This window comes from Vipera berus, assembly GCF_964194415.1.
Source record: "Vipera berus genome assembly, chromosome: 7".
Lineage (NCBI taxonomy): Eukaryota > Metazoa > Chordata > Lepidosauria > Squamata > Viperidae > Vipera > Vipera berus.
Window position 1 is genome coordinate 29,371,780 of NC_138209.1, and position 288,358 is coordinate 29,660,137.

The window sequence follows — 288,358 nt, forward strand, 5'->3', positions numbered from 1 at the left end:
GGAGCGATAGCGGTGTCTAAACTGGTAGCCGCTACTGAGGAAAGCTCTCAGGAGGGTTAGGCTGACGATAGGGAGAGCCGGTAAGGAAAGCTGTTACATGCACGCTTGAAAGGCAGCAGAGGATTTCCAAAGAAAACCTCCCCATGTGGCTTCCAAAATGGCTCCTGCAACGAGCCCACCGCAATAAGGGACGGAGGCTTGGGGCTTCGTGGAGACTACAAAGAAGGGCACCTTTACCCAGTACGACACTGCGTTGATCCCAGTGCAGTTAGAGAGATGAAGAAGGAATGTAGGCCGAGGCCTGTGGAGAGGGCTTTCTGCAGTGGCTGGGAAGCCAAATGCTTCCTGGAGTTTGAAGCTCCAAAGGGAGAGGAAAATCTGCCAAGCAGTTAGGAGCTGCGCTGATCCCAGCACAGAGAGGGAAATGGAGAATTCACGAATGGAAAGTAAAGAACCATACAATCTGCTCAATAAATTCAGTCTGCAAACTGGGAGCCATAATTATCACATCTATTCTGGGCACAGACTAAGTCGTGACTGGGAGGTATCCTGGCCTAGGAGAGGCGTGGCAAGTTTGACAGACTTAGTCTAATTGGGCAGGAAGACAGAGTTAACCCATTCATGGATTCTCCATCTATCATGCTGGAGAAGTGCCTATTATTGAGTGTATTTAGAGAAATCTGATATCTGAGAAAGTGTATTGCACTTCAAAATATCCATTGCATGGCTGGCCCATTCACATTTTTGTCATGAGGGACCCAACTAATTACAAAGTATTAATTTACCAGCTACTACACAATCCCTTTTCTTACCAGGAAATCCCCACTTCATGCTTCTCAGATGGGCACACTTTTAGATAAAGACCTGAAGTTTCCCAGCTGACCTACCATGTTTATTTCTTAGAAAGTGTCTATTTGGTAGCCAAAGTGATGCAAACGAAGTGAAGCTGGAAGCTAATATTTCATTTTGTGTCATACCAATTTCTACTCTTCATTCTTCTTGAATGTGTATGCATATGTAAGAAGTCACACAGGAGAGGGAGCAATGTCAGCAATTCAGTAAGATGTCTATGGGAACATTGGTGCCCCTGACTGTCGTGTTCACATCTTTTTGAGTCTTCAAGGTTTGTGTCCCATCTAAACTGACTTATATAAACAGGTTTTCATAATCTGGAGAACACAGAGCACTTGATTAACTTATTTATTGACCCAGGTTTGCTTAGTCGTCCTTCAGGGACATTTCTGATTTCTTATCATTAATATTTATAGAAGAGCTCATCAGCACAGTAATTGGGCAATTTTACTCAGCTACCAAAATGCTACTTCTTGATCGGAAAGCTTGCAAGATTTCTACTGAGCAGCAATTTATAGTTAGCTTAATTAGCTGCTGGCCTTCCATATAATCAACACCATCAATCCTACAAAGAAAAGATATACAATCGATTGCTCCTCTAGGTGTTTCTTTGCTCTTTTTTAAAAAACAAGTTTACTTTCTGGCACGGGAGCTTCCTTTCAAGAAAAGTAAGAATAAAGCCTGCCTGGATATATAAAAATGGTTTCACAATATTTAGATGAATAGTTAGAATATTATCTAGAATTTGAGGTATTAAGATGAGCCAATGGGTTCATCCTTTAAATCACTCCAAATTTTTCCACAAATGTCTTTGGAATAGATGAGGAAACATATTAAACATATAGGAATAATCTTTAATTGTACTTTATTGATACTTTATTTTAAACTTTAAAATTAATTTAAATTTTTTTTATTTAAAAAGTTTTACAATACATTTTGACTTTAATCCCCCCCTCCCCCACCCCCACCCAACCCTCCCTATCCCTTCCCCCCATTCCCTCCTCCCCCCCCCCCGACTTCCCAGAGCTAAATACAGGGTATAAAATCAAAAAACAAACATAAGCACCCCTATGTTATCAGCAATAAACTATTAATTCTATCTCCCTCTAGCTCATGTAAAATGAATACAAACAATATTAATATTACAAATAAAGTAAAAAAGAAAAAGAGAAAAACAGAAAAAGAGCTTTACTCAGAATAGATTTTCTTAATCCCAGTCCTTATTCATATTAATTTCAAAAAAAAAAGAAAAAAAAAGAGAAAGAAAAAAAAACTTTCACCTACTATTTACATTCTCCAACCTTTCTCTAATTTCTAAACAAATTCTCAGTTACGCGCCAAAAGCGCCTATCTATTAACCTTAATAATCTCCAACCAAACTAAACCATAATCAAAAATAATTCTTGCATGTATCACACCAAATGTCTCGCAGTTCCAAGTCATCCTTGAGTTCAAATAAAAAGAGTAAAAAAAAAAAGGTTTAAGCAGTCTGTAAGACAACTTGTTGTTAATTAGGAGCTTGCATACCCATTCTTAGTTCAACACATACTTTTAGTCCATAACCCTAATATACTTTTCTAACAAGCAAATAACATCCATCTTAAATTGTGTTAAATATTAAAAAAAACTTTCTTTCTCCTCTATGATAAATTTAATCCATTAAGATTCTAATTTAAAAATTTAATCCGCAATCTTAACGCCCCAAAACTTTTGGAGCACGTCTGTCATGACCCCCAAAACTTCTTTGGACCGCGCCCCTCCCACATCTTCACTGTAAGTACACTTTGGAGATTCCATAACTATCTGCTGGTCTTGCTGTTGCTCTCGTCTCGCTCTTCTTAGGGCGGCACGCGTCATCCTCTGGCCTCCTGCAACATCCAATGAAACTGTATCTTGATCCCCTCCAACACCATTGTCCTCTATCTGTCTGTCTGCAACATCTTGAAGCTTTCCCTCGCCGTATCCCTTTACAGCTTCCAAAAATGATAGGGGGGTTGCTTTTAACACATTGCTATAAAAATCACGTGCCTGGGCCACAGTAACCAGACGATGTCTTTTACCTTCATGCGTCACCACCAGTCCAACTGGAATCTCCCATCTAAACTTAATATCACATTTCTTAAGTTCCTGTACTAAAAATGCAAAATCTTTCCTTCTCCTTAAAATCTTCGGAGGAATCTCTTTTAAAACCAAGACTTCTTGCTCAGCCACTACCAGTTTAGTATCATAAGCAGCTTGAATGACTTCATCTCTAATTACTCTCTTTGTAAAATAGACCACCACATCTCTGGGTAACTTCCTTTGTCTTGCAATCCATGAATTTACACGAAAAATTTTGTCCATATTTCCCTCAATTTCAGATGCTGGCTGGCCCAATACCCCTTCCAGAGCCTCAGAAATCAGCTGCTTTAAATCTTCTTTACAGTTCTCCTTTAAACCCCTGATTCTAATAGCATACTGCATCTGGCGATACTGAGCAAGGCTCAATTCTCCGTCCATTTTATCCCTTATATTTTCATTTTCTAATACCTTTGCTTCTAATATAGAGTTCTTTTGACTGAAATCCTTCACTTTTACATCCAGCTGTTGCACACATTCAGCTACAGATTCAATCATAGACAACATGTCCACCCTCATTGCTCTAAACTTCTCTTCCATCTTCTTCTCCAATTTCTCCATTTTCTCCTCCATTTTCTCCTCCAACTTTTTCAGCTTTTCATCCATCATGTCAGACATCAATTGTGAATGCTTTCCAAGAGCATCTTGTAAATCCTTAAGCGTCAATGCCGGAGGAGGTGCAGGAGGAAGCAAAGCTTGCAATGAGGTCTGTTGCACCAGGGAAGACCCCGCACTCCGAAGAGCTTTAGAAGTTTTAGCCGCCATCTTCCCCCACTTTCACTTATTGCGCACTTTCACTTTAAAGCTATAAAATCCATTGAGCTAGAGAGTAAAGATAAGAGTCCACATCACCTTAACCTCCTGTACCGCTCTGCCTGCATCTTGATAATCAAAAATATTTCATTTTGGCAGGGGTGGTTGCTAACGCCTGGCTCTGCTCCATAAATCCCGGAGCAGGGGCGCTGCGCAGCTCGGAGCAACCCAGGCTTCGGGGGGGCTCAATCCTTCAGCCGCCCAAACTCTCAGCTCAGGTGGCCCCGGAGAGCTCAACCCCTACCTGGGGCCTCACCCCCTCCTCTTCTCCCAAGGAGGGGGCTTCAAATCCATCTAAACAGCTGATCGGCGCTGTTTACGATGGAAAAACACAGCTGCGGAGCGGGCAGCCCGAAAACGGCTGTCTTCGGCGTCGCGTCGCCACCGGAAGTCATTAATTTAATTTTTTTAATGAAGTTACCAGTTCTTCCAGAGCTGCCTTTATGAAAGCTGCACACTGCTAATCTACATCTTGGTCATGTTAATTGCTGCTTTGGTTCTTGACAATGGCTACATTTTCATGTTACTTTTCATTTCCCCCCTTGAAATCTATATCTTGGATCATTTCCATCAAGGTCTTCCTAATTCTATGCCAGGACACCTTAGCAACTTGTAAAAACATTTTTTTCCAGATAGACTTTTTTCACATTCATCTGTAAGAAACCAAATTAAAAAAAATGAGGACACTGCCATAAAAAGAATTGGAAATTCTAAGACCTTTCTCATTTATAAAAGGACCATGTTTATAAAAATGATATTTTATTGTAAACTATGAAGGTGGCACTTTTGAAATCTTATACTGTTTGCAAAAATATAGTAAAAATAACAAAATCCAGAGCCCTGCTTTTTCTAAAACTGAACATTTATTGCAGTAACAACTTAATACTGCCATCAGCACAATCAGTTAAATTAATCCCATGAAATAAAACTTGAAATAAAGATGATATCTGAAATCATTTTTATTCATGATTAGAGACTATGCAGATTCATCTGACAAGCCTTAAAAACCTTGTGGGTGATGTTGAAAACTTCAATGTACATGTGCTGATTCAATTTGAGGAGGGAAAATTGACTTGATAGAACAGCAAACCCCCAAGCAATACAAAGGCAACTAGAGTGTTCTCATTCCCTGAATTTTCAAATGCGTAACAACTAAGATTGATATGAATATGCAACACTTGCAGACTGTGAACTGATATAATTTTTTAAAGCCTCTTTCATACCTAGGCAAAGAAGTTACGGGGTCAGATCTAATCTTCTAATATTTACATGTGCCTCAGTCTACACTGGTGAAGTTGTGGATTAAGAACCCATCACTTCTTCAAGCTGCTACTAGGCACAACTGTTCCTTGTTTCCTTGTTCTTACATATTCAAATTTGTTCATTCTGTTCATTCAAGTATTGGGGGGAAAAATGTGTTCTGACTTCCCAGCTCAGAGTCAAAAATACACTTTCACCTATGCATACTTACCTACATTTAGCTACCTTTAAGCATGGTCTCATTGGCTGGCCTCTGACTTAATATTAAGCTTAAAAGCACACTGGCTTAGTGTCATGTAAATTCAGCCGGTGGCTACCTTATTGTTAATTGTCGTCAGGTGCTAATGTTCTTCTCTCTTAAAATTCCTATCACTTTTTCACTTTTTGTCACCAATGAGCAGACAAGCAACAGAATCTGCTGGTACTTCTTCCCATTGCTACTATTAGCTGAATCAGTGCAAGAGGTGTATTATCAGATTGCAGAACTGAAGAAAAAAAACAGGGAATGATTCCTGTTGGGCTTCCTGTAAGATATGTACCCTTAACAGATGCTCAACAGTGTTGACTATTGATGGTGGGCTTGATTTTCTACCAAGGCATCTTCATGTTCTCCTCAAGTATTTGCAGGTTCTGTGACTATTTATACCTGTGTCCCTAATCTAAACTTAAATTAAGATGTTCTTTGTGAGATATCACCTCATAGCATTTCAGCGTTTATTTCAGAAAATACTTATCTCTCCAGACAACTTTATATTTAATTTATTTATTTAGCAGATGAATACATCATATTTAGAGACCATTCATCTCCCTCATAGAATGACTCTATGAAAAATAGACAATCTGTGTCCCATTGAGTCATCATCTCAGAGATATTCATTACCTAAAAGAAGAAACAGAGTAACTACAGGTGGGTAAAAAAGCAGGAGGAGTGGAAGCAACTGCTGAGTTTCTGTCAGCTTCCCCACTGAGTTTCCTCAGAAACCTCGCTCCCTTCCTTTCCCCCTTCCCTTCCCCTCCCTCTTCATTCCTCCCTCTTTCCCTTTTCTCCCCTTCCATCCTTTCTCTTTTTTTCCCTTTTCAACAGGCAGATAAGTGGCTGCTGCTGGATGGAGAAGGCATTGCATGAGTGGCTGGGAAATTGTCATGGAATGTTGAAAATAAAGATCACGTGAAAGTAGAAGTAGCTCAGCAATGCTGAAAGAGCAACAACTTCCTCAAGTTTCATTCCCTTGGAAATAATGGTCTCACATTCTGCCCATTAGATGAATCTTTGTTAACAGGTTTTGCCCTATGGTGCACTGTTTCAACCAGTTAAAAGTTACAGACACAGGGATTTTAGTAGCATACAAATAACATATCAAGTCCATGACAGCACTTCTCCACAGCACATGGCACCTAACCAAATACACCAAGATTGAAACACCCAGAATCTTGGATTTTATTAACCTTTGCCTAATCACATGCTTTCAATTCAATGGTCAAAGATATTGACAAATCAAAGGATCACCTATTGCTTTCAGGATTGATTGTGGAGGCCATTATGCACCAATTGGAAATGATAGCACTTCCAAGCATACCCAAAGTATAAATCCAATATGTAGATGATACCTTTGTCATAATAAAGAAGGACCAACCTGAGAACACAAACAAAATCAACAACATATTCCAAGGAATTAGTTTCACAAGGAAAGAAGAAAAAAAAGCACAATCCTTCCTGGATAGCCTCATCAGTAGATGAGGCATGGCAAACTAGAAAAATAAGTCTATCATCAAACCACACACACCAACCAAGTGCTCCTCTACCAAAATAACAGCCCAATTTTCCACTAGAGAACCTATGTAAGAACACTATCAACACAAGCACAAACAAACTTCAGCAACCCTGAACATCAGAAAAAGAAAACAGATCAGCTATACAACATCTTCCAACAAAATCGATGGACAAGCTTCATCAAAAAGTGCCTGACCACTCAACCCAATATAACACTGCCAACATAAGCTATGAAAAAGATAACACTGCCATACATCTGAAACATCAAGCCCTCCAAAACAACCCAGGTAAATCAAAAGATCCAGCATCCCCAGAAGAAAAAACAGGAGTCATCTACAACATATAGTATAAGGACTGCAACCACTACGTATGGCAAATAGTCAGAAGACTAGCAGAGTGCATCCATGAACACCAACATGAAAAAAACTCCTTAATTTCACAACACATGGACAGGCTTAACCATACTTTCAGTTGGGAAACTGTGAGCATCCTAGATCAAGCCAAGCCAAGAACACTAGAGAATTCCCATTCAGATTTATCAGCCATCAACAGGCACAAAGACATAAACAACATCTACATAACATTGAAAAGAGACAATTGACTTCCAGTTTTGCATTGTAGTGACATGGCCGAGGGACTGCACAGCTCCACACCCCAAGGCTGGTGTCACCCTGCCTGGGGACTCTAAATGGGTCTAATGCCATCCTGGAGAGGCAGTGGAGGGGCACCCTGATGATTGCAGAACAATGGTGGTCAACCCATTTGATCCGGGGGAAGCTCTCCAACCTGACAGGAGAAAGGCTAGCTGCAGTCCAGTGACTAGCCCAAGCTACCGATATCCGAAATCCAAAAGCACCAACTAAGAACAACTGTGAACAGCATATTGGGGCTGGGTAATAATATTGCTCTTCTCAGTCCAGTTTTGTGCAGTAGTGCAGCAGCCAAGGGATCGCAGAGCTCCACACCCTATGGCTGATATTTTTCTGTTTGAGGACCCTAAATGGGCCTAAACTCACTCTGGAGAGGCAACAAAGAAGGAGGGGTGCCCTGCCAACCATGGAGAGACAGCGATCGATCAAGTTGCCTGGGGAAAGCTGTCCAGAAACCAGCAGAAGAAAGGCTAGCTTCACTCCAGAGTCTAGCCCAAGTTACAAGCAGCTGAAGCCAAAAAGCACTAATTTAAGCTTGATCGTAAACAATGTGTTTGGAACTAGGTAAGAATACCAATTCTCTCTCTTCTACTTGATGATTGATTTCCTGGAAAAAAAACCCAAGAAGCAAAAATCCTTCAAAAGTGAGGAGGAGGGGGACTTTTGCTCCACCCACCCAGAGATGGAAGTGGCAAATTAAACTTTTATGAGAGACAGAAATACATTGAAATGAAATGAATATAAGACTTAAATCTGGATAAGTTTGAAACTGGAATTATTTAAGATTTTCTTTTCAAAAGATTATTGATGAAAGCAGAAGAAAGTAATTGCTTGTTTTGAAAACTGAAAAATGAACTGGTGCTAACATCTAGTGGTGGATGAAAATATACAATTGTAGTTGCTCTGACACAGGAATTGGCAGAATGCCCAGAAAAGATAATCTGTTTTTGTGACCTTCAATGTTTTAACTAAACAGAGAAAGCTGCAACAAAGAAAACATTTTGAACTATCTACAAAGCGAGAACCTAAACATTAGGGGAAAAAACTGATTTTCCTGGATTATAAATACTTATTGAACTGTGACTCTAAAGCTGTTTGCAGAGAAAGGAAAACTTTGATTTTTCTCTATTGTGGAACATCAGAGATCTGCAGAAAGTACGTATTAAAAAACAACAACAAATACTTTCCAGGAGGAAATGTATGCTATACTGCAACTAATACAAATAACAATGACTTTAAACCACTATGAAAATATAAATGAACACATCTTCAATTTAACCTCACAAAAAAACCCTCTCAGAAAATAAAAAGAGAGAGCAATCAAATAAAGCAGACAGTTGATCATAACCAAGAGGAAAGAGATGGAACCCAACAATGGAAGGAATTATGAACTATTATCCCCAAGAAGCAAAAAAATCCTCCAAAAGTGAGAAGGGACTACAACCCCACCCTTCCATAGACAGAAGAGGTGATTTATTTTTTATGGGGGACAGAAATACATTAAAATGGACTAATATAAAGCTATAATTCAGATAAAACTGAAAATTATGGAAACTGTTAAGATTGTCTACTTAAAAGAATATTGATGGGATTACAAGAAAATAATTGTTTTGTTTTAAAAGCTGGAAAATAAACAGACACTGACATCTAGCGGTGGAACAGAGTATAGAATTATAGCCCTCTTGCCTAAGAAACTGGCAAGACGCCCAGAAACAGAGTACTTTTATCTCTTTAATCCTCAAGGAATCGTAGTCAAACAGAAAACAGCTGGGAATAAAAGAAAGAAAAAACACTGGGCTATCTATTGCAGAATGAGAAATACAATTGTTTATGAAAACTGTGACCTTCTTGGATTATAAATACTTACTGAGCTGTGTTATTTAAGAATAGTCTGCAGAGAAAGAAAAACTTTGACCTTTTGGCTATTCTCCTGGGGGAGGAATTACTGGATGGTTTTTAAATGACTGAACATTTTGGATTGTTTATAAAGATAAGAGATATATAAGACTATAGTGTTTGGAATTTGACTAGTTGGTTTGATGAAAATGGAGGTTGCATATACAACAAAAATTTGTAAGAAACCACACGCAATGTTCTTTTCTAAAATCCTGGAACATCAGAGATCTTCAGGAGAAATACTTCAAGATAAGAAAAATATTTTCCAAGAGCAAATGTATGCTATGTTGCAACTAATTCAAATGACAATCGATTCAAATCATAAAGAGATTAAAAATAACTTTGATGATATAAATGAACACATTTTTTATCTAAGCTCACAATTTAAAACATTCTCAGAAAATGGTGATAAAGAATGACAAACAAATCAGACAATAGAACAAAAACTAGGGAAAATGATTCAAAGATAGAGGCTACAAATGAAGAAAATCACAATTTAACACAGACAAAGAAAAATTTACAAGATTGTTATAATATTGGAAATGGAAAAGACATTTCATTTTTCACAACATCAAAACAAACCTGAAGACAAGAAAGAAGATTTGACAAAATGGACAATAGAGCTGTCAGGAGAACCACTAGAGTCTGGGAGACAAAAAATGGAAAGAGTAATTGAGGGAGAAGAAAAGTGGAAACATCTTAATGAGTATAAATGGGTAAAACAACACCTGTAAAAATATAGGAAGAATTATATGGCAAGCTGAACACACTGACTTGGAAAGCTCCTAGTAAAGAGAAGGGCGAGAGCCAGACTCAAAAGAGATGATTTGACTTATCAGATGGAGTATTGCACAACTAAACACTTGTTTAGAATAGTTAAATTTTGGATACGAATAGGTTCTATAGTAAGAGAGATGTGATTTATAAGTAGTATAGTATTGCTTTGTGATATGGGAAATGTAAAAATAATGAGATGATTTAAATGAATGAATTTTTTGGGATATTCAGTTGTAATCAACTTGGAGAAAATTATAACTGATAAGAAATGTTCTGAATACTTAAGGGAACCTAAGCTTAAATAAGAACAGGCAAGAACTAGATTTAAGAGAGATGACTTGACAAACCAGATGGAATATCATATGACCAAACATTTATTTAGATATGGTTAAAAAAATAGTTAAATTTTGGAAATGAAGGGGTTTTACAGTAAGAGAAATGTGATTTATAAGTAGTATAGTGTTTTTTTCTTTCTTTTTTATGATATGGGAAATATAAAAATATTGGGATGATTGAAATGTATGAAATATTTTGGATATTTAAATGTAATGAATTTTATGAAAACTATAACTGACAAGAAATGTTTTGACTATTGACGGGAAACTAACTTTAAATAAGAGTTCTGAAAACAAGACCTATAGTGATTCACATAAGATGATTTTTTTGCAAATGCAACTGTAAAATAAGCTGATTAGAAAAGACATTACATACTGATGTTATTGTTAAATATTAGAAAAATGTTTATATTTGAGTTTGTATGTATTGATAGTATTAAGAACTATATTTGCTTAATGTTAGTAAAAGGAGAACCTATTGGAAGAAGAGAGGGCCAAGGAAAAGTATTTCTAGTTAATATATTGATTATGAAAGTAAAGAAATTAACTACTATTCACTGTTATTAAATATATGAACCCAGACAACCATGTTGTTTATTAAGCACTAAAAAACCAATAAAATATACTAAAAACATTCAAAAGAGACAATCAACAAGCCAAAAAGGGAACAAAAAGACCAGAATGCCTCCTCACCAGCTGTAAGTGGTCAGATGAGCAGTTATTAACACTAAGATTGATATTGGACTAACATACAAGAGCCAAGCACAGGCTGCCAAACAGGCTATTAGCAGCCGGACCAGTTGACCACCAGGACAACTTCCACCAACAGTGATGGGGCAAGCCACTAGAACAGTGGTGGCGAACCTATGGCACGGGTGCCAGAGGCAGCACCCAGAGCCCTCTCTGTGGGCACCTGGGCCATGCCCCGGTGGCGGCAACTGTCCCTCTTCAACCAGCCGCCTGCTAATTCGCTGAGGTCCCACGTGGCTGAATGCATCCTGGCATGGCTGTTTTCCCTCCCCCCATCCTGTCCCTCCTGCCCTCGCATGCTCTCCTTTTCCCAGGCACGACCCACTGCATCACCTCCTCAGCTGTTGGCCTACCATCCATCTCGGAGGTGGCTTCTTTCAACTGCTGGTGACGGGCTGCCAAGCCCGTGTGCCGGTCAAGGGGCCAGCAGGCTGTGGCTACTGATGGACACCGTTGGCTCCCATGCGCTCACTGGCCTCTTGTGTGTGGGGGGCAATGGTGTCAGGCAACAGCTGCCCCAGCCCTTGCCTTGCCCCATGGCAATGGCACCCCCACCCTGCCTCGCCTCACCCCATAGGATGAGTCTCCTGCCTACTGCCCCACCTACCAGAGACCTCCTGAAGCTTCCCCAACCCTGCCCACCCCCCACAGGTGTCCCTCCCCATGAGCAACATTGAGGTGACCACACCCACCCAATCTTCCACGACCACCACAGCCACACCCACCCAGTGGGCCACACCCACCTGGCATCCAGCGATAAATAAGTGGGTTTTGGGTTGCAGTTTGGGCACTCGGTCTCTAAAAGGTTTGCCACCACTGCACTAGAATATAAAATGAGAACAAACCCCATTCCCTATTACCACTGATGATGCTACATAGTTTGGTAATGAAATGTCTGCAAGAAAACAACCAAGCCAGAGAGCATCAAGGAACCCTCATTACTTACTGTATAGATTTGAGTCAAAAATAAAAAATAATTAAGAAGTCAGACTGATCAATCCTGCTTTAAACTGAGCATGTGTCAGTCTCACAAATCATGACCAAAGGCCATAAATGCAATTAAGTGAGCTCCTTTCTTCAGAGTAGAAACTAAGCCTTCCTCAATGTGCTCTCTTTTAAATATAATGTAATTGTAACACCCAGGATTCCTAGTCATGATGCCTAAAGGCCATGCTGTTTATGAATTCTGGGATTTGGAAACCCAGGACAGCTTGAGGGCACCAGATAAGAAAGGCTAGTGCAGATTTTGTTAGTGTACATCCAAAAGGAATTAATGAGACTTAAATTATTACTGTTTCATGGATGTGGTCTGCGTTTCAACTAGTTCAACTTAGTAACCACCTGGATAACTTAGTTTTGACATGTTTAATATGAGATTCAAATTGCATTACAAAAGGTTCATGATTCAATTAAAAAAGAAAATGATTTTGTTTTATCTTTAATGGTTCGCAAACAAGAGAAAGTTTGTGAACATAAATAAAGCAGTGCTGTGCTCAAGGCGGTGCTATATGTAACTCACAGAAACACATACTACTTAAGAATTGCTAAATTGGTATTTTTTCATTTTTGCATAAAGTTATCTACATTCTTCTTCTTGAAGTATCTACTAGGAAATTAACAACACCGGCCAGTCTACAGGAAATTATTATTGTTTTAATAAAGGTTTGTTTATGCCTAGAGGTGCTGTTATATTACCAGCCAGACATTAATATAGAGTCCACATGGGATCCTATATATAAAATGTTATTATTTCTATATGATTAAGAAAGAATTGCAGAATGTTGGATATTTGCTGGACAGGTTATATAATGCAAATCTTTATTCAAATGTACTTTAATAGAAAATATATTATTTCATAATTCTAAAACTGGATCCAAATTTATTTAAGCCCCATCAAATGTATTTTACACACACACACAATCATTCTAAAAATATTATGTTTATATGAGACATACTGAAGCTTTAAAACACAGTAAGAGTTTCTTCATAGTATCAGAGAAGCAAAATCTCTTGAAATTCCACCAGGTATATTGGCCAATGTTCCAAAATTGGCAAGTTTTTTTCATGGTTGCAAGGATGAAAATTAGAAATACATTTTAAAAAATTCACAATAAAATCTGACTTGCATGATTAAGTTGTAGAAGACGAAACAGACTACAATCAAGAAAACACAAGTGTAAGACAGCAAGATTTCTCATGACTTTTAAAACATTTTCTTACTTTTCTTCCCCCCCCCTACAGTCTGTTCTTAATCAAAATGTTGATTGTTCTTCAAACTAACCTGTTCTATATTTCTGAACTAAGGATCTTCACTGTTCATTTTTAGTAGTTGTTGGTCAGTTTTATTAGAAGTATAGCTACAGATACAATAGGTAAAGGTTTTTTTTTTTCATATTGATAAAAGTGAAGCAAATCAGTTTCAGCCAGCAACCTTTTTGGAAACTGAATCTTCAGATCTCACAGAAGTTGATAATCTCGGATCCCAAATTTTATTAATTCTTATCTGAAATCTCGTAAGACTTTGTCTGAAATTGCAAAAGCCTCACAAGAAAATGCCAAAACCATATGAAAATTTGTATCTGTGGTCTTTTTTCCTTTTTAATTGTTTTTAAATATCTCATTTTGTAGCTCCATAGATGCTATATAAAAAGATTGTGAATGCTTTGGCATCAGAAAGCACCATTTTTCTGATAACTGGATTGGAAAAATTAAAATTGTTGTGATTTGGATGGAATTAGAAGGAAAGCAGACAGTTCCAATATTATCTTCAAAAACGCGTTCCTAGTTAAGTTTCCTTAATTAAAGATAAAATAAAAATGGAAAGGATAGGAATGAAGTATGCTGTATTGGGTCACATCTAAACAAGAAAAATACTATGAGCATCTGAAAGATAAATATGTTTATAATAGCATACAAATGCAAAAAGAGTCACTATATGATGAACAAAATTCTACTTAGCTAAATATAAGAATAAGCTGCCATACATTCCCTTGTTTCCAGTAAGGACTTCATTGTACATTTGTTGCGCTTTGGGGCAGATTAAAACTTCTTTCTGCAATTAAATGTAAGAATATTGATTACCAGTTCAGTTATTATTACTTCAGCCTGGACTTGGAAGCGGGAGATAAAAATGCACAGAAGAAAAGCTGAAGTTCTTACAATTTTCAGAGGTGGAGTGGTCAAGTGCCAAATCTATTTCTCTTCCTTTATCTCACCCACCCCTCACACACAAATAGCTCTTACGATTTGTGTGTGTCTAGCAAAGTAGCCGAAATAGATTTCTTCTTCCAGAACAACATGATGCCAAGTCATACTGAAAAAAGTGAAGAGGCAATTTTGGAAAAAAAAAGAGATCAACTCTCATCTATCAAACTGGGGGTGGGCGTCGACCATCAATCTCCTGAAGCCTGCACAAACATGGGACGCCGGGCACTTACAAGGATGGTGAAGTGAAAGGGGGTGGGGGGGGGGGAAAAACAACATATGATAATATGGAGGAAAGAGGAATAGTTGGCCCAATGTTAAGTTAGCAATAGTTTCTCTTCTGTTTAAGCTTGCTTTGAAGATTTGTCAGCTTAAATTTAAAGTCACAATGCTATTCTCCAAAGTCTTTGCCTCTAAAAGTTTTTCCTTTGCCTAGGGAGATATTGGTATTCTCATGTTACATTTGCATGTCATTTCAAATATGGTAGTGATGACTCCCGAGTGTCTGTATGTATCATTAAAATATAATGCAAGAAACAGCTCCCAGCTGGGATTTGCTTTTACATCTGATTTCTTTTGATGAAAAATCCCTCAGCTTTCTTAGAAGAAATATTCCCAGACAGGGAAAGCTTTCAAAATGGAGATTATTTACCGCTACCCATATGCGTAGATAACAGAGTAACAACAAAAAGAGTAGAGAACAACAAACAGCATTTAAGTGTGTATGGCATTAATACCATTAAATATCAGGGAGGTACGAGAATGCAAAGAATCTTGCTTTATTGCTCTTTACATAAAGCATATAACTTCTGTGTATGCACATCTGTGTGAGTAAAAGAAAAAATAAAATTTCAGCAAATGGGAGAAATGATGGTTATTTGGACTAAAAATGTTTATAAAAAACAGTGTTGCAACCTTCAGCTCCTGAAAAGGGTAGAAGAGAAAAACAATTGCAAGATTTTCTTTTATCCATTGACATTCTGCTTTAAGTTAGTTGAAACTACCATATGATTTCTTTTGCTCTTCTTTTTATTTATTCCAACATAGGTGTATGGGAGCAGAGATGGATTAGAATGTGCATTAAACTCTGATTAAAATGCAGTATCTTATTTTGATCTTTTTCAAAACATTAATTTATTTTTAACTTTGTATGCCATGTTTTAATTGCCCTGTACACCGCCCCAAGTCCTTTGGGAGAAGGGCGGTATATAAATCTAATAAAATAAATAAATAAATAAATCTGTTATCTTCAGCATTCTCCACTAAGGCAGGGCTTTTCAACCAGTGGTACGGGTACCACCTGTGGTACATTGGCACCTGGCAGGTGGTACGCGACCATCCTACAAAAGTGGTAGTGGGGGAGGGGAATGGCAGCACTGCACAAGCCTGAGCAGGAGATGGCTGGAGCTGCACGGCTGTCAGGGCTCAGAAGAAGCACCGATCAGCTGGAATTTTGCAGCATGTCCAGCTTGTGAGTTACATTCAGATGCTTGGCAACTGATTCATATTTATGACGGTCACAGTGTCCCAGGGTCATGTGAAGTGACCAAAACCTGCTGCAACCACCCAGCAGACGGGGGGGAATAAAAACCAAAAAAAACCCACCCCACCCCCGCTGCCAATCCTCAACAGAAATTCTCACAACAATAAAAACCTCAGACAGGAGGAAGAGCGCGCCAGGCAGGCAGGCAGGTGTCTTGCTCAGCTGTGGCTTGGGGGGCACTTTTTTCAGTGCCATTGTAACTTCGAACAGTCATTAAGCAAACTGTTGTAAGTCGAGGACTACCTGTACTTCATTTTTTTTCCTTTTTTTTTGGTCATCAAGTTTTTGACACCTTGCTAGGCGACTGGTGGTACTCGGATGTTGCCCTATCCTAAAAGTGGTACAATGGGTGAAAAGATTGAAAAGCCATGCACTAAGGTAGCCAAAGAGATTGACTTTTATTTCTGAAATGAGGGATCATGCTAAGCAAACCCTTTGCTTAGCCCAAGTTCATCAAATAACATATGGATAGATTCACATCAGTTTTCAATAAACCACATTTTCGAATAACAATATGTGTGTTGTCACAACACTGTAAGACAAAATAGGAAGCTGCATTTTGCTCAGCATGTTGTGTAAATCAAGTTTGTTCCTTTACATAGAGAGTAATTCTGCACATAATAGGACAACTCACTGCAGCCAACTTGCCACAGTCAACTTGCCATGGCCCATTTGCCATGGCCAAGTCACCACAGGACAACTTGTCGTGGGACAATTCAAGAATCCAATTTAATTATTTAAAAAAGTTTAAAAAAATATTTTAATTTTTGTCATTCACATTTCATTTCGTCTCTCCTTTGGCATCCTTTTTTAAATGATTTTATTCCACTATTTCTTTGACGTAACTCTTGTCCCATGGTGAGTTGTCCCTTGGCGAATTGGCCATGGCGAATTGTCCCATGGCAAGTTGGCCCCGGTGAGTTGACCATGGCCAATTGGCTTCCTTAGGCATAATTATATGGAATAGCATAATGGAATATCCATTACACCAATGCCTAGCTTTTTCATATTTTAAAAGTAAATCTGATGTAGAATTTAGTCTTATTTGGAAATCATTTCTGGATTATAGTTCTACATATGGAACTATGCAGCATGCTATGGGTTCTAGAGTTTATATTTTGAATAGACATTATATAAATTTTATTTTCAATATTTTAAAATTCATATTTATAGCTTTTCCTTTTTGTCTTATCGATTTTAATTTTGTTAACCAAACATTCTGACTGTTCAATAGAGACATGCATTGACTAGAAATTGGGTATATTAACAAATGTTAACTGTTCCCTTTACCTCCTCACCCAAGTCATTAAAGAAAACATTGAAGAGCAGAACAGTAATCATTGTGGTACTCCACTTGACAATGATTTGATGAACAACCATTTTAAAAAATGATTGAATTTCAAGCCAGCTATATAATTGTCAGGGTTATGTAGTAACTCTTTTCAGGTTGAAGATGGTAGTTACACAAACATATAATTGTTCTGTTTCAAGGCAACATCAAGAGTTTGATGATTTGTGTGTAAGAGAGAGAAAAAAGAAAGGGATCTCTCCTTACTGGTTGTGGGGAATCAACTATTTTGTGTCTTTTATTCTTATTGTCAATAACTTTTTTATATACGTCAAGCTAAATCTGTGAGATTTTTGCCAAATCTAACACAGGAACTTAGCCAAGCTGAGAAATATCAAGAGATTTGTGATTTATTTATTGCAGAGTTCTAGTTGGGAAGCTTGACAGTATCCTCTTAATTGTCATGCCATTCAGACCACACATAAGTAGCTTGTTTCTCAGTGTGCCATGGGATATTTTGTCAAATGTTTCACTGAAGTCAAATATAGTCAACATCTACAGTATTCCCACAATCTATTAAATAAGTTACTTAACAAAAAATAGGGTAAATCAGTTTTGACAAATCCATACGGACTTCTGGTAATTACTGTAATTTTTCAAGATGCATACATATCAATGTCTTTATGACTTATTCTAAAATGTTCCTAAATATCAGTATCAGGCTGATTTGCTGGATCTTCTTTTCCCCTATTTTGAAGTCAGGGACAACATGTGTTCCTTCTTTATCTGGCACTGCTCTAGTTCTCCAGGATTTGTGCACAACAGCATGAAAAACAACACATGAACAATATTACGATGTGCCCAACATCAATTTCATGCCATTGTGAAAGAGGATTCAACCAGACCATCAATTACTTTTTTCAGGACTCCCGAAGGCTGAAGACTTAAATTATTTCAAAGTAAAGTGCTATTCCCTAATGAAGTCTCTATCAATTGCCAACTTCAATTTTGTTCCTTCATCTTAATATTCAGGTTCTGGTGGAACACATTGTGGTGTTTTTTTGTTGTTTTTTTTGCAGAAGACTGAACTGAAATAGGAAGAGCTCTGCCTTTTCTTATACGTTTTTGCCTTGTTTCTTTTTTGCCTTCTTCCTTGAGCAGCTGATGCACTGAATCTTTTTCCATCCTTTTCTTTTGAATTCGTTTAAATAAATCCTTGTTTTTATTATTATCTTCCTTATAATATCACCTTAATCACTGGTGGGATTCAAATATGTGAACAAAAGATTCTCTGTGTGGATGCCGCTTTCGGAAGTCCATTCTGGGCCTGGGCAACAAAAAATTAGCTACCAGTTCTGCAGAAATGGTGCGAACTGGCTGAATCCCACCTCTGACCTTAATCTTAGCTTTTACTTTGCTGACACAAGTTCTCCACTTCCAGGCTATCATTTCCCTTGGGGCATGGCCCTGTTTATATCTTACTTATAAATCAAACAAAGCAAAATCTTTACATTGACTTGATTGTCCTCCATTTTTTTCTTCTCATCAAAATTGTTTGCAACTGTACACTTAATATTTCCTTCTTTAGGAATTTTCATTTATCTTGATTGCCTTTTCCCAAACACAGGGATTTTTATTAACACGTGTTAACATGCAGGATATTTGATGTCTCCTCTGAGTAACTATATGTATGACCAATGGAATGCTTCATATCCACTGACAATTTAATTCAATTTTCTCTATTTAGCAGCTTCTGGATTATGTATAACTACCATTGCTTTCAAACAGTGTGGTCATCAGCTATGTTGTTTGACATAATGGGAATTGTAGTCTTAGACATGTGGATAGTATCAGCTTAGGGAAGCAGTTTATATATGGGTCGCTGGATATGAAAACAGGTACTTCTTCAAATATGCCATATTCTGAGCAAATATTAGAACATCTTCTTCTCATTTAATGTAATTTTGACTAATTTCCTTGGGGAAAATAGTAAGACCAATTTCTCTTGGAGGCTGAGAAAACTGAAAATTATACCATTTAATACTTATGAGAAGTCAAAATGGGTTGTAACCTTTCTCTCTTATATTGCTATATTTCTTTTTCAATGTCTGCATTTATAATTTATACATGTCTTTATCTTGTTCCTTTTGACTCTCTTTGTTCTTGCTAATTTAAATTATTTACTCCCCTCTTTTTCTTCATTTGAGGTATCTTTATCTTGGGTGGGGGGGTGTCTTCCTTTTATTCTGAAATCTCTGCTGTCTCAGTGCATGATCAGATGATATTCACTACCATATAATGTAAAAATCCCACAGCATTTATAAAAATCCTTTACCTCAATATTTCTATGAGGATAAAGAATGTCATATGCATATGAAATTCAATTAAAGAGATATGAATTTAAAGGTCAGACCACTATCAAGACAGTTCTTTATACATCATTCCTAACAGAGTAGACTTTAACTAGGCCTGTCAGCATACAAACATTTAGTGAATTAACATTTTTAACCACATTAGCTAAGAAACAACATACCAAACAGCTCTAGATATCAGAGAAAGAAACATGTAAAAGATTAACAGGTACAAACAAGCTGAAATATAAATTGGGAGCACACATCATCTAACTTAAATGGCATTTGGATTGACTTCTATTAAAATGTTGAGATAAGCAACATGATGAAACAGAAGTTATTAGGAGACTTAAAGTATACTTTAATGCAGTTAGGGTATTGTAATAATCTCTTGAAAGCCTGTCAAATTCCCTCTCTACAGGTAGTTCTCAACATACAACACTTCGCTTAGTGACCTTTTTTAGTTTCAACAGTACTGAAAAAAGTGACTTATGACCATTTTTCATACTTAGAACTGTTGCAATATCCCCATGGTCACGTGATTTACATTCGGATGCTTGACAACTCACATTTATGATGGTTGCAGTGTCCCTGGGTCATGTGATTCCCTTTTGTAACCTTCTGACAAGCAAAGTCAATGGGGAAACCAGATTCACTGAACAACCATGTTACGAATTTAACAACTGCAGTGATTCACTTAACAAGTGTTGCAAAAACTGTTGTAAAATGGGGCAAAACTCACGTAGCCACATAAATTTTGGGCTCAGTTGTGGTCGTAAGTTAAAGAGTACCTGTACTTCAACTTATGCCTAACACAACTGAAGCAAAATTCTTTTGGTTTCTCACACTTTCTGTTTTCCCAGGATTCAGTTATTTTTTTCTATAACAGTTCAGCATTCTTTTCTTCTTGAGTCAAACTCACATTCTATCCCAGTAATGCCTCTGCATATTATGCAAGTTTAATGTAGTTTATTCAATACATCAGTTACACAAATCATGTGTTAATATGATGTATGACTCCAGCTAGCATATTTTTGAACATGCCGCCATAGATTATGGCCCATTAACCCAAGCACTGCTCCAAAGCCTTCTAGCTGACACCAAGCTATGTTTAGTGGCTTTCGGCAGCAACCAAAGAAAGTTCTTTAGCCAGTCTTCTGTTGGCATGTTTGGCTTGTGGGCCAGAAGGTTAAAAACTTGCCTTAGCTGATAAATGATGCGTTTGCCTTTGAGTTGTTTTGACTCTTGGAAACTGGACCTGGTCCCTGCAGTTTTCTTGGTAAGGTCTTTCAGAAGTGGTTTGCCATTCCATCTTTCCCAGGGCTGAGACAGAGTGACTGATCTAAGCTCACCCATCTGGCTTGCTTCATGCCTAGTGAGAATAGAAGTTGCAGCCTCCCAGTTTCTGGCCTCACGCCTTAACCACTTCTTCAAGCTGTCTCACCTTTTAGCTGATAAATAGGTAAAATAAAAATACCTTAGTTAGGGGTTTAATTGCAAGTGCCTATATGCTGCTTCAGTCATAGCCACCATTGTCCTATTTCCCCTCATCCCTTCTTTTTTCCCCCAGGGGCAGTTAAATCAGATAGCATGCAACTTCCACATTAGCAGTATACCTTTGTTCACAGACTGCTTCCCACTGGGAAATGATCTTGAGCGATCCACTGATTGGTACTGAGGAACCATAGAAAGGCGGCTACATAACAGAGCACCAGACAGTCCCTAAGGATGACAGGCAACCCATGGCATGGTCATTCCTGCTCCACAGCATCACCTCCAGTGATCTGTTACAGATTGTATGATGCTGAATGGCAGAAAAGCCATACATCATTTAAAATATGTTTGGGGTTTTTGCATTTTGTTTACATGTTATAATACATTAATAAAGATGAATCACCGCTGGCACCTCTAGACCCTAGAATGAATAAGCAATTTATTGAGGCTGCAAGAAGAGTAGGATTAAACTAAGGAATACACTTGGTTCTAGCCAAATATTATATTGTCTTTTCTCCCTCTCTGTAACCACTGTAAAGTAATTCTTCTTGTCATTCTCTTTCTGAGAAAGAGACAGGTGGCAGGAAAAGAGAACACTTTCTAGTGTTCTGACCTCATTCAGATGAGTTTTGACATTACTATACAGCCACATGCTCTTCTAGCATCATGAGTTGATTACCCCTGCCTTGCAGGGAAATGCAACCAAAAGTGCCTTCTACAGCATATTTATAACAAGTCAAATTAGTGGCAGAGTACTGTACATGCTGAATCACAGCTTATCTAACCAGGGTTTACCAATTATGTTCCAATTGGCTGGGTTGGTTGTACTAAGCCGTAATCAAGATGAAGCTTGCATGTGCGCACAGAAATACATATATGAAATGTGTCTAAGCAGTCCAAGGTGTAACTAAGTGCAATGGAAGAACACAAAGATCAAAATTATAATGTGTAAGAATACTTTAGTAACAGAATTCCATGTTATGGATATCTTTTAATCAAAAGGCCCAACTATATAGTGCCAAGATCACAATTATATTATTGTTTCATATATTGCTAACAGTGCATATTCTGTTTCATGGAGCTCCATAAATAGAGAGAAAATTTTCTTCTCCCAAGAAATTTACCATTTAAACCAGAGTGGGACTGTAAAACATCAGTGTAGGAAGGCTAAAAAGATAGGCATTGCCATACTGAATATGAGAAAATGCATACAATACTGATAAATTATGGTTGGAAATAGGAATGTTAAGCCACACAGAAAAGGTGGGTTTGAAGGAGAGAGCAATGGCATATATAGCCAAGGAGATGGCATTTTATGATTAGAGGAGATTTATTTAACATTGAAATAAGTCCACTGACTTCCAGGTGAAGTACAGAAGATCATATATATTTTCCTAAGACTAGGAGAAATCTCATTCAGCAGGAATTCATACATAATGAAATAGAATAAATCACAAGAGATTAAGTTGTCTTTATTTTATAATAGGTGTGCCCTTTCCCAAAGGAATGGCAGATGTTACAGAATCGGGGGGGGGGGGGGGCTCAGTTCTCTACAACAGCTTCTACTTGATAAAATGACTGAATTAGCCACTAATGCTAATGCTCTTTTCCAAACTGACTGTACAGAAATGTCATTATTATTAAAACAGTGTTGAAGAATAGCAAAAAGTACCAAGGGGCTTGCCAGTCATCCTTCCGTTTCTAAACAAGATGGATTAGTTTCTGTTTTGTCATATAAGGTTGGATATTCTTTGGCAGCCAAATGAACAATCCTGAACCAGCAACCCTTGCGATCCTGAACACGATCCTCAGGGCTCTCCTTATATCTGTGGACACTATTCTTGCAGTTGCAGGCTCCCTGCCTTAGTTTTTCACATCCATTTGTACACAAGTATTTATTCAAACATGTTTTTCTTAGGAAATAAATATGATGTGCCACTGCAACTCCGATCTTTCATTTCATTTCATTTTATTAAATTTATATGCCGCCCTTCTCCCTGAGCTGAGGACTCAGGGCGGCTCACAACAATAAAAATTAAAAAACATAGAGTAAAAAATTTAAAAGAGAATTAAACAATAAATACGAAATTACAAAACAATTTAACCCAGTAAAAGCCTAATCAAAAATCGTAGTCAGTCCAGGCCCGCTTGAAATTTAGAAGATTTAAACTTAAATTTCTTTGCTTGAAATTTAGAAGAAAAAGACAAATTTAGGAAGGGACAATACTAAACCTTTGAGTTTGTAGATACAAAAAGAGCAGCCTTCCAGTCAGCTTGTACTTTGCAACTTATATCCTTCACGGTTAGCTAGTTTGCAAAAGCCCCTAGCAGTTATCCCAAGGGACTGGCTTTCCAAATTCTAAATTGTTTTACTAACATGAAAAGGTTACAAGTATACAAGTTGTATACTGTCCAAGGTTGCTTTTTGTGAATGGCAGCCATATAAATGCAAGAGATAAAACAACCAAGCAAGCAAGCAGTCAAACAGGGCCCTGGAAATTACCCTGTAGCTGTAAAAGGTTAAGCTTTAAAGCTTAAGAGAGGGCGTCCTGTTTATACCTTCTCCATCCTATGAAAATGAGAGTGAAAACTTATTTATTCCCCCTCCCTTCTTTATTACTTCCTCATTTTTATACTTTGTTACCATGTACCACATAAACTGCTGAACATTTGAGTGGCTGGCTATAGTTGCAGACTTTGAAAGGTTTTGTGCAAAAGTTAATTCATGTATGGAGTCTAAAAGGGCAGAACAGCAGCTGAAGGAATTAACCTCTAAGTTGGGAGATGGAAGGGGGGCTATTGGGACCAATGAAAACAATACAAAGGGATGGAATAGATTTTCCTCACTGTCCAGTTACATAGTTTAATTTATTGGGGAGGAGTTAGTTAAGAGTGCAATGCTCAGAACTTCCAGCCAGCATCACCAACAGGTGATACCTGAGTCCTTACTGAGAATGTGTGGTCCGAACACATCAGCTGGGAAAGGCAAGAACAGACGCTAATGGTCATAACCATACAGGATGTCTCTACACAAGATGCTTTTCTGTGATTTAGTACAGTGATTCAGTTTCTTTGTCTGAATGAGACACAGAAACATAAAATAACTTCCATCTTAGACAGAAAAATGGCTGTTTAATTTGTGATTCAATGTTATATTTTGAAAGAATCAGTCATATGCTGAGTATAGATAGGGTCCTGGATGCCATTCAGGTAAATTAACAGGAAACATCCTGAATTTTAGAATTGAGACAGGAACAGATAAGCCAATGCTAAAATGTGTGACATCAGCAATAAGAATCAGATCCCTTTCCAAGTTAAACATAATAGAGTTACTGCTTAGTCTCTTTCAATAGTCCTGATAATTTCTCATTAATGCCGCCTTCAAACTACAGTCCTGTACACCACTTATTTTATGGTGGGATTCTATGGAACTCACTTCTGAACAGATGTGCAAAAATTGTATTTGATTTTTTAAATGCTGTTTTTGAATATGTTCTTTTAGCTATATTGTAATTGCAAAGTTACTTCGTGTTGGGGAAATACCCTTATTTTTATTGTGGACTTTTTTTCTAGGTATAAATATGAAGGAAAATTGCATACAAATAAACAGCTGCAGACCTTCCATTTACTTTAGAATATAGCTCCGAGTATTATTTCTGAGAAGATATGCAAGAAATTTGTAAATGAAAGTATCTCAAAGTAGCTCTTACCTGATGACAGCAATGCAATTGTGGCATTTCTTAAATAGAAACTTTTCTTAAGAAATTTCATTTCTATGGTAAGATAATAATGATAATAATGATAATGATAATGATAATGATAATAATAATAATAATAATAATAATAATAATAAATAAGTTGGAAGGGACCTTGGAGGTCATCTAGTCCAACCCCCTGCTCAGGCAGGAAACCCTATACCATTTCAGACAAGTGGCTGGCCAGTCTCTTCTTAAAAACTTCAAGTGTTGGAGCATTCACCACTTCTGGAGGCAGGTTGTTCCACTGGTTAATTGTTCTAACTGTCAGGAAGTTTCTCCTTAGTTCTAGGTTGCTTTTCTCCTTGACTAGTTTCCATCCGTTGTTTCTTGTCCTGTGTTCAGATGCTTTAAAGATTTAAAGAAGCATTTCTTAAATAGAAACAAGGTAGCATCTGCTATCTTACATAAACCTTGTCTGGCATCCACTAGGAAGCAGCCAGGCCAAGTGATAAGGATGTGGCTAGTTGCAATTAAACAGAACAGTATTTCAGCAACCTCTGGAGAACGATAACAATCTTTTCCTACAATACACTAGAACAGGGGTGTCAAACTGCTGGCCTGTGGGCCGATTTCATCATTCCAAAGTCACGAGGACCCCACTGCCGGCAATGCAAAAAGAGTCATGATACGTCGCAACACATCACATGACGTGGTGAGTTTGACACCCGTGCACTTGAATATACATATAAGTATCTTAATCTTTTAATAGGGAGTAGTTTTCCTTGAAGTCTGGTAATTCTATTTCTGTGAATGCATATTGGACTACACTGCTATTTAAATAGAAAGTATAATTAAATTAAAATGTATGAAATAGTGTTTCTTTTTTGTGGGTGTGTTGCTTTTATCAGATTATACAACTGTTGTAGAACAGACGAGTGATAAAAGTAAATCCTTGACAAAGGTGATCAGTAAATATGACACTCCCCAAACTGGTGTCCTTCAAAAGGTGAAACTAGAGCTTCCAGAATTGCAGCCCAGCCTTTCCCAGCAGCCTGATTAGGAATTGTGGCAGTTGTCATCCCTATATTGTAAACTGGGGGAGCAGGGAAAAGAGGAGCTAACGAGGCCAAGAAAATCCTAATGCGTATGAATGCATCACAGCCCTTGCAGATCAGACCAGAAGGTATCTTGCAGGAATTTCCAAAGCATGTGTGGCCTGTACTGAACACTTAGGAATTCTGACCACACGACGTTAAAACCCGTTATGGCCAATTTAATGGGTAACGACAGCGTAGGTTATTTGATATTGTAATATTTTTGTTCCTGTGGTGCTTTAAAATTTATTTTGTACTCTGTAAATTGCCACGAGGATTGAGACAGCAAATCAATTACATGCATGCAGGCGTAATAAACGATAAACTCTATTTCGAGATTTTGTTTTGGCTCGGAACCGCGTAGTCCACCCCCAGGGATCAAGACTAAAACTGCGGCTGCAGAAAAGAGGGAGTCAGAGGCAGGCGCCGAGTTCAAGAGGCACAACCAGGGACGGAGGTTTTCCCCAACCTGTTCCTGCAGCTCTATCTCTTTCTCCCGCCCTGCATAAAATACTTAGAAGGAAGCTCTAAATCTCGCTAGATGAACTCACACAAGTTCGCATCACCCAGGAAGGAAGGAAAGGAAAAAAAACAAACAAATATTCTTCACTATCGCAAAGAAAACAAAGTAATCTCTCAGTACTGGTTAATTTTGCGCGGCTAACTAATATTAAAACAAATCCAAACAAGTCGTGCCCTTGTGACTCTATACACCCACGATTCACAGTCCTATGCAGAAAAGTAATTCCGGCCGCTTTTTAATCATCAACCGCTTAGCTGCGCGCGTCCACACGACCGCCAGTTCCCTGCTCGCCCTCCCGAAGCGCGTGTCCCGCGACACGTGTCTCACGCCAGGAATTGAAAGCACAGTCCCGCCCTCCGGCCCGTTCTCACGCTAAACGCCGTGCGTCACAAGGCGAACGTAAAGCTTCGAAGAGCCGCGCAGCCCTTTCATCACCACCGGACGTTTCCAATTCCTTTTCTCCCGCCGCTGGCGAGTATGGCTTGCTGGCTCTTCCCCGACTGCCGGTCGCTGAGGAAGGGCTGCGGTGCAGGATTCCTGCACTCTCCGGCGTTTCCTTCCTACTTGGGGAAGTACACGAAGTGGGCTCATCCAGCCTTCACCCTGCTTCAGCGGCACTCTTCTTTAGGACCCAAGTTCTTGCGGTGCGCTCCTTCGGATAGCGTTTGGTCGCCGCTTGGGTCGTCTCGCCCCTCGGTGGGGATCTCCGATGGGTGCCGAAACTCCTAGTCGCGGCGGCCTCCCGGGGGCCCTGCCTGGCGGAGTTGCCGCTTTCGTGCCTCCTTCTTGCCCCCCTCCCGCTTCCCCCCCCCCCGCGAGGCTAAGTGCGTGCGAGTCTATTAGCAGTCGCGTGGTAGCGATGGCGGCTTTCAGAGAGCCCGTTCCTGTCACTGGATACTTCCCAGCGGCGGCGGGAGCGGCGTTTAACTGCTTTGGCTGCGGCCGGCGGCACGTTGCGGAGCCGCTTTGCGGGAGGGCCCGAGGGAAGTCCTGACCAACTCTCCTCCCGCCCTCCTTCCCCGCTGCTCGCAGCCGCCGAAGTCTCTCGGCTAGCCCCGCCGCCGCCGCTGCTGCTGCCATGGGCATTCTGGACAGGCTGAGGAAGGACTGGTTCATGCTGGGGATCCTCCTGGTCATCACCGTCGCCAAGCTGGAGCCGGCCTTTGGGGTGAAGGGGGGTAAGTCTGCCGGGGGAGCTCCTTGCCGGCCCTGGCTACCTCTTTCCCACTCGGGGCTCGCTTATTTGCAAGCAAAGAGAGAATTGGGCAGGGCTGCCCCGGGTCGAGCCGCAGCCTTTGTCGCTGTAGCCCCCCAAAATCGGGACTGAGTCGGGCGGGGGTGTCTCTGCCTGAGCAATGCAAGAGTTCGCCTTTCGTAACGGGGCAGCGCCATTGGTGTCCAGCTGCCAAAGCACCTTCCTCTCGCTTCAAATCGTTTCCAACCATTTCTTGCAAATAGTACCGGCTCTGCCCTCTTAGCGTTCCTTCAGGGGACGGTCGGAGTTTTTCCCGGACTCAAAACTCCCGAACAGAGTTGCAGTGACACGTTGCACGCCCAGCGAGCGAGCGCGGAGAGATGCCACTTCCGCGTGGAAGGATCCGGTTGCAAGTGGTAGCGAGAGACCACTCGTGTTGCGTTTTCAGCTGCTGTCAAAAGTAAGGATAAAGACGCTCACTCACCCACCCCTTTAGGGGAAGCAGTAGCGCCCCAGTTACAGGACTTAAGGATATGCAACAAGTGTAGAAACTTCAAAGTAGTTCAAGCAATAGAAAAATCTTATTTCTCCATAGACAATCTCAAACAGCAATCTCAAAATAATCCAAAAAAATAAAAATACAATAACCATAACAAGGGGCAAGGGTAACTTTATTAACTTTATTTTTTTTTAGTAAAATACCAGTTTAGTGTAGTGATTAAGGCATCAGCCTGGAAACTAGGAGACCATGAGTTCTAGTCCCTCCTTAGGCACTAAGCCAACTGGGTGACTTTGGGCCAGTCATTTTCTCCCAGCCCTAGGAGGGAGGCAATGGTAAACCACTTCTGGGGGGGAAAAAACTTGCCAAGAAAACTGCAGAGAGATGTTCAGGCAGTTTCCAAGAATTGGATACATTTGAATGGAAGAAAAAAATACTCCCCACTAGACTTCTACCTCATCAAAGGCCTTCTTCCAAAGGAAGATTTTTAGAGTTTTCTAAGATCATGATGGAAGGAATCAAACTATCTCCAAGGAAAGTTAACGCAACAACAGAAAAGTGTCAGGGACAAAGTGTTCCATAAGGCTACAGTTGATAAAGCTTGGCTTCCAGTCCATAACACCTCACTTCACATGCAGTGGAACCTTTCATCATCTAACAGGACAGGTAGCTTTATTTTAGGTAACACAGCTCTTAAGTTATATACAGTGTTGGTCACTATCTACTATGCTATGCAGTACTGAAAACAGATTGTGAGACATGTCTGTGCATGTGATCTGCACTTAATGCATTTCCTCTTTTGTGTCAGAAGGAGAAATGGTTCACTGAAGATACTGTAGTGTTTTCTATCTACAGTCTTTACAATTACTTGTAAACTTTTGATAGGTAGAGAGATCATTCTGATGGTGAGAAATAAATTGTCTTAAAGTGCTTGTTTGAGTATTTCCAAAACACTACCTTTACAATAATAAGATAAGTATTGCCATCTATCAGCTTCTTTTGCATGAGTTTCTGTATTGTATACCATTTTTCCTAAACCTCATCAGAAATTAATGCTTTTTCCTTAAGTGATTTTAATAATCACTTCTACATATATTGATATAGTTGAGGAACTTGAAATATTGCGCATAGAAGTTATATAGGCTCAAAGCAAATCTCCCAAGGTTGCTTTAAGTAATTATTTCTCATAGATTCTATGGATTCCATTGCATTTCTTGTGAGACAAAATATAGTGAATGAAGATTTTTTTATTTTCTAAATTCACTTTTTTAAATGTTCCTACAAGTGGGGATTTTGTGGGATTTTGATTTATTTTCGAAACCTGGTATTTTTAAATAAATAATTTTCAGAAAAGTTTATGCTGTCCTGTTTTATTTAGTTACAAACATCTTCAAATGCATCCTGCATCCTTGCTTTAGCAGGTGGCCTACCTTAATAATACCTCTTAAGCAGGCTTTTGATAACTCCCTTTCTTCCTTTCCAGAAATATCTTTCAAAATATGGCCCTCTGATTTCTTTGTAATTAAATATTCCTGATAGTGGGCGGTAGATGTTTGACTTTAGTAGTACAGTACTGACTTTTATGTGGTTATATAATTGCACTCTATTTTGCCTCTCTTAAAATACAAGCAGTGATCATATACAACAAACCTGAATCTAAGAAAAAAAAAGTTAAAGAGTATTCAGATTATTGTAGTATCAGGCTGCCAAAACGTACCCCTCATGTTTCACTTTAATAGTTTGTTGTCTGCTCTTGTACTTAGAACTGCCTGAGGGAATACTTCAGCCTGCATTACTTTTGGCTGCCAAGAAAACATTGGTGTTTTTCTCCCCCAATTATCAGAACTTAAAGTAGTGCCAATAATGTTGATATATAAGTGTTATGAGTACCTATTACCCTGTTTTTGTGTCATCAGAGATAATCAGTATTATATGACATTTTGCAGACTCCTATGTGAGGTGACCTCTTCATGGATTACTGCCTTGTCGTGGCAAAGGGGCTTGCATAATTCAATGAAGCTATGAGCTATGCCATGCAGGGCCACCCAAGACGGACAGGTCATAGCAGAGAGTTCTGACAAAACATGATCCACTGGAGAAGGAAATGGCAACCCACTCCAGTATCTTTGCCATGAAAACCCCAAGGACAGTACCAAAAGGAAAAAAGATATGACGCTGGAAGATGAGCCCCTCAGGTTGGAAGGCGTCCAGTATGCTACTAGGGAAGAGCAGAGAGCTAGTACTAGTAGCACCAGAAAGAATAAAGCGACTGGGCCAAAGCCGAAAGGACGCTCAGCTGTGGATGTGTCTGGTGGTGAAAGGAAAGTCCGATGCTGTAAAGATTTTTTGTCCATAGGAACCTGGAATGTAAGATCCATGAATCAAGGCAAGCTGGACGTGGTCAAATAAGAGATGACAAGACTGAACATCGACATCTTAGGAATCAGAGAACTAAAATGGACAGGAATGGGTGAATTTAATTCAGATGACCATCAGGTATATTACTGCGGGCAAGAATCCCTCAGAAGAAATGGAGTAGCCTTCATAGTCAATAAAAGAATAGGAAAAGCAATACTGGGATACAATCCCCAAAATGACAGAATGATCTCAGTTTCAATCCAAGGCAAACCATTCAGTATCACAGTAGTCCAAGTCTATGCCCCAACCACTAGTGCTGAAGAAGATGAAATTGACCGGTTCTATGAAGCCCTACAGCACCTTATAGAACTAACACCAAAAATGATATCCTTATCATCATGGGGGATTGGAATGCTAAAGTAGGAAGCCAAAAGATAACTGGAATAACCGGCAAGTTTGGCCTTGGAGTACAAAATGAAGCAGGGCACAGGCTGATAGAATTTTGTCAAGAGAATACGATGGTCATAGCAAACACTCTTTTCCAACAACCCAAGAGACGGCTCTACACATCGACATCACCAGATGGTCAACACAGAAATCAGATTGACTATGTGCTCTGCAGCCAAAGATGGAGAAGCTCTATACAGTCAGTAAAAACAAGACCAGGAGCTGACTGTGGCTCAGACCATGAGCTTCTCGTTGCAAAATTTAGGCTTAAACTGAAGAAAGTAGGGAAAAGCACTAGGCCACTCAGGTATGAACTAAATCATATCCCTGACAAATATACGGTAGAGGTGACAAATAGATTTAAGGAATTAGATCTGATAGAGTGCCTGAAGAACTATGGACGGAGGTTTGCAACATTGTACAAGAAGTAGCAACTAAAACCATCCCAAAGAAAAAGAAATGCAAGAAAGCAAAATGGTTGTCTGAGGAAGCTTTGCAAATAGCTGAGGACAGGAGGGAAGCGAAAGGCACGGGAGAAAAAGAAAGATACACCCAATTGAATGCAGAATTTCAGAAAATAGCTAGAAGAGATAAGAATACCTTCTTAAATGAACAGTGCAAAGAAATAGAAGAAAAGAATAGAATAGGGAGGACTAGAGATCTCTTCAAGAAAATTGGAGAGATGAAGGGAACGTTTCATGCAAAAATGGGCATGATAAAGGACCAAAATAGCAGGGACCTAACAGAGGCAGAAGAGATTAAGAAGAGGTGGCAAAATTACACAGAAGAACTATACAAGAACGAGCTTAACGTCCTGATAACCACAATAAGGTGATCACTGACTTCGAGCCAGACATCCTAGAATGTGAAGTGAAGTGGGCCCTAGGAAAGCTGAACAACAACAAAGCTAGTGGAGGTGACAGTATTCCAGCTGAGCTATTCAAAATCTTAAAAGACAATGCAGTAAAGGTGCTACACTCAATTTGCCAGCAAATTTGGAAAACTCAACAGTGGCCACAGGATTGGAAAAGATCAGTTTACATTCCAATTCCAAAGAAAGGCAGTGCCAAAGAATGTTCAATCTATCACACCATTGCACTCATTTCACATGCTAGTAAAGTTATGCTTAAAATCCTACAAGCTAGACTCCAGCAGTATGTGGATCAAGAACTACCAGAAGTACAGGCAGGATTTCAAAGAGGCAGAGGAACTAGAGATCAAATTGCCAACATACACTGGATCATGGAGAAAGCTAGGGAGTTCCAGAAAAACATCTACTTCTGCTTCATTGAGTATGCTAAAGCATTTGATTGTGTGGATCACAAGAAACTGTGGCAAGTTCTTAAAGAGATGGGAGTACCAGACCATCTTATTTGTCTCTTGAGAAACCTATATGCGGGTCTAGAAGCAACAGTGAGAACTGGACATGGAACCACTGATTGGTTCAAAATTGGGAAAGGAGTCTGGCAAGACTGTACACTGTCACCCTGCCTGTTTAACTTATATGCAGAGCACATCATGAGAAAGGTAGGGCTAGATGAATCCAAAGTTGGAATTAAGATTGCTGGGAGAAATATCAACAACCTAAGATATGCACATGATACCATTCTAATGGCAGAAAGTGAAGAGGAACTAAAGAGCCTCTTGTTGCGAGTGAAGAAGGAGAGTGCAAAAGTTGGGTTGAAACTTAACATTAAGAAAACCAAGATCATGGCATCCGGCCCTCTCAATTCCTGGCAAATAGATGGGGAAGAAATGGAGGTAGTGACAGATTTTATTTTCCTGGGCTCCAAAATCACCGCAGACGGGGACTGCAGCCAAGAAATTAAAAGACGCTTGCTCCTTGGGAGGAAAGCCATGGGAAATCTAGACAGCACACTAAAAAGCAGAGACATCACCCTGCCAACAAAAGTGCGTATAGTCAAGGCTATGGTCTTCCCAGTTGCAATGTATGGCTGTGAAAGTTGGACCATAAGAAAGGCTGAGCGCCAAAGAATTGAAGCCTTTGAACTATGGTGCTGGAGAAGACTCCTGCGAGTTCCTTGGACTGCAAGGCGATCAAACTGGTCAGTCCTAGAGGAGATCAACCCTGACTACTCTTTAGAAGGCCAGATCCTGAAGTTGAAACTCAAATACTTTGGCCACCTTATGAGAAGGAAGGACTCACTGGAGAAGAGCCCAATGCTGGGAAAGATTGAGGGCAATAGAAGAAGGGGACGACAGAGAATGAGGTGGCTGGCTGGAGTCACTGAAGCAGTAGGCGTGAGCCTAAATGGACTCCAGAAGATGGTAGAAGACAGGAAGGCCTGGAGGAACGTTGTCCATGGGGTCGCGATGGGTCGGACACGACTTCGCAACTAACAACAACAATGTGAGGTGAAATTTAAAAGCAACCAGAAAGTACTCACGTCTTTCCCCCACATCCTGTCCCTTTCTAAATATTGCCTCTAGTGAATAATGGTGTGACAATTACCTAACTTTTCTTCTTAAGCTGCACAATACAAAGGAACTTGGGTCTTTTACTACCATCTGCCAGTACCAGCTTTGTAGAAACATCATTCTCTTCATTATATGTAAACTGACATTGTTCACTCTAAATTTGGACTTTCAGGATTACCTGCAATGGTTAAAATTAGTAAAAACTTGCTTTAAAGTGTATGTCCAGATCTTGAATCTCTATTCTTCGTTCTGCACATGTAGTTTAAGATGGCATGAAATGCAAATTATGTAATTAACAAGAAACAATGTAGAGATCTAGACCTTATGGCTGGCTTTACTGACTTATAGGCATCTATTGCTCTTAATGATTTATTTATTTATTTATTTATTTTTATTTTAATCCCATTTATATCCCGCCCTTCTCCAAAGACTCAGGGCGGCTTACAAGCTTAGCAGTAGCCTTCATTCTATGTATATGCCTGCTTATTAGGGCTTTCACACACACCCCAAGCGGCATTATTACAAAGTCAGCTTAATTGCCCCCAACAATCTGGGTCCTCATTTTACCTACCTCGGAAGGACGGAAGGCTGAGTCAACCTTGAGCCTGGTGGGATGCGAACCTGCACTAATTGCAGGCAGCTGGTGTTACTTAAGGAGGCATTAGCCCACTGCTCCACCAACAATAACATGATAATGTTGTTAGTTATGACATATGTTTTTGTAACCTGTATATAGTGGTACCTTGCTATTCATTGTTTATTGGTTCTGAGATGTGCGATAAGTACTAAAAACGATAAGTACCAAACATTTTTTCCCCATAAGGAATAATGTAATGACTCACAAGGTAGCCAATTCTGACAAGTTGTACCTCGTGCGTTGAGTACCAAACAAACAATGAGTACCAGGACAAAATTTTCACATCAACATGCATTGAGTACCAAATTCAATGAGTTTCAAAGCAGTTGAGTGCCAAGGTACCACTGTACCACTTCGTGCTCTGCTTCTAATCTATTTAATAATCCTACTTTTTATTATTATTAAACTAATAAAAAAGAAAAGAAAAAAATAATCCTACAATTTTGACATAGCCTCTGTACTGATTAAACTGTACTATTTCTGTCATTGTCTTTTCTACTCTTTCTGCTGTTGGAGAGATAAAAGATTTCTCATCCAGTTTGGGTAATGCTTCCTGTCTGGGAATTCTTAAAATTGTGGTTTCAACTTCTCTATAGCAGGGCTTTTCAACCTTTTTGCCGATTGTATCACTTTTAGGATATGGTAATATTCGAGTACCACCTAGCAAAGTGTCAAAAACTTGATGACCAGAAAAAAAAACCCTGTTCAAAGTTGCAATTGCACTGAAATGACCTATGACCATTTTTCACACTTATGACCATTGAATCATGCCCAGGGTCATGTGATTCATATTTGGATGCTTGGCAACTAATTCATATTTATGATGGTCACAGTGTCCCAGGGTCATGTGATCCCCTTTTGCAACCTTTTGACAAGCAAAGTCAGTGGCAGGGCTGCTGGTGGCCAAGTGCTAAGGCGGGATTTCCTTCTCTCCCTCCCTCCTTTCCTGCCTCCCTCGTTCTCATTCCCATCTCCTTCTGAAGGAAGAATTTGGAAAAAAACCCTCCCCCCATATTTTCCCTCTTCCATATATTCAAACAAGGAAAAGCCTCCAGAGACAGAAAAGGCAAGTTGCTGAGGGAACTACGTAGCTTAAAAAGGCGCATTCTTCTTTAAGAATTAGCTACTGGCTAGAAAGGAAAGTTTAGGAGTCGGCAGCCGGCACTTAAGGAGGGGGGGGGGAAAGGAGGTTGAAAAGCTCTGCTCTATAGAATGCACAGTTGGAGAATATCTTAATAGCCATCTATAAATGTTAAAGGGAAGATTTACAGAAAATAGTTGCTTTTGTTTACTCTTGATTCAAATATGTTTTCTCTTCCAGGACCATTGAAACCAGAAATCACCATCACATATATAGCTGTCTCTGCTATATTCTTCAATAGTGGACTATCCCTGAAAACAGAGGTACTGCAAACTGAATATTCATCTTTTATTTATTCATTTGCTACTTAAATAGTAACAGAATTCTGGGTTATTTTAAAAGTCTGGTAGCAAGGCCACATTTTAAAATGATGATATTATCATTGAACACTGTTGGGGCGTGTGTCTCAGTCTTCCTCATTTTTAACTTCAACTTCAGAATTCCCCAACTGATATATCTTTTTTTTAACCCCATTTTAAAAATTTATATCAGCATAATCTGTGGCATAGATATGTCTTGAGATGGCCGTATTATGAAAGAGCACAGAAGTAGTTTATATGGGTTGTTTCTTGTTAACCCTCAAATTTCCGTGCATATATTAAAATTATTTGTGGTATGGATTTATTTTATGAGGATGGAGATCTGTTACCATATGAAAAAATACTATTTTAAAGGCTTTTTAGTACAGCCACTCACTCCAAATATATAGCCATGGTTTTTTTCCTTTTATATGTGTGTATGCTAAAATTGACTGAAATCATTTCAGTGAAATGTATGAATAAGTTAAAAAATGAAATAAAATATTCAATCTGTATTTAATTATTTTAGACAATGCCATGTTATATTTTTGTGTACTGAGTTTAGAAACAGATTTTTTGAAAGTGTGTGCACCTAATACATTTAACAATACTAACGTGAGTCTGACTTCAGCTATTAAAACTGCAACCTTTTTCTTTTTGTTTTGCAGGAGCTGACAAGTGCTTTGATGCATGTAAAATTGCATCTTTTTGTACAGATCTTCACACTTGTGTTCTTCCCAACAGTTATATGGCTGTTTCTTCAGCTCCTATCTATTACATCTATAAACGAATGGCTTTTAAAAGGGTATGTTTTATGGAATGAACTATTTATTGCTGCTCTTTCAGTAATGCACTTCCAGTAATGCTAGTATTTTTTAAAAAAATAGTGAACTTATTTTTTGTGCCAATTAATGGTTTGACACTTACTGTTAGATTACTCTTTCAGAATTTTTATACCACATATACTTAGGCTTGGCAACAAATTTTATATGTAGAGACTTACAAATCATGTCTCTTTTTAACATACCTGTGCTATATTTGCTGACCACTTACAAAGAGTAGTGGAGTAGGAATACAGTAAGACATAGTAGAATAGAAAGATAAATGTTGAGTGTTCATGAAATAGCATACTGAATTGCAAAACACAATTTTGTAGAGGTTTCTTTTTCATCATCTCGCATTATTTTTCATTATTTCAAATAGTGACTTCAGAAGTCCCTTATAGTCACTGTTTTTCAAAATTTTGAATTTTACTTAATATGCAAATGTGTTCACTGAGTAGTAGTCATAGAAAACTGAAAAGTAGGTGCATAGGTATCAACCTCAACAAAAATGTCAAGAACTGTCAAAGCAGATAGTATAATTGTTTAATGAAAATGGAAATAAGAAAGTCATATGTTTATCTAGGAATGTATTGTGATGACACAATGATGTCTACTACATTCCTTAATGTAGTAGATTTGCAGGCCATTGAGTAGTTGAGGACAATAAAATTTGAATGATGAAAGTTATCAACAAATTTTAGCTTGAGCCTCAGTAATACTCGAATCACTTTAATATAATTTGTCTGAAAATTAATTACATGAAAAGTAATACTTTGTAACAGGAAGGTTTTCTTCTCCTCTTAGTTTTTTTCAAATTTGAATGGTGTTGAAGTTAGGAAGAAACTTCAATTCTGGTACAGACCTGATTTCCTCATTCACTTTTACCAGGGAATTCTGTATATAAATGTTTTTGTGTGTACATATCCTTTTTTTCCTGTGCAGTGGGCATCTACAGAGTTGGTTAAAAACATCAAGGGCATCACTCCTCCTTGCGTTCATGAGACAATGCAGTGCACATTAAAAAGGGCTGGGGCTTTGATTGCATGGTTATACCTGCAGTGCTGACTTTTTGGAGCCTGTTATTTGGACACCTCTAGTGAAGACAGAAAGCCTTGGGTACCCTAGCAATGGAATATTTTCTGGATGATATCCAGTGTGTACAATTGCTAATAAATAATAAGAAAGTTATTCAGAGACATTTGATCAGCTAATTATTTGTAAGCAGAAGATTCAAAAGTCATTTACTTTACATTTTACATTTATTTTACTTAGTCATTTAGCAAGTAGTACACTGCTGTGCCCCTTCTCTTGTGTGGAACGTTTGGAGATTAATTAGAAAAAATGAAGTTTGTGTTCTTTTATCCTTATCTCCTCTAGTTTGCAGACAGTAGGATGCATGCCTCCTCCAGTATCATCAGCAATAATTTTAACTAAAGCTGTTGGGGGGAATGAGGTAAGATTTTTACATTTTGTTTTCTCACTACTTGTTCTTTTTTAAATGCTGTAGTTTTGTACAAAAATATTTTTTTACTAAGCACAATTGTTTGGCAGTACATGAAATAATGTTACCTAAGCTTGACAGTGTCGCTGCATTTTAAAAAACACATTCTTTTAAGTTTATTTACATGTAAAAACATTCACAATATACAGTGGTATTTTAGGGGGGAAAAGAAGGATTTTGCCACCAGATAAAACACTATATTTGCATTGTAGGGATTCAAACTACATCTCTTTTTAAAAAGAGCATATATTTCTCAAATTTTGAACAAAGGGCTCACTTTAACATATAAAAATAATTCTCATCAGAAATTAGCTAGCTAAAATTACATTTTAATTACATTTTAAATTAAATAAATTTGAATAGATCTTCAGCCTTTGTGGTCATTACCTATGCACATAGGTACAGAAACAATATGTTTTGAGGATATCTCACCTTTTAAAAATTAAAATGATTGAAACATGAATGAAGCACAGAATGAAACATATTCTGATGAGAGAGAAGTTTCCTGAGGATGGGCTGCAGGACGAGTCTGAAAGCTCAGAAGTCTAAATCTCTGGTCCTGGTGACCAACCCAGATTGGATACTGAATGAAACATTTTTTTGTAAAGAAAAGTATCAAAAGTAGCATTTGCTTATTTAACAATCATATTTCCAAGGCATTATGCAGGTACCTTAGTGTTGGACATATGTTGGCTGAAAGGAGGAGGAAGGATTCTCTTTTCTTATTTTGCAGTGAGATGGTGATTTTCCTAATTGCACAAGTTTCAATTGCTGAATCAGTTGTTGAGTAGTTACAGAAAGAAAACAATGACACCCTATCTGGAAACAATAATCTTATCATTATTTATAATTAGAAATATTGTTTGTTGAATGTTTTATCATTTCTCCTATAATGCACCTTGCTGCCATCTCCCTTTATTTATTTATTTTATTTAATTAGTTTTCTATACCACCCTATTCCCGAAGGACTCAGGGCGGTTTACAGGGCAATATTTAAAAGACAATATAAATTAAGATAAAAATAGAATTAAAAAGAATTAAATTAATAATAGCCCAACAATAAAACAATGTTAAAACTTAAAACTAAAAACCCCCTCAGTCCAGGCCAGATAGATCGAAAAGCCAGGTTTTCAGGTCCCGGCGAAACAAGCGCAGGTCGGGGGCAGTCCGGAGTTCCCCAGGTAAATCATTCCAAAGGGCAGGCGCGCCCACAGAGAATGCCCTCCCTCTGGGGATCACCTGCCGGCATTCCCTGACTGGCGGCACCCTAAGGAGGCCCTCCCTATGGGAGTGCACAGGACGGTGGGAAGTTGATGCCGGCAGCAGGTGTTCCCTTAGATAGTCCGGACCCAAGCCATTTAGGGCTTTATAGGTCATCACCTGGTATTTTAGTTCATGTATCAGATGAAGAGGCCTAAATCCACAAAAGCATCCATATTTACATTTCTTTAGAAGAATAAAAGAAAACTCTTTAATAAGATGACGTTTTTCATTAGGCCAACTAATGTTTTATAAAGTAATCTGGCAGCTTTACTTTTTCCAGAGCTGTTGTCAAGCTAGATGTTAACATTTGGAATTGGGTATGTCTAGTTTAATGAAGAGAAGGATGAGGGGGGACATGATAGCAGTGTTCCAATATCTCAGGGGCTGCCACAAAGAAGAGGGAGTCATGCTACTCTCCAGTGCATCTGAAGGCAGGACAAGAAGCAACAGATGGAAACTAGTCAAGGAGAGAAGCAACCCAGAACTAAGGAGAAACTTCCTGACAGTTAGAACGATTAACCAGTGGTGCCTCCAGAACTGGTGAATGCTCCAACACTGGAAGTTTTTAAAAAGAGACTGGACAGCCATTTGTCTGAAATGGTATAGGGTTTCCTGCTTGAGCAGGGGGTTGGGCTAGATGACCTCCAAGATCCCTTCCAACTTACTATTATTATTATTATTATTATTATTATTATTAGTAGTAGTAGTAGTAGTAGTAGTAGTAGTAGTAGTAGTAGTAGTAGTAAGGTGACTGTTTTGAAAAGGTCTGACTTGTTTGGCAGCCATTCTGATGATTTATAATATCCAGCAAAAACTCCACAATGTTTGAAATAATGTCTCTTAATTGAAATGAATTTAATGTATAACTGTCACACAAAAGCTTTCTGTAGTGAACGATGATGCTATCTTTGCCAACTTAGGTCCACTGTAACAGTAATATCAATATGGCTTTTGTGTTACAATGATCCTTTCATAATTTTAAAGAATAGTGCATATAGAAAATCCCAATTACAGTCCATTTCCAGCTACAGTTAGAAATATTCTTGGTCTAAAATTGTGGAAAACTCCAGGTATTAAGTGGGCTAAGGAACCAGTGATCTAACTTTGCAGCTAGCTAACTCCTATCTTCTTATGTGAGATAATTTGCTTTATAGACGAAGAATTATTGGGGAAGGATAAATACAGTAAATTTAAAATGGAAACAATGCTCAGGTTTAGGGATGAGCAAACTACCCCTTGGACAGAACAAGATGAGCATAGATGAGCAGTGCACAGATCAAAACCGTATACTCTGTATGTTTTGTTTTGTCCAGAATTGGGGATGGGGGATAGAATCTGAAAGTTCAGGTAGTCCTTGAGTTATGACCACAATTAAGCCCCAAATTTCTGTTGCTAAGCAGGACAGTTGTTAAGTGGGTTTTGCCCTATTTTATGACCTTTCTTGCCACAGTTGTTAAGTGAATCACTGCAGTTCTTAAGTTAGTAGCCTGATTGTTAAGTGCATCTAGCTTCTCTGTTGATTTTGCTTGTAAGAAGATTGCCAAAGATGGTTATGTGACCTTGAGAGACTGCAACCATCATAAATATGGGTCAGTTGCCAAGCATCTGAATCTTCATCATGTGACCATGGGGATGCTGCAAATGGTTGTAAGTGTGAAAAATGGTTATAAGTCACATTTTTTTCAGTGCAGTTGTAACTTCGAATAGTCACTAAATGAACTGTTGTAAATCAAGGACTACCTATATAAGGTTCCAGCTGGGAAAAATGAATCTGGATCTGCCATTCTGCTATTCTAGTTAAAATTTACATTTAAAATTGGTGACATCCAGGTAGGGAAGGGATTTAGGATTTCCATTCAGAAAGTGCAACTATAGTACATCTTTGCCATCATTAGATGTTAGTGAAAAGTCTTTTCTTCCCACTGTGTCTCTTTGTCATCCTGGATCTCTGCTTCAAAGTCCTGCCCAAAATTTACATATCTGCTCTGGTTTCTGGATTAACAGTAACTGCAGCAGATAGGCTATTATGAATCCCACAATTGAAAAAAAACACAGTTTGTCTAGAATAGAGCAATGAAACTTATGGAGAACAATATGTTTGCTTCGTACATCAAGCAGTGCAGAGTTTACATTCCTTGCTCAATTCTATCAGACATATATTCTATTTGGTTTTATGTTTTTCCTTCTCTTAATCTTAGATTTTTCCAAAATCTTAAATTCCAAAGGTGCTTTTCCAAAAGGCAACTAGACATGGGTTTTTTTCCCCTTGAAAACATTTCGCTTCTCATTCAAGAAGCTTCTTCAGTTCAGTCTTTCAGAACTGAAGAAGCTTCTTGGATGAGCAGCAAAACAGTTTCAAAGAAAACCCGCCAAGAAAGATCAGTTGGCTTTTGGAAAAGCATCTTCAGGACAACTGTGACGTGGATGATTGAGAAGCTCCATAGCCAAAATCTTAAGATTATTCTATCACAGGGCAGGCCTTGGCTTTTGAACTGTCAAAAATATACAAAGAAATCTCATGTAGAATGAACTCAAAAATGGAAGTGAGATGAGGAAAGTGTTCAGAATATTGTTTCTAGAGTTCTTTCTAGAAACTAGCACTGATGATGTTAGCTAGTTAGGACAATGAAACGTCTGCAAGAAAACAAGCTCAGAGAGCACCAAGGTCCCCTAGAGTTCTTTCTGTCCAGTAATAGCAGCTTTATTCTAGGTCATGTGCCTTTGAGAAAGCACTCTTAGGAACAAAATAGCAGCATTCCTAGTCACTCTCCAATTCCTAGATATGTTTGTGAATGACCCTGGGCAGTGATGCAACCATTCTGGCCTTCCTGTATCTCACAACTTTCAACAACATTGACTATGGTATCCTTCTGGACAAGCTGGACATTACCCTAGGGTTCTTTGAGAGTATCCAGAGTATTACATACCTTGCTCTTGGTGTGATCTTGGTAGCTTGACTCCTCCTAAGGAGAGTAACAGTGGAGTTGAATTGCCTTAATTTGTATGCCTTCTGTCTGATAATGGTAGAGTCCAAACTCTTTGGAAATAGCTGTGTAACACTCTTCCACACTTGTACTGTTTACCATCCTATTGATTAAAACAACTTTAATTTCATGTTCAAAGGAAATGATAATCCTAAGGGGTTCACATATTTTTGCCACACACAAATATGTAGCTTCGAATCATTTTCACCAATAAATAAATGAACAAATGTAATTTTTTTTTTACTCATTTGTTTAACGGGGTTCTCTCCTATGAGCCCACGAAAAGGCACAGCTTTTTAAAAGTAGAGCCAACTTGTGAAGGGGATAATTCCATACTCTTGCCAAAATTCCTTTTTTCATTTTGGATGTGAATAGCTTCACATATCTACAAAACAAGAATTGTGAAGCATATTAATATTTCTTGTTTCATGGGTTATGCCTGAGCTCGTTCTATGACTCTATAAATCTAATTGAAAATAGTTGCTCATGTTCTTGGGCTTTCAAGTCCTTCTTAACCAATGACAGGATCCTGGATGATGGTTACTGTCATCAATGGCAAGTTACCGCTACTTCCTTTCTAACTGACAGCATGATTTACTAATTACTTTCAAGTTTGACATGGCTTGACCACATTTGTTGAAAATATCCCTGTAGATATGGTGTTACACCTTTAAATTTATATTAAATTCATCTTATTTTTGTTATTCAGAGTTCAAATGATGTTACTTAGTATAAAGATATTAGGCTTTTACACAAAGCCATCAAATCTAAAAGCATTTTAGAAGAGAAATCTTGACAGGTCTCTTGGGATAAAATAAATTATTTCATGTGAACTTTTAAGTCATAGACCAAGGTCACAGCAGCTGGAGTATATTTGAAAAAGGTTTCATCTCTGCTTGGAAAACAAATGAAACCTCTCATCATTTAAATTTAAAATGATAGCTTTAACAGACTTATCACGACTGGCAAAATATCAAGTTCATAGGGGACATGGTGGACTCTGAAATTGTGTAAGAATAGATCAGGAGATTATGCTGATCTTTTTCCTCCTTTGCATTCTTTGCAAGTTCACAAAGATCAGAGTCTTTGTAATAGTGTGCTCTCGAATAAAATCAGAATTCATAAAGTAGAAAGGTTTTGTTTATATTTAGCCTGCTTTGATTTCTTTGTGATAATATTTTTTCTTTATTTTCTTAGACAAACAGTTTATTTTGAAACATCCGTTAAAATGTACTGAAAATATTTTTATTTATGTCTGATGCTTTTTCAGTTCATTTTCTGTATCACAACAGACCTGTGAGATGAAAGTGTGATTGGCTTGGGTGCGACCTATGTGCACAGAGCTGTAAAATTTTGGAACTCGGAACTGCAGTAATATTCAAATCCATCTAGAAACCTTCATCCCTTAATGTATTCAGAATCCTTTAGTCAGGAGGTTGTAGTAGAGCATCTTTCGTGATCAACAGGGAGATCACATGACATACACAGGGCAAGTTTCAGTTAAACCTAAATGGTTAAATCTGCACATATTTTTTTCTTGTAAGGCTATTTGCTGCCAAATACATAGTTCTTAAAGGTGGGATAATTCCATGGAGAATATAATGAGCAGTCTTGGCATAAAACAATACTGTCCTTTGCAGTGATAGAAAAGTGTTAATTCACTTGGGACAGGAGTCTCCCAGGGCATACCTGCAGAGAGGAGAAAAGAATGAAGCTCTTTCATTCTTGACTGTTTTTTCCCATTTTTTCCCATTTGTGTAGACAGACTAATGGTAAATGTTCAAGAACCATGCCAAGATGATTTTAGGTATTCTACCAACTAGGAACCTGCTGAAGAAACCTAAAAGAGAAAAGCAGAGATTGGAAGAATAATCTTCAGGTTCTTTGTGTCTTGCAAGACTGTTCCCTGATGGTTGAACAAATCCTCAAAAAACAATGTTTTTAATGTTGTTTATAAATTATTAGAGGGACGCGGTGGCTCAGTGGGTTAGGACGCTGAGCTTGTCGATCAGAAGGTCGGCAGTTTGGCGGGTCGAATCCCGAGTGCCGCGTAACAGAGTGAGCGCCTGTTACTCGTCCCAGCTTCTGCCAACCTAGCAGTTTGAAAGCACGTAAAAATGCAAGTAGAAAAATAGGGACCACTACGGTGGGAAGGTAACAGCGTTCCGTGCGCCTTTGGCATCTAGTCATGCCAGCCACATGACCACGGAGACGTCCTCGGACAAGCGCTGGCTCTTCGGCTTTGAAACGGGAGATGAGCACCGGCCCCTAGAGTTGGAAACGACTAGCACGCATGTGCGGAGGAACCTTTACCTTTTATAAATTATTAGGTTTTTTTTAGGAAAAATGGCATTATCTAGACTGTGGAAAGGAAGTAAGAAATAGAAATTAAAGGCATTAACTAAGAAAGAGAAGTAACATATAGCTAAAGCTAGTCAATATAAGACAGTTTATGCTGTAGCTTTCTATCCTTGTTATTTGTCTGGTTTCTACTTTGTGTGTGTACTGTTTCAGTGTTTTTTATGCTTTGAATATCTCATTCCTCTCCCCTTCCCTCTCCTCCTTTTCCCTTCCTCCTCTCCCTCCCCCTCTCCAGCATCAACTCCATCCAACATAATCTTACCGGTTTTTCCCATCCTCTCAACCCATTGAGCCTTCTTTTCTTTGTTTAGAGAGAAAAATAATATTTACCACATTCAAGTGAACATCTGAGTGTAGCTGCTGTTTTGTCCAGTAAGTGTATGGCTAGATTAATACATTATGCTAATCCACAATATAGTATGTTTGGTATTGGCTTAATATGTTATGTGAACCTGGCCATTTTGATAGGTAAAGCCATTATATGTGACTTTGCATAATATGTGAATCCAGCAAGTTGTGAATTATTAATGAACTGTGCTAAATAAATTCTTTAAATTGTATTAATTTTATTTTTGTATTAATTTTCTACTAATTTTACTTTAAAAGAAAGTAGATATCTACCATATATATTCTGAAATTAAGCTCCATGTATATTATTTCCTTATCATTTTTGAACCTCTTTTTTAAAAAAAATTCTTTAATATTTCTTATAACCTAATCATCTCACTATCTTGGAAATTCTGTTAATTGGGAAAGGAGAAAAAATGACGCAGTATGTCAAACAGTATTAACTGTAGGATGAACTTGCAGAGGAACTTGTTTAAATTTCTTCAAAAAAATGGAAAAATGTTACTTTGAGCTTTTAATTAGCAGATGCCAGCTGCTCCAAGTAGAGAACACCTGTGCTACCTGAGGTATTAGGGACTTCAGAGCCCAGTCTTTTTGCACACCAATGGAAATGAGAAATAACTGATTTCTGTGGAGATGCTAATGGCCCTGGCCGCATTAGCATTGTTCTCCTGATATATGGACAGTCTTGAAAACTGAGCATAGTAATGTAAAACTTCAGAATTCTTGAGGAAAGCATTGGCAAGGAATTTTAGTTGTGATGATCAGAATAATAGGTTCTTTCAACTCAGAGCAGATTTATCAGCATTTTGTTGGTAAATGTTAGCTGCACTGTTCAGTTTAGTAATCCATTGTCCATATTTTTACACAGCTGTGTCTTACAAGGCAAGGAAACCCTTTCGTTCCAGTAGAAGAGAATACCTGTAGTTTAGGATTGGTCTATGAGCTTTGTTGTTTACTTGCAATTGTTTCATTACCCAACTAGATAATATCTTCAGCGCACAAGATAACATTGTCAGAGCACTGATGTTACTTAATTGGGTAATGAAATGTCAACAAGGAAACAACCAAATTCAGAAAGCACCAAGGACTCCAAAGTCCTTTCCTCTTTTGATGACCAAACATGGAAGAAGGAATTATCTAATGTTGACTAGCCTCTGCTGAAAACTTTCAATGCCACTTTGAGTGTTTGCAGACTACAAGGCAGCTGTAATTCTACTTGCCATTGTCAACTATATTACCGTATTTTCCGGCGTATAAGACGACTTTTTAACCCATGAAAATCTTCTTAAAAGTCGGGGGTCGTCTTATACGCCGGGTCGTCTTATACGCCGGAAAATACGGTATCTTTAAATGTTTAAAAACAAAAACAAGCACTACATAGTATTAAACGGATTCCTGAGAGCAGAGAAACAATAAACTATTTCATATTTTTATTAGTACTAGCGTTTGTACCATTGAAGCATTTATTTTTTTCCTTATAGATATAAGTGCAATATCAAACAAAGAATGTTTATTGCTTGCATTTTTTGTTTAGATTACATATAATGGGATAAATCTGAGGATTTTTTCAGCTAGAAATTTTAATAAAAAATTAGATTGTAGGCATAACGATTATAATTGCTGCAGTTTTTTTAAATAGTTTACTATGTATATCATGCTTCTTAGAGCAAATAAAAATAATTCGTGAACTGCGTAGGTAGAAAAAAGGTGTCACTGATTAGTTTTAGGGTTTATACATTATCCAAACATCAGCAGTATTTTGTCTTTTTTAAGGATAAAAAACCTTCTTGTTAAGTTGTGCTTTTTCTGTATAGATATAGTGTGTGTAGTGTGTTGGGGTGAAACATTAAGTCCTAAATTAAACTATATCGGATATTTTCTCTATGTGGGAAAATATCTCTAAGCCTAGATAAGTATAATATATAAATACCTGAATATCTTTTCCAAGGCTTTTCATTGCTATGCTAAACTTCATATTTCTTGACTGCTGGTTTCTTTACTGTTGATAGCTGATCCTAAAAGTCAGAAGCTATATACTACTATAGTATCTATCAGTTCTAAGACTGATTGCTGAACCTCTTATTACTTTAGTCTCCTTTATATTTTTATCTTAGTGATATTTTTGTAGTGGTCCTTGCTTTCATTATTAGAGCTTACAAATCATTTGCATTTTCAGCGGTCAAGTAGTACAGCTTATTAATGCTTCTCTCTCCAATTTTGAAGTCACTTTCATTTTCTTCCAATTCAGCTTCCATCTGTATATATTCTGCATATAAGTTGAATACATACAGGGAGAGAATTTGCCAAATTGTCTATTTCACCAGGTTCTATACAAACTTCCTGACCTGTGTGGGTTTTACATAAGCACAAGGTGATATTCTGGAGTAGGCAAAAACTGCAATTAAAGAAATAGCTACCAGTTACTTAGAGTTTGATTTATATAGTGCCCTGCATATAAGAGGAAGTATATGGAGAGAGAGGTAACTTTGTCAAGCATGCAAATTGGCCTTCAGAAAAGCAGTGCACAGGACTTCATATATTTTCCCTAAATAGAAAATCTTTTAAAATTTTGCACATTATGGAACTGATGTTTGAAATGAAATTACATATCCAAGTGATTTCAATAAAAGTCTATTGAAAAAGGAGTTATTTAAATCCAGATTAAGGAAGTAATCAGGCATTCTAAGGCTACTTTTTTTTGGAAAGACTTCATTAAATATGGAGCCAAAACTTAAAAGGCCCTGCTTCTCATGCCAATTTTGATTATGATTGTGATGATGAGACTATTAACATTGTCTCTATGGCTTTGATGGATAAGGGTTGTTCTTTAGGCAGCAAGGTCCTAGATATTCTTTAATCAGTATAAAAACCATTACAAGGCCAATAATTGCAAGAAAAACAACTTCTTTTTCCTGTGTGAAAATTTTAATGACAAGTGAAGCAAAGTAGATCTGGAGTGAAATTATAGTACAGACATGTCAAACACAAGGCCCGGGGGCCGGATCCGGCCCGCGAAGTGGTTTCATGTGGCCCATGAAGCCATCCTGGAAACAGTGAGGGAACGGCCCCCACTGCCTTGGCCCTGGCCCAGAGACCCTCCTTTTGCCAGAGACCCTCAGATCTGTCCCACTCCTGACCAGGCCCCATAGGCACCCTTGATGCGAATGATGTAGAGCTGGCTACGCCCACCCAGTAGGCCATACGCACTCTAGCCACGCCCACCCAGTAGGCCACGCCCACCCTGGCCATACCCACCCGGCCCCCTAAGGGCAACCGCAATGCTGATGCGGCCCTCAATGAAATTGAGTTTGACACCCCTGTTATAGTAGCTATTCTGGTATCCCCCCCACTCAGCAAATTTGGAATTCTTTATTTGCAGCAGTAAGAAGAAAAAGACATATTAACCAAATAAAAATAAATCAATATGGTATCACAAAAGGAAAAATATTATATAAAATTTCATTTTTAAAAAAAGTGTTATTCTTTTCTTTCACAATTTTCTTTTATTCTACTGAGCATATTCTGTAATTTTTATAGGTACATTGTAGGAAGCTATTCCTTTCCCTTACATTGCTAAAGCAAAACTGCTGTAGAGCATAAGCAGACCATATGATTCCAGCCTATAAAAATGTGAAGTCAGTTGTGATAATGCCAACTCAGTTGCAGGGTCTGCTAATACCACACTGTTTTTTCCCTTGCCAGGAGCCTCCTTGCCTGGTGTCATTTCTTGTGCTCTTGTGGGATAAGATTAGTCTACAACAACAAAGTAGCCAGATGTCTGGTTCTAAGAGTGTCCCAGGGGTCAGGGTATGGTAGGCAACTGCAATCATTTGGGACTGAGATCAAAGGTACCTGAGAATTACTGATGGGCACATAGTGTGTGTCATGCCCATTATTGGCAGTCTGTGAAAAATTGGTATCCCTAATTAACCCTTGGTTAAAATTGAAAATCTAGTGTATTTGTAAATAAAACTAGGTTAATGATAGCAAGCAATCATCCTTTCTGCTGTGTATTACTCCATGATAGTCAAACTGCATAATGTCAGTTAGAATACTCTGTAATTTTATATTTTGTTAAAAATACACCGAATGAATTTAGTTGGAAAACCCCGCAAAGCTGTGACTGCTTGTATAGCTTATCTGCTGTTTCCTCCAAGCACTATTTCTGATAAAAATATTAAGTAGATAATCAGCCTTCTGGAGAGAGAAAAAAGTCTAAATCTGCTTATATTTTTTTTCTTAAAATAAGATGTAAATAACAGGGTGACGAACAAAACAAGTGCATTCACAGTATTTAAGTGAACATATGTATTGTCCAAGTCTGAAACCTCTCCTTTTGGCTCCGTTCTATTCAGTCTTTGTTATCAAGGATCTCATTAGTAGGCCAGTTGTTTGCCTTTTAACGACTGCAACTTCCCTTTCTTTTATATAAAGTAATGTTAATGTTCTTTGATCTGAATGTAAGTGCATGGGGGGTGGGCATGAGTGGTTGTGTTCATGATGAAATTGCATTTGCAATTTATTGCCTCTGATACATGTTGAGCAATTTTAAGGGACAATTTTGAGTAAGCAGACATTTTTAAACCCCAGGAGGACCGTCCTCTGGAGTAATTTAAAGGACATAATTGATTTATCTGTTTCCAACTTGACAGCCTTACCATTTCCTTTTTTGCTCTCTCACTCTCACTTAGCAGCACTAAGGGAAAAGAGAATGGACTGATCATTACTGAAAGCGTGCGTGATGTTAAACTTCTGTTTTTACAGTCAGTGTCTGAAACCTTTTCTTATAAACTGACGGTTGATAATTTTGAGATTTCATCGTTGCCTGGTTTTAGTTTTATATAATTAGCAATAGGAGAAGTTAAGATGATTTGTGATAATCTCACTCTCTGAGATAACCATAATACTTCTTTCAATTAATTTAATATTTGAGCCATTTTTCAAGGTTTACTTTGGCCTAAAGAAATATTATTCTTCTCTGAGGTCACAGTTGGTTTTTGTATCCTCTTCCTAGACTATTACTATAAGTATTTTTCTGCTGTTTAATTTCTCAGGTTTGTAGGAAGTAGTTCTTCCTTTCTTCTTCCTGGCATGCATCACTTAGCATATCCAGCTCTCTCTGGCTAAGTGTGGAACTAAGAAATAAATGTATATTTCATATCTACTGTATATACACTTCAGCAGGAACTTGTGAATAAGTGACTGTCACTTTCGTCATAATCAGTCTGAGAAGTTGATTTCAGTAGTATCTAGGGAACTACTTTTAATCAACATTTTCTATAGCAAAAGTTAGCTTTTGGATCCTTGGTTGTATAAACAGAGGCATAGAATCAAAATCATGTAAAGTATTAGTACCGCTTTATAAAGCCTTAGTAAGACCACACCTGAAATACTGTATCCCGTTTTGGTTACCACATTACAAAAAAGATGTTGAGATTTTGGAAGAAGTGCAGAGAAAAGCAATTAAGATGATTAAAGGCCTGGAGATTAAAACATATGAAGAACCGTTGCAGGATTTGGATTGGCTAGTCTAGAGAAAAGGACTAGGGGTAACATGATAGCGGAATTTCAGTATTTGAGAGGTTGCCACAAAGAGGGGGGTCAATTTATTTATCAAAGGACCTGTAGCCAGGACAAGAAACAATAGATGGAAACTAATCCAGGAGAGAAGCAACCTGGAACTTAGGAGAAACGTTTTAACGGTGAGAACAATTAACCAATGGAACAGCTTGCCTTCAGAACTTGTAGGTCCTTCATCACTGGAGGTTTTTAAGAAGAGCCTGGACAGTCACTTGTTTGAAATAATATAGGGTCTCCTGCTTGGGCAGGGGGTTGGACTAGAATACCTCCAAGGTTCCTTCCAGCTGTATTCTGATTGGATGGCACAATAAAACAAAGATGAGCCATTCATTTATTTGTTAAAGTTATAGTTCACTTGTCTTTCAGGAGCTCGGGGTCTATGTAAAGCTCTCCTTCCAATTTCCCCTACCGAAACAATCCATTAACATACTTGGCCTCAGAGAGAGCGATTGGCTAATTTTCAGTGAGCCTCTGTGGCTGAGGGTGGACTAGAATCTGGATTTTCCCAATGCCAGTCCAAAATATTTAGCTCTACATCACATTAGTAGCATTTGCTATTTGATAACAAAACAAAACTTAGGTATGAAAACAGTTTTATTTCTTTATCAAATATTCTATTCTAAATTTGTGTTCTACATAAAAATTACATTAAATCTAACTTCTAAAACTACCATGCACATAATCTGTCTGGTTCATATGTAATTAGCAAGTATTATTCTCTACCGCCTCAATGAGTGCATGATCCAGTCTCAGGTTTTCAATCTTTCATTTTATTCTCTTACAGGATAGTGAGGAAGGAATTTGAAGCTTTCAGTTCTGCTTTCATAAATCATTATCCATATTATGGCTAAACCCGACAAACTAGGTTAAATAAAAAAAGCTAGAATCAGTGATTTTAGATCCTTGGTTCACACATACTTGTGGTCATGCAAGACCAAACAAATAGAATATGGCTCCTTATATCTTCCTAACATGTCTGAATTGGCTTCAAATCTGTTCATAGCAGTGTAGTGTAAAAGGAGCCTATTGTTGATGATACTTATTATTTTTATCATTTTTATCATTAGTTAAGAATCATTACTCTATTAACATAGTAATAAACAGCAGCAGCAGCAACAACAATTTAACATAAGAATTTTGCTCCTGCACATTTCAAATACAATAGGCATCTTGTCAGCCACATATTGATTCCCAAAACATTATACATCATTACTTTCAAAATTTTTATACTTCTGACAGCTAATTATTCTAATAGATTAATTTAGAGTAGTTTTAAAGTATACAATCAAGTTTATGTGGCTGGTGATGTTTTTTTACAATCCTGCACTCCAAAAGTATTTTCAGTGTATGGTTTATATATGCTTTAGGCACATCGAAATTAGTCTCAATTAACTTGTTCTTTCCTTGTTTGGCAAAATTTGGAGAATTCTGCTGAATTTTGGACATTTCTTGCTGTCATTTTGTGAGCTGGCTCCAGAATGTTTCTTGAGAGTTGTGAATATTGGCATGCTAGAAATATTTACAATGTAAACTAGAGCTTCTGTGAGGATCTCCCATTTCTGGTAACTGATTTTTTAACCTTGCAAATAAAATATATTTAAAGGCATAAAAAGTTAAGTATGCTCTTTTATCCTTGTATTATAGAATATATAGAATATCTGCATTGTCTCATAAAGATGGTAGTCCATTGAACTATTGTTCAGTATACTAAAGACTAAATGGGAAGGCAATTCCATCACTGTTTTTAAAATATGTATGTGTGACTGAAAATTGTTTGTAACCCAAGTAGAATCTTGTTTCATCAAAAAATTAGCATTTTGTTGATCTTGAATAAGTTCAAAGAGCTCTGCTGTTTCTTCCAACTGTGCATAGGTTTCTGAAGAGGTCTCAGATGGCTATACAGACTTCTGTAAAGCAGGGGTATAGCCTGGAGGAATTCTTTAGATGCCCAACACCACCCATTTCTCTTCTTAAAAGCTGTCTAAAAGAATTTAGATTCTGAATTAGTATTTTTATTCTGTCTTCCATATTTCTGATAGTTCCCTGTAATGGAATGTGAACATACTATAAATGTATCATTTACACACACACAAATATGGTGTGCAAATTCTAAGCTGCATTAATTACCTACTTAAGGCAGGAAAGTTTGGTTTTGACCTAAACAACTGTAGCTTTGTATGAAACAAAATTAACCACTTATTGAGACTATTCACCTCTGAGACTAAACAATCTCCTGGAGTGGCTATTTCCTTCTTAGAAGTTTTTATATTCCCAGGAGAAATGGAAAGGGGACAGAAATAATGGAGATGAGTTAGGTTCTTCTCAACTAATTTGACAGTGATAATTATACCACTAGATTTTTTTTTAATCCTCTAGAGCAAGTATTCTCAAACTGTGAGATGTATCTCCTCAATCCACCTTTCTTAAAGTTGTTTTGTTTTCATTGTTTATTTGTGTTCTTTTTGGTATTTATTTGGATTTTTAGAGGAAGTGTGCATATTAAGATTACACAAAAGGGAGGTGGGATGGCAAAGGTTTAGAAATCCCTGTTCTGGAGGGAAACAAAACAACAATCGATGAAAACGAAGCTGAATGTTTTATAGCCCCTTTTATGGTGTCTGCACATCTGCACAAAGATGTAACCACCCTTTGCCAAGTTGTGCAGCACACAAAAATGAAGCTACTGAATTGAGAAAGAGTGTTGGCTGGGTCACTCACCTTATACCAATAGAGTCAAAATCCAAAGTTCCATATGTTGCCTTGTATTCTCTCATACAAGGGAAATAAACTTTATCAATAAATATCTTTGATATATCTGATCAGAGGGGCCAAGATTCTGAGTAGAATCATCTATTCTGGATAAACATTATATATGTTGGAAACATTCTTGATCGTTCATTTTCTATGGACAAGTAACAACAGCTCTTTCTGAATTTCATTTTGTGATTGTGAAAAGACACAGGTTTGATGTCAAGTTATTCATGCTGTGGATATTTGTAGACCTGAATTTTCAGTGCTATCTCTGAATAAAGGCAAGTGCTAGGCTTTTCTCTAGTGCTAAAAAAGAGCGCCTAATTCATATCTAATACAGTGAAATTGATTTGTGAGTAACCTTCCCTAGAACTGTGTTTATTCATTCCTTTTGCAAAAAGAGTTGTTTTTCTCGAGTTTGCCCGTTTAGAAATTTCTTCAGTAAACGGTTTTACCTAATCATTTAAATTAAATTAGACAATATTATCAAGTTCTTTAAAAAAATCTTTTCAAATTGATAATCTATATCTAAATGTTTATAAACCAAAAGTGACTACACACAAATGAAATTGATACAAATAAAGGACTGAGAATTTATTAAATGAGCTTGGAAATGAACAAGGATGTTATGTTAGAGGCAAACTATTTGAGGGAGCAAATACTCCAACTAGCTAGCCGAACTGTAGTGAAGGTAGCATATTTGTCACAGTCTACATTACTTTAATCTCTTGCATAAATTGTATTCCTTCAGTATCACCTAGTAGTTTATATCTTGTACTACTTATAAAATATAATGCATTCAACTTAAACCTGTTATTTAAGAACATAATATACCTAGAGCTCAGCACACTTTTAATTCTGGCTTCTAAAACTCCTTTAAAATAATAAACACTCATAGAATGTAACAAACACTGTTTTTAATTGTAACTTAATTATTAATAATAACTGTTGGGGCTTTATTTGTTTCAAAATCCTGTATTCAGATCAAATTGGGGAAGGCTGATTTACACTTTCTGCTGTACTTTATCATGTTGAAGAATTACTGTTATACAAAACTTGATTATATACAAAACAAGCAATTTTTTACTGGTTTGGCTGAAAACAGTTGTTTCACTTTTTTTTTTTGAAGCAAGGTAGTGCTACCTATGGTACAGTGAATCACTTTTTGGTATGTTACTTTTTTAAAGACTGTCTTTCTGTTATTGAGAGGTGAGCAGCTGAAAGATAACATTTTGAAAGGAATACTTTGAGTTGGGAATTTGATGTTGAGGACTCATTTCTGCCTCATCGTCTAGACTTTCAAAAGTTAAAATGGTAGCGACTCAATCCCTCTGGAAACTATGCAGAAATTCAAATCATAAATAAGGAAATGCATCAGGTACATTAAACAGATGGGGGAAAATGGCTTTCTATCCTTTGTAGCAAGGTAATTGGGCACCACAGCTTGGCAGGAGCTGGTGCTATTGAGTTGGCTATAACTGCCACAGGTTGATAGGCAGGTGATAAGGCAGCTTCCACTTGGGTCTGCACAGGAGGCCTACCTAATATGCTGTCTGCCCTAAGGGCCTATGGGAACACAGTTGGATTATTATGTTAATGCATGAGCCTGCTGCCCTCTTCCTATCCCAGCTGGGTTCCCCGTTGTTAGGAACTGCTTTGCAGTGACAGTGGAGTAATATGCTGCATGATTGAAAGGGCAAAGGGGCTTGGAAGAAAAAAGAATAGGCCTGCACAGATATGTAAATGAAGAAAGAAAGTCAGTAGGTGGGTTTCTCTATAAGTATAGCTAGAGAATTTATTATAAAATGAGTAATATGGGGCTGCTAGTTACATTGTTGTTTAAAAGCTTAATTAAAAATAATATATTCATATTGTCATCTTGTATATTAGCCAAATACAAGTAGAAATATTTCCAAAAAAAGGTTTATTTGGCCTTTAAATCAGTTGATGCGGTAGGAGTTACCAGTTTTTTTCAATCACGTGTGTGTGTGTGTGTGTGTGTGTGTGTGTGCCAAAAAAAGGCTAATGCTAGATCTTGTTTCTACTTCCAATATAGAAGTAATGTATTACATTATTAAGGTTAATAATAAAAGTTTAGCATCTATGCATTTTCTGCTTCAATTATATACTTGATTTTCTTTTGACAGAAATCAGTTATTGCAAGGCTCCATTCTGGCACTCAGTTTTTTTAATGTTCATTTGCTATTGCCTGTGGATAGCTTTCTTTGCTAGAACAATTCTGGAACTTCAAAGCTGGTATGTTTATCCCAGTTCTTGAGTGTTGTAATTGAAGAAATGAATAGTTGCCCCCAACCTTACTTTTAGTGTGCCATAATAGAGACTTCAGTTTGACAGACATTCTTCCTTTCAAATTTATGCAGAGCTAAGAGCATATTGGAAAATGCCTCAAAAATACACATTTGTGACTGCACAAGGTTTAGCACTGTTTCTTGAGTCGAGTGTGTTGTCGTAATCAATACACTCCAGAGCACTGGACAAATGCAAGCTCATAATGAAAGGGCAGCCCCATGCTGATTACTGTAGTCCTGGTAGACCAGCAGTTTTGAGTGTGGAACATATTACCCCTAAGCTCTCATGCTAGAAATTGCTGAATCTCTTCTATTTTAGTCTACAGTTGTAACAAAAATGTTTTCTGTAAAGGGATATGTGTATGAGAAGCCATTTGACATCTTTCTGTTAAAACAACAACAAATGTAGGCATAAAATAAGGTTTGAATCATGGAAATTGGACAGCATATACCGTATTTTCCGGCGTATAAGACGACCCGGCGTATAAGACGACCCCTGACTTTTGAGAAGATTTTTAAGATTTTTCGTCTTATACGCTGAAAAATACTTACATGCCAGTTGCCAAGTGTCCGACACAAGCCCGATTCAGATTCAGCCCCGTCTGATGCAAATGGTGCAAAGCCACGTGCTCTTCCAGGCCAGACTCTGCAAACAGCACGCCAGAAGCCGCAACCACCGTGGGAACTCTGAGTCCCCGCCTTTCGGCAGCCTGCACGGCCAAGCGCAATTCGGCTTTGAGATAGCATTTGCAGACGGAGCAGCCGCCGCGTCTGGAGCCAAGCCCCGCCCAGGAGACGGTTGGCCAGGCGGGCCCGGAAGATGCGCTAGAGAGCCGGGCTTGGGGCAGCCATGCCGAGGCCGGCTGGCGAGGACCGCTGCATGGTCTGCGGGCAAGAGGGGTGCCAAGTACCGCTGTTCTGCACTCCGTTACCAGGCAAGCGATTCTTCCAGTCGGCGCGGGTCAGGCGGTGCCTCGGCAGGAGCAAAGGTGCTCCCTTCCTACTGCCTGTCGCGGCCTACGGGCGCAACATTCAGCGGGGCCCCTCTACACAGCACGCCGCATGGGCCTCACCCGTCTCCCCATGGACGCACCTCCCTCGCTACGGGAGCCACCCCCGCCATCCCTGCACACCACAGACGTAGGCCCACCTCGACTCGTCGTGAGCCTGCCTTCCGCGCATCGGCTGCTTCTTCCGACCGTCCAACGTCGCCATGGAGATCTCCCGGCAGCTGGCCAGCGCGCGCACGTGCAGGACAACCCTGCCATGTCTCGCCCGGTGCCAGCGGGCTCTGCGGCGTCCTTGACCGGGACTGGACTCATCCGGGCCTAGACACGGTGTGGGCTGGGAAGTTTGGCGGCGACATGCTGGCTGGGAGGCTTCGGAGCGCGTTGCCGGGGACTGCAGATCAGAGAGGTGAATAGTATCTTCCGGCGTATAAGACGACCCGGTGTATAAGACGACCCCCAACTTTTGAGACGATTTTCATGGGTTAAAAAGTCGTCTTATACGCCGGAAAATACGGTATATTATTATGGTTCAATACACAGTGAGTCAGATGTTCAGACTGGATTTGGCATCTTTATCCACTTATTGAAAGCTTCCCAAGGACTAGGGATCGGCAGATGTGGATGTTAGATGGTGTTAAAAATATTGTCGCAGGATGTAAAGTGTTTAAAGCACAGGTCTGCAACCCGCGGCTCCGGAGCCACATGCGGCTCTTTCAGCTGTCTCCTGCGGCTCCCAGTCCTCTGCCTTGTGCAGTGCAAAAAAAAAAAAAGTGGGACTAATAAAGTTCAACCAATCAATTCAAATATGCAGGGTAGGTGCATATCTCACCTTGGCTCCACTCTTCAGTCAAACCCTGTTCTGCACATGCGCGCATATACGCGCATGAGCACACATTTTTTTGCGGCTCCCAGTTTTTCCTTTTGTGAGGGAACCGGTTCCGAGTGGCTCTTTCACTGTTTCAGGTTGCTGACACCTGGTTTAGAGTAAAGCTGCCTTTTGCAATTGATCAACTGTCACTTTGTCAATGCCAATGGTGTTCAAGTGATGCTCTCAGGTAGTTCTCAACTTACAACTACAATTGAGCCCAAAATTTCTGTTGCTAAGTGAAACATTTGTTAAGTGAGTTTTGCCCCATTTTACGACTTTTCTTGCCACAGTGATTAAGTGAATCACTGCAATTGGTTAATTAGTAACACAGTTGTCAAGCAAAACTGGTTTCCCCATTGACTTTGCTTGTCAGAAGGTTGCATAAGATGATCACATGACCCCTGGACACTTCAACCGCCATAAATATAAGTCAGTTGCTAAGCATCTGAATTGTGATCATGTGACCCCGGGGATGCTGTAATGTCGTAAGTGTGAAAAGCAGTCATAAGTCACTTTTTTAGTGCCATTTTAACTTTGAACAGTCACTAAATGAACTGTTGTAAGTCGAGGACTACCTGTAGTTGTTTTGGGATTGCATCGAAGACACCTATTATTAATAGTATTATCTTTGCTTTCCTTTGCCATAGTCAGTCTATTTCGATTAGCAGGTCTTCGTATTTTGTTATCTTTTCTAATTCTTTCTCTTCTATTCTGCTGTCTCCAGGTACTGCCACTACCCAGATATTTTTGTCTTTCTTATTGGCAGTTGTTAAGTTTGGGGTGTTATATGGCAGGTGTCTGTTTAAATTCTAAAGTCTCAGAGCACTTTAGCATCTTCATTTTTTTATTATTTATATTATTATTATTATGGTTGGTCGCATAGTCAACCAGATGTTTAGACTGCATTTGGCATTTTAATCCATCTATAGCAGGGGTGTCAAACTGCCGGCCCACGGGCCGCAGCATCACGGAGAAACCGCACCCATCCCATTTTCGGCAATGGGAAAAAGTTCCGATACGTCGTGCGACGTCACGTGATGTCGCGAGTTTGACATGCCTGATCTATAGAGTCTTTCCCAAGGACCTAGGATAGGCAGATGTTGTTGTTTGATGGTGTTAAAGGTATTATCTCAGGATCCAAATATATATTTTGCAATTGACTAACACTGATTTTATCAATGCCAAATGGTGTTCAAGTGGAGCTCCAGATATTCTGGATTGCCCCCAAGATGTATACTATTATTGGTACTCTTATTGATGGGAGAGGCACTTTTCATTTGGCACCTCTAATGAGATCTGTCCAGTGTAGTAGAACGTCTGGTGTAGTATTTAGCCTCTTCAGAGCATGCAAACCCACAATCACATCAAAGTAGTATATTATTTGGGGATATTATTATTATTATTATTATTATTATTATTATTATTATTATTACATGTGCTTATTATTTATTTATAAATATACGGACCGTTCATCTTACCATAGGCTAACTCTGGACAGCTTATAATCACACACACACACACACACACACACCATAAATACCAGAAAATGCTGCAATTCAGTTACAGAAATGGGGGGCAAGGTGTGTGGGGGGAAAGTGGGATCTGTTGTTAATCAATCAACCACCTTTATGTATGCCTTCCACATGGCAATGATTCTGGGTATCTAACAACAATCAAACAGGGAAATTACAATAAAACTGATAAGAGATGACAATAACAATAGACTGGAATGAATGAAGCAAGGAGTCTCACTCTCCCTTGTCAAAGGTCTGGGTGAAAAGTCAGTTTTCAACCATAGATTAGGGCCGTCAGGCAGAATCTTATTCCAGAATAAGGTACTACTAAAGAGAAGGCATATTTCTGGGGTCCTAATAATGATAATGATTTGGAGCATGCCAATGCTAGAAGGCTGAACTGGTCAGGCAGATACAAAGGAAGATAGATTCTCCCTCAAATAGCTGGGCCCTATGCCATGTAGGGCTTTGTAGATAATGACCAGACTGTCAGGACCCACCCCAAACCACGTCTTAGGAAGACAAAATTCTTGGAGTCAAGTCTATTCCAAAAAGAATCTTTACTATGACATGCTTGGTTGTAGGAAATGAGACAGGACTTAATATTATTCCACGAACTAACCCTTATATAGAGTTCCCGGTTTAACCCCCCTTAGACCCATTTGGTCAGTCCCCCATCCTTTCTCTCGTATCATCCCTCTCGTGGGAAAAAGGAACTTAGGACCTTTCATGTTTATTGCTCTCTTCCGTGACACAAGCCAGATGCTAGCCCTCCCTTTTGTTTCCCCAGTTCAAAAGGCTTCTCCTTTCCTTTGAAATGCCTAATACCGGTTCAATACACATCCATTCTCTTCTCTTTGGGAGATGGCAGAATCCATGGAATAATGTTTTAAACATACATTTATGAATATGATATACCGGTAAATGGATTCTGACACAGACCTTGAATTGCACCTTAAAGCAAACTGGCAATCAGTGCAGCTCATGAAACAGAGATATTACATGTGCATACCAAAGCATGCTTCTCAGTGCTCATACCTATGCATTTCATACCAGTTGAAGCTTCCAGGTGATCTTCAAAGATAACCCCAAGTAAAGTATGTTGCAGTAGTTGAGCTATGAGGTAACTAGGGCATGAGTGACAGTCTGAAAGGCCTCCTGATCCAGGAAAGGGTGCAACTGGTGCATCAGATGAAGTTGTGCAAAGGCCTTCCTGACCACAATTCTCACCTCCTCTTCAAGTAGCAGCTGCAAGTCCAGGAGGAGACTAGAATACATTTATGCACTTGGATGATATTGTCTTTTGACACAATCTCAAGGTTCTTTTTTTAAACTGAGCACATTCTTTCACTTTAAAGAAGAGATTCCTTAAATCTTCCTTATTTTCATTCCTCAAAGTGTATATCTGAAGTTGATGTTTTTCTAAGAAATTTTAATTCTAATTTGTTTCTTATAGTCCAGTTTTTTCTCATGATATTCTGTATATAATTTAAATAAGATTATAATGTACAATATTCCAACACTTCTTTCCTAATTTTGAATTATTTTTCCTTATGATCTGATAACTTATTATAATATATTTGAAAACTGTATGTTTTGAACAGGTGGATAAGATGATTTGGTACTCCTATATTTACTTTTTTGTTTACTGTGTTTTTATATGCCATTTCACTCTGAGATTCTAAGTAGTTACAGCAATCAAATAAATAGGATTAAAAACAAGAACAAAAAACCTCCAACTATTACATCTTGTCAGTGTGCCTGCATTTCAGTGATAGTATGATTTCCCATCTAATCCTCCAACATCCTTAGACAATGCCACATTTTACAACTTTACAAAAGGTGATAAAGGAGGAGGATATCCAGATATCTTTCATGACAGGCTCCTCCAGAATATGAAGGCCATTATTAAGAAGTCTTTATGGTGGGATCTCTGTGTAGATGACATTCCTTTTGTGGAGAGACTCACAGCAAACTTTCTTTCCTGAATTCAGTGGTTAATTTGATTCAGTCTGGAGTAGGTTGTCTCACTGAAAACAAAGGCCCTAAATATATAAGAGTGTTAAAGTGAAAACTAGCACCTTAATTGCATTTGAAATTAATTAATTGATACGTTGTTCCTACAGAAGTAGTTCTGTATGAATAAACACAAATGTGCCCGTGATTACCTAAACCACTGTATACTAAACTAGCTGTAACTTTTCAATGTTCCTAAATAATTGCAATAATCTAACCACAAGGTGGTATGGATGTGAGTGATCATGAGCAAATCCAACAAAATCGCTCGGATCCGGACCGGCCTGGACTCTGACTGGGCAGAGTCTGATGTGGAGGAATCAGGCGGTCTTGAGCACGTTATCTGGACTGAGTTCGACCCTGTTTCCCCTGATGATGTGGACAGGATCATGGGGAGACTGAGCACCACCACCTGTTTGTTGGATCCGTGCCCCTCCTGGCTAGCTTATGCGGCTTGGGAGGGAACACGAGGCTGGTTCCATGCAGTAATAACTGCTTCTTTGAAGGAGGGTGTCTTCCCTGCCGCCTTGAAGGAGGCGGTGGTGAGACCCCTTCTCAAGAAGCCTGCTTTGGACCCGGCTGCTTTAAACAACTATCGTCCAGTCTCCAACCTTCGCTTTCTGGCGAAGGTTGTTGAGAGTGTGGTGGCGCATCAGCTCCCTCTGTTCCTGGAGGAAACTGATTATCTGGACCCGTACCAATTGGGCTTCAGGCCCGGACACAGCACGGAGACGGCATTGGTCGCGCTGGTGAATGATCTCTGGAGGGCAAGGGACAGGGGTTGCTCCTCTGTCCTGGTCCTATTAGATCTCTCAGCGGCTTTCGATACCATCGACCATGGTATCCTGCTGCGGCGTCTCAGGGGGTTGGGAGTGGGAGGCACCGTTCTACGGTGGTTCTCCTCCTACCTTCAGGGCCGCTCGCAGTCGGTGTTGACAGGAGGGCAGAGATCCGCCCCGAGGCCTCTCATTTGTGGAGTTCCTCAGGGGTCGGTTCTCTCGCCTCTCCTGTTCAACATCTATATGAAGCCGCTGGGCGAGATCATTCGTGGTTTCGGGGTGGGGTATCACCAGTACGCTGATGATACCCAACTTTTTCTTTCCACCCCGAACCAACCCAGTGATGCCCTCTCCGTGATGTCCCGGTGCCTGGAGGCGGTTCAGGTCTGGATGGGGAGAAACAGGCTTCGTCTCAATCCCGCCAAGACTGAGTGGCTGTGCATATCGGCATCTCGGGTTAACCAAGCTATTCCACCTCTAACGATGGGGGGTGAGGTGTTACCCCCCCGTTGATAGGGCTCGCAACTTGGGCGTCCTCCTGGATTCACGGCTCAATTTTGAAGATCACATAGGAGCCGTGACCAGGGGGGCTTTTGCACAGGTTCGCCTGGTGCGCCAGTTGCGTCCCTATCTGGACCGAGATGCCCTACGCACAGTTACTCATGCGCTTGTAACCTCCCGTTTGGACTACTGTAACGCTCTCTACATGGGGCTGCCCTTGAAGACCACTCGGAGGCTTCAACTGGTGCAGAATGCGGCCGCGCGAGTTGTAATGGGGGTTTCCCGATACTCCCATGTAACACCTCTACTCCGCGAGCTGCATTGGCTTCCGGTTGCCCTCCGGGTGAAATTCAAGGTGCTGGTTATTACCTATAAAGCCCTACATGGCCTGGGACCGGGGTACTTGAGGGAACACCTGCTGCCGGCTTCAAACGCCCTTCGCCCAGTGCGCTCCCACAGGGAGGGTCTGCTCAGGGTTCCGCCGGTAAGAGATTGCCGGCGGGTGACACCCAGGGATAGGGCCTTCTCAGTGGGAGTGCCTGCCCTCTGGAACCAGCTGCCGGTGGAGCTGAGGACTGCCCCCGACCTCCGATCATTCCGCCGGGGCCTGAAGACCTGGCTCTTTGAGCTCTCGGGCCCAGGCTGAGGAGAAAATTATTTTAATTGGGGTTTTTAATAGCACAGGGTTGATTTAATATTTTTTAACTTGGCTTTTAACTTTTGTATGTTTGATTTTTAACTCCCTGTAAACCGCCCTGAGTCCTCAGGGAAAGGGCGGTATATAAATGCAATAAAATAAATAAAATAAAATAAATAAATATCTGTTGCAATTGTACAAAGTTCTCTTGGCCGTGACTTCTTATCCATAACCTATTAATTCAAGAGCACTCACATATTTTGAGCTATGATTAGAGGAGATTAGTTTTATCCAGAGTTAAAGATAACATATTCCTAAAATATGTTGGTTTTAAATCCTTAGTCACTCCATCTTCATGAAATTAGTTCTGAGCCTTTTCCCCCAAATGCAGTTTTCAGGAACTAGGTCAGGATCACTACATTGCTTTTCTGGCCAAGATTGTAATATGATAGCATATTGATGCTACCTGATTTTGTGCTATCAGATGATCTAACCCAGTGACTTTATGTAGATGTTAAACATTAAATGTTGAGGTCTGTCCATAATTCATTGTAGACTATATTGATAAAATCTTTAGTACAATCAATAAAGCAAAAATAGACATCTTTATGGAACTTGCTTAGCTTTTCCATTATGCATTTTGAGTTAAGTCCTTTTATCTCAGCTGCCCCTGTATTTCTGAATCCAGACTGTACATTTGACAGCTGTATTTCCATGTTTTGTTGAAGTCTACATTTCAAAGTTATTTCCTTTAAATAAAATGACACATATTCGCAAAATGAGGGGTAGGATTACAGTCTATCTTTAGCAATGCTTTGACTGCAAATTAAATTTGTTATTCTATTAATCATAATAGATACTAACCCATACCATTTCTTTAGTGTGTATGGCCCAAGAATTGCTGCGACTAAGATTAAGCCAACTCAAAGGGGAACTATTATACTTGAAAGTACCATCTAATTGTAGAAGGCATAGTTTATAGAACTACACCTAGAGCAGGCAACCTTGGAACTGGTGGGTACTTTTGGAATTTTGAGACCATGTCATGAGTATGCTTATAAGCTTATAACCTCCAAGCTATCGTTGAAGTAGTTCTTACCTTTACACCAGAAGGAAAGCCATCATGTAGAAGTGATCAATCATAAGATATCTATGTTGTAGAAAGGTACTCCTCATTATCCCCTCTATTTCTTTTCCCCAATTCTCATCACCCACCCATTTTGGGGGTTTTTCTGATGAAACATGTAAATAACCAATCAAGTACTCAGTTGTAAGTGCTTACTGCTCTGATTTCTCTTCAGATAGTAGATACAGTTGATTTTCTTACAATGAGTAAGTAATGCTCTTTTGTCCTACACCAATGCTTCTAAACTTAAAATAGTAGAATACGTCATCTACAGAAACACGTTTGTGGTCATAAAACATTCCAGAGATATTTAAAAGATCACTATTTAAGTGATCTTTTTGTTTCATTTAGAAAATGATATTGTTTGAGATTGGGGGTGGGTGGGACATTAATATATCCATGCCTGTAATCATGTTATAGATTATTTGCCATGAGGTGGACCCAGGGCCAGGACCTTGACGTGCTTCATCACAGCTTAAAATCTAAGACATTTTTAGCTTTAAATGAAACATCTTGTTTGGAAGGCTGCTTATTGTTCTGTATCCATTAGAGAATACCTTCTAAGGTAATTTAAAAGACAGAGAGGAAAAGTCACTTGGAGATATAAAGTGCTTGACTAGAGGAGAGTCACATGTTGGCAGTTACTTAGGCATTGCTGTTCAGGGGCCTCTTCTATTAAATCATAAAGTGACAAACCATTTGTTCTGGTATGACAGCTATTGCCTAGCCTCCTAAGCTAATAAGCCTTTGGTAGTGAGCAAAACTGAGTCATAAATTAAAATTTCAGATAGTTTCATAGCTAGTGGTTTGGGGCTGTCTTTTATTCATTATTGAGTAACCTTTTACTGCCTGCAACTGTGCATGTTAAAAGTTAGATTTTGAAAATAACCCAGCAATTGAGTTCGTCTATGATCAGAAATATTGTAGTCTTGTCTCCCTCTCACATACATCCCTTTTCTTTTCACACACAAATCCATTCGGAGCCCACATTCCTTCTGTGCCTAAGAAAGTAAGACAGCATACTAATGCTTATTTACATATGTGGGAGTAAGTACCATTGAATTCAGTGGCGTTTGATTTTGAGGAGACATGCAGTGTAAATCATTAGTTTATGTGACTTAATGCAAGCAGCAGATAGATTACCCTAGAATCTTCCATCAGTCAGAGGGATAGTGGTGTCATCAGTTTTTCAAATAAAATTACATATGCAATTATGCTACCGTATATAGCGGTTATTGCTTCATGTTGCTTTTTCAAGAACACCTGCAGATCTCTTGAAAAGGGTCAGTCCTATAGCTATATGATGAATTATGCTTGTAATTACACTTGGTTAGTAATACAATTGTGCAAGGAGATTTAACTGTATATATTATTTGTTTTTTAATTGTATTTTTTATACTTGAAAATTAGTTTTAATACTATTTATTTTAACAAACAGGAATTCCAAGGTTTAAACATAATCTTCAGGGTATTCTAAATAATAAAAAAATATTTTTATTTCTTAGAATGTATTTCACAAAATAATTTTGGTATTTCAATTTCTTAAAGAATATAGAACATTTTTCTTTTTTATTGGTGGCACCGTATATGTAGAATGCCTTCTCTATAATGATTTAACTGATACCATTATTTGTAGCACAAAATGAATATGTTTGCAAAATTACTATAGTGAACATAACTTTGACATTGTTTATGTGATGTTTCACTGCTTTTGACCCCATGTTTTAAATTTTATGTTGTAATATTATTTTTTTATTATTTGTTATATAAAGATTTTATAAAATTAATTCAATGATTATCTGAACTTTAGTTTATTTTAAAGCAACAGTAGTAAATAAGACGCCTAGTAACTTTCAGCTATGAATAAAGCCTTCCCTCCAAGCATACACACATATAGCATAATTCAATATTAAAAAGAATATGGAAAATTAAAGAATAATATGTGTGAGGTAGAAGTAACATTCTGAAGAACAAGACATGTAGAGAAACAAAATTGAATAAAATCTAATTCAAAGGTTTTTAGAATAGACTAGGTGGTGACCAGGGGCAATGTCCTTTATACAAACTATTTCTTCTGAGATTGTTTAGATTAAAAAAAGATTAAATTAGAATATAGCATTATATATCATGTCACTTTTTATTTACAAGATGTCTCTTTGCTCCACATAGAGTACATAGGAAATAAAAATGATGGGTGGGTATAGCCCAATGGTCTGTTTGGGACTTTGCTGCCCTACTCTGCATCCCAGGAGTAAATGTTTTGAAAGTGGCTGCATGCAATTTGCTAGCCATTTTATGAGTAGGCAAGCTTTCATGGCAACCAAGGTAATAACAAATAATAACAAATATGCCTATTGAATAGAAAGATAAATCCTCATTGTCTTAAAATGTAAGGTCCTTCCCAGATGTAACATTCTATGTAGGAAGATTGGAACTGGCATTTAATCTTGCAGTTATTCCTAACCAAAAAGAATTTTGTTGAATGATATTGACTGGGGGAAGGAGAAGCTGAAGTTGGAGGATGATAGAAAATCTTCTAGTAAGAGATTTTAAGAAATAACACTTTAGGTTTGAATTTGATTCTTTGCTTGTTGGGTGTAAGCCTTCCTCTTATTCTTAGATCCTCCATGATGATGCTATCATCTGGATCTATTCTCAGAGAAAATTTATGAATTCCCTATGCCTTTTATCTAATGCATCCTCTATCTGCAGTTTTCTTGGAAGAGAAAGAGAACCTATATATAGATGGGGGGATATGAAATGTAATTATTTAAAAAGTGAATAGATTTTATACCTTACAAAACACCCACATACACCCATACATTGGATAAATCACAGAAAGGACACATCTTCCACTGTCCTTCCAGGCTAAGTAAGGAACAAAGGAAAATCATATAAAGTTCTGGATTAGTGACAGTCTCCATTTGCATTGTATAGCAACAGGATGCATCTCTGCATAAGAAACTATATGCACCATTTTGCACAAAGGATGTTAACTTGAATTTGGGGGAAGACTTGGAAAATAGCATTTGCAGAGGGGGAATATCACAAATAATTAACTAGTTCATTTTCACTTATTTGATTACTATTGGATAAAAGTCAGTCAGATGACCCATGTGAATAATACATTCATCTTGCAATAATAATGGTGTAAAAGTTCATTCCTTGTCAGGATGCTATTGTCAGGATCTAAAGACTTATATTTTTATTAAATTTATGTTAGATTGTAGCAGATCATAAGTCTGCAGAATGGCTGGTGGTACAAAGATACCGTATTTTCCGGCGTATAAGATGACTTTTTAACCCATGAAAATCTTCTCAAAAGTTGGGGGGTCGTCTTATACGCCGGGTCGTCTTATACGCCGGAAAAAAAAACAAATCAGTCGAGCGTCCCCGTTCTTGCAAAGCTGGGCCGCCCCGCGCAACCGAGCTATCTCCGGCGCGGCTCCGGGATACGGCTGGGTGGGAGCGTCGGGTGGCTCTCCCCACGTGAAGGCGGCACTGCGTGTCGGCTCTTGGCCCGAGGGGAGGGCCTCGCGCCCACCGGACTCACCTGTCACCAGCACCGCTCTCCCCCCTGCGGGGATGCGCTTCCATCGGGCGGTGCTGGCCAAGACGAGCCAGCAGGCAGCCGCCGTGAGCGCGGCGCTGAGGGGCAGCGGCAGGACGGCCTGGCCCAGCGCCTGCAGGACGGCCAGCAGCCCCACGCGCAGCAGCAGCCGCCGGCTCAGCAACAGGTCTGAGCGCAGGAGCCGCACCGCCAGGATGCCCAGGAAAAGCAGCCACACCGAGAGGCTGCACGCACAGTCCAGCTCCATCAGGGGCAGGGCGGGAAGCCGGCCGGGAAGCCGGCCGGGAAGAGGGACCGGGAGCCCGGGCCGAGCGCACCTCGGCCGACAGGTGAGAGGGAAGCGGCACGAGTTCTAAAAAAGAGGCTGCGGGCGGAGCTGCCCTGCCCTGCGCCCAATGGGAGAAGTTTAACTTCAAGGCCTGGGGGGGGGAAGCAGGAGGGGTGCCGGCTGTGGCGGGGTGGCGGCTGCCCTCCGGCGCTGCCTGCCGCCTGGGAAACGCTGTGCCTCGGGGGCCGGCAGAAGCGTGGGAGCAGCGGGAGGGCCGGCGGGGCCAGTCGGGCCTTCGCCTCCTCTGCGACGGACAGGGAGGGCAGGGCATGTAAGTATTTTCCGGCGTATAAGACGAAAAACCTTGAAAATCTTCTTAAAAGTCAGGGGTCGTCTTATACGCTGGGTCGTCTTATACGCCGGAAAATACGGTACTGATGTAATCGTCCCTTATTATGTATTTACCTTGTATAAGACAATACTATTGTCTGCTTTCTGTAGACATAGCTATAAAAGTGAATTCTTTTCTGAAGCCATCACTTACAGGTTACTGGTCTTCCTGAAGTAATAAAATACTAGAGGAATTGGTTGCCGCTGTTTTTAGAAAAACATGGGCATTAACAATGGATTACAATAATAGAAACTATGTGCTTGAGACAAATTTAGTTGGTGGGAAAATGCATTGTTTGATATTGTTTGTTTGTTTTGGACATATAGCAAAATAATATAATGTGGTTTATAGATACAACAAAATATTAATAATGTGGAAAATATGAACAGTACTATAATTCAGCAAACAATAATAAGCAGCATGGAAAAATTCCCTCTTATAAAGGCAAAACACCAAAGTTAAATCGTACAAAAAAGAGCAGAACTCAATTGTCTAAATGACAAAAGGTATTAATGTAAAGAACTTCACTGATGCCACAATATTTATAGACAAGATACCAATGAGCATCTGTATAGAAATCTTTCTTTAACTTGAGTACTACCTCTAGGAAGATCACCTTCATGGCAATGCCAGCCCATTTTCACTGAATAGATACAGAATAAGGCTTCTGTACATACTCTTACAAGGGAAACCAGTCTTTCAGATAATGTATTCACAGGTTAAGGTTTTAAAAATGAAAATCAGCACTTTAAATTGTACCTGGGATTAGTCTGAAATTGATACAGCTAATATAGACTGACAAACTATGATGGAATGACCTAATTTTAAATAATAGTCATCATTTCTTGAATCAGCTACAATTTTGAAATGTAATAGTCAAACAGATTACCAGTTTAACTGAATAAGATCATTGTAGTCCATTCTATGCTTCCATTATATTTTAAAGTGTTACTTTTCATTTGTTCTTTTCATAATAACTTATGAATATACTTTTTTCATCATGATAAGGTAGAACAACAACTAAAGACAGAGTATACCTAAAACTAATTCTGATATAATTGTAATTGTTTCCAACAGTATAAAATTATCTTGGGCTTTTGCTTGAACAGCGGGCTATAGACCTAAGTGTTCACAGAAAATGCCCACTATAATTGTTTTGTTGTTGTTGTTGTTGTTAGTTGCGAAGTCGTGTCCGACCCATCGCGACCCTATGGACAATGTTCCTCCAGGCCTTCCTGTCCTCTACCATCTTCTGGAGTCCATCTAGGCTCACACCTACTGCTTCAGTGACTCCATCCAGCCACCTCATTCTCTGTCGTCCCCTTCTTCTATTGCCCTCAATCTTTCCCAGCATTAGGCTCTTCTCCAGTGAGTCCTTCCTTCTCATTAGGTGGCCAAAGTATTTGAGTTTTAACTTCAGGATCTGGCCTTCTAAAGAGCAGTCAGGGTTGATCTCCTCTAGGACTGACCGGTTTGATCGCCTTGCAGTCCAAGGGACTCGCAGGAGTCTTCTCCAGCACCATAGTTCAAAGGCCTCAATTCTTTGGCGCTCAGCCTTTCTGATGGTCCAACTTTCACTGCCATACATTGCAACTGGGAAGACCATAGCCTTGACTATACGCACTTTTGTTGGCAGGGTGATGTCTCTGCTTTTTAGTGTGCTGTCTAGATTTGCCATGGCTTTCCTCCCGAGGAGCAAGCGTCTTTTAATTTCTTGGCTACAGTCCCCATCTGCAGTGATCTTGGAGCCCAGGAAAATAAAATCTGTCACTACCTCCATTTCTTGTTATCTGTTTATATATGAAATAGAATCTCAATAGCATTCTGGATCCTTTAGAACGTTTGAAGTGAACATCAGTATTTTGAATACAGTGCCAACTGCCAACAATGATGTGTTTAAACACTAGCTTAATAACAGTAGATAACCAGGAGCTGAAATCAGTCAGATAAGTGAGTTGGCAGAAAAAGGATGTAATATACTCATTCCTTCTTTTGCTGCTTACCAAAAGGATATTAAAGGAGGTAATTGTGTCCTTCTCACTCTATATAGAAATGTGGTTCTATCTGTCCTCTACAAACCCCCAAGTGGATAGTAAATTTGGTAGACTTAATTATAAGATTCTGCTAAAGATGCATTCTACACAGATTCTATTCTTGCTGTAGTCTATAGCAGATTACATGTAAAGATGACCCAGATTATAGATGTTTGTAAATGTAAATAACTGCATTTATAATAGGTGCAGAAATCATATTTGTAAATGCTGCATCCCATAGATTAAATAGATATATAGACATTATGATAATCTTATTGATTAGTCAGGTTCAATGGCTAATTTTTAATTCATGGATTTAAAATACAAAATAAATTGTTTCAATTTAATTTAAATTCTGGCAGCTTTAGTCCAGTACACAGCACATGTATTAGACAGGAACTTCAGAAATTCCTAGTCAGTATATACTGTATATCCAACAGATTTGGTTGGAGAAAGCTGCAATGAATTATGAACTTAAATCTCCTTTCTCCCTACAATGGAGACTGTTACTGGCCAGTACAATTAGCCATTGACTTTTGACCACAACAGAGCCCCAAAATTATGTTACCAAACAAGGCAATTGTTAAGGGAGTTGTGCACCATTTTATGCCTTTTTTGCCACAGTTGTTAAGCAAATCACTGCAGTTGTTAAATTAATCATGTAGTTGTTAAGTGAATCTGGCTTCCCCATTGACTTTGTTTGTTGGAAACCAGCTGGGAAAGTTACAAATGGTGATCATGTGATCTTGAGGCAGAGCACCTTTCATAAATACATGCCACTTGCCAAGCACCTGCGTTTTGATCACATGAGCACGGAGATGCTGCAGCAGTCAAGTGTGAAAAAGAGAAGTCACTTTTTCAGTGCCATTTAAATTTCAAATGGTCACTAAACAAATGGTTGTAAGTTGAGGACTATTGTCTGTGGAGATTCTCAGTCATCCAGGCGAGAAGGTGTTTTTTGTTTTGCTTCTCATCAAAGAAGCTTTGTCAGTTCAGGAACTGAAGAAGCTTCTTGGATGAGAAATGAAACATTTTCAAGGAAAAAAACCCAAGAAAGTCTAGTTGCCTTTTGAGGACTACTTCTATTCAAGTAGCTTCTTACAAATGAGAGAAAACTAAACTTTTTCTATTGTCTGGCTGTAGTAAAACTTGTTACACTTCTTTTGAATTTTATTTTGAAAAAAAAGAATGAAATTTTACTATGAAAACTATTATTTTTGCCTTAGAATATGCTTTAATAAATTATGTAATTGCTAGATGGGTGAAAGAGAGGAAGAATGAGTACAAATCAATAATAGGATTATCAAGTAAACATACAGTAGGCCTAAGCGTCATCCAGTTCTGTTTATTGGAAAAATAAATGAGCTGTACAATATGATACTCTATACCACAGGTCTGCAACCCGCGGCTCCGGAGCCGCATGCGGCTCTTTCAGCCATCTCCTGCGACTCCCAGTCCTCTGCCATGTGCAGTCCAAAAAAAAAAAAAGTGGGACTAAAAAAGTTCAACCAATCAATTCAAATATGCAGGGTAGGTGCATATCTCGCCTTGGCTCCACTCTTCAGTCAAACCCTGTTCTGCGCATGCGCGCATGTACACCCATGCGCACACATTTTTTGCGGCTCCCAGTTTTTCCTTTTGTGGGCTCTTTCACTGTTTCAGGTTGCTGACCCCTGCTCTATACCCAGAGCTAGATATTACTGAATTTTCTATGTTCATTATAAAATAGAAGCTGGACTTTACAGTTTTATTACAAATAATGAAGTTTTAAAAACCACAAGACTTTTGTGGGGAGGAAATGAGAATGGTTTTTACTTCAAGGGACCATAGTTACCTGTAGAACAGTTCACACATTTTGATTTTGCTATCCTGAAATAGTATTTTTTAATATCCATTTACAGTTATTTAAGGGTCCCTGCATGCTTAAAACAGCATCTGAATATAGATACTTTCTCTCTGTCTCTCTTAAATAAAGCTACATCACAACTTGAGTGTTCCATCAATGCAGAAGAATGAGAGGGGAGTTATGGCTGGAACAATATGTAAAAATACTGCTCGTAAAAAAAAGGCTTTATTAACTGTCATCATCCCCAGAATATATGTTCAAATAAATGTTGTGTAATAACTAAATTTGAGATTAATAGGTCCCTTAAGAAATGGTGAAGTCATTCAGGATAGTCAGTGAAAAATAGGCTGCAAGAATGTAAAATGCACATATTGTCCTGCTTGCATGCTCTCTCTGGTGTCCTTCCATTTGTCAATGTCGGCAAGCTCTGTTCTCATTAAAACATTCGTGCACAAAAGAAACTTAATTTTCTTAAGAGGAAAGGACACCTGATTCAATTTAGCATCTGCAGCCAATAACTTGAATATATATTCTTTTTCAGCCTGGAGTCAAACAAATAGTGATGAGTGGCAACTGAAATAAAATACACTGCTTTTTAACCAATCACCACTATTTTTTGCAGCCTCTAAGGTATGTGCTCTGCAGACCAGAGGAAACACCCGCTTCTTAAAAATTGCAGTTAACATTTAACTGAGATAATCATCCTTTTTATTCCAAAACAAGATTTTTCACAAGCTAAATAAGGCAACCATAGTTTTTAGACTTCTTCACATTATAATATGTAGTAGATTTTACCTATGGCTAACACTAAAAGCATCTTGCATTCATATGATTCCAAGGTAGTGGCCACCCAGTATGGTTTCAAGCTGTAAGATGGAAACATCTATGTGCCACAAATATTTGTACTATTTTGTTATGTTAAGTTAATGCATACAATGCATTTATCCCATGCCTAAACCAGAGAGAGTAGTGATAAATAACAGTAACTGCAATTTTATGATAGTCGGAATATTCAGATAGTCAAAAACTAAGTAGGCATATTACAGGATTGCAGTCCATATTGCTTATAGTCATTTCTTTTTGGTCAATATAAATTTCTTTGAATTTTGTGCTACTAATTATCTACCCTTTTATTTTTTATTTTAATTCCATTTGTATCCCGCCCTTCTCCGAAGACTCAGGGCGGCTTACAAGCTTAGCAGTAGCCTTCATTCTATGTATATGCCTGCTTATTAGGGCTTTCACACACCCACCAAGCGGCATTATTACAAAGTCAGCTTAATTGCCCCCAACAATCTGGGTCCTCATTTTACCTACCTCGGAAGGATGGAAGGCTGAGTCAACCTTGAGCCTGGTGGGATGCGAACCTGCACTAATTTTATGTCTAGTATTAAATTTTATATCTAGAGTTAATTTTTATAATTGTGGCATTTTAATCTTATTGCTAGAATTAGTATGTATGTAGTGCATATGCTTAACCTAAGAAAGAATTAATTTCAGGAACATTTTTAAGCATGTATTAGGGGGAAAAAGGTAAAGGTTACCCTACATAGTATTTTCAATCAAATGAAAACATTAACTCATGACTTGTATTGACCACTGAAAAATTAACAGTATTGATTTTTAAATATTCCAGAGAAGAATTATAATTCTGTACTTTTCTTCCCAAAGTCATAGGTAAATATTATGCCAATTTGCATTATTAAATTATTTGCTACAAGTCTGTTAGTTCTAAGCCAGGATTTGGTTTTGTTTGTGTGCAATCAAAAGCCAGAGAAGTGGGATGAGCCTTCAGTTACTTCTGCCTGTTGTAATTGCTCAAGTACACAACATGAGGATTCAGAAATGGTTTTTTTAAATAGTTATTTTAGCTGTTGCCAATTTTCTCTTTCATTATCACTTGCCAGTGGTTTGGGAGACTTTATTCTGTGCATTTCATTTGACCATGTTTCCCAGGGAAAATGATCTGGAATAAAACCAAAACTCTGCTAAGGATAAAGAAAAGAAGAACACCAAGTAATATCAGAGTTTTTCTAATCCATCTGATTTGAAATCTTAAATGTTTTAAGGTTTGGGCCTTATAAGGCATAGTACTTGTTACAAACCTGCTTTGTGACTTAGGTTAACAAGAGAGGCTCTCTTTAAGATTCTCCAGCTGTGACTGATGCTGCTGATCTGTCTGCTATGCTGGAGAAGGCCTACTTATTGTAGGTCCCAAGGTAAGGAGTGCTCTCCTTAGGAAGACGTATTTGGCTATCATTTTCTGAAAGAAAATAGCAAAAAATACAGTAATAGACTACAAGCTACGTTTTTTGTGAAACATATACAATATAGCCAGAAATAGCTGTTGTTCAGTGGTTAACTGTTGTATTTCTTTCTATCTTTAAGCTACCCAAACAAAAAAATAAAAAGCCCCTTCAAAAAAAATCATTATATATAATATATAACTAAGAAAACACAATCCATTAAATGTTCAGGAAAAGAAAATGTTGAGTGCCTAAAATATAACATGGTATCAAATACCTCTAGGTCTGTAATGCACCCAAGAAATTTTGCTCTCAAGGGCCTCCTCATTTGGTCCATATTTTAAGAAATTCAGTCATAACATTCAGTCATCAATTCATGTTTAGCCCATATCCTTCCCCTCATAATGTCAGGGATGACCATTTGAATACAGATAGAATTCATGAATCCATTCTATAAGTACTGTAATGTGCCCTTCAAACCAGGAGGATGCTAGAAGAGATCTTGGGAGATGATTAGAAGAATAGTCCTGTAACAGTCCTGTAAGTACAGGTGATTTTTCAGATACCTGAACTTAACTTAAACCACATTGCTTCATATGTCATAGATTATTTCCTCAAGGTTTATCAAGGTGTGGAATTGCAAGTTGAAATCCTAATGTTACATTCTGACTCGTTAACCCATATCATGTTTATTGATTGTTGCAAAGATAATTATTTGGACTGGTTCCTCCTCGTGTTCAAAGGCAGATGCTGATAAAGTGGAGGTGTGAAAATATTTTGTTGTAGTTTTATAACTGTCAACTGTGATGCTTTATTTAGCTGTTTCTATTCAGAAGCTCTCCCCACAACATGGAATGCCATATGCCATTGTCCTGTTTAGCAAGCAAGCAAACAAGAAAGCAAAGCAAAACAAAATATTACAAGACTGTACTTGCTTGTGTATGGGCCACTGAGCCCTGTGGTCCAGGGCTATCTTTTATTGATAAGGCCAGCCAAGGATGACTCTAATGAAATTATCAAAGCTTTGAATAAATTATGAACTTGAATAAGAAAGCTAAGCTCTGGAGCCAAGCATCTCATTAGCCATTCATTTTCATTGCATTCTCATAATAGAGCAGTAGGTTCTACTCAGCTTAGCCTGTGTTTTGGACTGGGTTCAAACTTTCAAGCTCTTTCAGAAATCTTTTACTCCTAGGCTGGAAGATGTCCTTGGTGGTAACTTTGATTCTGTTTCTGTTTTCCATTTAAATGGCACGTTTTCTTTTCTCTGCCCCTCCCCCCCTTTTTTATGCTGTACTTGTTTCTACATCATCGGACTGGATGCCATGGAAGAATTCCTTCTTTTATGGTAAACTTGAAGCTTTACAAGATTTAAGCATTTTCTGTTTCTCAGAATTTATTAGTTTGTCAGAATGCTTTTCCCCAACATTATTTCTTGGATATTTAGGTAAGCTAAACATTTCTTCAAACTCAGTTGAGTCATTTATTTTTCTTTCTTTCTTTCTTTTTGCTGGATTCATTATATTCTTTCTGGCCTTTGGAATTAAAGCACATAGATAAATTGTAATTTTACTGCAATATATATTCAGCTAAATGCTTGTAGCAAAAATGTAAATTCTACTAGAAATACACTAAAAATATACTTAAATATATATTCTGTTCAGATAAGCATCATACTATTAATTACATATTACATTATTTTTCTACTGACTTCCTTTTAAAAAATAAGTCTACCTGTGTTTTTTCTACAAGGAATTTTGTAAAGAATAAACATGGTAATTGATGTTTTTTTAACAACTTCCTTTATAGATTTTTAAGTTGCCCAATGAGTATAAAAGTGAAATGCGAATTGTAAACATAAATAATAAAATAACTATTATCCAAAATGTGACTTTTCATAGGCTATTTGCAATGGTTTTAAATGGCAGTAGTTTACTGGAAAATATAAAGTTCAGTATTATACATGAAATAGCAAGATTATTATTGATGTTTCTTTCATTCTTTTAGGCAGCTGCTATATTTAACTCAGCCTTTGGAAGTTTTTTGGTAAGTAGTATTACCTTCCAATATTGTTTCAAAGCCTTACTGTACATTTTTAACTATTACTGTATATTGAGTTAAATTTCCATTATCATATATCATGCTTCTCTTTTAAATACATAAGCTTACATTTCTTTCCAGTATCTACAGCTTTCCAGAAAATTAGTGCGTGAATAATCTTTGATCAATATAATTTAATGACGCTTAAGTACATGTTAATAGTCTTCTTAATGAGGAGACAATCCATTACTATTCAGACATTTGGGAGGCTAGTGTCAATATATTGATTTTCTAATGAGGTTTATCACACAGTCATTATTTTCTATTAAGATGCCATGTTTTTTTTAAAGGAATATGGCTCAGATGATGAGAGAAGCAATGCTAATTCACTGGGTGATAAGTCACATGATTAGCATATTTTGCTGCCAGAGAACAAGCTTATTCTACATCTCAAGGGAAAGTAATGGAAGGAGTAAAAATAACTGGGCCATTCAAAATATAATTTCTGAGCGTATATTTTAGCATCTCCAAGCACAATATACTGTAAAACATAGAAAAGGAATCTCAGTAATAATTTCCCTTATTTAGTGCATTATACAAATCAAATATCTGGGCATATTTTTGCATGAAGTTATATTTTTATAATGTAAATTGTTTATCTCCGCTATAGTCCAAATCTTTTTTATTAATAGTATTAGTAAATACATAATATAAAGATGCATGAAAATGCTCTTTATAGATCATGAATGCTTACTAATAGATTAAAATCAATGTACAAAAATGCTCTAAGGAATGTTATACAAGATTGATAATTAGAAATGCGCTTGTATTAAGAGGTGTTCTTGATGTTAAAATTTTAACTCAAAATATCTGGCATTTTTAAATTGTTCTCATTTTCTTTAGGATGTAAATTAACTTGGATACCCAGGATTGCTAGTTTTCTGTTCATCAAAGGCTGGTTTTGCAGATATATCATGTGTAGAAAAGAACTATTTCTAGGACTGGGAAGATGGAGTAGCAATTACTGTGAGAATCTGAATAATTGCTTTAGGAGTAATGGAGTATAAATGGCTGTATGTGAAGGGTCAAGATACCTTACAAGACCCCTTCCTAAGCTTCTTGCTGTATGTAGTAAGCTGTTTGGGGGTTCCTCCAGCTTCTATTCATTTAGGGAGATTCAGGGAGGACTCAGGTATATGTGACTTCTATTACAACTATGAATTTGTCCCAAGTGCAGATAAGCAGATGTACCGTATATACTTGAGTATAAGCCGAATTTTTCAGCCCACTTTTTGGGCTGAAAAAATCCACTTCGGCTTATACTCCAGTGAACAAAAAAAAAAGAACTGTCCCTTCGTTCGGGCCAGGCTGCAGAGAGAAGGGAGCGGCAGAGCCTTGCAGAGCTGGTAGAGGTGGCGGCAGTCCAGCGTTGTTTCTCCCCCTCGTGCGTGCGTGTGTGTGTCAGACCCACGGGAATGGCTGGTAGGAAAGTGGCATTCCGGCATTCCCCCCCTTCCTGTGTGTCGAGCCCACGGGGCTTGACACACAGAGAAACGCAAATGCCGGACTGCCGCCACCTTTACTAGCCACTCCTGCGGGTCTGACACACACACACACACAGACACGCACAAGGGGGAGAAACAACGCTGGACTGCCGCCACCTCTGCCAGCCCTGCAAGCCTCTGCTGCCGGGGCGGCAGAGGCTTGCAGGGCTGGCAGAGGTGGCGGCAGTCCAGCGTTGTTTCTCCCCCTCGTGCGTGCGTGTGTGTGTCAGACCCACGGGAATGGCTGGTAGGAAAGCGGCATTCCGGCATTCCCCCCCTTCCTGCGTGCGTGTGTGTGTCAGACCCACGGGAATGGCTGGTAGGGAAGCGGCATTCCGGCATTCCCCCCCTTCCTGTGTGTCGAGCCCACGGGGCTTGACACACAGAGAAACGCAAATGCCGGACTGCCGCCACCTTTACTAGCCACTCCTGCGGGTCTGACACACACACACACACAGACACGCACAAGGGGGAGAAACAACGCTGGACTGCCGCCACCTCTGCCAGCCCTGCAAGCCTCTGCTGCCGGGGCGGCAGAGGCTTGCAGGGCTGGCAGAGGTGGCGGCAGTCCAGCGTTGTTTCTCCCCTTCGTGCGTGCGTGTGTGTGTCAGACCCACGGGAATGGCTGGTAGGAAAGCGGCATTCCGGCATTCCCCCCCTTCCTGTGTGTCGAGCCCACGGGGCTTGACACATAGAGAAATGCAAATGCCGGACTGCCGCCACCTTTACTAGCCATTCCTGCGGGTCTGACACACACACACACACACACGCACGAGGGTAAGAAACAACGCTGGACTGCCGCCACCTCTGCCAGCCCTGCAAGCCTCTGCCGGGCGGAGGGCGACGGTGGCCGCGGCGACCGGAGAAGGGAGCCGGAGGACTCGCAGCAGTCCTTAAGGCGTTGGTTGTTATGACTGGGTGAGAAGCGCGGGCACTGGAAGAGGCTGGCTGGAGGGCGCTGCCTCGGCGCCTCGCATTCCTTTGTTCTGCGGAGGGGGCGGGGGGGAATAAAGGCGGCAGGCAGCGCTCCAGTGAGGGGGAGGGGGAGAAGAGGAGAACGTAAGCCCTGCTGGCTCGGGCAGGAGTAAATAAAGCTGGATAACAGTTGTTTTGTACGGACGGAGCGAGAGCAGAACAAGCTGGCCGGAGGGAGGGATGCGTCTCCAGTCACGTAGCGTGTGTACTCGCGCTGTTCAACGCGGGGAATGAAAGGCGGGAGAGAGGGTGGGCGGAGAGCTCCTCCCTGCTTCCCTCTCCCGGCTCCTTTTTGCCTTGCAAAATGGAACTGGGTTAAGCCAGCCAAGAGCACGCGCTTTCCCCCTCCCCAGCCGGCCTGAGGGACCCCTGCCCCCTTTGTGCCTTTTGCCTTGCCGGAATGTCGCCAAGGCACTCGGCCGACTTGCCCTGCAGTCTGCGTCTCCTTGGAAGTCCAATACCTCTGGAAATCTCCACATTGGAGAAGCGGCAGAGGCTTGCAGGGCTGGCAGAGGTGGCGGCAGTCCAGCGTTGTTTCTCCCCCTCGTGCGTGTGTGTGTGTGTGTGTGTGTGTGTGTGTGTGTCAGACCCGCAGGAATGGCTAGTAAAGGTGGCGGCAGTCCGGCATTTGCGTTTCTCTGTGTGTCAAGCCCCGTGGGCTCGACACACAGGAAGGGGGGGAATGCCGGAATGCCGCTTCCCTACCAGCCATTCCCGTGGGTCTGACACACACACACACGCTCGAGGGGGAGAAACAACGCCGGACTGCCGCCACCTCTACCAGCCGTTCCCGCAGGTCTCACACACACACACACACACACACACACACACACGTGCACGAGGAGGGAAACAACGCTTGACTGCCGCCTCCCTAGCAGACCTTCCCTGCGGGATGTGCTGCCAGGAAGCCTGGCAGCCTGATGATCGGACCCTGCGAACCGCGGCCGAGCCAGCTCCGGGATGCTGCCAGAGTCAACGAGCGGCTCATCGTGGCACAGAATATAGATATGTTGCTAAGAAGGGGCCAAGCTTATACTTATACTCGGCTTATACTCGAGTCAATAACTTTTTTCAGTTTTTTGGGGTGAAATTAGGGGTCTCGGCTTATACTCGAGTCGGCTTATACTTTGGAATTCCTTTTTCTCTTTAAAGAGTTGATGTTTGCTCTGAATATTGAGGACATTAGGCTAGGTCCTTTGTCTTTTTGATCTAGATGAGATTGTGGCTATCAGTAGACACTGAAGCTTGAAATGGTCTGTTAAAAGGGTTCCTCCCAGACACCTAATGGATCTCAGAGAACAGATGGTAATTTCCCCAAGTTATTGGTAGTAGTTCCACTGAGCACCTGGATAGGGTAATGGAATTGGGAAGCAATTTAAGCCTTTGGAATAATTGCTGCTGAGTAACTTCCTTTTACTGATGCTTAGTAGCACTTAGTTTCTCCAAGAGAAGAAGTGACAGAAGTAATACCTGGAATGTGATAAACACAAAATTAGACTAAACTGGTTTATTATTTAAGTCTATACTATGGTGGTAAGAGTAGTGAAATAGTGAATTTTCTCTGCTTTTCTGTGGTTTTATACTGTAGTGTCACTTCTATTTGGTGATTTTGTTTAAGATTGCTTCTTCTGTATTAGGGAATGATGGGCAGGAAATGTCAATTCTTAATGCAAAATGTTGCTGATGAAGTTTCTTCTATTTACTCTCTGTTGGTAGAGTCATAAATGCTTGGGATAACATCTGGCAATATTATCTTTCAACTTGGGAAATGGATATTTCTTAGCATGACCTCTGCCATCTTCAAGCTTAATTCATGCCCCTGTCACTCCTTTAGGAGAATGACATGTGATCCTGATAAACATTTCTTTGAGGGAGAGAGGCATGATGTCCTGTGTTGAAGATCACAGTGGTGATCCTCTTCTCAGCAAGCCATCTCTGAACCTGTATGTTTTAAATATGAATTGTCCAGTGTCCAACTCTGGGAAGTTTATTGAGAATGTAGCAAGGAGTCGGCTACAGAAAGCTGGAGAGGAAGTGTTTTATCTGGACTCCTTTCACTTTGCATTCAGGCTTAGATATAGAATGAAAATGGCATTGGTCACTCTAATACACAGGTGTCAAACTCACCGTGTCACATGACGTGTCATGACGTATCGCGACTTTTTTCACATTGCCGGAGCTGGGGTGGGCGCGGCCTCTGCATGATGCAACTGGCCCACAGGCCGGCAGTTTGACACCCCTGCTCTAATACATGAGCCTTGTCATGTCTTAAATGAGATGAGTACATTTATTCTGATGTTATTAGATGTTGCAGTAATATATTTCTGTTAATCATAGTATCCTTATTGAACTACCTGAAAAGATTGGGGGTTGGAGCATCATGGTACAGTGGTTCTACTTCTTCCTTACTGGGTGGTTTCAATCAGTGGTAATAGGGAGGAGAAGCCAATCTGTTAAGAACTTTCTTATGGAATACCCATGATTTAATTCTTCCCCCTACTTTTTCACATACATGAAATTACTGATGGAAATCCATTGGTTCAGTGTAAAATATGAACAATATGCTGATTATAGACAGCTATACAATTCACCCTAGGCAAAGCTGGACATGCTATGGAGATCCTGACCAAGTAGATGTAGCCTGTTATAGTCAGACAACTGCTATAAGACATAAGTTGCTCTTGTTCAAACAAGATCCCTGAGTGCTTTGGGTGTAACTCTGGGTGGGATAACACCTTTCCTGAAGGAGCAGGTTTGCAACTTGAGGGTATTCCTGGACCCATGCTAAAGCTGAGTAGGCAGGATGTGACAGAGGAAGGTTTGCCTAGCTTCTACTATTGTACTAATTTTGGCACTATCTGAAGTTGGAGGCCCTGGAAATAGAGATTCATGCTCTTGTTTATTTATTTACCAAGGCTTATATGCTATTCCAATTAAAATGACTGTAGCAGCAATTACTTAATACAGTAACAAGCTTTAAATATTCAATATAACAACATAATGATAAAATAATATTACAAACCCAACTATTAGAAACATCATTTCTTCAGGAGCACTCTTATATCACATAATCCCCAAAATCCTTCCAGAAGAGCTGAGTTTTATTTATTTTCTGAATATTAGCAAGGATGAGGCCATCCTTAAGTGATACTTAGCAAAGTTGGGTGGTTGGGCAGTTTAGCCACATGGTCCATGGTAGTGACACTCCCTAGAGTTAAGGCATAGTGTTAAGTAGCCTAGACTACTGCTATGCTTTCTTCATGGGCTGCCTTTAAAGATCACTGAAAAACTACATTTAATTTAATAGGCAGCAGTCTTCATCTTAACAAACGAAAGACATCATAATCCCATTATAGCAGGGGAGAGCCCTGCTGCTCTTACCTTAAAGCCCCAAATGGTTTTAGTCCTAGATGCCAAGATCATTCTCTTGTAGGATTAAGCAGTGCAGAGCACAGTCTCTAGCTTTTGATGGTCCCCCATTACAGGGAAGTTAAAAAAGGGGCATTATAATTTGGAACAGTCTCCTTCTTGAAGCCAAACTCTAGCTTTTGGAAGCTAATGAAAACTGAGTTCCAGAGTGTATATAGCAAATAATAACTAGTACTATCTGCCTTTATAAATTGCATGGATGTGAAATATGAATGTATTACATTATTCTAATTTTAATTTTGTTATTATTTTGAATTACTGAAAATTATGATAGCATATACTGTAAAATGGATACAGTACATCCATCCATTGCACATATAAATTGCACAGCTACTATAAATTAATAACAGTAATCTGGAAAACTGTTACAAGAAGTTCTTTTTGTTGGCTATGAAGGTTAAGTCCTTAACCTAAGTAAGTATAAATCTTTACATTTCCATATTTCATTAACATTTCAAGCATTCTGATTTACAGTTACTGAATTGTAGGCTAGACCTATAATTTGCCTGCTCATCTGGAAAAAAGATTATTTGCCCTCTTCCAGTAGAAAAAATAGTATATTATTATACATCCCTATAAATAAAATCTAATGTATAACTGCCAGGTTAATTGTTACAGAAAATCTCAGTCTGATAACTGAGTTCTGTGTATTTACTACAGCCCTATAATATGTTTTGGTTCCATTAATGTTCAAATACCCTACTTAAGCATCCAAGTCAGCAGCCATGAAGTTATCCATAAATTAGTCAATCCACAATCTCGACCTCATGGTCAAAACCCAGTATATTTCTAACCTATTAGAGATCAACTAGCTAGCATATTTTTTCAGTTGCTAGCCAATACTTTTTCCATATATAGTTTTTGTACTGTTTACGCTACAAAGCCAAAAAATTGAGATTCTCTTTCATCCATAGATTACATAATTGATCCCTTTTCTTTTTACCATTCTGTCTCTTAAGCCATCGATTAATTTCTACCCTTTCTTTGAATCTAAAACTACTCTGTAATTCAGGTATCCATTGTTTGCTCTTCGCTTTTCTTTTTGGAGCCTAGTAAGTATAAGGCATATCCCAAAGCTCCAAGATTAGTTTGACTTTTAAAACTACCGGTATTCCTTTTTACTTTTTCATGTCACAATTCCTACTTTCTAAATCTGTCTTTTTAAACTCTGTTTTGTCTACCCACCCTTGAAGAAATAATTATTTGCATTAGAAGCCACATTAAATCTAAGATCTGATAGACTAGGCAAATTCCTAGGGGTAGAAAATGCACAGAAAGAGAATGGAATGATTGAATTTGTAAACTAGGTAGGTGAGATAGGGTTACTATACCAAAGAGGTGATAAAGAGTTGAATAGAAATATTGTGAGATGATAAGGAAAGGAGCCTCCAGAATCAAGTACAAAAGTACCAAGATTTTTTAAAAAACAAAACTGAAGTAATTCAGACTGAGAGTTTGTTGGAGCCTGTTGGAGTTGAATATAAGGTACTGTAGGCTTTTGAATATGAGAGCAATAGCATAAAAAGAAAATTCAATAGAAAAATACAAAGACCTTAGGAAATATTGTAAAACTAAGATATAGAAAGGTTTGGGATAGATGCTAAATAAGTTAGGATAAATTAGAGCAGATGTATAGATACGGAGTAAAATATAAATAAATAAGGGATATCTGGATATCTATGTTTGCTTATTTCAGAAATTAAAAATTAATTAATGCCTTAATTGTGTGCTGTAGAGCAACATGTGGGGAGAGAACATAGTGCAGAAATAAAAGGGAGCTGTCACAGAGAATAAATGAACATATTTGGTTCAGGTATCTCTTACTGCTTGCATAGTGCTTTCAGCATAAGGGAAATTGTCCCGATCTAGAATATAGAATATTGAAAACTGGTTCACTAAATTGAATTAGATGGTTTTAATAGGGAGTAGGGAATCTGTGATTCCCTAAATGTTGGATCCAGTCTTGTATCAATTTAACCAGGTATGGCGGACGTTGTAAGCTGAACAACTTCTGAGATAACTGGATTGCATCCCATATAGAAACATAATTATAGATAATTTTTAAATTATGAAGTCAGAGGATAAAGAAGGCTAAAACTGAGATCAGAGTGGTAGATATAGTTGAAGTCTGCTACCGGGGACGACTTCCCATCGCCCAGTGCGCTCACACAGAGAGGGCCTCCTCAGGGTGCCGTCGGCCAGACAATGTCAGCTGGCGACCTGTGGGAGCACCAGCCCTTTGGAACCAGCTTCCCCTTGAGCTTCGGATGGCCCCGGACCTCCGGTCCTTTCGCCGCGACCTCAAAACTTTTCTCTTCCATCAGGCTGACCTGGATTGATGATGGGTTTTTAAATATGTTTTAATTTTTAACTGTAGTTAATTTATTTTGGGACTGTTATTTAATTCGTTTTTAATTTTTGTATTGTTTTTTTTTTGTTTTGTTTTTTGTTGTAAGCCGCCCTGAGTCCTTTGGGAGATAGGGCGGCATATAAGTCCAATAAATAAATAAATAAATAAATAAGTACAGTTTTGTAAGGCAAATTGCTGTGCTAGGTTTAAGAGTCCTGGGTATATAAATGTGGATTAGCTTAGGAAAGGATACACATTCTCTTGGTATTCAAACATATTAGCATTTGATAGACTGCATTTATGGGCAATGACTGGCTTTAAAAGGAAACTAAGCTTCAAACTAATATTAGCTTGGAAATGAATTCCTGTAGTTCTGCAGGCAGATATATGTGCATTTATAACTTATGTAATAACATCATAGGTCTAATTAAAACATACGCTTTTAAAGAATTAATTGTAACAGAAAACTTTTTTCTCTAGCTAGACTGGTAATAAGTAATGATAGATGAATTCAATTTACATATATTCAGAGAATATTTTATACCACAGAGAATTTTTCTAAGTTAAGAAGTTAATATCATTATCTCCTCCCCTCGTTTAAAAGTTGGATTTAGAATAATTGCAGAACATCAGTGATTTGGGTTTCCCTCAAGAGAACAACTTAATAGAGTATGCTAATATTTTAGTAATTCATTCAGAGTATTTGATTATTATTAGCAATAATTGTGGTTCAAAGATACCAGTGCCATTATGAAGTAACCCCATCAAATAGAACAGGATTTACTTTTAAGTAAATTTTTATATTATTAAGATCAGTAGCATGCAATTAATCATTGGCTGTTTATATGTAATTTGATTTTCTGGTTCATTTATATGATTATTTCCTTGCAATATTAATGTGCTCATAGTAATCTGTAAAAATGAGAATAGGTTATTTTCCTGCCTAGTTATCACTGATTGATTTAAAGGTAATCCAAGCTAGTTGGACAGCCTTTTAAAAATACTCATTTCCCTCCTTTTTCTTCCTTTTAACCTAAAAACTTCTATCCTGCTAAGCATTTTGGAGTTGCATCTTGAATTAAAATGTTATCTGATGCTGTTTTTATTATATGCTACTTGTGCAATCATGTTAGCAATTTTATTTATTTTAGCAATTTTATTGTAATCGGAATTTTGAGAGCTTGCCAATGACAATAAATGATAGTCTTGTGAATATGTCCACAAATGATGCTAATTTTTAAAAATAACTCTCTACTGATGGTTAGAACATAAGATGCAGCTGGTGGGGGGTAGGGGCTTAATTTTTGTGCTTTTTGTTGAAGCAAAGATTTCTTCTAACCAGCCAAATGGAGTTTCTGTCATAAAAGGTATATTGCTCCATTCTTCTGCCAGTCTGTTCACTTAACTGAGTAAAATTCTAGATTTCGCCTGTAAGCAGGTCTCTCCTGTCTCCTAAATTTCAATTTTATTTTAAGGTTGAAAAAGTCACTGAAGTATTAAATAAATTGCAGTGTTATACTGCTTTTCTCTTCCCTTATTTTAGACATTTGTAATGAGCCTATTATCCTGAAGTGTTAATAGCTCGCTAAAACAAAACAAAACAAAACCCTCTGCAAATGGTTATGGTGTCTGTTTTTCAAGCACATTAAAAGAATTTATTGGAGTTCTGGAATATTCTTAAAAGTTCTTTGAAAAAGTCAGTGGCTAGATTTGCTGAGAAAAAATTAGAATGATTCTTGGAGTTCTTGGTGTCACGATTAGCTGAACTCTTTATGATGCCATGTTATTTTCATTTACAGATGTGGCTTGCCATTACCTTTTCCCCAGATATTTCTTTTAAGTTCCCAGCGTAGCCTTTATAGCGCCACCATTCCCTAGAGATCATTTGTCCAAGTACTAGCCAGAGCCAGACCTCAGAGATCAGCAAAGAGAAGTTAGATGTCACTATCTATGAAAGTGTCTCAATATACGTTTTGATTCATCCCCCCCTGCCAATCTGTATGCTATTTCAGTTCTGCATTGGAATCCTTTCATATCTTGGAGGCTAATAAAATTCTGTTTAAAATTTTGTGTCAGTCAAAGTGTAACAGTTGTTTAGGAAATACAATATCTATGAAACAATTCTTAATCAGTTTTTGTGAAGCTGTACATATCCTATGGGAGTAAGGCTCAATGTCATTGTATTTAAACTTTTAAATTTCTTTATAATGATACACAAAATTAATCCTTTAAACTTCTCCTTCAATTCTTACAAAAAATGTCCTGCTAATAAAAAATATATGGAATTCTTATCTATTCAGTTTTAGTAGGCAAAATGTTTTATGCAGCCTGACAGGACTTGTGTAAATGCATTAAGTACAATGTCCATTTTTCTTCCAAATTTGTGACACAGATTTAATTATGGGAATGACCAACAACTTACAAATCTAATTTTCATAAGCTGAGCCAACTCTTTTATTTTTTAATAATGATGGATTTTTAGCAATGATTTCATTATTAAAGAAATTCCATGGTGGGGAATTAACCAATTGACTGCCATTTTATTTTATTATATTGCCCCAAATTCTGCTATGGCTTTTTCTACTAATTGTTCAACATTTTTTTAAAAAAATATTTGAAAAGTAAAAGTGGGGAACTTCATATTATGCATTTTTAAAACACTCTTTTTGAAAAAGAGGAAAAGACAACATTAAGTGATATTAACACACCAAATTTACTTGTTTCCATTCAGTTACCTTAATAATATAAAAAAACTAATGTTGAATTGTACATTGGCATGTCCACAAGATTTAATTGTTGCTGTTTATTTAGTGTGTGTGTATGTGTGTGTAATAAATCTTATTCCTCCCATTTTCCTACCACAACAACCTTGTGAAGTGAGTTGGGCTGAGTGAGAGACTGACTGGTCTAAACTCTGCAAGCCAGTTTTTCATATCTAAGGCAGGATTAGAATTAATACTTTCCTGGTTTCTAGCTTAGTACTTTAACCACTAGACCATTTGATTTTAATTGGAAATTGAACAAAACTAATACAATTCACCATTTAAATAATTAATGTATGTTTGATGTGGTTTTTTTTAAGGGTAGTTTCTTTTCATAAATACTTTTTGTGAAAGTGAATTGTTGACATTTAGTATATGACATTTGTTCTACATTCTGGTTTCAAGATTTTCTCATATAATTGACTATAATGATTTATAGATATATTATTATATATTGTGCTGTATTGACATATAATAATATCTGTATAATGTGTGCATGTGACAATGTTCATGAATGGTTTGGACTCATCAGCTACAAAGATAGTAATGAGGAGCCACCATTCAGGTCTTTATAAATTTTCTATCATAAAAAAAATGAAATTTGCAACAGGGGCTCTCCCATTCTATTTTGTTTATTTATTTATTGAATTTATCTTGTATGTGAAGAGCAGTTTGTGGTCATTCGAGGATGAGATTGTTTAAGACCTTGTAGATTGCCATTAAAATGAATTGTACTTGACAGTTAATATCTGAGGAGGATTGGCAGTTAAGAAATATGAAATATAAACACATATATGTAGCACATATAGATGATGGGATTGCTGTTCCTTATTTAGCATGTCTTCTGGTTACTTATTACTAAGTTTCAGCATATAAATCTGTAAAAGTTTATGAGGTGGCTGCCAGAATTATGCTAAATTATTTCCAAATCTTACTTTTCTACTATTTTAACTTCATTATCTATCAGGGAATATAGAATTGCCTTAGAAAAAAGCAAAAATTTCTTCATGCAACATGTAATCAGTCTGTGCAGTATAGTGCCTACATGCACTACGCTGGTTGCTACTGGTTTAGATAACTTCAAAGAGAACTGGACAAATTTCTAGAAGACTGTTTAATCAATGGCTACTAGTCTTAAAAATTGTATATATATATATATATATATATATATATATATATATATATATATATATATATATATATATATATATATATATATATATATATATATATATATATATATATATATATATATATATATATATATATATATATATATATATATATAGTATTTGTCAAGGCTTTTTGAAAGCACCTTGCTAATTAACTCTTTCATTCCTGTATTGGCCTGTCTCAAGGCTTATCCACAGGATATAGTCAACTATGACAGCTCATTATTTGTGCAAATTATTCAAATTGCTAATAAAGAATTTTGGGAGGCTGATATATATCTCCATAAAGTTTGCTGGTTTTTTTTAATGATTTTTGATATCTGCCAATAGGAAAAAACTCTTTAATGGAAAATTATTTGTAACAATGCCTATCTCTCACTCCCAGAGTCTCAGTGTTTGAACATTACTATAGCAACTAGTAATTGTATGTACTAATGAGCCATTGGTGCACTTACTGTATTTGAAGTTTGCCTCCTATTGACCTCCTGCCTCTCAGTACACCTGAAACATGTGGCAAATGTAACCCATTAGGGTACACCCTGTTGTGCATTATTGCTTAATTGCACTGTAGTTCACTGATACCACTTTTCTTAAGGTTAGATACTTTTGGTCTTAGGATCAGAACATAATGTTAGTCTTTTTAAGAACCATTTTTAATAAAATGGAGTTTCATATATGTGGGGAAAAATATTTTCAGGACACAAAACAATTTATATCATTTTCTGCCACCATTAGGGGTTTTTTTGAATGACATTGAAGATGAAAGATTTACAGATGACATTACAATTCATGATTAATTAAATGTAGATTCCGTTTATTGATTAAAGACTGTACACATTTGAAATGAAAATGTCTTCTAGGAATATACTGCATGTGTGATGTTTCAGATATTAAATTATTAATGTTGTTATGAAAAATGGTTCAGTTAGGAAAAAATGGAAAATTGAAAAACCCTCCCTTTTAATTTGCATGTAATAACATCCCCGTTTTGATAGTATTTGCTTAAAGAAGTGGTCTGCGGCCTACAGCTTTAGTTTAGAATAGTCTAATTAATTACATCTTTAGAGCTTGCATTTGATATATGCAAAATTCTCACATATTGTAGTTTCTTTTGCACATTTGAAGCAAACCTATAACCTATGAATGCATGCACCATAGATTTTAAAAAAAACAATGGCACCTTATGGTAGCTACTTTCAAGGAAGGTTATGAGTTCAGAGTTAGCATTATATTGTTAAGCACTAGCAGTTGGAAATTTGAGGGATTTGAACTTTGGGATTTTGGCATTTGAGTGGTGCTTATAAAGGATTAGACTGATGAGATGGTATCAGAGTGTTGGTGGTCTGGAAAGATTTGAAAAGGAAAGAATAAAAGAAGCGTATTTTGTAGTGACTAGCTAGGATTGAATTTAATCACAGTTCTGTGGAATTGAGTTCCTTTGAGAGAATATTATTCCAATGCTTGAGACAGCAAATTATGTACTGATTGGAAAGTCCTATAAGCAATATGGTAGCCATCATTATCCATGGGATAGCTGGTGGGAACCAAGCCTATATTGTGGAATGGAAGGGAGGCCTCTGGAGGATTGGTTTAGACTTCTTAGTGGCCTTCAAGAATTTTGCATTTTAAGACCTAGGATTGCAGTGAGTCTGTTTGTGCTTTTGTAGTGACATGGAAACTCCTTTAGGAAACCTAAATTGCATAACAGCCTGCATTCAGACATATCTTTCTCCTGACTGAAAATATATACACATAGACACTCAAGTAAATGCTTTGTGCTATTTTTGTTCGTAAGGGAAGGATCACTTGTGTTATGACCTAGTCAGCCAAACAGTTGCCCTCTTGTCAAATGCTTTAAGGTTCAGTCCTTTCTTCCGTGCTTTCTCACATGGAACTGCTGGGGAAAAGTCTTCCATAATTTATTATGCTATTCAGTTTTATTTCTGTTGGTGATTACTTAATGATTTGTGAGTACAGTTGTAGCTTATGGAGTCATTGAAATATGCAAATCCTTACACTATTATAAAATTATGATTTAGGAAAGGTTTATATGACTTATATGCAAAGCAAAAGTGGGCTATTAATATACTTTAATAATTTGGGTTTCTCTTTCTAATTTGTGGAAGTCAATTTGCTGCACTGTATGCAGTCTGAAGCTCCAAAATATACTGAGATTGTGAGATCTTGCTACTTAATTTAAATAATAACATTATTTGTGGTGTTTCAGCATAGTTTTCTAGGTATTCAAACAGAAAAATCTAGTAATCGAATTGTATATTAAGTTCAGAGAAAATTAGGCAGCTAAGGGACTTCCATGGAAGAAATGGTGGACTGAAGATAGTTTCATGAAAAGCAGAATGAAGAGCCAGTGAGTAAAGCAGCTCTTCAGTAATTCCTCTCCAGAGAGGGAGAGGACTTGAATCACCCATAAATGCTCCAGATAGCTGCTCCTCATGAAGAGACCAAAAGGTAGCCATCCTTGACAGGCTTAGGGCTCTTCGAGGCAAGGAAATAACCATTTTCTCAAACTGTAGCCGGTGTCTTTGAAAGAACATTGCATATTTCCCTTTCTGATCACTTTTGGAAATTACTTACTAATTGCTTTTCAACTATTACAGACATGTCAAACTCGTGACGTCACGTGACATTGCACAACGTATCGGGGCTTTTTCGACATTGCTGGCAATGGGGTGGGCGTGGTTTCCCAATGACGCGTTCGGCCTGCGGGCCGGAAGTTTGATCCCCCTGAACTATTAGGAAGCTTTGGATCAACACAATTTACAGTCCTAGGTGAGTTTCCTCCAATACTTAGGGAAATAAATTTTAAATACAAGTTTAAGGATTTAATTTTTTTAATAAGAAAAGAGTGATTAAAACTTAGAAACAGATTAAAATCTAGATAAATTTGAAATCTTGGAATAAAGAATCCTTCCCATGGGAAATTACTTTTGTTTTGAAATTAAAATAAAACTTTAACAATTGGACACTACAGAGAACTAGAAGGAGCTCAGTATTGAAGGATGAGAGCACTTAAACTTGACTTAAAATACAGAATGAAACAAGATTCTTTAACGTGGGACATATTGAAGAATATTTTTGAACACTGGACCCAGAAGTTAATTTTTGAAGAGTGTCTGCCTCTGTAGATTGACTGTGTTTAAAAGAAGTTATAGAAAAAGAACAAACAAAAGAACGGCCTTTTCTATTTATTTATTTATTTGGGGGGGGGGTTGGAATCTGCAAGCATGCCAACTGGGGTAGCGGGTTGGGCTGGAGAAGAGCAGGAGCAAGGAGAGTGGCCAGGCCAGGAGGATGCGCAACCTGCTCACCAGCTGATCCAGGCTTTGCTCACGAGCAAGCTGGGTGACGCCGAGGCCGCTTTGGAAAGCAAAAGTAAGCAAACTCTTCCCTTCTCCCTCCTTGATTTGATTTCATAATCCTGGCCACTTTTCCTTTTTTTTAAAAAAAAAGAAGAAAAAAGATTTTTTTTAAAAAGGAGTGAGGGGAATAGGGCAGAGAAAGAGAGAACTAAAGGCAGACCAGGAGGGCTCCTCCCTCCCTCTCGAAGGCAAGCTGCCTTCCTCTCCATCCTGCGCCCCCTCTCCCAAAGAGTTTGGCTGGCAGTTTGTCAATCGCCACTCTTCCTCCTCCTCTTCCTCCTCCTCATCCCCCTCCCCATTCCGGCTTGAGCACAGAGTTTGGGCGCTTCCCCCCACCCTGTTTCTCTTCCTCTCTTCCTTCTCCCATCACTTCTTTGGCGTGTGTTTGCTGGGAGCCCACCCAGATTTGAACACCTTAGATTCCGACTCTTCCACCCACCCTGCCCCCATGCATCCCTTATTCTTCCCCCACCCCGAAATCAGCACAGCCCACCCCCTTTTTCCTGTCCTTCTCGTGAGCATGAGGGGGTACGCCTAGCTTGCAATGGGACTGGCATGGAAGGCGATGCTGCTGCCACCGCCACTGCGAAAAGGGTAGCAGCCCCGGTGCAGAAGCCAGAAGAGTGGCTGAGCGTACCCCGCGCCCCTATTAAGCTCTCCTCTCCCTCCCTCCCTCCCTGAGCCTCAGAACGTTCCCCACTATTCTGAGCGCTATTGTGAAGCTTCGGTGCAATTGCAAGGGGGGCAAGCAAGGGTACTGTGAGAGTGTCAAGGCGCAAACCCTGCGCGGTGCCAGGCTTGGGGAGGTTTTTTTGAATGTGGCATAAAATTGGGAATGGGGAGCTGGCTGGCTGGCTGGGAAAACTCCCCTCTTTTGCCTGTTTCCCCCCCTTCTGCCTTCCCAGGAGGAAAACAGCAAATTCTCTTTCCAAACTGCAATGCCCACCTGACTTCTCTCCTGCTGGCGCCCTGCTCGCAGATCCCGATGCCGCTATTTTGGTCTTTTTGGGTAGCCCCCAGCCTGGCCAGGAAGGGAACTTCTGGAGATGGTGTCCTGGAAGGGGGACTGAGAGCTTGGGCAGGCAGCAAGCTTGTGATCGCGCTCAGAGAGAGAGACAGAGAGACAGAGAGAGGCACTTGTGTTTCCCTTCTACCTCTTTCTCTCTTTCTGGGTTTTCTGAGGCGAAGGAGGAGGAAATGAAGTGCGGGCTGCTCACTATCACATTTCGGGCGCAGACACCATGGGGCTTAAGCGGCAAAGAGAAAGGGTGAGCCGAGGCGGACTCTGCTTTCATTGTTTAAGTTTGCCTGCTCTGCTTATCTCCAGCCATCCAATTGCACGGCTCTTCTCTCCTGCAAGCCTCGAGTTCGTTGGCCCTCTCTTTTTCGTGCAATTCCCCCAGGCCGTGTTTATATAATAGAAATTGCTCGTTTGTGAAAAAGCATCCTCTTCTTACACCCAAGCCACAGATATTCGCCCCTATTGCAAAACATGATATACCTAGAGATATTAGTTCATCCTCCTCCTTTAAAACTGATTTAGATAGCAATAGGTGTTTAAAGCCTAGGATTTATTTATTTTTTAATGCTCAAGAGGTTTTATTGTGTAAACTACAAAAATATCTTAAAAACCATAAGTTAAAAAAGATAATGTTTTTCCTGTTTAATGATGAATGTAGCAATTGTGCACATACACTGGAATAGATCATATTGAACATCCCCTGAGCTCCGTTTGCAGACAAGTTGTAGCTCCACCATGACAACATTCCCATAAGGTGCTGAATTATTAATGTTTGGAATATGCAGGATTCAGCAGATAATGTTCAGAATTATTGATGGCTAACTTCAATCCTTTTATTTTTGGAGATGGATAATAAAAATCAAGAACCAACACGAAATTGTAGATAGTCTTTAGGCCAATTTTAGGAATGGTTGATCAGCTTTAGATTTAATATATGTAAATATAATAATGCTCATTCAAGGTAAAGGGGAGGAGACTGATTTGGCACTAATTTATGAAGCCTTCTAGCATTCTCTGTACACTGCATCCTGTGAGAGTATAATACTCTAATTACACTTGCACCGTATAATGAGAGCTCTTAATAACAATTACTGATTATGGTTTGGATTGTGCAGGGAATTTTTCTTCTCCCTTGATTATGATATATTGACTTTTACTGGAAAAGAATTTATACTGTATGGGTGCAATTGTTATTTCTGCACTAGGCTCCATTGGGAGGGTAGAGGGAGATACTTAGCAGGAAGGCTGGATGGACCAAAATCATTGTCCGTATTTAAACCATCCTACTCTAAGATGGAATGAAGACATGTTGGGAAGCTGACTGGTGAATTGGGTTCCTGATGTAAACGATTGGATTGACTCTCTTACTCAGAATATGCCACATTAAGTACCCAAGTACTCATATACCTTAGGTCCAGGGTCCTCAACTCCCAGGCTGTGGTCCACTATCGGGCTGTGGGCTGTTCAGAATGGGCTGCAGAAGCGGCAGGTAAGTGCATGTATGCAGCTCCATTTATGCGAGCAGCAGGCATGCATGAATGGAGGTGTGCCACCCCCTCCCCCCCTGCTGGTCTGCAAAGCCAGAAAGCTTGGAGACCGCTGCCTTAAGTAGCTTAAAAATAAGGGTGTGGTCCTAAATATTATGTTGGAAGTACAAAGCTCAATGTGATGGAACTACAGTATGGGAAATGTGTTGTAACCAAACAGCAACAACAACCAAAGGCATGCTTTGCTTATTTATTTATTTATTTATTTATTTATTTATTTATTTATTTATTTATTTATCAAATTTATACAGCCACTAATCTCTGTGTGTGGGTCTAAGTGGCTCACAGACAATTCAAAAATAGTTAAAAAACAAATATATACAATAATTTAAGAACAGTTTTAAAAAACTGTTAAAAACTATATAAAAAAAACCCTCATACAATAAATGACCTGGATGACTGAGAAACTCCATAGATGCTCATACAATCAAATTCATAACTAAGGTAGCTTAGTACATTCTCTGCCTATCAATAATTCTCTAAAATGCTTTCTGTGATATATGTAATAAAATATTATAGACACGGATACTCTAAAAATGGTTAAGAAAAGGAAGTAAGCCAGAAAAGGGCATTTTTGGAGAATGATTGTTGAATGTGGGATGGATGAGATGTTGGTTCTTCCCTTGTGGTCTTGTGCCTTCTTGCATATGGCAAAAACAACTGCAGAATATGAGTCCTTGTGCTGAATTTGTTAAGGGTTGAGTACTATGTAAGATATGCTTTTGTACTTCTTACCATTATGATTGTTGATCTGTTAATGCCTCTTCAAATTACTTAAAGTCTATTGAATACAAGTCTTACTATTCCAGTAGCTAGAAACTAAGGAATCAAAAGAATTCACCAATATTATTTTAATTAGCATTCATTCTTTTGCTTCTTCCAAAACACTTCTGATTCCTAATTTCTTTCAGTGAGAAAGCAGTATACTTTTTCATTGGAACAGAACAGTTAAACTAGTTACAAACACTGTACTACTTCCAGTTCTTTAGCAATATAATAACAGATGTCACGTTCAGGCTTTTATTGTCAGGAAATAGGAGAAATAGCTAGGAAAAAAGGATGTTATTCAGTTTCTAGTTTCCATGAATGAATAAGACCTAAGCAGCAAAAATAGTCTTAAGTCTTAGATGTTTTTAATAATGTAATTATGTATTTCTGAAGTAATAACATATGCATTAATTTTAATTAAAGCAAGATAGTTTAATTAGTCTGCCTTATGTTACATCTATTCTACATCAGAATCAAAACAACTGTCCTTATATAGGATTTAACATTTTGAAATCAATCTCCCCTCTTTCTTTTTATCTGTTACATCTGCATATCTATAATCTATTATTATAGCATCCCAGCATTAATTAGTATGTAACTAAGATGTATTTCTTGATATTAACTCTTAACTTTGCTTAGCAACTGTCTGAGCTTCACCTTGGAAAATAATATTAACAAGTGTGATCTCCCTTAGGTAGTTTTTCAGTGACTGCATAACCATGTTTTCTTTACCTTTAGAGTAGGGCTATACAATAAAATCAAAGATAAATAGCAATATGTTATTGCTAATCAATATGCAGGGGGTAAAAGAAGAAATAAAACAAATGCTTATGCCTTATAACAGGGGTGTCAAACTGCCAGTGGCGTAGCGTGGGTTGTCAGCACCCGGGGCAAGGCAAGTAATTTGCGCCCCCTGCCCCCGGATAGTCCCTCACTCTCTCACCGCACCGCACCGCACGCCTGGCACCCCCCCTCCACAGTGGGCGGTGACCCGGCGGCTCGGATCGGATTCGCACAGCCAGCACTGCAGTGAGAGAGAGTGAGTGAGCCAGGCAGGGGCAGAGAGCTGCGAGTCCGAGCGCCCCCCCAGATGTTGCGCCCGGTGCGGCCGGGCCCCCCTGCACCCCCCATGCTACGCCACTGCAAACTGCCAGTCCACGGGCTGGATGCGCAAATGCCAAAGCCACACCCACCACATTGCCGGCAATGGAAAAAATGTCACGATACGTCATAACACGTCACGTGACATTGTGAGTTTGACACCCCTGCCTTATAAGATCATGGCAAAAGCCTGGGATTCTCATGGACTGGAAACCATTAAGAATGGATATAGCCATCTTAAAGCAGGCAGAAAGGTTTCACGTATACTTAGTCTCCTGCTATATTAGTAACAAATTCATCTACAGTATAAAGCAGGGGTTTTCAACCTTTTCACCCATTGTACCACTTTTAGGATATGGCAACATCTGAGTACCACCAGTCGCCTAGCAAGGTGTCAAAAACTTGATGACCAAAAAAAAAGGAAAAAAAGTGATGAAGCACAGGTAGTCCTTGACTTACAACAGTTTGCTTAGTTTAAAGTTACAATGGCACTGAAAAAGCAAGCAAGACACCTGCCTGCCTGCCCGGCGGTACTCTTCCTCCTGTCCGAGGTTTTCATTGTTGTGAGCATTTCTGTTGAGGATTGGCAACGGGGGTGGGGTGGGGGGTGTTTGGTTTTTATTTCCCCCATCTGCTGGGTGGTTGCAGCAGGTTTTGGTCACTTCACATGACCCTGGGACACACTGACTGTCATAAATATGAATCAGTTGCCAAGCATTTGAATGTAAATCACAAGACCCTGGAGATGCTGCAACATTCCAGCTGATTGGCGATTCTTCTGGGCTCAACAGAAGCGCCAGGATCAGTGCCGAGCTCCAGCTGGAGCCTGGTGCTGATCCTGGCGCTTCCACTGAGCCCTGACAGCTCTACAGCTCCAGCCGTCTCTTGCTCAGGCTTGTGCGGTGCTGCCACCGGTTCAGCTCATTCCTCTCCCCCACTACCACTTTTCTAGGATGGTCGCGTACCACCTGCCAGGTGCCAATGTACCACAGGTGGTACCCCGTACCACTGGTTGAAAAGCCCTGGTATAAAGTATGAGATTACTGTGCTAAAAATAACTTGTTACTGATTATACATTTCATGGTTCAAGGTTTTTTTAGAGTAATCTGTCAAAATAGACTTTCTGCTCCTAATTATCAAACCATTATATTCATATGGTCTAAAACAGGGGTGTCACACTGCCGGCCTGCGGGCCGGATTAATCATAACAAAACCGCACCTGCCCCATTGCTGGCAATAGCAAAAAAGTTGTGATATGTTGCGACACGTCACATGACATTGCGAGTTTGACACCCTTGGTCTAAAATATTAATTCTACTTATGCTGCCATGGTTTATTGTCATACATTATTTCCTTTGAGTCAAGCCTGACTCCTGGAGACTACAGAGGTATGTTTGTGTTCTTTTATTGGCATTAACTTTGCACCAAAGTTTGTCATTTCCTTCTCCCAGGCCATATTTTCAAGGACATGCACTGTCCCTCTCCTCCTCTCCATCTACATTTTTGGTATTTCCATGAAAGCACTAACCTTAAAAAATGCTCATGTTGACTAGTGTTTGATTTTATTTTGCATTGATTTTCACAGTTAGGTTTTAATAATATGTTTCTCTTTACTTTTAACAGACTTGTACAGAATCCCAAAATAAAATCGTGTCAGTGAGGGTTTTCCCAATCTCTTTTTTTCACATCAAAAAGAGTTGAATGGTATATACCCAAATTTCACCCAGTTTCCAGCCTCAGCATGCCTATAAACATAATTTTAAATACAGTGTATTCTTGGTACATAGACATATATAGAAAAATTCATATATGCCAAATATAACATTAAAAACATGTTTTTTTTAAAAAAAAACAAGTATTTCAGTATTTCAGAATATATAGATAATCAAAAACTATATAGATAATCAAAAACTATCAGCTCTGGGATGAAGTTGTTATATCTTGTTACATTGTGTGAAGATTCTTTATATTTTGATATAGAGAAATACAATGAGTTCTTAGTAACACTTTCCTAAGAATATTTCAAAGGGTCAGGGATGATTCTACCATTTTGTATTTATCAATTGGCCCCTCTGCTGACCCCACTTTGGAAGTAGCTAAATTCTTCATGATTGTCATAAGGCAATGATTGGTTAATCTATAGGAAGTATCTCTTAAATCTAATCCAGTTTATATAATAGGGATTAAAAATATATCCATCTGTAATCTAGTCTTAGGTGATTTACTAATAGGGCATTGAATCCTGTATACCGAATGGTTTCTTCTATATTTGAAAACTTTTTAAATCATCTTTTAATGATAATTTAAATTTGTATTTTATTTTTTGTATAGATTGTGTTATATTCTTAATGTGTTTTTGTCTGTACTCCTAGTGGAAGCTCAATAGCAACAAGAAGGTACCTGGCCTAGGATAGTTGCCATCTCATTGGCAAGTGCCCTACATTTTGCTTTCAATTCATACAAATTTCTTCAGACACAGAAAAATTGGCCCAAAATAAAAACCAAATGAGCTGCTGCTGAAACCACCATGCATTTTCCTTCATCAAAAAGTCTTCTCACTTACAGTATTGTGGGACATTTTTTTCAATGCAGGGACATAGAAGTAGCAATGGTTCTTCATAATTGGATGACTTCAGGGAATGAGTCTCCTTTCTCTATAAAGCTCACCAAGACTAACAGTAAGCTGTGTGTAATCTTCAAACCAGACACAGTTCCATGCTCCTGCCCTAAAAGGACATTGAAATATGAATTTGATATTTGCATTTTTGTAATAATAATAGTAATAAAGTTGGAAGGGACCTTGGAGGTCATCTAGTGTCTAACCCCCTACTCAGGCAGGAAACCCTAGAACATTTCAGACAAACGATTGTCCAGTCTCTTCTTAAAAACTTCCAGTGTTGGAGCATTCACCACTTCTGAAGGCAGGTTGTTCCACTGATTAATTGTTCTGACTGTCAGGAAATTTCTCCTTAATTCTAGGTTGCTTCTCTCTTTGGTTAGTTTCCATCCATTGCTTCTTGTCCTGCCTTCAGGTGATTTGGAGAATAGCTGGACTCCCTCTTCTTTGTGGCTACCCCTGAGATATTGGAACACTGCTATCATGTCACCTCTAGTCCTTCTCTTCATTAAAGTAGACATACCCAATTCCAGCAACTGTTCCTTATATGCTTTAACCTCCAGTCCCCTAATCATCTTTGTTGCTCTTCTCTGTACTATTTCTAGAGTCTCAACATCTTTTTTACATTGTGGTGACCAAAACCGGATGCAGACATTGTAAAATGGTATTAACGCTTCATGTGGTCTTGATTCTATCCATCTGTTAATGCAAGCTAGCACTATGTTGGCTTTTTTGGCAGCTGCAGCACTCTGCTGGCTCATATTTAAGTGATTGTCCACTAGGACTCCGAGATCCCTCTCACAATTATTACAATTAAGCAAGGTACCACCTGTCCTATACTACACCTTTGATTTTCATGTTTTATTTTTAGTAGTAGTAAAGAACAAACACACATACACAAAACATTCAGTATAATGCATGGTAAATACGAGCAGTTATATTATTCCCATGATAAGTTATCATTTTATATTAACTTATTATTTGATTTGCAAATAGGTTTCAGGAGATTATTTAACACAGCAATAAACTATAAATAAAACAATTCATGTGGTTAGTTTCTGATAGTTATTTTAAGACATGTGTTACAAATAAATTCTTAGGTTATGTCAGAGTTCCCAAATGATAATACGTTGCTAAAAACCAGCTTTATTACTCTGATGTCATCAGCACAAATCATTAAAGTAGGAAGGCAGCTGGCTAACCATAGTATTCATTTATTTTTGCTTTACTACATTTTATACTGGAAGCTGTCCTGGCCATAAACGTAATGTTCCTCTCTTCCCTTATGAAAACTATTGTGTAACATTTATTTATGAAATGGGCATTTTCTTTAGTCATGATTATGTCCTGGACAGCTTCATACTTCCATTCATTTCTTAGAATCTGAAGGGTTCTATTATTACAGTAGATGTAAAATTCTATTGAGTAATTTAGCTGTTTGTCTTCCTTTTATAGGGAGATGGAGAGTGCATCAACTGTAAAATGGAAAATATTCCACCATCAAATCTGTACTTAGAAGTGTATAGTTTGGTGAGAGTTTAGGGCCATTTCTCAAGCTACAGGGACTTTGATATCCCTTAGCCATCAGCCACACACATTGATTCATTACCTAATAGTGTACTTTGGTTTTTGTACAGCCTCAGAAAGAGTAGTGTCCATTATGATGCCATAACCTCCCATGTACTGGAACAATATGCAATAGAATGAGGAAATAGATCAGTGGAAAGCACTCAGTTACCTGCAGGGATGTAGGTATTTGTAAAATTTTACAAATAAAGGTTGATCATCCTGTATGTTAAAAAAAGAGAGAGAGAGAGATCCATTTCTCCCTAGCTTGATCATATCCTGTTCTCAAGTGATAAGATATATAACAATTCAAGCAAAATTTTGCGACATCCAAAAGTAGGCAAATAATCAAAGCTACCTTCTCCAGTACAGAAAGAATGTAAATCCAAAGTCATGTAAACACCATTACAAATGGTAGGTCTGGTAGAATTTTTTTCATGAGGTATGGTGTGTTTCACAATGCAAGACTGAGCAATAGAGATTCCAGCACAAGTTTATTACAAAATGAGAGCTTTTACATTTCTGCATTCAAGAATTTAATCTAAATCAACTTTTATATGTATAAAACCCTAGGTCAGGGGTATCAAACTCAATTTCATTGAGGGCCGCATCAGCATTGCGGTTGCCCTCAGGGGGCCGTGTGGGCATGGCTAGGGTGGGCGTGGCCTACTGGGTGGGCGTGGCCAGAGTGCGTATGGCCTACTGGGTGGGCGTGGCCAGCTCTACATCGTTCGCATCAAGGGTGCCTATGAGGGCCTGGGCAGGAGTGGGACAGATCTGAGGGTCTCTGGCAGAAGGAGGGTCTCTGGGCCAGGGCCAAGGCAGTGGGGGCCATTCCCTCACTGTTTCCAGGATGGCTTCGTGGGCCACATGAAACCACTTCGCGGGCTGGATCTGGCCCCCGGGCCTTGTGTTTGACATGTCTGCCCTAGGTAGTCACAATTCTCATTCATGGATAAGGACTTCCAGCCCACTAAAGATCTATTAACTTTTTAAAAAAATATTTAATTTAATTTTTTAAAATGTTATAAATCTGTTAAAGGAGCCAGTTTGGTCTAGTGGTTAAGGCACCAAGTAATCAGGAAACTATGCATTTAAGTCCTGCCTTAGGCCTGAAAACTAGCTTGGATGATTTTGCTCAGCTACTGTCTCAGTTCAATTCACATTACAGGGTTGTTGTTGTTGTGGGAAAATAGGAAGAGGAAAGAATATTATGTACATTAAAGTAATAAAGGCAGGATAAAAAAATTGCTTTCTATGGAAAAACTTTCCTGTGGTAAGCCTGTTTTGTTTTGATTCCCTGGATCTGTGTCAGTGATTTTAGGATTTTTACAGATCCTAATTTTTATTTTTGTTTATTAACATATCTGAAGCTGTTCATACATTTAGTATCATATTCCTTAGAGCTTTCGTGAAGCCTTCAATGAATAGGATTTTATAGAGCATGAAGAGGATTATATGAATAGGATTTTATACAACACACATACACACACACACACACACACTGTTTCTGTCTAGTATATATTTGTGTTAATATAGCCTTGCTACTGAAATATTTCTAAAAATTTTCTAAAGGAGTTGCATATGGAAGTTATATTTCTATCCATTGTTTGTCCTTAGAAGTTAACTAGCTGAAAAAAAACAATGCAGATAACCCTCGACTTAGAACAGTTCATTTCGTAACCTTCAAAGTTACAACATCACTGGAAAAAGTGGCTTATGACTGTTTTTTACATTTACGACCATTGCAGCATCCCCATGGTCACATGAGCAAAATTCAGATGTTTGGCAACTGACTTATATTTATGACAGTTGCAGTGTGCTGGGGTCATGTGATCCCCTTTTGCGACTTCCTTAGAAGCAAATTTAAAAGTCAATGGGAAAATCAGTTTCTCTTAACTGTGTTACAAATGTAACAACTGCCGTGGTTCACTTAACAATCATGGTAAGAAAAATCGTAAAAAACTCACTTAAGAAATGTCTCACTTAGTAACAGAAATTTTGGGATCAATTGTGATTGTAAGCTGAGGACTATCTGTATTTTAACATTTTTTAAGTGAACAACATTCAACAACATTTTTTGCTTAGGTTTTGATTAATATCAAAATATTTTTTTAAAAAAACATTAATTTCTCTTCCACTTCCCCCCAAATCTATTCCAAACCTTAGTGATGCATATATATTCAATACCATGTCTTGTCCACTGAGTTTCATTGGTGGAAGCAGTTCTCTTCCACCATATAAGAAGGGCAGTAAAAGTTGCTGGAACTGGAAATACCTCAGTTAAAATTCTAATACAATAATTTACATTTATAGAGTTTTCCAGTTTCAGTTACTTTTATTCATTTTTTTCAGAACAGGTAAACTTTGAATTTTGGAATGTATAATTTTAATTTATTGATAATCTAATCATAAGTCTGATATAACAGAACATTCTATGACAGTTATCTGCAAAACCGTGTAACTACTATGAAAAATAAGGATTTTTTTTAAAAAACAACAGAAAAATATTTCATTTCTGCACATTTAAAGAATATTATAATCAAAGACTGAATATTAAGAAATATGATAGTATATCACCATTGTCCCTGGCATCTTTATTATTATATATAACAATTTTGACTAGATTTCATTTTAAGACATGTATTCAAAAAATTAAAAATATTATGTTTTCAATAATAGTATTTAATTTTAGGCTAAATTAAAATAGTTAAAATGCTGGAATTAATGCACAAATATCTCTATTTAGCTAACCAGAGATGGAAATTTATCAATCCCAGCCAAGCATAAACTGCTGTTTGCCATAACCTTTTAAGATCTGAACTAGGAATGTGCCATCCATCTATATCAATAGGGATGCTTTTATTTCATATCTGTATAATGTGTATTGTCCCACACTAATATTGATTGAAAGAACTCAGGCAAAGCAGTGTCAGCTTTTATTCCTACAGGGAAACCACTCAGCTGAATAGCAAGCCACTTAAGGTCAAATCAGGATTCATCTCACTTTGTTGCTGTGTTATAAAGTGTACAGCACAAATGAGGAAAAAAGGGAAACGAAAGGAAAAGACAGTTGGAGCAATCCTTGTAAAGATTATCACTTTAAGGTTTCCTTAAATGCTCATTGTCCCACTAACACAAATGATAAGATTAACCATAGTGTGTTCCACAAAAATAGTGAAAACATTAAAAGAATCTAAACAATTTGTAGAAACAATATGTTTCTGAAGAAACACTTCAGAAATTGGCAAAATACAATATGTGTATGTAAGCAACCAAGCAGTATCCATAGCTTTAAAATGGAATATACAAATTCAAGGCAAATAAATACTGTAACGCCAATTATAGTTTTGAGTGCAAATAATTGGAAGTTATTTCTACTCTATGGATGGAATGTATATGTTTGTTCATGTGTGTATTTTTAAAGTGAGATCTACCTGGATGTTGCGATATATTTCACTCAGACATTCAGCTGAAGGCAATTCATTTTCTTCATAAGGGGCATTTAAAACTAACCATAAGTTATAAAAATAGAACAAACTGAAAAAATGATTTGCATTATACTATTAAATCCAACCAAGAATAGGACTTCAAATTATATTTGCAAGTGCAGATTTGAAGTGAATCTACAGGATTCAATTTTACACACACTCTTGGAATCTTAACTACTTTATGAATCCATAAAAGTATTAAAGATTTGTTTGAGAAAGAAGAGAGAAAAGCTTGTTATGCTATTGTTACGATGGTCATCAGATAAGTCTATTATTAGTTGGGATAGGTGGAAAAACTGAATTGGTCAATTGCATTATGCCACTGAAAACTAATTACAGATTTGTAATAAGAACTTTTTTCCCTCTTAATTGGCCTTTACCTCTCCTATAATATGAAAAAAAATGTTATGAGATCTGCTTTCTCTAATGGATTCAGAAAGGACAATGTTTTAAAAAAATAGATTAGCCTCAGAATTAAGTAAGTGCTAAGGACAATTACTTCCACTGAATGAATATATTTTCCAGATAAAATTAAAATTCGTTAAGTCAGCAAAATGACTATCTTGCCACCACCAAGATGGATTCTTTCTTAACAAATGAAGCTAAAAGTACAGGATCCCTTCAGGCTCAGAACCATTAGTGAGATAATGACAAGGTACCATTACAGATATTTAGGCATGTGTTCCTAACTCTAAAATGCTGGGCAAAACAATTAAAATTATTTCAAATTCAAAATTTACCATTTGACATTGCAAACAATTGTTTAACATACAAAATGGGCTATTTCATTTCAAAACACACACAGAATTGTTGGTTTGGAACTCAAACTGTTTCAGACTCAAACTAATGTATGTTAAATTCAAATGTTCTGCATATTCTCAGTTGCTAGCATTTGCACAAAGATGTTAACAAATTTGAAAATATTCTACTGGATCACATTAAAGTTCAGTTTTGCCTGGCACCTTTTTTGGAACAGTATCACTGTGAAAACAAAAGTAGGATTATTATAGGAATTCCATATTTGTATCTAGTATCTGCTTTAAATAGGGTAGATGCTGCTTCTGAATCTGGAAATCCTATGACACTATCATGGCTTATATAGACCAATACCTATTATCAAGATTCTCAAAGAGTATATACCCAAGCATACACACCAACATTGTACCTGAATTGTTTGCATTTATACAACCTCAACAGATTAATAACTCTAGTTACACATACCATGCACATACTGTACCTGCTTTGCATTATCTTTTTACAGAATAAAACACAGCAGAACACACATGTAAACCGCACATGCAACTACCTACCCATGAGGATATTCTCACAGCAAAGACAAATGTTAAGACAAAAGAAAACATTATTTGGGCATTCAGCATCCCAGATCGTATGGTTGCATTGATTAGATCACCCTTCCTCATCTGGTTAGCCCATAGCAGTTGGAGATAAGAGTTGTATTCCAGCACATATCAAAGCATCAGAGTAGAGAAGGCTGACCTAGTTTTTTCTTACAGACCGATGAATTAAATGGCTGTTTTTATGGAGTCACCAGCCATTTTGCTTCAGTACCAGCATCCACCCTACTATCTCCCATTATTTTGTGGCTAGTTGCTTCGTTGGTAAAACATATCCATACTAGTCAATTGTATCATTGTATATCAAGGATGTATAATTGTGATATAAACTGATATGCTTCTCTAGAACAGCATTTCATTTAACCTAGACATTGGGTTGTAACATTGGGTAACTAGATGCACCCTGTTCTGTTCCAGCCTATGACCTGCCCCATTTTTATAATCAACAGGCTGGAAAAAAACCCAACCAAATTTATTTACAAAGAATTCAAACAAAAGTTAAACAAAAAGTTCAAACAAGAATTAAACCAAAAGGTTAAACAAGAGTTAAACAAGAATAACAGACCAGGACTCTAGCAGAAGATCTTCAAATGGTTGCCTTCAGCAGCTAGCACCTCCCACACATTCCCCTTTTATCAGCAGTCCCAAGGTGTGGCTTCTCATTGCCTTCTCCTGAGTTGCCTCATTGCTTTCCTCTGTTCTGCTCTGCTAGACTTCCTCCTGCTCCTAGCGTCCCTGAACAGAGCCAGCTGTGGATCATCTTCCAATCCCTCATGCTCACACAGCTGAGTCTGAGGAGGAACAAGATGGGAGGGGCCTGGCTGAGAGTTCTGCAGTGCATCAGAACCTTCTTCTGACACCAAAGGCTCTCCAAACCCCTCCTCCTCCTCCTCTTCAGAATCATCAGACTCAGCTGCCGAAACCACAGGCTGACGCTGAATCACAACACACCCCAAAATTATTATTGCTATCAAAGGTTCATTATAAATATTATTTTGCCTTCATTCACATTGGATGCAGCTGGGCTTCCCATTATTAAAATTTTTGAAAAATACAGTATACATGCATATATGTCATTGACTAGTAAATCCAGTAAGAAGAGTAGTATGTAACAGTATCATTGATGGAACAGCTCTTCCCATTAAGCCTTCAAACTCTCTTCAGCTGTCAACACATGGGCACTTTCTAGAGCCAAATTCTTTCACGCTGTGCGCTGCCTGCAGCTTGCCTGAAGCTCAGCTTTGAATGAAAATGTTGATTTCACTTCTTTTAGCCTTGTTCTCATTTAGTGTTAAAACCTGCCTACAGTCTGCCTTTTATTCTGTAATGTACACATGCATGTGTCAACCCCTCACACTCTTCTGATGTGAAGTTAAGGTGCTCAAAAGATATGCTAGTAATCTCTATGAATAATTGATTAGAGAAGAGTCTGGCAGTGTTAATTGTGAGGTGCAACTGAGTGAACGCCAAAACAAAAGCTCTTTGGAATGTTTCTGAGAAAAAAAAAGAAAGGAACAGACTTGTAAAATCTTTAGTATTGAGCAACAGGGTCAGTTTGCTGAAGCGGAATTTAAGCAATGCTTTTGAATATAATGGGTTCTGACTTGCCTTTTTTATGTGCCTCAGTGCTTCATTGATTGAGAACTCATTTGTTAAATCAGCTGTTTGTTGGACCATGGGCTGTTGAAATCATTTCCAAAACCAAACCCCCTTCACTCATTCCTTTCTTTGCGGTTTTCATAATTCTCAGAGTTTTTTTCCCTTCAAAACTTGAAATATGAAATTCAATGAAATGTCATTAATGAGAATGGCATATGAACATTGGCAATGCTCTTCTTATTGGGCAATGAAAAAAAGAAGTCAAGACTTATCTGAAATATTGATCACTTACCTTGTTAAATGGCACCTTTTAAATGCAGTTCAGAGCTTGGGCTCAAATATTTCAACTGGAAAAAGGTCTTAAACAGAATGAAGGTATAGCTCAAGATAAACACGATATAGTATTTGGCTTTGGGAGATGATTATACTGAAATTGCACAGACGGGGTATAATTTTTGATGGGTGGGTCAGATTGGTTAGTATAAAAAGTAGTAACTGTATTCTGGAGTACAGATTTCAAAGCTTAATTGTATATGTAATTCTAAATATAAAAAAGATAACTGAAAATAAATGAAAATATATATAATCTTACAGAAAGGTGCAGCGTTTTTCTTAGAAAAGTTGCTCAATTTCTTTTGATAATTTTGATGGCTACAAGTAAGATCTAGAGATAATCTTATACATATAAATAGTGAGCTTAATTAAAGTTGATTCTTGTATCTGAGATATATGCTGTATTAATTATTTGCTGGTTTCAAGGACTGGAAAGGAATTATTGGGGCACCAGTAATTTTTAATTTAGCTTATAACCAGAGTTCAGTCTACTAAGGTATATCCTTCCAGTTTTAGGCCATTTTTTGTTTGTTTGTTGCTACAAAGTATATTTTCTTCTGTAGGAAGTTATGTGGAATTTAAAATAGAGATTTTATTACATTGCCAGGACATATGGATAACATTGTCTTCCTACTTCCTATGTTTATCTAAGTTGATTGAGCTGCTTTTTTCAGGATTGGCAAGTTAATTGCCATTGTTGATTTGTTTCAAACAGTTAGAAATATGTTTCTTAAACTATGAGTGTTATTTCTATAGTTTTATGGTTTGGCTTCCTTATTTTCCCCCTATTGTATTAAAAATGAAAATATTATATTACATAGCACTATACTGTTCTAAGATAAAACCATGCTTACTTATTGGCATTATAGCACTAGATACAATAATATATAGATTTTTAAAAAAAATCCTGAATAAATAGCAAAATATGAGTATTTTTCATTGTTGTTATGCTTTGAAGAAGTAATGTCCTGATTTTGGCAAGTAATGAGCTATATTGACAGCCCATTCACATCCCATCTGCTAGAGTAGTGTTTCTTAAAGGGTGGTCCTAAGACTTCTTGGGGTCCCCCAAGACTCTCTTGGGGTCTGTGAACAACATTATTTGCCAGCCTATGTTGAAAAATAATGTAATGTTAAAATCCTATGAAGCAATCATGAAATACAGGCAGTGAATGTGTAAATTTTAATTTTAATATGGTAAATACTTGTCATTCATTCATTCATTCATTCATTCATCACATTTCTACTCTGCCCATCTCACCTAAGTGGCTAAAACAAAAGTTTTTGGAGGGTTCTACATAGTTTTTGAAATTCAGAAGGGCTCTTAAAAGGAAAAAAAGTTTAACAATCTTTGCACTAGAAAATATAATCCGGTGGGCCTAGGCCAGGGGTAGGCAACCTTGGCTCTTTTATGACTTGTGGATTTCAACTCCCAGAATTCCTGAGCCAGCACTGGCTCAGGAATTCTGGGAGTTGAAGTCCACGAGTCATAAAAGAGCCAGGGTTGCCTACCCCTGGCCTAGGAGGAGAACCTTTTCTGTCATGGAGCCCATCCTGTGAAATATGTCACCAGAGCTCAGATTGGCTCCAACCTTCTTGAGCTTCTACAAGGCTCTAAAGATGTGGCTGTGCCACCAGGGGTAGAGATTTGGATGATTAGTGGAACCCATATAGTGGTTCTGTCACTATGGATTGTTTTTACATCCTGGCTGTGGATTGCCTTTATATGCTTTTCATTGGGATAATTGTAGTATTCTTTGTTACAAGCCTTGTAGGATCATGTAGTCAAGATGGCTGACTATATAAATCAGATAAAATAAATTCCCATTAAAGTTTGATTCAAATTAATGGAAACTGTAGTGTTCCTCTGCTTCAGAATATTAGCTGTAATTTTATGCCTATCAATGACAAATAAACTCAGTGTTTGGTATCCATCATAAAAGTCTAAATTGCAAAATATTTTGTCTGTTTTCTCTGTTTTTGTCTGTCTGTCTGTCTGTCTGTCTGTCTGTCTATCTCTATCTATCTATCTATCTATCTATCTATCTATCTATCTATCTATCTATCTATCTATCTATCTATCTAGATTATCATAGAGACTGTCCATTACATTCACAGAATGAAATGAAAGAATTGATATTTTTCAGTTTTCTTACATTCTTGTTTTGCTTGTAATATCCTACTGTTAATGTTTAGATTGGATAAAGGGCATTTCAGGAGACTGGTGGCTGATTCAACAAATTTTAGTTGTTTGAGCAAAGGCAGGTTATGTGGCTCAGGGAAAGATCTGGAATGAAGATAGTGAAATAAATACCAGGGAATGTTAGAGCTGAGCCTAGCTATGCAGTATATCGCATTCACCATCAATTGGTGGGTTAATGGGAATAATAGTTGTAATAATTCACTTGCAAGATAACCCCTAGATTAGAGATCATATGTTATATAAAATAGTGTGAACAAATTAGGTATTTTGGCTTTTGGAATATTTACCAAAACTGAAATGCTGCATGTGGCAAGAATGTAACCAAGCTAATAACTTAGTGTCTACAGTTTCTTTATCTTGCAAAAACATGAAAGTCTATATTGAACAAAGTCCTGATGTGTGGCAGAGGTCAATATTTATATCTGGTGATGATCATGGCATATGACAGACTGTGAACTGAAATGTAAGATAAATGGTGATAGTCATAATGAAACGAATATATGAAAATATCTTCTGTGTCCCAGAGATACAGTGTGACACCAGACAAACTGTGAGAAGGAGGAAAGGGATGAAAATATCTTAATACGTTTTATCAGAGTTAGTCAGTTAATTTAATCATGTATATTGCTGCCCATCATGCTTTGTAACTTTGGGTGGCTAATATAAGATTAAAAAAACCAATATAAACAATGAAAAATACCAATAGAATAATAGCACCTAAAAGGTAAAAAGGTAAAGGTTCCACCCGCACATGCGTGCTAGTTGTTTCCAACTCTAGGGGCTGGTGCTCATCTCCGTTTCAAAGCCGAAGAGCCAGCGCTTGTCTGAGGACGTATCTGTGGTCATGTGGCCTGCATGACTAGACGCCAAAGGCGCATGGAACACTGTTACCTTCCCACTGTAGTGGTCCCTATTTTTCTACTTGCATTTTTACATGCTTTCGAACTGCTAGGTTGGCAGAAGCTGGGACGAGTAACAGGCGCTCACTCTGTTACGCGGTACCCGGGATTCGACCCGCCAAACTGCCGACCATCTGATCAACAAGCTCAGTGTCTTAACCCACTGAGCCACCACATACCTTATAGCACCTAAAGATAAGCCCAATTCAAACCATATAAAAACCAATCATATTGACAGGCTTACCCAACCAGCAGACCTGAGGAATGTCCAGGCTGAGGGAACATCTAGTTCTTCAATTTTTTTTTTACAGAATGCCAAGCAATGTTGGAACCAATGAATCTCAGAATCCATGATGTTCCAGAGGGTAGGTGCTGCAACATAGAAGGCATCTATTAAACCGTGCCATTTGGGTCTTTCCACATGACACTGTTTAATAGATAGGATCTGGAATATGCCCACTCAGCCAGAGATAAGAATACAAAAGTCAGAAAACTAATGAAATTATGAAAACTCACAGCATCAAAACATTAGTGCTTGAGAACTGACTCTAAGAATTGTACAGGCAATGAGAAGATAGAAAAAAATGATTGGGCTATTTGAAGATCTAAGAATGAATATGGTTAGCAAAAATCATAATTATTTTAAATATTATTTTGAATTAAACAAGTCGGTTCAAATCCATTGGATTAATGTACATCTGAAACTATGTTTATGATGAAAATTGAGAAAATCTTAGGTAGTCCTCGACTTACAACCATTCATTTAGTGACAATTTGATATTACAACGACACTGAAAAATGTGACTTATGACCATTTTTCACACTTACGACTGTTGCAGCATTCCCATGGTCATGCCATCAAAATCTGAATGCTTTGCAACTGGTTCATATTTATGTTGGTTTCAGTGTCCTAGGGTTATGTGACCCTCCTTTGCAAAGTCAGTGAGGAAGCCAGATTCACTTAACCGTGTTACTAACTTAACAACTGATGTGATTCACTTAACAACTGTAACAAGAAAGGTCATAAAATGGGGCAAAATTTACTTAACAACTGTCTCACTTAGCATCATAAATTTTGGGCTCAGTTGTGGTGGTAAGTCAAGGACTACCTGTAATGGAAGATAGAAGAATGATGAGAGTTTCTAAGTGTGGGACAGACCGTTATTTGTAGTAAATCTTTGGGGAAATTAGTCATGGAACAAAAGGAAAGAAATGAGACAAACAAAAGCAACTGTTCTAGCATGAGATAGGAGATGATAAAACTATGTTCCATTTAAAGAGTTGCTTGAAAGTGAAGTGGGCACTAAATAAATAAATAAAATTTAAAACCAAATAAGAATGTGTGTTTGCTTTTATAGTATCATATGTATTGAAAAGAGTTACTCAATTCTTGCTGTCTTCTCAGAGCCGTTTCTGATGTCCAATGTGATGTGTTTGATAATGGTTTGAATAGATTAGTGAGTTCATTATTAGTTGATGATTTTATGTTTAATGCTTATCTAATCTCCACAGTGCTTTATTTGTTAAAAAAAAAAGGTGCCGGAACTCATACATGCCATACAACCCACCTTGCCTACCCTACAAGGTTCCATCCAAAAATGGTGCCGGTACTTGTACTCTTTTGTTAATTATTACACCAATATTAAAATTGATTTCAGCAGTGCCAAAGTGGTAAAGTAAATCAGGATTCAGGATTGATCACAATTAGCACTTACTCAATTGCTCCCTGCTCTGTTCATACCATAACATTTTGTTTACATAGATGACTTTACCCTCTATCACCAAGGTATCAGTTGAATCTGCAGATGAAACCAAAAATCCTTCAGTCCATTATTTATCCTGAGAACCTGCAGTGTGTTTATATCTGAAGTAGGCTTTTTCATTACCATTATTATATACAGTATGATATAAAATCATTTTATTTAGCATAGAGCTTCAATAATTATCCATGTAATTTTCTTTCCTTTTAGTACATATAGCTAAAGTTATTATTACCCATGTTGTTACTCTTGGTTGATAGAATTGTCTGTTTATATTATCCGTTGGCTGTCATCTAATCTTGTTTTTATGGTTTAGAAGAGAGAGAACATATTTAAACATATGAATGTTTTACAGAATTCTATAAATTTTCATAATTGCCCCATTAAAATTTTATACAGTAGCAGCTTATAGTCATTTTAGCAAATACCGGTATGTGAAACAGGATATAGTTTTCAATAGATTTTTTTCTTTAAAAGTTCAAAACATTATCATCATTAGCGAAATTCTTGCCTATGTGAAAAACTGCTAAGAGTTGTGAAACGCTGCTTTTATAGCAAATTCATATCAGATTAAATTATTATTTTTTACTTGTATTTAAAATGTTAATCATTTGTGAAATGCTAGAAAAACAATGAATGGAATTGTATCATGAATAATAACAATCTCTTCCATTTTGGTTACTCCATTGTTGTTGTTAGTTGCGAAGTCATGTCCGACCCATCGCGACCCTATGGACAATGTTCCTCCAGGCCTTCCTGTCCTCTACCATTTCTGGAATCCATTTAGGCTCACGCCTACTGCTTCAGTGACTCCATCCAGCCACCTCATTCTCTGTCGTCCCCTTCTTCTCTTGCCCTCAAACTTTCCCAGCATTAGGCTCTTCTCCAGTGAGTCCTTCTTTTGCATTAGGTGGCCAAAGTATTTGAGTTTCAACTTCAGGATCTGGCCTTCTAAAAAGCAGTCAGGGTTGATCTCCTCTAGGACTGACCAGTTTGATCGCCTTGCAGTCCAAGGGACTTGCAGGAGTCTTCTCCAGCACCATAGTTCAAAGGCCTCAATTCTTTGGCGCTCAGCCTTTCTTATGGTCCAACTTTCACTGCCATACATTGCAACTGGGAAGACCATAGCCTTGACTATACGCACTTTTGTTGGCAGGGTGATGTCTCTGCTTTTAAGTGTGCTGTTTAGATTTGCCATGGCTTTCCTTTCTTATCATGGGTGATTCCAGGTGGCTTACAATGATAAAAAAGAAAGAAAGAAAAAAGTTTAAACAAAGTAAAAGTAAAATAAGAGAACAATAAAATAAACCCCCCAAAAGGCGATACAGGTAGTCCTTAACATACGTCTGGTTGTTTAATGACCATTTGTGGTTAAATGATCTCGGAGAGTTGCTCCCGGCCACCATAAAATGTTGCACCATGCTCCCCCGCACCATCACATGATCACATTTTGGACACCTGGCAACTTGTTCACACGAAAATCAGAAAAGGGTTCCAAGCAATATGCTTCCTCTAGAGCAGGGGTGTCAAACTGCCGCCCCGCAGGGTGGACGCGTCATCCAGAAGCCGCACCCACCCCATTGCTGGCAATGGCAAAACCGTCCTGATACATTGCACGATGTCACGTGACATGCCTGCTCTAGAGCTTTGCTGAGAGTGCGGAGTAACAATCTTTCCTAAAATCTTTTCTTCTATTTTTGATACATCAGCAACATGCAATTATAATTATAGCTATTGGGAAAAGTTTCTGGCTGCAAAAATATTAACTTGCTGTGAATTCATCTTCATAACTTAAAAATATCTTTTAAATGCATGAGTTATGTTGTCTTTACCACCAGGAAACTTTTCCTTGTAACAGACACTCCATTTATTTTTAAAAAATTGCTAGTAGCCATACATGTACAGTAATGGACATGTAGATCAGAGATACTACCAATGATATTACTTGCCCCCCTTTTAATGTGTGGTGTGAGCAGTTTCTATTGCTCCAGGACCAGTGATAGCTTAAACAGTTTTCACATTCTTAGAGGGAGCACTGATTGACTCATCATATTCTCTGTGTGACCTGGCACTTCCAGATCTAATGCAGTGGTTTAGAATACAAATGAGTTTCAAAATGCTGAGGAAGGGATTGGGGAAGAAGAAATAGTATGGTTGTACCTTAGGTCAGGGATTGACAAGTTGCTTCACTAATACCGCAATATTTCACTAATATGCAATAACCAGCCTCTTTCTCTCCTAGGGTGAGGAGATTTTGGAATAGGTATCCAAATAGGAAAGTTTCGGAATAGGAAAACTGTACTGTAAACCCTAAGAAACCTAATACAGTTTAAAACATCTCCTGATAGCAGCAACAATAAGAAGATATACTAAACAATTGGAAAATCTGCAATGCAGATACAGGATTTACTATATATCATGTTATTTCTCAAAAACGTTACCTGTTCATTCTGACTGTCTTAGGACCTATGATTAAGAGTTGAAGGTATTGGGAGTTATTCCATTCAGAAGTATTAAACATTTACTGAATATTATTTTATTCCTCACCCCAAAACATTAAAATTGTTTTATTTGTCATGGTTTAACCTGTAGATTTTTATAAATGAATAGATTTTAATGACTGGCAACCAGTTGGTAATGTATAAGCTATTTGTGCATTTCTCAAAGATATCTTGAAATCAATTACAACTTATAAGTGTACACCTTAACAATAGGAAACAATATGTGAATCATAATGTTTTATTCCTGCATGATCAGAAAATCATTTTAGGATGAAGCTCTTTTTAATATCAAATAAGTATCAAGTAGCTGAATGTTCTGGTTTTTTTTAACCTTCACTGCACATTAGGAAGAGGTTTAAACTTTTCCTGAATTTCCTGCTGAAATCCACTTTGTGGTACAGAAGAAAGGAAAGGAAAGGACTTTTCATTTTGACAAGGCAGTTGGATCTCAAAAATTTCTGGAGTGAAATTTTAAACCTTATCTTTCTGTGTTCTGTGTTTAAACATTATCTTTCTAATTCAGCCAACAATTTTACATGTTTTAAATAAAAATAAAGAGAGCTGCTTACTTGCATGTTGCTTAATTTAATATATTATGAAAAGAATACTTAGACTCCAAATACCGTATTTTCCGGCATATAAGATGACTTTTTAACCCATGAAAATCTTCTCAAACGTTGGGGGGTCGTCTTATATGCCAGAAAATACTACATAAATCAATCGAGCGCCCCCGTTCTTGCAAAGCAACTTCAAGCCTCCTTAGTCCAGTCCCCCCTCCAACGTGACTCTCCCTTCCCACCCCCAAGAGCCTCTAAGCCCCTTCTCCCCCTTGCAAGCGCCAGACCCCGGGAGCTCTTGCGTTTATTCCAAAGGGTGGATGGAAGGAAAACCCCTTTCGGCTCCGGCGTGGCTGCAAGTCGACGAGCCCGGGAAGGCACGCTCTCCACTCTCACTGTGGAGGAAGCAGGGCAGGCGGCGTCGGGTGGGAGCCGGCAGGGCAGTCCTGCACACGCGTGCACTCCCCGGCTGCTAAGGAGTGCTTGGGGAGCTGTGGCAGGCACCTCACGCCCTTCCCTCTTGAGGCGGCACCGGCGGAGCCATCCGGTGTCAGGCGGGAGCCGGCAGGGCAGTCCTGCGCACATGTGCGCTCCCCGGCTGCTAAGGAGTGCTCGGGGAGCTGTGGCAGGCGCCTCACGCCCTTCCCTCTCGAGGCGGCACCAGCAGAGCCGTCCGGCGTCGGGCGGGAACCGGCAGGGCTTTGCACCATCTGCATCAGATGGGTCTGAATCGGGCTTGTGTCGGACACTTGGCAACTGGCATGTAAGTATTTTAATTTAATTTAATTTAATTTAATAATATTTATATACTGCCCTTCTCCCTGAGGACTCAGGGCGGTTTACAGGGCAGAATAAAATACTGAATACAAACGTTAAAAAGAGATTAAATAATTGCCCATGTTAAAACAGTTGACATAGAATTCTAAAACACCAAGTTAAAAATTAAGACAATAGAAAACCCCACCAATCCCCATCAGGCTAGGCCGGCTTGTACAAACAGAAACGTCTTGAGATCGCGACGAAAGGAGCGAAGATCGGGCGCCATCCGGAGCTCTACCGGTAGCTGATTCCACAGCTCCGGAGCGCCCACAGAGAAGGATCTCCCCCTGGGGGCCACCAATCGACATTCTCTGATCGGTGGCACCCTGAGGAGGCCCTCTCTGTGGGAACGCACAGGACGCAGGGAGCTTGATGCCGGCAGCAGATGTTCCCTAAGGTACTCCGGCCCCATGCCATGGAGGGCTTTGAACACCGTTACCAGTACCTTGAATCTCACCCGGAAGACAACTGGCAACCAATGCAGCTCACGGAGCAGCGGTGTAACGTGGGAGTATCGGGAGACTCCCAATACAACTCTCGCGGCTGCATTCTGTACCAGTTGGAGCTTCCGGGTGGTCCTCAAGGGCAGCCCCATGTAGAGAGCGTTGCAGTAGTCCAGACGAGAGGACACGAGCGCATGAGTGACCGTGCACAAATCATCCCGGCTAAGATAGGGCCGCAACTGGCGCACCAGGCGAACCTGGGCGAAGGCCCCCCTAGCCACAGCTCCTACATGGTCTTCCAAGGTGAGCCGTGAATCTAGGAGGACTCCCAAGTTGCGAGCCCTATCTACGGGGGGTAATAGTTCACCCCCCATAACCAGAGGTGAAATATCCGAATCAACCCGGGATGAAGGTATGCAAAGCCACTCAGTCTTGTCGGGGTTGAGTTGAAGTCTGTTCCTCCCCATCCAGACCCGAACCGCCTCCAGGCACCGGGACATCACGTTGAGGGCATCACTGGGGTGGTTTGGGGTCGAAAGGAAAAGTTGGGTATCATCAGCATACTGATGATACCCAACTCCAAAGCCACGAATGATCTCACCCAGCGGTTTCATGTAGATGTTGAACAGGAGAGGCGAGAGGACCGACCCCTGAGGAACTCCACAAATGAGAGACCTCGCGGTCGACCTCTGCCCTCCTGCCAACACCGACTGCGAACGTCCCTGGAGATAGGAGGAGAACCACTGTAAAACTGTGCCTCCCACTCCCAGTCCCCTGAGACGCCGCAGCAAGATACCATGGTCGATGGTATCGAAAGCCGCCGAGAGGTCTAATAGGACTAGAACAGAGGAATATCCCCTGTCCCGAGCCCTCCAGAGATCATTCACCAGCGCGACCAATGCCGTCTCCGTGCTGTGCCCGGGCCTGAAACCCGATTGGTACGGGTCTAGATAATCCGCTTCATCCAGGACCAGAGGGAGCTGATGCGCCACCACACTCTCAACAACCTTCGCAAGAAAGCGAAGGTTGGAGACAGGACGAAAGTTGTTTAATACAGCTGGGTCCAAGGCAGGCTTCTTGAGGAGAGGCCTCACCACCGCCTCTTTCAAGACGGCGGGGAAGCTACCCTCACTCAGAGAAGCCGATATAACTGCCTGGAACCAGCTGCGTGTCCTCTCCCGGGCTGCATAGACCAGCCAGGAAGGGCACGGGTCCAATAAACATGTGGTGGTGCTCAGCCTCCCCATGATCCTGTCCACTTCCTCCGGAGTCACAGAATCAAACTCCTCCCAGGTGATATCGACAAGACCGCCCATGTCCTGCTCGTCAGACTCTGCCCAGTCAGAGTCCAGACCGGTCCGAATCCGAGCGATTTTGTCCGACAGATGTTGGTTAAACTCCTCGGCACGACCCTGCAAGGGATCCTCCCTCACCTCCTGATTTAAGAGGGAGCGAGTCACCCTAAACAGGGCGGTCGGGCGATTATCTGCGGACGCGATAAGGGTGGCGAAGTGGTTAGACCTCGCCTCCCTTATCGCAGCGAGATAAGACCTAATGTAGGCTCTTAGTCGCAATCGGTCTGATTCGGATCGGCTGGACCTCCAACCGCTCTCTAGGCCCCGTCTCCGACGCTTCATCTCCCGGAGCTCCGCAGAGAACCATGGAGCTCGACGGGATCTGCACCGGGTCAGGGGCCGCAGGGGTACAACTCGGTCAAGAGCCTCAGTGGCCGTCCTTTCCCAGGCTTCCACTAAGGCATCTGCCGAGCTGTGAGCAAGGGAGGCAGGTGGGGACCCCAGCGCTGCCTGGAACCTCTGGGGATCCATTAAGCGTCTGGGGCGGTACCATTTAATTGGTTCCAAACACCCACGGCGGGGGGTGGCAAAACGGAAGACCAGCCGCAGGAGATGATGATCGGTCCATGACAGGGGCATAATAAATGGAGAGCCCCCACCAAGATCATCTAACCACCGTCCAGATAAGAAAACTAGGTCAAGGGTGTGGCCTCCCTCATGAGTCGGTCCCGAAATTACTTGCGTCAGGTCCATGGCCGTCATGGAAGCCATGAACTCCCGAGCCAACTCAGATGATCCTCCCAGCGATGGTAGATTGAAGTCCCCCAAAACTATAAGTTTCGGGAACTCAACCACCAGCCCAGAGAGGACATCGAGCAGCTCAGGCAGGGCTGCTGCTGCGTGACTAGGCGAAAGGTACACCAGCAGCAAGCCCAACTGCGCACCAGGGCCGCATCTCAGAAAGAGAGACTCACACCCGACTATCTGAGGAACAGTGGCCTCCCGCGGACACAAGGTCTCCCTCATAACAACGGCCACACCCCCACCCCTACCCTGAGCCCGAGGCCGGTGCAGCACCCGGAAACCTGGTGGGCAAAGATCAACCAGAGGAATCCCGCCCTCTGGGCCCAACCAAGTCTCCGTGATGCAAGCCAGGTCCGTCTGCTCACCCTCGACCAGGTCACGAATGAGAGGAGCCTTATTAGAGACAGACCTGGCGTTCAAATACACCAGCCGGAGCTCAGGGGGCTGCACACCCTCACTCCCGGGACCTTGGGGTAGAACCAGAGGGTCGGAGTGCCCCACCGCTTGTAAGCAGCGGAGAGGCCTTCCCTGAGATCGGTACGGCCCTCTGCTCCTACATCTGCTGCCATTCCCTGATGTCGTGGGAATAGGGGTATAAGACGAAAAATCTTGAAAATCTTCTCAAAAGTCGGGGGACGTCTTATACACCCAGTCGTCTTATACGCCAGAAAATACGGTATACGTTTTACACAAGTCACAGAGTCCAATGGGAATGCAGTCACAGCAGGGAATTTTAGGTTTTAGATAATGATTAGATGTGATGTCGCTTCTGCTTTCTCAGAGAAATATTATGTAATATACCAGGTCCAATTTTTGCAGTAATAAATTAAAAGGAAGTGTATTGATTTACAGATAGTCACTTAGAATTGTTTATGGACAATCTTCAATTTCTCACAAATATTAAATTTCTTGTATTGGTTGGTGGTAAATAAATATGAGAGTAATTTGCCCTGAAAAGAAAGAAAATCAGAAATAAATTTTAGACTCCCAATTTCTAATTAAAAATAAGCCTGTTTTATTCTCCTATTCGGTATTTTCTACCATTCTATTTGGTACCATTGTGTTAGTCTATATCAGGGGTATCAAACTGCCAGCCCACGGGCCGGACGCGACATCCAGAAGCCGCGCCTACCCCATTGCCAGCAATGGCAAAACCGTCCCGATACGTTGCACGACGTCACGTGATGTTGCGAGTTTGACATGTTTGTTCTACATCATGGGTATACTTCATACTGTCTGAGAATGATGTCAGTTGTAATCTAACAGATATGTAAGTAACAAATTGGGAAGAGCAGGGTAATTTGTATGCAGAGTTACATATGTAGAAAACTACTTGTGCTGCAAGCGTTTCTTTCTACTGTGGTCTCCTACATCCATACCGAGCCTTTCCTGGGAGTTGAGAATGCATGAATGAGTGTTTTATTGGGCATTGCTCCCATTAATGATACATAATAAATCAGTTTTTCTTCCTGGTTTTCTGTTCCCAGTGAATTAAGTGAATTAAGATTTCTAAGCTATGTTGCTTTGGTGACTTCTCAGGTAGTAATCCCTGAATTGTGATTCCTATTATCCACTAAAAGTGATAATATTTCCTTTTTAAGATTTTCTGGTATGAATACATATATTTAATTGTCTTCATTCTCCTGAACTGATCATGGAAAAATTTACAAAGTATGTTTAAAATATGTTTTATCTATGATGCGGTCCACACATTTACTCGATGCCATCAGTGAAAAATCATAGCAAATATAATTGCTGAATTACATTCAGTTTTTCAAGTATATTTATAAATGCTGAAATCACAGGCTTTTAGAAAATTTCTTAGATAGTTATATATTAATTCTCACTGGAAAATAATATAATTGCAAAGTAGTTCTATAATACTATGCAAATATAGTATGAAACACCTCTTGAACTTTATTTTAAAGAAAAAAAGCAACTAAAGTTTTAATTCATACCAGATTTCAATAAATTTGAATTGAGTGCTGTAGAAATGTAGTTTCCACAAATCTATGTATTCTCAAGAGATATAGGATATAAATTTGTAAGGTACCAGCTGGTGCATTCTGTGTATAAAACATGAGATTATATCTCTTGTAACGTTACAGTTGTGATAGCTGTGGAAATATGTTTAGAATAATACGTAGGAAATTGGAAGAGAAATACAATCATTGAAATGTGGGATATTGGTAGTATCTTGATGACATCTTCATATTTTTATAGTTTAATTCTTTAGCATTTGTTAAGCAGTTTTTAAAATATTTCGTTTAAAAGACTATTTAAAAGTAGCTGTTTTGGATATTTATTTATATAAGCTGACTTTAGCACCATCTGTTTTCAGACTTAGTTTCCTCTTCCTCTTCTCGTGACGTTTTATGTTTCTCCATAAATTATATAATATATGGAAATATTTCTTTTTTTTTTCTTCAGAAAGGTCTGGTGATGATTCCCTTCAACCAAATATTTTATTTTATTTTTTTAAAAAAAATCATAATGCAAAAGAAGATAATTGTGTATTTTTTGCAGAGTCACAATAGATTAAGAAGTTCATGTTTGTTTTTTTATGCCTTCCTTAACAAAAGAACAATTAAAATCTTTAGAACGTTATACCCTTTTAAAAATAATCCATTGTTAATTAAGGTTTTTTTTAAATGTCCGGATTATTTTTTAAAACAAAACAAAACTAAAGAAGACACAATCAAATGGCAAAGCTGTGTTATTTGTTCTTTTTTCAAAAATCCCCAACAAACCCATGACACTTGGTACTGCTACAGCTGTACCGAGCTATTCATAATTGATGATGTGGGGCCAGACAGGCAGGCAAAGAGCCCAAGCAACACAAATATAGATTACAATAGTGTGAGGTTTGGGGTTTTTTCTTTTTTGAAATCAGAGTCACTTAATTCCAAAAAGGGGGTTTCAATTCACTCTGTGCACTGCCCTGCAATATTTATAGCTGGAGTGCTTGAACAGTTCTTAACTGATATCAATAGGGAAAACGGTGTTTAAGTTTGCTTCAAAAAATGAATAAATCAGTTTTACTATCTGTAGTAAAATGTTAGCGAAAACTGATTACTCACATGTTAATGACAAATAGTGTTGATTTCTTAGTAAATCACACATAAGACTCAAATGTAATGCTTGCCTTTAAAAGCCAATAGTCTTTTAACAGTGTTATATTTTTCTCTGGGGTAGAAAAAAGTAACATTTATCACCAGAAGTCAAAATAGCTCAATTTGTATATGCTTTTAGCAGCAGATAGGCTCAATGTAGCAATATTCTAAAGATCTTTTTTTTTCAGTTGAACTTAGTGGGTTTATTATGCTGTTTCTCATACAGATACCCTCACCGATTGGGTGATATTGCAGCCATAGAGCGCTGAAGTTGTAAGAGACTTTTTAGGCAATTAAGTTCAACGCTCATAACAGAAACCCAGTTTAAAGCATCCCAAACAGATTACTGTCCAATCTATGAATACAGTCAGCTTTTTTGTTAGTTTCTTAAAGAAGCAGAACTAACAAAGAATATGTATTTCAACACCCTAGACTAGCACTGCACACAAATGTATTAAAAAGAAATCAAAATCACATCCTGTAATCAATGTATGTGAATATTTAATCTTATGAAGAGAAGACCAAGAAAAAAGATAGCTTTCTTGAAACATCTGAAAGGAAGTTATACGAAAGAAGTTCCAGACCTAATCTCTATTATTCCAGGGGGCAAGACTCAAAGTAATAACATAAAGGAAAATCCTGCTTGAACATAATAACAAATTCTTAACAGTCAAAGTAGTTTATCAATTGATGGTAGCCTCTCCTTTGCTGACTGTATTCATAGATTGGACTACAATCTGTTTGGGATGCTTTAAACTGGGTTTCTGTTATGAGCGTTGAACTGTTTTGTCCTTTATTTGGGAAAATAGAAAAAATGGATTGAAACAGAACTTAATTTTAGATAAGGTATAAATGCATTTAACTTTTTGAATATACATTTTTGTGACCATGACTATGTGTTAACTATCATTTATTAATGAGAATAGTGCAGCTAAACTAAGTCTTTTTATTTTAACATACCAGTTAAGGAAGTACTTTACTGACTAGTAGACTATTTGAATTGTTCCAGGACTGAAGATCATTGATTAATGGAATTGCTGACATATCCAGTATTTGCTTAGCTCAGCTCATGCAAGCCACACAAGTAGAAAATAATGGAAATAGACATACCTTCCATATTCCTGAAAACAGGGTGATAAATTCATCAACCAAGAGCCACACTGACAAATGATAGTAACCTGCAGTTTGCATAGAGAAGGAACAGACCATGCAAACTATGGTAGTACTAATGGGGGAGAGATATTAAAAGCTGGAACAGTCTAGGGACAGCTAAGAGACTTGTGGCACTGTCTTTTGAAGGCATAAAATTCATGCACAGAAACATCTGGCACAAATTCTTCATGAGCAAAATATTTGCCACACCCTCATCCTGTAATAGATGAAAAGATATAAAAGAGGGGGAAAAAAGAAATGATGGACGTTAATATATCCCCATCCCCAATAATGAAAGTGAGAGAAAATTTGCTGCTTCAAATGCTCATTGGGAAGGGGAGAGGGAAGTATGTATCTTGGCAGCTATTCTTTATTGAAAATATGATAAATGCGGTACCAGCATCATACTGAGTTTAGTGTGTTAAGATGAAATGGGGGAGATAGGAGAATTCAAACCCCAATAAAAGACTGATGCTCATCAGCTAATTTGGGCTGGTTTCGTCAGTTAACATTGCCTACTATACAGGGTAGGCAATCATGTCTATTTTTGCCATCAGTTCTTAGAAAGAAGAGAGGGTATAAATGCACTAAAGTGTTTTCAAGCACAGTGTGACTGAAATGAATGTGGTTGCTGCCCCTATCGTTATTTGGCATATTTTCCTCTGCATATCTTCATAGCTAGAAGAGTTGCACAGACTGATTTGTGATGTTCTGTCAATAACCTTTTTGTGGTGGTATATTTGATATCCTTCTGCCTCTTCTGAGTCCTAGTACAGTTCCAGAACTAGCATAACTTCAGCTGTATACTGTAACTACCTTGTATTAGAGAATCAATTCTACTTAGGTTAGATTATTCTGATTGTAGATAAATATATTAATGGTGGCAAAATAAAAATTTGGCTTGGCAATACCTTGAAATATGCAATTTTTGCATATATTTAATTTGTAAAAAATAAACCATTGGAACTCTAGAGTAACCTTCATTTTATTAGGCAGATATAAAACATTTTTTTCCTTAGCTATAAATTAGGAAGGACAGATGATTGTCAATGATAACTGTTTGCTTAGAAAGGCTGTACGCTTTGGTTTGGAAATATTGATGAGTAGTCATTCTGGAAATGGCGTATATTACACTTTTTACATAAGGAATTTCTGCCAACGTTAATTATCTTTTTATAGTACATTATTTTCATCTATTGTACTGCCTTTGTCACCATTTATAATGGCTTAACATCCCAATGTAAATTTTCAAATATGAAATCAACATTATACAATTTCTTCCTAGGTTGAGATGTATTTTCTTGAAAGTAATATAGCACCATCTAGTGTAGAAGATAATTTTATTTTTATATTTTTGTAAGCTTTATTTTTTATATTTTGTAATTAATTAGTGATACTTACCGGTAATCTTTTTTTTAAAAAAATCCCATTTATATCCCGCCCTTCTCCGAAGACTCAGGGCGGCTTACAATCTAAAGCACAAATCAATGTGCTTAGCAATAGCCTTCATTCTATGTATCTGCCTGCTTATTAGGGATTTCGCCCCCCCCAAGCAGAATTATTACAAAGTCAGCTTATTGCCCCCAACAATCTAACACAAACACCAACCAAATCCTGAATGTTTATGCCAGATATCAGTTAGCAAAACTGATATATCAGTTTAGTTTTTGTATTTATCAAAGTCATTTCCTAGAACTAGAGAAAGAGCTAATATAAAAGCCACAATCTAAGTAAACATAATTTTGCTTTGAGAAGTGTAGTATTGTATACTAATACTATATAAATATAATAAAATAAATAAATAAATAAATAATATCTGTTATCTTAGAAATACTATTGTACGTCCTTAGTATAAATCTAGCTACATGTATTCCAAGGAACTTCATATTAATTTCCTTTTATAATAAAAATTTTATCATCCATAATGTAGTAAATTTCCGTAGAGCTGCTGTAAATGTATGCAAACAGCCATTATCTCACATGATTGACATCCCATACCTGGTTTACTTACCTTCCATCAAATTATTCTGAATATTCTGAAGCAAGAGAAGAACTAATATTGAAGGAACAAAATTTATCCAAATTGGGGATAGAAGAGAGTATAATAGAATAACAGAGTTGGAAGGGACCTTGGAGGTCTTCTAGTCCAACCCCTCGCTCAAGCAGGAAACCCTATACCATTTCAGACAAAGTGCTGAACTTATATTTTAAAGGCTTATATAATTATTTCTATTTATTTGCATTAAAAGGATTGTTTTAAATACCAGCAAAAAGAAAAGAAAAATTTAAAACCAGAAAGTACATATTATATAGGCATCGATTTAATGTTACCTGTCTGTCTTACCAGGTAAACTTGCTTGGATAATAATTACTGACATACCTTTTTTAAAAAGAAATAGAAAGAAAAAAAATAGTTGCTTGAGTTATTAGTCAAAGGTTTTATTTATTTATTTATTTTATTTATTTAAAAGGTTTTACCTATTAGTATAAAGACAAAGTAAGGGACGTGGTGGCTCAGTGGGTTAGGACGCTCAGCTTGTCGATCAGAATAAAAAGAGACACAAAAGATACTTCGATAGTACTTGAAAGGTAGAATATAAAAGCATTTAACTTGTACCAACTTAAGCTTCGTATCCATATTTTGATGATTGTTCATGTAAGTTGAAAATACAGCTTTTTACAAATGCGTAATTCACTAGAAGCATGTCAGAATAAATGAATGTTTTATTATGATCCTTGATCAGCATAAATAAATAAACTGAAATAAAAATTCTTGAATATAAACAATAAACTTAAAGCATAAATATAGACAGTCAGTAGATAAACAGCTGCAAGTAAAATAGGTGGGACTATATAAGTTCTGTCTAAAAGCTTAAAGAAAGATTGCAGCATAGACATATCATACAGGCAGTGAAGCAATAACTAGCAACATTCAGCAAAATATAGTCAGATTGATCTGATAGTAACAGCTGGAGGCAAATAGAGTTAAAATGACCAGGGAGCTTAACTAAAAATGGAGGTAACTCCTGCTGAGCATCAGCATAAAACGAGCAGTATAATACAACATGACCCAGAGTTTCCGTTGCTCTTCCGTTAGGGAAGCAGTGTCCACTCAGATTGGGTATTGCAATAATTTCCCTCCTAGGAACAGCAGTGGACATGTTGTTGTGGCTACATCTAATCAAATATCTTTGGAGACTGTTAAATAGCTAAGGTGCTTATAGCTGGGTGGAAAGCAACACTTAGCTAAATGCATTTGGAGCACTTGTATAACTCCAGGCATAGGAGAAGATCTTTGAAAATTAATTCCTAGCTGCAATGGGAAGAGTTAAATAACAGTCAGAGCTGGCAATCAATTGTTCAGAAAAAATGTACGTAGTTAAATTTCAGTGTTTCTAGGGTTGCAGTACTAGCTTAAGAAGAATATTATCAAGTGTGTTGAATGTGCCCTCTGCTGGCAGATAAAGTTTTTCATTTCTTGGTCTTTTTTTTAATGAAAAAATAAAGCCTTTGATTTGAACCTGATTCCAGGTAAATTACATGAAGCCAGTCATGAAGTTTTCCTCACGTACAAAAAGTGGTTTTCTGTGCTTTTCCCCCTGTTTTTTTAAACCTTCCATTCTATTATTCGCAGACCTCCCAGATGGCTCCCCATCCAAATATTGTGATGTGCATTTGTCTGCAGGATATGCGATTGTAAGGTTTTTGCACTTATAAAAGAATACCTGTGTTGAAGTGGTTCCTTACACATTTTCATTTTGTTGTAAAATAATGAAGTTATTATTTCTGTGTTAGCAGGATTACAATCAAATATTGCTAAATCTGACTCTAGCATGTCCTCCAGTTGTATAAAATCTTTTAATATTGTGCTCCCCTGCATAGAATTAATACATACACAAAGCCCACCCTCAATTATGTTGATGATAGAATAGGATCGCAGTGAGGGCAATTATTAAATATGCAATTACATAAAAATGTTCTGCTGAACACAGTGGGACTTTAATAAATAAGTATAGGAGATTGGTCTGGGTCAACTGGTTATATTATTACTGAGAAATAATATAACAACTTAAGATATCCTTGAATCAACAACTCACTATCAATGGTACAAGCACTTCCATTCCGGAAGTTGTCTTATTGAGATTGGCTCAGCCAATCTCAATGTATACATGGTTGTACTTTGACAATAAAGGTTCATTCATTCTTAATTTTCAGAAAAGTTTGTAGAAATTAAATCTTTTTGTTAGTTAAGTATAATTATTTTGAATCATGGCGCATCACTTGAAGTATGAAACTCACCAGCACAATAATATTTACAGGTCTTATTTAAGAAGACACCATACAGCCATATCACTTTTCCATCATGTTAAAGGTATTAACAGCACACAGTTGGGACCATACTGGAAGAATAATACTACTTCATTCAGAAGCCTTGCTGGCTTGCTTACCTTAGCACTTCCTGGCACAAATACTTTGTGTAAACTCAGTTCAGTTATTGTATTTGGATCTACAAGAAGAAAGAGATGTCTTTAAGAAAGGGAAAATAAAGAGAATCCTACACTGGGTGGTAGTGGTGGTGTGGTGATGCCTTCTAGTAGATTTCTTGGGGGATTGGTGGAACACAATGAAAGATACTCTCCATTTCTCCCCATCAACCTGCTGAGAAGGAAAGACGTGTATGTGCAGAGCGTAAGTATAGAGTGTTACATCTTGACTTGGGAATATGAAGAACAAGTATACTGATTTTACAGCTTCCAATTACTTAACAGTTTGTAGCAGTGTTTCCCACATCAGGGATACAGCATAAATAAGCAATGAAGAAGACAATAACCTCCAAAGCCAGGTTAAATTCTCAGTTTGTACTAGTAAAAAGGATAGATAGTGCAGCTTTTAGCCCCTCTGGGCAAACAGAGCCTCTGAGGCAGAATCACAAGAAAATAAGCAATGAATGGAGATAAAACTATATCAGGCAGAAGATTATCTTGGTGATATTAAAGTGAATGCCAGTGGGAGAGGGATGTACCCAGAGTAATTAATTAATTAATCAATCAATCAATCAATCAACCTATTGTCCTCTATAATTCTTAAATATAGTACTTGTCCCTTGAACACCAATAAGTGTACAGGCTGGTCTAAGCAACTTATTTTTCTGCTTAATACTCCTCTCAGGTGCCAGATATGTAGTAATATGGAGGCAGAAATGTAGAAAGGTAGAGGTAGAAAATCATTTAGAAGACTTAAGTTATTGACAAATACTTATAGGTGAATGGAATAGAGTAAGCTGGGCAAAATGGCAGGCATCTAGGATTTCAATTTGACTGTTGTTACAAGAAGTCCATTCATTCTTGCATTATTGACTCTGCAATTCTATTTAAGTATGCTTACTCCAGTTTGTCTCCCTAAGACTCTATTCACAAAGACTATTTACAATTTTATATACTTTATGTTCAGCATTTAGGTATCTGTATGAAACTGAAAATATGTTTTGTTTCAGCTCATAACTTAACAGCCCACTTGACATGATCCATCAGAATAAACCTCAAGACCTTTTTTACTATTTTAGCCATAGCAAATAATGGGACCTTAGGAACAGTTTCTACTTTTTCATTTTTCTCTGCAGATTGCCAGAGTTCATGGAGTAGTCCATGCTGAGTGCTACTTTCCACTGAATTACAGAAAACTCTCTGAGATGATTTTTAAAACACTAAATAAATTCCCAAGGAGAAATGATATAGTTCTGTTGTCATATACTGAACAATCTGCTTAAATTAGAATCATGTATCAAAAAAATATCACATACCTTCTGTCTGTTTCTCTGGATGTACAATAAAGATTTAAAGCTGTTAAATAGGAGTGCTAGGTTTTAGTCTTTTCTCAGGTTAAGTCATCAATGCCAATTGTTCCTCTACTGAATTAGCCTTACTCAAAAGAAAATGCAAATCTTTTAAATATAGTACTATATGTTCTAATAACAATAATATGCATTTCTACATATGAAATTTTCCTCCATAAGCAAAAAGCAGTTTTCAATTCAGTCTTTAAACATTATAGACAAGTCATAAGCACTGAATGAATTCAATGTAGAACTTATTGTATATTGATCAGTTACCCCTACATGACTAGTAGCTTTTTCATCTGTTTATAGTACCTGCATCAAAGTATAGAAATTGATTTATAAGGTTATTGTAACAAAATGTTGTTAATAACAACAACAACAACAACCTTGGAGGTCATCTAGTCCAACTCCCTGCTCAGGCAGGAAATCCTGTACCATTTCAGACAAATGGCTGTCCAGTCTCTTCTTAAAAACTTCCAGTGTTGGATTATTCACCACTTCTGGAGGCAGATTGTTCCACTGGTTAATTGTTCTAACTGTCAGGAAATTTCTCCTTAGTTCTACGTTGCTTCTCTCCTTGATTAGTTTCCATCTGTTGCATCTTGTCTTGCCTTCAGGTGCTTTGGAGAATAGCTTGACTCCCTCTTCTTTGTGGCAGCCCCTGAGATACTGGAACACTGCTATCATGTCACCCCTAGTCTTTCTCTTCATTAAATTAGACATACCCAATTCCAGCAACCGTTCCTTATATGTTTTAGCCTCCAGTCCCCTAATCATCTTTGTTGCTCTTCTCTGTAGTCTTTCTAGAGTCTCAAATCTTTTTTACATTGTGGTGACCAAAACTGGATGCAGTATTCCAACTGTGGCCTTACCAAGGCATTGTAAAGTGGTATTAATACTTCACGTGATCTTGATTCTATCCTAGCACTGTGTTGGCTTTTTTGGCAGCTGTAGCACACTGCTGGCTCATATTTAAGTGATTATCCACTAGGACTCCGAGATCCCTCTCACAGTTACTACTATTGAGCAAGGTACCACCTATACTATACCAGTACATTTAGTTTTTCTTGCCTAAATATAGAACCTTACTTTTTTCACGATTGAATTTCATTTCGTTAGATAGCGCCCACTGTTCAAGTATGTCTAGATCCTCCTGTATCTTAAGCCTGTCTTCTGGAGTGTTGGCTATTCCTGCCACCTTGGTGTCGTCTGCAAATTTGATGAGTTCCCCATCTATCTCCTCGTCCAAATCGTTGATGAAGATGTTGTAGAGCACTGGATCTAGAACAGAGCCCTGGGGCACCCCACTACACACTTCCCTCATGTAGATGCAGTTCCATTAAGGACCACACGCTGAGTATGGCCAGTCAGCCACCTACGGATCCATCTGGTGGTGATGCTGTCTAACCCACATTTTTCTATCTTATCAAGTAGTAGGTTGAGATCTTACTTTATCAAATGCCTTACTGAAGTCCAAGTAAATTATATCCACAGCATTCCTCTGGTCCACTAATTTTGTCACTTGGTCAAAAAATGTAATAAGATTTGTCTGGCATGATCTGTTTTTGACAAACCCATGTTGGCTTTTAGTAATGACTTTGTTAATCTGCTATAAATCGGAGTGCCTAGCTGATCATTAAGCAATTGTGTTTGCATATATATACCTATCTGCAAATTAAATTATTCTCCAGATGTATGTTTTGCAAACAATAGAAATGATGCCCTTGTCTGACATACATTAGACCAGTATATCCTGCTGTGGTATGTATGTTAAACATGCAGCACTTTCGCTTAAGAAAGTACTAAAGATTATGTCTCAAGGATAATAAAAAACACGAAGCTTGCATTTGGGACTGAAAGCTAAGAAGTCATCCTACACTCTAAATTTAAATTAACTTATAAGTAGTCCTCCCTTAATGATCACTCAATCACAATTTTTTCAAAGGTGCTGAAAAAATGAATATATAGCCAATTTATGACATTTGCAATGCCTGTAAGTCACCTGATTCCCATTATAATTAATATATGTTGTCTTGTATTTTTCTTTTTTTCTCCTCCCAGAAAGCAGATACTGTGTAGGAAGGGATTGTAAGGGAGTTCACTGTTTGCTCTTCTGCACTTTGAATGATCATACTGATAACCCAGTACTCCCTTTAAATCTCTTCCTCTACAAGCTCTCCATTCTGTGATGGGGAAGGAGGGAAAGAAAAAAGACAAGTATTTTCTGTAGGTAACAGAATCTTTGCCTGTCTCTTTCTTGCAGTCAGCAGGATCACATTGCTTTTGATTGAAGACAAGGAGATTTCAAGAGAGTAAACTGATTGCATAGCGTTCCTGTGGCTCCCGGTACAATCTTTTGAACTTAGAGTAGCACTGAACAAGTGGTACTTACAATGGATCCTCAGAGTTCTGATTATTGCAGTGTCCCACAGTCACATGTTTGCCATTTGTAACCTTTCTGGCTTCCAGCAAGGAAAGTCAATGGGGAAGCTATCAAGAGGTCACAAATGATGGCCTTGCCTACACGTGCCCAGTACTCTCTTTTCTTAGGTTTAAGGTATCAGTGCCAATTATTTCTCTGTTGAATTAGCCTTACCTGAAAGAAAATGCAAATCTTTTAAATAAAATATTGTACGTTCTAATGGTTTTTTTCTAACATTAATCGATATATTTATACACACACATATATGTAAACATAATCAAAACATTGCAAGTTGCTTCAAAAATTTAAGAATTAAAAAAAATCTGTTGGAAATGGAGATAAGGGATTAGTATTAATGCTATTTTCACTAATTACAGTAAATTGTAGACATTTCACATACAGTGACATTTAGCCCACCAGAGTCACTTAATGATGGAACTGGAAGTGTCAGGATTACCATTGCTAAGCATCATGGTCATCTGGCATCATGTTTTATGAACACATTCTTAGCAATGGCAATTGCAGGCCCAACTGCCATCATTAAACCAAAGATTCTCTGTATTCTGAAATATTTGTGATAATAGCCATTACTTTTTTTTTAAAAAAAAAAAGTATGAACTTGCTTGTTGTCTGATTAAAAACCAGGTTTTGAGAATTGTCTAGTTTATTTATTTTTTCTTAAACAACAAATAGTCGATGACTAGGCAGTACATAACTATCAAACAAAAAATTGCAATAAAGCATAAAAACTTTTTTAAAAATGTGAAGGACTGTGCAGTCAGGGATTTCCCTCTCCCTTGATGAAAGCCTCAGTGAATAGCCTGGTCGTCAGGGCTGTTCTAAACAATAGCAGAATGGGGGCAATCTGGATCTTGTGGGGAACCATTCCAGAAAGCAGGTAACTGCTATAGAGTGTTCTGTGTTTCTGAGAGATGACATTGTTTAATTGAAAGAAACTGGAGCATCCTACAACGATCAAATTGGCCAAGTAGATTTTATGGGGGACAGGCAGTCCCTGTTGTGATTCAGGGCCAGCCTGTGGGTCCGGCAGCCGGCTCGGATGTCTCGGATGACTCAGACGAGGGGGAGGAGGAGGGTGTTGAAGACGAACTTGCTGATGATGGCTTGGAGGCTTCGCAGAGCCCCCAGCCAGGGCCCTCTTCTCAGCTGCGCGAGCCCGACAGTGCGGATGATGATGACCCACAGCTGGCCCTGTTCAAGGACGCCCGACGCAGGAGGCAGTCAAGCAGGAACAAGCAGAGAAAGGCTGTGGGACTCCTCGGAAGGAGGCACAGGGAGGCCACGCCCTGAACTCTAATAAAGGGAGTGTTTGGGGAAGGGCTGGTTGCTGAAAGCAACCGCTCCGTTTGAGGATCACAGTTCCAGTGTTTTGTTTCTTGTTCTGTTGTTTGTGTAATAAATCTTGGCAGACGCCTTCCAGCTTCAGACGCTCTCCAGCCTCTGCCGTTTGTACAGGGGTTGCCTTTCTGCAAGGCCGGTAGCAGGCTGGTTCAGAACAGTCCCTGGCAAAATTAGTAATGTATTATATGCTTGAAAACTAACCATCTTTCTTTCCTGTATCTAAGTTAACATTTGAAACTGAAATAAGTTGGTTTGATCTTCTAGAGAAGAGGTAGTAAAAAGTTATCCCTTGATACAAGTTTTCCTTTTAGAAATGCCTAACTGTTTTCTAAAATATGACATGTTAAATGATCCTCGTTGTAAAGAAAAGTGCATTTGCAGGTTCCGATGTGACTGCTGCTATGCAGAGCCATTCTTTGCATGAGTATTTTCGGTCAGGCCGTGAATTTTTTCCCTTTTCCTCTTTCCCACTAAAATCATTGAAATATATTCCGTCAGTCTTTCACATCAGAGGTGTAAATGGATTTCTTGAAAGGTTTTTTTTTTTGAATGGTAAAAGGCAATCACTTCACAACTTCTACTCCATTATGGGCTGCATCAGAGAGCTTAACATACCACCGCAACTTTGTGAATGCTCTGCTGTTCAGTGACCTTGCCTCTGCAAGGGCAGATGTTCAATTTGTGCCAAGAAATGCTGTGCCACAGCATTTCTGTATGCTGCATGTTTGACAGCACTTGCACCAAAGCAGCCAAGTTGAAGTTTATAGAATGGATTTTTTTCCCTTTTTTCCCCCCTTGTGCCACGGGATGGAAATGAGATCATCCCTTTAAATTTCCTTGTTTATTTAAAACATTGCTACTGTACAGTTATAATGCAGAAGCAACATCCCTCTGTATTTACTGGGAAATGTATTTCAGTTTACTAATCTGGAAACGTTCAGGATTAAAGTATAAAAGGAGAATTACTAAATAACCTTTATTTTCTACTGGTATTGTCTGACTCCCAACAAAATATGCACATTCACTCTTCTACATCTCTCTCTTTTCATGTGGGTAAAATATTATTTTAAAAAAACTAAAATATGGGTAGTGATGTCACGCCCACCCAGTCTGCCTTGACCACCGCAGCTATGCCTATCCAGTGGGCCACACCCACCCAGCACCCTGTGATAAATTAGAGGGTTTTGGGTTGTAGTTTGGGTACTCAGTCTCTGAAAGGTTCGCCATCACTGTCTTAGACTATATTTTACACTTTCAACAAAATTTGTGCAACATTTTTTTTAATCCCATTTATATCCTGCCCTTCTCCGAAGACTCAGGGCAGCTTACAATCTAAAGCACAAATCAATGTGCTTAGCAATAGCCTTCATTCTATGTATATGCCTGCTTATTAGGGCTTTCACACACACCCCAAGCGGCATTATTACAAAGTCAGCTTATTGCCCCCAACAATCTGGGTCCTCATTTTACCTACCTCGGAAGGATGGAAGGCCGAGTCAACCTTTCCAAAATTTTCATATTTTATCCCATACACTTTTTAATTATAGTTTTAACTTACAGTTAAATTTCATTTTTTTAAAAAAAAATGTGAAAATTTGGACACTGTTGTGTAGTTCTCAAGAACTTGAAGTTGGGCAATGGAAAAGGAAGCCTTATTCACTAGTGGAAGAGTATTAGCACAAGTTTAAGTTCCACTCTACTCTTCTGAGAAAGACTTTGCTTTCAAAGGAAGGGAGTAATTACAGTGTTGTTTCCAGTTCATTATAAGATGTTATAATGAGAGAAACTAAAAACAAGAATCAATATGATCTAGAGATTGAAAATGCAGATTGAAATGAAGAGGCATTAAAATCATTATCACTTTATATAATGATACCTTAGTGATTGTAAGGGATGCGGTGGCTCAGTGCGTTAGGACGCTGAGCCTGTCGATCAGAAGGTTGGCAGTTTGGCGGGTCGAATCCCGAGTGCCGTGTAACAGAGTGAGCGCCTGTTACTCGTCCCAGCTTCTGCCAACCTAGAGTTCGAAAGCACGTAAAAATGCAAGTAGAAAAATAGGGACCACTACGGTGGGAAGGTAACAGCGTTCCGTGCGCCTTTGGTGTCCAGTCATGCCAGCCACATGACCACGGAGACGTCCTCGGAGAAGCGCTGGCTCTTCGGCTTTGAAACGGAGATGAGCACCGGCCCCTAGAGTCGGAAACGACTAGCACGCATGTGCGGGGGAACCTTTACCTTTACCTAGTGATTGTAAGGATAACAGAGGAGGAAGGAAAACTTTTTTTGCCATTGCTTGGAGAAAGCAAAAGAAAAAAAGTAGTTTTCAAACAAATAAGGATGCTTACATACAGAAGTTGTGTAGTAAAGCAAGAACATGGGAGTTTAATGATTTCAGAGTTATATAACTCTAATTAATCATTTTAAAATTATATAAAATTCAACATGATAAGAATCTAGTACTGGTCAGTTACTCGCCATGTATTGGCCAGGGCACTAGAAAGTGCATTTCTTCTTGAGAAATTGGGGAAAATATTGTATTTTAAACTATTCATAAATAAGAATTTAAAGGAAAAGGAACCACAGTCTTCCTTCCTGAGGAATTAAGGTTTGTATAGATCCTTACATTAAGACATTTTGCCTTGATCTACAATCAAGAGTCTTGGAGTTGTATAAAAAAAATAGAGGTTTTATTTATTTGTTTTAAGCGTATAGTTTATCCTGCCTCAAAATCCCATTGTTTCTATATATTTTGTATAAAATTTTATCTCATATTTCTAATGAATCCTCTGAATGGAAAGGTATAAAAGTTTTCTTTATAAATGGATGGACTAAAAATAGAAAACCAAGGTAAAGCAGGAAAGAGTTATACCGAAGGGGGAATTTAAACTTAAATCAAAGGATATGGATCACTTCTGAACTTCTCTAAAATAAAAAAATATTTTTAATTATATTTTAAAGTGATAACACATTAGCATATTTATATTTAGAAAACTATATGTAATAACTGTTTAGGGAAAATAGTCTTGAAGGGAAGAGCTGCTTATGGTACTGAATTAATATTCATTGAATAGTAAACTGCTTTTGTTAATTCATTATTAAGTACTGAGTGTGCAAAGAGAGAACTGACATTTTGCTGATATAAAGATGATGTTTGGCATGTTATCTCCCAATCCTAAAATCTTGAGGCTTAAAAACTTGTCTTATGCCCAGTGATCAGCCTTAAACCTCTCTGCTGTCACTGAAGAAAACAAATCTTTTTCCTTCCTTTGCCTCAGGGATGCGGAGAGCTGAAGTGGTCCTGTGTGACTAAATTAGATGAAAGACTTGCCTTCCCACCATGGAGACACAGAGTCTAATCAAGTGAAATGAGTTCTGAGATACCAGCTCACTTCCTAGGGGATATCAGTTTACATTACAAAATCACACGACACCTAATTCATCACAGTTGATGCAGACTTTACTCAGGAGAGGGCCATAGCTCAGACAATAAGATAGTAGGCCACCTGTCCCCTTTATGGTTAGGGCCTGCTTATTAAGCATGGAAGGTTCCACAACTTACATATTTATGGAGTACATCTAAGAAGCAAAGAGATGTCTATGTTAGAAGTTGAAAAATTAATCTTGAAGACATAACCAACTTGCATTTAATATAGATCATTCACAATTCCTTAATTTGTGTATGAGTCTGAAATGTCCTTGCTCACAAAGATGTTAAAGAAATTTCTATATAAACTTGGTAAAAAACTGGTATAATAACGTCCAAAGTTGATGTCTTCAAAAATACTGGAAGTATGGTATCTAACATTACAGGTCATAACTGGTTACAAATTCTTGGGGTTGTAGTCTCAATATTCCTGCAGGATTAACATTGGGAGACCTGCGCTGTATTATCTCAATGATCCTGTTCTGTCGTAGGACGACATTACAGTGAGTTCATCAGTAAATGTCTAGATACTTTGGAGGAGGTTTCCTGAGGTTTTCTGCATTGACATTTGATATAGCAAATAGTAACATCTATTTATAACTAAATATGTTTCTTGATTTCTTTCAGGGCATTGTTATAACTCCTTTGCTCCTACTGCTTTTTGTAAGTATCTTAATGTTGATTCTACTTGAGTTATTGTATTGTTACTATTGCTCTATGCTGATTGCTCTATACTGTTCTACTGTAAATGAGTTGTTGCAGATTATTTTAAATGATGGAAGGATTTATGGTCAGTGTTTTGCATTTCTTTCACTTTCTTCCTAAAGATGTATTGCAATTTCACCAAAACATTGCCAATGGGCAATATATGCATTTCATCTTACACTGTTTGCTAGTGTAAGATACATTAACAACACGTTTTTAAGCCAGCAAAAATAAAAATGTCTCAAACATTGCTCATGACTACCTCATCTGAGAGAATAGTCTGTATGACTGATCTATAGCTAGCACAGGAGTACGCAATTTAGTTTGGACTAATGAATACATTATAGTCTAAGGGCATATCATGAGCTTTTTCATAAAATGGTGATTAAGGGAAGGGAGAAGCTTCCTAATTCACAAAAGCATTTCTGTAATAGACATTGCTAATTACAGAAGACAGTCTGTTATGTTTGCTTCCTTCTACCCTTTCTAGCTTTCCTGTCCATCCCACCCAATCACCACCACTTTAGCTTATCTACATTTTTGCTAAGGGATTATGCATGCTTCCAAATAAAAGAATGATCCTATAGCCACCTACTGTTTTTGTTTTCTAGAAATGCCTTTGGGGGTATTATCCTTGAAAATAAATATAATGTAAAAGGTGTAATATCTAGTCCTCTTTTTCATTGATAAAATGGTGGTTGCCAAGGGCACATTGGAGATTATCCCTGGATCATAAAACTTGTAAAAAAAATATTGTAGTTCTTTACCATGAAATTCCAGTCAAGATCTATCAATTCGTACACAAAAAAGTTAGCTCTGTATCTTTGGGCAAAATGTCCTCAATGAGCTGTCTTATCTGCCAACTTACTTAGCTTTGGGCTAAAACCACATTTCTGGCTAGGAAAAATAAGACTGGTGAAGATTGATGGTCTGTATCTTTGTTGTTGTCACTGCCTGAACATAAGGGCGGAGCAAAGGGGGAAAAGGACAACATGAACTTTTGCATGTGCAAACGGATGTTACTTCCAAATATTAGAACAGCAGAGAATCTAATCAAAAGAACCTATCAAATCAATTCCTCTATGCAATTTTCTTGATAAAGCTTTTTTTTTACCAAAAAGCTTATAATGAAGCCTAAACTTCTAGGTAATTTTGCAATGTTAAGCTAAAAGTTGGTGTTTCCCAGCAAAACCCTCACAGCCTCCTGGCACTGGAATCCAACATTCATGGAATTGCTCAATTCACCAGGGGCAGAGATGTATAATTGGATATCATCAGCATACTGATGGTTTTCACCCCATGGTGATCAAGGAGTTCACCCAACCACTTCATGTATATGTTGAATAGGAGAGGGGAGAGCACCAAACCCTGTAGTATCCCACATAGTATGTATGCAGTACCAGTATGCAAGTATACAGATAGTCTTCAACTTGTAACTACAGTTAGAACCAGAAATTCCATTCCTAAGCAAGACAGTTGTTAAGTAAGCAATGTGCGATTTTATGACCTTTTTGACATGGTTGTTAAGTGAATCAGACAATCATTAAGAAAATCTGGCTTCCTTTATTGACTTTGTCAAAAGCTGGCTGGAAAGGTTGCAAATGATAATCACATAACTCCAGGATATTCCAATCATCATAAGTGTCCAAATTTTGATCACTTGACCGTGGAGATGTTACAACAGGTCATTTTTTCAGAGTCATTGTAACTTAAAACAGTCACTAAACAAATGGCTGTAAGTCCAGATTTACCTATGCTTCTTGATCTGGATTAATACTACTGGTGGGAATGATTAAACAAAACTGACATCTCATGTCAACCAAGCAGTTCACCCAACCGCTTCATTTACTGTATATATTGAATAGGAGAGGGGAGAGCACCAAACCTTGCATGGCTTCTAGCTAACTAGAATCATAAAACATTTTTAAAACGGCTTCTGAGTGTGATTATTTTAATGAGGAGTTAAAATCTTTACTGTAGTGACAAAAGAAAATAGATACCTGGGCCTGAGCCACTCAACATTTTGAAACTCCAAGAAATATAGATCGAATATTTTCATATCAAATCTAAAATATTTGGTATATAGAGTATAATCAAATAAAGCATGACTCTTTCTTCTTTTCCTTTTTTTTGAAAATAAGTATCACAGTAGCAAAATATGCACCTTCCTTCCATTAACATGCCACTATTACATTTCTTTATCGTGCCTTTGAGAAAAGATTGCTTCAGGATATTGTTATGCAGGAGAAATAGTCTAATGGTTACTGATGCTTGTGCCAGTTTTCTCTGAATGTTCTAGAATGGCAATACATATGAGGCCCCAGTGGGAAATTAAATGACAGTCATACCTATGTACAGTAGCATAGGTTTTTTTTAACAACATAAATAATTAAATGCTGTTGTGTTCCAAATTTGACCAAAAGTGTTCACAGGAGAACAGTTTCAAAAATCTTATTTAATTCCATCAAGCTTTTCGGTTTTTTAGCTACACTACAATATGCTGGAACGTCAAGTACACATATATGTACATAGACAAAAAGACATCTGCACAGAGATAAAACAATAGACAAAATAGCAGTACTTTGAAAAAAATCAATTAAAACTGTTACGTTGAGGAGCTTTCCAGTGTTAGTGGTCTTTGAACAAAAAAGTCAAGTAATTAAAACATAAACTTCAAAAGAGCTGCTCTTATGAACTGTGCTGTTGTTTGGTATTCTTTGTAATGTAAACCAATCCTGGTCAATTAAAGCTCCTGCTTCTTCAATTTCATTACTTAATATACTTCATTTGGACAGTGTTAATGCAAATAATATAGCATTGTATACTATTCTTAGAAAAGGGACGCGGTGGCTCAGTGGGTTAGGACGCTGAGCTTGTCGATCAGAAGGTTGGCAGTTTGGCGGGTCGAATCCCGAGTGCCGCGTAACAGAGTGAGCGCCTGTTACTCGTCCCAGCTTCTGCCAACCTAGCAGTTCGAAAGCACATAAAAATGCAAGTAGAAAACTAGGGACCACTACGGTGGGAAGGTAACAGCGTTCCGTGCGCCTTTGGCGTCCAGTCATGCCGGCCACATGACCACGGAGACGTCCTCGGACAAGCGCTGGCTCTTCGGCTTTGAAACGGAGATGAGCAACGGCCCCTAGAGTCGGAAACGACTAGCACGCATGTGCGGGGGAACCTTTACCTTTACTTTTTTACTATTCTTAGAATGAAGAGTTAGTTGCATTTCTAAAAAGCAGGGGATTTTTTGAATGGAAGAGAAAACATGCATTTTTACAATTTATGTTTTTATAGTTAGATGTTTTATTGTTGTTATGAGGTGCCTAGAGATGTGTTTTAAGAGGATCTGCCAGGAGTGTCTTCAGTGATGTCGCTGAGAATAGACCCAGGGGAGAGACTCTCCTCTCCCTGGGTCCGATTTTCCATTACCTGTGGGTCCATTTGGATTGAAAGCCACCCTGGAGAGGTGACCACCAAGGGGTGAAGGTTTGGTGACCACAGGCCAGTGGTAGCCGCATTGTTGGAGCCAAAGGAGCCCCTGGAATCGGCTTTCGGTTTTGCGCAGTAGCACAACAGCCAAGGGATTGTGGGGCTCCGCACCCTACAGCTGATTTTCTGCCTTTTAGGGGACCTTAAGTGGGCTAGAAGCCACCCTGAGGAGGTGGCAAAGAAGGAAGGAAGTCCCATGGACCACAAAGAGACAGTGGTTGACCTAATTGGTCCAGGAAAAGCCTTTCAGAAAACAACAGGAGAAAGGCTTGCCTAACTTCAGAGTCTAGCCCAAGCTACAAGCAACCGAAGCCCAAAAGCTTTTACAATCAGCTATTTTAAGCTGATTGTAAACAACATGTTTGGATCTGGGTAAGAACATCGATTTTCTACATATTAACTAATTTCCTGGAAAAAAGAAAAGAAAAAAAAAACCTGAAAGTGAGGAGGGGGAATTTGCTTCACCCTTCTGCAGATGGAAGCAGCGAATTAAACATTTTATGGGGGAGAAATATACTGAAATGAAATGAATATAAGACCTAAATCTGGATAAGTTTGTTATTTGTCTAAGATTTTCACTTTAAACTATGAAAATAGAAGATAACTATTTTGAAAACTGGGGAAAAAATGAACTTTTGCTGAAATCTAGTGTTGGATGAAAATTACAACAGTTTCTCTAATACAAGACTAACGCCCCCAAAAAGTTAATCTGTTCTTATGACCTTCAAAGTTTTAATAATAGAGAATAGCTGTGACAAAAAAAGAAAACACTCTGGGCTACATAAAAAATGAGAACTATAAACTTTTTAAAAAATCTGACCTTTCTGAATTACAAATATTAACTGTGACTCTAAAGCTGTTTGCAGAGAAAGGAAAATCTTGATTTTTGGCTATTATGGAAAATCAGAGATCTGCAGAAAGAATGTATCAAGAAAAAACAAATACTTTCCAGGAGAAGTATAAGATGTTGCAACTAATTCAAACAACAATGACCTCAAGGAAATTAAAAATAATTTTGAAAGTATAAATTAATCCATCTTCAATTTATGGCAAAAAAACTCTCAGAGGATAATAATGGAGAGGGAGCAGATAAAGCAGATAACTGAATATAAATTGGAGGAAATTGATTTAAAGATGGAACCTAATAATATAAGGAAGTATGACTTGATTCAACTGGAGAAGGCCTTACAAGAAGCATTGAATATGGAAAATATAACTTGTACTCTAAGACCACAAAATAAATCTGAGGATAAGAAAAAAGATTGGACAAAATGGATTGCAGAGCTGTCGGGAGTACCACGAGAAATGGGGAGACAAGGGATGATGAGAGAAACTAAGAGAGAAAGAAAAGACAGGATCTTCAATTAATATGAAGGGGCAAAATCTTTTTACAGAGATGTTGCTTGATTTGTCTCTTATATCTACAACAACATTTGCAGGATTACGGAAAGACTCTGATTCAATGGAATATATTGATTGGGAAAGATGTTTAGCAAAAGAAGAGGGCTAAAGTGAGACTTGAGGATTTAGACGATGGGATGTATCATAGGGAACATTTTAAAATTAAACATTTGTTTGAATATGGTTGAAGAAATAGAAAGATTTAGTTTAAAAGGGATGAACCCCCAAGTAATATAGTATTCTTTCTTTTCTCTTTTTTTTAACTTTGTCTTTTGATATGAGAAATATAAAAATGTTTGGGATGGTCAGTATAAAGGAAATGTTTTAGATACTTAAATGTAATTGAACTTAAGAAAATTCCAACGTATAATTTAAAAAAATGTTTTGAATGGAGTTAAAAGATTAGATGATTGGATTTATTAAATGGAACATCTAAAGATTAAACATATGTTTAATTATGGATAAAAAGAACAGAAAACGTTTGAAAATAAATGTATATTTGTTTAAGAGGGATATGTATTTTAAGTTGTATATTATTTTCTTATTCTTTTCTCTTTTTTCCCCTCTCCTTTTTTTGTCTTTTTTACTTTTTAAGACATAAGAAATGTAAAAGTGTTAGTATGGCTTGTATGAGGAAAATAGATTTAAATGCTTAAATGTAATTAACCTTGAGAAAATCTTAACCAGTAAGAATATTCTGAACATTGTAGGGAAAACAAATTTAAATAAGAATTGTAAACAGGATTTATGACGAGGCAACCAAGATGAGAGTTGGCAAAGAGAATATTATTGGAAAAAGAGAAAATCAAGCAATGCTATTATGTGGCTTTGGAATATAGAAACTGATTGTTATTACTTTCCAAATATAAGCCCAGACAACATGCTGTTTACCAAATATTAATGTGTTTATGTTAAAAAAATCAATAAAATATATTAAAAAAAAGATAGTCTACCATACAAATCTTTTAAATAAAGGCAACAATGAAACATATTTTTAACATTGCTAGTATTCCTAAGAACAGAGTGGTGGGAAAATATTTGAGATGAGGGAGGGAGAAAAACAGGCAAGAAACGCAGCTGGGGAAGTGTCATCCTTCATGAGGAATGAAGAAATGCACCATCGCCTGGAAGTGGCCAGCACATGGCCCTCGCCTACTTCACATATCCGGCTTGGTGGGCTCTGGGGGAGGGGATGCGATGAGCAGCATGAGAGTCAATGTTACCTGCGCAATGCTGCCCAGCCCCCAGCCTCCCCGGTTTTGGCAGGCAGCGGGGTGCTCTCCTCATGGTGCTGAGAGGCTGAGCCGGGTGGCACGAATCTGAAGAGAAGTGCAATGCTGCCCAGCCCCTAGCCTGCCTGAAGTAGGCAGGGCCATGTGCTGGCCACTTCCAGGCAATGGTGCATTTCTTCATTCCTCACAAAGGGTGATACCTGCCTAGCGTGTGCCCAGGGGGCAGTGCCGACATGGCATGGATCGGTCCCTCGCTGTTTTCAGATGGCCTTGTGGAGGTAAGACTGAATGCGTTTCAGCATAGATGGCCACCATGAAATTGTACATTGGCTCCCGGCCACCCTGGGCCAGGGCCAAGGCAGCGGGGGCCGTTCCCTCACTGTTTCCAGGATGGGTTCGCGGGCCACATGAAACCACTTCTCGGGCCGGATCCAGCCCCCGGGCCTTGTGTTTGACATGTCTGCCTTGAAGGATATGTTTATGTGTACAGTAACTAGTTCAATGTATGTAATATATTGCTGGATTCTCCCATGTTTTTATGTGATGCCACAAGAGTATTCATAACTACTGGTCTAAACAGCTTTCAAATTTTTGGCAGCAGGAGCCAATAAATAAAACAGAAACAAAATTCTGAAATATTGAGAAATCATGAAAATTTGTAAGACTTTTGCATTTTCATTCCAGATCTTGCTCTCCCGAGAATGTCAACATCTTATGTTATTTCTCTGCTCTTACAATACTTCAGCAATTTAAAAGCAGAGACACACACAACCCACATAAGTATAATTGTTGGAATGCTGCAGGGGCTGTATAGAGATACTGCACTGTTGATCTAAACAAATTTATTATTAAGTCAACTGTAATTAAAATCCTGTATTAATCTTGTACTTTATTTTGTCTCATAGCTTGGATCCTCCTCTTCTGTGCCTTTTTCATCTATATTCTCACAGCTGTTCATGACTGTTGTAGTTCCACTCATAATTGGACAGGTAGGTTCATTTCTGCAGTTGTAAAAGAAAACTGTTTTTCACTTAAGAAGAGCCCTCTAAAAATAAATTTTAATGACAGAATTGTGTTGAGAATGAACATTTGCTTTCCCCAAAACTCACCTTCTTAGCATAAAAATAAATACTATGTACCTGAAGGAGGGAACAAAATTGTCATCTGATTCAGAAATAGTGAAAATGAGGACAGCATCTCTAAGCCATTTCACTTGCTAGAGCTGCAAAGAGAACCACTACAAAGAAAATAGTCCTGCAAGCTTATGTGCTGAACTATAAGACTGTGCCCCAAAACTAGTTCTGTTTGTTTACAAAAAATAAGTATTTTTGGCTACCTGTTCTCAAATTGCGGCTAGTTATGTTTATGTATAAAACAAATAAAATAAAAGCTTTGTGCACTCATCTTCCTAATATAAAACTCAAGTAGTTGAAGGACATGAGACCATAGGTAAATCTGGATATCATTACCAACTTGTTGTTGTTAGCTGCGAAGTCGTGTCCGACCCATTGCGACCCTATGGACAACATTCCTCCAGGCCTTCCTGTCCTCTACCATCTTCTGGAGTCCATTTAAGCTCACGCCTACTGCTTCAGTGACTCCATCCAGCCACCTCATTCTCTGTCGTCCCCTTCTTCTATTGCCCTCGATCTTTCCCAGCATTAGGCTTTTCTCCAGTGAGTCCTTCCTTCTCATTAGGTGGCCAAAGTATTTGAGTTTTAGCTTCAGGATCTGGCCTTCTAAAGAGCAGTCAGGATTGATCTCCTCTAGGACTGACCGGTTTGATCGCCTTGCAGTCCAAGGGACTCGCAGGAGTCTTCTCCAGCACCATAGTTCAAAGGCCTCAATTCTTTGGCGCTCAGCCTTTCTTATGGTCCAACTTTCACTGCCATACATTGCAACTGGGAAGACCATAGCCTTGACTATACACACTTTTGTTGACAGGGTGATGTCTCTGCTTTTTAGTGTGCTGTCTAGATTTGCCATGGCTTTCCTCCCCAGGAGCAAGCGTCTTTTAATTTCTTGGCTACAGTCCCCATCTGCAGTGATCTTGGAGCCCAGGAAAATAAAATCTGTCACTACCTCCATTTCTTCCCCATCTATTTGCCAGGAATTGAGAGGGCCAGATGCCATGATCTTGGTTTTCTTAATGTTAAGTTTCAACCCAAGTTTTGCACTCTCCTTCTTCACCCGCAACAAGAGGCTCTTTAGTTCTTCTTCACTTTCTGCCATTAGAGTGGTATCATCTGCGTATCTTAGGTTGTTGATATTTCTTCCGGCAATCTTAATTCCAACTTTTGATTCATCTAGCCCTGCCTTTCTCATGATGTGCTCTGCATATAAGTTAAATAGGCAGGGCGACAGTATACAGCCTTGCCGGACTCCTTTCCCAATTTTGAACCAATCAGTGGTTCCGTGTCCAGTTCTCACTGTTGCTTCTTGACCCGCATATAGGTTTCTCAAGAGACAAATAAGATGGTCTGGTACTCCCATCTCTTTAAGAACTTGCCACAGTTTGTTATGATCCACACAATCAAAGGCTTTAGCATAGTCAATGAAGCAGAAGTAGATGTTTTTCTGGAACTCCCTAGCTTTCTCCATGATCCAGCGTATGTTGGCAATTTGATCTCTAGTTCCTCTGCCTCTTCGAAATCCTGCCTGTACTTCTGGTAGTTCTCGATCCACATACTGCTGAAGTCTAGCTTGTAGGATTTTAAGCATGACTTAAGCATGCTTAAGCATGCTTAAAATCATTACCAACTAGAACACACCAATAAAAAAGATGTTTTTACACTTTGTCCAGAGACTCTATGGGGACATTTGTATCAATATCATTAGACTTATTAAGAAAGACATTTTTGTAATAAATTCAGGGAGACATACAGTTGGGAGTCATACTTGTAAGTGAAATAGTAATGAAATAAAAAAATCTAGCCTCATTGGGGGTTCCACATAACTTTCTTCAGTGTTATACATTTGAAGCAAATTCCTATACAGCCTTATAGAATGTCAATGTATATAAGTAAATACATATTTTTTCATCAATGCCCCCCCCCAACCTTTTGGGCACCAGGGACTGGTTCCACGGAGAGAGGTTTTTCTGTGGACCAGAGTGGGCATGGTTTCATGTGCTGACTATATCCCACAGATTGGGTTTTGCTTGTTTGTGCAGCCTGGTTCCTGGCATGCCATAGCCCGGTGCCAGTGCATGGATCAGGGGTTGGGGACCCTTGCTTTAGATCATAGATATGTATGTTTTTGCCTTAGTACACAGGTTCTTGATTCCTAAATTTGAACTAAGATAAATATATGTATGTGGAGGCACACAGAGGCATTTGCACGTGATTTGGGGGGGTGATGAAGATGAACATTTTAAGCATAGAGATTTGTGCTTTTGAACAATAACAACAAAAGGTCATCAGGAGGCAGACGCACAGGATATACATTATGTAAAAAAAACACATCTCCTAATAATGTAACATCTCTCGCTTTCTCTTTTTGCTTAAAGGAAGATAAACTATACAGTAAATACCATTCAGACAGAAAAAAGAGTATTAGCCAAGGATCTTTTTTGATGCTGAATTTCACGGGATGATTTTTTTTCATTAATTATTTGAACTTAATTCTGTTCTCTATCTCTCTTTCTCAGTTTCCAAAAGTTTGGTGACAGGGAATCTAGCAGTTGGGGAAAGAACTTCACTATTTGTGACTAGGACCTTGCTAGTGCTTTGCAGAGCTCTAATTGAGTCACACCAAAGAGTGGGGTGTGATTCTCCATTTTTGGCAAGTGATATGAAGTCTTTTGATTAGCAAGCCTAATTTTAAAAAAAAACCTGACTGTGTAATCTTGCTTGCCCTGCTGAGCACAACATACTGCTTCATGCATGCAAGGCAGCTTATGTTTTTTTGCTCTAAGTCATCTCTCAGCTGGGGTTCTTTGAGGACTTTGAGTTGACAAATGCATAACCACAGGCTGGTCTAACTCTGAAATGGGCCACTATTCACAGGATAGGATAGCCTTCAACCTTCTACATAATAAGCATTTTCCAATAAACATAGTAAATAAGTCACTGGGTGGCTTATATCATATGATCACTCTTGGAATCCAGTAATTCTATAGATATATGTGCAAGATTGATATCTGTATGAAATAACCACTGATGATATTTACATACTCTAGTGACCAAGTCTTGTCATTTGATCAGAGTATAAAATGTTAAATATTCAATATTCAATTGTTTAACAGGGTTGGCAATTAAAAATACACATGGCCTACACCGAAGTTAGTTAATATTCCGCTCTGAAAATGTGTGTATACTCAATGGTTTCATTACAATTTTTGCTTGGGAAAAACAATAAAATTGAAAAATGCATGAAAGATAGATAATAATCTCATGACTGAGATATAGTCCAATTCCCTGTCTGATGTGGAAGGACCAGCAAATTGGTCATATTCAGAGTGAGACCTATATTCCTTTTAACTCAGGATTAATAATTGCAACTGGCAACAGTTTTTCTGGGGATTAGGACTGGGAGTCTTTCCAGCTAATCCGGAAGATGCCAAAATTGAATCTGGGAACTTTTGCATACAAATTATGTTGTCTTCCCTTGGCTCTATATTTTCTCCAAAATCTCCTTTCTTGTGTAAAGGGCCCCATAACTGCCATAAAAGTGATAGTTTTTTTTTAATAGACGGTGAAAAATGTTTGACTAAGAACTGGACAGGTTACAGAATAAAAACGTAATAGAAATCTTCATATAAAAAGTGATTTGCTACAGTCTTGACTTGATATTTGTATTATTGCAGAGCAGGGTAGATCTGTGTTGTTGTATCCCTGGAGACTATTTTTGAAGGCTGTAGTACATGATGTGCCGTAGTTTCTCACATTTTATGCCACATATAACAAAGTATCTTTATCTCAATAAGAGGCAGTATTTTGTATTTATCTCTCAACCATATTGTCCTAAACCCATATGTCTAAGCAAAAAATGTGGGTTTTTTTGTTTGGGTTGTCTCATTTTAGCAGGAAAGTGTCAGACAGCTGGAAAAAAATGAATGTCCTGGTAATATTTCCCTTTTTTCTGCTGTCCTTCTCTGCTTTCTAGACCTAAGTGCTTCTGACAGACTTTTATTTTATGTTTTATTTTAAAGAGTGATTTATGATTAAAAGTTAATGAAATAGAATTTTCCACAGTGCTTTTATTATATTCCACCAGTTTGAACATTTTTCAAAGGTGCACATTGAAACCCACTGTTCTCTATGAATAAATAATAAAAGCCATGTCTGTACATTATCATTCACGCATTCTCTAGTTGTCCATTGGTAATCTGTTTTCCAGTCAGGAATGAGCATTTTATATTAAATTATCCTTAACTAAAACACAAATTAGTTATCACAGTTGCACTAATTTAAAATATGAACATATGGTTTTGTGTAATTGAAGCCATAAGTTTGTTAGATGGTTTTGTTGTACAAAATTGTCTAAAAGGTTTATGTATGAAGCATGAACACAATCACTAGCTTCATATACTAAGCCATCATTTGGGACTTGCTAAATAAGCCAGAAGACCTGTGTTCACATCTCATATTAGACTATAAACTATAGTTTACAAACAAACCAGATTACAGCTTAGTACAAATAATGTTAACATTCTCCATAATGCTCAGTAAGTATATTTTAAAGTGATGCTAGATTGTTTTATTTCTGTTGAAGAAATTTGAAGTTTAACCTCTTATTCTACTAAAGTTCCTGGTTGGATGTGCACAAAACAAAAACAAAAAATGTTTTTTTTTCTGAACTCCAAGTAGATACGTTGCATTGTAAATGTTCCACTGAGACATTCCGGATGATCACAATTGGTAGAGTGAATCCTGGAATGCTTTTGTTCTGGGTTTCAGCTGAAACAGATCTTGGAGTGATTTCACTCAGTGAATAGAGCAAGACAGTTGCATGATAATCCATCGCCCCTTCAGCAGCTCTCAATATGTAGGCCACTTAATCTTACTACAGACAAATTTTCCAGCGCCTTGCTTTCCCCCTCCCCCACCAGAAATGTCCTTTTGATGGTGGAAAGGGAAAGCCAGGCTTTGTAAAGTTAGTCCGTAGCAGGTTTAGGTGGCCTCTATATTGGTGCGGAAAGGGAAAGCAAGGCTCTGGAAAGTTGGTGTCCCTTTAGTGGAGGGATGGCATATTCTATCAAACCATTGCTTCCATCTTTGCAGCACCTCACCTGCCCCTCCCCATCCTATGTCTCTCCTCTAATATTGCTTCTGTCAATGTCTTTAGCTCTTCCTGCCAGCAAGACACTTTGTACAGATAAGTCACGTTTTTGACCTATATTCAGAACAAAACAGACCCATTTCATTCTATTTCCAAAACAATGTGCATGTTTCAATTCCAAGGCAAACTATCCAAAATGGTTTTATATACATAATGTTTTGTACATTAACCATTTTACATATCTTAATGAATGTCAGGACCCACCCCAAACCACGTCTTAGGAAGACAAAAACTCTTGGAGTCAAATTATTAGTCCAAAAGGAATCTTTACTATGACATGCTTGGTTGTAGGAAATGAGACAGGGCTTAATATTTCCACGATGTAAACCCTTATAAAGAGTTCCCGGTTTAACCCCCCCTTAATCCCCCATTTGGTCAGTCCCCCATCCTTCCTCTCGTATCATCCATCTCGTGGGAAAAAGGAAGTTAGGATCCTTTTGTTTATTGCTGTCTACCTTGACAAAAACCAGATGCTAGCCCCCCTTTTGTTTCCCCAGTTCAAAAGGCTTCTCCTTTCCTTTGAAATGCCTATTGCCGGTTCAATACACATCTATCCTCTTCTCTTCGGGAGATGGCAGAATCCATGGGATATGTTTGAAACATTCCATTTATGAATATGATATAAATGGATTCTGACAATGTCTTATATTGATTCAATTATTTCTTAAAATACTCATTAAAGCTATAAGGTTCAGCCAAAATCATCAATTTGAGCATAGCAGCAATCGTATTCCTTTCTGTGTTTTATCTGTTCTGTTTCTTCTCTTAACTGTGACAAACAAATAAAGCAGATGAAGCATTATTAAGCAAAAGGAAAGTTACAGTGAGCACCAAGAAAGCTCCAGAGAAATCTAGGGCTGCCCTGTAACCAGGTCATTTCTCTGGGCCGTAACTCCTTTCTTGAGTGAAGACTATATTAGATATTTTCCACCTGTATGAGCAGATTACATTTGGTTCTGTGTGACAAGGAACAATTTCTTGGGTGATGTTGGTTTGAAAGGTACACATTCCAAAGGTCCCAATTCAAAAGCTTAATGGGTTTAATCTGATAGGATTAGACTTCGGTTTAAGAAACTAGGTAAATTTATAGCCATTTCTGCATCCAGTGCTGTTAATCTCAGGGATTTGTCCCCTCATAAAAGCATTAGAGAATGGCAATGAAAAAGTATCTGTAAACGATGAGCAGAACAAAATGGACTGTTCTCTTTAGTTAAGAGCTAATGTGAAATGCAAGTGATAACATTGAGAAAGAAGATATAGAAATGAAATAAGAACTTGTAATTTTTTTTGTTAGAACAGTTCTTCATAGTCTGCTATAAAATGGGGAAAGCACTGATGATATTTTATTAGTGAAAGAGTAAAGTATTCACAGACATTTCTATTGGTGCCTATATTCCTTTCCCCGTCCTCCAATTTTTAAATATTATTTATTTAAGAGAAGTATGCAGGGAACTACTTTGCCTTCAAGGAAACGTGTTTTATGGCTGAAGCACCACAGCAGCCATTGTCTCATGGGTAAGTTTCTATGACAGCCATTTTGTAAGTGAACCTGCCCAACCCACCCTCCACTCTTTAAATTTCAAATTATCCCAAACCCCAAAAGTTCCCTATTCTTTATGGAATTAGCACAGATGTCCATTTAATTTAGTGGATTGTATCTCTATGTTAACATAATTACCATGTTAAAACAAGTTACATCTTGGCATCTTATGCCATCTTAACAGAATTGTAATCTTATGAGGAATAGAGTGAACCCTCACAGATCTGTGTCTCCTTCACCTGATCCTCTTGCACCTCCGTTTTCAGATGAATAATCTGAAGAAAATGAGCTTCCCATACTTGTGTAAACCCTCTATATGGTTTAGAATCTTGAGTGGGAAGGATTCAAATTACACAGACCTTTGCCCATACAACGTGCTTCTTATGCTGGCAAGGCTTGGGGAACTAATAATAATAATAATAATAATAATAATAATAATAATAATAATAATAATAATAATAATAATAATAATAATAATAATAATAATAATTTTATTTGTATACTGCCCTTCTCCCGAAGGACTCAGGGCGGTGAACAGGGCAAACATACAAAAATACAAGAATACAAAAATTAAAAGAGATTAAACAGGGTGCCCAAAAGCTTACAGCAGTAAGTTAAAATACATTAAAACAATAATAAAAACCCAAACCCATCACCCATCAGGCCAGGCCAGCTTGTTCGAACAAGTAGGTCTTCAGATCGCGTCTGAAGGAGCGGAGGTTGGGCGCCATCCGGAGCTCAACTAGCAAACGGTTCCACAAATCTGGCGCGCCCACAGAGAAGGACCTCCCCCTGGGGGCCACCAGACGACATTCTCTGACCGGTGGCACCCTGAGGAGGCCCTCTCTGTGGGAGCGCACAGGGCGGAGGGAAGTTGATGCCGGCAGCAGGTGATCCCTAAGGTACTCCGGACCCATGCCATGTAGGGCTTTAAAGACCATTACCAGCACCTTGAATCTCACCCAGAAGACAACTGGAAGCCAATGCAGCTCACGGAGCAGAGGTGTAACATGGGAGTATCGGGAGACTCCCAGCACAACTCTCGCGGCTGCATTCTGCACCAGTTGGAGCCTCCGAGTGGTCCTCAAGGGCAGCCCCATGTAGAGAGCATTACAGTAGTCTAGACGAGAGGTCACGAGCACATGAGTGACCGTACGCAAGGCATCCCGGTCTAGATAGGGCCGCAACTGGCGCACCAGGCAAACCTGGGTGAAGGCCCCCCTAGTCACAGTTCCTCTATAGTCTTCTAAAGAAAGCTGTGAATCTAGGAGGACTCCCAAGTTGCGAGCCCTATCTACGGGGGGTAATAACTCACCCCCCATAGAAAGAGATGGAATATTCTGAATATCCCGAGATGCCGGTACGCACAGCCACTCAGTCTTGTCAGGGTTGAGTCGAAGCCTGTTCCTCCCCATCCAGACCCGAACCGCCTCCAGGCAACGGGACATCATGTTGAGGGCATCACTGGGGTGGTTTGGGGTCGAAATAAAACTATCATTATATATGTAAGAAAAAATAAAAATAAGAACCATTGGTAATAAATATTTCATTTCAAACCTGTAAGTAGTTTACTCCATGTAGAATTATGTATGCTAGGACAAGCCCATATCATATGAGTAAGTGCCTTTCTGTATTGCAAATTCAGCTGCTTGACTCCCATGCATAAATCATATGAAAATGAAACAGCTTTATTGTTACTATAGTTGATCACAGTCAGCCAGATGTTTAGACTGGATTTGGCATTTTTGTACATTTATCCAGTCCTTACCAAGGAGCTAGCATAGGCAGATGTTGTTGTTTAAACTGCCTTTTGCAACTGATTGATGGTGATTTTTGTCAATGCCGATGGTATTCAAATGGTGCGCCTGGTGTTTGGGGATTGCACCAAGGCACCTATTACTGTTGGGATTATCTTTGCTTTCTTTTGGCAAAGTTATTATACTTCTTTTTGCAGGTCTTTATATTATAATATTTTCCCAGTTATTTCTATTCTTCTGTGTCCTGGTATTGCAAAGTCCACTATCCAGTTGTTAAGTCTGGAGTGTTAGCAGATGCTTGTCTGTTTGAATTTTATATCACAGAGCACTTTTAACTTCTTCATTTTTTACTGGCAAGTAGTATTTCTTCAAGATATTCCAATACCATTGTTGCTACTTTGTCATTATTGTTTGTAGTCAGTTTGTGTGATGCAGCAGCTAATCAGGTGGTCCACTGTTTTTTTCAACTTCTTTGCAGAGACAGCATTTACCGCCTGTTGTCTTCTAAATTCTGGCTTTGTTTTAAATTGTCAAATTTGGTAAGTCTATCTGAGGGGGCTATCTAAGTCCTTCTACATTCCACCAAGCTTATAGGCTTAAAAGGTAAAGGTAAAGGTTCCCCCGCACACGCGTGCTAGTCATTTCCAACTCTAGGGGCCGGTGCTCATCTCCGTTTCAAAGCCGAAGAGCCAGCGCTTGTCCGAGGACGTCTCCGTGGTCATGTGGCTGGCATGACTAGACGCCAAAGGCGCACAGAACGCTGTTACCTTCCCACCATAGTGGTCCCTATTTTTCTACTTGCATTTTGACGTGCTTTCGAACTGCTAGGTTGGCAGAAGCTGGGACGAGTAACAGGCGCTCACTCTGCTACGCGGCACTCGGGATTTGACCCGCCAAACTGCCGACCTTCTGATCGACAAGCTCAGCGTCCTAACCCACTGAGCCACCGCGTCCCTTATAGGCTTACATGACACCAATAATAAAGGAAAATAAAAACATGGCTGACATAACTTTTTAAGAAGGAACAAAAAGTAAAAAAAAATCAGACAAAACCCAAGAAAAAGAAATATAAAATGGAAACAAAAAATTAAAACAAAAGTTTTTAAAAGACAAAGGATGAAAGAACTAGAAGAACCAAAGAAAAAGAAACATAAATACCTGCTAATATTTCTAAATAAGGCTTATTGAAATAAATCACCTTACAGAAAATTCCTCACCCCTTGTCAGGTCAGCCTAACCCCATCTAAAACAAGGAAAAATTAAAAAGACTTATAAAAGACTTAAATTTATTTACTTCATAAGATCCTGCAACAAGAAACCTATAAGCAGCATTTGGCTCATAACACTTTTTTTTACATTTGGATCTAAGGATAAACAAAACATAGCTGTTTTTCAAAAAAGGATCCACTTCTTTTTGTTTACAATTTTGGTTTGAAGCTTCCATTTCTGAATTGTCTATTGGAAGAACATCTGTAAAAACCATTATCTTCTTTGCTTTACGTTTTAAGTTTTCCAAGTGCTGTGCTATGTGCATAATATGGTCCCACACCAGGGAAATTCACAACAATGCTTAGATTTTGAAGCTGAATGGAAAAATAAACTTGCACACATAATTATCTGTAATTTCAAAATTATCCTCTGGCTACAGTGATAAAATCTTACATGTTTATATTTTTCCATGAAAGCTTCTATAGCAGACATGTCAAACACAAGGCCCGGGGGCCAGATCCGGCCCGCAAAGTGGTTTCATGCGGCCCGCGAAGCCATCCTGGAATCAGTGTGGGAACGGCTCCCACTGCCTTGGCCCTGGCCCAGAGACCCTCCTCCTGCCAGAGACCCTCAGATCTGTCCCACTCCTGCCCAGGCCCCCATAGGCACCCTTGATGCGAATGATGTAGAGCTGGCCATGCCCACCCAGTAGGCCATATGCACTCTAGCCACGCCCATTCAGTAGGCCACACCCACCCGGGCCACACCCACCCGGCCCCCTGAGGGCAACCGCAATGCTGATGCGGCCCTCAATGAAATTGAGTTTGACACCCCTGTTCTATAGGCTAATCTTGCTCTATTGTGTTAGAAAATATTAATTATTTCTGCAATTGAAAACACCATAGGTAGGGGCACTGTATCTTTAAAACTTTCATTTACTTTCCGAATTTTTGTCACATGTTCTTTTCAAGGTGGTTCTTCTTTAATGTGAATCAGTTATCAACCCTTTCAGTTCCTGCCCAGATTTCTTTTTTTAAAAAAAATAGGAAGCCGCTCTGTTTGGTTTGTTGTTTTTGGTTTTAGCCTTTCTTCCTTAGCTCTTATCTCAGACCTGGCTCCAATCTCTAGAACCAGAGACAGGAAGTCTCTAAAGATTTTACCTCTCTTTGAACTAGCCGGGGTCAGAAGGAGATGCTCAGGATTCATAAGAGAACCATGTGTGGAATCAAAAAGTATATTGCTTATACAGAATTTTCTACATGTGGTCTGCAGTGACCTCTTCTTAGTCCCATTCCCACATAGCAATTAGGCCTTAAACACCCCTTCCATTGTTTCAAACATTTGGAGGCAGCATCTGGAATTATTTCCGTGAGTATCTGTGAGATCTATGTCTGTCTGACTGTCTGTCATCTATCCAAATGTGTTAACTATCTCTATTTTGCTATGGAAGAACCATATGTAAATAAATAAATAAATAAATAAATAATAAATTTTAAGCAATGTGTATCACATGATGAAATACTGTGCTTATACAAAGAGTGTCAGGCATCCAGCAGTGTTATGCATTAAGGCTTCTACTTGTAACAGTTTGAGATTGGAAATGTGGAATATTTGTATTTTCTCTTAATGCAAAGTAAAACTTCTGTTTTCTTTATTGCTTCTCAGACTGCCTATTTTTTTTTTAAAAAAGGTTTTCTGTTATGATCTTACAGATAAAGATGAAGTTTTTGGAATGTCAAGGACTAAAGTCTCTTTGAGCAACTCATTGTAGATACAGACTAGAGGCAAGTAGACAGGATCAGAATTTTCTCCATGTTCCTCTTCTTTCATTACCTCTTTCCTCTGTGTACAAGTGCACACACATATTTGGCCTTTATATGAACCTGATCTTTTTTCTATTTGTGCTCTCTGAGGTAAAGAAACTTGAAGGAATTGACGTATATGAGAAGACAGAGGATTCTTTTAAAATACTCAATGCCCCAAAATAATTGCCTTCCACACGATAGTATGTTTTGAAGTGGAGATCTTTTGTACATGAATCCTAAACTTATAAAGTTGCACAGCAAAAATCTTCCAAGGCAATGCAAGATTGTAGTATACTATTACAAAAGTCCATTTCAATATTGATGGAGAAATACACACACACACACACACACACACACACACACACACACACACACGGCAATTAAGAAAAAACAGTTGTAAGTAATACATAAAACATAACTCCATGAACTATGAGGAGGGTGTTAAATATTAGCGGGTGGGAAATAAATCATTTGTGAATGCAGTTATGAATGGCTTTTGGACAAAATTGAACAGCCAAAGATAAACACAGGGAGATCAGCCAGGAAATCCCTCTGGTGGATACAGTACTTGCAGAAATATTACAAATAGAAGGAAAAAACATCAACATTGTTGCCCATTTCAGAGGAAATGCTGGCTGCTTTTTGATCTGAAAAACATTAAGGGAGGGAAGCAGGTATCTAAAGAGCTGAGGATTACAAAATTCCTTTTCCATATTCTAAATCTTGAAAATATTTTGCTTGTAACTTTTTTGAAGAAATATTTGCTTTGCTTTAAATCATGTTCCTGCAATCAATTTTTGGAATTACCTTGAGTTCTAGTATTATAGGAGAGCACTTTGTCATCTCCATACTTGCATAATTTTTAAAACTGTTAGTCGTTATTTAAGATATCCTAAAATTGTGGGGTTTTTTTGTCACGATGAGGGAAACAATAGTCCTTCCAGAGAAGACTTTATAGTGGAATCAACGTGGTAAGATTTGGAATGATTTCAAGTAATATAACAATTCATTTGAAATCAGTTCATGTTTTCCAAGGGTTGGTACTTTCTTTTTTTCCCTTATAATACAAAAAATAAGTAAGCACAGAGAATGAAATAAAAATACAATATTTTTACAAATATGGACTGAGCAAGAAAATTACATAGTTGAGGTATTTCATACTTGATTGCTTGCTCAGCATCTCTTTATTGAACTATTTCACTTCCTCCCATTAAATTCCTTTTGTTAAAATTATGTATTTAATCTGTATTAATTATCTTTTTAAAAATTCACCATCTCATTTGATGTAGTCTGAAGGAAAGCCCTGCTTTTGCTTCCAAGATGGTATTTACGGCCACTCTATTATTTGCATCCTGAAAATAATTTTCTTCCTAAGACATAATTGTGTTCAGGCTAAAATTGTCCATTAAATTAATTTGCAGAATTTTTATAAAAATTGTATACATGTATGTTTCTCTTTTTTTTGTATATATTTTATTAATTTTGTAGGGTTAGGGTTGGTTTTTTTTTAAATAACGTTCTTGATATTTAGCAAACAGCAGATAGTCTGGGTTCATGTAAAACAGTAAAAGTTAATTTCTATATTATCATAATCAATATATTAGTTAATTGCTCAGTAATCATCTTCTTACTACTATATATTCAGTGTTACTTAGTACATATCATGTCCCTTTCTGTCTAACTTGCTTTTCTGGCCACTGGAAAAAAATGTCCCATGTTCTGAAGTACCGTATTTTCCGGCGTATAAGACGACTTTTTAACCCATGAAAATCATCTCAAAAGTTGGGGGGTCGTCTTATACACCCAGTCGTCTTATACGCCGGAAAATCAGCGAGCCCGGGAAGGCACGCCCTCCCCTCTCACTGTGGAGGAAGCAGGGCAGGCTGGCGTCTGGCGGGAGCCGGCAGGGCAGTCCTGCGCACGCGCGCGTTCCCCAGCTGTTAAGGAGCACTCCTTAGCAGCTGGGGAGTGCACGCGTGTGCAGGACTGCCCTGCCGGCTCCCGCCCAACGCTCTTCCCTCTTGAGGCAGCATCCCCGAGGACTCCTTAGGAGCCAGGGAGCGATGCTGCCTCAAGAGGGAAGAGCGTCGGGTGGGAGCCGGCAGGGCAGTCCTGCACACGCGCGCACTCCCCGGCTGCTAAGGAGTGCTCCTTAACAGCTGGGGAGCGCGCGCGTGCGCAGGACTGCCCTGCTGGCTCCCACCAGACGCCAGCCTGCCCTGCTTCCTCCACAGTGAGAGGGGAGGGCGTGCCTTCCCGGGCTCGCTGATTTTCCGGCGTATAAGACGAAAAATCTTGAAAATCATCTCAAAAGTTGGGGGGTCGTCTTATACGCCCAGTCGTCTTATACGCCGGAAAATACGGTACACTGAGTCTTCTTTCTCTTTTATCTTTAATGTCAATCTGTCCATTTCTGCACAATCTAAAATTTTCTTAATTAGTTCTCCTTCCATTGGTAAGTTCTCATTTTTCCAATATTGGGCAAATACAATTCTTGCGCAAGTTAATACTATACATGTATATTTCTGATTAATTAAAGTTGCATAAATATTATTTCAAAAGTTACTTAATACATTGGGAGTGGGCTGCATTGTTTTCAAATTTTCTTCACCCATTATGAGGAATTCCGACTATTCTATCCTTTTCTAAATCATATAAAGCTTACAAAGGAGGGAGAGATTCTGTTGCAGTGAGAAAGTTTCCTCCAGGCTTGTTTTTGAAATATTCTTCTTCAAGACAGGTTTCCCACATGCTGGAGAAAACATCCTGCTGTTTTCTCGCCCAAGCAATTTTCAGGGAAAAGGGAAAAGATAGCCCTATGTTTTGTTCTACATTTTTTAAAGAATAAAACAATGGCTGTTTTAAACTACATTTTTCTCTGTCTATTTAAGGTTCCAAAAGAGCAAGGCCCAGTATAAAAATTTAAATTCCAGCTTTTTAGACAAGGCAGTAAAGCCAGTATGAGAAGGTTCTCCTGGGAAGTGGAGGCAGACTGTGAGATGGTGGCCAATGAGAAGGAACATACTCTGCGTCAAAAATGTTATTGGACTTCTAGGATCTAATGACAAAGGGGAATAACTTATAGCAAGAGACAGAAACACAGACAGAAAATAATCAATCCAAAAGTCAAAGCCAAAGCATCTTAATCCTAATTGAGATTTCAGGGAGTAGGAGAAAGAAATTGAAAATGAATACAGACAGCAAAATGGTCTATCAAAATGGCCCTCATATTCAAGCATGAGAATATCAGGTTCCACAAACATTGCTTCCAGCAGTCCATCACCCTGATAGTAGTATAGAGAAGGCTGGAACTTTCCTATGTCCTCAGTCCTAACCTCACTACAAGGGGAATCCAGTCATAGTGAGCTATTTTTAAATATATCTTTATTCCAAAAATATTCTGCCTTTTAAACCAAATGATTCAGTGTCCTCTCCGATTTGCCCCAAAATTCTATCATTCTGCTTGGTTGCTGGTGACACTGAAATCTGGATCAGAGACTTGGGCTGAAGCTTGAGGCTAGTAGGGACTGTCTTGTCTTAAGCATTTCCTCAGTTATAGAGGTCTTGGGAAAATTGGCTCTTCCTGATCAGGCTATAACATTATGTTCTTCTTTCTTTTTTCAGTGAATTTTCCTAACAGACTTAATTTTGGATCTGGTTTGATTACTGATAATTTTACCCATATGTCTAAATACCAAATCCCAGACTTTTCTGTTCCTTGGCCATATCCACCAAAGGAGGAAACTACATGACTTTCTGATTTCGTTATTTCAAGCAGAGCATAACGTATTTTAGTTATATATGCCAGTTTAAATTGACTCAGATATCATCTCCAAATTATTTTGATATAATTTTATTTAATTTGGCCAAAGAATGAGAATGGAGGCTTGGAAATTCACATCTTACTCCAATCCCCATCTTCAGTGACTGCCAACAATTTTAACCCATTCTATGGCAGAATTTTATATTCAAGAACAACAAAATATATAGAGTTTACGTGCTAACCCTTTTGTTAACATTGATATCTTAAAATATTTTTCATAATTGGTAAGATGCCTTTTAATAACTCAGATTATACTGAGAGTAGGAAAAGGATCACATTGGTATTGAATTAAAACAGGGAGGTTGAACATTAGAAAACAAACTTCTTTACAATACATAACTTATAACTTTCCTTAAATATATAACTTTGCCCTTTCATTCCCTACAGATATTTCTTCACTAAAATGATGGGCTGTAACTAATAAAAACAATGAAATGAAAGGAGATGGGCAAGATTGCCACATTTTCAATATTTGTAGTTGACTTAAAAATGGTTTTCGAATGTTGACTTTCAGACCTTTGATGTACTGATTAGCTCTAACTTGGGAATTACAGGTTTCAGCTACTATGATGAAAGTTTATGGATGTACTTACTGTGAAATGTTTTGAATTGCATATGTGGAAAGCTAGAGATTTACTATATAAGTCTTCAATGAAATAACTTTTTCCCTATTTGATATTTCCCTACCAATTTAAAGAGATGGTTGGTCTGTTTTGAACTCATTTCCCATGAAAATATAATTTAAAATTCTTCTGAGGGGATTTCTATTTGTCTACATTTAATAAATTCATCTTCATCTGAATTAATACAATTTGCAATGAATTTATTTAGTGCTTTGGCCAAGCAAGCAGTAAAAATATTTTTATATTCAAGACTGAATTAGTCAGATAACATTCTTTTTGAAAATCTGATAGCTTGTTTGATTTTATTTTAGGATTTTCTCATTTAGATTTGATTATTTTTCTCATGTTAATTAACATTAATATTATAGTTATATTATAAACAAAAATTATATGACCTATCCATGTCTCGAGTACACTTTGTTTAAACATATCTTGAGAAGTCCTGCAATTTGATTACCAAAAAATGGATTCAGTTCACAGTAAGTCTGCTTTGTTTTTTACAACATACAGTATGAGAAGATACCAGCTCAATACACTATCTGGAATATTGAATAAGCTAATATAGAGCTTTAATTATCTCTGTGTAAATCATATAGATAAATTTTATACCTTGTGATTTCCTCCACATAGGTATTGGTTAATAATATTATGAGCTAGATATTGTTTATGAACATTCTTCACCAACAACTGGGATATGTTTTTAATGTTATTTCATAAGTAACTATTCATTCAAATAATTACGGAAGACATTGTGATTAATTCTATTAAAATATATCTATCACAATGATCAATCTACTTACAGAAGCTTTCTGTGGTAGCATTAATAAGCATTAAAACTGATTGAAAAACTTATTTTATTTTATTTTCCCAGTCTTGAATGTGAGCAATTACATTAAACACTGTCAATTTACTTACCTTGTGTGAATCTCATACTGTAGAAGTATGCATTTGGAATTTGTTTTAGGATTCAGAAAATCTAGATCTTCAAATTCTGAATTATTTAAGCTCCCAAAATGCATGCACTTTTGCTTTTCAAGCATGAGTTATAATTTAATTAAAACTTCTGGTGCATTACTAGCTACTTAAAAATTTAAATGTTCCATGGATCACTTTTGATTATCTGTTCTCATGGAATTCCTGAGGATGTCAGATTTTTAAGATTCCCAAAGTTATACTTGATATTGTCTGTTGATTCAACAGGGATTATGATAATTATATACATCCATTTGTATTAGCATAGGAGATAAACTTTGGGGAGACTTAATGGGTATGTCTCAGTGACAGCTAGCAAAGAACATTTGGCATGATTAAGGATAGATTTGAACATAGTTGAAAATATATTCTCCTTACGGATACCCAATGGAAGTTGCACTACAAATGTTAAATTCCCCAGAAGAAGTGTTATGTGGCAGAGAAACTTTGAAATCCATTGTGGCTATCATCCAATTTATTCTGTTCTCTTTATGACTTTCCACTGTCAGATTCATTTTATGATACCCTACTTGGCTCCCTGTTTGCACTGAAAAGAGGCAACCTGTTGGTTCTTTTCCTTGTATTTCAGATTGTCCGAAGATACATCAAGGAATGGCTTGAGAGAAAAAAACCTCCATTTGGTGCTATCAGCAGTTGTGTACTCTTGATGATCATCTATACAACATTCTGTGATACTTTCTCTAATCCAAATATTGATCTTGATAAATTTAGCCTGATCATAATAGTTTTTATAAGTAAGTACTATTTATGCTTTGGGCATTTTTCAAAGAGCTGTGTTCCAGGAAGTGAGGACCAAAATAATCTGGAAAATATATACTGTACTGAGTTTCTCTGTATTGTGGCCAGAGTTTTAGGTACACTGAACAATATATGCATGTCTTTAGCAATCTATTCAAAGTTTAGTTTGGTCAAAGATTAGTATAATACAAAACAATTAAAAAAGCTGTTTCGAAATAGAATAGCCATCTATTTAATACTTTTGTATCTGACTGTATTTTTGGAAGGTTTGTATTCTTTTTAATGTCCTAATGCCAATCTGTGCCTTTAAAAACATTGGTAAATACTTCAGTAGAATAAAGTGATTTCAATTAAAATACGTACTATTGTGGTCTACAAAAATAGTATAATTTTATATAGCAATAATCCTTCAGTATTTTTGTAAATGGACATTACTTGTCACCTTATTTATTTATGTATTTGATTGGTTGATTGATTGATTATCTAATAACAACATTTCCCTGTTATTAAATATTTTAAAAATAAAATTACTGTTGAGATAAGATAAAATACTACAAGGTATAACTTTGTAAAGAATTGATCTTTTAAAAAATAAGGCTTGCCAATTTCTGAGCTTATTGATAAGAACTACCTTCCGTGTAAACAGCAGTTGTAGATTCTAATATCACATAAATGATGGACTGTTACAAGAACCTGACAATAGCATCCTGCACAACAAGAAGAAATTCTGAGGTGTACTGCTTTTGTGCAGTACTTCTATGACGTCTTCAGCAGTTTCCCCAACCTAGATTCTCTCCCAAGAATTGAGAATGGAGAATTATGTGAAATTCACACATCTGGAAAGTATCCAAGTTGGGGAATATTGTTGTTGTTGTTAGCTGCGAAGTCGTGTCCGACCCATCGCGACCCTATGGACAACATTCCTCCAGGCCTTTCTGTCGTCTACCATCTTCTGGAGTCCATTTAAGCTCACGCCTACTGCTTCAGTGACTCCATCCAGCCACCTCATTCTCTGTCGTCCCCTTCTTCTATTGCCCTCGATCTTTCCCAGCATTAGGCTTTTCTCCAGTGAGTCCTTCCTTCTCATTAGGTGGCCAAAGTATTTGAGTTTTAGCTTCAGGATCTGGCCTTCTAAAGAGCAGTCAGGATTGATCTCCTCTAGGACTGACCGGTTTGATCGCCTTGCAGTCCAAGGGACTCGCAGGAGTCTTCTCCAGCACCATAGTTCAAAGGCCTCAATTCTTTGGCGCTCAGCCTTTCTTATGGTCCAACTTTCACTGCCATACATTGCAACTGGGAAGACCATAGCCTTGACTATACGCAATATTACCTTCAATTTAATGTTCATAATTTACTAATTATAGCAAGTCTTAGATTTACTTTCTATTGTACTTCAGTATCCTCTATTCTTAATCAGTTAATAGGGATAGATACTGATCCACAATTACAGAAATGCTTTAAAGTAACAAAATGATATCAAAGTTTTCTAGATTGCCATCTTTCCAGAGGTGAAAAGAAAAATTTCAATTCCAAGTGCTGGGTGTTATTAGTAAACTAGCATTCTGATATTCTATTTTTATATAAACAGACTGAGTTGTCTTCTATGTGTGAAATTTGGCCTGGAGAATGTTTTTAAAGGAAGATGGTTGCTTGTATGGTTGGTTGCTTGGTTGGTTGCTTGGATGGATGGATAGACAGAATGAATGAATGAAAGAGAAGAGAAAGAAAAGAAAGAAATGTTACTAAATTTCAAATATAAAAATATAGTGAGGTGTGGAATTATATCAGTGTCTGATCTGTGTACTTGCAACCATATGGGAAATGAAGATTAGTATTAATATTTTATAGAATATTAGCTTTTTTATATAGGAAAATGACTATATTCTTAAAGCACACATTTGAATGTATTGTATATTAACATCAAGCTGATTTTCATTTTAGTATTTTCAGTTCAGCTGGGATTTATGATGTTAACTTTCTTCTTTTCTACAAGGTAAGTAATGGCAGTAACGTTTTTTCTATATGACAGACTACCTGGGTATAGGATAGATTTGTTCTTTCTTTGTGATTCTAAGTGCTTTGGCATAATCTGACCAAAATAAAAAAGACAACTTCTCAAAGCCAGGTTGTTTATTTATTTGAAATCTATAACCAGATAAAATAAAACATGTATTGCCTTACAGTACAAAATAAAATAAGGGGGGGACAACCTAACTATAAAGCAAGAAATAGTTTTCTACTATTAAAAAAATGCAGGTGTTAAAGTTGTTGGAAAATAACTATATAGAATAGCAGAAGCTATATATTAGGAAAAGAAATATCTGATTGGAAAATAGCTATTTAGGCAATCTATAGAGAATACACAAAATTATTGATAGGTAACTATAGACACTGTTATATAACTGTTACCCTAATTTATATCATTATTTAAAAATTATTGTGTAGTGGGTCTGACGCAAGAGAGACGCCAGCCGGTGTGTGAGTTCAGCTCTTTATTGGAAGGGGAAGTGAACTGAGGAATGAGGGCTACCTGGCCTCCTTATATACCTGGCCAGGTAAGCTAACAGCCAATGGGGTTGGCCCTAGGTTTCCCGCCGAAACTGTCCAGGCCAACGCCCCCTGATGGCTGTTGCTATGCAGATGCCTGCATACATAACACCCCTCCCCCCTTAGAGAAGACCCACATAACAACAACAACATGCAACTACTATAACTATGAGTATATATATAAAAAAAACAGTGGTGTCCTTGTGTGAGGGTCACTTGCACACATAGTCCGACAGGTAGGCTGGTGTCCTGTGTGGACGGGTGGATCGTCTGGGTGTGCTTGGCCCCTGGGCTTGGACTGTGGGTTCCTGAGGCCTTTGTGCAGGGCTGCAAGGAGCCGGCATCAGGAAGTCCTCCTCCTCTGGTCCCTGCCCTGTGACGTCCTCAGCTGGGTTGACCCCTCCTGGAGTGTGGTCCTCCTGTTGATCGTGTGCGTTGAGTTCAGGGACGTGTGTGATGCACTCAGGGGCGTGTGTGACGTGCTCAGGGACTCTTCCTCTGAGCTGATCGATGTGTCGCCTTATGCGTCTGTCCCCCTCCACCCCTACAATGTACGAAAGGGGTCCTGTTTTCCCGACCACTGTCCCCGGAACCCAAGGATGTCCAGCCCCATAGTTCCTTGCCCAGACCAGGTCCCCCAGGTTGAGGACCCTGTGTGTGGGTGATGATGGCAATGGTGATGGTAGTGATGCTGGTGGTGATGGTGATGCTGGTGATGATGGTGATGTTGCCCTACCGGTTTCGGCTGCTACCCGGTCTGGGTGTAGGCGGTCCAGCTTGGTGATGAGGCGCCGTCCCCATCGCAGTTCTGCTGGGCTCTTGCCGGTAGCCACGCATGGTGTTGTGTGTTGGGCTAGTAAAAATTTGGCCAGTCTGTGGTGCCAGTCCCCGCTGATGATGCGCCGGAGTGCGTCTTTGGTCGTCCTTACCATCCGTTCGGCCTGCCCGTTGGTAGATGGATGGAAAGGCGCAGAGGTGGCGTGCCTAATCCAGTTCGCCTTCAAGAACGCCTGAAAATCAGCAGCAGTAAACTGAGGCCCATTATCAGACACAATTACGTCGGGGAGGCCGTGTGTGGCAAAGAGAGCTCTGAGCACCTGGATTGTCCTCCCCGAGGTCATGTTGGGGACAGGGACTACCTCTAACCACTTGGAGTGACTGTCCACCACTACTAAAAATAGTTGACCCTGGAATGGCCCCGCATAGTCAATGTGAATGCGGGACCATGGCGTGTGTGTGGCCTCCCACCGGTGTACTGGTGCATGTGGCACTTCTGGCCTGGATCTCTGGCACGTATAACAGGCCTTGACCCGATCCTCAACCTCCTTGTCCAACCCGGGCCACCAGAGGTAGCTCCTAGCCAGTGCCTTCATCCTGACCACCCCTGGGTGCCCTTCGTGTAAGGAGTCCAATACCCTGGTGCGTAGTGCGGGTGGAATGATGACCCTGCTACCCCAAAGGAGGCACCCTTTGTGTGTGGAGATTTCATCGCGTCTAATGAAATAGGCCTGAAACTCTGGTCCCGGGGATTTGTCCTGCCACCCTGTGCAAACCCATGAGTGCACCCTGCCCATGATGTTGTCTGTGGCTGTGTGGCTGGCAATGTCCTTGGCAAGAACTGGGCACTCAGGTAGTTCCTGCAGGGCTAGGATCTGTGTGGCTGGTGCTGGGTCTGGGTCGTGTGTGTCTAGGGGGAGCCTACTTAGACCGTCTGCGTGGCCCATCTCCTTCCCTGGCTTGTGTACCAGCTTGCAATTATATGCTGCAAGGAAGATGGACCACCGGAGCATCCTGGGGGACAGAATCTGGGGGGGTTGCCTGTCTGTGGTGAACAGGCCCAGGAGTGGTTTGTGGTCCGTGAAGACAGTGAACTCCCTGCCATATAAGTAATCGTGGAATTTCTTGATTCCTGCCACGATTGCCAGGGCTTCTTTGTCTATTTGGGCGTAGTTTCTTTCTGCTCCAGACAGTGTCCTAGAATAGTATGCTATGGGGACTTGTGCCCCGTTGGGCTCAAGGTGGCTTAGGACAGCGCCCACACCATAAGGGGATGCATCGCAGGCGATACAAATGGGCTTGGACTCGATGAAATGGGTTACTGTGGACTTGTCCGACAGCAATGCCTTCAGGGCCTTGAAGCTCTGATCATGGGTGGCCGTCCAGGCCCATGTTGCCTGTTTGTCTAGCAGCCTGTGGAGCGGTTCAGCGATGGCTGCCTTGTGTGGGAGGAATGTATGGTAGAAATTCAGCAGACCCAGGAATGCCTGAAGCTCTGCTTTGTTCTTGGGTGTGGGTGCTAGTTTGATGGCCCTCACCTTGGATTCTGTGGGGTGGATTCCCCTGGCGTCTACTCTGAACCCCAAAAATTCTGTGGAAGGAACGCCTATGCTGCATTTTTCCTTTTTGAGTTTGAGGCCAGCTGTGCGCAGCCTTGCCAGCACTTCCCTAAGCCTCCCTGCCAGTTCCTCTGCTGATGCTCCTGCGATCAGGATGTCATCAAAATAGGGGCAGACTCCTGGAATGCCCTTGAGTGTCTTTTCCATAACTTCCTGGAAAATGCCGGGAGCAACACTGACTCCAAACTGCAGCCTGTTCACTCGGAACGCCCCCCTATGGGTTACTATGGTTTGGATGTCAGCTGTTTCCCTAGTGACCGTGAGTTGCTGGTACGCCTGTGCAAGATCGAGCCTTGCAAAAATGGCGCCGCCTTGGAGGGAAGCGAGAACGTGGCTGACCGCGGGAACCGGGTAAGCGTGCGGGTTTAGGGCGCGGTTCACCGAGCACTTATAGTCGGCGCAGATCCTTATTTCCACGTTGGATTTGAGGGGGGTCACGATGGGGGTTTCCCACTCCCCTCCATCTACAGGCTCTAAGATTCCCTGGGCCACCAACTTGTCTAGTTTGCGCTCGATTTTGTGTTTGAGCGCAAACGGGACTCGCCGCGGGGGAGACGTTCGAGTTAAGCTTGAACGATATGGGGGCCCCGGTGTACTTGCCTAATGACCCGTCGAAAACGTCGGCGAACTCCCGGCAAACGGCCTCAACGGAGTCCCCCTGGATCCGATGGATCCCGGATACTGAGATTCCCAGGGCCTCAAACCAGTCCAGCCCGACCAGGCTGGCTCTGCGGCCCTCTACCACTACAACGTCCAGGTGCCCTTCGCGACCCTTAAACCCCACTGAAATGGTGGCCTCCCCCTTCACCTTGACCGGCGAATTCTGAAAATCGGTCAGGGTTAATTTAGTAGGCCGTAATTTAATCCGTTGCTTGCTCCGGCTAATTATGTGGTTAAGGGTCTCGTCCGAAATAATCGAGACCGCTGATCCGGAGTCAAGCTCCATGCTGCAAGGGACACCTTGCAAACGGATTGTTAATCTAATTTTGGGTTTGAGCATCCGGCGGCTACCCGTGTGGTTAATGGCCAGCCGGCTCTCGACATAGCCAATTTTTGTTTTGGTGGGGGCCCCAGTACCTTCGAACGGCGGTTCCTCCGGCTGCAGCTCGTGGATCTCCTCTCGGGGGCGGCGGCTACGGCAGACGGCGGCTATGTGGCCTGTTTTCTTGCAGGCCCGGCACGTGGCGGACCGGAACTTGCAGAGGCTGCGCATGTGGTTCCCACCACACCCTGCGCACCTCTGGGGAACGGCAGTGTTGCTGGGAGGCCTGGGCCTGTCTGGGCGTCTGGCTCGCTGGTCGGGGGTCGACTTCCGCTGGAGGAGGTCGATGCTCAGGTCGTCCTCCTCTGTGGCCCCTTGCCGGTGGACGCTGGTTGCCTGGTTGCCGGGCCGGGTTCCCTGGCAGGCTTGGACGGCCCCGCAGGCCGCTTCGTGGGCTAGGATGGCGTCCTCGGCTTCCTGGAGAGAGACCTCTTTTTCGAACAGGCGCTCCTGCAACCGCCTGTCGCGTAGGCCGCAAATCAGCCGGTCCCGTAGTCGCTCCTCCAAATTTGTGAACCTGCAAGCGACGGCAGCTTCCCGTAGGGCGGCGAGGAAGTCGGTGCCGGTCTCGTCGGGGCGCTGGTCCCTTTTCTCGAATTGTGACCGTGCGGCCACCTTGGAGCGCCGGGGCCTGAAATGTGCGTTGAGCCTGGCCACGAGGTCTCGGTACGCGACGGTGTTGATGGCCTCCTGGGGGAACAGGTTCGCGGCGACTTCCAGCAGCGTTGGTCCCCCAAGGCAGAGCAGGGCGGCCGCCTTTGCACCGTCCTCCAATATCTGATTGAACCGCATGTACAGTTCAACGTGAGCCAGGTAACGGGTCCAGGTTTCGGGGCAGCGGGTCTCAAATTCGCGGGGTTGTCCAGCTCTAGCCATGGCGGCAGTTGGTCGTGGATGTGGCGCTTGGCGTTGCCGGTTCGGCTGGCGGTCGTGGGGGGAAGAAGGAAAAATGCCTTTTCCTTCAGCTCGCGGAGCGTTTCCCCAGTGACTTCAGTTCTTGGTCGGCAGCATCCCATCCTCGTCGCCACTATTGTGTAGTGGGTCTGACGCAAGAGAGACGCCAGCCGGTGTGTGAGTTCAGCTCTTTATTGGAAGGGGAAGTGAACTGAGGAATGAGGGCTCCCTGGCCTCCTTATATACCTGGCCAGGTAAGCTAACAGCCAATGGGGTTGGCCCTAGGTTTCCCACCGAAACTGTCCAGGCCAACGCCCCCTGATGGCTGTTGCTATGCAGATGCCTGCATACATAACAAAAACTAGCCATGAATTTTAAAAATCCCATAAACCATATATGTTTAATCATACAGGAAATATCTCATGTTCATGTCTATGTGTATTAATGTTTTATTCAACAATCTTATTACTAATATTCCTATATTTGAATTCTAAATATCTGGGCTGAAGTGGCGAATTTTCAAAATTGATAGTAACTAGGTGATAGTTATTGTAAGGGAGACAGCACTCAAAAATGTCTAACAGCTGCCTTTCCCCCCATTTTAATAAAATAAAATTATTCCATTCATTTAACAGCTACAAAAATAAATTGTCTTTGTGCTATGCTTCCTGCAAAACAGCTGCCTTTCTAGCTTGCCATGAAATTGACTAGCAACTATCTCTGCTGACTTTGACAATAGGAGAACAAGCAAGTCTCTCAAGAACAGTTTCAGTACTGTGTCTTTACCATAGGTAGTGTGCAACAACAAACATCATACATAAGAGAAGGAAACCAATAGTTCAAAGAGAGGGTTAAGTAAGAACTAACATAACTACTTCTACAAAATATGCAAGTGAGGCAGCGGAAAAAAAGCAAAGAGATGCCGTGAAGAAGCTGTTGAAAGGCATTGAATTTGTTCCGTTGCCAGTCTCAGAAGGCATAACGGTTATCTTAGGGGAAGGCTCTGAATTTCCAATAAATGTGTGTTTCTGGTTTCCTCTAATATGTTATTCAGAAAATATTGAAATAGCCACATGTATGTATTAGGCCAGACATGTCAAACTCGCGATGTCACGTGACGTTGCGCGACGTATCGGAACTTTTTCCCATTGCCGGCAATGGGATGGGCGCGGTTTCTCCTTGACGCTCCGGCCCGCATGCCAGCAGTTTGACACCCCTGTATTAGGCAAAGGTTGGAAATTCTTGAAGACTGCCTAAAACTAGTACACTATATCTTTACACAAGTACAAATATTAGAGACACATATTAAAAACATGGGATATTGTATTCAGTAGAAAACATGTTCTGTTTGACCACAAACTGTTTTAGTTATCCAAAGTATTGAAAAGAATCCCTTTGCTGAAGATGGTTTTTTTTAATGAGAAGAAATGTGAAGAAAAAGTTGATAAATTTGGAAGACTACCCAAATTAGTATTATGAGCTGTTTTTATAGAAGATCAATGGGGTTACAACCAATGCAAAGAAATCAAAGATTGCAAAGATATTGAAGAAGGATAATGCTGTCATAATTTTTCCCAGAAAGTGGATTTCTGTTTTGTGGCAAGAATTAGACTTTTCAGTCACTTCCTACTGGAATCATCCTTGTGTCACTTATGTCAGAATCCATTTATATCACATTTCATAATTGTATAGGTAGAACAACGTGCTATTTCTGAGGATTCTGCCATCTCTCCGAGGGGGGGGGGAGAGGATGGTTACTAAAGCGATTTTCAAACAACAGGGGATGTCTTAACTGGGGAAGGGAGGGGGACAGACAGGTCTGGATTGTATCTTCATTTACAACTGAAAAGGAAAGCAATAACCATAAAACCAAGGAGAGTTCCCTTTCCCATGGAAGGCCCTGACACCTAGCAACTGACGACAGCCTGACCAAATGGATGAGGGGAGGGGCTGAAATGGGAATGGTTTATATAGGATTGAAATGTAACTTTTGTCAGATTCAGTCTTGTATTCCCACAATCGATTCCATCCTAGTAAACATTTTCCTTTTGGACTAAACTTGCATCCAAGAGTTCTTATTTCCTAAGATGTGGATTGAGGTGGGTCCTGACACTTGAATGTAATGCTCGGTTTGATCCTTTTCTTGAGCAGCACCCGAGAAGAAAGCAAAAAATAAAAGGAAAGGGCCATATGTCATACATTTGCTTACTAATGTTTGATAAACCTCCCTGAGTTAATGTTTAACCGCCCTGAGTCCTTCGGGAATAGGGCGGTATAGAAATTTAATTAAATAAATTAAATAAATAAATAAATAAAGGTAACAATTAAGCTCACATGCAAATCATTCAAGTGTTCAGTGTATTATTTTAATAGTTGATTCTACAGTTTCTTACAAAGATTAGTTTTCTAACATTTTCAGTAATGCCTCAAAAGAAAAGAAGCTGTTTTTGTGCCGTTTTGCAAATTTTTAAGCGCACTGAAACTGCATTTTCAGCACCAGCCTCCTTTTGAATAAACTGCAGCTGCAGAGTATGAGTGTTTACCGACTCAGGGCCTCCTGAGCCTAAAGCTGTAGTGAAGGCTCAAGTGTGGTGATCAGGGTGAGGAGAGCTGGCAAATTCCAGAGAACAGCAAAGAGAAACCTACAGAATTAGCACCTGTTGGATGACCTTATTAGGCCTGTGCAAACAAATTCTTCTCTCTGCCAGGTTTTGATGCGGCTCATTGCCCAACTCATTGCTGGGCAGAAAGAGAATTGGTTCCTCATGCTGGAAACTCTCATTAGGGAAGAAGAAAGGGAACCAGAGGCTGCAGAAGTATGGCGCTGCTTATATGCCCATACCTGAGCTGGAAGGCTTATTGTAATTGTTGCTGGGTGAGCAGAAGAACAAGCTCTAAACTGCTATTCTGAAAGAGTTTACCTTTTTTGCAAGTATTTTATTTTGAATATTACTTTCTGATAAGGATGTGCAGAGTACCTCTTGAGCTAACAAGAGCTTGCACAGAAAAAGAGGATACTGAGAGTAGTCAAGTTTACGCAGCAACCACACAGATACACTGAGGTGTGTAAAAATGTTTTACTTGTGGAATAATACAATAGCACAGTCCAAGAAAAAATCAGTCCAGGTCATACAGGTCATAAGCTGACTTTGTAATAATGCCGCTTGGGGGGGGGGCGAAAGCCCTAATAAGCAGGCATATACATAGAATGAAGGCTATTGCTAAGCACATTGATTTGTGCTTAGATTGTAAGCCGCCCTGAGTCTTCGGAGAAGGGCGGGATATAAATGGGATTAAAATAATAATAAAAAAATACACGAGTAAAGAGATGATAGCAAATAACAATAGTCCAAGGATTATCCAATACAGAGTCTTCTTACCAGTCCGTAAGTCAAAACACAGTTCTTCAGGTTTAGCAAACAGTAGCAAACCCACAAACCACAATAATCAGCAAGTAACAGCAAACGTAACAGAGAGAATAACAGAGAGAAAGAAGCTATGTCTCTAGCTCCCTCTTATGGCCGTTGGAAAAACAGCATTGGCCAATCATCACACATTTAAAGTGATACAATACAGTTTCTATTACAACAATACAATCATAGTTTATATATATTGCCAACCCAACCAGTTAGGCCATAGTCATCTACCTAACACTTTCAATTCTTAGTTTGCTTAGGCTCTAAGGAGTCTCTTTTTTTGTTTTTAGTTCCTGTCCCTGAATGTCCAGGGCCTGGGGAGAATAACGTTCAGCAGGTTTGCAACAGTTTTGAAGAGTCCAGGGTTTGCTAGTCAGCTCCCCAAAGCTTTATCTATAAGGGTCTTTGTTGCTTGACATACAAAATCGTACACATATGAGGATAACAGGAATGTAACTGAGTAGTATCAGGGGTAGTATTGACATTTTTTGTGCCATGTACTGGATATTTCCTGAATGAGATTGTAGAGAAAAATAGATTGTATCAGTTGCTTTAAGATTTGTATATTTCCAATTTGGCATCTACATGTCTATTGCTGCTACAACAAAGGAACACTGAAACATGTAAACTAAGAATCTCTTCTAAAAATCTATCATATTTAAGATGTTCCTCCAGAGAAGATGCCAAAGAAACCCTTGTTTTCTATAATTGCATAAAATCCTTCACAGATTTGACCATTTCAGCAAAATTGTGCCTTGATCAAAAACTGATACTGTATCAGGAAAAGAATCTTGTATGACTTTTTGATGATATGCATATCAGCTTGAAAAAATAATTACAAAGCAGCTAAGAAAACCAATAATTGTGCAGAAATTATATTTCTCAATAAAAGATGAACAGTAATGAGACACAAGTCAGTTTTACCTACATGGAAAAAGTGACAGTAGGTTAATTGGATGAAACAAGTTCAGGACAGAAATGTGAATATTATGTTAGGCAAACCTCAGATTGAATTGGAGTAATGCTGTTCTACTTATATAGAAATTGTGAATTTATTTGGTTTCCTGCCTAGATTGGACTAAGCCTACAGAAATTAGAATTCTCCTGGGTATGGATGTTGTTGCTCTTGTGAGAGGCTAGTCAGCAAATTCTTCAAATTTCAATCCCTCAGAGCTGAAAGAATAGGAAGAACCAGAAGATAAAGCAGATGGATGGGATAATTCTAAAACTACATGTACTATTTTAAGTTTAAAATAAGCACCTGATGAAGACTTTTCAAATATATTTACCATTTTTTTCTTGCACTTTTAATTACAGTCTATCTCTGTTTGAAAATGTTTTTAATATTCTGTGGTTAAGATTTGTGGTTTCTCTTTGAAGTGTGACCAACTAAAATGCCAAAGAATGTGTAAACTTTCAAGTTCTAAGGCAGAATATTTTTTGAAAAGAAAAAATAGGGAAGGATAAAATTTAGGCTTTATATAAAATAGTTTCTTTCTGTATTTGGCATTATGGCAAGCCAATGAAAAGCCAGTACCATTTTTTGCCATTGTATTATTTTAATGAAACATAAAAATTATGATCATTTGCCAGTAAAATCAATCTATATTTGCCTTTTACTTTTAAAGAATGTGATTATGATATGCTGTTCTGTTAATTCAAATATCAGTAAAATAATTTTAGATGATATACATGTATATTGTTTTTCAAACTGAAGACCAAAAAGTTGACATAGAACGCAATGAAACAAACTAAGCCAGACAGGCTTACTTATGCCCCTGGGGTCTTACAGTCTTACAAAGGCTGGAAGCGGCACACAAATAATTTAGCTAAAGTAGAGATCCTTCCCCCTACAATGCCACATTTTTGGTCCCCAAAGTTTGCCCACAGTGAATAAAGCCAAAAACTTGAATCCGTTTATTGAGGTCAGGAAATGGATACCGTTTATCCTTGAAAGCTTTTTCCAAAAAGTTTGGCCACACTAATTTTCAGATTGCAACTTTTGACCTCTCAAAGAAATTTGTTGTATTTTTACTTACTTTATACAAGTATCTATCTATCCATCTATCTGTCTGTCTGTCTATCTATCTTATCTTGCCTCCCATGTCAGCAAAGGTGACTTTATAATCACCCTCTTCCAACAGACCACAAGTCAGCAAGGAGAAGTTGTGCATGTCTGACTTAAATTTAGAAACGCAAATGCTAAGCATATGGGAGTATAATAAAATCTGCAAAGGTGAATTAAAATTGAAAATAATGTCTCTGAAATAAATATTAGCAAACATTTGGCAGAAGAGATATTAATTTTTTGTCACATTTTTTTCCTAGAAAGAGTTCTGGCTTTACACCAGCAGACACAGTGGCTATTATTTTCTGTTCCACACACAAATCTCTAACCTTAGGTAAGTCTTTATTAAATACTAAATATTAAATTCAACAATTCAGTCTGATTACATTGCTCCTACATGGAATTTGTTATAAAAGTGCTTATGTATGCTACTATTATTGACTCAGAAATTTGGCAAGATATAAAAGTTTGTATAAAAGTGTAGCACTATTAGTATAATTTCTGCAATGTGCAAATGTAAGTTTTCTAAGAGGAAGACAATGTGGCTTTCTCCTTTGGGAGTTTAGAACAGCAAATGTTTTACCGTGCTATTAATCTATAGCTTCTTTTGGAAAAGCTATTTGTTTTTTCCTTGCTTCTCATGTTCTATATCTGTAATCTAATATAGATAGTTTGATTTGTTTCAAATTATTTGAGAAATTTCAACAATTAAATAGCAAAAATATTATAGCTTAAAAGTATCTGCTATATAAATAAAATCATTTGGTAGAATTGTTTTATTAAAACAAATGGTATTTGTCTTAAGAAATTTCAGAACTATGCATTTATTAAATTACAAATTAGTATTCTGAGAACATTGACCTAGTCATTCAGAATTCACTTCTTGAGATAAGGTTAGTTAAGATACAATTGCAATTTGATAGGGAGGCAGTGCTATATGTTCCATTTAAGTCTTGTAATTTATGGTTATTAAAAAGGAACAATAGACATTTTAATTTAAAATTCACATATATTTATTACATCTACCGTATTTGCTTCTTACATCCGTATATTGTAACCTGTCCCGTTTATGTCCTTTCCAAGACTGCTGGTTACACCTTCAAGATCATCTTGATGGTTCAGAACCACCCCGCCTTACTTGCTCTTTCCAAGGCCTTTGGTCGCACCCTTTATACTAGTACATTCTACCTCATGTTCTTATCATGTATGCCCGTTCTACCCCTGGTTGCCTTTTTTATAGGTACCTTTTACCTGACACCCATATATGCCCATTACCGTCATCCCTCTCTGGGGAAGACCATTAGTCCAGGTGGAGTTATATTCTTGGCCTAGCATATTCAATATATGGATATTTGCATGAGGAAACAATAGTTATGACATAATTAAATCTCTGTCTGCCTGCCTGCCTGCCTGCCTGCCTGCCTATCTATCTATCTATCTATCTATCTATCTATCTATCTATCTATCTATCTATCTATCTATCTATCTATCTATCTATCTATCTATCTATCTATCTATCCTACCTATATAGCTTTAGGCTCAATAACAGAGAAAGGAATTGCAAACACCATTCATTGATAAGATTGGTGACTTAAGGCATTTTTATTTTCTTTCCTGTTCATCAATTTAATATTTTATTTTTTATATAGAAAGATTAGGAGAAATTCATTAAAATTATGAATGCATTAAAACAACAAAATCAGCTCCAATATTTGAAGGTTGGATTTTATTATGAATCTGAAAAGATTTAACTATTATGAGTCATTGAAGTACAATACTTTGAACTAAATTTTTCTGTAAGTAAAAGAGTTATTTTTGATCAGACTTCCCTGTACACCATAGTCATCAAACTATAGGGTGAATTATGAAAGCAGACGTAAGTTGTTTGCTTTCAAATGTGGATGCCAATAATGATGGGGTGTATTTTCTAAGATTTCATATCATGGTAAATACATGCTGCCTTCTTCTCTCTTTCCCAAAAATCTGGTCCTAAATAAAACACAATGTTACTGGGCAGGAAAACCATTTTTTGGTGATGCTTGATATTATAATAAAGTTTTCGTGTGGAGCCAATTTTTTTTTGAATAATAGAAGTACTTTTGTGATCTGATCGAAAAATTTCCTCCCAGTGAAATTAGGACTTTTGATGCTGACTTCCTTTTGATGAGATACTCCATTATAATTTAGCTAAGCATGTTTGGGGAGATGCAAGCAAGATCCCATTTAATACCTATGTCTGAATATTTAAGGTCCTCTGTGAACTTCAGGACTTTCTTTTAAGTTCTCCGTGAAGAGGTTTTTATCTGCCTTCAAAACTCTACCTCCACTAAGCAAACAAGAGCACTTAGGGGCTTCCTGCCACAAAAGCTCTTTCACTTAGAGTTTAAACTGATTTTTAACATTCTGGCATGTGAAGCCTCCGCAGGGTGCCGTGTTTCAGTGCCCTGGGGATTGTAGCACAGCACCAGCAAAGGAGGAGGAAAAATGACAGCTTTGAAGCTTTAGAAGTGGTAATAAGAGAAGCATAAGAAGGCTTTTGTAAGGCAGTTCTCTTTCCCTGTATTAAAACCAATGAATTCCTATATGCAAAATGCTCAAGAGGCCATCTGCCACTTCTTCTTCTTGGATCCATGGAAAAGTTCTTGCTTCATACAGAGGCAAGCACTGTGGATTTGTAGGGAGAGGCAATATTTTATTTGTACTTTATAGCTATGTGAGCTCAGGACACAAAGGATTGAATGTGCTGGAATCAAGAACTGTTTCTACCCTTCTCCTTTTTCATACTTAAGCTTTTCAGAAGTTCTTACCATTGTTCAGCCTTCTTCAACTTGCTGCCTACCATACCACGGTATAAAGTTTTGGGACTTCAGTTCCCAGAGTTCCCATACAACTCTGGAATTGAATTCTGAAACTGTCTGGAAAGCATCAAGCTCACAGGAAACTAGTATATTTGCTCTATTAATTCCATTTTGATTGATACCATTAATAGAAATAGTCTTATGGGTTTTTATGAAGTTGCCTAACTACTGCCTATGATATCATTTTTATTTGTTATTTAATTTTATTAGATGATTAGAGATATAAACCCTAATAAGTGAAGATAAATGATGTACCTCTCCTGAGATCCCACCAGGCTTATTTATTCTCATTTTGCTTTGCTTTCCCCTTTTTGTAACATACATGCACCTTACATGCAATACATGAAATACAGGCATTTGATTCATGGCTTTTATTAGTGTATTTGCCATTGATTGATTGGTTCTTGATATTAGAACTTCTTCTATTGATTGATTGCAGATGAAGTGACTATTTGACCTTTAATTATAAGCTTGGCGATTGGGAATGACATTGAGCTATGGTTTCACATAATCTGTCTGCAAAGTCCAACATGATGTTATTCCCTAGAGTTAATTCTGAAGAAGAAAGGAAGCCTAGAAGAATTGCCACAAAAATCAGGTCGGCTCTTCTAAAATAATACTGGAGCATTTGTTAGCTGCACTTGAACAGTCCCCTCCCTTCGGATGAGTTAGCAACATGCATTATGGAGGACACAATAGTAATAGCATCTGGTGGACTTTGTCTGGGTTGGAAAACTAAATGGAATTGGGACTGGCTATTATTTAAATAGAAGAGTGTAAGCTAAATTGGGAAGTCAAAGCAGCATCCTGGATTAAGATAATTAGGCTTGCTGCTTAAGAATACAATTTGAACATGAAATTATCAAGTCAAGCTCAACTTAAAGGAGGCTTTTTATTACAGAGAAGAAATAGTGCCTGCTACAAGTTGTCAGTTCACAAATAATATAGGAAATTCACCAGACACTAAGTAAAGTTTAGCCCTGTGCTTTTTAAAAAAAAGTCTTATCTCCTATTAGTAAACCTGAACATATATGATCAGAAAAATATTATTAAATGGCATATCAAAGAATCATATACTTGCAGGAAGTTCAGTTTTGGGCCATTGCTGAACACAGTGACAAAATTTCAGTTTGACCAGGAGAGTTTCCCCTTATCCTCTGTCCCCTTGTTGCCTTCCTATCTGCTTGGAAGCAGTGCAAAATCTTCAGACTTATTTTGGGATGTGCCAGGCAGGATCAGCACCTCCAGTGGTTTTCATTACCATTGGATTTCTAAGTATACTATTTTATTTATTTTAGTGCACCTTCAGTGTACCACAAAAAACCCCTATCTACTTAAACTATTAAAATGTATAGATTTCAAGTCTGTTCTAAATGTTGATAGCTCTCAGTAATCATGGCATCAATTTGGACATGGAGCAATTTAAAATGTATGTCATAAATGAATACATGATAAATAGATGTACAAGGAGGTGTTTCCTAGCTTACAATAAGTATTTTCAGTATTTAAATTGTCAGCAAGAACTTTAATAACCTATTACCTTAATCTCTCAAACATTAATTAAGTAATTTAATAATCCGTTGATCAGTATTGTGCACTATGTCCTAATTTAAAAAATAAGTTATACACGGGTTTTTTCCTTTGTGCCATCACTCTTCTGAATACCTAATTCCCATAGTACTGTCTTATGTCTAAGAATATTTACCCATGTAGTATGGCTGTATTATTATTATTATCTTTTCTACTACATCTCTTATCTGTATCATTGTTAGGATTATGTTACTTTGTTCTCTTTGTATGTACACTGAGAGTTTATGCACTGGAAACAAATTCCTTGTGTGTCCTATCACATTTGGCCAATAAACCTATTCTATTCTGTTCTATTCTATTCTATTCTATTCTATTCTATTCTATTCTATTCTATTCTATTCTATTCTATTCTATTCTATTCTATTCTATTCTATTCTATTCTATTCCCTTTTCCTTTTCCTTTTCCTTTTCCTTGATGAATATGTCAGCTCTTTTAAAAAAAAACTAAAAGTGATACAAAAATAATTTGTCTCCTAATTTTTCAAATATGAATTTGGTCTCTTTCTCTTCTATGTTGTTCAATAGCTATGCTAACTACATTTTGGAGTGCAAATTTGTACTACAATCCTCCCTTTCCTTGTTCTTTCCCTAAAGAAGAAAAGCTACACTCATTTGTGATATTTCCAAATTAAACCTTTTTATTGAGGCAGGAGTAATAAGGCATTTTCTAGAAATTTTGCTTTATCATCTGCTGGTAGCAAATTTTGAATTAATAGTTAGAAAACCTGCCTGCAGTAGTACTAAAATGTGCATCAGAAGACAACAATTGTTTACTATGTTGAGCCAGAGTCTCACCCAAGAGATCACATTCATTTGAAGTTTACATTTCTCCATTTCAGTCTGCAAAAAGGGATCGATAAATATCCATTGTCATTTCAGAGTTGCAGCTGTCCAATTATTTATTTGGTAACATTTCTTTCTAAATGTGTACTTAATTGGATCAGACAGTAAAAACCACATTGCAGATTTCCAGTGACAGCAAGTTCATAGTTCTTTATAAACATATATCTTTAAAAATAATAATGACACAGGAGATCTTTTTGTCATCTTTCCTGTAGAAAACAAAGTTGATTTATCATTTTTAAAATGCCTTATATATAATAGTTTGTTGGCAGGTCTCCCATAGAGAAATCTCATTTTATTTGTGAGTTGAAATTCTTTTATCTTAAGTTTTTTCAGACTATAGTCATCCGTGCACTGCCTTAATAGCATCATATCTACTAACTGCCCAAATAGAATTATAGGGCTATCCCATTTTTGCCTAGCTGAAACAAAGACAATCCCATTTCTTTTCAGTGAGCATAACTCTGTGGAATTTGAAGCAATCTCTTTTTGGTCATTTTGAGCTAAAATCAGTGTGCTAATGTGCTTCAGAAGATTAACCATATAACATTCCTAGTACTTTTACAAAGGACGAGGAATAGATTTAAGAAGTAAGTAAAAAAAAGGGATCCATTTATAGACTGTTGGAGGAAGCATCAAGGAACTACATCATTTAGGGCAGCATAGTTTTTAGGCTTTTAAAGCATCTAGAATTAATGTAGCCTCCAGCTCCATGTAGCTATTTTTTCAGATCAAGATGCACATCCTCATTAAAGATCATCCCACTTCATTCAGATCGATATGAACATTCCAGATGTACAATAAAGATATACATTTTTACCCAGGTATTTTGTATACCCAAACCATACCCATATGCTTTGTTCCTTTTTTTTAAAGTGTATTTAGTGTGACAATATATGGTGACCCCAGTATTAAGCTTAACACAGAAAACTTTATTATAGAACAATGTATTATTCAGTTGCTTATTAATGGCACATTCAACTTTAGATGTAAACTTTAAACCACCTTATGCTTATCAACATTTAACATTTTAGGAACCATAGTTATTATTGACATAAACTTCTTTCTTATCTTTATGTAAACATCAGATAATGCTGATCTCCTGTCAACACTGTATCAAAACTGCTGTACCTAAATAATACAATGTATAACTTAGTTTTATAACAGCATAGTAAAACAATCTAAAGAAGGGGGAAAGTGCTAAAATAGGATCATAGAGTCTTCCCCAGCTGGGTAATGTTTAGGCTGCCACTCCCAGATTTAGCATAGTCAGCCATACTGATTGGTGGGTGATTCTGAGAATGGTAATCCCAACACAACAAAAGCTCTTGAGTTGGGAAAAGTTCCACAATATTATAAACTGATAAAATGTCCTTTGAGTTGAGTTCAACCTCTGGTGATATCATTGACATCATACAATTTTCCTGACAACAGTAAGAAAGGATATTTCTCAACTTTCTCATCTTATCTATAATTCTGGTATTCCCAGAAAGTCATCTGAATCCTAAGTAAAATGGAGCCTCTTAGCTTCAATATGCTGCCACCGGCTGAATTAAGTACTGAAGTTCCGTCTTGTTTTTCTAAAATGTATTTCTGTATGATTCATGCAGTAATTCCTTGCTAACTAAGTACTACTACATTACAGAGACTTGTAATGTTTTTGAATCTAAGACAAATATCTTTAAATGTTGGTAACAAATGTTTCATAACAAATATTTGGAAAGATTATTCAGGTTATTTGTTAAACTTCAGTCCCAGATTATACAAATTCATGGAAAAGAAGCAGAATACATCAAACTCATATTTTACATTATACCTAAAAGAACACTTAAATCTACAGGCAGTGCTTTTTTTTTACCAACTGAATGTTAATTCCGTGAAAGCATGAGCACTGTAAACCGCCGTCTGCCTGACTAAGTGACTTACTTACTTACTTACTTACTTACTTTCTTTATTTATACATATACATATACATATACATATACATATACATATACATACACACACACACACACACACACACACACACATATATATGTGTGTGTGTGTGTGTGTGTGTGTGTGTGTTTTAAATGCTTGTTAACTATTTAGATTACCTTGCTAGGCCCCAAACATGGGACAAATCTTTATTTCCTGTTTCAGCCTAACCGAAGGCCATCCACAGGCAGTAGTCACAACAGTGACAATATATATATATTGGGGTTAGCTGTGTTCTGATTGGGTGGGGGGGTGTTTTGAGTGGATGGGCTGGTCTCAGCTGCCAGCTGCCCCATTCAAAACACACCCCCACCCAATCAGAACACAGCTAACCTCCCACCCAATCAGAGCACACCTCCACCCACAGAACACACCCCCTCTGGCAGTTTAAAAAAGAGGAACAAACAGCCACTACCACACACTTCTCCCAGAAGAACGAAGCTGAAGCCACCAGCCTGAGGATGACGGATGAGATTTTGTCGAAACGTTGCTCTTATACCTTCAATTCTACGTGGGGAAAAACCCAAATGACCAAAGATCTACATACAAACACCCGTGAAAACCTCAGAAAACACACACACACAAACACACACACACACACACACACACACACACACACACACACACATATATATATATATATATATATATATATATATATATTCCTTGATAAGATTAAAAATACGAATCCCAGGCATGTTAAAATTAACAAACAAATGAACACTGGGATAGAATTAAAAACTAAAACAGTTTTTATTGCTGAAAAATCAAGCTTTCGTTGGCCAACTGCCAACGTCATCAGGATGGAGATGCTGGGGTGGGGAGATTCCGTTTGTACTGTTGGTGTCTGCACTCTGCTCATGGAGCATGCTCAGATCTGTTTGTTGAGGTCTGCCGTATTTCTTTGAGTTGTCGCGCATCCGTTTTTGGGATGTATTTGTCTCTGGGTATCTGTTGTTAAAAGTGAATTGTTTATAGCTCCATGTGTTGTAGCCATAACCCTGGTCATTGTCCGTGTTCTCATGCCAGGGATCTTAAATGGTTGTTGCTCTTCTTCCTTGTGTTCGACATTGCAGAGTGGTTGTGTGCTGGTGCAACCTTGGATTTGATGCAATGAGATAATTTGTGAATTCTTGCGCTGTTTGTCTTCATGTCGCGCACGTCGTTGCTCTTCCCAATTTTTTAGTGCCTGGTATGCAGGGGGGAGGTCTATATGCCGGTTGATGGAGGAATGGTTTGAAAACCAGGCTTCCTTAAACAGGCGGCCGCCTTTAGTGTTGTCACTGGCAATAGCCTCAGTCCCTGCTAGATTAAAGGCATGGTTATGTGTAGCCATGTGCGTCCACACCTGTGAACGTTGTTCTTGTCTTCTAATAGCAAGCTTGTGTTCATGCACCCTAGTCCTCAGTCGTTTTGCTGTCTCCCCAATGTAATTGCAATTGCAATTCTGGCATGATATCTTGTATACGACCGAGGCTTTTTCTTCATTGGGGAGTGGATCTTTAGGGCGCATGACGCAAGCTCGTAAGGTCCGATCAGGTCTGTGGGCAACACCGACTTTGTGAGGGGTTAGTATGCGCGCTGTGGCCTCGGATACACCGTGGATATAAGGCAGTGTTATCCGTGATGTTAAGGCGTTGTTACATTCATGGCGGGTAGGTTCACTTGGCCTGCTGTATTGTCTGATGAAGTTAGACGGGTACCCGTTGTTTTTGCAGACACGATAAAGGTGGCGTCTTTCTTCCCTTTTTGCCTTATTCGTGCTGCAATGCGTATCTATACGTCTAAAGAGGGTTCTGATACAGCTGGCCTTATGGGTTGTGGGGTGATTACTTTCGTAATGAAGTATCCTGTCCGTATGGGTGGATTTACGGTAGACCGATGTGTGTAACGAGCCATCAGGTTGACGCCTAACTAACACATCTAAGAAGGGCAAAGCCCCATTGGTCTCTTCTTCTGCGGTGAAGCGGATATCAGGATAGATGGAATTGAGCTTCCTCATCAGCCTGTCCTTGTCCTGCTTTTTGACAATCACAAAGGTGTCATCCACGTATCTCACCCAAAACTTGGGCCGACATGTGGACATCACGCGGGTCTCTAGCTGTTGCAGGACTGCTTCTGCAATGACACCCGAGATGGGGGACCCCATAGGGGTGCCCTTCACCTGTTCATAAATGGTGCCTTGAAATGTAAAAAACGTTTTCAGGCATAGGGACGTAAGCTGAAGCAGATCTTCGTTGTTAAGTGAATCTTGATGTTGCCCCACTCCCTGCTGTTGCAAGCAGTCCCCAATTACAGCAAGTGCTAAGTTTTGTGGAATTGAGGTGAATAGGGAGGTGACATCATAGGAAATCATGATCTCCCCCTCCTCTATGCTGACGGATCTAATTTTCTCTAAAAATTCACTAGAGGAGTTCACAGTGGTGTCATTGTTCATTACTAGATATCTTAATCTGCCATATAGCCATTTGGCCAGCCCTGAGGTTGGAGTTCCCCTAAAAGACACAATGGGTCTTAGGGGAGCTCCTTCCTTATGGATCTTGGGGAGTCCATAAAATCTGGCAGTGGGCGCATCTTTGGGGCGCATAGTTCTTAAAGCCTCCTCCCCAATTTTCCCTTGCCGTTTTAATCTATCCAGTACCTTGGAAATTTGGTTCTTGAGGGTTGTCATGGGGTCTTTTTTGACAGTCCGGTAAGCACTAGTGTCATTGAGCAGTGTGAGGGCTTTGTGGATGTAGTCAGGTCGGTCCATTACAACAGTTGCTCTGCCTTTGTCAGCTGGGAGGATGACGATGGATGTGTCCTCTTGTAATTGCTTTAGGGCTTCTCTTTCAGTAACTGATAATGTTTGGCAGCGTCTATGAGTCATAAGTAGGCTTGTGATGCGGTGCCTGATAGAGTCCTTGGTCACTTCATTAATGTTCACTTGTTGGATGGCTGATTCAAAGGCTGCCACAAAGTCCACAGGGCGCGCATCCATTAGGTTGTAACCTGCATCACGTTGTAACAGTTCAAGTTGTTTGTAAGAAAGCGTCTTGGATGATAAATTGTGTACCAAATCATTGTTAGAACTAGGTTTGCTTATTGCACGCAGGCGTTGCATTTTGTGATGTAGGGCCTCAGTCCTGAGTTGTTTGATCTTTTTTGTATCTTCACTAATATGGCAAGTGAGAAGCTGGTAATGCTGGCGTGCAAGGATTTGTTGGCAATGTTCCTGGCATTCGTGGGCTGCTATCGTCATAGTGTGGATCTTTCTATGATGGTCATTAATCAATGCACGTATAGTATGGCGTTGGAATCGATGAATGGCAAGTCGGCACTCCATGGAATCCACAAGCGGTTTCTTCCAGAGTGACCTCGGAGGTAGATCGTTACGTAGGCAGTCGTGTAGAAAGGCTAGTTTACGATAAACACAAGTAATCTTTCGTGCGAGTTTCTCCCATCTCCTGGCTGTGAGCAATACAGCTCTCGGGTAGTATTCCTTGATAAGATTAAAAATACGAATCCCAGGCATGTTAAAATTAACAAACAAATGAACACTGGGATAGAATTAAAAACTAAAACAGTTTTTATTGCTGAAAAATCAAGCTTTCGTTGGCCAACTGCCAACGTCATCAGGATGGAGATGCTGGGGTGGGGAGATTCCGTTTGTACTGTTGGTGTCTGCACTCTGCTCATGGAGCATGCTCAGATCTGTTTGTTGAGGTCTGCCGTATTTCTTTGAGTTGTCGCGCATCCGTTTTTGGGATGTATTTGTCTCTGGGTATCTGTTGTTAAAAGTGAATTGTTTATAGCTCCATGTGTTGTAGCCATAACCCTGGTCATTGTCCGTGTTCTCATGCCAGGGATCTTAAATGGTTGTTGCTCTTCTTCCTTGTGTTCGACATTGCAGAGTGGTTGTGTGCTGGTGCAACCTTGGATTTGATGCAATGAGATAATTTGTGAATTCTTGCGCTGTTTGTCTTCATGTCGCGCACGTCGTTGCTCTTCCCAATTTTTTAGTGCCTGGTATGCAGGGGGGAGGTCTATATGCCGGTTGATGGAGGAATGGTTTGAAAACCAGGCTTCCTTAAACAGGCGGCCGCCTTTAGTGTTGTCACTGGCAATAGCCTCAGTCCCTGCTAGATTAAAGGCATGGTTATGTGTAGCCATGTGCGTCCACACCTGTGAACGTTGTTCTTGTCTTCTAATAGCAAGCTTGTGTTCATGCACCCTAGTCCTCAGTCGTTTTGCTGTCTCCCCAATGTAATTGCAATTGCAATTCTGGCATGATATCTTGTATACGACCGAGGCTTTTTCTTCATTGGGGAGTGGATCTTTAGGGCGCATGACGCAAGCTCGTAAGGTCCGATCAGGTCTGTGGGCAACACCGACTTTGTGAGGGGTTAGTATGCGCGCTGTGGCCTCGGATACACCGTGGATATAAGGCAGTGTTATCCGTGATGTTAAGGCGTTGTTACATTCATGGCGGGTAGGTTCACTTGGCCTGCTGTATTGTCTGATGAAGTTAGACGGGTACCCGTTGTTTTTGCAGACACGATAAAGGTGGCGTCTTTCTTCCCTTTTTGCCTTATTCGTGCTGCAATGCGTATCTATACGTCTAAAGAGGGTTCTGATACAGCTGGCCTTATGGGTTGTGGGGTGATTACTTTCGTAATGAAGTATCCTGTCCGTATGGGTGGATTTACGGTAGACCGATGTGTGTAACGAGCCATCAGGTTGACGCCTAACTAACACATCTAAGAAGGGCAAAGCCCCATTGGTCTCTTCTTCTGCGGTGAAGCGGATATCAGGATAGATGGAATTGAGCTTCCTCATCAGCCTGTCCCTGGCATGAGAACACGGACAATGACCAGGGTTATGGCTACAACACATGGAGCTATAAACAATTCACTTTTAACAACAGATACCCAGAGACAAATACATCCCAAAAACGGATGCGCGACAACTCAAAGAAATACGGCAGACCTCAACAAACAGATCTGAGCATGCTCCATGAGCAGAGTGCAGACACCAACAGTACAAACGGAATCTCCCCACCCCAGCATCTCCATCCTGATGACGTTGGCAGTTGGCCAACGAAAGCTTGATTTTTCAGCAATAAAAACTGTTTTAGTTTTTAATTCTATCCCAGTGTTCATTTGTTTGTTAATATATATATATATATATATATATATATATATATATATATATATATATATATATATATATATATATATATATATATATATATATATATATATATATATATATATATATATATATATATATATATATATATATATATATATATATATATATATATATATATATATATATATATATATATATATATATATATGCCACCCATCTCAACAAGGCAACTCTTGGCAGCTTAAAGTCATTCAATAAAAATTCAATTTAAAGCATTAAAACAATAAGAAACATAAATTTAAAATTCAATTGACCAAGATGGAGAGGAAGGGAGCAAAGTGTCCTTTCAAATCCCCCATTCTTAGAAAAACAGTGTGGGACAGTGTGCTTTCTCTTTGTTTTTCCCCAGTTATCTGATGGACTTGCAGATAAACAGAGATTCAAAGTTATTGTTGCAGACCTCCACAGAGAAATTTTGAAAATAAGCCCTCCAAAGCTGTGTTTTTTTCAGAGGGCTTGTTGCACCTACTGCTATTAGTGATAAAGCAAAAGGGGAAAACAGATTTCTTTCTGTCTCTTCTTTCAAGATTTATTGTCCATGAGACTGAATCATCTCCTTCCCAGAGAAAGACTTTTCTAAAAGAAATAGCTTTAAATCCCAGATTAATGGCTTTGCCTTCGTAATATCTTCACCATGTGGCCTTTCACAGAATTATGCATAATACAGAAATGTGCATTTTGCTTACTGCTGGGCTCTTTCTATTAATATATTGAACTTTCTCTCTTTTTAACGTCTAAAAAATATTTATGTCATTATCACTATGTATGGGGTATTGGTGGATGGTGTCAGCAGGGAAAAAATATAATGTGAAGGCACAAGATGTGGAATGAATTTCATCATAGAGAGAGTGAATGTTCCAGAAGATGCTTTCATTTTCCTTGTCTCCCTTATTATTTACCATGTGCATGTGTTTATTTTATTCTAAGGAAATCTTTTGCTTTTGTGACAAATGTTACTATTTAGCTTATATTGCTTTCATAATGAAAAGAGGATTTAAACAAAAATTGTTTGCATAGGTTTGTCTAGTAGTCTGTGACATAAACAATCTTAGCTGTCTTAGATTTCTCATAAATGCTTATTGCAATCTACCATTGTTTATACTGAATTGATGAATGGGTTAACTTACACGATCATCCATCATGTGGCTTCAGGCTAATTTCATGCAGCCCTCAACATAATATCGACCTTCCCCCTCCTCCTTCCCCAAAATACAAGATACTAGTGAGAGACTTCTGATGCCCTCTGCTTTCAGTGCAGTTTTGCTACTTGGGGGGAAAAACGTGACTATCAGAGACAGAAATCAAGGACTGTCCGAGGACACTTACTGGGATGTAGCCTGCTTCAGCTGAGCTCACTAGGCAGACAGCCAGCTACCCCTGAGCAAATGCAGTTCTCTGCAGGAGGAAATGTTGGTCATCTTTACTTAAGGGTACTATCAAATGACAAAAATTCTTTCTAATATGGAGTTATCTGTTAATAGGCTTTGAGACACTCTCAAAAATGTTCTACTGCAGACCAGTATAATGGAAAGAAACTTTTGGAACTATGTTATGTTTCTTCTTAAGATAGCCAAACTAAAGTGAGATTATTCTGATTGTTTCCAAATGCAATCATTTTCAAACTTCCACATAGTTCAGCACCTCCACATATTCATTGATGTCTGTTTCTCATCACTTTGATTCAAGTGTTTGCAGCACATACATATTTTGTTTGAAACTTTTTCAATACAGTGATAGAACCTGTAACATGATTAATTTGTAACATAGAAAAGGGCCTATAATTCTTCATCTGCTATTCATACCCAGTCAGTATAACAGCAACAAAAGTATTTACTCTGTATCTAGTAGATGTGCTACTATGACCATTACAACAATGGGGAATAAGCCAATTCTTTTCCCCAAAATGAGTAAATGCCACTGACCCTTGTAGTCCTTTCATTGCTTATGCTTCCAGCTCCTTGGAGTCTGTAATGATGTCCAAAATAAAGAATATCTATTTCAGAAAAGTGCTCTGTCCCATAAAAATCATGGCAAGTTTTTTTTTTACCAAATGTTAAAATAATAGGCAAACATTTCTGTTTCCTTTACTTTTTGTAAATATTTTTTTTCACTGTACCAGTGCTACCTATCCAGAAATACAATGAAGTACTGTATTCATGTATGATGTAGAATGGCACAGCTGATCAAGATACTGCATATTTTTGCCTTTTAAATTAGGAATTCGGTTCTCTAGATTGGATGCTAATGCAAGCATATTGTAGTTCCACATTCAGATGAATTGATCACCAAATGGCTGCTTTTCTCTTGCCCTTTGTTGTGTATACAGATGGGTTGAGTAGGTAACCCAGAACCTACTAGCAAATTTAAACCTATCTTTGCATTTGCAGCTGAAATTTCGCCCCCTACCCAGAGATCACACCTCTGAAATTCAGCTGCAAAATGCTGATTTTTGGCATCAATTCTTTTTGTTTGTTTGTGCATCTGACAAAATAAGAACTGAAACAAATGTGTTAAGCCTCTGCTAGGCTTAATGTGTGTATAGCATTAACACCCCCCATGCTCTGTACAGCTTTTGATGCTTTTATACACACACACACACACACGCACGCACATGCACACGCACACACATAGATAGCTGCTTTAAACCATTGAAAGGTTTGCGTACCATAAAGTAGTGCGGTTACAAGCTTTTAGTACTTATTGCCTGACAGTAATATCAAACTGAGAAGTCAAGTCAAATTAGATTGTGTTTTAACTTTTCCTTTGACAGATGTCTTCAGTAGTGTATCCTTCATTACAGCCATATATAAAGTAGACACCTTTCATTGCTACAAGCTTGGGTTAAGGCCTGTTTACATGGTCCAAGGAATTTTGTTTTGTGAAAAGAACATGTAAAAGGTGTTCTTTGGTGGGGTTGTCTTTCTGTTTAGGAGATAAGCCTTTTTATGGGCAAAAAAGTCATATTGTTTTGATTTTTTTTACCACAGAAGCTTTTTGTCTTTTGTTAAATAGCCCAATCTGGTGCCATAACTCCAAGGATCCCTAGCCAGACTGCTAATTGGACATGATGGAGTTAACATAGTTGCCATACTGGGAAGACTTCCCCAGTGCATCCATGTTAACGAATAGCTACTTCCTCTAAAGCTTTATCTAGAATATTTAAGTAAAATATATACTGTAAATAAATGAAGGTGATTTGAAGTGTAATTCAGTAATAAAAGGATGAATTTGACATGAGTACTGAAGAAATAGAACACCACCTGTTAGAATAAATAAGAATTGGGCCAAATAATAATTTCTTGAATGTGTGTTTTGCATGTTAAATATCCTGTATTTTAGTTGCCACTCTGAGGAAATCAAGGTACATAAAATAAAAATATCAGAATAGATAGTGGATATAGGGAAGTGAGAATGTGAATTTCAGTTCTTCATGTTTCATCTTTGTTATCATGTCTGGGATAAAAGAAATCCTTGGATCCTTGTTGCTCTTATGTGGATTTCCTGCTTGGGAGATGACAGTTGAAAGCTCTATGGTGCAATGTCAAAATCTGTTGAGTAATTTTAGACAAATGTGTCATGTATAACATGGAAATAGGATGTGCTGTACATTAGGGATTTCCCAAGTGATTGGATCAGGTAGAGTAATGTGCTGAGATGGTGCTCTTTATCTATCCTTGGTTATACTTGTACACAGTGGGGATTTTTTTTGTATAAATTACATTAGTCAGAAAGAAAAGCATTTACACTATGTGCCTCCTTACATCTCTCGAACAATGCATGGTATTAAAGAGGCATTTTTATTAATGATTTATAAACATTCTTCAGTATGTCAGTTTTAAAATTCCTGTAAAATTGTGTAAATGCATGTAGAGTGCCATAAAGTCAAATGCTATCTCCTAATGCCTGCTTGGGTCCTGTCAACCATGGTGACACAGATGCAGCACCTGGAGCATTAACACCTGATTTGTTCATTTCTGTAGCTTAAAGGAGAGCAAGATGGAATTTGCCAATTTGTTTTTACAATTATAGCTTTAAAATGGTGTGAAGTTCAGCATGCTATTTTCATGGAGTGTAGTCATTGCAAAAGAAACAGTTGTGAAAAAACATGAAAACAGATGGCCATATGTGAAATTATATGGTGTATCAGCAATAGGAGGCATATACTTATTGATTTTCTACTGGGTTAAACTGAAGTTGTGTGTTCTAAAAAAGAGCATCTTTTTGTGTCAAAGGGTGCAATCGTTTTGAGTCATGTCTTTTTCTAGATTTCTTAACTAGTTTCATTTAGTTATTTATTTAGAGTAGGACATAAGTAGCACTAGGCAAAGACTTGCACTGTTGTGCAAGCAGGTTAAAGCAACAGAAGTTTTTTGCTTTTTATTTTATAGGTTTTGCCTTGTCTTTAAAATTCTTGTGTTGCTCTGAGCTGGATTTGTGTCTAGGTGTCAAGCAAGAACATCCAATGTTAGCAGTTTTACAGCTGCAAAAAATGATACTAAACATAAGAAAACTGAAACCCAAATTCTACAAATTTGAATGTATCCTGACACTAAACATCAATATGACACAAAAACATGGAAGGTAAAATGCAAGAAATCAACCCAACCAAAGCCACAGATTTTTGCCATTCTAAATACTCCCTAAACTCACTTTCCACTTAACAAAAAGCATGTGCATATGCACCCAAATGCCTAACAAATATACCCAGATCTACAGGTCGCAATAGTTTCATTGGCATTTGCAACTTAAAATATTCCAAGTGTCTGCAGTAATTGGGTTGCAGCATTTAGAGTACAGTCCGTGGTAGTAATTCAGCCTGGGATCATTGAACCCAGAATGGCTTGGCCTGGGGTGGGTCTTTGCCTAAGGATTTGTGGAATTTGGCAATAGGGAATGCCAATATTGCTGTCACTATAACAACGTGCTTTATGACCAATTTGCTTAGTGACAGAAATTCCAGTCCTAGTTGTGGAACATGCAAAACATCCCCCCCCTTATGTGTAGCTAAGTCATTTAAACCAAATAAAATTATCATAAGGCTATTTAAACCAAATAAATCACATGAATGGAGCTCAGCAGGAAAACTGCTGCTCTATCACCATCTTATCTCCACCCATCATCCCACCTTATCACATAGCATTAGAACATGTTTAATTTCCCTAAATGGGAATTGTGACATATGACTCCTGTTGTTTTTTTTTTTAAAAAAATCACTTTTTCATATTTTCTCATGCACATATCGAATGTTTCCAAGTTCTGTGTTGTCTCAGTCATCACTGCAAGAAAGGAACCTCAGAGATCAGCTCTTTCTAGAAAGGTCTTTACTGCTACCAGGGTAATGAAAGCCTGTCAAAGCAATTTTCCTGCTCAATTAATGCCTGGCTTAATTTAGGGGGAGTTATTCTGAGCCTATTTCTACCCCAGCTCACACCTCTGAGCTGAGGTATCTCTTTGCAACAGTCCTGTTTTTACCTTTGCTTTCCTATAATACAGAGTAACTGGATAGCTTACACCAGGCATGTCAAAATTCACGATGTCACACAACTGTATCGGAACTTTTTCCCCATTGCCAGCAATGGGGTGGGTGCAGTTTTGGCGTTATACATCCAGCCTGTGGTCCGGCAGTTTGACATGCCTGGCTTACACCTAGCATTAAAAGCATCAGATTAAAGACAACTAACAGAGTTGGAAAGGACCTTGGAGGTCTTCTAGTCCATTCTGCTGCTGAAGCAGGAAACCCTACACCACTTCAGACAAATAGTTGTCCAACCTCTTCTCAAAAGCCTCCAGTATTGATGCAGCCGACAACTACTGGAGGCAAGTCGTTCCACTGATTAACTGTTCTAACTTAAGCTTTCAGGAATTTCTCTTTAGTTTTAAGTTGATTCTTTCCTGGATGAGTTTCCACCCATTGCTCCTTGTCCTGCCTTCAGGTGTTTTGGAGAATAGGTTGATCCCCTCTTCTTTGTGGCAGCCCCTGAGATACTGGAACACTGCTATCATGTCACCCCTAGTCCTTCTCTTCGCTAGACTAGATATATCCAATTCCTGCAAACATTCTTCATATGTTTTAACCTCCTGTCCCCTGATCATCTTTGTTGCTCTTCCCTGCACTCTTTCTAGAGTGCAGAACTAAAAGCAGACAAGACCAGAAGAATGCATGGCAGGCACACTGGGAAAGAAAACTCAAATATATTCCCACCAAAATCTATTGTATGATCATTATATAATCTGTTATATTATTGTATGGTAATAGTATACTGTGACTATAATATACATTGCTATATTTAATTATATGTTGTGTAATAAATAAATAAATAAAATACAAAAATTAATATTTTAATTTATTGCTTTATTTTTTGTGCCTTCTGTTATTATAAATGGGTTTTTTTGCTTTTTTAAAAATTTTAGCAAAATATTTTAAAAGTTAAATACAGTCCCATGATTCTTAGCTCAGAAAAATCATCAAAAGATTCTTAATTTTAATTATATTTCTGCCCACAGGTATACCAATGCTGAAGATAGTATTTGAAGGCTACAAGCACCTGTCCTTAATTTCAGTCCCATTGCTTATATATCACCCGGCCCAGATCCTCCTTGGCAGCCTTTTGGTACCAACAATAAAATCTTGGATGATTTCTAGACAAAAGGTAAGAAATCATGACCCCATGCCAAGTTCACTACTGGGAATAAACAAGAGAAACAATTATTTTAAATTATGATTTACCACTACATTGTTAATGCTGGAATAAAATGTCCAAAAAACAGTGAAATAAATCTAGGAGCGCAAAACATTCTGGTTTCAAACCATTTTTATCTTAATATGAGTGTTCCAGGACTGAAAGAGGACAAAGATTTTATTCTAGCCTTGGAACACAATTGAGGGTACTCCTGTTGGATGGGCTTAAATGTTCAGAATGGACTATTGTTTTGTGGCTGAGGGCACATTTAAAATATTGCTAGATCAGAGGTCCCCAACCTTTTGGGCACCAGGGACCGGTTCCGTAGAGAGAGGTTTTTCTGTGGACCAGAGAGTGCATTGATTTTGTGTGCTGCCTGCATCTTGCAGATGGGGCTTTGCTTGTTTGTGTGGCCTGGTTGCTGGCATGCCACAGCCCGGTACTGATCCACAGACTGGGGGTTGGGACCCCTGTGCTAGATAGTAGAGAAGTGAGTATTAAGAGATCGAATGAGACCACCACGATGCTAAGGGAAAGCAACAGTTATTAAAACAAACCATCAGGCAGAAGAGACACTTTAGATTCTGTTCTGCTGGAGAGAAGATGACCAACAGAATTCTTCTAAACTATATTTACAGTAGGATATTCTAGATTGCTCTGAGAAAATATTGACTAACCAGGAAGAAAAAAAATTGTGTGCTAAACACAGATGCACATTAGCAATCTGACACATTGAAGAAGTAAATAATAGGGTTTCAAAATCTATCTATCTATCTATCTATCTATCTATCTATCTATCTATCTATCTTTCTATCTATCTATCTATATCTGTTAACCATCTATCTCCCTATGAGAGGGGTTCTTTTCCCTTATTTCTCTGCATAATTTGCAGTAAGCACTATTATATTTGAATGAGTCTGGATTAAAATTTTATACAGATTTTTTTTTTAAAAAAAAGTAGCTACAGTTGGTTTTGATGTGTTTAAAAATGGGGTCCTGCTTTTCAGATAAACATAATCATGTTCTGATGCTTATTTCTTTCATTTCATTGTAGTATTCCTCTCAAGCAGAAAGCTATACTCACTTTCAGTGAAATCCTTAATGAGACCAACATGCAATCTCTTCGTGAAGCAGAATTTAACTGTTTAAAGCTTCACCAACAAGAGGGTTTTCTACTTGAAAAATGGTGCAGCAGGATGTGCTGTGTATCAAAACAAACATCTTGCTTTCTCAATATGTTATGAAATTTTTGAAATTTCACTTCCCTGATCAAATACACTTAATCCTGTAATCAAATTTGGGAAAGAAAAATCATGCTTTCTGTAAGGTCAGCACACCTTACAGAATGCCTTGTGCTTTAATATCTTGTTGTTCTTCTGAAGGGACAAAATGATTTTTTTTTCCTTTAAAAAGTTCCAATAAAAATAGGACCTCGGTCTAAATAAATGTTACCAGCTGTTATTATTTAGATTATAGTAGAATTAGAATTAGAATAACAGAGATGGACGGGACCTTGTAGGTCATCTATTCCAACCCTCTGCCCTAGTAGATGTCTCATTTCATTTGTTGTTTGTGCAAATCCCTAGATTAAAATGGTAAGATACTTTGCCAAGGAGGGCAGAAAAGCAAAAGAATATCAGGTATCTCAGCATAATAGGAGAAAAGGAATTGTTGAAGCTAAGTTGCGATACTATGAAGTTGTGATGTGACCTTTGGAACAAAACTAAAAGTTTTGACTTCTAGCAATCTGAGAGATACATAAATTCATGCATGACATTGTTTCAGTAAAAGAAAACTAGTAATACTACAAGGAATTAATTTTGTAATTTGAGGCTAAAGCCCTGCATCTCTTCCCACTGCTAGTGCCTGGGAAATGTTGCAACAATTAACAGTAATTATTTTGAAAATATGTCCTATTGTTTAATTGTGATTTTAAGAAGGCAACAAATTGACCTTTTATTTGATGTTTTTCAGGCAATGAAATTAACAAGGCAGCCCAAAGTACCAGTGAAAGTATAATGGAACAGCCCTAATGAATGTATATATGTCCTATTTTGTACATACAGAAAGACAATGCAAAAGATGATCATAGGTGAATGTTGCCTCAGCACTTACTTTATTTTTATACCTACAAATATATTTATAATACTTACTGAAGTGCCTTAAAATACTTTTGACAAAAGCATTGATTCCAAAATCAGATGACTGGTTATTATAAGAGGTTGCACTCAGAATTTGCATTCATTCACTTTTATTTCTCTTCCTGAGTGAATCATCCTAGCAATGAAACTTTAAAGCTTCCATGATCACATCTCAGTAGCACATCTCAATGCAGCAAGTGGTTCCTCTTCTGTAAGCTTTATTGCAGTGAATGAAGACCAAATGGACCTGCTTTGCATGGGTTGTCCAGATTATTCATAAACTTTTCACATGTTTTCCTGGCCACTGCCTTCTTCTAGTTCCTTGCAGGAGATGATTCCTGAAGATTTAAGTAAGAAATGAACTTAACGTTTGTTGATTTTGTCACATCCTTACTTTGACATGCCTTTTTCTTCTGAGTTTGTGTATGTTCAGCAAGGGGCCAGCCATTGGAGAGAAACCGAGAAGCATAAATTACTTGCATTTGTTGAGACAGTTCCCTCTACCTTCCTTCAAAGTTAATGGCTTCTCAAGATAATTCTGATCCATTTTTATGGTGCTGTGGCATATCTTAAATGAACTGTGGACTTCCTCAAAGACAAGGTTGTAAGGAAACACTAGTGATTTACAAGCCCAGCTGGATGACTGTTTTTATTATCATTGCTATAGTTTACTAAAACAGATTATCCTTTTCCCTTGTGCAGGACACCCCACCCAATAGTGATAAAAAATACCAATATTGCAGCGGCCACTTTATTGCCATTTACAGGCTTTTCAGTGCTATATTGTTCAATATCCCATGAGCAGCATACAAAAATTAATGAGGTTGGAAGACTGCCCCCTCAAGCTAGCAAAGATACATATATTCCATAGAAATTTAAGCAGCACTGCCATGAATATATCTAGTTAACCTGACAATCAGAGTTTAAAGGTGATTTTTTTAAAAAAATAATAAATCCCTACTTTTTAGGAGGGATGTTGATTAATACATTTGGATAAAAAGAAAGGGAAAAAACAATATATATTTAACAATATAATCAACAGGATACTTAAAGATATTGGCCTTCAGATCTCAAATTTAGAGACAACGTTATTTCCACAGCAGTGTGGGAGTCATGTGAGTCTATAAATAATTTATGGGTTTCCAGTGCTTTCACAACCCTGTTTTTCTTGACATATACGGGGAAGCTTTCTTATCTAAGGGCACATTTATGCATTTTCCTCTGCATAACATTCCGTGAAGGAAAATGCTGGTTTTAAACATCGTTACTTGTGTGCATTATAGCAGAAAAATAAAACAGCCTCTTGGAGAGTAGCATATATCTTATATGTTGTTCTAATTTCAGATTTAAACTGTTGGAAACATGCCTACTACTTCTATCCCAACATGTTGGGATTAATTGTCCTTTCCAAGTAATTTTATCTGATGCCAAGCTGAAATGTTTGATGTTAGAAACGATTTGTATCAAATAGCTTGCTCACTAGTGTCCAGTTGGCCATTTTTGAAATAAGCAGTTTGTTCCTGAATGATAAAGATGTATGAATCAGCAAATTCTAAGCATCTATTAACAGCTATTGCATTTGTGAAATTTAACAAGTCAGCAGAAAAGACACTGGTGTCCTGCCCCTCAATCATTTTTATGTACACCATGAATCATAATTCTAAAGTTGTTGTGACATATACATGTCTGTAACCATAACCACAGAATTAGCAAAACCTGTAGAAATGCACAGCAAAGCAATCAAAAGCAAGATTCTCTACTAAGCAGATCAAGATGTAAATTATACATTCCTTCCATTTCCTGTTGGTGGCTTAATATACAATGAAGATATAAAACTTGAAGAGAGAAAAAGTTAGAAAAAGGACACACTGCTCATTTTCCTGTTTATTTTTATAAATCTTTTTCTAAGTTTATATGTTACCAAGTCAACAGCCCTTTTAGTCATGGGCTAAGCAACAGAAATAATGTTTGTTTTAAGAGAGTTTTGCAATTTATTTTGCATGCAAGTTCCAGGGAAATGTAAAGAATTTGCACAAGAATGCATGTTACCTTGTTACAGAGAGTCAATTTAATTGCCCATTACAGATGAAAACATGGTTCTAATTTGCTCTGACTCATTTTCCATTCTTCTGTCTTCCTCTAAGTTGAGCAACATCTTTTGAACAGTCACTACACTGTTACTATTCCAACAGATCTACCTCAAGTTACTGCAATGTCATCAGTTCAAGATTTTGATGAACATGTATCATGGCAGTTTCATATATATTTTACCAAATTCCAAGGAGAGACGTTGGAGATAATGTTGTTTTTGGTTGGAGAAAACTAAATGGCATATTTTTTTATTTACTTAACTGTTGAGTAGATTGTTCTAGAATGATGCATAAAGCAAAACTGAAGTGCATATTTAAATCCGCAGACATAACTTTTTCATATTTAGAATGTTACATTGTGTTTAAAGATGGTTAAGGTCTTTAAAGACTTTAATTATAAAAGGTCTTCTGGATGTTATCTTTGGGGAAAAAAGCATTCTGCAATTGATTTTGTAACGTCGTTCTCTTTCGATTCCCTCCCTATCAATAAGTTTTCTATTTTTTTTAAAGCTTATATACATAATTTTAAATAAAAACTACTCATTAAAATTGTTTCTTGTTTTTTCTTGATGTTAGGGATATTAGTAGATGTAAATAGTAATTTAGTGGTACCTTGGTACTCAACTGCTTCAAAACTCATAGAATTTGGTGCTTGACACATTTTTGACTCAAAAATGTTGTCCCGGTATTCCTCATTTGTTTGGTACTCAATGCACTGCAAAAAGAAGTGGGGGACAGCCGCAGAGAGTGGACAGAAAATCAGCCATGCTTGGAAAATTGCTACAAAAGAATGGGGGACAGCCACAGGGGGCGGACAGGAAATCGGCCATGCTGGAAAGGTCACTGACATAGGAAAAGGGACAGATAGGAAGTCCTTCCCAGCCAAAACAAAAGGTCATGTGGTAAGTCACGTGATTTATTTGGAACTCATCCTTTTAAGTACTCATGTCTCCCAAAACCAATTAAGGATGAGTACTAAGGTACCACTGAATATGATTAAGTAGCTCTTTCACTTTCCAACTTGCTGGAGTTTTTGTAGCATACAATAGAAATTTCCATCCACTTCTGGAATGTCACACTTTTATCTGTATGTGATATTTCTAGATCTTGGCATAGCAGCAATAATTACATTATTACACACATACATACTAACAATAACTATGCTAATTCTAGATGAATGTAAAAACTAAATTATTGATTAGCATAACCTATATGTTAAAGCGAAGTCACTAGTTCTTTCAGATTTGTTGTAAGTATGTATGATACCTTGAGTAATGATGTTCATCATAGACATCAACATGAGCATTAGTTACCTATCTACCCGGTATGTTTGGAATGAAAGGGATGAGGTAAGCACCATTGATTGATTGATTTTCAGTTTTCAGCCATTTTGTCAGGGTTTATGTATTCTCAACTTCATAATGCTTATTTCAAAAGAAAAAGTAAAGTAAAAGAATCCTTCAGTCATACCATGTTGAATTCATGCAGTTTTACAATACTGTAATTTGCCAGATTGTTTTGTTTTACTTCCAGTCTAGCCAATAGCCCTGTAATTCGCAACTTAATTATAAAAGCCAGACACTGCCAGTTCTTTTGTTCCCCCTGAATAGTAATCTTAAAAGTATAGATGTGAGATTGAAGATTTCCACTCTTCCTAAAGTTGATAAATACAATTGGGTTCTTTCTATTGTTTCTAATTTATGGGATACATTGCTCCAAGATTAAGTGATAAGTACTTTACTATAAGTGGTCTCTAAAATGGAGATCTTTATAGATGATTCTAACAAGCGCTACCTTGCCAGAAACAAGTGTGTTGGAAAAATCAGAAGGAGAGTGCTCTAGCAATATCAGAGGAAATATAAAACAAATTACTGGTCACAGATATTGATAGTTTCCAAAATTTCATGTGAAAGAAGAGAGAGGTTGATTTGCTGTTGCTTATTAAAAAAGGATGTTTCAGTTTTGTTAACATTTTTATATTATATTATAATTTGGCTTTAATAGACTAATTTGGGGAGGAGCTCGTTCCTGATTGTTGAATCAGAAGATACATCATAATAATTGCAAATAATATGAAAATGTCCATAGCAGATGAAATCCATTGTATGAAAGTCTGATCAATCAAGTTTTATCATAGGCCTTTAACTTCACTACATATTTTTGTTGCTGTTTTGTTTTGTGTAACATCCTTGGGGCAGTGTGATTGATAGTGAAAAGAACACAAGATTTATGTGATGTTTAGACTGCACCAGGAGTCTAAAATCTGATTTGCTAAATTCATTACCCATCTTAGATTTTAATCAGAAGAGGACAGTGATCTGGCAACTTCCATAGTTATTACTTGTGAATTACATTTTAATTATTCTGCCTGCCAAACAAATCCAGAAGTTAAACTGGATTTCAGCTGCCCAGTTAAATATGAACTTCATTAAAAAAAATCAGTTTCTACTAGTGTGAAAATAAGAAACCACTGATTCATAAATGGCACCTAATTACTATGAGGATGTGTACTAAAAAGTTTCCCATTGATATAAGTTCAGATTTATGTTACTTTCTTCCTGCTGAATAATTTCCTCCTGACCATCAATAAATTCCTCTGGACATGCATATTAGTGGCTTTAGCTCTCAGGGCCATTTCAAAAACTGCAGACACACTTGAAACCTTGAGGAAATAATAGCTCTGCAGCAAAGAAAGAAGTAGGATAGGATAAGATAGAATAATAACTTTATTGTCACTTTGAATGTACACTAATCGGCACACATTAAAATGAAATTTTGTTGCATACAGTGCTCAAAGGGGAACCTCCAATATACACTACATAAATATGACAAAAATAAATAAATACAGAATTATGCATATGCCCACATATATAACACAGAAACAACACAGTTTAGTTTGAATTATGTATACATGTGCATGGCAAGAAAAACAAACCTTGCGAGTTTACCAGACAGATGGCGTAGGGAAAAAAGCTATTACAGAATCGGGTAGTCCTGCTAGAAATACTTTGAAAACTCCTCCTAGAGGGGAGCAACAGAAACAAACTGTAAAGAGGGTGTGTGGGGTGTCTAACGATGCTTTGAGCTCTATGCACATAGCGCTGATAAGCAACATCCTGAATACCAGGAAGCGAGCTTCCTATGATCCTTTCAGCTGTCCTTACCACTCACTGTATGGACTTTCTACCTGAGACACTGCTGCCCCCAAACCAGACAGTGATGCAGTTTGTTAAAATCTTCTCAATTGTGCCTCTGTAAAAAGTGTGGACGTGGTGGCTCAGTGGGTTAGGACTATGAGCTTGTCGATCAGAAGGTCGGCAGATCCCGAGTGCCGCGTAACAGAGTGAGCTCCTGTTACTCGTCCTAGCTTCTGCCAACCTAGCAGTTCGAAAGCACGTAAAAATGCAAGTAGAAAAATAGGGACCACTATGGTGGGAAGGTAACAGTGTTCCGTGCCCCTTTGGCGTCTAGTCATGCCGGCCACATGACCACGGAGACATCCTTGGACAAGCGCTGGCTCTTCGGCTTTGAAACGGAGATGAGCACCGGCCCCTAGAGTCGGAAACGACTAGCAGGCATGTGCGGGGGAAGCTTTACCTAAAAAGTGGCCAGGACAGAAGGAGAGAGATGTGCTCTCCTCATCCGACGCAGGAAATACAGAGACTGGTTTGCACACTTCACTAAGGATGAGGTGTGGAACGACCAATTCAGTTTCTTAGTTATCTGCACCTTGAGATACTTAATACTGTTGACCACCTCTACAGCTGCATCCTTGATACTGAGTGGAGTATGACTATGCCGGCTCTTTCTAAAATCTACAATGATCTCCTTTGTTTTATCAACATTTAGAACCAGGTTACTTTTATTGCACCAGTCTACCAGAGCCTTCACCTCTTCCCTTTAAGCATCTTCATTGTCGTCCTGTGTAAGACCCACAACTGCCATGTCATCTGCATACTTTACAATATGATTCATAGCAGATTTGGCCCAGTAGTCGTGGGTTATCAAGGTGAACAGTAGCAGACTCAGGACACAGCCCTGGGGGGAACCTGTACTCAAGGAGATGGAGTTGGAAACTCTTTCAACTCTGACAAATTGGGGCCTATCAATAAGGAAATCAAGTATCTAATTACATAAAGGAGTATTAAAACCTAATAGGCCCAGTTTGCTGACCAGATGCTGAGGAATGATTGTGTTGCATGCCGAACTAAAATCAACAAACAGCATTCACACAGGAGTCTTCTTCCCCTCCAGGTGCACCAAGCTAAGATGAAGCACACAGGAAAGTACATCTTCTATAGAGCAATTCTTTCAATAGGCAAACTAGTGAGGCAAATGTAGGGGGAAGGCATGAAACCATATAGTCCTTTACCAATCTCTCAAACACTTCATCATAATGAAAGTGAGTGAGACTGGACGGTAATCGTTAAGGCATGTGATTATAATTTTGGGGGGCACTGGTACAATGATTGCAGTCTTAAAACATGATGGAACCACGGCCTGATGCAACAAGAGATTGAAGATATCTGTGAGAACAGTGGCCAGCTGGTCAGCACACTCCTTAAGTACTCACCCAGGGATATTATCAGGACATGCAGTTTTCCAAGTATTGACTTTCCGCAGGACCTTCCAAACAGCAGTTGCATCAAACCTGAGCACCTGCTCATCAGGAAGGGGAACAGCCTTCCAGCTAAAAAGTATTAAGATCCACAGATCTTTCTGGGTTTCAGTGTTGAACTACTGGGGTGAAATTTGTACTCCTCTCCCAATCCCATTGTAGTCACATAATCTCATTTTTGTAGACATTAATTTCTAACCAGGGAATTTTCTTATATATATCAAACTATTATACACATACATCTGGAGCATCTTTGTTCAAGCTAGCCTAAGGGATATTCCCACAGCATACATGATCAGAAAACTGGGCAAGGCCATTTATTAGCTATCACAACTTGAATAATTTGGTAGATCCTTTGCGGGGGAACCTTTACCTTTTACCTTTAGATCCTTTAGGTTTTCTTTCCTTCTGCAGTCAAGCTTTCTTGTGTGCTCACATTTATGTTTACAAGGTTCTATGTGCATGTATTGGAACTTGTGAACATCCCGAACATTTTCCATTTTATAAAGATATTTCAATACTAATACATTCCAAAGTAGTTAAAATGTTTCAATGATTAAGAAAAGCTAATTTTAAGCAAAATATCAGTTTAAATATTACATGTATCACAGCTGAACAAGCACCTGTGGCCAGGAAAGTTTCTGCTCAATTTCATCTGGTTCACCAAGTCTTAGGTCAGGCTATGGTTACTGTCTTTCATGTCTTGATCAACTCTCAGTTGGACCATTGCGATGTGTTCCCCCCTAGGCTACCAAAAAGCTACAGGTAATCCAGCATGCGGTAAAACTGCTTGTTGTGGGGGTACATCTCATTTTGCACAATATCATTTCTACTGCAAAAGCTGCATTCGCTTCTAGTTGGCTACTAGGTATAATTCAAAGTACTAGTTGTCACCTTTAATGTATTATATAGTTATCTTTTGGGACTGCCTGCTCCAGGAGTGTCCATCTATTGAATAAGAGGAAGTGAGGGTTCCCTTCTGGTCTTTATGCTGAAAGAAGGTGGACCTTGTTTGTAATTGCCTTCCTTCTGTGGATGGATCAAATTTATCCAATCCTGTTGGCCCTTAAAATAAGTTACTAACACCAGGTTTTCCAAAAAATCTTGGTGATCTGATCTGACTGTTGGGATGCCCCACCCCAGCTGCAGTAAGTTAACAGTTAGTTATTTTGGAAGGATTGTTCCCAGTAGGATATGATTTGATTATGTATTCACATATACACCCTGCCAGTATAGTGAACTGGCCAAAGGAGGACATGGAAGCTTCTCACAATGTATGGAAGTTTCCACCCCAATATCCAGAGACTGCATACTAACTGGGAAGAGGGTGAGCAGAGTGTGGTGAGTATCAAAGCTGCTTTCCTGGATGAAGCCCAGAGTATCCAGGAGCACTTCAGTAAGATGGCAACCAAAGATGAGCTGCTGAGAGAGTGTATGAGGCGGCAGCAGAGGTGGGAGAGGAAATGCCATAGCCAGACAAGGCCCTGCATGAGTGATAGGGCTGGAAAGGGCTGAACTAAAAGACAGCATTTAGACCCTGATAATAGCAGCACAAAAACAGGTACTAAGCAGCAGATCTATAGATGAAGTGCATGCCAGATAGGACCTAAGGTGAAGACTGTGCAATTGAGTGTAAGGCAGGAACAGCACATATTGAACAACATAACAATTAACAAAGCTGGTATTTTGGGAACGTCTGTACAGTGTATGGTCTCCCACCCAAGTTAAGAGTGAACTTCCAGAAAAGATGGTGGAGAATAACAGGGTTAAGATGCTGTGGAATTTCCCGATTTAGATGGACGTCTGGCAAATCAACCAGACATTGTAGTAGCAAAGACCAGAAGACAGCAGTGACAATAAATGTAGTGGTGCCAAGTGGCAGCAACATCAGGTAGAAGGAGTATGAGAAGTTGGAGAAGTATCAGGGCCTGAAGGAGGAACTAGCAAAGATGAAGGAAGCAAAGGCCAAGGTGGTCTCGGTGGTGGTTGGAGCAGTTGGGACTGTAAATCTAAGCTGGGAAAACGGCTCCAATAGATCCCAGGAACATCATCAGAGCTCTGTGGCCAGAGGAGTGCAGTGACAGCCAGGATACTGGGCAGAACCTTCAAACTGCCAGACCTCTGGTAGAGGACCTGAGATTGAGGAAGACACATACCACTCATGGGAGTGAGAAGGAAATTTTATTTAAAATATTTAATGAATAATCAGTTACAATTACTTTGTAACTGAAGCAAATGCAAGCATAAGGAATATATTCAAAATATAACACAATGGGGTTATGCATATTAATTATTCTTAGTTGTCGTAGTTTAGTGTTAGTTTTATATATATATAAAATAAACATTTTGTTCCAACTTGCCTATTTTCCAGTGTGAGGCCTCTAGCATACATTTAAACATCAAACATAACTTTGTCCTGAAAAAGGGTCCTGCTCCCCTTTTCTAAAGTCACAAATAATTGTGGTTGACAATTACCACAAAATCCTGCATATGAAAAATAAAATACTAGCTGCAGGGGGTTTTTTTTCCTCATGCAAGCATTTAATAAAGATATTTTTTAAAAAAATAAATATGAGTTTTTAATACAGTATGCTTTTCTGTTTGAAGGAAAAAATGTTGCTTAATTTAAATAGCTGGATTTCATATCTACAAGGAGAAAAGGAAGCAAAGTGTAAAGACCATAATTAGTATTAACTAATAATGCCAGAGAGTCATAAATCAGTGCATTTCAAACTTGGAAACTTTATGTTTTATGACTTCAACTACCCAAATTCCCCAGTAAGACCAGAATTCCCAGCCAGAAAAAGGATTATTCTAGATATATACGAAAGTTGGACCATAAGAAAGGCTGAGCGCCAAAGAATTGAGGCCTTTGAACAATGGTGCTGGAGAAGTCTCCTGTGAGTCCCTTGGACTGCAAGGTGATCAAACCAGTCAGTCCTAGAGGAGATCAACCCTGACTGCTCCTTAGAAGACCAGATCCTGAAGCTGAAACTCAAATACTTTGGCCACTTAATGAGAAGGAAGGACTCACTGGAGAAGAGCCTAATGCTGGAAAAGGTTGAGGGCAAGAGAAGAAGGAGACGACAGAGAATCATGTGGCTGGATGGAGTCACTGAAGCAGTAGGCGTGAGCCTAAATGGACTCCAGAAGATGGTAGAGGACAGGGAGGCCTGGAGGAACATTGTCCTTGGGGTCGCGATGGGTCGGACATGACTTCACAACTAACAATAACAACAAGATGTACACACTTATCAGTTTATTCCCCTACAATTTTATCAACATAAAATGAAGAGAACGACAACAAGTCTTGCCTCCCTTAATTTGTGTTGCATTTATTTTTTGTTTCCGGTGCCTTTGCCCAGTGGGACAATCTTTGTTGTTCTTTTCAGCCTTTTGAAAAGATGGTAGATAGATGATAGATAGATAGATAGATAGATAGATAGATAGATAGATAGATAGATAGATAGATAGATAGATAGATAGATAGATAGATAGATAGACAGACAGACAGACAGACAGACAGGCAGACACAAAATGGTGGTAAGGGCAGAGAAAATGAAAAATGTCATGTAGATGGATAAACTAATCATAGGTTACATCCAAACTTTTAAAAGCAATAAGTAAAAGCATAAGAGTAAATAAATGTATTCTATATGTGACAAAACTAAAAGTGAAAATGCCATATTTGCTAATATTGATGCATCCAAGCAGTTTTGGCTTAGGGCTAGCAATCTGGGCTACAAAAAAACAGGATGACCAGCAGATAGGAGCAAAGAGTTAGGGGTTTATGTGTCTCTCTGCGATTGATGGACCCCAGATTTTTGCAACCCAGATTTCGTAGTCCTATGATCCTGTCTGCAATATGATTCTACATTATAAAAATGTAGCTGGAATCTTTAAAAAGTATGTGTATCTGTGTCTGTGTCTCTGTGTGTGTCTGTGTCTGTGTGCATACAGAGCATAATAAACTGAACAAATGCAGTCTTTTCTTTAAAAAAAAAGCCTGAATTAGACGATACATTTAGCAATAGTGGCCTCTTGTGGACAATATAGGCCACTGCAAAATGAACAGAATGGATTGCTTTCCAGATTAGAATGGAAAGTAATTATCCTGGTGCTGAGATTAGTATTATTCAGTTACTGTAAGACTTCATAGCAATTGGAGCAGGATTTTATATATTTTTATTATCATCATCATTCTCCAAGCATGGAAATGTATTGCTGGGGAAAACTTCAGCTGTTGAACATGGCTGTAGTAGAGGCATGAAGCCTGATTTCTTGCTGAGTTTTATTGCATCAATACATCTGTCAATAATTGGACATGCACACATATGCAAAACAAGTATATAAATAAGACCATGAAATGGAGTCACTTTCCACATGCTTTAACCCAGATATATTGGATTGCTATTCCAGAAGCCATGTTCACTGGAGATTTTTAGGAAATATCTAGATCAGGAGTGTGCACCTTGGCAACTTTAAGACTTGTGGACTTCAACTCCCAAAATTCCCCAGCCAGCCATGATTGTTGAAGTCTTAAAGTTGCCAGGGTTGGATGCCCCAATCTAGATAATGCCAACTTGGGGGAGATTGTGTCATATTCATCTATGACCCACTTGTGTGTTGATTTCTGCTTAAAATGACAGAAGGTGTCCCACAGGATGAAGAACAACTTAGAATTGAAGGAGCAGAGTATCCACAAGAAAGCACATATGCGACAAATTTTCTTATACTTGTAGACCAGTCAGTGAATGCATTTTTCCCAAAGAGCCAAGACAGTTCTGTAAGATTACTGTTATCTAGGCAGTTACACTTCGGTTTCCATAGTTTCTACTAGTCAGTTTAACCAAATAAACCTGAAAGAATGAGATTAGGTGGCCATTGTAGATAAAATACTAAGGAAAATAAGCTTTGATTCTCATATGGTAAAATATGCATGGGGCAATTTGTCCAACAAACCTATTTCAGAGGTTTGGCTCACCTAATGCACAAAGAAAAAATGAAGCACATTACAGCTTATCAAATTGTATGGATATAGTGATTGTATGAACCACATCTACACAGAAGATCTGTGTGAGGCTAGCCCTCAGTTAGAAAAATCAGAAATCTTTTTTTTTTCAGAATATGGCACATAAGCTTTCCTTTTCATCCAGGAAAGTACAAACATAACATTGCCAATCTTTTCAGTCCTTGTTTAAAAGTCACACTCTTAGCTAAAAGAAATTCCCATTGACCTTCTAAGCACATATAGGATTACTTTGGATATTCTCTTCTCTTTTATGAACTTAGGTCATCACCCTATTAAGTATTATGTCACATCAACATTTCCTCCCCACTGGTGAAAGAATGGCCTTGGCACCTCAGCAGTAGCACCTAATGACTGACAATACATATTAATTGTTACTATGATCTTTGGCTGGCCTGTAAAACAGCCTCATATAAAGAATCAATTATGGGTTGACATTAGAAGTAGCTGAGCTGTAATGGATAGCGCAGTTTCAAGCTTCAGTGGGGACATGAGGCATCTCTGACCTTAACCTGCAGAATCAAAGTTCTTCTCCTGGTTACTATATGAGTTGTTAGCAGATCACCATCTAGGGACCCTATTATTGGACTGGAGTCATTAAAGCCACTGCAAAATAATTATCATAATAAAGTGCCATTTAAGAAAAGGCAGCTGGTGAGGGCACTGAAGAGGTAATGCAAGTACTTCAAGCAAAAAACATGAGAAATCAGTAATGTAAAGCCATGATGCACAAATAGCAAATTTGATAATGCAATGAACTAATAAAATAGATTCTCATTTCTTGCAAATGAAACATACAAATGCTAGGTCTGCTAATAATATATTGGTTGGTATGACTGCTCTACAGTCAGCTGACTTGTCTCAAAGTATCATGAAGTCAGAAGAAAATCTGCCCGCTTGTAATCCCTCCAGAAAAAAAAGAGAGAGGTCATGAGAATGCCCATGTGCACTCCAGACAGTTGCTCCTCATGAGTGGACTGCAGGAACTGAGGTTTTTGCTATCAATGTGTGTATTGAGCAGCTAGGAGTTCAAGGAGCTTCACCAAGTTCAAAACCATTAACATAGTCTATATTGTATAGAGAAAAAGCTCAACCAAACCCCATTTCTTGACAAATTTTGGAATTGCTTTTAAATGTTTTTCAACCATTTAGAATCTTTGAATCATCAAGTTTTAGATCATTCAGTGAGAGTGTTATTCAACCTGGGAGAAAGAAGACTAAGGACTTTTAAAAATGGGACGGGTAATAAATAACAAAGGGTTAGTTAGAATCTTGATTTTAGAAAGTAATAATTGAATGGAGGGTCCAGAGGGATTTGAAATAGCTTGAAAATTAATTATAAAAATATAGTCCTGTGGGAAAATGTTGTTTAGAAAGCAGTACCGTAGATTCCAGCGTATAAGACTACTTTTTAACCCATGAAAATCTTCTCAAAAGTCAGGGGTCGTCTTATACCCGGGTGCTGAAACTTTAGGGACAGGGCTGGCTGGAAAACCTGGAGCGGATCTTCCATTTAGTCTGCACAGGGAAAGCGGGACCAATTGGAGTAGAAGCTGCAGTGATTTTTTACAGGCTGGGGTCTGGGCTTTTTTCCTTCTAAAGTTGAAGAGCAGCTGTAGGCAGGTGGGGAATGCAAGAGCAATTTGAAAGGCAGGTGGGGAATGCGTAGCAGAGCAGCAGCTTAGCTCTAAGGACACATTTGACTCAGGAACTGGGCAGGCTGGCTGAAAAACCTGGAGCGGATCTCCCATTTGGTCTTTTTGTTTAATCCCATTTATATCCCACCCTTCTCCGAAGACTCAGGGCGGCTTACAATTTAAAGCACAAATCAATGTGCTTAGCAATAGCCTTCATTCTATGTATATGCCTGCCTATTAGAGCTTTCACCCCCCCCCCACAAGCAGCATTATTACAAAGTCAGCTTATTGCTCCCAACAATCTGAGTCCTCATTTTACCTACCTCGGAATGATGGAAGGCTGAGTCAACCTTGAGCCTGATGGGATGAGAACCTGCACTAATTGCAGGCAGCTGGTGTTACTTAAGGCTCTGTGCAGGGAAAGCTTTAGAGTGAATTAGGAAAAGTGAAAAAGTGAATTAGGAAAATAGGAAAAGGGTTGCTGGAATTGGGTATGTGTAGTTTAACGAAGAGAAGGGTGAGGGGTGACACGATAGCAGTGATCCAATATCTGAGGGGCTGCCACAAAGAAGAGGGAGCCAAGCTATTCTCCAAAGCACCTGAAAGCAGGACAAGAAGCAATGGATGGAAACTAGTCAAGGAGAGAAGCAACCTAGAACTAAGGAGAAACTTCCTGACAGTTAGAACAATTAACCAGTGGAACAACCTGCCTCCAGAAGTGGTGAATGCTCCAACACTGGAAGTTTTTAAGAAGAGACTGGACAGCCATTTGTCTGAAATGGTATAGGGTTTCCTGCCTTAGCAGGGGGTTGGACTAGATGACCTCCAAGGTCCCTTCCAACTTCTTCTTATTATTATTATTATTATTATTATTATTATTATTATTATTATTATTATTATTATTATTATTATTATTATTATTATTATTATTATTATTATTATTATTATTATTATTAAGTTTAATCCACTTTCACTGTTTTATGTTTACATGTTTGATGACAAACAGCCTTATGTTTATAAGTGACAGTTTTCCTACTAAGTACCTGCATGTCATAAGCATTTGAATTAAAATTACCATATTAAAATCAAATCTGATGTTTTTTAATTTTTATTTGGTGTGCGTTGGAAGAGGGGTAGTCTTATACGGCGAGTATAGCCCAAACCCTATAATTTAACAGGAAATGTAGGGGGTCGTCTTATACGCCCAGTCATCTTATACGCCAGAAAATACGGTATTATAAGACAGAATTTTGAAGGTTGGACACAGAAGAAACCAGGAAAAAATAAAGATCATAATTAAATATAATTAAACCCACTTAAATTTGATGTACTGATATAGAATCGAGCAAGATACTTAAACTGGATGAATTCAAGGCTATTTGGGAACAATGGAAATTAAGCTTAAGATTGCATACTATCAATAAAATTGATTCAAAAGTTATTATAGAAGATGAGCGAGTTTTACTGGAGGAGACTAACTCAGATGTGGAGTTTAAAATGACTAATTATAAGAACAATATGGAAAATGATATTAATTAAACCAGCTGGTGTCTTAAAGTTTAAAAGGGATATACAAGTAATAAACTAAAAGAATGGGTTGGATATTTTTTTATATATAAAAGAGACTTGTTAAATTTCTGAAGGATTTTCTGAGAATAGAAATGAAAACAAATCAAGTTCTGTACTTTTTTTTAAAAAAGGGATTCAAGATCAAGATTGTTAAAAATGAAAGGGAAAACATAAAGTTACTTTATCTGACCAAGATTAGTATAGATATATGTTGTTGTTTCTGTCAACACTTAGTGAAATATGGCTGACTAGTATGGAATAAAGGGACTTTAAGAATTAATTTATAGATAATAGATTTGAGATGAAGAGCTCTTTATTCTTTGAGAATGTAATAAATTACCTAACTTGTACTTCTCTGATAAAGGGCAGGGAGACTGCTGACTGGCTGGAGTGTGTAAGTATTGTTATCTCTCTCTCTCTCTCTCTCTCTCTCTCTCACACACACACACACACACACACACACACACACACACACCAGACACACAAACTCTACAATTTGTCTATCACATCTTGGAAAGGCCTATCACCTTTATAGAGGGAGTCCCAATAGCCAATATGTGTTCTTCATATTTAACTCCTACTGTAGTTGGCTCAGACTGAACTGTGATTGGTTAAAGGCTTTCACAATTAATATCCTTCATAATTAGATTAGGGAAATAAATGGTCTTTTTTTTCTCATGTCTCAGATTGTGAATTTATCCTGTTCTTTATGTCGTGCAAGACTGATTCAAGTTTGAATGTCTTTTCACCTTGCCCCTATATCTAAGTAGAATCTTTGCCGTTGTATCTAATATTTTGGGGTTTTCTTTCTTTAAATTCCCTCATTGATTATATTTTGTACCTTTACACACATGTCCTAACATATCTTCCTTTATAGTTATGTTTGTGGGTTCCCTCTTGTCAATCTGTCCTCCTTCTTTCTTCTATCGTGTTATTATTAATATAAAGGTAGACTTGTATTTTGCTTTTCCTCCAGGAGCTCAGGAGGTCATTTATAATCTCTTGGGCTGAGAGAGATAATGGCTGGCCCATACTCAGTATTGTGTAGTGGGTCCGACGCAAGGAAGAGACGCCAGCCGGTGTGTGAGTTCAGCTCTTTATTGGAAGGGGGGTAGCGAACTGGGGAATGAGGGTTACCTGGCCTCCTTAAATACCTAGCCAGGTAAGCGGACAGCCAATGGGGTTGGTCCTAGGTTTCCCGCTGAAACTGGGTTTCCTGCCAAAACCGTTCAGGCCAACGCCCCCTGGTGGCTGTTGCTATGCAGGTGCCTGCATACATAACACTCAGCTTCCATAACGGGATGGACTTGAGCCTCTGTGGTCATGAATTGACCTTTACTCCTGCTGAACACATGGTTATAGCTAAGTGTTTTGTTTGTTTTTGACAACAGCATGGAGGTGATTTGCCATCACCTTTTTCTGGGATATTTTCTAGCTTTTCAATATAGCATTTGGGAACTTCCATCCTAGTACAAATGTATCCAAACCCAACCATAATTAATTTCAGGACCCAAACATATTGCTACTTACTGAAGCAACTATTATACTAAACTCTACTTATCTCACTTTGCACATTCTTCTTGAAATATCACAGGCCAGTCATCTTGACTTATTTTATTTTATCTATCATCTGTATTTCACTTGCACATGCAGAGATTTTATTTCCTAAGAAGTAATCTAATTTTACTCCTCACTTATTCAGTTTTTTTAAATACCAGCTTTTTGGAAATGACTTCGATCTGCAAACCTTATAGGTTAAACAGTTAGCCAGATTTTTGTCTGTTTTTCCTTATTCCTTATTTTCTATTTTTTTCAGCATTTGGACTGAAAGAGTTCTGAAGAAAACAAACGTTTGCATGCTGCTGCCTCATTTTAGTTGTTCTTTGCATAGGGAGGGGTTTATTTTTTGGTTTGTTTTTATAACATTTCTTTCCATAAACAAAGAGCTTTCTCATCAACGGATCTGGGGGCTTCACAAGAGAAATGCCTTTTTCTTGACCGCAGAGCGCGCTTTCTGCCTCACACCAGGCTCTCAGATGAACTTCAGCAAAAATTAGCCTTACTCTGTAATTTCTTTAAAAAAATAATTATATTTGTTATGTTTTTCTTCCATTAACAATTCTTACACACTTCAAGCAAGTGTTTCCAAAAATTTATCTCGATTTTGTGTTCAGGCTAATTTCATCTATCAGATTCTTCATTTCTGATGATCTATGAACTAGAAAACAAGGTGGTGGCTGGATTTACAGTTTGCAAAAAGCTGAAACAAAGCTACACAACTAAACTTATACATTAAGTTGACAGGTGAATGGTCATGTTCACTGAACAAAAATTAGAGCAAACTGTGACAGCCATTCTACCTACTTTCTAAACTCCCTTTTCATTGAGTGGTCCTGTATGTGCCCAGAATTGCTCATTGTGGCTATATAATAAGCAGCAGGGGGGGGAAAACAGAGAGAAAATTGTGCAATTTTCTTTTCCTACTCTTAATACACTGGTTTCATCTTCACTGCTGAATCTATGAACAAATATTTTTAAAAGAAAAAAGGACTGTAGGCTACAGCAATTCCTGTTCAACACAGATAAAGAAATAGTACAGGAGGATGTAAGATTTTGTAATTTATTCATAAACTGCTAAGCCATCAGAACAAACTTTTGAAATGAAAGCTGATAGTTGTTTAAATATTTATCAGTTTGTTGACCTATTTTCTGAGTTAATTAGGAATCACATTAACCATGTATTGAATATATGTAGCCTTTAAAATTAAGCAACTATTGTGAGGTGCAGAGTGTGTTTGTTTAATAAGATCTAGGCTAAATGGTTTCCTTACTTTATGTGGGAATCAGGAGCCAATCCAAATTTGTCACACAACGAACGTAAAATCATTCTTCTTGCTGCACTGTTTTAGTAAAGTAGTAAAACACACAATTCTAGGAATGATTCAGTCATAGCTGGAATTAATTTTAGTAAAGCATTACTTCTAATAAAATAAATTAATGATTTACACATTTCCAATCAAATATGGTGGTGGTATGCTTGTTTTATTCCATGTTTAAGCAACCAAAACTGATACTTGAACCATTGAAAATAATTTGGGTAAGATGCAGTTCTATAAACAAATGCCTTAAGAAAAATATGTCAGTTAAACTAAATTTTAAACTTTGCTTATAATTTTACTTGATTTTTAAAAATAGAAAAATTTTATTGAATTTTGTGACATTATTTTATTTTATTTATTTCAGCTATCTTACCGGTATATGCCTCTCTCTGGTAGCTAATGATTAAACCAGAGGGGGAAAAAGGGTAACAAAAAGACAAGCAAAATTAAAAAAACAACATAAATTAGCAGCCAATAACACTTAAGACATCACACCTTCAATATAATCACAACTTTAGAAATGGACTGACCCATTTTCCGCCTCCCCAGACTTGATGGCCATACCAGTCTTTAAATGCCTTGCAAAAGACTAGTAGAGTTGAGACAAGACTAATCCTTGGAGTAAAAATGTCCCAGAGATGGGCACCATGGCAGAAAAGGCTCTCTTCCTAGGCCTCTCCAACTGTCACACTCTCATTGACAGGACTCAGAGCATGGTTCCCTTGCCAGATCAAACAAAGACAGGTAGATACCATTGGGGAGACACGGTCCAGAAGGTAGCCCAACTCCAAGCCATGAAGGGTTTTACAGGTAATAGCACCTCAGATTGCATCCAAAAGCATAGTGGTAGCCAATGCAGCTTGCAGAGCAGAGGTATCACGTATGAAGAGTGACTGGCACCCATAACTGCCTGTGCTTTGCTGTGCTGTGCTGTGCTGTCTTGTACCAGATTAAGTTTCCAAATACTCTTCAAGGGCAGACCACAAAGAGTGCATAGCAGTAATCCAATTGGGAGGTGAGTGCGGCATGAGTAACTGTGAGCAGGGCCTCCTGGTCAAGGAACAGGTATAACTTGTGCACAACACAAAGCCCACTTAGTCACAACTGCCACCTGATCTTCAAGCAGCAGCTATAAGTATAGGAAGATTCCCAAACTGCACAGAGGATTTGTCTCGGACAAGTTACCACATTCCATTTTCCCTTTCCTTCCTTATTTCTCTTTTGCCTCTGGAATTCAGCCACTATCCCCTGTGTATGCCTAGCCCTTCCTCAATAAGCTGCTCTGATTATTCTCTTTACTTTCTTATATTCATATTTGGGGGTATTTCTGTGTATACCTTACTCTTGAGTGTAGATTATTTCACTGGCAATATACAACTCAAAGATTGTTGGTAGTATCAGGTGCTAATTCAAAGTTTATGGGTCACCTTTCAAACTTTCATCTGCTATCAGGAAAAGCTGGCGCCACTGGATGGCTTCCTTCAAGAGGGCACAGCTGGAGTAAGACTTTTGGGTCAAAAACCCTCCGTGTTTGTCTGAAATGGCATGGGTCCAGATTATCTCAGGGAGCACCTGATGCCAGCATCAGCCTCCCATCGTCCTGTGCGCTCCCACAGGGAAGGCCTCCTTAGGGTTCCGCCGGTTAGGGAATGCCGGCGGGTGATTCCAAGGGGTAGAGCATTCTCTGTGGGCGTGCCTGCCCTATGGAATGAACTGCCGGTGGAACTTTGGACTGCCCCGGACCTTCGCTCGTTTCGCTGGGACCTGAAAACTTGGTTATTTGATCTTTCTGGCCTGGACTGAGGGGGTTTTAATTTAACTTTAAATTTTAAATTTTAATTTGTTTTAATTGTGGGCTAGTCTTAATTTAATTCTATTTTAATTGTATTTATTTGTATTGTTTTAATTCGCCCTGTAAACCGCCCTGAGTCCTTAGGGAATAGGGTGGTATATAAAATCAATTAAATAAATAAACAAATAAACAAACTGATTTCTTTGATTAGAGAAAAAAACATTATTTTTAATGACTAGAAGCCTCTTATAGACTTCTTGTGTAAAAATGAAAAAAAATGAATTTGTGATCTATGGTTTTGATGATTAAATATGATATATAATAGAAAGAAGAGAATCATGATGTAACTTTAGAGAAACAAATTAAAGTGACTAAAGAGATTTGTATTTATATCTGTTGTGAAGAATGTTGTAAACCACTTCTTTTATAAAGTTATTTTTCTATATTTAACTTTGTTCCTTTCTTGCACTTTTTGCTTTTTCTTTGATTTCTTTCTTTTTCTTCCCATCTATACAACAGTTTGTGTTCCATACCCTCCACGTTGGGACTTCCTGAGTTGAACAAAAAACCTTCTTCTTCTTTAATAAACTTCTCTTCCAATAGTTGTATCAAACTGATCTGGAGAGGAAACAAAGCAAAATGCCATCTGTGTGCATTTAACATGCCAACTGATCAAGGTGTAAATGGTCAGGAGAAGCTTTCTTTCCATTTACACCTGGTGAGGAGCCATGTTCCACTCCCAAAAGGTGGCATTTACTGTATCTTTGTTTCATTTCTGGAGATCAATTCATAATAAAGGCAGTCAGTGTGTTTTATGCCAGGAATCAATTTTCTAAAAGGCAAGTGTTGCTTTTCATTGTTTTTCTGAAATGGAAAGTTAGCTCAAGTGGCAAAATTTGACTTATCTGAGAAATCTCACACACATCAAATCAAAGCCACTAAGTGAGAAGAGGGAGGAAGGCTTGAGTTTGTTTGAAAAAGAATAGCCAACAGAAAAACTTTATTTATGTATTTATTTATTTATTTGCAGAGACTAAGAGACAATGCTTAATTGCAGTTCTTGCTACTCGTAGTAATTAAAGCATGCATGCTTTGATTATATTCGCTTAAATGAATATATGCAATTAGTCAGATTTCTTATTAACATTTACTGTAGCCTCATAGATGAACAGATTTCACCTATAAAAGAACAACATCAATAATATCACAATGAACTGCCTCTCTACATAACAGCTTTTTTAACACTGCTTGAAGGGCTGATCCAGTTGTACTCTGCCTGCACCAGGACAAAGCTATTTTCTCGTATCTTCCTGAAGTGCATCATCTCTCCACTATCCTGGAGTGCAATGACATTATTATCTGGCTCACTAAAAGAGACTTCAGTCCGCTTATGGCAATACTGGGAATGGATGCAGCGGAGGCCAACAGCTAGGACCATGCCAAGGACAGCAGAGCAGCCAAGGAGAACACCTAGTTGAGCTGCTACAAGTCGTGACTCTTTGTGTGACTTTCCTTTTCCTACTCCAGAAACAGCAGCTTGGGGTTTTGTCCTTGTTACTTTTAGGAGTGTATTCCTAGGATCCGCCTTCTGATCGTATGTCTCCTGCCCAGATGTTGGAAATTCAGCCTGGGGCAGAAAATTTACTGAAACTTTCTGTATTGTTGGTTTTTTATTTGTTATTTGTCTTGAAACTGCTGATAAACTTTGGTAGACATCTATATTCTCTTCTCTATCCAAATCTTCTGTCTTAGGAGATTCCCAAAACTGGACCAATGGTGAAGTTGTAATGGGAGGTGCAGACTTAGTTACTTCTGGAGTAGGTATCACCAAAGTCTCCTTGAAAGCAAAAACATTAAATGCATATTTGGATAAAAGATTACTTGAGATCTAACAGTGGCCTTAATTGAGCATCATGGGGATAAAGCTGTTAATAGAAAGAAAAGATCTCATTATAATCTCCAGATAATAATTATTAGGTTACAAGTAGTCCTTGACTTATGACTACACCTGAGTCCAAAATTTATGTTGTTAAGTGAGTCATTTGTTAAGTTAGTTTTGCCAAATTTTACTATCTTTCTTGCCATACTTGTTAAGCGAATCACTGCAGTTGATAAGTTAGTAACCTAGTTGTTAAGTGAATCTGGCTTCCCCATTGACTTTACTTGTCAGAAGGTCACAAAAGATGATCCCATGACTTGGGACCCAGCAACAGTCATAAATATGAATCAGTTGTCAAGCATCCCTGAGTCCTACGGGAAAAGGGCGGTATATAAATCTAATAAAATCTAAATCTAAAATCTAAAAATAAGTGTAATGAAATCCGAGTCTGATTGATACAAAATACAGTAGTTTTTTTAAAAAAGCATAATAGTTATATAAGTGCATTAGCAACAAATATGGTTATATAATTATGTATACAATTGTAATTGTTTAAATTATTATTTTTTGCTGTATTTTTCACTTATTTTTTTAAGCACATTATGCACCTTTTGGCTAATATGTGTATCTTTGTGTTTTGTTCTTTTTGTTTTTCTTTTCTGACACTATTTTAAAAACAATATAAATATTAAAACACTTTATATCTCTGTAGAAATACTTCGTGCTTTGAACATAGACAAAGCAATGGCAATAGCACTTAGACTTTTGAGGGTGAAGATTTGTCCTCCGAGCTTGTGGGTTGGTTTCTGAACATTTTGTTAGCAGGCTAGGTAACATCTTCAGCAGAGTTTAGGGGATGTCAGTGTCAGTGTTCTTCTGTTTATAAGGGCTACGAATTAGCAAAAACCTTACAGAGGAAACTCAGACACCTGGTCAATGATTCAACCCACTCAATAAACTCCCCAGAACAATTTCTCCAAAGCATCAAGCACACCAAGATCAACAAGGAAGAAATTATGGTCTCTTTCAATGTCAATGCACTCTATTAACATCAACCTGGCTAAACAAACCATACACCATCTACTCACTAAACACCATACCCACAAAGATGATACCACCACAGAACACTCCAAGTCCACAAAAACCATCATGAAACTCCTGGATCTATGCCTCAACACATACTTCAAGTTCAATGGGAAAATCTATAAAAATACAAGGTACCCCGATGGCATCACCTATATCAGGCCTAATAGTCGAAGCAGTCATGCAATGACTCGAATCCATACCTCTACCCACCATCCAATCAAAATTCAATGACATCTTTGTCATCATCAAACACTCCCAAATTGAAGAAACACACCACCTACTCAATAACATAGTCCCGAGGGACTTCTGGTTTCCCATTGCAGCAGCCGTGGCCACTGGAAGGCGAGCTCCATCTTCCTTGTTTGGTTTCGTTTCGTTTCGCTGGGGGCCCCTGGAAAGGGTTGAAAGTTGCCTTGTAGGGGCGACGAGCAAAGAGGAGATCCCCGCTTAATTGCAGAAGGGCAGCACCGGGGCAGCCCTCCAAACTGGCAGAGGAAAGACCAGCCATAGCAATATGGCTCACTAAGCTACAGACAGCCAAAGTCAAACTTACCACCAAGCACTTCTAAAACAACGCAATTGAAACTGGGTGAGATACGGTCTTCTCTTTAAAATCCTAAGTATTTTCTTTTCCTGTAAAAGCTGCCCAAAGTATCTTTTCCCTGTGAGGAGAGAGGGAAGGGAATTTCTAAGAATAGCAGTGACTGACTACCCAGGGGAGTTAAAGCACGAAAAGAAAAATTTTAATCTAATTGGATATATATGTTTCTGAAACTTGGGGACCAAAAGTTTTCTTATTTTTACTGGAGACTTTTGTTTTTATCTACAAAAAAAGAAATAAAACTGGAAAAAGGATTATTAAAATTTTGGACTTTAAAAACTTTAAACGGCATCGGTGACATCTTGTGGTGAAGTTTGGTATTACAACTTGTTATTGCCTAAAAGAGACTTGGCTTGAAGCCCAGACTTCAGATAAAACTCTTTCAACCTTGATAGATACCACTTGTGAGAAACTCAGCTATAAAGAGAATTTCTGGGTGGCATAACTGGCCTGCTTGAACTATGAATGTAAACCTTTATTGACTTTCAGAGCTATATGTGGGGAATTGCTTTCTTAATTCTTTATCTGGGGAACATTGGTTATTATATGAGATGATGAAATACCTTGGACTATAAAATCTTACTTGACAAATGACTTCTACTATAAAGACTACCTATAAACATGTGAAATAGAGATCCCATACCTAGTTATAAAATTATTATTAATGTCTGATTTTAAAGTTCTCAACTTAACACACTATTAAGAGAATATGAATGAAGACTAGGAAAAGATCTTTTCCATGTTGAAACCAATACAGGAAACCATTCTTTCAGTTTGTGACAAAATAAGATGCAACATAAAAGAACAAGATGCCAGTTTAGATATACAAACCCAAATTTTTACTACAACCAAAGAACTAACAACATAGAAGATAACAGAAGAAGTGGAACAATCAAATACTAAGACAGAGGACTCAATCGACCAACAAATATGGTTAATGGAAAACCCCAAAAAGGGAGTGACAACACTGAAAATGGAAAAGACTTTGTATATATATCAAAAGAAACTTGAAGAGAAAGAACAGATTGAATGGAAGATAAACATATCAGGACAGTCATGGGGAATTGGAATAACAGGGAGATGATCTAATGAATACAAATGGGTTAGCCCTTCCAAAAAAATGGCAATTAAATTGTCTCTCTTATTTCAAATAATATATATAATAATAGAGGGAGATCTATTTGATGATTTAAAAGCACTAACATGGAAGGCTAGTTGGCAAAGGAAAAAAGCCAAAATAAGGCTGGAGAAAATTGGGGTTTTGATTTATTAGAGGGGATTTTATATTACCAATTAGAGGGTTAAAGGGAGAAGTTGAGGTAAGGGGAATTTTGGAAACTAGTTGAAAATAAGGATTCTATTTGTTTAATATTTAAAATTTAAAAATTAGACCCAAAAGAAAAAAATATATGAATATGTTTGATTTATTGATTAACCCAGACCATATATATAATGGTTTTGATTTATTAAAGGGGATACTGTATTATTAATTAGATGATTTAATATGGTGGGAAATAGATAACTTTTAGAAAATAGAACAAGACTATACTCAAATAGATAAGACGTGTATTTTGAATATTAGATTCTGTTGTGAATTGAGATAAGGGAAACTTTGGTTACCTAAAGCCTGGAAATTATAAATATCAAAGGTTAAATTTGAATATTGATGGGAAACTAAAAATTGGGGAAAAACCAATAACAGGATATTGATTGTCTATAAAGATTGAATGTAAAAGTAACTAAGATATGTATAAGCTAAACATTTATTGATAAATGTAATAATGATGTTTTTACTTAGTTGACAGAATAAGAACTGTATTAGCTTAAATACAAGATAGTAGATATTAAGGGAAAAAGAGAGGAAATATTTGATGTTGTAACTTGAGATTTGTACTAAAGATTTTTGTATGTTATTGAATTGTTGATTAACCCAGCCACCACATTGCTTTTTAAATACCTAAATGTAAAATTAGAAAATTAATAAAATATTATTTAAAAAATAACATAGTCCCTGGGATCAAATTCACATGCGAAGAGTAAACAGACAACAGACTCCAATTCCTTGACATTGATATAAGGAGATTAGATAATGGAGAACTGGAAACTGCGTCTACTACAAACCCATGCACACAGACCAGATCCTCAGCTTCACAAGCAACACACAAAAGAAGCTGTGTCTAGACGCTTTTCAGAAAGGCTAGGACACACTCCAGCACCACAACACTAAGAAAAGCAGAAGAGAATGGCTGCTTGACATCTTTCTCCATAATGGCTATCCAAAAAACTTCATATTCCAACACACAGCATCCAAACCACAACATAACACATAGCCAACCACCATGCAAAAGCTAACTCTACTATATACAAAAAGGTCATTGGAAATGACAAGCAGAATTCTCCAACCTCTAGGAATAGTAATAGCCCACAAACCCACAGCCACACTCCACCAGGAATTATCTGGAACCAAAGACAAGATACAGAAGGATGAAAGAAACAACATAATTTACCAAATCAACTGTAACAATTTCAACCAATTCTATGTGAGACAAACATCACATCAGTTAAAATCCAGGATCTACGAATAATGGCTGGCAGTCAAACAGCATGATCCCTTAATCTCTACCCATAACAACACCAAACAGCACCAGTTCGATTGGAGTAACACAAAAATCATTGGCCATGCTACCACCGGCCATGCTCATGAGTTCTTCAAAGTCTGGCACTCCACAAGCAAGTCCATCAACAGACACATTGACCTACAACTAGCCTACAAACCCCTCAGAATCATAATAATAAGCTGCTGCAAGAAGATCGCACAGACTGACTACAAGCAGTGGCATGACAAAGTAGCAACAATGGTGCATTGGAAGATCTGCAAGAAATATCGTTTGCCTGCAAGCAAGAACTGGTGGGATCATAAAATAGAGAAAGTCATAGAAAATGATAAAGTTAAATTGCTCTGGGACTTTAGAATTCAAACAGACAAGCATCTGCCACATAATATCCCAGACTTAACAATTGTCGATAAGAAAGACAAAAAAGTCTGGATAGTGGGCGTGGCAGTGCCTGGAGACAGCAGAATACACAAGAAAGAACTGGAGAAGATAACAAAATACAAAGACCTACAAATAGAAGTAGAACGTCTGTGGCAAAAGCTAGCAAGGGTAGTACCAACAGTAATAGGTGCCTTGGGTGTAATCCCAAAACAACTGGAGTACCATTTGAACACCATTGGCATTGACAAATTTGCCATTAGTCAATTGCAAAAGGCAGCCTTACTAGGAACTGCTTCCATCCTGTGATGATATCTGTAATACCATCAAACATCCACATCTGCCCATCCCAGGTAAGGACTCGATAGGTAGAGAAAAATGCCAAATCCAGTCTGAACATCTGGCTGACTGTGCGAATAATAATAATAATAATAATAATAATAATAATAATAATAATAATAATAATAATAATGATGATGATGATGATGATGATGATGATGATGTTGGAAGGGGCCTTGGAAGTCATCTAGTCCAACCCCCTGCTCAGACAGCAAACCCTACCATTTCAGACAAATGGCTGTTCAGTCTTTTCTTAAAAACTTCCAGTGTTGGAGCATTCACAACTTCTGGAGGCAGGTTGTTCTACTGATTAATTGTTCTAACTGTCAGGAAATTTCTCCTTAGTTCTAGGTTGCTTCTCTCTTTGATTAGTTTCCATTCATTGCTTCTTGCCCTGCCTTCAGGTGCTTTGGAGAATAGCTTGACTCCCTCTTCTCTGTGGCAGCCCCTGAGATATTGGAACACTGCTATCATGTCACCCCTCACCCTTCTCTTCATTAAACTACACATACCCAATTCCAGCAACCGTTCCTTATATGTTTTAGCCTCCAGTCCCCTGATCATCTTTGTTGCTCTTCTCTGTACTCTTTCTAGAGTCTCGACATCTTTTTTACATCATGGTGACCAAAACTGGATGCAGTATTCCACGTGTGGCCTTACCAAGGCATTGTAAAGTGGCATTAACATTTCACGTGATCTTGATTCTATCCTTCTGTTAATGCAGCCTAGCTCATATTTAAGTGATTGTCCACTAGGACTCCAAGATCCCTCTCACAGTTACTACTATTGAGCAGGGTACCACCTATACTATACCTGTGCATTTGGGTTTTCTTGCCTAAATATAGAACTTACTTTTTTCACCATTGAATTTCATTTTGTTAGATAACGCCCAATGGTCAAGACCATAAGCCTATCTTCTGGAGTGTTGGCTATTCCTGCCAGCTAGGTGTCATCTGCAGATTTGATGAGTTCCCTATCTATCCCCTCATCCAAATCATTGATGAAGGTGTTGAAGAGCACTGGGCCCAGAACAGAGCCCTGGGGCACCCCACTACACGCTTCCCTCCATGTAGATGCAGTTCCATTGAGGACCACACGCTGAGTATGGCCGGTCAGCCAGCTACGAATCCATCTGGTGGTGATGCTGTCTAGCCCACATTTTTCTATCTTATCAAGTAGTAGGTTGAAGAGGCAATTCCATTGAGGACCACACGCTGAGTATGGCCAGTGAGCCACGCAGCTAACCAGAGACAGCACCGACCCTCAACCAACCTATGTAAGCCCTAGCAACCAGCACTTCGCTTCCCAATAACCCTGACTTGATGTAACTGCCTCATCACAAGAGCTATCACAAGACTCCCACTGATGTCTCACATCTGACCCATCACAAAACCTACTGACCATACAAAGCCCTTATAAACAGAACACTTACACTGATATCCCCTAAACTCCGCTGAAGATGTTACCTAGCCTGGTAACAAAACATTCAGAAATCAACCCACAAGCTCGAAGAATGAATTTTCACCCTCATCCTACACCTGAACTGCAGATATTTGCCACTATTGTAAACTTAGATTTATATACTGTTCCATAGTGCTTTACAGCACTCTCTGAACAATTTACAATGTCAGCTCCCAGCAGTCTGGGTCCACATTTTACCAGTCTTGGAAAGATGGAAGGCTGAGTCAACTCTGAGCTGGTCAAGATTGAACTCCTGACAGTGGCAGAGTCAGCTTGCAATACTGCACTTTCACCACTGTGCCACCACAACTCATTCAAGTTTACAATATTTTTTTTTGTTGAGGCCATTTTGTAACAGGTTGGAGAATGGGGTGCACATCAAAAATAGTGCTGAATGGGAGGTGGAATAAGGAAAAAAATGTTTGAATTCAGTGACATTTAACATGAATTAAAATTTAAAATAATCATTGTTCCATAATGTCTAATCAACATTTTCTTCTTAATCTCAAATAAGAAGTTACAACTGGATTAATAACTTCTAGAGATTATCAAAACTACACTGTGAGGGACTATAGACATTTCTAGGGCATCAACTTTTCCGATGGTGTAGGCTACCAGATGTAAACTACATAAATCTAGGAAAACTGGAACATATATACATATGGAACATTAAAAATAATCAGGAAATGAGAAACTAAGTCTTATAAATACAGAATGAGGTAAACAATGAGTTTAGTTTTGACAGGTGGGGATAAGACAATGTAGTCAAATATCTGATGGTGTACCATTTAAAAGGTGTCCAAAAGTTTTCCCTAATAATGCAGAATGTAGGATGTGAATTAGTGGTTTTAAACTACAGGAAGTCAGATAGATGGCTTAGTGTCAAGAATACTTCAACAGTGAAATTAGTTATTGACAGGTATGGTGACTTTTCCATCATCAACTGTATTCAGATATTGGCCAGCCATATTTTGGCTATGTTTTAAACTTGATTCCTATACTGAGAAGATTGAACCAATGCAAATGCAAATAATTTACAACTTCCCACGGTTAAAAATACCCCAGTTTAAGGACAAACCATAGTTAAGAACATAGTTTATTGCAGCAAATTTTGAGTTAAATACATCATGATTCAAGTTAAATACACAATGGTTCTAATTCATTACACAATAGTATTTATATAGTATTATACAAGAATATAGGTAGTCCATTTATTTAGTGACTGTTTGAAGTTACAATGGCACTGAGAAAAGTGACTTATGACCAGTCCTCATATATACAACCATCATAGCATCCCCACCAGAAGTGCATCAGGCATGTATTTACAATGGTTGCAGCATCCTGGGACCATATGATCATCATTTGTGACCTTCCCACTCCACTTCTCACGACCAAAATCAATGGGGAAGCTGGATTCACTTAATGATCAAGATGCCATATATCTTGTAAATCACTATATACCATGTAAGTCATTTGCGTGTTGGTAAGTGTTCATAAATTACTTGTAAATGCTTTAATTTATCTCTGTAGTTTTAACTTTGTGACGGATAATTTTGTCATTATAATGTATACTGTGTTTTAAATCATGAATCTCTGGAAGTGCTTCTGTTCTAAAGTGGGTGGCATGTGAGTTACAGGTAAAACTACCGAAGTCTGCCAGAAAATAGACTTCAGTGTATGCAGTTTGGGGGCTTTTACTCAACAGGAGTAAGAATAATAGCACCTTAAAAACAGAATTCTAAATATGTGCCTTATAAGACTGGACTTCTGCCATGGAAAGAATTTATGATGCTATTATAAAAGTGAATCTACAGATCTTTACTAAAAGACGTTATGTCCTAACTTACTACACATATACATGCGCATGTGCACGCGCACACAGACAAACACACGCACACACACACAGACCTCCCCAAAGGCTTACCTGCATGCTTTTCTTACATGTCAGACACAAAAGAGACATGTGAATACTTGAAGTAGTTTCTGTCCTAAAATATTGAAGAGGAAATTCCAATTAATTTCTTGTAATATTAGTAAATATTCAGTAATTGTACTGCACTGTACTAGTATTTATTACAGTTTGAATTCCTGATGTCACTTTCTTATATTATTCATTTTACAAATAGAAATTGATTTTACAAATAGAGGACGAAAGCTCCCTCATCTCAGCTATGCTATTCATACTGAGTTTTGCTTTCAGTCTGCTGAAATGCTGCTTCCTGTTATGAATCTCTATCATTTTCAGAACAGATGTACAGAGTTTTCAAGTAATCAGGGTATCTCACAGTTGCCAATTTCCAATTGTCCCTCACAATTTTAACATCTTGTGAACCATTGAGTAAGATCTTCACACCTCACTCACACATCTTTATATATATGATGTTTTCCCAATGTTTAGAGAGTGAAATTTTCTAAAGACTCATCTAAGGACATTGCTCCTAGATTATAATGATTCAGCAATGAGATCAAGCCTATTAATAACACAATGAACACTCTTGTTTGTCTTATTAAAAAGCAAGTATGCAAACTTGTAGCCTTCTGGGTGATACTTGATAAGTGATACTTCAATTCCCTGAAACCTCAGCATTTACATGGCTACTAGCATTTATGAGGTCTATACCAGATTAATTCTGAGAGATCTTGTCTTAATATGAACTAGAGCAGATTGGAAATTTAGACTTCCCAATAAGGAAGAACTTGCATTGTTGGTAGCCCTTCTGTTTTATGAGGTACTGGTGGCACACTTGGTCACGTCATAAGGGTTTAAAACTTTAGAATTATAGGAAATGTATCATTTCCATTAACTATGTGATTCAATGAAATCTGCTTGTTGTAAATGTCTGTAAGATTGGGGTTTGAAGGCTAAAAAGATAATTTACTTAAAATGAAACATATACTTGCATAAGAGGGAGGAACACAGTCTTAAGACTTAAGGGATCCTTCGTGCTCATTGAGTTTGGTTGTTTTCTTGCAGACATTTCATTACCCAAACTAAGCAACATCATCAGTGCTAGCATATAATGACAATTTTCATATACATTACCATCAATTGTGAAACTAGGCATTTTATAGAATGCCTAGGAAAGCTATAGAATGCCAAAAATGAACATCAAAGTATGAAATGCTTAATATCTCACACATTTCCTAGGCATTCTATGCATTGCCAAAAGACTAACCAGCAAGCTATAAAATACTCCTATTAAAATGCCATTCTAGCCATCTTTGTTGAAACAAGTTGTCAATACTGGTCTTTTTCTCTCATGTTTTTTCCCCCAGAAAGAAAGTCCTGTACTTTACTTTGTATTTCATTTTCATATATGTCTTTTCAATAAAAGGTTAGGATTAGGGTTGGGGCTAGGGCTAGAGCTAGAGTTAGAGTTAGAGCAGACATGTCAAACACAAGGCCCGGGGGCCAGATCCAGCCCGCGAAGTGGTTTCATGTGGCCCGCGAAGCCATCCTGGAAACAGTGAGGGAACGGCCCCCACTGCCTTGGCCCTGGCCCAGAGACCCTCCTCCTGCCAGACACCCTCAGATCTGTCCCACTCCTGCCCAGGCCCCCATAGGCACCCTTGATGCGAACGATGTAGAGCTGGCCATGCCCACCCAGTAGGCTACGCCCACCCTGGCCACACCCACCCGGCCCCCTGAGGACAACCTCAATGCTGATGCGGCCCTCAATGAAATTGAGTTTGACACCCCTGAGTTAGAGTTTGCCTATCCCTGACCCTAGTCCTAACACTAACCCTTTTCATGATTCTCTTTTCATACTTTGCCTAAATAGTTCTTGTCATTCTGCATAATGCCTAGGTATTATATACAGTGCCTAGGGAAAGCATATAGCATATTTAAATAACACAGACATTTCATACTTTGCCTAAAAATGTCACACATTCTATAGAATTCCTAGGCATTCTATATGATAACAGCTTTTCACACATTGCCATTAACACACACACATTTAATACTCTCACAATACCTATTGTGTGCACTGGAAAAATAATCTTGCACTCTGAAATTCAGATCCTGAAGCTGAAGGGATGATTCCAGAGTGAAATCACCATTTTTGTCTGTTCCATTATTGAGCATTATGTCATTGGAAGTGACCCTGTCTCCAAAGGACTCAGAAAGAAAATTCCTAGTGATGCCAACATTAGAAGCTTGTTTTCCATGGTAAGTTGAATCCAAAGCCAGGGTTGCTTCAGTTTGAATCAGGCTGGTGGTGGGTGGAAATGTTGCAAATGGAGTTACAATGGTATCAGGAACAGAACTTCCTTGTGGGAGGGGAAACAAAAACAAAACCTTAAAAAATAACTGCACAGAACAAAATATAAAACATGCATATTTACATAAATCTTTTCCATGTTAAACAATTGTCATACATTATAAAGTGTTAAGAGATAAATTATTTAATTAGATGAACGTTAAGAAGAGACTGGACAGCCATTTGTCTGAAATGGTATAGGGTTCCTGCCTGAGCAGGGGGTTGGACTAGATGACCTCCAAGGTCCCTTCCAACTTCTTCTTCTTCTTCTTCTTCTTCTTCTTCTTATTATTATTATTATTATTATTATTATTATTATTATTATTATTATTATTATTATATCTAATCCATTATTTTATTTCTGAGAGAAGTCAGTCAGATGCCACCTGAGAGGTTTACTATATATGGATAGAGCACTGATTGTTATTGAATGCCATATTTTCTATTACTTGAGGCAGTTCTGCTCTCCACTTTTGCCTAAGAACTGTCCCTGTCTCTCAAAAGGAAAAAAAGTATGTTCTAACATTTAAAAGATGCAAAGAAAAGAAGAACAAGAGTATTTGGTCCTTCCCCCCCCCCCCCCGCTACATTTATTGAACGATCCAAATGAGGGCTCATAAAGTTTATTCATATGAAGAAACCACCCCAGGTACATAATAGACAAAAAAAAAATCAGGAAAAGCTGTCTTAGAGAAGCTGCTCATTTATAATCTATTCACTTTACACTAGACTGTAAATTGAATTAGGGCAGAAATTAGTTGACTTGGACATTTTGCTCATGAAAATAAGAATCCACTTTTTGCCTCAATAAATTTATAATTCAATATGGAAACTTGTGGCAAATGTAACTATTGTATAGTTAAGAGAACTAAAAACAGTTTAAAAAATAAAACGGGCACTTATAGTCTTTCCTACAAGAAAAAACCGTGTGTCAGAGGACAACTTACTTTTTCCTATAGTAAATGTTCCTTTCAGATCAATACGTTCCTGAAGTAGTGCTGGTTTAATTGTACTGGAGAGATCATTATTTTCAGTAATTGTTCTATTCTGTGTTTGTTGAGAAACAGTCGACGATTCAATCTTTGCCCAATAAACAAAGTATGACTGAACAACTGATAAACTGTAAAGTATTTGAAGAAAGGCTTTAATCATTCTCTGCAGTAATGAATCATTTAGTAAAATAAAAAAGAATTCTTCAAAATCTGCAAGCAGTATAATTGAAAAATGCATGAAAATATTAGGCGTAGAACAATTTTAAATTTTCAGTATAATATTCATAGATCCTATATTCTGCTAATTAGAAACTCATACCAGACGTGAGTAAATTCCCTTCTAGATTACCCTTTTCAAGTAAATAATCAAAATGTAAAATAAGATTTTAAACATTTCCATCTTTTTATCCAAAACCATGCTCTATGCTCTTCTTAATGAAACCTGCACACCAAAATACTTATCTGATTCTCATCAATTGAGTTATTAGAATACTCAGTGCTTTTTTTGTAAAAGAAAAAGGTGCCGGAACTCACACATGTCATACAACCCACCTTGCCTACCCTATGAGGTTCTATCCAAAAAAGGTGCCGGAACTCCGTTCTGAGCGTTCTATGAAGAAAAAAGCCCTGAGAATACTTCCTCAGGAAGTAATGTCATACTTAGCAAGCAAATACTTACAAGAATCTGATGTCTCCAATAGGCTGATCTGGTGCTTTCCACACAAAGGACAAGTTTCTCTTAAGTGATTTGTCTGAATGGGTAACCGTGTCACCATCTTCAAAACAAGTCAGTAATTTGGAGCCAGGAGGAATGTATACAAATGTGCCAGCAATTTGGTCATTCAGAACCCTGCGAGCTTGAAGCATGAAGCCCATAAAATCACGTGAACTCCTGATTGTAACTGTAGGGGGGGAGGGGAAAGGACATGATGCAAAAACATTTATATTACTGTAGATATGGGGCTGAAGAGGAGAGGGTTTCTGAGGTGAAGTCCACCTACAAAAAATTATTGTAGAGATTAGGTTTATACTAGAATTCACTTGTTTCACATCTCAGATGTGCTTCTGCTCACAACCAAGTTTTCTAGAAGCAACTGAGCATAAGTATGATTGACAAGAAGGAAATAATTTCATTCCAATCTCTTACGTTTTGGAAAGCGTCTGATACAATTTGTCAGGAGATATATAAAACCCTCAAGCAACTTGGCAATCTTTTAAAAGTTCTACTAAAGTAGAACATTAGAACTACTTTTCTGAGCTATGTCTTGGAAAAAGAGGTTGCTATTATGTGTGCCTGAGCTATAGTGAGCATATTTTTCTTACATATTTTTCAACCATTCTCAATTTGATGGGAAAAAATATTTTTCCCTTTTTCCCAAAGCAGATGAGAAGCTTCGTGGTGTGTGATATTCTGGCATATTCTTAGTGATAAAGTGGCTACAGAGTCTCTTTGTGAGAATTTCCTGTCTTTTATTGTACAATCCTCTTTTCAATTATTTGCAGGTTTCTTGGCTTCTTACCTTCATTTAAATCCCAAGAGAGAATTTCACCTATGGAGTTTCCCATATGTGGACATGTAGGCAATAGTGAGACTTAGGAGCAAGGAACAGAGGGGCAACAAGACAATAACAGCAGCAGTATTTTCCAGTTAATGCAAAAGAGCCTTGGTGGACCAGTGGGCTAATGCCTCCTTAAATAACACCAGCTGCCTGCAATTAGTGCAGGTTCGAGTCCCACCAGGCTCAAGGTTGACTCAGCCTTCCATCCTTCCGAGGTAGGTAAAATGAGGACCCAGATTGTTGGGGGCAGTAAGCTGACTTTGTAATAATTTATTTATTTATTTATTTATTTGTTTTATATACCGCCCTTCTCCCGGAGGACTCAGGGCGGTGTACAGAGCAATAAAGTAAGATACAATAAAACAATAAAACAATAGAGTGAGAAAAATTTAAAACCCAAATCCATCAGGCAAGGCCGGCTTGTTGGAATAGATAAGTTTTTAGATCACGCCGGAAGGAGCGAAGGTCGGGGGCCATCCGGATTTCAGTTGGTAAGCGGTTCCAAAGTATTGGCGCACCCACCGAGAATGCTCTCCCCCTGGGGGTCACCAGCCGACATTCTCTGACCGGTGGCACCCTGAGGAGGCCCTCTCTGTGGGAGCGCACAGGACGGAGGGGTGTTGACGCTTGGGGGGGGGGCGAAAGCCCTAATAAGCAGGCATATACATAGAATGAAGGCTATTGCTAAGCACATTGATTTGTGCTTAGATTGTAAGCTGCCCTGAGTCTTTGGAGAAGGGCAGGATATAAATAGGATTTTTTTTAAAAAAAAAAAGTCCACCCAGAGAAATGGGAAAACACTTTCCAATCTTCTCAAAGTGAAGCATCAAAATAAAACCCATTTATATATAATAATAAATAATATTTTCAAGAAATTACAAAATAGATTACATCTCAGTATTGCATCTTTATCTCCTATCATTCCCCACTATAACCCCTCTTCCTTAAAAAGAAGCAAATTTTAGGCATGTTCAGACATTTCACATTTAATACGTAGTTAATAGAGGTAAAAACAAAATAGTGTCCATGTCAGACCCCCAAACTCCTTGTCTTCTCTCTCCTTTCTTCTATTCTTTTGGGGCCTGCCATTCCTGTTGGGGGAGAGGGTGCATGGGGGATTCATAGTGGTAACTTTCACTTTCTCCTTTCTTTGTCTGGCCTCCTCCTTTTGAGTACGGAATGTGTCTTCTCATCTAGAAGACAGTTACAAGGAAACGAAAGCTGGAGAAGACCTTGAGATGCACCCCTACTGTACCAGTCAGCTGCCCATCAAGCCACCTGTGGATTGGTTGAATTTCAAATGAACATTATGACTTTGGTGGGAGGGGGCATATTGCTTGCTTTAATTACATCATTCATATGGGCTTCTCTTCAGATCTCACCTTACATTCCCTGCTGTCACTAGTCCCTAATAAAAGTTTCCTTTTGAGACAATGCTTGTTTCAAGTTCTGCTTTCTTGGGTGATTAGTTGAAGTGGGTCCTGACAGTCCATACTACTAATCAGTGCTTTTTTTGTAAAAGAAAAAGGTGCCGGAACTCACACATGTCATACAACCCACCTTGCCTACCCTACAGGGTTCCATCCAAAAAAGGTGCCGGAACTCCGTTCTGAGCGTTCTATGAGAAAAAAAAACCCTGCTACTAATCACATCACCAATCCTTTGGTCTTTCTTTCTTTCTTTCATTACATTTTCTGGAGAAAGATTATGAAAATACAAAAGATAAACAGTAGGAAAAAAACAATGAAATATTAAAGACAAGGATAGGGAAAAAAAACTTGAACAGAACTAAGAAAAGATGTCAGGAACGGAATATGCAAGAGATATAATACTAGAAATTCCACAGCAGAAGGTGAAGTCATGCTCGGTTCTCAGCTTGACTTCACCGCACACATCAATCTGGAGCTTCATTCTCAGCTCCAGAGGAATTTCCTTCGGCTGCAGAAGTAGGCCAGCTGGGTGGGGCTGTTGGTGCAGCCACCGCAAGCTGAGACCGTGGAAAAGACACACACACACACACACACCAAAAATAAGACGTGGTGCCTCTTTTGGAGGCAAAAAAAAGAGACCAGGTCTTATTTTTGGGGAAACACAGTAATTATTTTTGAGAATCCTGTAATCAGGTGCTATTTCTTACCTGGTAACCTGTCACCTGGAGAAAAGGAAGTGTTGGTATGGATGGTAATGTAATTATTCTGAGGATTCTGAAGATGAGCTCGGATGTGTTTGGGTCTCATATCAAAACAGGCAGAAAGGATGGCCCCATGGGAAAAGCCATCAGCGTATGAAACCAAGTACAGGATTGTAAATGCCCACAGAACAAGAAAGGACCAGGCTTTCATCTTGCCCTCTGCCTAACAGAAAAAAACAAATACATTTGGCAGGAATAATTTTTTTAATCTTTCTATAAAAAAATAGCCTGAATCCAGTAACATCTTTGAAATCCAGATATAACCAAAGCTTTAGCTTTGAAAAACTTTACACCACTAGAAGCGAGGTTTTAATTATTTGTGAATTTCTGCCATGGTTAGTCCACAAAGCAAAACTTCTCGAGAACAAAGTAGCAGCTTTGACTTCTTAGCTGGGAACTCTTTGGAACTGAACTTTCTGATGCATGTGGTGAGGCTAGGTCAGAAACTTCTAGAGCAGAGTATCTCAACCGCAACAACTTTCTGATTGTGTGTGTGTGTGTGGACTTCAACTTCTAGAATTCTGGCTGGGGATTTCTGGGAGTTGAAGTCACACATCTTAAAGTTGCTGAGGCTGAGAAGCACTGCTATAGAGACTTTTTTTCTGAGCAATAATTTAATATGCAAGGGATGAATGCAGCTACTCAGGCTCTGTGACCTATCTACAAAATATTCACCCAGCAGCAGATCCATTGTAATGAAATCACATTTTTCCAGCATTCAAACTGAATTACCTGCAACCTTCTTTTGGTCTTGCAACTATTCAATAGAAACATAAAAATATTAACTTTATATCTCTGTACATCCTTTGAACATAAACAAAGTGTGCAATATTTTCTGTATTGACAGTCATTTGAGTAGCAGGATGGGGAAATTAATTTAAACTAAAAATATCATTGTTCCTGAATGCCTAAGTAATACTTTGTACTTATTAGAAATTACAACTGAATAATTACCTCTGGAGTTTAATGAGACCACAACTAGGAGACTATATGCAATTCTGGTACCTCAATTTGTGCGTTTCTGATTTAGACAATCCCAGCCAAATTGATATCTATAGCACGCCATCTTCAAGCTTCTGAAGTCCAAATATAAACGATCAGCCAAATGGAGTAGGCTGCCAGATGTAGACTACAAAAATCTACACCAGCAGATGGTGTGGCTTTTATTATTGCATTATAAAAGTAAAAATATATTATTATAAATGAAAAATCTCAATAATTTTACTACATTATATTTTCCTTTATTATATTTCACTACATCATATAATGAAATGTAATAAATAAAAGTAGGCTTGTTCTATAGCATATAGCACGAGTGTCAAACTCACTGCGCCATGTGACGTGTTGTGACGTATCACGACTTTTTTTCCCATTGCTGGAACTGGGGTGGTCGCGGCCTCCACATGATGCAACCGGCCTGCAGGCCGGCAGTTTGACACCCCTGGCATATAAAGATTTTTCCTTCTATTTTCAGCGCACTGAATGGAATAACATTATACAATGAACTTTTTCTTCTCAGATTTGTTCTCAGAGCATAGAGTGATTTGTTCACTTTTATTCCTCTGAATAGATTTATGCAAACATTTCCATATTAAAGAAAGTTGTAAAGCCATAGAAGGGACACATTTTAAAAACCCAGTACCATGATTGAGATTTTTGAACAATGAAGCCACTCACAAATGTCTTGTTTTGACACCTGGTAGAGCAGGCATGTCAAACTCGCGACGTCACGTAATGTTGTGTGACGTATTGCAACTTTCTCCCCATTGCTGGCAATGGGGTGGGCACGGTTTTGGTGTGATGCATCCAGCCCGCGGACCAGCAGTTTGACATGCCTGCGCTAGAGCAGTTCTCACACAGCATCATCTATATTCCAATTACAAATTATTATATCTGAAGTTAGTGGTTATGTCCTTCAATACACCCACTGGCAGTCTCCTGATATTGAACACCAAAGTTGCATTACAAGCTCCTATTACTTACCTGGGGACCCATATTCCTTCAGACACAGCAGCTTTCTCCTGCAGCCTGACAGGCAAACATCCTTTAAAGAAAAAAGTTCTTTGCTTTCTCCACTAATGGGAAGAGCAACAGCTGTTACTGTTATTACTTAATAGCTACAGGAAGCTAGTAAGTGCTCAAATCCAGTTTTAATCATGTTAGTTCTTCACACTTTACTCATTCATGGGGGAAAAAAGGATCACAAAGAATGGTTTCTACAATATTACATAATGTATGTGTAGGGATATGATATTGCTTCATGTAAATTTAAGTTCATAATAGATTATAAGTGTTTCATCTGGAATTTCTTTCAAAAAATGTATGTAGAGGGCTTTATTTTCTCATTCGCCACCAACTATACAGAACTGATTTTTTTTTTGCACATTGGAAAACATATCCTGCCCAATTTATCTTCCACGTTTGTACAATAATATTGAAATTAAGTTCTAACAATATAGGAAAGGGGAGTTTGATTCTATCCAGGCCTGAAAATTTCTTATTCCTCATCTCTCTTTTAGATGATGTCATTTCCATCAATAACATAGGTCAGGGGCATAACATCTATTGTTAACACAAATAAAGAGTGCAAGTATTAACTGAAGTTTTACAACAGGTGTTTGAGGCACTGGAGCATAAGGAAATTTATTTGTCCATGTTCCTTGACTACAGCTTCTCTAACATAGAAACAGCTCTGGGAACAGAACCTAGGAATAATCTGGCTTAATTGTTTATATCTTATTTATATTTTATTTAAGTATTTCTATTATTAAAGTTGGTAGATAAATATATCTAAGTGTATACAGAAATTGTCATGTTTATACAGTAGGCACTCAGTATATCACTGATTAGAATTTAGAGATTAACCATATTGTTTATTAGTTGATTAGAAATTAACCTTACAAAATTAAATTTAAATGTAGAATTTAAATCTCTGTCTTTCCAAAATAAGTGCCAAATATCCACTATTTGTTAAGAACATAACAAAGAAAAACTACTAAAACATTGTGAGATAAATGTTTATTTCCAATAATCTCTTTTTCATACTCTGATTGTTATTCAATATTTATAGTTGTTAAAAAACATGTATCTCTGATTTCATATCTTTTACTCTAGATTGTTTGCCTTGCTGTGTAATATGTACTGGTATGGAAGTTATTCTTAAATTCTGTTAGCCTTTAGTTGTGACTGTATGCTGCTAATTTTGCTATTGCTGCATATTCTCCAAGTTTAATCTCCCAGTCTGGTATCTTCGATAGTACAGTATATTTCTTTTCAGATTTCCAGGGAAGAAATGGCAAATTGAAGACAACTCCATAAAAATCAGAGCCAATGACCATAGCAGAATGAAGAGATGGTAGGTAGACTGAGCCTTCATAATTCCTTCTTGGACAAGGAGATGACATGAAATCACCCACAAGTGCTCCAGACAGTTGCTCCCTGTGACCAGAATGCAAAACAGCAGCCTTGGGTGGGTTTAGAGCTCTGAGAGGCAAAGGAATGTCCATCTTGCCACAACCCATGGTTGTCACCTTTAAGGAAACAGGCTTCACAGAAATTTTAAATAAAAGTTTAAGGATTTATTTTTTATGGAATATACAGCAAAAGCGTAATTTAAACCTTGATTTTAGAAAGTTACAAATGGTCTAAGGGTCCAGATGATTTTGAAATAAGATTTTGGAATTAATTTTAAAGAATCCTTTCCACTGGAATTTTTTTTGCTTTAAATGCATTAAAAAACGTAAGACTTTAAATATTGGACACTAGAGGGAACTAGAAGTAACTAAAGATTACAATTAAAGGAAAAGTCAAATCTGACTAATGAAACAAAATATTTCAACATTGGACATACAGTATTGAATGATGGACCCAGAAGTTCATTTTAAGAGTGTCTGCCATTATAAATATACTGTGATTAAAAGATGCTGTAAAGAGAACAAATATTACCTGCCCTGATTGAGACAGAGTTGAAAGTCGATTTAAAAATAACTGACTACATGAATGACATGGAAAAAGGTAAGACACTGGACATAAAAAAGAGACTGGTTGAGGTCTTCATAATTAAAAGAAATATGCAAATGATGAACCAAAAGACTGATCTGGAAAAAGTGAAATTAAGTTCTGTGACATTATTTGAAGGAACTGAAAAGCAAGATTGTCTAGAAGTGAAAGGAAGGAATATAAAGTTAGATTATTTGATTAAGATTAAAATAGATAATGGACTTTTGCTAATATCAGGAATGAAATGTTTTATGCATTTGTTTATATGTAAGAGATGGGATATAGGAAAAAAAGACCATTTGCTGTATTTTAAGAAAAGATGATAAATTATTAAAATTGTTTATATTTGTGATGAAAGGGAACATTTTTCATATATTTTATTTTTTTACTATATTTTTATTTATTTTTTGACCCATTAACTGTGATTTCCAATCCACATCGAAACGGGCATCCTTATACTTGTCTTTAATCTTCTACTCAGAATGGGATAGGATCAGGCCAAAGCACTTATTAAACAGAATGTAGCAGATACAGAGCACCAACTGGATATACAGTAGCTAAGGCTCCAAACTTTATTAATAGTGAATCCAACAGGTATGCTGCCTTCTCTATGGCATAACTAACCTTGATATACATACTTAGGCAGAGAAAGACCATAACTCTGGCACAATGTCATGCCCTCCCTTTAGTTATCATTGAAAGGCTATCGAAGAAAATTCCGTACCCAGAGACAATGCCTCTATGGCTTTGGACACATAGAAACAAGCGAACATGTGCTTCTCTAGTTTTTGTATTACAGAGACTTTCATACTAGCCTTAGCTTACCATCACAGGTAGTCTTTGAAGGAAGGACAGCATATCAGTGTTTCTCAATCTTGGCAACTTTAAGATGGAAGTGCTGGCTGGGGATTCTGGGAGTTGAAGTCCATCCATCTTAAAGTTGCCAAGATTGAGAAACACTGGTCTAATCAATGGTAATAATGAATTTTTTTAAAAAAAATATCTCATTTTTATTTTATCTTGAAATGACAATTAGAACATTATGATTGAAGAAAATAAGAAAAATAAGAAAATAAGAAAAACCAACCCAGTGATGCACTCGACGTGATGTCCCGTTGCCTGGAGGCAGTCCAGGTTTGGATGGGGAGAAACAGGCTTCGTCTCAATCCTGCCAAGACTGAGTGGCTGTGCATACCGGCATCTCGGGTTAACCAGGTCATTCCATCATTATTGATGGGGAGTGAGGTGTTACCCCCCATCAATAGGGCTCGCAAGTTGGGCATCCTCTTGGATTCACGGCTCAATTTTGAAGACCATATAGGAGCTGTGACCAGGGGGGCTTTTGCCCAGCTTCGTCTGGTGCGCCAGTTGTGGCCCTATCTGGACCGAGATGTCCTAGGCACAGTCACCCATGCGCTCGTAACCTCCTGGCTAGACTACTGCAACACTCTCTACATGGGGCTGCCCTTGAGGACCACTCGGAGGCTTCAACTGGTGCAGAATGCAGCCGCGCGAGTTGTGATGGGGGTTTCCCGATAGTCCCGTGTAACACCTCTTCTCCGTGAGCTGCATTGGCTTCCGGTTGCCCTCTGGGTGAGATTCAAGGTGCTGGTAATGACCTATAAAGCTCTAAATGGCTTGGGTCCGGATTATCTAAGGGAATACCTGCTGCCGGCACCAACTTCCCATTGTCCTGTGCGCTCCCACAGAGAGGGCCTTCTCAGGGTACCGCCGGTTAAGGAATGCCGGCGGGTTATTCCCAGGGGAAGGGTGTTCTCTATGGGTGCGCCGGCCCTATGGAACCAACTTCCCACGGAACTCAGGACTGCCCCGACCTTTGCTCATTTCGCCGGGACTTGAAAACCTGGTTCTTCAAGTTGTTTGGCCCAGACTGAGGGGTTTTAACTAATTTAATTGGGTTTTAGTTTAACTTCAGGGATTGTAATTTAATCATAGTTTTAACTGATTTTAATTTGTATGTTATGTATTTTAATTTTCCCTGTAAACCGCCCTGAGTCCTACGGGAATAGGGCGGTATATAAATTTAAATAATAAATAAATAAATAAATAAAAATAGAATTATAAGAGCTTCACCAAGTTGTTGAATGCTATATTAAGTGTGATAAATACATCCTAGAATGTGAAAATAGTCAATATGATTTAGGAACCCTGTAAGCCTTTTGAGGAGACAAAATAAATTGTGCTTAACCATATAAAAAAGTTGCCAAGATTCTGAATAAAAAATAACATCTCACAAATTGTGGTGCTTACTTCTTTCTGTCACATTAAGTTCTGGATTTTCTTTCCACTGCATTTTTATTGTAACTTCCATCCCTTCCCTACTTTAATATGTTTGTTAGTTAAAAGTTAGCAATTCACCATGTCTTTTTTAAAAAAATTGGGAATGTTACCTTGCCTATTCAGTCACTGAAAACTCAGAACATTCTTCCCACTTTGGCAGTCAAAAAGATTTAAGTGTAGCTATTCTCCAGCTTGTAACTATTACCATTTGAGTACCATATGCTGTTTTAAAATAGCTTTAAAGATTAAAGAAATCACACTATTTTCCATTTTTTATTTCTTTCCAAATTAAAATACAAACAACACTGAAACAGGAAAATGTTCTATTTTGTTTTAACATACAGGTTACATAACTTTACAATGGAAGGAAGAAACAAAACAATTATTAAGAAAAGTTAATATGAAATATTCCATCTTCAGAAAGGCTCACATTCTCCTCTTCTGTGTACTTATGTATAAAACTGTTTAAAGGGAGAAAAATTATAATACATTAAACAAAGTCATGACAGATGAACAATAATTACTGTAGCTACAGTTCACAAATCATTTATTACTACTGTGCAGGAATATAACAAAATAATTTTTGAAAGACAGCAAGGGAGAGAGGGACACGGACACACACACACACACACACACGTGTTGGGATGGACCTAATGTTGTCTTCTTTCAGAAAAATACTAAAGTTGTGCCATGGCATTAATGGGATAATGGTTTACTCCAGGCTTACACTGCATGTAAGATGCCTGTCATTTTGTTTTTCTTTTTCAAAGAACTTTAATGTTTTTAATTACTGCCATCAAACACTGCTGGTTCTATTAAGTTTATTTTATTCAAGACTTTAAATAGGGAGGTTCTTGTAAACATCTCAGGTCTCCTTTGGAAAGAGTGATTATAGCACAACATAACAGGCAGAATTGAAAAATTCCTTTGTTTTTATGGAAAATGTTTTGCACTACTGAAAGAATCCATAATCTACGGTCCCAGGATTGCATGATTTGGCCCATGGAAATCTCTGTGTGTGATTTGGCAGCACTAGGCTAAGGATGGGGAAGGGAGTTATGAAATATAGAAGTTCCTCTCTTTATCAAATTTATATATTTACTGTTCTTTTTAACAAAATGACCTAACATGCTCAACAAGCCTCTTTCTGTCATACATATAAAGTAATTAGATCTTTCATTTTATTTATTACATTTTTATGCTGCCCATCTCCCCTATAAGATGACTCTGGGCAGCTTACAAGTTATAAAACAAGTAGAAAAATAATTAAAATATTAAAACTACATAGATTCAAGATTTTAAAACTATACTGAAACCAGAGAGCGGGGTGGAATGGGGATGAAGTCTTCTCACCCTGTCAGCCACCTTCAGCTATGAATGTCCTGCTCGGGTTTCTCAGGCCAAGCAGAAAAGCCTTCCACAAAGCCAAAAGGGTGGAAGCAGTTCTCACCTCTGGTGATAGAGTATCCCACAGGGATGAGGCCATAGCGGAAAAGCTCTTCTCCTTGAACCTGCCTGCTGGAATTCATAGCAGACAGGATCCATAGCAGGCTTCTTCCGCTGGTGAGTGGGGCAGACTAGTCCCATTGGGGAAAAACAGCTACTCAGATAGCCTGAACCCATGCCATGTAAGGCTTTAACAACCAACACCTTGAATTGGATCCAGAAGGAAACGTGTGCAGTAGCGATGTTATATGTGCAGCCCTAGGTGCTCCTAGGATTGTGTGTGCATTCTGAACTAGCTGCAGTTTCTGAGTACTCTTCAAGGGTAGATCCATGTAGAGTGTGTTGCAGTAATCCAGCTGAGAGATGACTAGGGCATGAGTGACCATAAACAGGGCCTTGTGATGCATATAAGAACACAACTGGTGCGCAACACAAAGTTGCACAAAGGCCTTCCTAGCATGACTGCTACCTGCTCTTTGAGGAATCATGAGTTCAGGACGACCCCATGTTGGGCAATGACTTCATCTGGGGTAGTGCAACCCCATCCAGAATTAATGATAAACTACTGGATCCTAATGTCCCTTGCACCCACAACCCCTGCATCTTACCTGGCTTCACCCGTTGTCCCCCATCCAGTATTAAAACATTCCCATCTTCCTTAAGTTTTTCCTATCACAATATCCTTAAACTAATTTAAATTGAACTCAAAAGAAATTCCAATTTTCCTATCAACTTTCATTTCTCCAAATCCAGAAAAAATAATGAAAATTTCATGTATCTTGTACACTGATTCATGTACACTGGAACAAATCAACCTCCCAAAAGCTATACAATATTGTAATTACAAAAGGAAACAAAGTTTTAAAAAGCAAACAGGAAAAAGTGTAAGGGAAATATAAACACTTTTTAAAAACAAATAAATAGCACTCTTGCATTAATACATTATTCATTCCTAGAATTTTTATTTCAAAGACTGCAAGATGAGAAAAGTTAGGTTTTAAATGATAAAACCAATACAGTTTTAATTGGATAATTAAAAGCTAGTATTTTCTAATAAGCATATTTACCATTATTTCCTCTGATGAAAGCATCTCCATATTTATTTTTCAATTGTCCATTTACATACTCTTCTGTCTGTTCCAGAGCAATATTCATGTAGCCATCCAAGCAGGCTAGTACACCTAGAATTAGAGCCATTTACATATTATAATGTAATCTTCCAAGCCTACCTAGTACTGTTCTAAAATTTAAACACGAAGATATCATTATACAATGTACAGCTAGTGAGAATGAAAGTTAGTTATGGCACAACAGCCATCCTACTTTTATCTATCTAATACAATGTAAGTGTCTGCCAAAGAAATTAAAGATATAAAATGAGAAAAAGGAGCCTACCTACAAAGTTATTAACACCATTACCTCTGTCCACATCTTTTTATCTTTACAAACTATCCTTCACATTACATCCTCAAATTAACTTATATACTCCCTTTTGTTCTTTAAATTTACCACTTTTTTTGAGACTCTCACCAACTCTAAACATTACTTCCTTGGTTATGAGCCATTTAATCTTTAATATACTGTATCTGTTTTGCAATTCAATCTTCATGTATTTTTCTATATGACCAAACCACCTCAAAATAGTTCTTTCGTGCTACTCATTTTGGTATTCTATCCACATTCAGCACTCTCATTCTTGACCCTATCTAGTTTTATTTTACATCATTCACTTTTTAAATAACCCATTCCCACTGCATTCAATTTGTTTTAGCTTTCTCTTGACATACACAGCTGTTGCTTTCCTTATCAACCAAGCAGCCATTTTTGTTTTCTGACATTCATCAAGATTTTGATCAAAAATATATGAGAAATAACATCACTTTCTCAGGCACACTTAAAAAACTAATCCTCTACAAATTTTATTTCATTCTTAATTTATATTTGGAAACCATCTTTTGACAAATTAAATATACAGGTACCGGTAGTCCTCGACTAAGAATCACAACCAAGACCAAAATTTCTATTTTAAGTTGAGGTGGTTGCAAGTCAAGATAAAGAATATCATAATACAGATATATAAAACGATTCACGTGGAGAATTTTCCCTTCTTCAATCACAATGTCACAACTGCTATAAAGCTTGGATTCAATTTTGATTAAGAATTTTTCAACGACAGGCAAAGGATGATCTGTATCTATTTCATTTTTGAAAGAGTATATAAATCTATCATAATTGGAAGATGAAGCAGGAAGAATATACCTCGGTAATCAACTCCAGAATTTAATTTTACAACAACTGGTCTTCCTATGATTTGCTTCAAGAAATCACTTGGAGTTTGTTTCCGTAGACTCATTTTGCTATTTTTCAAGTGCTCTATGGAAAAGCAGAAATAAGAATCTAATATTTGTCAAAACATAGCTAACTTTAAGAAACTCAAATATTTATTACTTCAGCATTACAGTACGTCACCACACAAAAGCACTATATTCAACTATATCATCTAATATTCAAAGCAGTACTCTACATGTTGTCCACATTTCTGTTAAATATACAACTAAATCTGCAGCTGAAAACATTCAAAATTGTCAGGCATAATTGTGTTCTATATGCATTTTTTACACAGAATCATTTGGCAATCAATAAATTAAGCACAGTAAAGAAAACCCTCCAATCTTTAATATTTACATTTGGTTTTGGTAGGTTTCCTAAAATATCATTAAAAGTGTACCCTTAAATAAATCCAAAGTGTATGTGGCCAATTCCAGTCCCATATATTTAAGACTAAGACAAATTAAAATCACTTGACTTATATTTGATTCTAGTTTGTATAGGAATGCAGTGCCCTTTTTAATTCTAAGGTCTGTGTTTAGCCACGGGCTAATAAAACACAATATTTATTCTAAACATGAAGTAGGCAACCTTTTTATATTTAGGACCTATACTTTTTTAACCTTTAACGGCCATAAGAGGCATAGCACTGATATCAGTTGAAATAATTAATACACTACTGCTACGTCTCGTGATTCTTAAAGGACATTTTAAAACAGCAGTTAAGTATGATAGAGATCATAAAGTATGTCTTTTCTTCTTTATTTTAACAAAATTGCAGAATCATGCAGTCAAAACTGCATTTTGCCATCAAATTATGGTGGTGAAATTTCATAAAGTTCTATGTGACTTCAAAAATAAGTGATGGGGTCAAAAAAAAGGCTACCATCCACAATGTACACAGTTAAAGCTACAATATACTAGAAATGTACTTGAATTCCTAGAGTCCCACATTCTAATATTCCAGTTTATCATTTTCCTCCATATTCTTTGCCTCAGATTTTCTCCTTTACCTAGATTTTCTACTTTTGATTCCAGATCATACAAACTCATCACTACCATGCCAGCTTCAATTAACACTTTTTTTCAGCATTGTGTAGCTTCTTCCAACGGCAATTATTATACTGGGGGTGGGTGTGGGGGGACGGCGTTAGGGAAGGGTATTAAGATGCAAATATCTCTGAAGACAAACAGAAAAATAGCAACAAAAACCTGTTTACTGGGCAGCATAAGCGCTACCTTGTAAGAACTTTAGCAGCGAAAGTCTTCCGCGCGCGACAGGCTCGCTTCCGACAAGCTAATAAATGGGAAAAATCGCTACTTCGGCAGCCGGATCTGCGGAAATCCTATCAGCGACCCAACTCTGCGCGCCGTGAGGTTGCACCGTCCTCAAAGGCGGCTCAAATGCGCATCGCGGGCATAGTGCTGCAGCCTATCCCGTCCGTTCCAAGCGCCTGGCCGGCGTGCCCGAAAAAGGTGGCGGCGGGAAAGGAAACGAAGAAGAAAGCTGGAGCTCAGCGCCTGTGATGAAGGGCCACCACCGCCATTCAGAAACTTCCGCGAAAGACGCAGCGGCGGCGGCGGCTGAGCGCTCCTGAACCGCCCCGCCTTCGACTACAGCCCTCGGTTCGTGCCTTTCCCGCCCGCCTTCACTCACCCGCGTTTCTTCCACTTCCTTAATCAGCTCAGGCAGTTCCCCGAACGAAGGATGATGGGCTGCTCAACGGACCAATCAAAGCTTCCCAGCTGTGCGCTGCAGCTATGGTGGCCAAACTCGGCCAAAATTTCTCCCACCTCTGTGTCCTAAAAGAAATTTTCGGTTTGAGGCAGGCGTCGGGGTTAGCGCAATTTATAGGGGCTTCCTTCCCAGCAAGTATACGCGTACGAGATGGGTCCAGATTACTCTCTTACAAAATGCAATAAGTTAAATTCACAGTCTTTTTATTTAATTCAGTGGATTAGTTAGGTATGAGCTTCACGAAGTTAAAGTAGAAAGGAGTTGCGGTTTTCTATTATAGTGCGCTTAAGACTGCAGATATACTCAGAATGTTACAGCTGATAAAATTATTTGCTGATTTTACTAACTGGGATGTCAGCTGAGGCCTTTGCAAGTCCAGGAACAAACCGATGTAAAATCAAGTCTTTGTCGTTTCTTAGCAGCCACAAGGATTTTCATGATGATTTTCTGAAATCTGGTCTTGGAGCTCTTCCAATGGTGTATTCATCACCACTGTAACAGAATCTGTCCATCTCTCTGCTGATCGTGGTCTTCTCTTTCCTTCCATCTTTTCCAGCGTTAGAGCCTTTTCCAGATAGTTGAATCATAGCTTAATGTGTCTCAAGTAGGATAATTTGAATCTAGTCATTTATGCTTTGATTGAGAACTTTGCTTGATTTATTCAATGCTCCATTAGTTGGTTTTCTAGTCTGCTCATGGTAATAATAATAATAATAATAATAATAATAATAATAATAATAATAATAATAATAAGAAGAAGAAGAAGAAGAAGAAGAAGAAGAAGAAGAAGAAGAAGAAGAAGAAGAAGAAGAAGAAGAAGAAGAAGAAGAAGAAGAAGAAGAAGAAGAAGAAGAAGAAGAAGAAGAAGAAGAAGAAGGCGGTGGTGAGACCCCTCCTCAAGAAGCCAGCCTTGGACCCAGCTGTGTTGAACAACTTTCGTCCAGTCTCCAACCTTCGCTTTCTTGCGAAGGTTGTTGAGAGTGTGGTGGTGCATCAGCTCCCTCTGGTCCTGGATGAAGCGGATTATCTGGATCCGTACCAATCGGGTTTCAGGCCCGGGTACAGCACGGAGACGGCATTGGTCGCTCTGGTGAATGATCTCTGGAGGACCCGGGATAGGGGATGTTCCTCTGTCCTAGTCCTATTAGACCTCTCAGCGGCTTTCGATACCATCAACCATGGTATCCTGCTGCGGCGTCTCAGGGGATTGGGAGTGGGAGGCACGGTTCTTCGGTGGTTCTCCTCCTATCTCCTGGGATGTTCGCAGTCGGTGTTGGCAGGGGGGCAGAGATCGGCCCCTAGGTCTCTCGTTTGTGGAGTTCCTCAGGGGTCGGTTCTCTCGCCTCTCCTGTTCAACATCTACATGAAACCGCTGGGTGAGATCATTCGTGGTTTTGGAGTTGGGTATCATCAATATGCTGATGATACCCAACTTTTTATTTCGACCCCAAACCACCCCAGTGATGCCCTCGCTGTGATGTCCCGTTGCCTGGAGGCGGTTCGGGTCTGGATGGGGAGGAACAGACTTCAACTCAACCCTGACAAGACTGAGTGGCTGTACATTCCGGCATCCCGGGACATTCAAAATGTTCCATCTCTTTTTATGGGGGGTGAGTCTTTACCCCCCGTGGATAGGGCGCGCAACTTGGGAGTCCTCCTAGATTCGCGGCTTACCTTAGAAGATCATATAGTAGCCGTGACTAGGGGGGCTTTCGCTCAGGTTCGCCTGGTGCGTCAGTTGCGGCCCTATCTAGACCGGGAGGCCTTGTGTACGGTCACTCATGCGCTCGTGACCTCTCGTCTTGACTACTGCAATGCTCTCTACATGGGGCTTCCCTTGAAGACCACTCGGAGGCTCCAACTGGTACAGAATGCGGCCGCGAGAGTTGTCTTGGGAGTTTCCCGGTACTCCCATGTTACACCTTTGCTCCACGAGCTGCATTGGTTACCAGTTGTCTTCCGGGTGAGGTTCAAGGTCTTAGTGATGGTTTTTAAGTCCTTACATGGCATGGGTCCGGAATACCTCGGGGACCACCTGCTGCCGGCGTCAACTCCCCTCCGCCCTGTGCGTTCCCACAGAGAGGGCCTCCTCAGGGTGCCTCCAGTCAGAGAATGCCGGCTGGTGGCCCCCAGGGGGAGGGCCTTCTCTGTGGGCGCCCCGGCTCTGTGGAATCAACTGCCGGTTGAGCTCCGGATGGCACCGGATCTCCGCTCCTTCCGGCGCGGGTTAAAGACCCACCTATTTGAACAAGCTGGCCTGGCCTGATGGGGAGTTAATTTAGGGTTTTAAATATTTGTATATTTTATTGTTTTATTTCGGGCATTAATTTAATTCTATTTTAACTTTTGTATTTTTGTATTTTTATTATATGCCCTGTTCACCGCCCTGAGTCCTTCGGGAGAAGGGCGGTATAAAAATTTAATAAAACAAACAATAAAACAAAACAAGAAGAAGAAGTTGGAAGGGACCTTGGAGGTCATCTAGTCCAACCCCCTGCTAAGGCAGGAAACCCTATACCATTTCAGACAAATGGCTGTCCAGTCTCAAAAACTTCCAGTGTTGGAGCATTCACCACTTCTGGAGGCAGGTTGTTCCACTGGTTAGTTGTTCTAACTGTCAGGAAGTTTCTCCTTACTTCTAGGTTGCTTCTCTCCTTGACTAGTTTCCATCCATTGCTTCTTGTCCTGCTTTCAGGTGCTTTGGAGAATAGCTTGGCTCCCTCTTCTTTGTGGCAGCTCCTGAGATATTGGAACACTGCTATCATGTCACCCCTCACCCTTCTCTTCATTAAACTACACATACCCAATTCCAGCAACCGTTCCCTATATGTTTTAGCCTCCAGTCCCCCAATCATCTTTGTTGCTCTTCCCTGTACTCTTTCTAGAGTCTCGACATCTTTTTTACATCGTGGTGACCAAAACTGGATGCAGTATTCCAGGTGTGGCCTTACCAAGGCATTGTAAAGTGGTATTAGTACTTTACATGATCTTGATTCTATCCCTCTGTTAATGTAGCCTAGCACTGTGTTGGCTTTTTTGGCAGCTGCAGCACACTGCTGGCTCATATTTAAGTGATTGTCCACTAGGACTCCGAGATCACTCTCACAGTTACTACTATCAAGCAAGGTACCACCTATACTATACCTGTGCATTTGATTTTTCCTGCTTAAATGTAGAACCTTACTTTTTTCACAATTGAATTTCATTTTGTTAGATAGTGCCCAGTGTTCGAGTCTGTCCAGATCCTCCTGTATCTTAAGCCTATCTTCTGGAGTATTGGTTATTCCTGCCAGCTTGGTGTCGTCTGCAAATTTGATGAGTTCCCCATCTATCCCCTGATCCAAATCATTGATGAAGATGTTGAAGAGCAGAGCACTGGGCCCAGAACAGAACCCTGGGGCACCCCACTACACACTTCCTTCCATGTAGATGCAGTTCCATTAAGGACCACACGCTGAGTACGACCTGTCAGCCAGCTACGAATCCATCTGGTGGTGATGCTATCTAACCCACATTTTTTTATCTTATCAAGTAGTAGGTTGTGATCTACTTTATCAAATGCCTTACTGAAGTCCAAGTAAATTATATCTAAAGCATTCCTCTGGTCCACTAGTTTTGTCACTTGGTCAAAGAATGCAATAAGGTTTGTCTGGCACGATCTGTTTTTGACAAACCCATGTTGGCTTTTAGTGATAACTTTGTTCACATCAAGGTGTTCGCTGATTTGTTGTTTGATTTTCTTTTCCAGAATCTTCCCAGGTATTGAGGCCAGGCTGATAGGTCTGTAGTTTCCTGGATCTATTTTTTTCCCTTTTTTGAATATGGGAACTACATCAGCTCTCTTCCAGTCCTCTGGTAGTTCCCCAGTGCTCTAGGATCTTTGAAAAATATAGTTCAGTGGTTTTGAGATCACGTCTGCCAGTTCCTTGAGAACCTTGAGGTGTAATCCATCTGGTCCTGGTGATTTGAACTCGTCTAGGCTGGACAGGTGCTCACTTACCATTTTCTTGCCTATCTTAACTTGCATTTCTATTCTGTTTTGTATGGCACTGGTTTTGGTAGGTTGGACTGTTTTTTCCCTTTGTGTAAAGACAGATGCAAAAAATTAGTTAAATAGTTCTGCTTTTTCCCTGTTGCTTGTCACCTTCTTGCCACTTTCCCCCACTAATGGACCAATCATTTCCTTAACTTTTTTCTTGTTTCTTATATGTTGAAAGAAGCTTTTTTGTTATTTCTGACTTTGGTCGCAAGCCTTAGTTCATTTTGAGCCCTAGCTTCCCTCACTTCATCTTTGCAGGCACGGGCTGTTTGCTGATATTCTGCCTTAGTTATGTGCCCCTCTTTCCACTTCTTATATTTGTCCTTTTTATCTTTCAGTTTATCAGAGAGTTCTTTATGCAGTCATGCTGGTTTCTTTTGAAAGCGGTTATTTTTCTTCTTTGTTGGCATTGTGCTAGACTGGGCCTTTATTATCTCACTTTTCAAAATTTCCCAAGCTTCCTGAATTGATTTCCCCTTTAGGATTCTCATCCATGGAATTCTTCCCAAGGTGTCTCTAAGTTTATTGAAATTAGCTCTTTTAAAGTCCAAGACTCTAGTTTGGCTGTATTCTATTGCTTGTGCTTCCATAATGTTGAATTCCAATATTGCATGATCACTTCCCCCCAAGGTTCCTGTGGCTTTGACACTTTCTATCATTTCATCTCTGTTAGTGAGAATTAAATCCAATATGGCTAATCCCCTAGTTCCCTTCTCTACTTTTTGGGAGAGAAAGTTGTCTGCTAGGTTTGTCAGGAATCTGTTAGATCTTCCACTTGGTGCAGAATTTGTCTCCCAGTTGATATCAGGGTAATTAAAGTCCCCCATTACTATTCTGGTATTCTCAGAAGTCTTCAACACCAAAATTCTCCTTCAGAAATCACCAGGAACTTCATTAGAAGTGTGCACCTTTACACTAGAGATTAAACATTAAGCATTTGTAAAAGCTAATATGAAAATGGGAAGATTTTTTGACCTCGCCTCACTCCTCCAGCTGTCAACATTCCTGAGTATTCAATAGGTACAAAATCAAACTACTGACTGTGGACAGTGCAAGTTACCAATGCCTGTACTAAAGGAACTGCATGCAACCTGCAGAGCTCCTCAGAGCAGCTGAAAAATAGATGCTCAATTCTGTTATAGTGTCAACAGTGTTGGATACCCACGAACCCACCACATTTGACATTTATCAGGAAGCAGTTATATTTTCTGTTATGGTTTTCTTAGGTAATTGAATAAGGGCAGCCATGTGAGATAAAAGAAAAACTAGTGGAATCTACTTTAACTATACACCAAAAGAAGGAGATATGAGTAAACATATCTTAATTGTTCTTAATTTCCAATTATTTGCATATGGTTTGTTTTCTCTTACATAATAAGCTGTTTTTTCATGCATCATCTGAATATCCTTCTTGTTTAATATACAACTTCCACTTTTTTAAAAATAGTTCCTTTGACAAGCAAAGCAGGAAGTCCACTCCAAGTGCTCGTATGTCTGTAAAGCATGCTTCCTAGAATAATGGTGTCAAGGATACACAAAAAAGACAAGCAGAGAAAACAAACATACTTTAGGTATGGTTTAAATTATTTTTCCTCAGAAACAATTGATTTTCAGATTGAAGACACAAATTGCCAGAAAGGTCCCTTGCATAAGCTGTGTTGAAATGTTTTTCATTGTTTATATCCATATCAGAGGAACATAAAGCCATTGAGGGCAAGCAACTTTTGGTGACCTAGTTCAGTCCTTCCAGTCCCGTACAGCCACATAATAGCCATGTAAGTCTGCATGAGATCCTCAGTGCAGTATAAAGTCTTTGGCATCCACTGTTTCCTATATTTAGGCATTATATCTCCAATGAAAATGTGTCCCCAGAACTGTCAGTTCGTCTAGAAGAAACATTACAGTTATTAATAACTTTGTATAATAGGAACATGTATCTGTCTTTACACAAAGGGAAAAAACAGTCCAACCTACCAAAACCAGTGCCATAAAAAACAGAATAGAAACGCAAGTTAAGATAGGCAAGAAAATGGTAAGTGAGCACCTGTCCAGCCTAGATGAGTTCAAATGACCAGGACCAGATGGATTACACCCCAAGGTTCTCAAGGAACTGGCAGACGTGATCTCAGAACCACTGAACTATATTTTTCAAAGATCCTAGAGCACTGGGGAACTACCAGAGGACTGGAAGAGAGCTGATGTAGTTCCCATATTCAAAAAAGGGGAAAAAAATAGATCCAGGAAACTACAGACCTATCAGCCTGACCTCAATACCTGGGAAGATTCTGGAAAAGATAATCAAACAACAAATCAGAGAACACCTTGATGCGAACAAAGTTATCACTAAAAGCCAACATGGGTTTGTCAAAAACAGATCGTGCCAGACAAACCTTATTACATTCTTTGACCAAGTGACAAAACTAGTGGACCAGAGGAATGCTGTAGATATAATTTACTTGGACTTCAGTAAGGCATTTGATAAAGTAGATCACAACCTACTACTTGATAAGATAAAAAAATGTGGGTTAGATAGCATCACCACCAGATGGATTCATAGCTGGCTGACAGGTCATACTCAGCGTGTGGTCCTCAATGGAACTGCATCTACATGGAAGGAAGTGTGTAGTGGGGTGCCCCAGGGCTCTGTTCTGGGCCCAGTGCTCTTCAACATCTTCATCAACGATTTGGATGAGGGGATAGATCGGGAACTCATCAAATTTGCAGATGACACCAAGCTGGCAGGAATAGCCAATACTCCAGAAGATAGGCTTAAGATACAGGAGGATCTAGACAGACTCGAACACTGGGCGCTATCTAACAAAATGAAATTCAATGGTGAAAAAAGTAAGGTTCTACGTTTAGGCAAGAAAAACCAAATGTACAGGTATAGTATAGGGGTACCTTGCTCAATAGTAGTACGTAACTGTGAGAGGGATCTCGGAGTCCTAGTGGACAATCACTTAAATATGAGCCAGCAGTGTGCTGCAGCTGCCAAAAAAGCCAACACAGTGCTAGTCTCATTAACAGAGGGATAAAATCAAGATCACATGAAGTATTAATACCACTTTACAATGCCTTGGTAAGGCCACACGTGGAATACTGCATCCAGTTTTGGTCACCACAATGTAAAAAAGATGTTGAGACTCTAGAAAGACTACAGAGAGGAGCAACAAAGATGATTAGGGGACTGGAGAGAAAAACATATAAGGAACGGTTGCTGGAATTGGGTATGTGTAGTTTAATGAAGAGAAGGGTGAGGGGTGACATGATAGCAGTGTTCCAATATCTCAGGAGCTGCCACAAAGAAGAGGGAGTCAAGCTATTCTCCAAAGCACCTGAAGGCAGGACAAGAAGCAACAGATGGAAACTAACCAAGGAGAGAAGCAACCTAGAACTAAGGAGAAACTTCCTGACAGTTAGAACAATTAATCAGTGGAACAACCTGCCTCCAGAAGCTGTGAATGCTCCAACACTGGAAGTCTTTAAGAAGAGACTGGACAGCCATTTGTCTGAAATAGTATCGGGTTTCCTGCCTGAGCAGGGGGTTGGACTAGATAACCTCCAAGGTCCCTTCCAACTTTACTATTATTATTGCCTTTTGAAAAAGCACCTTTGGGACAACCATGAGCTGGATGACCGAGAATCTCCATAGATATTTAAAGAGGATAAGTGTCTCTTTCTTTCTTGCCTTTATTCATATGAGAAAAACAATAAGATTATATATTTTTGCAATTGAGATTACGGTAGTTACATTCAACTCCAGTAATGAAGATAGCTCTGTATGTACCTTCTTTTCCCTTAAGTTACACATATTACTTTAATTTCAGACATTTTTAAAAAACTTTCATCACTATTAGCTCATTTGGGGTTTCCTTGTTTTGTTTGCCTACATCATAATTTTCCTCTTCAATGTGCAGTCAGTTTTATTCAGTACAGATCATTTTGCCTTTTTCTGGCTTTAAAACTATCTCCTCTGGGAAATGTTGGAAACTGGTTTCTTGATTTGTTATAAGTACAAAGGGAAATTTAAAATGATTCTACCACTCTCATAACATCAGCATAATTAAAATTGCACTACATTCCCATATTCAGCAAAATAATGTTTACAAAATAATCCAGAGATAGCCATATACACGATAAAAGAAAGTTGAAATAATTTGGGTTAGGATGCAAAGTTAAATGCAAAGTTTTTATCCCTATTCCTTTGTCTATCAAAAGAGATTATCTAGAAAAGGAAATATTTTTCCACTTTTGAATCAATGAATATTATCCACACTCCCACTCCGTATTTCAGTTTTTTGAGCAGTAAAATTTCCAGTAGTATGAGATTTGGAAAGGTTGTATTGTCTTGGGATGAAATAAAACATTTAGGATGCTTTGTGTGATACAAAATATTTGAGCAAAAAATATGGAAATATATGGTTCTAAGATTTCAACAATAATGTTCCCATTTATTTTCTGAGGAAACTTCCTAGCAAATGCAAAATCCAAATCATTCCTTGACTAAATTTTAATCTTAAAATCAAGTTTTCTGAGAGGTTATATAGATTCATCCCAAATATCATGACAGTTTGTTTCCAAATTTCTGTGAATTGTATTTTATGTTTGCTTATTAAATGTTCGATTCAATCACTTTTCCATTTCATCATCAGTTTTATATTTTTTGGTTCAAATACAGGGGACTGTATCTGACCATGTAACGTAAATATCTAAGTATTTAGATATTTATGTAAATATCTAAATAACCATCTAAATAGTCTTGTAAAAGTCATATTGTCTATCCTCCATTTTTAATTTCTTCAAAATAAGATCTTTTTTTTGTTAAGTAGAGCCCTTGCAGAATACTACAATATGAAGCAATGCATCTTAGTTTAGACTTCATGCTATTCCCTAATTATGTATAGTTTTGACCTTGATTTTTTATTTTGCATTCAGAAAAGTTTACAATGTTAAAATATTCAAAATATGCATATTATATTTAAAGGTCCTGTATATTCATTTTTGTAACATTACTTCTACTCTCAACACAAACTACAGCCAAACATGACATTCAGAGATATTTTAATGAGATAGTGTCCTAGCATTGCCCTAATAGCTATATAACATCGCTATATTTGTGCATTGTTTTCTTGGTAACATAGAAGCCATGTTCTTATCTTCATATTTTCATAATGAATGTTCTCCCAGCTCAGGCTTCTGCCACAGATTTACAACCTTTGATTCAGAGAAATGACAGTGATTTTAATATGAGAGGATATATGATATTTTTAGTATATAGTGAAGTCATTGGTAACAAGGAAGGAAGTGGGTGAGAGATGGCAGGGCTGGCTGGGAAATTGCTTGTTTCTTCTTTGTGCCACAGCCATACAGCAAGTAGTAACTACTCATGGTGTAACCTTTGATAGATGGGAGAAAAGTTTAATTAATTATATAATAATTAATCAAAATAAGGAAAGCATCCAAGTGGAAGGAACAGTGTACCAAGTTAGAGGAGCTGGTCTAACTTGGAAATTTAAAGGCATTAAAATTAATGTTGGGAGCATGAAAAGATAGGGCATGATACTGAACAGTGGATCCTCATGGAGTATTCTGTTGATGTTCTGTTACTTCGGAAAACACACATGGAGGACAATCACCAACCGACAGCTAAAATCTTTGGATATAAAATAATAACAGCATTGCATCACCCTAAATATGGAATTACGATTTACCTCAAGGATTATATTAACAGTTATAATGCCTTTCTCCAATTATTAATTCAACTATCAATCAGAATGTCTTCTCTATATCCATAGAATTACAGAATATTACCATCATGAATGTTTACAAGCCTCTAATGGATAGTTGGTTAGATTCTGTCTTATCAGTGCCTGCAGGAGATAGCATAATCCTTGGTGATTTCAATAGCCACCATATATCTTGGGGCTATTATTAATGAGAATAGGAGTAGATTATTCAACTGGATGGAAATAAACAATCTTACTCTTATAAATATATGAGCATTTCATTCTTCTCGTTGGCAAAAGGATTATTCCCTAGGTCTCTGTTTTGTTTCCTCTGGAGTAGTAAAATCATCCCAAATCCATAGATAATTTTGAACAATTTCCTGCATAGTCAGCATAGGCCAGTGGGGGGAGTCAAATATGTGAACAACTGGTTCTCTGTGTGGATGCCATTTCTGGAAGTCCATTCTGGGCCTGGGCAACAAAAAAAATAGCTACTGGTTCTGCGGAAGTGGTGCAAACTGGCTGAATCCCATCACTGGCATAGGCCTATAATCTACAGAATAAGATTCCAGATCCCAGTAATTAGGTCCACTCCTAAACTTGTTGGAACTTCCAGAAAGCAGATTGGAATACTTATGCCAAGCACACTGATGCTAATACAGATGGATGAAAGCAGTCCCTAAGAGCTACAAATCTGCAGCTAAAAGAAACTTCCCAAGAGGATACCGTAAAGATTACATCTCTAGATAGAGTGAAGACACAAGTTACTCTTAGGTCCTTGGTTAGGATTTGAACTATTAGGTTTTTACCAATCTCAGACTGTGAATCAAACTGAAGATTAAATCTATAATAATAACAACTGAAAAATTAGTGAATAATCTCAAGGGAATGAGATTATTAAAATGAAAGTCTTATTGTGCACTCATTGCTTGCTTATTTAGACATGTCCATTGAGACCAAATATATTGGTTGTAAAGAAAAACAACTCATCTTGAGCAGAATCGTCAGTTTGTTATTAGGAAACATTTGTAGAATCTCAGGAACCTAACTTCTCCACATGTTCAGAAAAAACAACTCTTCTGAGGGAGAGTTACACCTGTTCATGTAGTGTGATGACTCCCCCAGACACTTCCCCAGATGCCTCTCCAGATGCTAGTTCGGAGGAGGATGAGCTGGCAGCTGAGGGCTATGAGCCAGGAGGGGAGGGGAGCAACCAGACAAGCAGTTGGCTGAACTAGAGACAGGAGAGAGACAACTGCAGCTAAGAAGCCCAGAGATTTCAGATGGAGAGGGCACACAGCTGCAGCTGGTCAGTGGAGATGAATAAGAATTATCTTCTCCTCCAGATCCAAGAGCATGTAGGGTTGAGAGGAGGCAGACAGAAAGGAAGTCAGCCAAACTATTCACAAGGAGGCAGCTTAGCTCCTCTTGCTGAGCTGCACCAGGTAGCAGTTATTTAGCTCAGTAAGGGGAGTGAAATGATACTGTGATAAATGTGTCCATTTCCTTGCTGTGTGTTCTTACCTTGAATCTTAGATTGCATGTCTTCAATTGGGGCCTTGCCGTTGTTTTGTGGACTTGCCTTTCCCATGGAGACTTGCCTTTACCTAATGGGCTGGACTTGTCTTTTCCTTGAGAACTAGTGCTTTGAGTAGCCTGTGTAACTCATTGGGGTAGAACAGGTGCTGGCCCAGAGAATTGCTGGGGAATACTAATTCAGGCTTGGAAGCCTTAATAAAGAGTCCTAATACCCATGGTGTGTCTGAGAGTGTGAGTGGAACAGCACATGTAGTGAGTTTTGATGTGGTTCTAAAAGGGTTAACTCTTTAGTGCATATATTGGTTGTTCATGAAAACAAGATCTTAAAAGCTAGTAGCATCTCTCATTATTTTTATATCAATATCTAAATTATAATATCTTATTAAGATAAGTAAAAACAAGAGTTAAGCTTATTATTTGGTTAAGGCTCATGTAAAAAGGAAATTTAGTAAAGAGCAACCATATTCAGGGCTCCAGTAAACCTTATTATTAACATTAATCCTAGCACTAGGTCATGTACTAGCTTTCTAATGAGTAATGTTAGGACTTTCTTGATAGACTTACACAAAGCAGAATAGCATTCCTTTTACTATTTGATTTTGCCAGGAAGCATGTATCAATAAACTATAGAAGATATGGTGAATCCCTTGTTATAAAACACATGCCTCAATGGATTTCTATCCTATCTGTTCTTTTTTAAAAAAACATCCTTCTCCCAAGAACATTCTTTTTTTTTATTAAAGAGTTTTACAATATTTTACAATATATCCCCAAATCCCTCCCCCCCCAACCCCCCCACTTCCCCCCCCCCACTTCCCAGAGCTAAATACAGGATTATAGTTACAACAATCATATTCTAAATAAAAATGTACACAATATACAATCAACCAAATTCGTACTGCGCTTTAACTCTCTCTTAGCATAACTACTAACAATAACAATATCCTACTAAATTCTACTCATAAGCTAAATGGAACTTTTTGGTCCCATATTTGTTTTCAATATAATTTATCCATCTCCTCCAAACTGAAATATATCTCTCCTGTGAGTGATCCTTTAAATAAGCAGAAATCTTGGACATTTCTGCAAGATTAGAAACTTTAAACACCCATTCTTCTACCGTGGGCAGATTGTCCTTCTTCCAATATTGTCCCACCAGTAACCGTGCTGCCGTTATCATATTCAACATCAGATTAGTCTCTTTGACATCACAATTTACAACAATACCCAGTAAGAACAATTGCGGGGAAAACTTTATCTTCCTCTTAAAAATCTTTTGAATGTTCCACCAAATTTTAATCCAGAAGGCTTTTATGTTTCTACAAGTCCACCACATGTGGAAATAGGTAGCTTCTAAGCTACCACACCTCCAACACTTAGACTGCAGATTAGGATACATGTTGGACAACTTCTTGGGATCCAGATGCCATCTATAAAACATTTTGTAAAAATTTTCTCTTAAATTTTGAGCCTGGGTAAATTTAACATTTCTGACCCAAATTATCTCCCAGGTGTCCAACGAGATTGGTTCCTGAATATTTTGTGCCCACTTTATCATGCAATCTTTAACCAATTCCGTTTCCGAATCCAATTCAATTAAAGCATTATATATCCTCTTTATATGTGCACATTTTGGATCTCTAATTTGCTTTACTAAATTTTGATCTGTAATTGTAATACCAACCTTTTGATCTGACTTCCACCTAGCTTTCAATTGGGTATATTGAAACCAAGAGTAATTTATGTTTTCTTGTCTTAACTCCTCTGCTGATTTAAGTTGCCAATCATTCCCTTGCAATTTGAGTAGTTCCTTATAAGAAACCATATCCATACTCACTCCCATAGATACACCCTCTATCGCGTGTCCAGGAATTCCCCAAATCGGTATTTTATAATTTAACTTATTATAGTACTTTTTCCAGACACGCAGTAAAGCACTTCTAAGAATATGGGATTTAAAAGCCCTGTCTACCTTCTTATCATAAAGCAAGTATGCATGCCATCCATATACCAAATCCCATCCCTCAAGATGAAGTATTCTCTTGTTAGTTAAATTAAGCCAATCACTAACCCAGGTCAAAGCAGCCGCATCATAGTACAATTTCAAATTCGGCGCCTTAAGTCCCCCTCTTTCCCTGGCATCCTGTAAAATCTTGAATTTAACTCTTGGTTTTTTCCCCGCCCAGATAAATTTGTTAACACCCTTCTGCCATTGATCAAGGTTGGCATCCTTTTTCAGTATAGGTATCATCTGAAACAGAAAGAGGAACTTTGGTAGAACATTCATTTTAACAACTGCAATTCTTCCCAGTAGTGATAATTGTAATTTTTTTCAATTATTTAAGTCCCTTTGTACCTTCAACCATAGTGTTTCATAATTATTCTTATACAATTTTACATTTGAGGCTGCAATATGCACTCCTAGATATTTAACCTTCTTCACTATTTCAAAACCTGTTAAGTTAGATAACATATCCCTTTCACTCGTAGATAAATTCTTGGATAATATCTTAGTTTTATTACTGTTCACCTTAAACCCAGAAACCTTACCATACTGAGTTATAATTTCCATCAAGTGTACAACCGACTGTAGCGGTTGGGATACTGTCACAACCAAGTCATCAGCAAAAGCTCTCAGTCTATAATCATTCTGTTTTATTTTAATTCCCTTTATCAAAGAGGACTCTCGAATTTTAATTAGTAAAATCTCTAATGTTAAAACAAACAATAATGGTGATAGGGGGCAGCCCTGCCTTGTACCTTTTTCAATTCTAAAAGTCTCTGTTAATCCCCCATTAACTATAATTTGTGCAGTTTGTTGTTGATATATAGCTTTAATAGCATGTAGAAAACCTTCTCCAAAATTCATCTCCTCAACAACTCTTAATAAAAACTGCCAATTCAATTGGTCAAAGGCTTTCTCTGCATCCAAAAATATCAATGCTGCAGAAACTTGGTTGTTCTTATCCAAATATTCAAGCAAGTTAACAATTTGTCTTACATTATTTTTCATATACCTCCCAGATATAAATCCCGATTGGTCACTATGAACCATTTGTTTCAAAACTTGCATTAATCTATTAGCCAATACTTTAGCAAAGATCTTATAATCTGTATTTAAGAGCGATATAGGTCTATAATTTTTAGGTTGGGTAAGATCTTGATCCTCCTTTGGGATCAACGATACAAAAGCTGTCCTCCATGATGGAGGAACTGCGCCTCCAGTCTGAATTTCATTAAACAAAATCTTTAAGGGTTCAATCATTTCCGGCAGCAACTTTTTATAATAAATTGCTGTTAATCCATCTGTTCCTGGAGTTTTGCCCAATTTCAACTGTTTAATAGCTAAAGAAATTTCTTCTGGTGTAATTGGGCAATTCATCTCAAGTTGTTGTTCTTGTGAAAGTCTTGGAAAATGAGCTCCCTGTAGATACTTATCTATATCTAGAGCTTGTATATTCTCTTTAGAATATAATTTCGAGTAAAAATCTAGGAAACTCCTCTTAATCAAATTTTGTTGGTAGACTTCTTTTCCTTTATATTCTATTTTGTCTATAGTACGTAATTTCTGTTTCTTCCTTAATTGATAAGCCAGCCATCTACCAGGCTTGTTAGCGTTACAGAAAGTATTGTGTTTGGCATAACGCAAATTAGTTGCTACTTGATCAGCCAATAGCATATTAAATTGTTCTTTCAATAAATGTATTGAGATCTTTAAATTATTATCCAATGGATTCAAAATAAACTTTTTCTCTTTAGTTTTAATCTCTTCCTCGATATCTAAATGTTTTTGCACTTGCTTACGCCTATAAGCATTATTCATATAAATCAAAACCCCTCTCATATAGGCCTTACTAGCATCCCAAACCATTTCCATCGAAGTACTTTTATGCATATTCGTGACAAAAAATTCTTTCATATGTTCTCTACATTTCTGCAAGAACAAGTCATTTGTAAATAAGTTCTCATTCAGCCTCCAGGATCTCCTACTAGTGTCTTCAGTAAAGAGCTCCAGCCAAACAGGACTATGGTCAGACATTGTCCTAGGGAAAATCTTAACATTCTTAACCGAAGAGGAAAGGTCAGTAGTAATCAAAATGAAGTCAATCCTGGAAAAAGATTTGTGTCTATCCGAAAAAAAAAGTAAAATCCCTGTCTCTCATATTTCTTTCCCGCCATACATCTCTTAATTCCAGATCTTCCTTCAAATCAAAAAAGGCTTTAGGCAATTTTGAGTTACAAAGGGTTTTAGAAGACCCCTTCTTGTCTTCAGATGGCACCAAGACCCCATTCCAATCCCCCATCATAATAACAGATTTGTAATCCAGTTCAATTAGCCTTTGGTGTAAGAATTTAAAAATTTTTTGCTGTTGTTGATTTGGAGCATATAATCCAATAAGAAGAACTTTCTTTCCTTGTAATGTTAATTCAATACTAACATATCTCCCTTGCTTATCTGATTCAATCAATCTTGCCGAAAAGTCTTTTCTTAAGTAAATAACCACTCCAGCCTTCTTGTCCGGAGCAGAAGATGCAAAATATGTTCCCAATCGGGAATTAGTCAAATATTTTTGATCTCTTAATGCAATATGTGTCTCTTGTAAACAAACAACGTCATTTTTATGTTGTTTCAAATAAAAAAATACTTTCTTTCTTTTCTGTGGTGAATTTAGCCCGTTAACATTCCATGTCAGGAACTTCACCATCTCTGGTGACCATGAGCCTTTGGAACATGGCCTGAAGATCAGCTGTTGCTCTCTTAGGACGTGCTCCTCCCACGGGCTCTAAAACAGTCGCATCTTGCGTAGCTGAACTAGTTGCAGACTTCTCTTTTTGTTCCTTTTCCATATGCTTATGTGCAGCTCTTGTCATCCTCTGTTTTTTGGGTCTTCCTTTAATATCAAATTCTGCTCTATGGCCTCCGGTTTCTGGATCTCCTCAGGGGACAGTAACATTGCCCCTTCACTCAATTGTTTATCATCTTGTCTAGCTTCTGTTCTCTTAATTCGGGGAGATGGTGGTAAACCTGCTTTCAGGACCTTAGTGTAGAAATCTTTTGCTTTTAAGATTGTATCCAGTCTGTATCTGGTCCCTGCATAATTTACCACAATTCCAATAGGAATTTCCCATCTGAACTGGACTTGTCGCTTCTTAAGCTCATCAGACAAAAAGGCAAAGTCTTTCCTCTTTCCAAGAATTTTTGAAGGCATCTCCTTTAAGATCATAATATCTTGGCCTGCAATCTGGAATTTTTCCCGATAAAAGGCCTGGATAATAGAATTTCTAGTTGATCTCCTGGAAAAATAGATCACTACATCTCTAGGTAGACTTTTTTGCCTAGCAATCCAGGAGTTAACTCTAAATATCTTATCCATTTCCTTAAGTAATTCTTCAGGTTCCCATTTCAAAACAGGAGCCACTGCTTGTGCTATTTCCCATTCCAGATTTTCTTTAGGATTCTCTTTGAGGCCTCTAATACGCAAAGCAAACTCCATGCTCTTATACTCTAATATAGTGACCTCATCCCCTGTTCTGTCAATCTTGGCCTCTGCTCTATCAACCTTCTGCTCAGCATCAGTAATTTTATTTTCCAAGTTCTCCACATACTCCATAACTGAATCCACCCGAGCATCCAGGCGTTCTATATGTGCAGCTAAGCCCTGGAGTGCAAGCACTATATCTTCCCTCATCTGGTTGTTTTGATTCTTTATTTCTTGTTGCAGAACTTGCGTTGACTGCATCACAACTTGCTGGATGTCTGTCAGTGTAAATGCAGGAGGTGGGGGAGAGGGTGGTTGTACTGTAGGTTTCATCGAAGTCTGCCCTGCAGTTTGTGGCATAGGTGAGGAGATAGCGTTCTTAGAAAGCGGGGGCCCTCCCCCACGTTTCGCAGCCATCTCTTAAGTTTCAATTTCCTCTGTCACCCAGTAGAATCAAAGTTCAGGAAGAAAAGGGAAAAAAAAAGTAACAATTCTCCCAGAGTTCTTAACTTTTAATAAGAAGAATAGGGAACAGGCTTTCAAATACACAAAATCAAATACACAAAATCCAATACTGAATAGAGTCAATTGCGAATTGTATCTCTTGCTTTGTAGCAAAATATAACACTTTTCAAACACAGTCACTTCACACAGGAGAGAAACACTCCAGCGCCATTTTCACTCCATTTCACACTTGAAGCTTGAAGAAGATAATGAAACTGAGTTAAAGTTAAGATCCAATTTAAAAATCCAGATCTTCCTGCTTTGCTCTGCCTGCTTTTCAAAATACTCACAGTCCCCTCTAAGCAGCAGGTGCAGTTGTCGCGTCTTGTTCCACTCCTTTTGGAGCGAAGACGTCCTGGGAGCGGAGAAAGCCTGGGCTCCGAGGGAGCTCACCCTTTTATCCCCCAAACTACTTGGGAGGATCGTATGGGGGCTCTACCTCTATCCAGGCAGGCTCGCCTCTCCCTCTTCTCCCGAGGAAGAAGCTCCAGTGCCGCGGAACAGCTGGTTTTGCTGCCTCCGGGCGTTTTGACGCTTCCCAGGATCGGGCGGCTTCAGAACGCCGCCATTCGAAGCGGCAGCGCTACCGGAAGTCCCTCCCAAGAACATTCAAATCCTAAATGCATATATTTGGCAACCATCTCAATCTTTCGGATTGAGAGATTGAGATGATTTACTCTCTAGAATAAAATCTTACATGTGCTTATGCAGAAGAAGTTTTTACCATCATTAATGGGATTTACTTTCAGGTTAGTACTGGATGTATACAACATTACATTCTAAATCTCCAGCAAGTATGCCAAATATTTACAGTATGCTTAAAAATCTTAGGATAGAAATGAAAGATAACTGAATGTAATGAAAATGTGTGAAAACATGTGTTAATGTGTGCATATACTCCCAAGATCTTCCTCTACAGAATCATTTTTAAATCATGGATAGACTTAACATATAGTAGCTAAATACAACAGATATGCAGATTTAGATTACATGTTTTGTTATGCTTTGGGATGTATTTATTTGTTAAATTTAAACAGCTGCTCATTTCACATGTGTGACTCTGGGCAATGGATAGAGTGAAAAATAAAAAGGAAAATGTTAGATCTATTTAACTCAGAACAGAAGCAAGCTAATAGCTTCTGCGCAGCTATTTATACGGTTGGCCTCTAGGTGGCAACCAATAGGTTTAAAGTAACAGTTTCCCATCCCAAACCTAATTATCAGTCTGGAGACAGCAAGTCTGGCTCAGTACTGCAACCGTTACATAACACAAACAAAAGCAGGTCAGACATTAAACAAGTGATCAGACATTAAGCAAGTGATTTTACACAGAAAAATGCCCAATACATTACAGAAAACATCTACAAATAACTTGTCAAAATATGGGAGACTGCCAACCAGTAGCTTACCACCAGTACAATCATCTTGCAGGCTCTGTACCTTCATGGGATCCCAGGCCTGATAGCAAAGCCATGTTTTCAGGGTTTTCCAAAAGGCCAGTAGAGTCAGGAATGATCTTACCTCTAGTTGCAGTGATGTTCCAAAGGATTCCAATGTAGAAAAGGGCCTCCTCATTAGTAAGCAGGACCCAAAACATGCCACTTCTTCTAGACCTGATGATTCAGGTAAATGTAACCAGTCAGAGGCAGTTCTTTAAATAACTCAGCCCCATTTAATATGGGGCATTATAGGACATAAAAGCACCTTGATTTGAAACCAGAAGCAAACTGATAACTAGTTCAGAGAGCAGAGATGTAATGTGTGCTCATCTCAGCATACATAACTGCCTAAATTGCAATTTTGAAGCTTCCAGATGCTCTTCAAGGACAGCCCAAGATACAGTATATTATAGCAGTCCTCCTATGGAAAGCATAAGTGACTGAGAGTAGAACCTCACAATCCAGGAACAATGTACCTCCTAGATATGACTGTTACCCGCTTCTTTAGTAGGAAAAGTTCAGAAGGTCACTCAGATTTTGAACAGGATCTGGGCTCAGCCACCCTGTCCAGTGCTAAAGACAATTAAATTCTTGGATCCTGAAGGCTCCAAAATCTAAAATCTCTGAGTCTTGCCAGGGTTGAGCCAAAGCCTGTCATTTCCTCATGCATTAGACATCTAATAGCCAAGTGAGAATAGACATTAGTCAATCGTATTTTCCTTCCTATTGTGATTAAATTCTGGAATGGGGCTAAGGATTATTCTACGATGCTGTATATGAGAGATGGCTTACAAAATAGTGCAAATAAGCTCTTACACAGTGCCTAGGCAGTGATAACTGTATTTCAAGTATCATCTTAATCACATCTGGTTGGGAGATGGAGGAAAGGGGGGTTCTTTAAACTTCCTGCAGGGGAATGTGATTGGCAGAAAATCTTCTTTTGTGAGTGAGCCAATCTTCTCTTAAAGCTTTGCTGTTGTGTTCAGCAAAAAAAAGTCATTCTGATCCATGCTAGTCACGCACAACTATCAATAATCAGAAGAATGTATAAGAGAAAAGAACTATTGTTTTAAATCACAAAGTGGACCTTGTTAGCGCAAACATTTTGCACTGGGATGCAGAACAAATAGGCAGAAGAAAAGAAATGACAACTAAGCTTTTGCTGCAGTTGTTGATGCATTTAAGTTCTTAAATGTTTATATATTTGATTTGTTTAAAATATCAGTCTAAGGCAGCGATAGTGAAAATTTTGGATTCAGCGTGTCAAAAATTCAGAAAATGTCCAACTGGATTCTGCTAGCATATCACACCCATTCATCCAACCAAAGAAAAGAGAAACAATTCTTTACATATTCATTTATTTAAAAATACAGTTCAATTATATGTGTGATTCCTCAGGATCTGCCACACATTACTTTCCTTCAGGCGGTGTTCTGTTGACAAGCCCCAGCAGCCTCCTCAAGGCAGTTTCAGATTGCAGGAGGTCTTTGTTCTTGAGCAGCTTTAAAGAAAGCTCTTCCATGGTGCCTACAGCATTCAAAAATTGTGCAAAAGCATGCCTCATTCTCTCATGATTTTCAGACACTTCAGAAGCCATGCAAAAGCATACCCCATTCTCGCATGGTCTCCACAGCCTCTGAAAATCATGCAAAAATAGTGCTTTCAAAAATAGTGTCAACTCTACAACAAACCTGGCTGAAACCATCTTTTTCATTCTAGGTTGCCACAAGAGAGAGAGGGGGGACGAAGTATTTTTGCTAGTCTAAACATGAATAGATCCCGTGGGAACCAAGGTCATTCCCACATCATAATGAAGAAGGTGGGACGTCCTGCCAGAAAGCCTGCCAAGTAGTTCTATTGGAGAATATGATTTATAGCAAAACAGAAGGGTGGAACTATTACATTGAGTTACTCTGAACTTTTGGGGGGGATTTTAGATTTGGTTTCACCTTTGACTGTGCCAACATCATGCATCCAATAAAAATGTTCTTTGAGGAAATCTTGTGCCTCGGAGTTCTGATTTATTTGGTTCTATCAGTTGGAACCTTGACAAATAGTTGTTGCTATGTGTTGGTGAATGTTTGTGTGTTACTCAAATGTAAGATGGACATTCCAAAGGCTTGAGTTTTAGCTAACTAAAGCATGGCATCCAAAAAACAAAAAATGATTGTTGTCAGATATGGTGGCAATCAAGCAGTCATTTTTATGCTGTTTATGCTAATGAATTGTACTGGCATTTACTTTGATATATTTATGGCCATGAACTTTTCATGAATTATGAATGTGATTGTTTTTTACTCTCTTGGATTGCTTGTACACAGTTCAAAGTTGTTACAACTTTACATCCATCTGGAAAACTTTTTGCCTATGGAGAATTTAAAACAATAATAAATTATTATTGGTGTTATAAGACTAAGGACTGGTCCTCTTGGATTGCTTCTTGCTATGTAGTTCTTGATTCTGTGAACCTCATGAGGTATCAGATTAGTTGTTCTTAGGCAATGCATATTAAGACCTGCTAAAATGTCCGTAAACAGTATCATCCAGCCATAAAAATTTTATATGGTGGACAAAATCGTTTCTAAAGGAAACTGGAGTAGTGCTGCAGGAAGTAAATCTGTACTGGAATGATTGTAAAAAGCTGGGTAAAGAATTGACTTGATTCTCCGCAGGAAATCTTATGCATTATATGACCTTAAAAACTTAATGTCAATGGTCCAAGTAGGATAAGTGAAATCTGTTAGAACTTGAAAATTACAAACCAAATCATTGGTTTATGTGTGTAAACAATTTTATATAACAACTCAGTTTTGAATCCTAAACTAAATCCTGGATGAAAACTGACAGCTTTGAACCATCTACTCACTGAGACGTGTACTTTAAAAGCATAAGAAAATTAGTCTTCTATTATGGTACTTTTATTAACTCTATTCGATCAATCTATCTATCCGTTATGTTTTTGGTCAAAGTTTGCTGCACACCACAAATTCATCCTCAAGACATTAACTTCCAAATTCATTTTGGCTTCGTTATTTTGCCACTAAAACTTGAATAATAAAAAAGAATGCCTATTGGGCAGACAAATGTCCAAAAACGTAGAACACATGAATGTTTTTAATGAAAACTGGAGGAAGAAGATGCGGTTTTGTATTAATTGCAGATAATTAATACTGTAAGGAGTTTCAAATAGTATAGATCAGAGAGAGTACTATAAATTGGAAAAATAATGGGAAGGGTAAAGAAAAAAATTGAATGTGTGTTATGTTGATAACAATACATTCATACTAAAGTTATATTTTTCCAAATTAAAATTTTACATATTATGTGTTACAATGTTATTTTTGTTTTCCAATTTTACTGTATGTTCTACCTTACCTTGTCAGAAATAAACCAAAGGCAACTAATCAAGTATTTTAAAAAGATTAAACGAATCAAAGTATTTGATTTTATTTGATATAATTAGCGTGTGGACTTTATAGAAATAAATGAGTAAAACACTACCATTAGACAAAGTTAGCCAGCCATCTCTGAAGGCAAACCAATAACAATTCTTCTCTGAACTCCTAACATTTCCTCTCTGGGTGTGCCATCTGGCTTTCATTTTGCTCCTGAAACGATTCTTAGTGATGTGATGGTTTCCATAGTCAGTCCTGAAGAATGATTATACAGCCAATGGATTTGAATTGTGTATATGGAAAGGGATGCCATTTGTCTTTTAGCTCCATTAGCAAAACATTGAGCCAACCCTTTTTAGGGGTTACTGCTTCGAAGAAGTAATGTTTCATTTCTAATGTGGATTTTTACTGTTTGAGGTAAATCAACTTTGCATTCTGCTTTTGCTTCTGGCAATAAAGATCCTCCATCATATAATCTGTTTCTCCTGTCATTCATGAATCTTCCATTCCATTCCTCATTTGGCCTTGATAATATTATTCCTGATCAATCTCAGACTGATGCTATAACCTAGTCCTGAAAGTATTATACTGTATGTGGGTTTGTTTCTGCCTTCCTTTTTTATTTTCAGAAGAATTTTGTGATATAAATTAGGATAAGAGAAAGCCTTCCAATGAGTTTTATAGTTAAATTTGGACCTTTATTTCCCATATTTCTACCACTATGCCACATGGAAAATATATATTTAAGCCATTGTTCTGAATTACAGCATTCAACTTCATGTACAACTAATTGCAAATCTGAGTCATATAAACATTAGAAAATTATTGTTGATGGTACTTTCTGTAATCTAGCCTTTTGAAATCTCAAAATAGCTCTTCACCAAGCAATTAAAAAATGTAAAAGGAATTATGAACAAATTGCTAGAATAGCCAGTACCAGGAAACTCAACTGGTGGTTTACAACTTTGGCTTTCCCCACTGAATCTTTTGATCATTAAGTCAATGATCTATAGTTAAAGAGCTGCAATTCTAGAAAGAAACATTTATTTGGTCATGGCAGGAAAACACCGGGTATATTAAAGTGGTCTATTACTAGAAGTACTTTAATCATTGCAAGAAGTAGCAGTGCCAACACCATTTCTTCCAAGGTCAGGAATGCCAAAGAACCAATAGCCAATATCTTAACCTTAATATCATATGTTGAATCAATCTAAGGTGAATTGCACTTGTGAATCCAAATAGAACTTATCCATAACTAATTTCACACTCTTTTTACTAGAATTCAAGTTAGAACAAGTTTGCATCCAAATTCATGAGTTTTGACAATCACCATATTCTTGCACAAAAAACCCTATCCAATAATTTTTTTATTAGATTTCTGAATTATTATTCATAATTATTGACCACAAATATTATTGGTAATATGCAAAACAAGAACAAAATATGTAACATAATAAATATACACAATATAACATTACAACATTTAAAATTATTTTAAGTTTCTACATCATACTCGTTTTTGGTTTGCTCAATCATGTCACAGTGAATAAAATACAAGTGCTTGTTTTGTTGCAAAGCCAAACAAATTATAAGTAGCTCCAGTGATTGAGCCCAAATTGTGGGTTACTATTCCGGTTTTCTAAACTATTCTAAGACCCCTAGAAAAAATAAAGTACAAAACTCTTTTCTCAACATTAAACAATTTACTTGTTATCCAAAGAAGAGCATATTTGCAGCTCAAAGTTGAACTATGGAGACCTTGGTGCTCTTTGAACTTGGTTGTCTTCTTGCCATCACTTCATTGCCCAACTAAGTAACATCTTCAGGTGTTACTAGCATGGAGACATCGTCGGACAAGCGCTGGCTCTTCGGCTTTGAAACGGAGATGAGCACCGGCCCCTAGTGTTGGAAACAACTAGCATGGATGTGCGGGGGAAACTTTACCTTTTTAATAAAACAGCTGCAGGAAAACAACCTATCTCAGAGAATATCAGGGATTCCACAATTTACTTGTTCTTCTTTAAAGTGAACATACAGCTAATTCAAAGTTCAATCAAACAGTTTATGTCAAACTAAGTATTATTAATGTGTGGAAACCAAATAGTGAAGAGCCAAACAAGCATAAAACCAAGAATCTGAGGCATTCTGGATTCTTCTCTAATCTGTGCAATGGTGTATTTTTGCATCTGATTAATTTTAATTAAGTTAGTTTTGAATGTTATTTAAAATAAGTAAAAAGTAATTGACTAAATATTTACATTGTTTAATTAGTTTCACAAAAGTAAAGAGATCCCAAGATAGTAATAATTAGGGAAGCAGGCTTTAAAATATTTTTAAATATGTTGATAGGCCAGTCTCAGCCTGATTTCTGGCCCCGTTGTCACTATAGGAAACAAGCAGACTGTTCGTGTGTGATTAAGATAATAATCAATATTTTTATGTAGCTTTCAAATGTTCAAGGCATTTGAGATATATCCATTAAAATCTCTACATTCTGTACGTATGTATATATACAGTATGTATATAGTATAAGGTGTGTGTGTGTGTGTGTGTGTGTGTGTGTATACGAATCCTTTAGGTACTCATATCTCACATCATGGAAATCTTTAAAAGTTAGATAACATAGTGTAATTGAATTGAGAAATGAATTGGGAATTCAGCCAAGGCAATCTATCCATCATGTACTGCAGCAGACTAACCTGTAAACTATCAGAGCATAGAGAACTGAAGCCAGGTCATCTCCAGTCCCTAGTGATAAACTAGTCTATGATATCTGACCATACTACAAATATGCTCCAGCAACACTTTGTTTCTGGTGTGGCCCATTATGTTACCTTGTTTGCCAATATTAAAATAATATTTCCTCCCTATTCTGGTACTGTCCAAGCCTCAAGATACATACAAGTCCATAGACTTTGCCTTCATTACCTTGAAGAAAGTGAAGTGAGTGGCAGTGCCAGGGAATAGAGGCAGCAGAGGTGGGATAGGATCAGCAGTAGGGACAGCAATTAAATACTGGCAGAGTTTTCCACTGATATGTTAATATGTGCAAATGATGGTCGACATACAATGGACAGTATGTGATCTGTCACAAGAAACGAATGTTACTCAAAAGAAGTAGAAATGGCTAAGAATGAAAACATGCTGCTGTTCACTTTGTTGAATAGGTATGACAGTTGGACATGCCAGGAAAACATAAAAATAAACCAGCAGTAGTAGAAGTGAGTTAATAAAGAAGAGAGTGGTGAATAAAAGAGAGTCAAGAATGAATTGGTTCTGCATAAACATGGACTGAATACAAAAGCAAATGACCAGGATGAAAGATGTACGTTGAGACAGTTTGATTATATAGAGCAAGGAAATCACTATCAATGAGCTGAGAGGAAGAGGAGTCAGAGGAAGTTGTGGTTCAAAAGAACTGATGTGGTCCTCCCCATTCTCCCAAATGACGAGAAGTTAAAAGAACAGCGAACAGTATATGAACCAGTGAATGGACATAGCAATTTTAGGTTTATATACCACCACACAGCACTTTACATACTCTCTGGGCAGTCTACAATGTCCAAGCATTATTTGCATATTACCCCCAATTATCTAGGTGCTCATTTTATCAACCTCAGAAGGATGGAAAGTTGAATCTATCTCAAAATAGAACTCCAGGCTGTGGGCAGAGTTTGCCTGCAATGCTGCACTTTAACTACTGCATCACCAGGAAACAAGGATAGTTTGCAAGGATAAAGAGTCATGAGAGGTTTATTGAATGATATTGTGCAAACTAGATTTATATATATATTTATTTACCTCATGGCCCTAACTTCTTGCTCCTTTTCTGAGCTGGATAGACAGTTGCTTACTATGAAAGGGAATAATATGAGGGGTATGTATATGTAGAGAGATAGGTTAATTCTTCTACAGCAATATAGGTTCATGAAGAATTAGCACACTGAATTTGGCTGAATGGACAAGAACAATTAGTTGAACTACCTTAATGTTTTCCATGGCAATATTAACATAAATTATGCTGTTCTGTAGTCTTATTCTGATTGTCCGATAGACAAACATCACATTAAGATTGGGGGAAAATAAAAATATTAGCAATATATTAAAGTTATTCTTCAGTTTATTAATAATTCTATACTTTAATCAGGAAGACTCCTAGCCTTTCGTATGATTTTGTCATTATTGCTTGCTAAAAGCATCTAGAAATCTACCGTAACAATTTTTTCAAGTGGCATTAATCTAGAAAGCCTGCTCTTAATATGTTTTTCTTTCTGAGTTTATTCTCCTACCTGGGCATTCTTCCAATAACTTTTGTTCTTTTTTACTTTATTTACAAGCTACCTAAATGGGTAAAGTAGGACATGCCCTCACTGTCAGATTCAGATTAAGTGATTTTTTTTTTAAAGACAGAAAAAAATAACAGCAGGTTGTGGGAGAGGGATAAGGATAAGGATAAGCTAAAGCTCCAGCCCGCAAAATGGATTTGTAAGAATATACTTCCCACTGAACATAACAGAATTTGCTTATTGAAAATATGCTTTAGATTAGAAGCCTAAAAGTATAAAGTATCCTAACATCCATGCACAATTTTACACGAATTCTTTAAGATTTTTTTATTACAGTTCTATAATAGCTACAAAGGTAAGGGCAAACAGAAAACAAATTGTAAGTTGGAAATCCCTGAATTTTTTTTTTAATGCATGCTAGTCAAAAATAGAAACTATAAGGGAGCGAAGACACAATAGACAGCTTCATTAGAATTATTTTCATTAAAATCGTGTCAATTTCTAGATGAAATATTTTATTAACAGATGTTGCCTGGAATACTGTGCCTTTTCACTTTAAATACACGAATCTTTTTAAAAGAAACCAAATAAACTACATTCTCAGAAAGGGAAACAGCCACATAAGAGTCAAGATTTAATTTTGAGCAGGGACAGATCCTGCACTAACATTGCTTTTAAGGAGCTGATCTGAAACTTAAGCAAAAATAGGATGTCCAACCAGTGGGAGCCAAGTGGGGAATTTGGCCTTTGAAAGACGTAGAGGAATCCATATTCCCCATAATAAGCAAGACCAATTCAGAGAAGTAGGCCATGATTTTGAAATTTGAGTAGAATATAGTAAAGATGATCTCCAATTTAATAATTTCACTTCTCCCCTTTCTTTCGTATCTAAAATTACAGCTAATGAGCCTTTTGGCAGGTCCATGGGTTGCACCCAGGGCTCCAAAAGACATGTAGCTCTGGGACTCAGTTGTGGATTACCTCTGTAGCCAATTTTGGGAATCACCCCTCCCTTCTAGTGCAATTTAATTGGGATGCTATTTTTTTCTCAAAAACTTTTCCTGGCTATTTAACAAGAGATAGCATCAAGCAGTATAAGTCCATAGCAGAATTTTGTCACCTATGTAATTATTGTGGGAATTATAATCTTTCATAATACTTGTAACCAGACTCTTATATTGCCAAGTTTTATTTCTGCTCAGCTTACATAAATTTTACCCTGTGTTAATAGTTGCATTAGGTGGAGTTGTGGTGGCTCCATGTATCTGATTTATTTATTTTCAAATTTCAGCTGTAATATTCATAAAAATCACAATCAAGCCTGAGCAAAAAACAAAAAACTATCAGAGCTGGTGAAAAAAGTAAAACAGAATTAGAATCCTCTGTAAGTGAAACCAGTGCTTTTTTTGTAAAAGAAAAAGGTGCCGGAACTCACACATGTCATACAACCCACCTTGTCTACTCTACAAGGTTCCATCCAAAAAAGGTGCCGGAACTCCGTTCTGGGCGTTCTATGAGAAAAAAAGCCCTGAGTGAAACTAATCTCAGAAGGTTGCAGCAATTACACAGATATATTTTCTTATAACAGCAAATGATTTTAATAACTTGATAGCTACCTGGGACTAGAAGACCTCCAAGGTTCTTTCCAGCTCTATTCTGATTGAGAGAAGAGAGAGAAACAAATGGCCCCCAGCGATTTCTGAACCCAGAGTCCCAGCATTTCTCCCACTGGCCATGCTTGATAAAGCTGCTGCTCAGTGTTAGACTTCGACAGCTTCTGACAGACCACAGGTTCTCAGTCCCTGATCAACGGAGATGCACTTAGTAGCATATAATTCATGAATTATATGGTTTAATATCTAGGTTTCTATGTCAATGTAATTTAAGAAAAAAAACCCTGAAATTGGGATCCTTCTGGGGTGCTTCAACAACTGAAGACTGCTTGAATATGTTTCCTGTTTTTATTTTTATTTTATTTATATCCCACCTTTATTATTTTTATAAGTAATTCAAGGCAGCGAACATATCAGACACACCTTCCTCCTTCTGTTTTCTTCACAAGACCTATGTGAGGTGAGATGGGCTGAGAGAGACTGACTGGCCCAAGGTCACCCACCTGGCTTTCACAGATAAGTTGGGACTTGAACTCACAGTCTCCTGTTTTCTAGTCTGGTGCCTTAACCACTAGACCAAACCAGCTATCTCTGTGGTCTAGGTTCCTAATCTATTCACTAGGAAGTAAATTCTCCTGAGCTCAGTGGGGCTTCTTTCCAAGTAAACATGTCTAAGGTTGTCTTATCAAAGGCTGCCAGTCATTATGTCTATAATAGCATTAGTGAGGAGAAATAGTTGTTTTCAGTATGAGTCAGTTCCATATTGTTCATCTATTTGCTTGCATTAAAAACGAAACAAGAGAATACATCAATACTCCATTAATTTTCCCTGGCAGAATTGCAAGGATTCTGAATTGCAAGGATGCCAATTTGGTCATTAGTTTCAGAAGAAATTTGTGTAATTTTTAAACTGAACTATGCAAATTGCCAATACTGACATCTCACCCTGGTGCTTCAGTTAGCCACAGTTTTTAATTGAACTTAATTTTTATCTTTTGCAATTGAATAAGTGCGTCTCGCATCTGCTTTGCCCATCAACTGTAATCATTCAACCAGTTTTTGGTATGCATGTTTTGTCCCTTTCTCATTCTCCTTGATATCTACTTGTGAAGGCCTGAACTTTCATATCCTTTCTCTATTATGCAATAGACCAGAGTTCAGTCATGTTTCCCTGCTTTGAATAATACATATCTCTGAAGTCATGGTATATTAACTATTGGGAAATTTGTTTCTGTCATTTTAATATTTTATCATCTTTTGTCCTAAGAAGATGACCTTAACTGGTTGCAGTTCATTTCATTTCTTTTACTGCTTAAATATTTTAAAGGTTCCAAAGTGCAAACATCAATCATATAACGTGTAACAAAAATGCCAAACTTGAGCTTTGAGTTACTTAATTGCAACTGCCAAACTGACAATTGAACAGAAATTATTCTTTTTCTATTCTCTTTGGATTTTTTTTAAAAATTGAACATCTCCATATTTATGCTGTTTTGGAGACGGCATTTCAGAGCTTTTATTTTCCAATCCCATTAGTAAAATAAGCCAACTTCCTTTCACATGTGTCACAGTCTTTGTGTAATAAAAAAGATCACAACAGTGTACAAAGAAGAAAAAGATTTATCAGAAGGACTGATTACTTATTGATATGCTACCAACAATGGGCCTGAACAAGTGCTATGAAGAACAAAATCTGCCTTTTCCTATGTGTTCTCATTCGACTGATGGAAAATTGGCTTTCCAGTTTTCTCTGAAATGGCCCAATGTTATTGCCCTTGCTTAGTTACAAAGTAGTCATCATATATTATTATATTCCAACCTCCCCACACTTCTGTTCAATCTATGAATAAGGAAAGTTATCCACTGGAAGTCTTAGTGAAATAAGACATAGCTGTAAAAAGTAACACTAGCAACAATGTCCACTGTCATCTTTAACAATACAGGAAACTAAAAGCAAATATCACAAAGACATATTTGAAATAAATGTCAACCACTGACTATAAAGTTCTTATTAGTAGAAGATTGTTGTGTGAGAAGCAACATGCGATCATTTTGGTTGTGGTTGATCAAGCTACTAGCTGCTTATTGTCCAGGCCAAATGTCAGTCTCATTGTTTGAAGAAGAAATTCAAAACTAATTTGATTAGGGCATATCAACACCTGTTGAAGACCAACAACTGGGGTTCGTTAATATCAATGTTTCCGGTAAGGAACAGAATGGAGGAAGAATAGAAGATTAATACTTAGAGAAACACACAAGATGCAACTATTTTTCTAAAATGTCATTATGCATAATTAACTCTTTTTTGGATAATATATTTTCTTCAACAGTGTTAGTCCTGACTTTGTGAATTAAAAAAACAACACAAAACCCAATTCTCCTAACCACCTCCTCCCATCTGCTGGAGGGCACCAAGTGGCCTTTTTCCTTTTAGGTTGCAGTTGCAACCACTCTTCATGTACCTTAATTTTCATATTTGTCCTCTTTTGATTTGACTCAATGTTGTTTCTGATAATTAACTTTTCTGAAGCATATAAGAAATAAAGTACCAGCTACTGACATTAAGTACCGTATATACTTGAGTATAAGCCGACTCGAGTATAAGCCGAGACCCCCAATTTCACCCCCAAAAACTGGGAAAAGTTGTTGACTCGAGTATAAGCCGATCCGCCGTTCTGCAAGCCTCCGCCGCCGGCGGAGGCTGGATCCGCGCTCTGCAAGCCTCCGCCGCCGGCGGAGGCTGGATCCGCGCTCTGCAAGCCTCCGCCGCCGGCGGAGGCTGGATCCGCGCTCTGCAAGCCTCTGCCACCAGCAGAGGCTCGATCCGCCATTTTGCAAGCCTGAATACACAGGAATACCCTGTGTGGCCGCGGCTCTCGGGGAAGCCCTGGCTGTCCGCTTCCTCGCTCCACGCTGCCATTCGGGGCCCGCGCGTTCCCCGGGCAAATCGCGGCGCCCAGCAGGCGAGGAAACACGCCCGCTCCAGTCGCCCCCCCTTCCCTCAGGAGACGCGAAGCAAGTGACCGCCCGGAGCTTACCGAGGACTTGCGCGCGGCCGAGGCTTCGGTGCTTCCAGGATAGCGCGCACCTCTCCCAAGCCGCCGCCATCCGGAGACCTGCCGAAGTTTGGGGAGGTTTGGGGAGGTGCGCGCGCACCTCCCCAAACCTCCCCAAACATCGGCAGGTCTCCGGACCTCCACGCCCTGCCTGCCTGCTTCTTTCCGCTGCGGAAAGAAGCAGGCAGGCAGGGCGCGGAGGAACGGAGACCTGCCAACGTTTGGGGAGGTTTGGGTGCCTCCCCAAACCTCCCCAAACGTCGGCAGGTCTCCGTTCCTCCGCGCAGACCTGCCGACGTTTGGGGAGGTTTGGGCGCCTCCCCAAACCTCCCCAAACGTCGGCAGGTCTCCGTTCCTCCGCGCAGACCTGCCGACGTTTGGGGAGGTTTGGGCGCCTCCCCAAACCTCCCCAAACGTCGGCAGGTCTCCGTTCCTCCTGCCGATGTTTGGGGAGGTTTGGGCGCCTCCCCAAACCTCCCCAGGTCTCCGTTCCTCCGCGCAGACCTGCCGACGTTTGGGGAGGTTTGGGCGCCTCCCCAAACCTCCCCAAACATCGGCAGGTCTCCGTTCCTCCTGCCGACGTTTGGGGAGGTTTGGGCGCCTCCCCAAACCTCCCCAGGTCTCCGTTCCTCCGCGCAGACCTGCCGACGTTTGGGGAGGTTTGGGCGCCTCCCCAAACCTCCCCAGGTCTCCGTTCCTCCGCGCAGACCTGCCGACGTTTGGGGAGGTTTGGGCGCCTCCCCAAACCTCCCCAAACGTCGGCAGGTCTCCGTTCCTCCTGCCGACGTTTGGGGAGGTTTGGGCGCCTCCCCAAACCTCCCCAGGTCTCCGTTCCTCCGCGCAGACCTGCCGACGTTTGGGGAGGTTTGGGCGCCTCCCCAAATGTCGGCAGGTCTGCGCGACGTTTGGGGAGGTTTGGGGAGGTGCCCAAACCTCCCCAAACGTCGGCAGGTCTGCGCGGAGGAACGGAGACCTGGGGAGGTTTGGGGAGGTGCCCAAACCTCCCCAAACGTCAGCAGGAGGAACGGAGGCCTGCCGACGTTTGGGGAGGTTTGGGGAGGCGCCCAAACCTCCCCAAACGTCGGCAGGTCTGCGCGGAGGAACGGAGACCTGGGGAGGTTTGGGGAGGCGCCCAAACCTCCCCAAACGTCGGCAGGAGGAACGGAGACCTGCCGACGTTTGGGGAGGTTTGGGGAGGCGCCAAACCTCCCCAAACGTCGGCAGGTCTGCGCGGAGGAACGGAGACCTGGGGAGGTTTGGGGAGGCGCCCAAACCTCCCCAAACGTCGGCAGGTCTGCGTGGAGGAACGGAGACCTGGGGAGGTTTGGGGAGGCGCCCAAACCTCCCCAAACGTCGGCAGGAGGAACGGAGACCTGCTGATGTTTGGGGAGGTTTGGGGAGGCGCCCAAACCTCCCCAAACGTCGGCAGGTCTGCGCGGAGGAACGGAGACCTGGGGAGGTTTGGGGAGGCGCCCAAACCTCCCCAAATGTCGGCAGGAGGAACGGAGACCTGCTGAGGTTTGGGGAGGCGCCCAAACCTCCCCAAACGTCGGCAGGTCTCCGTTCCTCCGCGCCCTACCTGCCTGCTTCTTTCCGCTGCGGAAAGAAGCAGGCAGGCAGGGCGCGGAGGAACGGAGAGCTGCCGTTTGGGGAGGTTTGGGGAGGTGCGCGCGCACCTCCCCAAACCTCCCCAAACTTCGGCAGGTCTCGGACGGCGGTGGCTTGGGAGAGGTGCGCGCGATCCCGGAAGCACCAAAGCCTCGGCCGCGCACAAGTCCTCGGTAAGTTTTTTTGTTGACTGGAGTATAAGCCGAAGTGGAATTTTTCAGCCCAAAAAGTGGGCTGAAAAATTCGGCTTATACTCAAGTATATACGGTAGGCAAGCAATACGTTAGAATAATATTTTCTTCTTTAAATGACTGCAATGTTAGGTTCTGTCTTTGATTAATAAACATGTGTTTTTGTCTGGGCAATCTAATATAGATTCTATATAAATATGTTCCTTTATGTATTACTTTGGGCTTCACATTATTGCAGATACATATATGAGCCTTTTGTGGAATTAGGCTTGCAGAGATTAAAACGGAGAAGTATGATGACTCAGTAATATCCCTGATTGATCTCATAATGTGTTATTTACAGATAGGAAAAATGCAATACATTAAAGGCCCTCTGCTCTGTTAATTGAGTGGATAACAATAGCTAATAGCAAATGATAATAGATGGAATTATTTAACCCAGACTTACAGTAGAGAATTCAAATTATTTAACACTCTTCTAAATTTATTTAATAATTTCCTGAGTGATAGATTAAGAGGGGGAAAAGATTACCTGAAATAGACCCAGAGAATTTTTAATAATTGATACTGGATAAACAGAATGTATAATTAAAAAAACTACAATATATTATATTTTGATATACTGTAAATTTGTATCCCTCCTTATGGACAGTTGTCATAGGTGCAAAGGTTTAAATCTCCAGTTTATGTGTCATTGGGGAAGTGGTTTATGACTTGTCTTATATTATTGTCTATAATTACTAGGAAATAACTACTGTATCTATTTGTTATGTGAGCTTTAATCTAAGAATAATCCATTTGAGATTATATATAAACAAACCCATTCTGAAGGTAAGTATGCCCCATCCCATTACCATTGCATATAGCATCTCAGAAAATGCATAATGTGCTGCAGAGGAGCTGGAAAGGAAATTCTGCAATTATATCTACTATCCTAGACTTTCTAAAAGTTAAAAGGCATCTTTCTAATGAATTAAAATATTTTATTTAAATTAGATCACTCCACCATTCACCAATTATTGCCAATATAGTTAAAAATCTAACTTAAAGTTTCTGAAAAGTTTTGAACATTTAGAATGTATTAGAGCAATGTTAAACATTGCTATTAGCAAAAGAGGACTGATTCCAAAAAGAAGTAAATTGCTTCTTATGACTGATCAGAAACAGGTGCAAAGCACTTTTGCTAGCTTTGCTGTCTAGCATGATGGTGATTTCAAATGTTTGGCCCACCCTTGACCTTAAATTGCTTCTGGAGATATCTTTCTTCCGCCTTGTATTCGTAATCATGATTGCTCTGGACATCTGCTAGTCATTGATTAATGGAGCTGGGAAAGAATTTTATTCAAGCAAACTAGAAGCGACTTTTGGACTTCATAGGTGAAGAAGGGCTGCCTTCTTAGAAAAGCCCATCAAAAATCCAGACCTTGGACTATTGCCAGTCTGAGACATACTACTTTAATGCAGTATGTCTCTATTACTTGATTCAAATATTACTTTATTATTGAATAAGCCACTCTTGCCTAGGTTTCTCTACATGGCTTACAAACCTTGATAGCTCATTCAGATAACACATAAGTCAAAACTAAGTAAATTATATTTAATTATATTATATATTCATTATATATTTAATTATATTCAGAATGATGTATGAAATCAGAGAGTTAAATGAAAACAATCCCTAAGATATTTTTTCCTCATGATTAATATGCTTAAACCCCACATATTTATATTTTAATAAATATTACAGTTAACCAAGATAGCTTTATAGTCTTGTTTGATACTTCATGTAAAGAAAGACAGCCAATATGTATGTGTTCCAATTTCAGCATTAAGCTGAGGTCCTTGTACCGGGCTGACCGGGAACAGTGGCATCTGTGTATATTCCACTTTGGATCATTACAGCAGAACAACTCAATTAACCTTATGTGACACTCTAACATGAACCTATGAAGTAATGTTTGAATACTTTAGAGACGGTTGTTAAAAGGATAGTATGGTAAAGAGAAGGCAGTGATAAGGAAACACACAATTGATAAATATTTTAGTGTATAAATATTTTAGTCTTAAAAAACTATTGTGCATGGAAATAATTAGCTTCAATAATAACAATAACAATAATAAACAAGAAAAAATAGTGAAAACTGAAGGAATAAAGATGCCCCACAAAAATAACATTAAGAGTCTGGATGAGGAAGATTACTACAAATACTTGGGTATCCTTCAAGCTGACAACATCAAGCACACTGAAGTCAAGAAAAAGATTAGAGGTAATACATCAAGAGAGTGAAGAAGATCTTAAAGTCCAAACTCAATGGAGGAAATACTTTGAAGGCAATCAACACCTGGGCAATTCCAGTCATTAGATACACAGCTGGACTCAAGCAGAATTAAAAGCAATGGATAGGAAGACCAGAAAAATAATGACAATGAATCATGCCCTTCATCCACGCAGTGACATTGACAGACTCTATCTACCAAGGCACATAGGTGGACGTGGAATGCTGCAAGTACATCAGATGGTTGAAGAAGAAAAAATGGCTTTGGAAGAATATCTGAAGAACAATGATGAAGATGCACTGAAATGAGTATATCAGGAAGGCTTACTGACTTCTGGAGAGACCAAACTGGCCTACAAGAAAGACCAAATGAAGAACAGAATAGAGGCATGGGAGACAAAGCACTAAATGGCCAGTACATTAAAAAAATACCTGGGAAAGCAGATAATAACAAGACCTGGCAATTGCTAAGAGCAGAAAAGTTGAAGAAAGAGACCAAGGGACTAATTCTGGCTGCACAAGACCAAGCCTTAAGGACAAATGCATACAAAGTCAAAATTGAGAAGACAGCAACAGACAGTAAGTGCCACCTATGCAAAGAAGCTGAAGAAACAGTGGGCCACCTGGTAAGCTGCTGCAAGAAGATCGCACAGACTGACTACACGCAGAGGCATGACAAAGTAGCAACAATGGTGCATTGGAAGATCTGCAAGAAATATCATTTGCCTGTAAGCAAGAACAGGTGGGACAATAAAATAGAGAAAGTCATAGAAAATGATAAAGTTAAATTGCTCTGGCACTTCAGAATGTAAACAGACAAGCACCTGCAACATAACACCCCGGACTTAACAATTGTTGATAAGAAAGACAAAAAAGTCTGGATAGTGGACATGGAAGTGCCTGGAGACAGCAGAATAGACGAGAAAGAACTGGAGAAGATAACAAAATACAAAGACCTACAAATAGAAGTAGAAAGACTGTGGCAAAGGCAAGCAAGGGTAGTACCAATAGCAATGGGTGCCTTAGGTGCAATCCCAAAACAACTGGAGCACCACTTGAACACCATTGGCATTGTCAAATTCACCATCAGTCAATTGCAAAAGGTGGCCTTACTAGGAACTGCTTCCATCCTGCGACAATATCTGTAATACCATCAAACATCCATATCTGCCTATCCCAGGTCCTTGGTAAGGACTCGATAGGTAGACAAAAATGCCAAATCCAGTCTGAACATCTGGCTGACTGTGCGATTATTATTATTATTATTATTATTATTATTATTATTATTATTATTATTATTATTATTATTATTATTAATAATAATAATAATAATAATAATAATAATAATAATAGTTGGAAGGGACCTTGGAGATCTTCTAGTCCAACCCCCTGCTCAGGCAGGAAACCCTATACCGTTTCAGACAAATGGTCGTCCAGTCTCTTCTTAAAAATTTCCAGTGTTGGAGCATTCTGGAGGCAGGTTGTTCCACTGATTAATTGTTCTAACTGTCAGGAAATTTCTCCTTAGTTCTAGGTTGCTTCACCTTTTGATTAGTTTCCATCCATTGCATCTTGTCCTGTCCTCAGAAGCTTTGGAGAATAGCTTGACTCCCTCTTCTTTGTGGCAACCACTGTTCTGTTCCGGCCTACGACCGGCCCTGTTTGTGTGTCAAGGACAACCCCTTTTTCCTTTTAACAATCAATAGGCTGGGGAAAAAACCAACCCAAATTTATTTACAGTTTCAAATAATAAAGTCTTTCAAACAAAAAAGCAGAATATTTTCTTCAACCAAAAATATATGATTCAAAACATCCAACAAGAGTCAAACAAGAGTCAAACAGATTAGCAAGAACAGACCAGGATTCTCTTTGAATGTCTCCGAATGGTTGCCTTCAGCAACTAGCACTGCCCACACCTTCCACTTTTATTATCTGTCCCAAGGCGTGGCTTCTCAATGCCTTCTCCTCCTTTCACTGAGTTGCCTCATTGATTTTCTCTGCTCTCCTCTGCTGGATTGCCTTCTGCTTCTAGCGTCTCTGAACAGATTCAGCTGTGACTCCTCTGAGTCTGACACCTCCTCCTCACACAGCTGAGCCTTATAAGGAACATGACTGAAGGGGCCAGGCTGAGAGTCCTGCAGTGCATCAGAGCCTCCCTCCGACACCAAAGGCTCTCCAAACCCCTCCTCCTCCACTTCAGATTCCTCAGACTCAGCTGCTGGGAGCACAGCTGACATTGAATCACAACAACCACTGAGATATTGGAACACTGCTATCATATCACCCCTCGTCCTTCTCTTCGTTAAATTAGACATACCCAATTCCACAAACCGTTCCTTATATGTTTTAGTCTACAGACCCGTAATCTTTCTAGAGTCACAATATCTTTTTTTACATCCTGGTGACCAAAACTGGATGCAGTATTCCAAGTGTGGACTTACCAAAGCATTATAAAGTGGCATTAACACCTCACGTGATCTTGATTCTATCCCTTTGTTACTGCAGCCTAGCACTGTGTTGGCTTTTTTGGCAGCTGCAGCGCACGGCTGGCTCATATTTAAATGATTGTCCACTAGGACTCTGAGATCCCTGTCACAGTTACTACTATTGAGTAAGATACCACCTATACTGTACCTATGCATTTGGGGTTTTTTTGCCTAAATGTAGAACTTTACTTTTCTCACCATTGAATTTCATCTTGTTAGATAGCGCCCAGTGTTCAAGTCTGTCAAGATCCTTCTGTATCTTCCGCCTGTCTTCTGGAGTGTTGGCTATTCCTGCCAGCTTGATGTCGTCTGCAAATTTGATGAATTCCCCATCTATCCCCTCATCCAAATCATTGATGAAGATGTTGAAGAGCACTGGGCCCAGAACAGAGCCCTGGGGCACCCCACTACACACTTCTCTCCATGTAGATCCAGTTCCACTGAGGACCACACGCTGAATACAGCCAGTCAGCCAGATGGTGGTCATGCTATCTATCCCACATTTTTCTATCTTATCAAGTAGTAGGTTGTGGTCTTCTTTATCAAATGCCTTACTGAAGTCCAAGTAATTATGTTTCACTTACTGTATTACAACTATGAACAAGGTATTTCAATGACTACATTTATAATTTTGTCTATTTCTGATTTATTTATTTAGTGTATGGAACTTTCTTCTGATGATCACAGCAAGCATAATGCATATAAATGTAAATGGAAGCCAATAGGGAGCATGGAAAAAATATTGTATATGTTAGTTATGTAGACATATTAAAGCATACTTTATGTGTGAAGCATTAAAACTGATAGGAAAACATTCTTTATTTTAATAGCACAATAATTAAAAAATAGAACTATTGTCAATAATTAGAGTTGTGATACTATTCTATTTTCTCCACATCATTTTTCTCAATCTAGATGATTCCCATATCAGGACTGCTAGAAGTCACAGGTGAGAAAGAAACTAAGGTGCAGACTTTCAAGTAGCTTGGACTGAGGAACATTTAGGTTACTAAAAATTGCACCAAACGGAGAAAAAGTAAATCATGTTCAAACAAAAGCTGGGGTTCACATGGAGATATGGTTCTCATGTAGTTCACACCTAATGCTAAGTCATAAACATGATTTACAAATCACAATGCCTAAGCTCACATATCATACTAAGTCAAAAATGTATATATTATGATGGTGTGATGGGTGAAGCCAGGCAACATGTGTTTTATTGTATGAAATAGACCATTAACTCCATTGTAAGTTCTTCTACCAATCACATCAGTCGTGATAGCCAGATTTATTTCCTGGGTTACTTGCACAGGTTGAGCAATGACTAGATTTATATATCACATAACCTGATTTGTTTCGTTTTGATTTATCGTGTTATATGAGGAAGATGTAGCATTGTATATCTCACAGACTCTTGGTGAGAATGATATACATTATGTAGTCTGTATCAGTTTGATGACATTGTGAGGCCTGCAACACTGAGACTTGTCCCATACTCCTATGTATATGAACCCAGTAATTATGATATACAAACCTTGGTTTACAGCTTAGCACAATGCTTAACCTATCAGCTTTATATGCACATTGAGGTTTCTTGTTTTACACTGATTGAGAAATAATATACTGAAAATCCAATACTGTACAGAATTTTCATACACAAATAGTATAAACAGCAATCAAGGAAAAGATATGTAAATATGTTTTTTTTAAAAATAATGCTAGACTAGATTTCTTCAATATGGCTCCATCCATGTTGGTTGGATTGTAACTCTTGGCCATGATGTCTGAGAATTTTGGAAAGTATAGTCCAGAGGTGTTGGGTAGGGAAAGGCTAAACTAAACCAAAGGATCATTGTTAATTCCAAAGTTTTTACATGAATTTTAATAAGTCAATGTTGTCATAGGATTTTTATATCTAAAATTAAGGATTTTAAACTACTCAAGGGAGAATAGGAACTGAGATGAGTTATAATGAATTGCTCAGTGGTAGTGATGTTTTTCTGTCTAGTCCAATTAGGTACAGTAAACATTAGTGTCATGGTTCTGACAGATGAAACTCTTCAAAGATCTTCAAGGCATAGTTTACCTTAAAGAATCTTTATTTCAGAAGCATAGCATCGGCACTAACAAAATCGAAGCCAAAAACTGAACTCCCGTCCCCTGAGCACACAGTATCAAAGCACAATTCCCTCCTCCAATTAACAGTCATAAATCACATTCTCCAATTAGTTTGAAGAGTAGGCTTCCCCTCCAGTTCTCCAGCCTGCCAATTCTTATCATCTCTTATTTCAATAACCTTGGTTCACACACTAGGTTCAGTATTGTTATGTCTAGCTAAACTCTCATGCACCCAGCATCATCTAACTCTAACTCTAAGAGTAAAACATAAGAAGAAAATGGTTGCATCTCCATCTGTTGTCAAAGCAAAAACATCTGATGTTAGCAGCATTGACTATTAGTTTTCGTATACTAGTTAAGGTGTTCGATTGGCAGAAAACCAAGGTTAAAACTCATCCTTAGCCAAACAGGATTAGTAGATGACTTAAAGCTAATCATTCTCTATCAGCCTAACCTTCCTTATAGGGTTTTTATGGGAAGAATTGGACGAAAAAGTAATATGGACACAAACTACTTTGAGCTTCTGAAAGAAAAAAATGAAATATAAATCTAATCAAATATTTAAAAACAGAGCCATAAGCATGAATATAGAACAAGAGTTTGATCAAAGACCTATTGAATCACATTCTCAGGGTTAAAATAATCTCTAGCTACTGTATTGAGAGTAGTTTGCAAATCATTACACTGAACCCATACTTTGCAGAGCAATCAGCATTCCTTTTGCCCAATTTCTTAGATCTTGTCTCTGAGAATTATTTTATAATTATATTTCGGAACCTGTAGAATTTTGGGGTAAGAAGTAAAACAAGCAATGGAACAGAGGGCTTTTGAACTCATCCAATATGCCATTATAATTTTTTTAATACATACTGTATCTGCTATATTCTCTAAGACAAGCTTACATCAAGAAGAAAATGTTTTAATAGTGATTGCTGAGAAGTCAATGGAAAAGATAATCCAAAATCTGGGAAAACTGTCTATATTAAGAAAAAATGTGAAAGTGTCATTTCAAGCTTTTCCACATTTCATATTTTTTTTAATATGTAAGAAAAGGTCTTATATTTATTTAATCTCACAACAAAATTCTAGCTATATGTAATTTGGAATGAAAAGTAAAACCAGAAATCCCTAAAGTTAATCTTATATGCTATGAATACACTACATCAAGAAAGGAGTAGCCTATTTTTTCCACTTCAGAATAGTCTCCTCAACTACAATTCTATAAGTTACAGTGTACTGAAATCTGATGTATGTGTCCCATTCATCTTCTAAATGAAATGGCTGAACTTCAATTCTACAATAAAGCAAAATCTATTTTAAGAAACAGGACACATTCACATAAAACATTTGTTACATGGAAATAAGAAAATACAAATGATGCTTACAGTTGCTCTTCAAATAGGGGCTATAGCTCATTTGGAAGACAAAACAAACACAAAGAGATAAATTTCCTTTTATACCCTAAATGCCAAACAAACTTGCCAAAAAGCAGAGGTCAAATCTAATTCCTTTCCAAGACTGTCTAGGGACAAGGGTGAATATTTTTTCCTGGATGGACATCTACACGTAACACTTTTCCCCCAGACTCTGGGTAAAAAAAATAAATCATAGCCATCAAAGGGGGTGAAGCCCAAACTTCTTTTAGAAGGCTGTTTTTTTAAAAAAAAGAAAACAAAGTATGTGTCTTATGTCCTCAAAAGTAAAATACTTGTTTCTTAGGCTATGATTTCAAGAAGATAAACATTTGCACTTTTAAAACTAAAATTTGGTACTGTGATCTTGGGAGACATTCCAGCAGTTACCCAAATGAGAAAAATTGCTGCATACAACTACAAAGGCTCTCCATTTCTGATTTTCACATCTATACTATTTAGGAGGTTGCTAAAGTGTAAATCTATGATTCCTTGTCCCTATTATTTACTTTTTAAAACTGTCATGCATTTACATTACCTTCCAACTTATTTAAAATTTCTAGTAAACCCTACAATGGTTCATATTCATATCATATTCATCTTTTGAATCTATTTTGAGATGATCTGGTGTGCCAATCAACCTCACTTGTAATTCAAACATGCACTTGAGTGCATAGATCAGCAAAAGTTCTCCATGAGGGTCAGCAGGAGTTGGCTATTTTGAACAATGATGCTGAGCAAGCATCTTCCTATTTTGCCTCCCTTTGCACATCTAAAACAGATTGTTAGCACGGTAGGGTAAATAAAGGCAAAAATATTTCTATGTTTTATCCTTGTATGTATTAAGTTAAATATGTATTTATCTAAGTAAGGATAATTAATGTTATATATGTGAACTGATACGTTTATTCATGAGCTACGTTCTATTGCATGGGTTAATCTGTGTTTTGTATGGATTACTATACTTTGATCTCCTACACCTGCTCCATTATATTAACTCTACACAAGTATCCTTCTCCAACATTCAACTTGGTTTATGTATTCACCTTGTATATTCCATTGTTGAAATGCACATCTGTTCTTTTACTAAATTTGCAACAGTGCACCTGTAAACCCAGCAATGTATATATATTGTTTCAAATAGTTTTAATGAAGCCAAAAAGTGCTGCAGCTGCCAAAAAAGCCAACACAGTGCTAGGCTGCATTAACAGAGGGATAGAATCAAGATCAAGTGAAGTACTAATACCACTTTACAATGCTTTGGTAAGGCCACACCTGGAATACTGCATCCAGTTTTGGTCACCACGATGTAAAAAAGATGTCGAGACTCTAGAAAGGGTACAGAGAAGAGCAACCAAGATGATTAGGGGGCTGGAGGCTAAAACATATAGGGAACGGTTGCTGGAATTGGGTATGTGTAGTTTAATGAAGAGAAGGGTGAGGGGTGACATGATAGCAGTGTTCCAATATCTCAGGGGCTGCCACAAAGAAGAGGGAGTCAAGCTATTCTCCAAAGCACCTGAAAGCAGGACAAGAAGCAACGGATGGAAACTAGTCAAGGAGAGAAGCAACCTAGAACTAAGGAGAAACTTCCTGACAGTTAGAACAATTAACCAGTGGAACAACCTGCCTCCAGAGGTGGTGAATGCTCCAACACTGGAGGTTTTTAAGAAAAGACTGGACAGCCATTTGTCTGAAATGGTATAAGGTTTCCTGCCTGAGCTGGGGGTTGGACTAGATGACCTCCAAGGTCCCTTCCAACTTTATTATTATTATTATTATTATTATTATTATTATTATTATTATTATTATTATTATTATTATTATTATTATTATTATTATTATAAGTCTGCTAAAAAAATAGGGAAAACGTGGGGGCTGCTGAAGAAGCATAGTTTCTGTATTAATGGAATAGCCATTAAGGTTTTAGGAAGGGAGGGAAGGGAAACTCCAGAAAGAATACTATCTTGTAAGAAAGAAAATGGAAGAATATGATTAGTATCAGAGAAAAAATAGGAAAGCAAATAATAGCATATAGATGGATAGCACAGAAAAGTACTAGCATAGATACTCTTGAATCCAATTCCACAGTAAAAAAAATCAGTACAAAAATGTATTGTAAGATTTGCCTATGAAATATATGATGATGCTTTTTACTTATTTTGATTGGTAAAGTACACTATAATCATAAAGCAAGCAGATTCTACATATCATTTTATCTGCCATGGGGCAGACTTTGCATGAAATATGATTTCCTCTTGAAGTTTAATTGTTCTTTTTAATAAACCATAAAAATAATTTAATAATTTAAAAAACTTAGTAAGAAAATTGCAGGGTCTAGTCCAATTGGTTGCCAGGACTCAGTGCTGACTCAAAGCAAAAAAAAAAAAGATAAATCTTATATGCTTGTTAAATATTCAATATTATAGCTCCAAATAATTTGACTGTGTAAGTTACTGAATAAGAAACATAACCCAATATATGTTGGTCCTAATATTAAATGTGTTTCATGTTTTTCTTTTTAATCAAATTAGTATAATACTGTATACCTTATTTGGGATATATGGTTTTCATCAGCAGCTTTCACAAGTGTTATTTACACACAAACACTACAAACACAGAAAGGTAAAAATCTGCAAGATGGCAGGTGCAGCATCATGATCCAAATCCCACCTTTTTTGTGCATGTGTACTGTTAGATACTGGGTTCATTGCTTGATTGACGAGACGAGGCGAGTGAGTTCAGCAAGAATCATTCTTTATTTGGTTGCAGGAACTGAACTGAGAAACACAGCTACGAATGCAGCTATTTAAAGCAACCTATTGCCGTCCTAGAGGCAGCCAATGGCGGCGCTGGAGACGGGTTGTCTGAGGAGCTGGGAGCCGTTAGCCAGCTTCCCTACTTAAACAACCTTCCAGCAATTAACCCCACGTAATACTCTTTAGTAAGACAAAAACCCAATACATTACATCCCTCCCCACTAGAATGTACACACATTATAATAACAAAAGGGATGATTACAGCAATTACAAATTTTACAGAGATACAAAAGAAGTATGCAAAAGTACACCTTTTCCATTTGCTAATACAGAGACTCTCCTGGCTAGGAACAATTCAATGACACAACACCATTCCAGGTCAGCCCAAACCAAAGTCTAGTGAAGAAGCAGAGTTAGCACAGTTGCTGCCTTGTTTAGGTTGACTTTCCCCATCAGGAGACCCATGCTGCACTCCCGGACTGTATCTGTCTACGACCACCTCCCCGTTGTACTGACTGCATGAGTCCTCAGAGCGTGTGAACTGCTCTGTTGCATTGCCGGTTTCTGGCTCTAGGAGCGGACTTGTCATGAGGTCCTC

At 38.5% G+C, this 288,358-nt stretch overlaps 3 protein-coding genes across 6 annotated transcripts; 1 reads left to right on the forward strand and 2 right to left on the reverse strand.

The window, feature by feature from the left end:
• Positions 1 to 27,220: 27,220 nt before the first annotated feature.
• Positions 27,221 to 197,557, forward strand: SLC10A7 (solute carrier family 10 member 7). 3 transcript variants are annotated; one of them, XR_014027066.1, is made up of 13 exons: positions 27,221 to 27,595; positions 35,314 to 35,396; positions 36,101 to 36,237; positions 37,634 to 37,709; positions 76,170 to 76,208; positions 136,430 to 136,465; positions 143,535 to 143,618; positions 161,230 to 161,395; positions 163,341 to 163,392; positions 174,023 to 174,096; positions 192,728 to 192,873; positions 194,878 to 195,394; positions 197,237 to 197,557. XR_014027066.1 is itself a non-coding variant. In XM_081332374.1 (12 exons), exons 1-12 carry the CDS (start codon positions 27,496 to 27,498, stop codon positions 194,920 to 194,922), a joined length of 1,038 nt encoding a protein of 345 aa, XP_081188500.1. In that variant the 5' UTR covers positions 27,221 to 27,495; the 3' UTR covers positions 194,923 to 197,557. The 3 variants fall into 3 exon arrangements, 1 of the variants encoding a protein (XP_081188500.1); XR_014027067.1 differs by lacking the exons at positions 194,878 to 195,394; positions 197,237 to 197,557 and adding an exon at positions 171,985 to 172,031 and having other exon boundaries at positions 192,728 to 192,808; XM_081332374.1 differs by having other exon boundaries at positions 194,878 to 197,557.
• An 18,125-nt stretch (positions 197,558 to 215,682) lies between these two features.
• REELD1 (reeler domain containing 1) lies at positions 215,683 to 235,409 on the reverse strand. Its single transcript, XM_081333219.1, is given in 8 exon segments — positions 215,683 to 216,495; positions 224,942 to 225,005; positions 226,995 to 227,289; positions 228,227 to 228,399; positions 228,951 to 229,173; positions 231,968 to 232,180; positions 235,209 to 235,278; positions 235,281 to 235,409. Coding segments are annotated over 8 exon segments (1,770 nt in total). The 5' UTR covers positions 235,398 to 235,409; the 3' UTR covers positions 215,683 to 215,880.
• Positions 235,410 to 238,580: 3,171 nt separating this feature from the next.
• LSM6 (LSM6 homolog, U6 small nuclear RNA and mRNA degradation associated) lies at positions 238,581 to 243,795 on the reverse strand. 2 transcript variants are annotated; one of them, XM_081332120.1, is made up of 4 exons: positions 243,753 to 243,795; positions 242,027 to 242,140; positions 240,835 to 240,948; positions 238,581 to 238,782 (listed from the first exon to the last, which is right to left on the reverse strand). In XM_081332120.1, the coding sequence occupies exons 2-4, from the start codon at positions 242,118 to 242,120 to the stop codon at positions 238,748 to 238,750; spliced, it is 243 nt and encodes an 80-aa protein (XP_081188246.1). In that variant the 5' UTR covers positions 242,121 to 242,140; positions 243,753 to 243,795; the 3' UTR covers positions 238,581 to 238,747. The 2 variants fall into 2 exon arrangements, with proteins under 2 accessions (XP_081188246.1, XP_081188245.1); XM_081332119.1 differs by lacking the exon at positions 243,753 to 243,795 and adding an exon at positions 243,335 to 243,744.
• Positions 243,796 to 288,358: the final 44,563 nt, after the last annotated feature.

Excerpts from the sequence above, each read along its gene's own strand:
- SLC10A7 (XM_081332374.1), top strand. The coding sequence starts at position 27,496 with ATGGGCATTCTGGACAGGCTGAGGAAGGACTGGTTCATGCTGGGGATC. Across the intron at positions 37,710-76,169 it reads AAGCTGTTGGGGGGAATGAG|GCAGCTGCTATATTTAACTC; the intron begins GTAAGATTTTTA and ends TCATTCTTTTAG. Across the intron at positions 161,396-163,340 it reads GATCATAATAGTTTTTATAA|TATTTTCAGTTCAGCTGGGA; the intron begins GTAAGTACTATT and ends TTTTCATTTTAG.
- LSM6 (XM_081332120.1), bottom strand. The coding sequence starts at position 242,120 with ATGAGTCTACGGAAACAAACTCCAAGTGATTTCTTGAAGCAAATCATA. Across the intron at positions 240,949-242,026 it reads TTCTGGAGTTGATTACCGAG|GTGTACTAGCCTGCTTGGAT; the intron begins GTATATTCTTCC and ends CTCTAATTCTAG. Across the intron at positions 238,783-240,834 it reads TTTCATCAGAGGAAATAATG|TTTTATACATAAGTACACAG; the intron begins GTAAATATGCTT and ends CCCTTTAAACAG.